General features: G+C 48.5%; 3 protein-coding genes, 1 long non-coding RNA gene and 1 other non-coding gene across 17 annotated transcripts; 1 reads left to right on the forward strand and 4 right to left on the reverse strand.

The window, feature by feature from the left end:
• Positions 1-9,142: 9,142 nt before the first annotated feature.
• NOL4L (nucleolar protein 4 like) lies at positions 9,143-134,206 on the forward strand. Of its 10 annotated transcripts, XM_054697120.1 has the most exons (12): positions 9,143-9,643; positions 59,291-59,446; positions 65,137-65,248; positions 75,552-75,661; positions 106,929-107,070; positions 121,702-121,979; positions 124,018-124,203; positions 124,287-124,478; positions 124,754-124,876; positions 125,334-125,535; positions 126,415-126,521; positions 129,644-129,680. In XM_054697120.1, exons 1-11 carry the CDS (start codon positions 9,323-9,325, stop codon positions 126,486-126,488), a joined length of 1,896 nt encoding a protein of 631 aa, XP_054553095.1. In that variant the 5' UTR covers positions 9,143-9,322; the 3' UTR covers positions 126,489-126,521; positions 129,644-129,680. The 10 variants fall into 10 exon arrangements, with proteins under 10 accessions (XP_054553095.1, XP_037352944.1, XP_037352953.1 ...); XM_037497047.1 differs by lacking the exon at positions 126,415-126,521 and having other exon boundaries at positions 129,644-134,206; XM_037497056.1 differs by lacking the exons at positions 9,143-9,643; positions 126,415-126,521 and adding an exon at positions 53,093-53,197 and having other exon boundaries at positions 129,644-134,206.
• Positions 41,764-41,868, reverse strand: LOC119237819 (U6 spliceosomal RNA). Its single transcript, XR_005123450.1, has one exon. It is a non-coding gene; the product is annotated as a U6 spliceosomal RNA (small nuclear RNA).
• Positions 43,962-51,471, reverse strand: LOC129146082 (uncharacterized). Its single transcript, XR_008552498.1, has 3 exons — positions 51,213-51,471; positions 44,419-44,474; positions 43,962-44,019 (listed from the first exon to the last, which is right to left on the reverse strand). It is a non-coding gene; the product is annotated as an uncharacterized LOC129146082 (long non-coding RNA).
• ASXL1 (ASXL transcriptional regulator 1) lies at positions 131,735-210,714 on the reverse strand. Of its 4 annotated transcripts, XM_037497022.2 has the most exons (13): positions 210,607-210,714; positions 204,796-204,878; positions 203,593-203,595; positions 201,332-201,440; positions 149,326-149,446; positions 149,152-149,249; positions 148,436-148,529; positions 147,807-147,959; positions 146,407-146,570; positions 146,216-146,312; positions 143,742-143,847; positions 142,822-143,455; positions 131,735-142,307 (listed from the first exon to the last, which is right to left on the reverse strand). In XM_037497022.2, the coding sequence occupies exons 1-13, from the start codon at positions 210,661-210,663 to the stop codon at positions 139,392-139,394; spliced, it is 4,635 nt and encodes a 1,544-aa protein (XP_037352919.1). In that variant the 5' UTR covers positions 210,664-210,714; the 3' UTR covers positions 131,735-139,391. The 4 variants fall into 4 exon arrangements, with proteins under 4 accessions (XP_037352919.1, XP_037352926.2, XP_054553072.1 ...); XM_037497029.2 differs by lacking the exons at positions 204,796-204,878; positions 210,607-210,714 and having other exon boundaries at positions 203,593-204,735; XM_054697097.1 differs by lacking the exons at positions 147,807-147,959; positions 204,796-204,878; positions 210,607-210,714 and having other exon boundaries at positions 203,593-204,735.
• Positions 210,715-224,366: 13,652 nt separating this feature from the next.
• Positions 224,367-250,261, reverse strand: KIF3B (kinesin family member 3B). Its single transcript, XM_054697109.1, is given in 10 exon segments — positions 224,367-232,347; positions 234,202-234,380; positions 236,104-236,209; positions 236,893-237,006; positions 242,134-242,252; positions 242,369-242,491; positions 242,705-242,806; positions 245,669-246,732; positions 246,735-247,135; positions 250,171-250,261. Coding segments are annotated over 9 exon segments (2,241 nt in total). The 5' UTR covers positions 247,072-247,135; positions 250,171-250,261; the 3' UTR covers positions 224,367-232,250.
• Between the last annotated feature and the right edge of the window lie 36,740 nt (positions 250,262-287,001).

The following is a 287,001-nucleotide window of genomic DNA, read 5'->3' on the forward strand; positions in this document are numbered from 1 at the left end:
ATCCCACCCCCTACTACTAGGACTTACCTTACCATCTTATTTGAACTCCCCCATGGGGAATGGACATTATAATTCCCGTCTTGTGGGTGAGCTCTCCAAGGGAAAGCGAGGCACTGACCTGAAGTCCCACAGTAATTATTGGTCAGGGCTGTTTTGCCTCTTAGTGTCCTTCCCGAGGTCACAGAGCCCAGGTTTGCGCTCTCTGGCAGGGAAGAGCTCCTTCTTGCTGTCTACCTGAAATCTCTCCTGCTTTATTAGGTCAGCACCCTTTGTTAGGTGCCTGAAAATAGGGAGAAGTACAGTGACCCTCCTCATGGTACTTGACTATAATCTGGAGAGGATGGAGCTGGGGACAGGAAACTCAGGACCCTCCTTCACTTTCAAAATCCCGCCCCCTCCCCCATGAATCTGAATCCAGAGTGTGGGTTTGCTTGGTGGGATGGGGAAGGTAACCAGGCCATTTGCCACTGGAGACTTTCCTCTAAGGGAAAATTCTGAGAAACCTCTGGAAAGAATTCCCCAGGAAAGAAGTCCTTCTGGACCACCCCAAGGACACATGCTCTCTCCAGGATGCAGCTGCCCACGGGCTGAGCTCCCAGTCAGAGACCAGCAGAACTCAAGGCCTCAGACCCACCCCCGTGGCCAGAGGTGGCCTTGCATTTCCTCTACACACATGACTGTTCGACTTGCTTGTCAGAAACCACTCAACAAAATCCAATTTATAGAGCCAATATGAAATGGGGGAAAGTCTTCTAAACAAAAATGCCTCTTTTCAAATCAAAGAAGAGAAAGGAAGGACAGCTGGGCACCCAGACACCCAGATGAGCAGGCCTGGTGCTAAGACCCAGATTCAAACTGCATGAGGTAAGCCTGGCCTGCACCTAGTGTTTAGTTGGCACCTTTTTTCAGAGAGACCCACAACTCCCCAAAGATGTCAAGGCTCAGTGTGCCCAGTATTTCCTGAGAAAGCTGAGATTCTAGAGATGCTAGTGGCAATTTATTGTGGGCCTACTTTGCGCAGGTATTGTGCCAAGCACTCTGACATGGACAACTTCATTTGAACCCTCACAGAAGTCCCATGAGGTAGGTTATTGTCAACATCTAACAGACGAGGACATTGAAACTCAGAGAGGTTAAGTCACTTGGCCAAGGTCACACAGCTGGTGAGAGGGGCACAAGACTCAGATGCAGGCAGTCTGGCTCCAGAGTCCTCACTCTTAGCATTTTGCTACAGAGGTGACTTGTAGTTAGAGGGGGCCTGAGGAGTAGAAGGTAGAGACATAGTGGCGTAGAGGGAAGAGCACTGAGAGGGTGCGGGAGGCTAGACCCCAGGCCTAGTTCTGCCGTCAAGTGCCTGAATGTGCCCTTGTTCCTCTCTGGGTCTCAATTTCCCCTTGCCTGAAATGGAGCAGTTGGGTAAGTTGATTTAAGCTGGTACATAGTTCATCCTGTCCCTTAGTACACTAAAGGCTCTGAGAAGTCCCAAAGCAAAGAAAACCCAGTGAGTGGTTAACCTGAAGAGCTGACCAGCAAAATTTATTACCTAATGGTTCACAAGGTCTCAAGGCAAGTACAACCTTGAGTTGAGTCCCTTGTCAGTCAATTAGTTGACAACGATTAACAGGCCCTTTGGGAGATAAGAAGTGAACAAGACATGACCCTGTCTTTGAGGAGCACTGCATCTGGGGGGAAGGTAGCCAGGTGGAAGATAATAACAACTGGGAGGTCATTGCTCTGAAGGAGACCAACAAGGGAGGTCGAGGTGCCAGGGGGAAGTGTCATCTCACCCTTCTGGGGGTCAAGAGAAGTATGGCAGACAGGGTGACAACCAAATGGGGTTTTGAGGGATGAGTAGGAGTGTGCCAGGAAGAGATTTGGAGGGGAAGGAGAGTCTCAGTGGGGATAGCAGCATCTACAAGTCATAGTCATGTCAGGGTTTATTGTTTGGAGGAGTGGAGAGTTCATTGTGCCTGGTAGACAGGAACAGGACCATGAAAGACTTTAAAATCTAATCAGAGGAGTTTGGACTTTATTCTGGGGAATAACAGATCATAACTGAGAGATGAGACCCTTTGGGTTGGGGTAGAGGGAAAAACTGACAGGCCAGGAGTCTGGTACACTGAGGAGGGTCTGGGCCAGACCAGAGGAGGTCCCAGTAGCTTGGAACAGATGGTATAGCTGATGAGGATCTTTGGATTGCAAGTGATCCAGCACAAAGGGACCTTGGTGAAAATACGAAGGGTTTTCAGGTACAACTGAATCCAGCAGCTCAAATGGTGCAGTCAGAAGTCTGTCCACCATCACAGTGGTCTAGGGGAAGGCCAGGGCTCAAGTCAGCCTCTTCCAGCTTCGTCCTCTGAATATGGAGAAGGGGCATTTTCTCAAAGGAACTTCAGGTCGGTGGGGAATATTGCTAGACACTGTGGACGGTGCTGCCTTTAATGGTGGGTGGGCCCTTGCCCAGCTCAGATCTCTGAGGCAGTGGCACAGAAGTGAGGGCTGGTGTGGTGGGCACGTCAAGGGAGAAATGGGCCTGGGAGTAAGACCTGGGTGGTGGTAGGATCTGGGTGGCTGAGTGGGCACTTGGGGAGCAGAGGCTTTCATACAGAGATGTGGAGTAAGAGGGAGAGGACTTGCCTTCCAGCCAGTGAGCATGCCTGGCCTGGAGGGCCAGGGAAAGAGAGTGGAAGGAGGTCAGGCTGGAACCAAGAGCAAGAGGTCCCTCAATGCCAGGCCCCCTCTGGCCTAACTGGCCAGCCTCTTGGAATATACAGGTCAGGGGGAAAGGGTGACTTTATTGCTCAATGATCCCATGGCTTCCCACGGCCCACCCCTGAGGCCCAAAGGTCTAGCCAGCATTCAAGGTCCCGGTGTACCCACTGCCCTCTTATTGGGCCCCTCTGCTGTCCCAAGGGGGCACGCCCACCACACTTTACACACAACACTCCCCTCTTCTTTGCTCTGCCTTTTCTCTTCCCCCTGAAATACTCCCCTCTTTAGTATTTCCACCCCTCTTGCTGAAGGCCAATTAAAGATCTTTACCTCCAGGAAGCCTCCAGGGGAATGGGCCTCCACTTACTTTCCAACTCCTAGAGCTCTTGATTTAGGGTTGTTGTTTTTTATTATATGCCCCTGAGCCCAGCCAGCTGATGGGGGCAAGGTGACTTGAGCCTGGGATCTGGGGTAGGTCAGATCTGGGTTCCAACTCTCTCTCTCTGCCACTCACTAGCTGTGTGACCTTGAACACATCAGTTGGCCTCTCCCTGATGACATTATCTGACCTATAAAATATGAAAAAGTCCTCACTGATGCCTAGGTGTGGTTATACATATGAACAAGGTTCCCAGCACATATTAGGACCTCGTGTGACTCCCTCTGTTTTTGCTGATACTCAAATTATGAGTTATGTGCGTCTCACCCTCTATGAACTCAGGCCATCTGGTTTTACCCACTAGTATCTGGCACATAGTAGGGCATTTATAAGAATTGTCATATCAGTGTTGCTGGGCCAGGCAGGCCCATTCTCCCCACCCCATCACTCCTGGCGAAGGAAGGGGTAGGTCCCGATGGCCCCACACCTGCTCCCTGAGGCTGACCTGGAGAGCTGCTAGGTGCCAGCATCCAGCATCAATAAATTACTGGAGAGTTCAGATGACGGGACAGATCCAGTGTCAGCTTCCTCTGTGTCCTGCAGGAAGCCAGGCCCAGGGGATCCCCACTGATAGGCCTCCCCTACCTAGGGCTCCTCCAAAATAACAAACAGAGCTGCTAATAGGGCACCTACTGTGTGCCAGGCCCCATTTGGGCACTTTGCACCATATCTGATTGACATCACACAATGACTCTGCAAATCAGTACTAGCTCCATTGCACAGATGAGGAAACTGAGGCTCAATGAAGGGAAGTGACTTGTAACAGACAAAATTAACTTCAGAAAGAAAAGCCTCCTTCCTTTCCAATTTGGCATAAATCTTCCTGGGTCTTATTGTAAGTTTTTACTTAACACACACACACAGAGTTTCTTCATTCATTCATTTAACAAGTATGTACTGAACACCTACTATGTGCCAGATTGTCCCAGACATTGGAGATACTGCAGTCAGCAAGATAGCCCCTCCCTCTCCTTTTGGAAGGTCCATTCTAGTGTGTGAGATGCACAGACACAGGGAAACAAATAAATACACATCCTGTCTGCGGATGGCGGTGCTGAGTGGAATAAAGCAGGGCAAGGGGATACCTTCACCTCTCGAAAGTGTGGACAAGAAGCGCTCCTCTAGGAAAGTGGCATTTGACTGAAATTCCTTATTTCTTTGTTTTAGTTTCTGGAAAAAGATGCTGTAGTCAAGGGGTCCTCACATTCAGCACGGTGGGCAGAAGCTGTCCTCATCAGCTGTGGCTCTGCAGGCACCAGGGCAGTTACAGCCTGAGATAGTCTCCTCCCTCCCCTTCTCGTTGTCAAGTGCCTCTGTCCAGTGAGCCTTAGGGCAGGGCTAGGGCTTCAGAGACTCTCAACCCAGGCTCCTCCGGGAGTTTTCATGGTGCCTTTTGTTTTCTAATTCTCAATCCATTTGTCATGATCTTTAAAAGTCAGCCAGTCCCTAAGCTTCATGAGGGCCAGGCCCAGGCCCATTTGCCTATTGCCGCATTCCCAGCACCCAGCATGGCATCCGACACAGGGGATGAACGGCAGAGTACATGGCAGACAGACACAGGAGGAGGAGGAGGTAATGTTTATTGAGTGCCTGTTCTCAGCTCTGTGGTTAGGTATAATCATTATCCCCATTTTACTGGCACTAGAAACTGAGGCTTAGAGGGATGAAGGAACTTGGGTAAGATCACTTGACAGCAGGACCTGCTGGGAGGAGCACCCTAAATGCTGTAGTCATTGACTAGGGGTAGGCAGAGCAGTGTGGTGAAAATGCTGTAGACTTCAGTTCGAGACGTGCATTTGGAGAACAAGCCCAGCATTCATTCATTCGCTCATGCATTGATTCAGTTATTCAATGATTATTAAACCTCACCTCAGCTGCGCACTGGCAGGTACGGGCAGCCAGGTACTCACCATACAGTGGTCAGAGTTGGGATGGGGAGACCCCGGGGACCAGTGAGCAACCATGGAAGCCCCAGAACCAAACCTAGGGGTGGGGAGTCAGGAAACTTTCTGGGTGAGGCAAATCTGGAGCAGCTGGTCAGGTAGGGGACTATGGCCAGGTGTACTGCAAGGGGACATGGTGGCTGGCAATGGCCATCAGAGTCATTGATGGAAATGGCATCCGCACCTGACAGTGGAAACGACCCTTCCCCAAGGCTCCTGAGTCTCTCTGCTCCTCTCAAACTTTGGTGGCCAGCCTCTGGGGACACCTGAGTCACTCTGCCCCACCCTGGCCTGCCACTCTGCCCTGCCTCAGACTGGGTCTGCTCACCTCACCTTTGAATTACACTCATTCCCATCAATTGGGCCCAGGGTCAGAGAAAAGCGGAGAAACTGGGCCAAACCAGGCAAAGGCCGTTGCCCCACTCTGCCTGGTGGTGTGGGCCTCTTTGCTTCCCCTCAGTTTTCCCATCTGTGAAAAGCAGAGTTTGGACTGCACGCTAACCCCTGTGGCCAGCATTGGGTCAATAATGAGTGGATGTGCGTCCTGGAGGCCTGGGTTCCCTGTGCTTCAATTTGAGCCTCTCCAGGACATCTGGACTAAGGATAAAAAACAGCCCGGCTACCCACTGACCTATGATAAATGGGCGGCCCGACTTTGTCCTCTGGCAGGTGTCTGGAATGGGAAGAAAGGAGGAACAGTTGCCCCTGGAACTCTGTCTATTCTTTCCCCACTCCTTAAAGCTGGGCATTGTGAAAAATTGCCTTCCACCCAGCACGCTAAAGGACCCCCCATTATAGGATATCACTGACACGAACAGGTCAGAAGCCCAGGGATCAGTTTCCACCAAAATGGGGCCATGGCTGTCACCGCACTCTTCCCAGCACCCTCTCGGGGCAAGAGGCTGAGATGTGCCTGGTGTCCCATGAACAAGGCCACTGACCTCTGACCACCACACCCTTGACCACAGACCCTTGGGCCATGGCAGCAGCCTTCCATGCCTCACTTCCTTTGTAGTCCTCAGTCTCTTCCTTGTTTAATATTCACCAGTGGCTTCCCATCACATCTGGAATGCAACCCAAACGGTCTCCTGTCTTGCAGTGTGAGCCTCTTTTCCCACAGTCTCCTGTCTTCTAGCTCCTCCTCAGCTTACTTCACTCTAGCCACACTGGCCGCCTTTCAGCTCTGGACAATGCCATGCTCTTTCCCAACTCAGAACCTTTGCATATGCTGTTCCCTCTGCCTGGAATATTCTTCCCTCAGAACATACCATGGCTGGTTCCTTATCATTTAAGTCACTGCTCCAAAGCTACCCCCCAGAGGGGTCTTCCCTGATCCTTTTAAGAAAAGCAGTCCCTTCATCCATTATTTGCTAGCCATCACAGCTCCCTGTTTCTGTCACAGCCCCTCCCCCAAGCAGTAATTGTTGATAGTTGTTTTGTTCCACGGCCATCTTCCCCACCTATGAGTGACCTCCAAGAGGGCAGAGACCCTGGGGATCCCCTGGCTCTATACCCAGCACCTGGTACATAATGGCTGCTCAGGAAATGTCCGTTGAATGAGTGAAACATAGAAAACACCAACAAATGCTCATCTTCCATCTTGAGTACTTTGCAACCTCTAAGGAAGAGACAAATGGCATTTATTGGGCAGCTGTTATACAGCTGGCACTCTCACATAGATTATTCTGGTAAACCTTTTTGTCTGTAACATCCTATCCAAAAACAGATGATGAAGTTAGGGTTCAGTGACCCACCGGAGATCACCCAGTAAAGGGGTGGACTGATGGGTTCATTCAGATGGGAAGCAGTCAACGGGACTTGTGGATATGAAGAAAGCCATAGAAATAGTAGTCAGGGCTCAATTCCAAGTCTGTTTTGTCCTACCGGAAGCTTATGTTCTTTTGGCTATACTTCCGCTACGCTGGTTGCCAGCCCAAGATTGACAACCAGGTTTTTAGGTTGTGAAAGGCAAACAGGCTTATATTGCATGGAGAGGTGGTCAGGGCTACTGGTTACTGAAGCGGGTCATGGCACTGGACAAAGAGACCCAGACGCAAGCAGGGCCCTACCACCTGGGCACCAGGGCACCCTTGCTGAAAGTGATCATTAGCATTGCTGGGCTGGTGCACCTTTGTTCTTGGGAAGGGAGTCAGCTGTAGGGGTAAGTATTGGAAAAGCCACGCTTCCAAATCTTGCAGATGCCCCTGCAAAATGGGCATGCCAATATGGAACCAAAAAGAGCTCTTGAAAAGATAAAGAGGGAAAATGACTATGGAGTTGTTAGTGTATATAAAGTAACATGGAAATGTAAATTATCTAAAAATAAATCTCCCATGTGAAATGCAAAGAGAGGTTGGGACTTAGAAGACCTCTGGGTTCTTTCAGCATTTATTGGCACCTACTGTGTGCCAGGTGCTGCGCTAGGGCCTGGGATAGAGGGATGAGTCAGACGTGGATTCTGAGTATCTGGAGCTCCTTGTCTACCCAGGGGCATGAACAGGCATATATTGTGTGGGGATCCCTTTCATTGGGATGGCGGGGGGGGGGGGGACTTGGTGTATGAAGTAGTAGCAGGAGCCAGACAGACCTGAACTGAAACTCATCTCTCCTCCCTGCATGACCTTGAGCAGGTCAGGCCACAGTTCTCAGAGCCCCAGGCCTTGACTTGGTCTCTAAAGAGTCGGTCCCCTCTGTTAGAGGTGCCAGGCAAACTGTAGGTCTCAGGGTGGGGGACCTTGGGATGGGGCAGCCAGTAATTTCTAGGCAGAAAATTGTCCTGTATTATTAGCCTAAATCTGGGCCTTAGGTGTGGGAGGTGACTTGCCTACAGAGTGGCCTGGGGATGTGGGGGTGGACCCCAGGGAACAGGAGGGAGAGAAACACAATTCCTAGGGCCTGGTAGAAATGAGGGCAGAAATCCTGAGGTTATTGGCCTGTGGCTTTATTTATGTTAGTAATTTCATTAACGGGGAGGGGGCCAGTTTCTACCCAAGGTCAGCCCTGCTCTGGGAGGCGGGGGGATAGCAGGGAGTTTACTCGGCAAGAAAATCTAGGGCAAGGTGCACCCACGAAGACAGGGTGTCTCAGGATGCATTTGTGGGTGTGCTGGGCACGGCCTGAAGCCCTGGTGGGGTTGTTGGCCCGAGTGCAGCCATGGCCAAGGTAGATGGCTTCCCTGGGGCCTGAGGCTGTCCCAGAGCAGCGAGGCTGGTAGAGGCAAGGCTGGCCAAACTTCAGAGGGATTCTGGGTGCGGCAGGGAAGTTTGGGGCCCCCTAAGGGCGGCGGTTTGGGGTTCCCCAGGGGAACCTAGCCCTGCTGGCCCTGGGCTCCAGCGGGAGAGGTCAGGCCGGCTGGGCTGCGCAAGGGAGGGAAGGGCGTCCGCCTGGTACCGCCCGGTGAGGGGCGCAAATCAGGCGTCGCTGCCGGGGGAGACAGGTTCGCTCGCGGCCGGGCGGGGTCTGCGCCCTCCCCCGGGGGAGGCTGCCCGGTCCGGGCCGAGCGCGGCCTGCGTGGCTCGGGACCAGGCCCGGCCGGAGGGAACTAGGTCCCAGGGCCGGGCGCCGCGCGCCCGCGCCTCCTGCCCTCCCGGCGGCGGCGGGCGCGGCGGCCCCAGCTCCCCCGGGGGCCGGGCCGGGGCGGGGGCTGGGCCCCGCGGGCGGGCGCGGGAGGGAGGGGGTGGCGAGGGCTGCGCCGCTCTAACAGGTGGGATCCCGCGGCGTGGTGGAGGCGGGCGCGGGAGGAGGAGGAGGAGGAGGAAGAGCCGCGGCAGCGGGAGCCGGAGCCGGAGCAGGATGAGCCGCGCGAGCTGACAGCCGCGCCGCCGCCCGCGCCCAGGCTCGGTCTCGCCCTCCGCGCCCGGGGCCGCTCCCCGCCTCCCGCCTCCCCCGGCCGCCCGCGGGGCGGCCCGCCCCCTCTGCACCTCCGGGCCCGGCGCTGCCTCCATCGCTCCTGCATCCCGGCCGGGGGGAGGAGGAGGCGGAGCAGGAGGCGAGCCGGAGCCGCCGCCGCCAACGCCGCCGCCGCCGCCCGAGCAGGACAGAGCGCGCCGCAGCCCCGCGCGTCCGGCCGCCGCCCGCGCCCAGCGAGCAGCCGCGCCCGCGCCACCCGCGGGACAGCCCCGGCCGCGGCGCGCCCGGCCCGGCCCGGCCCGGCCCGGCCCAGCCCAGCCCCGGCACCGGGCGGCCCGGCGGCCGGCCCGCCCCCGAGGGCGCCGGGCGCGGCGGGAGGATGCCGAAGCCGACGCTGCTGCTGCGCGGGGGCTGGGAGCGCGAGCGCAGCCCCGGGGACTCGGAGCTGGGCCGCCAGTTCCGGGACTGGTGCCTGCGCACCTACGGCGACTCGGCCAAGACCAAGACGGTGACGCGCAGCAAATACCAGCGGATCGCCGAGGTCCTGCAGGGCGGCGGCGGGACCGGCGCGGGCAGCGGCCCCGCGGCCGGCGAGAAAGGCAAGTTCCAGTTCTGGGTGCGCTCCAAGGGCTTCCGCCTGGGCAGCGGCCGGGAACCCAAGATGGGCCAAGTGGTGTATGTGCCGGTCAAGACGGGCTCGGTGAGTGCGCGCGCGGCGGCCGCTGGCCGGTCCCGCGCGGGGTCGGGTCGGGGCGGGCGGGGGCGGGGGCGGGGTGGGGTGTGGGTGTGTGTCCGAACGTGTGTCCCCGGGGCTGTCCGTCGGCCCGGCCCGCCCGGGGCGCACGCGTCCCTGCTCGCCCGCCCTCCCTGGCGCCCGCCGGGGCAGCGCTCCGGGCTCGGGGCGTCCCTGCCCCCCTCTGCGCCGCTGCCCGGCCGTGGCCGCGTCGGGCGGGCTGTCCCGGGCTTCTCACCCCAGCATGTTCCGTCCCCGCGTCCCCTCCCCCCGCCAGCAGGCGGCTGCTCCGGAGCCCGAGCCTCCCCCCGCCCGCCCCGGGGCTGCCTGTCCCGGGCGCCTCGCTCTCCCGCCCCCGGGCCGGCTGGGCGGTGTGTGTGTGTGTGTGTGTCTGTGTCTGCATGTGTGTGTGTGTCTGTGTGTGTGTCTAGGGTGGTGCCGCGGGAGGGGGTGGGCAGGGCGGCCGCGGGACGGGGAGTCCACTCGGCTGCCCAGCGCCGGGGAGGGGGCCCGCCCGGGCACTGTCTGCGCGACCCCACCCGGGGCCGGCTCGGGGAGGGGCGGTCCGAGCCGCAGCCTGGCGCAGGAGCAGCCTCCCGCGGGTGGGTGGGGCGCCCCCTCCGCCCCCCGGGCCCCCGGCTCCCCCCTCCCCGGGACGGGGGCGGCCTGACCTATCCATCCCCTCCCCTCCCCCGTCCCCGGGGCCGGCCCGGTCCGGGCGGGGTGGCGCGGGGGAGGGGGCGGGGAACCGCAGCCGCCGGGCGGGAGGAGGCGGGCGGGCGGCCGGGCGGGGGCGTCCCCTCCGGCCCGGGGCGCCCTGGCGAGGGCGTGCGGCGCGGGCCCCGCGGCTCCCCCGCCGGGACCTCATTGTTCTGCGGCGGGTGGGGGCTGGGGGGGGCGGCCGCTCCCGGGGCGCCGCTGCGCTTTGAACTTTCCGTGGCGGAGCCCCTCCATTAGTGCGTTCAGCCCCCGGCCCGGCCCGGCCGGCCGGCCTCCCTCCCCGCCCCCCTCGCTCCCTCCCCGGCCTCGCCCGGCCCGAGCGAGCGGGGCCGCCCCGCGCCGGCCTCCCTCCCTCCCCCGCTCCCCCGCTCCCCCTCCGCGCTCCTCCCCCGGCCGGCCGCCCGCCCCGCGCGCAGCCCCGTCCCCGGCCGGAGCGGGCTCTTCACACACAATTGATTCGGTCGTTACGAAAAGTGCACTTGTCCCCTCCCCCCCCCGCCGGCGGCCGCCCGGGCCCGGCCCGCGGGGCGCGGGGGCCGCGAGGGAGGGAGGCGGGAGCCGGGGAGCGGATCCGGAGGCGCCTCCCCCGCGCCCAGGGGACGGGGCTGCAGGCCGCGGGGAGCGGGGAGCCGCGAGCTCGGAGGGCGGGCGGCCCATCTGCGAGGAGCGCTGATCACCGCGCCGCGGCCGCGGCGGCCGCCAGCAGCCCATCTGCGCCGCGGCCGCCTCCGGCCGGACCCGAGCGAGGGGTCTGGCCGAGGGGCGCGCCTGGGCCGGATCCCCGAGGGGGAGGCCGGGCGGGCAGCGTCCCAGCCCGCGCGAATCAGGGAACCCCCCACCTTCTCCCCCCACCCCCACCCCCCGCCTAGATTATTGCTCTACCCCAGACCCGCGGGAGTCAGGGTCATTGTCCCCTTCCTCCATGAGTTAGGGACCCTCCTCCAGCCCAAATCAGCTCCCGTTTTCCTACACAGGGACTGTGGGTCATTGGCTCTCCCCGCCTAGGTCTGCCCTCCCCAGCCTGTCAATTCCGTACCCCCTTGGGTTTGTCCCCATCTTGGGTTAGTGTCCACAGCCGAAGTGTGGTTTTTCCAGGTCAGTGACCCACCAGGTGGTGGGCTGGGTGTGTGTCCCCTACCCTGGGTCATTGCCCTCAGCCATCCAGGCTTCCTCAGTCTTTTAGTGCCCCCCCCCCATCTTGGTTATCCCTCCCCAGGGAGCTGGAAGCCCTGGCCCAAGCTCCTCCTTAGGTCTCAGGCAGAATCCCCCACTCCACCCACGTCTGGAGCTGGGCGGCAGGTGACCCTCAACCCTGGCTCACTGGTTGGTTCTCTGTGTGGGCCAACCTCCCCTCTAGGGAGTGGGCAACATGGGCAGTCCCCTTAGCCACACCGGTGTCCAGGTGGAGCAAGTCCACGCACATGCCCCCATCTAGGCTACATGCTGAAGTTGGGTACGAGGCCTGGACTCTCCAGCCCAGCTAATCTCTCCAACCCTTCCTGAGGCCCATGTCAGTCCCCTTTGCATGCCCCTGGCAGCCCGGGCCTCACCAGCCTCCACCCTGGCTCCCAGACCAATAATAAGCCTTCCCCAAGGGACCACCTGCCTGGGAGGCAGAGAAAGAGGACCCAGGCCTCCCTGCCCAGGCTGCCAGGAGGAAGACAAACACAACAGACGTGCCCTCCAGTGACAACCCGCCCCTCCAGCTCCCCACGCCAGCCTGCCTGGCCTGCCAGTCCCCTGAGAGCCCGTTAGTTACCTGCCACTCGCCCAGCCAACCAGAGCCAGCTTCAGGAGAGGGCCCTGGTCCTGCCGCCCCCATCTGCAAGCACCTTCCAGGGGCTCAGTTATTATTTTTTATATTTCCATTTTCCTTTTCACTGATCTAAGAGGAACAAATCCTGCTGGGAATTCTGGGGCAGCCATGCCCTCTTCCTGGGAGGGGCTGAATGGGACCTTTCTTTGAAAGGTGCAGAAAGAAGATGTCCCCTACCTTCGCTGGCCTACACACATGCACACGCACTCACACACACGCACGCACACACTATTAAAGTTATCATTGCCTCTGGTGGCAGTTGGGAGAGGTCCTGTAGTTTTGTTCTGGGTGGGTTTTTGTGAAGGTCATTTGGCCATAAACCTTTGTCTCCGGCATTTGTTTAGCACCCACTGGCCCGTGGTGTGCTCTGGGTATTAGGGTGGGTCGGGCTCTGTGCCTGCTCCTGGGCACCCAGCTGGTGGGGTTGGTGGGCATAACTGAGGGTGTGATAAAGGAGCCCCGCAGAAGCTCTAGGGGAGGGCACGAAGGCAGAGCGAATTCAGAGAAGGGCTGTGTGGGTTCAGCCATCCAGCAGCTTAAAAGAGCCCCTCAGGCGGGCTTGGGTCTCCAGTGGGGCCACGGCGTGTCCTCCCTCTTCCATGTTGCTCCCTGGCCGCCCCCTCCCGGGGCCCCCTATCCTCCTCCCACAGCCATATGCGGTGCTGTGGTCGGCCCTGCCCTAGTCCCGGCCGGCCGCGGGTCGATGATCTGACACCACTTGTCCTGTCCCATCTGGCCCTGAGCTTTTTCTGGGTGTGTGTGACAAAGGCTTAATCTGTCCGGACGGGCCCAGGGCAGAGAGGAGGGCGAGGGGAATTACACTCTGGCGGGGCCTCCTGCAGCTGGGGCCCCGGTGGGGGGCGGGGCAGGGCGGGGGTCGAGCAGAAGCCTGGGCGTGGGGGGAGAGGCAAGTTGGTCGTCAGTCTGCAGGTTGTCACAGGAAATAGAAGTGGAGGCGGAGGGCTGAGGGGAGGAGGGCGGAGTCCTTCACCAGCGGGCACGGGGAACTCATGGGGATAAGATCTTTTTATGACAAGAGCCAGCCGGGGCCTCCTGGCTGGGCAAAGCCTGGTTAGGATTTATTATTTCTTGTGTTTGGCCTGCTCTGGCCAAGCAGGGGAAGCAAACCCCTTGGCGGTGAGACCCTCCTATTCCGTTCAAGCGTAGGCCACAAAGTGAACCAACCCCTTTCCTTTTCCTCTGGCCTTTCAGACCGGGGCTGTCCCTGGGGCCTGCAAGGGCCACAGGTTATGTCTAGGGCGGGGCCTGAGGCCATCTGTCAACTCCCAGAAACGGAGAGCCCCAAAGCTCTGTGGAGATAGGTGTTCTCAGCCCCATTCTGCCAGGTTCCAGATGGCAAAACTGAGGCTTCTGGAGAGGAAGTATCCTTCGGTTGGGGCCAGGACTGGAATGCAGATCTCTGTGCCCCTCAGCGGCTTCTCTGCGGGCCCATCGAGGAATCGCCCCATTAGAGCCCCGGGTCCCAAGGGGAAATGCCCGATTGCCAAACTCTGCTCTCACACCAGGCTTTTGAGAGCAGACCCCAGGTGTTCCGCTGGCCAAATTGACTAATAGTGGTCTTTTCCCAGTTTGCAGACAACGTTCATTTAGTGGAGAGCCTCTCACCCTCTTCAGGCTTTTTCCCCAGAGCTTTTGTGTAAACCTTTGGCACCTGCGGCCACTGGTCTGGGTGAGAAATAGCCTCTGACTTAGCACGGTGCAGTATATGCCGTGACCTTCAGTAGAAACCTGCGTGTTTTCTCCAAATGATCTCCACTGCCACCATTTCTGAAGTCGCCTACTATGTGCCGTCACTAAGCTGAGGCTTGTCCAGGTCTCCCGGCAGCTTGGAGGTAGTGCTGCCAGTATCACCATCCTTCAGGGGAATAAACTGAGGTTTGGGAGTTAGGAACATCCCTGAGGTCAAACTTCCCTGAGGCCACCCACGCCAATGATGGGGGTCCTGACCCCAGTCCCTTGTACCCATCTCATTCTGACCCTGTCTGAAGTGTCGTGCAGCCTGGCAGCCCGCTTCAGCTTGAAAGCTTAGGTCCTTGGTGACCTGTGTTTAGTCCGGTACACCTTCATGTAAATTCCTTAGAAGAATCCTCCACTCAAGGTGTCTGTAATCACAGGCTGGTGCTTGAGGCTGGATTGACTCCTTTGGGGTGTTGGGTGGGGGTAGGGGTGGGGAGGTGGCTTTCTTGGGAGTCACTAGAATGGGAATGGGGTGAGCAGGGAGGAAGCCTCTGGTGTCCTGGGTCCTGGGGGAATGTGGGGGGAGAAGGTCGACAGTGACATCTGGCATGGGCCCGACTTGGATTTCTGAGTGTGGGAAGTAGGCTACTTTTTTCATCAAGCTTCGGTGATTCAGGTGAATGTGGTCCTAGGGACTCTGGGGGGCTGCCTTTTGCTTATGCTGGAGGATCAGGCTCTGCCTTCCTAGCACCTCCCCTCCATACCTTGGGTCGGTCTCCTGCCCTGGGAGGGGAGCAGTGGGGTGGGACAGCCTCCTCCTTCCTTGGTTAGATTGGCATGAGCATCCTCTCCCTCATGACCCCTGCAGGCTGCCTTTCCGTCCCGTTCCTGAGTGTCTGGGAGGTGAGGAGTCCTTCTGGGACCCTAAAAAGGCTGCTAGGAGGTTTGGGAGGTAGGGAGCTTGGGGCTGGGGCTGCCATAGACAAAGGTCAAGGGCCTGATCTGATCTCAGGTAAACCTGGGCTTTTACAAGCTGAGCTCTTACCTTGGAGGTTGTGCTACTGACTGAGCACTGTGCACGTGGGGTGGAGCATGTGTGTGTAGATGGAAGCTGGGTGTGTGTGTCTGTGTAGAAGTGTGCATGTGCCTGTCTGTGTGTGGGTCAGGGATGCTTGTTTACCCAGGGCAGTGTGTATGTGTGTATGTGTGTGTGTACTGGTGGAGGGGAGACTGCCTGCTTGTGAATGTGTGTGATTGTGAGCGTCTGTGTTGGCAGATGTGCAGGCACCTGGGGTGTGGGCATTGGCAGGCCATGAGTGTGACTGTGTGTGCATGCACACGTGCGGGATCCTGGCTGGCTGGCAGTACAGTGCTGACAGGGGTGTCCTTCATCACAGCCCAGTCAGCCCAAGCTGTTGCCCTGGCCCTGCCGCCTCTGGGGTCTCTGCAGCCACTGAAGCCAAATGTGAGGGAGGGAGTAGACGTAAGAGGTGGTGCCATGTGCCTGTCCCTGTGAAACCTCTTTGCTTCAAGCCTTCTTCCTCCCCTGCTCCCTACCCTATAAGGACAACAGGGCGAAGCTTATGACCTTTGCCATGGGAGCATTTCCTGAGCCCACAACCTAGTACCAAGGGGAGTGGGGATGACTCTGAAATTGAAATGGGGGCCAGGACCCCCCCTAAGATATCAATTACTTCTTTGCATTCTCTCCCCGGGCAACTAGCCTGCTTGACCTCTCCAAGACTCAGTTTCCTTCTCTGGAAAATGGGCTCCAAAATCCCACTTTCAGGAGGTTTGACAAATTGGAAAAGCTCTTCTATCATTTGAGAAGGTCGCTCTGTAACTCTGTCAAAGCCAGGCTTGACTCTTGGGCTCCAAAGCAGGAGAGGGAACAGAAGGAAGCCGGGGCCCACCAGGATGGGCAGCTTATGAGAACAAGTCCCTGAGTCCATGCTCTGCCCTTGGCCCACCCTGGCATAGCAGGGAGGTGAAGGACTTCAGATTTCCCACAGGGCCCAGGGGTGAAATCCCAGGTCTGCCCTTTCCCAGTTTGGCCTTAGTTTTCTCATCTGTAAAATGGAGCTGATAATCCTCTCTCATCATAGAGTGGATGGGAAATGCAAATTAAAGCATGTGGCGCCTAAAGCAGGAGGCAAGTGTTAGGAAATGTTAGCTGCTGTGTGACCTCATTGATCCTGCTTCCTCATCTGGAAAATAGGGATGATGAGATGGAAGACGTCATGGATATTAAATGGGACCGTGAAGGTAAAGCCCCAGCCCAGTCCCTGGCACATAGTAGGGGGCAGCAACTATTAGTTCCCTAGAGATTGTGTCTGAGTCATTGCCTTGTCTCCAGTGCCATCGGGGACCTGGAAAGGCGGAGCACTGGGAAATCACAGGCACGCCATAGGTGCGCTCCCAGCTGGGCCCTGAAGCTTAGGGTCTCTCTCTGCTCTGGCTGGCCTCTGCCCTGCTCTGAACCTCAGTTTCCCTGGTTAATACACAGGGTGTGTCCTGGGCGCCCTCCTACCTCTGAATCCTTTTCTGGTGCTGGGGAGGGATTGCTGGGGGGGGGGGTAAGGGGGGTGGGGGTGGTGCCAGGTCCTAGAGGTCAAGGAAGAGGGGAGGTAGAAGCTTTACCAAGTCCTGTCGGTGCTTGCTGGGTAGAAGGGTCAACCTCCCCGGGCCTTTCACCTGCCCCCTTACCCACTCACATCCCCACCCCCTGTAGTCCCTGGCCCATGGAGTCTTGACAGAGAATCCAGTGAGGCTGGCTCACTCCAGCAGGGGTCTGAGCACATTTCCTGTGTTTTTAAGCTGCTGCCACATGCCAGACACTTTATTTCATTTAATCTCCCCTGGATTCTGTGAGGTGAACAAGAGCTTGGCATCTGAGAGGCCAGGTTCCCTCCCCAAGTCTACTGGGAGCAGGCGCAGGTCTTGTCTGGTGTGGCTCATCTGACCCTCTGAGGCAGGGTCCACCTCGACCCACGTGCCCACTCACCTGAGGGCGCTCCACAATAGCTTCCCAGAGCTTGAGGCCACCCTCCCACCTGCCCAGATCCTGCCTGGTAGGAGACAGGTGCCACCCCTCCCAGCATTCACCTTGCCTCTGCCCACTCAACTGCAGCGACAGGACTGACAGGTCCTCTCCCCACGAGGTCACGGACCCCTCGGCATCCAGTCCTCCCCGGATGTGGGTGTCCTCACCTGCACATGGGAAGCTAAGGCCGAGCGTGGCAGTAGCCCGCTCGGGGTCCCCAGGGCACTGGAGCTGCGGGTGAGGGGGGTCTGGTTCCAAAGCCTGGCAGCTCTTTCATTTTCTCCTTCACTGTCCTCGCCCTTGCACAGCCTTCTCCGTCTCCTTGCTCAGGCTCACCTGGGAGTCATTTGTGACTCCTTCTCTTACCACCCCTCTCCCCACCCAAACCATTTGCAAATCCTGTTAGTTCTACCTTTAAAATACATTGCAAATTCTACCTCTTCTCAGCACCCCACTGCCTCGAGCCTAGCCCAAGCCTGAAGGTGCATCAGCCTCCCTACTGGGCTCCCTGTGTCCACTCTGCCCGCTTCCGCTCCCTGAAGGCCCTCTCCACACAGCCAGAGGAACTGTGAAAAGCAAATGAGATTCTCCCCCTCCTCTGCTCAGAACTCCTTCCTCTCCTCCAAGACTCTTCACTCAGAGCAAGAGCCAGAGTCTTTCTCGAAGCTGACAAGGCCCTGCATGATCTGGCCCTGATTGCCTGCTGACCTCACCTCCCTCCGCTCTCCCCTGGCTCATTTGGTCTCAGCCACAGTGGCCTCCTGGCTACTCTACAAGCCATGGTCATAATCCTGCCCCAGATCCCTTGCAGTGGCTGTTCCCCAGCCCGAATGCTCTTCCTCTAGAGTGCTACGTGGCTGCCCGCCTCTCCTCTTTTGTTTCTGACATTTGTTCAAACGTCAGCTGCTCAGAAAGACCCTGCCTGATCACCACCAAGCAGGAGTACCTTAGGTTGAGGGGACCCTCTCCCCTATTTCTTTTTTTGCCTTATTTATTTTATTTATTTTTTTAAAGACTTATTTATTTATTTATACAAGCACTGGGTACAGTCAGAAGCGCGGGAGGGTGAGAGAATTCACCAGAGCCAGAGCGGGGAGCAGAGCAGGCAGAAGGACCGAAGTACACTGCTGAGGGGAGCAGCGGGCAGCAGGAGAGGTCTGTGCGCCATGTGGGACCCTCCTCTGGTGGCCGGGGAGCAGCCGGGGATCGAACTGGCACTGCAGAGGCTGCGGGCAGCTTCGCAACCCAGCGCTCAACCGCTGCGCCACCGGGGAGGCCCTGCTTTATTTTGTTTTTGAGGTTCCACTGCCAATTTGTTATTTTTTTCAAATGAAGGAATGTTGGTTTACAGCCTTTGTGTTTGGCGGTGTAGGATCCCTCCTTCAGGTATTGTTACCCGAGTGCACCCCTTAACAAAGCACCATAGTTCACCCCCGTAGTCCATCATACTCCCCCTCTGCACTCCCCTCTTAATTTTTCTGTAGCCCGTATCACCCCCAGCATTATATATATTTACTTGTTTGTGTTCAGTGTCTCTCTCCCCACAAAACTATGAACTTTACCAGGACAGACCAGTCTGTTTTGTTCAGTGTTGTCTCCCCAGGGCCTAGAATAGCCTCTGCTCCCAAGAGGCTCTGGAGGACAGCAGGTGCCTCAGAGCAGGAATCTGAGAACCATCCATCTACTTCAGTACTCAGAGGGTCGCATGAACCCCAAGGCCAGGCCCATTCTCCTCCCTGCCTCAGGGAGATGACGTTGGAGCTGGGCCTGGAGGGCCACAATGAAATTTTCAGCAAGAGTAAAATTCTGGGAAGGGGTGTCAGCAGGACCTGGTGAGGAATGGGGCTGTGGATGATGGTGAGACCAGGGTGGCTTTCCTGGAAAAGCTAATCTGTAGACCATTTCAAATGGGGTGGGGATGGGTAAATTGTCAACTCAGCTTGAGAAGCACTTTGAGTCCTAGAGGGGATGAACTAGTGAAATTGGTTGGGACCAGAAGAGAAGGTTCTGGAAGACCACTCAGAGAGGAACTCGTGTCACCATCAAGAAGAGCAAGGAATTCGCATGAGGGTTTTTAAGTAGAGGAGGTCAAATTAGATACGGGTTTTTTTTTTTTTTTTTTTTTTTTTAATTTTCTAGAGGCATGTCTTATTTATTTATTTATTATTTGTTTGTTTGTTTGGTTTATACATGCACTGGGTACAGTCAGAAGCGCGGGAGGGTGAGAGAATTCACCAGAGCCAGAGCAGGGAGCAGAGCAGGCAGAAGGACCGAAGTACACTACTGAGGGGAGCAGCGGGCGGCAGGAGAGGTCTGCGCGCCATGTGGGACCCTCCTCTGGTGGCCGGGGAGCAGCCGGGGATCGAACCGGCGCCGTAGAGGCCGCGGGTAGCTTCGCAACCCAGCGCTCAACCGCTGCGCCACCGGGGAGGCCCTAGATACGGGTTTTAGAAAGATCTCGGAATGCTCTGGCAAGAGGGAAATGTGTTCTAGAGAAGGAGAAACAGGAGCCTGAAAAATAGTGAGGTGAGGAGAGAGAAGGCCTGGCTTGGGATGAAAAGAAAGGGCTGGTTCCCTCGAACAGGCGTTCAAATAACTGGGCCTGGGTGACATGGGAAGTGGAGCTTGGGGGAGGGCTCAGGGTCACAATTGACACAGTATTCTTGGGTGGAAAAAGGGGAGTTGGAGAAGGCAAGGATGGAGGCAGAGGCACAGATCTGGGATAAACGCATAGGGCAGGGTCCAGTGGGCAAAATCAGCATCCTCAGAGCTAGTGGCGGGCAGCAGAGGGAAGTCATGGAAGAGACCTGGTGACTGAGGTCTCCGGCCAGGCCAGCTCAGGGTCATCAAGTTCCAGAGGCCCCTTCCCAGCTTGGAACCTTCCCCACCCCCACTGGGACCCTATGCAGGCTCCTGGGAGGCCTGTGCTTGGATGACTCATCGTTTTCTCGACATCCCTGGGCTGAGGAAGTGCTCAGGGAGACACGGGCCCTTCCCTTGGCAGGCCAGGCCCTGGCTGGATGCTGACCTCAAGAAAGTCACATGCAGCCCTCAGACCTTGTCCGAGAGCATCCCAAGGGTGTGTCTCCAAGAGCCCCTGGCATCCACATGGTGCTTGCCTGGTCTTCAACCATCCCAGGAGGCTGTGATGACCCCATTCCACAGGTTAGCAAATCAAGGCATAGCCTTTCTGGCAACTAAGCTAAGTAACCACCTGGTGCTTCAGTTTCTTCATCTGGAAAATGGGCCTGATGATTGTCCCTCTGCTGCAGGGTTGTTGAGAAAGCCGAGGGGAAAATCCACGTGAAAGGCTTAAGCAATTGTTGTTTTCATGGGCATATGGAGGGGGGTCTGCTTGGATAGCCGAGCTCTACTGGGTAGAAGGGCCGTAGGGAAGCCCACAGGGTGACGTAGCCAATGACACACCTGCATTTAGAGCCCACCTGTGCCTCCAGCTTCTGGTTCAGGGCAAATGACTAAGCTCTCATCCCGACCCTATCTGCAGAAGTGGGTCATAACCCACACCCCGTAGGGTGGTTGGGAAGATGACAGCAAACCCCACCCGCCAGATAGGCACAAAGTAGGACTTCTTTGGGATCCTCTGATGAGCCCCCTCCCCATTAAGTAGATCTCCAACTAGGTAATTGTTAACTTCCCAAGGGTGGTTAGGAGGTGCTTTGTGCAGTGACAGGGAAGCCTGGGCACAGGCGGAGAGAAAGGAAGCAGTTCAGGCTGGGAAGCTCTGTGGAGGGTGGGGCCTGGGGAGCTCTGGAAACGGAGGGGCACAGGGTTTCATACTGAATATGAGACCCCTGCAGGTCAGCAGAGCAGTGGGAGTGTAGAGGCAGAAGCTGGATTCAGCCGGCCATTTCCTGCTGTGTAATTTTGGGCCCGTCTTCTCTCTGATCCTCAGTTTCCTCATCTGTAAGATGGGGTGATGATAACTGTGACCTTCTATACTCTGTGCCATCTCTCTATAATACACACATATGCACATACCCCTCTATATTCTATAGTATATTCTATGTTCTATAGCACAGAAGCATCTATCCCAGGCTGTGGACATGACCAAGCCCTCTATAAAAGGGAGCAATCATTAGGATTAGGATAGGGATTGAATCAATTGTCCTAGACTCTGTGATGAGGCCATGGAAAGTGGTTGCTGGGCTCTGGAACTCACACTGACCCTGGGTTTGAATTGAGCTTTGTGACTCACCAGCAGATGACCTTGAGACAGGTCACTACCTGCCTCTGAGCCTCAGTTTCCTCTTCTGTCAAATGGGCCCAGTGTATTACCTGTCTCACAGGGTTGCTGTGAGGTGGGGAAGGGAGACTTCTTGCATGTGCCTGTGGTGTGTGCAGGTGGCAGTTAGACCCAGGGATGTAGGGTCTGGGGTGGGGCGGGGGATGCTGGCACAGAGAGTTGCAGAAGGGACAGTGGACAAAGATAGGAGCGATGGAGCAGGAGTGTCATGTGGGTAAACCAGAGAGGAGGTCTTCCACGGGGAGGGGTGGTCAGCCAGGTGCACCCTGAGGATGAACAGGCCCCCACCTCCCAGATTGGGAGAAAGCCCTGATGGAAGCCAGAGGGCGGAAGGAAGGCACGAAGCCAGAGCAGGTGGGAAGTAGAGGCCAAGAAGTCCTGCTGGTTCAGTGGAAGTCAGCTGTCGGGGAAGGAGGGTGAGGTGGGCAGTGGGCTTCAGAGTCTAGGCTGCCTAAGGGGCTAAGAGTAGGCATGCTTCCCGGGGCAGAGAGCCCTGGATTCAAATCCTTCCTCACCAGCCAGCTGTGCAACCTTGGACTCATCTCAACCTCTCTGCACCTCCGTTTCCACAACAATATAATGGGCATAGAAATATCAATGCCCTTTTAGGGTAGTTGTGGAAATAACTTGAGATGTATGAAGTGCTCGGTCAGTGTCTACTCCGGAGTAAAAACAGTGACAGTCACGACACAGCTAGCATTTGTAAAGTGCTTACAGAGTGCCTGGCACTCTGCTAAATCCTTTCTATTTCTACATAGAACCCATGTGCTTGTGCAAACATGGCTACCCTTATGATCCTTATCTTGCTGATAAGGATGTTGAGGCTCAGCAAGGTTCAGTAACATGCCTGAGGCCACACAGCTGGTACGAGGCAGAGCAGGGACTTGAGCATGTGCAGTGGGGTGGGGTGGTATACGTGGCTCCCTAAATCACCCATCCTCTCGACAGCAAGGCTCAGATCCTGGTGTTCCTGTGGTCTGACCTGGGCTTGGACTGTGGCTCTTCCGAGGAAGGGGTGGCAGACATGGGGCCGTCTGGCATAGTGTGCCCACCCCAGCACCGCCGCTTAGTCACACACAGTATGAGTGGGTGGGACTGACCTCGGGGGTCACCTCTCAACTCTGTGGCTTGGGAGGGCCACATCGCCGTGTGGAGTCCGCAGTCAGCAGCCGGTCCACCACCCCACTGCTTCAGCTGAGGCCCCCACGTGGACAAGGCACAGCCCACACCCAGGCTCCTGCCAGCTGCCGGTGGCCTGAGAGGAGACAGTGTTCACAGCCTGGTTGGGGCAAGGAGAGGGTGTCATGGAGGATGGGGAGGAACCAGGGAGGGCTCTTATGAGGAGGTGAGCCCTGAACTGGGGACAGGAAGGGAGCGTGCTCCAGGGAAGGGATAAGGGCTGTGTGGGCAAAGGAGCGCATGAGAAGTTTGGTTGAAAGGTAATCTATACCCATGACTCACAAGGACAACAACTACAAAACAGCGGCCCAAGGGGGTGAGAAATGCCCTGTCTACTCCATCCCCCTCCTACTAGCTTCCCTGCCCAGAGGGGTCCAGTCCTGTATGTGACCTCCCTGATGTACTTGGCTGTGGAGCTGGGCTGCCTGGTTTGAATCCTGAATTTGTCATACTGTGTGACTTGGGCAAATTACTCAAGCTCTCTGTGCCTCAGTTTCTACCTCTAAAAAGTGGGGGATAATAATAGGACCTGCTTCAAGAAGCTGTTGTGAGAATCAGGGCTCTCACAGCCTAGCAGGGCGCAGGCCCACAGTTGAGTGCGCCTGCCCACCGCCTGCCCCTCCGCTGTCCCTATTGCTGTGACCACTTGTGCTTGGGGCTTAAAAGCCCAGCTGCCCCTGCAGGTTCTGAAACTCAGGTTACATGGTTTCTGCCCCTTTAGGCGGGAGGCAGAGGTGGGAGGTCAGCCTGGAGGTCAGCCTGGTGGCCCTGGTTCTCGAGACAGGCCTCTGGTGTGGAGGGGACTTCTGTAATGGGATGGGCCCCAAGAACTAGTCACTGCCTCACCCAGGGCTCATCACTGGGTTGCTGGGTCCATTGGTCCTGTGCTGGGGACACAGGGTGGTTGTGGTGACAGGAAGGGCGAGGGGACTGTAGAGAGAACCCTTGGCCAGGCCCCAGAAGCTGGGATTTCAAGGTCCTCCTCTGCCACTTCTCAGCCTATGTCTTGAAAAAGTCCCCAGCCTGGGCCTCCCTGGTGGTGCAAGGGGTTGAGACACAACCTATGGGGCAATCCACAGCACTGCAGCATGAGTTCGATCCCCAGCCGGGAAGCAACCCACATGGTGCAGCAGACCTCTCCTGACTCGCCCACTGTTCCCCTCAGCAGTGTAGTTCAGTCAATCTGCCTGTTCTGTTTCCTACTCTGTCTCTGGTGAATCCTCTCACCCCCAGCACCTCTGGCCTGTGCCCCGGCTCTTGTATGCATGGATAAATAAATCTTTAAAAAAAAAAAAAATGGGTTGAGCGCTGGGTTGCGAAGCTGCCCGCAGCCTCTGCAGCGCTGGTTCGATCCCCGGCTGCTCCCCGGCCACCGGAGGAGGGTCCCACATGGCGCACAGACCTCTCCTGCCGCCCGCTGCTCCCCTCAGCAGTGTACTTCGGTCCTTCTGCCTGTTCTGCTCCCCGCTCTGGCTCTGGTGAATTCTCTCACCCTCCCGCGCTTCTGACTGTACCCAGTGCTTGTATAAATAAATAAATAAATCTTAAAAAAAAAAAAAAAAGTCCCCAGCTCCCGGCCTTGGTTTCCTACTCAGGATGGTGGTAACCCCGCCATGGTGAGAAGCCAAGGCAGCGGTGGCAGGGGATCGGGGCTGTTCATTGGTTATCCCAGCTGCAAGGCCCTGTCCTCGGGATTTACACTTGAACTGATGGTGTCATTGATAAGGTCCCAGTTTAGGAGGTATTAAAATATAGCTGAGAGGGCCTCCCCGGTGACGGTGACGCAGTGGTTGAACACTGGGTTGCGAAGCAGCCCGCAGCTTCTGCAGCACCGGTTCGATCCCTGGCTGCTCCCCGGCCACCGGAGGAGGGTCCCACATGGTGCGCAGACCTCTCCTGCCGCCCGCTGCTCCCCTCAGCAGTGTACTTTGGTCCTTCTGCCTGCTCTGCTCCCTGCTCCGGCTCTGGTGAATTCTCTCGCCCTCCCGCGCTTCTGACTGTACCCAGTGCTTGTATAAATAAATAAATAAATAAATCTTTAAAAAAAAAAAAAAAATATAGCTGAGAAAACCCAGCACTAGGTTCAAGGGTTCAAATACTGGCTGTGCAGCTTAGTAGCTGAGTGACCTTAGGGAAATAAATCAACCCCTCTGGGGATCCGTTTGCTCCTCTGTAAAGTGGGCACAGTGACAGAGCCTGCTGTGCTGAGCCTGACTCATCCAGTAAGGCTCTGTGATTGACAGCAGTTGCAATTATTTTAAGGAACTGAGATTAACATGAGATACCACCCCAAACAACACAGGGCTGCAGGCAATCCATTCATTCATTAATTTGTTTGGCAAAGTTTGATTGGCACCAATTCTTGTTCCTTTGTTCCAGAAAGATTTACTGAGCATTTACTAAGTGCTGGGGTGATAAATAGAACATGCTGATCTCTGTGCTTCCAGAGCTGGGAGTCCTGGTCACCCACACTAGCCGGTGGTGGTGGGGAGGGAAGGCGGATGCAGCAACAACTTGGTGGGCCATCTAGCCACTGGCTCAGGCAGCGAGTGGCCCCTGTCGTGGTTTTGATGGTTTTGCCCGCTTGCTGAGCCCAAGGGGGCCGCTTCTGCCTGGAATCCCCAGTGCTAGGCCTGCTGCTACCATGTCCAGCTCTGCTGAGTCTCATTTTCCCAGAGACGTAGAACTCGGAGGTGTGGGTCCTTATCCATCACCTCCCTTGCAACCCACTTCTTGTTCCCTCCCCCTAGCCATAGCACTTATTGTTTCCTCCTCCTACTTCCTCCCCTTTTCACACAGCAGGCAAAGTGCTGTGTTAAAAATGTAAACCTTACCAGGTTCCTTCTCTGCTTAATACCTATGGGTCCTCCCCACCCTTCCAGCAAAAGCCACAAAAGCCCATGAGGCCCAGAATATCTGGCCCCTCTCTTCACCTTCAAGACTCCTGCTCACTGCCCTTCAGCCACACTGATCCTCCAGCTCTCACTGGGTGCTGCTGAAATGTCACCTCCTCCTTGAGGCCCTTCCTGACTGACTTCACAATGCCCTTTGTTCCCTATCAAGCTGCTTATTCTAACTCCGAAACCCTTACCAATATCTGACCAATGCTGTATTTGTGTGCGTGTTCCTTTCGGTCTCTGAGGAGAAGGATATTGGCTCTCATTTAATGTTGTGTTCCCTGTAGCTCATGCATAGTAGGCACTTGGTAAGTATTTGTTAGATGAATGCCTCAAGTCTTTTCATTTATCTCTTTGTGCCTCAGTTTCCTCCTCTGCAAACAGAAAACCAGGGCCACGTGGGGCCGACATGAGAGCACGTGGGATGGCCAGGGCCCCACCCAGGGCTGTCTGACCTGCTCGCTAGCAGACCCTCCAAGCCTGGGGCTGAGCGAGACCAAGGAGGTGGGCAGGGTCAGCAGGACCAGGTCAGGGAGAGACCTAAGTCCCACATGGACATATCTGGACTGGCTTCTGGCTGTGTTGGGAAGCCCAAGGGGGTGTGGGGATCTAGACCGTGGGAAGTAGGGGAAGATTCTGGGGCCAGGGAGATGTGGCTGGGTGATCTCCTAATGGGGCCCCAAAAAGCCAGATCTTGAACAATGGCAACTATTGATCGGGTGGGGGACATTTAGGGAGCTGAGTCTGATCTAGTATGTGCAAAGCAGAAATTGGAATCTGAGGACCAGGAGGGTCTGGTTCCAGGGGGCAGTGGCTCTCAAGAAAGCAGAAGCTACAGAAATGAAGTAGAAGGGACCAGGTTGGGGATGGGATGGGGTGGGGCTGAAGGAATTGATCTAACAGTCTACTCCTCCTATCAGCTGCTTTGTTCTCCTCAAAAACCTTTTCCTGGTTCGTTCATTTATTCATTAATTCACTCACTCATTTATTCATTCAACAACTTGGCAAGAGTCCCCTAGGGTGCAGGGGTGACCCCCACAGGTCTGACTCCTATCCTGGCAGAGCTTGTGGGGGACGGATGCTATGAGACACAGTGATGGTGCTGAGGGTGATGGTGGTCATGATGGTGAGGATGGTAGTGACAGTGGTGAGAGCTGTGATGATGATAATGATGAAGATGATGGTGAGGATGGTGGTGTGTCAGCTTGCATTTGTGGAGCGCTCACTAGTTGCTCGCCTGCTCTAAGTGTTTCCTGTGTGTTTGCACACTGTGCTCCTGCAGCAACCCTGTGAGGCACTGAGATCTTACGCAATTTGCCCGAGGCCCCCTGTGAGCAAAGGGCGGCACCCGGATGTGAGCCCAGGCGGGCTGGCTGACCAGCAGCTGCTCCCAGTCCTGGGCACCTGCCACTTCCAGCAGGCAGCTCCCTCCTGCAGCCACAGGCAGCTCCCTCCCTGACCTCCTGGACCCAGCACCAGCATGGGGCCCAGTGCTGGGGAAAGCGCAGGAGTCTGACTCGCCTGAGCAGGGCTTGAGGTCTGGCTTTGCCCTACCTAGCAAGCATGGGCAGATGATGCCCTCGTCCCTCTGCCCTCAGCGCCTGGTCTGTGAACGGAGAGAACTGTCCTCCAGGGAGACCACAGCAAAGGCAAGGAACCTTCTCCCTCCCTGAGGCTGTTGATGTTTCCAGGGGAAGACCCCATTCCCCAAATTAGGAGGCAAGAAAGAAAAGAAGGTTCTCTTCCAAGTCCTGCCTCTGGGACCTGGGGTGCGGAGGGAGGGAGCAAGGTCTCCTGGGCAGACACACTCCCTTGCTGCTTCCCATATATATATATGAGGGGGAGGGTGTTGTCCCACCCACTACTGTCTGCCATGCCTCAGGGTCCTCAGGTCTAGCAAGCCCAGGCTGAGGAGGGACCGCCACATTTAGAAAGCCCAGACTGAAGAGGGCCAGAAGATGGGGACTGAGAGCAGAAGACCTGGACACAAATGCTGCCTCTGTAAACCCTGTGTGGCTTGGGACCCATCGGTTTCCCTCTCTGGGCCTTTGTTTTATTTGGTTGTTCAAATATTTACTGAGCAGCTGCTCTGTGCCAGGCATGGTGCCAGGCTCTGGAGACATAAATGGAAATCTCTGCCCTCGAAGAGCTGACTTTCATTCTAGCGGGTGTGGATGCTATATAATAAATAATGAAAGCAACTATTTTGTCAAATGCAGGTGAATGCTGTGGAGAAAAATCAAGCAGAGTAAGGGGAAATGGAAATGCTAGGGTGGGAGGGATTGAAGTTGTAACCAGGGTGTCAGAGAGGGCCTCACGGAGAACAGGTGATATTTGGAGCAGAGTTCTGAAGAAGGTAGCAGAGCAAGTTTTGCACTTATCTGGTGAAACAGCACTCCACATAGAGGGGCTGGTAGGTGCAAATGTCCTGAGGCAGGGGTGTATCTGGTGGGCTTGAGGAACAGTGAGGTCAGTGTCTGTACCCCTAGTATTTGGGAATCAGAGGATTGCATTTTACTCCTCAGGACGTTAGGCCCCCAAACAAGATCATTTCTGAGCTCTCATAGCCAGTCCAGTGAGAGCCAGTTATACCAGCCTCGTGGAGGGCCTGGGACAGGGAACTCACTGCCCATTTCTTCGACCTGTTGGGTAGATTTTGAGACCTACGGAGGCTTAAAAAAAAAGAGTACACCATTCTCTTGACTTCTTACTTCAATGGCTGACTCTCAAGGGGTTGTGGGTTCAAATCCTAGTCCATCACTTTTGAGCTGGGTGGCCTTTGGCAAATCGGAACGTGAGCATCCTCAGCTACAGAATGCAGCTGCCTGCCTCTCCATCAGAGTTGTGATGGGACTTGCAGGAAACATGCCAGGAAGTGTGTGAATAAGTGTCTCGTCTTGTGCCCGCCTGTAGGAGGTGCTCAGAAAATGTTTAAAACCAGAACCTAGCTTCTGTATTACTTTGAACTGTTTTCACAGCTGCTGGGAATCTGTCATATCACTGACTCTAGTAAAACCTCTGTGAGGAAGAGGGACCAGGAAATAATATCCCCAGCTCACAGAGGGGTAAACTGAGGCCTGGAAAGAATGAACGGCTTGCCCAGGTCACCGTGAGTTAGAGCCGATAGAGCTTTAAGGCCTGGGTCTCTTGGCTCAGAGAACCCAGGTTGGGATGGGGGTGGGGGTCCAATGAGTGGAGATTGTCCAGGGTCCTCCCTCGTGGGCGTGCATGCACACGCGCACCACCCCCACACCATGCAATAATAGACGTTCAGATTTGTGGTCCCTGAGCAGGTTTTGTAAGGCACGGCTTGGTGGGCTGGGAGGTCTGTTGTAAGGATGTTGAAAGGTCCAGAGCGTGGAGAAACTCAAGCCACAGGCAGGCAGAGTCTGAGGCAGGTCCCCGAGAAGAGGAAGAGGTCTGGGCTCATGTGATTGTCCACTTGGCCTGTTTCTCCATCTGGTGTCTGGCCTTGCTGGCCAGGGAGGGCTGGGTCTCCCGCCTGGTCTCCCAGCACCCATACCATGAGTCTCAGGACTGCCCTGCGGCAGGCAGCGATGCAAATGAGGAAGCTGAACCTCAAAGGTGGGGTGGTGCCAGGATTTGGAACCAGGTCTGCCTGACCCCAGCCCAGCACTGGCCACCCCTCCTGGACAGTTACTCATGGCTCAGAGAGGTGGTGCCCAGTGGGCATTGTGCAGGAGGACCCCTTCCTTCCTCCACCCACAGTCCTAGCCACAGTCTGGCCTCCTCACCCTCGACATAAGTCCCTGCCTGCGAGTCTCTCCTCGCTGTTATAGTCTCACCCCTCATCCTAGGGCCCCAGGACCTAGACCCCTCTTCCCTGCCCCCACATCAGCCTGTTGTGGGTACTGGGCTGACCCCTGAGAGGTCAGGGAGCCCAATTATATTCACACCTTCAGGCCCCAGATAGTCTTTCCCCAGTGCCCACACAACTCAGGAGGCCCATTTTTTCGATGAAGAAACGCAGGCACAAAGAGGAAAGGTGTATCCCCAAGTACACAGGCCATGAGAGCAGAGGTGGGGCTCCATATCCCATGCCTTCATCAAAACGTGACCCCCTGTTCTCAGTTTTCTCCTGCTGCAAAATGGGAGAGTAGAAATAGGCATAATGGGAATAGCACAAAGCCGAGAGACACGAGCACTGAATTCCAATCCTGGCTCCATGATGGACAGTCACCTCATGTCCCTGTGCCTGAGTTTTCTCCTCTGTAAATGAGTGCGGGCCACAGTGAGGCACAGCAAGCAATAGTCCAGGGTGCCCAGACCCCCTAGAGCCCTTAGAGGGCCCGTTAGTTTTGAAATTGCTGCAGCCCCTGCTCTCCCTTCCCTGCAGTGCTAGGAAGGCCACAGGGGCCATGATCACATTCTTCTTTACTCTTCCTGAGGCTTGATCTGGTGACCCAAACTGGACAGGGCCTGTGTGTGGATGTGTCCTGTGAACAGACAGGCTTGTTGGACAAGTGGATGACAAGCAGCAGCAGGTGGTTCTATAAGGTGGATGTGAGACCATCACAGGCTTCACCGGGCAGCCAAGGGCGCCTTTGTCCCTTTGTCTCCTCTTGTGCAAATTAGCAATTACCTTTCCTGCGCCTGCAAGCTCGGCCTTTCCTGGGAGAATTGCTCCAAAGCAGCCACTGAGCAAGCAGAAGCCTCCTGGTTAATTAGTGGGTGGCCACCAGGGACAGACTCAGGGCCTGGTGACCAGAATTGGGGCTACAGCTGCCCGTGGCTGGTGCCAGCTCTGCTGGAAGATCAGGTAATGCCCTGAGTTCCAGAACATCATGGGCTTTAGATCGTGGGGTTCAGATCCTGGCTCTACTTTTTTAGCTGTGTGACCTTGGGTAAGTTGCTTTGCCTCTCTGGGCAACAGTTCCCTGTCTTTACCATTAGAGTTGTGTGGTTTGGAGCCTGCACACTGTCACCATTACTGTCACCACTGCCACTGCCTTGGGCCTGTTGGTGATTCATGTGGGAGAACACAAGGAATGCAGAACACAATCCTTGGGGATCAGGTAGTGCCACCTTAGCATTACAGGGAACAGAAGCCCAGCTAGCCTCCGACCCTTAGACAGGAGAGAGGCTTCATCTCTCTGAGCCTGAACTTCTTTTGCTCCTTCCAGTAATGGAATAATTGAGATGCTGTGTGGTCATGGGCCTAGAACAGGGCTAGCCCACAGCAAGTGCTCAATAAAGGTGGAGCACTTTCGCCATTTTCCTTTCCTCTCCTCCCTTCTTATCCCTCTTCCCTTCTTCCCCCTCTCCCTCCCCTCTTCCACATCTCTTCCCCCTCCTGTTCCTCTCCCCCCCCTTCCTCCCTCCCCATGCCTCAGGAAAACAGGAGCTGGGCAGTCTCAACTCCTGAGGACAACAGGGCCGCCTGCCCCTGGCTGCGTAGTCAGGGCAAGTCAGAGGAGGGAGGGTCTGAACCAGACTCCCAGGGTGGGTCAGGATGGGTTGGGAGCCGCTGAGCAGTGTGTGTGAGTGTGCGTGTGGGAAGGTTCTGTGTGAGCAGAGGGAAGGAGTGGAGCACATGGCTAGGCTGCTAGGAGGCTGGTGGCCCGGGACAAAGGCTGCACCGGGCAGCTGTGGCCAGTTGAGGTGGGGCAGCCATTCCGGAGATAGGGTTCTGACTGGGCCTCAGGTGCCAGGCCAGGTGCGTTCTCCCTCTGGCTATGACTCCAGGGAGGAGCACCGCGCAGTGGGTGGGGGGTGACTGTGAACTGAGCATTGTGGAGTACAGGAGAAGGTGTCCCTGGCTGGGTCTGAGGAGTGCCAGACTAGGAAGGATTCTGGAAGAGTAAACCTCAGTGCCGAGACTCACCAAGGAGTTAAGTTGAGGGTGGGGTCCCAGGCAAGAGAGAGCCTTGAAGAGGCCCAAAGCATGGTTCAAAGCAGGGCTCCGGAGGGCGTGGGGAGCAGGCCCGTCACAGAGGCCTCTGGTGCCTGGCACATGAGCCTGGTTTTTTTTTCTCACCTGGGGAGGCAAGAAAGGTTTGGGGCAGGTGACTTTGAGATCAGATTTGCAAGTCCCATTCGTCGGAGGTAACGGTTGTGCAAACCAAAAGTCTGGGAGGGCCTGAAGTCAGTCTAGGGTCTTATCCTTCTGGGTGTCTGACCTGTCCCTCCTGCCCCTCACCTTCTGTGTGCTCAGTAAGTGGGCTGTGGGCCCTCTGCCCCTCTGAGTGCTGAGGGGCTGAAGCCAGCTTTATGCACACCTGGGCCCTGGCACCCTGTGGCAGCTCAGTGAAAAGGCACCTGTGATGGCTCACGGAGCACACACTCTACGCTAGGTATCTCGTGTGGTCGTGCCATTTTATTCTCTCAACCGCCCTTTTAGCCAGATCCTTCCTCCCTGTTCACTGAAGAGGAAACTGAGGCACCAGAAATGACTTGCTCAAAGGGCAGGACTGGGATTTGAGCCCAGTCTGGTCTGACCCCAGAGTCCTCGGTATTAGCCCCTCCACACCCTTGTCCCCAAGTGGGGCCCTGGCTGGGGCGTGGCTGGGGCGTGGCCAGTTCCCCAGCCAGTTCCTCAGGGCCCAGTTAATCCCTTCTCAAGACCCCCCCCAGCACAAGGGCCAATTAGTGCCTGCTGTGTGGGGGGTACCACACCTGTCCCCCCCGCCCTGCACCCCTCCAGAGGCCTCCCCAGATCTCTTGGGCACCACCCTGGGCTCTAGAAGCTGAAGCTTACAGTATTGCGCCATTAAGAAAAAAGACTAAGGCTCATTTTTTGTCAGAGAAGCTGGGAGAAATAGAGCCAGCGAGAGACGCATCCCAGCATCAAGATTTTTCCAAGCCCGAGCCGGCCGCCTGTGGAGCACTGTCTCCCAGCTGTGGGCCGCCTGTCTCCCGGCTGCCTCCCTCTCCCCCACCCAGGGCCGTGGGCCCCTGCGAGTCCCCTGTGACAGGGGCCGCTGGTGGTGTTGGCTGCAGCTTCTCACCTGCGTGCCGGGTCTGGCTCCAGTGAGAAAGGAGGAGGAGGGAAAAAAGGTCCTTGAGATGGTGACAAAGGTCTGAGTGTGGGCCGCCAGAGCAGCCCGTTTCCAGGCAACTGCTCTACCCTGGGCTCCCTGCGGCGGCGGGCACATCCGTCATGCCGCCGCTCAGCTCGGCGAGGGAGCGCGGGCCGCCCCGGCAGCCGGGCACACAGCCCGCGGCCCGAGCTCCAGTCGTGCTGGGGACGCAAGGCCCCGCCGGTAGGGGCTGCACACCCGAAAGCACAGCTTTGTCATGGCGACTGCTGGCCAAGCACCTACTGGGTGTCCAGCCATGAGCCTGGGGCACACAGGGCAGAGCTCCCATTCATTAGTTCACCCTCCCGGCCATGCATCCCTGCCCCCCCGGGCTAGAACAGGCTTAGCGTGCAGACTACCGATGGCTGGGTTGAAACCCCGCTCCCCTGCATACTAGCTAGCTGTCTGGTTACATTACTCTACCCTGCCGGGCCTCCATTTATGTATCTGTAAAATGGACATGATAATAGTTTTTACCTCCTAGGGTTTTTGTGGGGATTAAATGACTTTATGCTCTAGGCACAGTGCCTGGCAACTAGCAAATGCTCAGTAAATATTAGTCGTCATTTCTATTTTTATTTGTAAAGAGACCGTCAGGGCAGTGGGACGCTTATGGTCTATTGCAATCAGGGAAAGCTGGGTGGGCTTGTTTTTGCCCCCCTTTCAATTCTGCAACATGAGGCAAGTTGCTTTGCCCCCTGAACCTCTATCCTCTTGGCTAAACGGAAGAGACAGTTTAGAGCCACCTTGGTACCTGGGCTCTTCAGCATAAGACCAAAGCCCTGTCTCTCTTTGGGCTGATGCGTGATGCCTTGTGCCCAGGGCTCTACCCTGATGTGCTCAGTACCCAGGATGGTGATTATTCAGATGGCCTCAGTTGGGGTGCCAGTGTAGGGGAAGGGAGAGGCTTCAGACCTGCTAGCCTGTGCTGGAAACCCTCCATCCACCTGATTTTCTAGCTGCAGGGCCCCACCTGATTTTCTAGCTGCTGGGCCCTACAAGGCTGTCTCTCCACCCATGATTCTGATGGCTCCAGACTGCATCTGGGGGCTGTCCACCCTCATCCTTCCTCTACCTTCTTTTTGAAAACAACCTCTGCTGGTGCCCCTAGCCTGGGCACTGGGGAGAGAGCAAGAGGAGGAGGAGGAAGTGGAGGAGGCAGCAGCAAGAGTGCTAGGGGTCCGGGCACGCTGCCTGCCTTTGTCTGGGCTGCCCAGTGGCCCAAGCTTAGTTCCCCGGGGTAGACCACGTTGCTGGACTGCTGGCAGCTCAGGGAAGGCTGTGTGGGTAGCCGGGCCTGGGCAGGCCTGGGCTGGCAGCTGTCCCCCACCTCCCCCGTGGGACAGCCTGGCCCACTAGGCCAGGAGGGAAACCCAAGTCAGGGAGGAGAGTGGGATCATGCTGGGCTCTCCATGACAGCTAGATTAGAGTGACCGTGTCTTTCTGGGGCTCAATATTGATATGTCTCAGCACCTACTATGAGCTGACAACAGTGGTACCCACTAGCCCATCAGACCAGTCACCTAGTCCAGTCTGGGAACCTGACAGCCTGGGTTCAGATCGCACCTCTGCTATTTGTCAGTCGTGTGACCCCAACAAACTCTTACACTTCCAGTGTCCCACTGGCTACTCTGCAAAAAGAATTTAACAGTCCTACCTCAATGACTTGGAGCAACAAAGGAACAGAAAGCTCCCAGCAAGTGTCACTGGTATTGTAGTTGACTCGGTCCTTTTTTTTTTTTTTTTTTTTTTCCAGATTTATTTGTCTATGCATATAAGAGCTGGGGCACAGGCCAAAGGCGTGGGCGTCGGGGGGTGGCGGTGTGGCGGTAAGAGGATTCACCTGAGACAGAGCGGGGAACAGAACAGGCAGAACAACCGAAGTACACTGCTGAGGGGAGCAGCGGGCGAGCCAGGAGAAGTCTGCTGCGCCATGTGGGCTGCTCCCTGGCAGGCTGGGGATCGAACTTGTGCTACAGAGGCTGTGGATTGCTTCATAGGTTGCATATTAACCCCCTACGCCACCAGGGAGGCCCCCTGTCTCTGCCCTTTGAAGAAGGGACTGAACATTTCTGAGCTCCTACTGTGTGTTAAATCCCCTAGAGAGATGATCCATTTCAAGAAACCTTTACTAAGCACCAGCTGTGTACTAGCATCTGGGCTGGGCAGTGGGGATATCCAGATGAAAGCCCTGGAAGAAGTGGTGTTGGGAAAGAGAGGAAGGGAAAGGAGGAAAGGTGATATGTGTGGTCCTACTGTGTGCCAGGTCTTTGCTGAGCACTGGGAATCCAGAGGGCCACAAAGTGACCCCTGTCCTTGTGGTAAAGAAAGACACAGAAACCTAGAAATTGGTGATAATGACCCAGGATAATCAGTGCTGTGATGGAGGCACCCAGGAGGCTTCCCACCTAGCTTTGGGGGTCAGAAGAAGGCTTCCTGGAGGAAGTGATCGGAATCTTTGCATCGTGGTCCAACTTGTCAAATCCCCTCTGTAACAGCTCTGTCATGTTGTGGTCTGGGCTCCGTTTAAACATGTCAGGGGTGGGGACTCACTACCCAAGGAGGAATATACTTTTTCTACTTGCAGTCAGCTGACCTTCCCTGGGACCCATTCACAGCTCTCCCACTGCTCCCTCTCCAGTCCAGGCTGCAGTGGCTTCTGCATCTGTCTCCTGCTCCCTCTCTCACCCTTCCAGTCCGCTCTCCACCCAGCAGCCAGAGCAATCTTCTGAAACATAAATCAGACAACATCAGTTCCTAGCCTAAAACCCTTCAGTGGCTCCCCAGGGGCTCTTAGGACAAAGACCAGACTCCATACCACAGCCTGCAAGGCCCAGCCAGGCCCTCCGGAGCCGAACCTCTAGCCTCACTGAGCTGGGAAGGGGCCATGTCCAGGCCAGATCCCCCACCTGCCTACGCAGACTCTTAAGGGTGCAGGGGCAAATTTAATGCAGACAGAGTCCACCCATTGTGGCAGTCGGGATGAGCGGTGCAGGGTGATAGGCAAATGACGGGCCCAGCCTGACAGTATCATCTCAGCACTGCAGCTCCCTGCCATGGTTTCCCCATCAGTAAATCTGGGTGAGGCCCTCATTTTCTCGTGCAGAGTCCTGGGCCATTTGGGTTTTCACAAGCTCACCTCTGACCTCCCGTGACTCCTGTGATGGAATGTTTCATGCCCCCCAGATCTGATCCAAAGGAGAGACAAGTAAACTGGGGTTAGAGTATGATGTGGATTTCAATAGCACTCTTGATCCTGGGCTATGCTGAGGCCCAGAGGCGAAGTGAGCCACACTCACCTAATCTAGTAGCCACGCCCATCGCTCCTGCTGTCACTTACCTGCAGTAGTGACAAGTGTCAAACTCGGGAACTGGAGGTGTTAATCCTTCCACTCAGAATCCTAGATTCTGTTATTATTTTTAATTTTAATTTTGTTTAGATGCACAGTGCTTTCACCCAATAGGAAATTTGAAAACTATAAAAAATTAGCTTTAAAAAAAAATCTTCTGACCCCTTTTCTTTTCCTCAGCCACCTAGTTCCCCTCTTAGAAGGCAGCACAGTGACAATTTCTTGTCTGGCTTTCCAGAGATATTTGATGCACCCAAGCAAATACTAATGCAATCTTTTTAGAGCTAGAAAGAACTGGGTGGTGTTGGGGTGTGCCCCCTGTCTACTGCTAAGGGCTAACTGGAGGTTGCAGAGCATGGTAGGAACTAGACCTCTCCCCCCATCCACTCCCTGCCCAGTCAGGAGGATTTGGGGAGCTAGCTGAGTTACTCCTGACATCCTGAAGAGGCCAAAGATCCTGCTTTCAGAGAGTGCCTCTGAAGAAGTAGTGAGACCACAGAGATGTTGAGAACATTCTAACTGGCTACCCCAGCATCCTCAGCACTGTCAGCAAAGCAAGTGATTGGGGAGTTGGGGCCCTGACTCAGCAGATAGGTGCCTAGGACAGCACCCCAGCAAGGGTGCCCATTCATTGGGGGGATGAAGGTGAGCTCCACTTTATGAAATGGACTGAGCAAGTGGACATAGGCTCTGTGTTAGTGGCATCACCCTTAACATCAGCATTATTTAGTGAGTGTTAAACTTAACATCGTTTCATTTAATCTTCACCATCTCCCCACCAGGTAGGCCCCATGAGCCCCATGTTTCATTGAGGAAACATCCTAAAGAGATGAAATCCCTTGACCAAGCTCACATGGCTGGATTTGAACTCAGATCTGCCTGATTCCTAAGATTCCTCATCTGCCATGATGTTCCAGAGAACTTGGTCTATATTATATAAACCAGCTCCTGCAGAGCTCTGGGCCCTTCCACGCCCTCTTCTGAGGAAGGGGCAGGATGGCCATGTGGTCAGCGCTCTGGACATCCAGCTCTGGCTCCACTATTTACAGCTCAGTGGCCTTGGGCAGGTCATGCTCTCCCTGTGCTATGCCTGAGGTCAGCTCCTTCCATTCCCTCCTCAGCAGGAGGAGCTGAGACTCCTAGATGCACCAGCCTCTGATTGACTGTGTGACTTTGGGCCACCATGTCCCTTTCTGGGCCTCTGTTGTCTCCAGGCTCCCCAAAGGTATCTTATTGGGGCGGTAGGGGGAAGCTTTTGGAAGCAGCAGCAGCAGGGAGTTGGCAGGAAGTAGACAGAGTCAGAACTGGGAAGCAGGAAGAACAGGGTTCCAGGAGGCACATGGACAGGTAGCAGATGTGATGTACCTTTCCTATTGCTGACACCATGAATGAATTTTACATTTTTCAGCGAATTTGATTTAAAGTTGCTAGACAAAACTGAGCCTGACATAGAGGAAGCCTTCCTACACCCAAAGAAATATTTGCGTCAGAAGAAGAATGAAGTTTAAAAGTTCCTGAAGCTTTAGATTTGCTGTTTTATGGGGAACAGGCACAAAGGGAGGCAAGAGTGTTCTGCAAGGCCAGAGAGCTTCGCCTGTCCTTTACTCCTGCACATGTTCGTGGAGCAACTGCTGGGCTGGGTGGAGACCAGGGCAGACCCAGCTGTGCCCTCAGGGTTCTCACTGCCTGCAGGGGAGATAGCAGCTAGCCAGCTAGGAGATAGCAGCTAGCCTCACACAAATAAACAGTGTCATGTGTGCAGAGAGGCACCATGAAATAAACGGTGCTGGGGAGTTTCTCTGAGACAGTTCATTCATGGGCTTGGACTGCCATGGCAAAGCACTGCAGTCGTGGGGCTTAAACAACAGAAGTTAATTTTCACACAACTCTGGAGACTAGGTCTGATATGAAAGTGTTGGCGGGTGGATTTCTTCGGAGGCCTCTCGCTAGTTTGCAGGTGGCTGTCTTCTCCCTGTGTCTTCATGTGGTCCTCCCTCTTTGTGTCTCTGTGTCCTGATCTGTTCTTAAAAGAACACCAGTCATATTAGATTAGGACCCACTCTAATAAACTTTTTAAAGACCCTCTTTACTTCTTTAAAGACCCTCACTCCAAATTCACATTCTGAGGTGCAGGGGTTAGAACTTTAACATAGGAATTTACCACAGGGAACACTAGAGGATTGGGAGCACATAATTCAGCTCGTAACACCCAAGCTGAGTCCTGAAGGTGATTGGAAGCTAATAGTATGGCAGAAGGGTGTTTCAGGCAGAGGGTACGCATGGGCACAGGACAAGACAGAGCATATGGTGCAGATGTGGTTCTGAGAGAAGCCAGCATGGTTAAAGTGCAGGGAGGGCATGGAGAGGGGTTCAATTTGAGACTGAGTAGATCAAATCCAGTGTGGTGGCTGCTTCATCACCCTGTAACTGCATCCTTTTCCAGTCATCGGTTTCCTTATTGGTGAAGGAGTAACCAAACCAGCCTTGAAGGAGTAACCAAAGCATTCCAGTCCCCTGGAATGAGGACACCTGGGTCTAAAATGTCTTGCCCGGTGCAGTTCCTAGAACAAGTTTTCCCTTTTCTTTTTTCTTTCTTGGTCTTCCTTTGTCCCCTCCTTGGCCCCTACCCTGATTTATATGACCCAGCTTGGGATTTTAGGATCTAGAACTGTTGGCTAGTATCATGACTTGGAGAGGCTGTTTGGGCCTCCTAGGGGCCAAGGAGAAAAGGACAATTGCTTGGAGAGCATGCCTGGCTGCTGAGCTCTATAGGGCCAGGCATGGATTCTTAATAAAATGTCTGAGCCTCCTGTGCTATTTGGAAAGAAAAACCCCACCCTTTCCCAACACAACATTGCTTTTCATTGCAAAATAAATAGATCTCCAGTGACACGGGTTTCCTCTTGGGGGATGTTTGCCGGGTCTCTCTACCATGAGCCACTTTCTTATTGCTTGTGTAGCCTGCGGTAAGTGCTGCACCTTTGAGCCTCATTTGCCCCTTTGTGCTTTCATCAAGAAATGTTTTAATTTTAAATGAGTGGTTTATTGTAGAACAATTTTATATTCACAAAAAAAGTTGCAAAGATAGTGCAGAGAGTTCCTGAATACCTCTCACCCATTTTCCCCTATTGTTAATATTTGACAATATTATGGGTTGTTTGTCACAGCTAAAGAACCAGCAGAGGCGCAACACTTAACTAAACACATTTATTTTGGATTTACTACTTTTCTTCTGATGTCCTTTTTCTGTTCGAGGATCTCAATCATAATACCACATTACTTTTAATTATCTTATCTCCTTTACCTCCTCTGGTCTGTGACAGTTTTTCAGGACCCAGTTTTATTTCAACAAATATTTTTGAGCACCCACAATGTGCCTTGTTCTTGGTGCTGGGGAAAGAAGCAGAATTCTGCCTTTCATGGAGCCTACATCTGGGGGAGACAGATCACAAACAAGCAAGAACAAATAAACAAACAAATATTGAATACATCAGGTTTTACATAGAAAAATAAAGGAGGGGAAGGTGCTAGAACAGGTGGCTGCTGTTCACGATCTGATCCGGTGGTCTGGGAAGGCCTCCTTATGGGGAAAGGTTGGGGAAGGTACCTCACGTGGCTATCTGGTGAGAGAGTGTTCCAGGCAGAGAGCAGAGCTAGTGCAAAGAACCTGAGGCAGGAAGTAGCAAGTGAGGAACTGCCTGGCCAGTGGTGAGAAGCAGGAGCAGATCTAATGTGTCGTATAGATCAGGGGAGAAGCTGGGAGGAGGCTGGTGCTATGATCCGGGTGTAAAGGGGATAGTGGCCTGGGCCAGAGTGGTGCCTGTGGAGAGTGAAAAGTCAGCAGATTCTAGGACTGCCTGCTTTGAAAGGAGCCACAGGATTTGCTAGTGGAAACAGGGAGGGTTCTGAACCCTCTGGCAGAGCTTGTATAAGGAATACAAGAGGATGGATGTTACCAATGCTTAAAAACTGCGAAGTTGGGTTTCTCTCTTGATCTCTTGTGTTTCTGAGCTGCCTAGCCAAACCCATCCTCTGGCTGAGGGCCAGTGAGTAATAAACCACTGGTGGTTGTTTGTTCTGTTTTGTTTTTTAAGTGTAACATTTTGAAAAGGTGATAGAATCTCATTATTTGAAAAAAACAATTCATCAGGTTACCAATATACAGTGGGGGAAAAAAAATAGTCTCCATACAAATCCTGCCTGTCAGCCACTCAGTTCCCCTTTCCAGGGACAACCACTGCTTTTTCTGGGATGTCCTTCCAGAGATATTTTACACCTACAGATACACACATATATTTCTGGGGCTATTTTTTTATACAAAATAAGTTGTACACTATCCTGTCGGTTGCTTTTTCTTACAATGACATTATTGCGATCAAATTCACACACCTTACAATTCACCCATTTAAAATACAACTCTAAAATAAAATAAAAACCCAATGGTTTTTATTATATCCAGAGCTGTGCAGACATCACCACAATCAATTTTAGAACATTTTCATCACCCCCCACAAGATACTCCATAGCCATCACTTGTCACTCTCCATGTCTCCCTGTCTTCTTCCCAGCCACCGATCTGCTTTTCTCTATATAGATTGGCCTTTGGGGCCTTGTCTATGAATGGAATCATACATTATGTGGTCTTATGTGTCTGACTCCTTTCACTTAGTTTACACTTTTCAAAGTTTGTGCATGTTGTGGCATGTATTTCCTTCCTTTTTAGTGCTGAATACTATTCCATCACATGCATGGCCCACATTTGATTGACCTGCTCAAGAGCTCACGGACATTGTGTTGTTTCCAAATGTTGGCTGTTCTGAGTGATGCTACTGTGAGTACCAGGCACAAGCCTCTGTGTGGTTGTGTTTTCGGTTCTCCTTCACCTAGGAGTTGCTAGAAATCGCCATATCATATAATAATTCCTTTTTTTTCCACTCTGAACTATTTTATTTATTGACATAATATTGTATTATAACATTATGTAAGTTTCAGGTGTGCTGGATTATAAATGGACAGCTCTATATCATAAAGTTCACCGCTAAAAGTCCAATTTTATCTTCATCATACCCTTCCCTTCTGGTAACCACTAATTGGTCTTATACTCTAAAAGATTATTTTTGTTTCATTTAGTTCATCTGTTTGTTTGGTGTCTCTATATACTACACATGAGTGAAATCATACAGTGTTTGTCTTTCTCTGTCTGACTCACTTCACTAAGCGTAATCCCCTCTAGTTCTATCCATGTTGTTGCAAATGGCAGGATTTCTTTTTTTTTTTTTTTTTAATAGTGGAACAGTATTCTGTCGTGTATATGTATATATCACATCTTCTTATCCAGTCATGTTGATGGGCACTTAGGCTGTTCCCAGCTCTTGGCTATTGTGAAAAGTGCTGCAGTAAACACAGGGATGTGTGTGTCTCTTTTTTTTTTTTTTTTTTGGCATGTTTATTTATTTATTTATTTGTTTGTTTGTTTGTTTTCGTTTTATACATGCACTGGGTACAGTCAGAAGTGCGGGAGGGCGAGAGAATTCACCAGAGCCAGAGCGGGGAGCAGAGCAGGCAGAAGGACCGAAGTACACTGCTGAGGTGGAGCAGTGGGCGGCAGGAGAGGTCTGTGCGCCATGTGGGACCCTCCTCCGGTGGCCGGAGAGCAGCCGGGGATCGAACCGGTGCCGCAGAGGCTGCGGGCAGCTTTGCAACCCAGCGCTCAACCGCTGCGCCACCGGGGAGGCCCGATTTGTGTGTCTCTTTAAATTAGAGTTTTGTACTTTTTGGGTAAGTACCCAGCCATGGGATAACTGAATCATGGAATTTCTATTTTTAAGGTCATATACTGAGGAACTGCCAGATTATTTTCCAAAGTGGCTGTGCCATTTTACAACCCCAGTAGCAGTGCATGAGGGTTCCGATTTTCCCACATCCTCACCAACGCTTGTTATTACCCGTCTTTTGACTAGAGCCATCCTAGTGGATATGAAGTGATATCTCATGGGGTTTTTTTATTGCTTTTTTTTTAATTTATTTAACGGTTTACAACACCGTATATGATTTAGAGCTATAGGTTCACATCTTTTCAGAAAGATATGGGATGTTTCACAAATCTGTGTTGTTCTTGTGCATGGGCCATGCCCATCTTTTCTGCATCATTCCAATTTTAGTATATGTGCTGCCAAAGCAAGCACTCTTTTGGGCCTTTGATTTGCATTTCCCTGGTGGCTAAGTTGTTGATCATCTTCCATGCACTCATTGAATGTCTGTATATCTTTTTGAGGCTCTATTTAGATCCTTTGCCTGTTTTTAATTATTTGTCGCTTTATTATTGAGTTATAAGAGCTCTTTGTATATTCTACAATAAGTCCTAATCTAAACTTAAATTAGTACAATAGGTACTATTGTGCTTCTGACTCACGCAGATGGTAAAGGCTGTTCAGTCACTAGGGAATCTTAAATTAGTACCTGTTGTGTGCCTGGCATGTGTGACGTGCTGGGGGTGTCAGATGGGTAAGACGTGGCCTCTGCCCTCAGACCTTATTGCCTCCTAAGGCAGCTCAGACCCACGCAGACTTCAAGAGTTATGGTCTGACTCAGGCATTTGGGCTGACAGCTTTAGGTCAGGCAAATGTGGATTCAGCCCTGATTTCATCCCATATTACTTTGGGCAACTCACTTCCCTTCTTGGTTCATCTGGTTTCCATCTTGGTTCCCTTCAGTTTTTTTTTATCAGTAAAACAGCACTTTTTGTTGTTTTGTTTTTTAAAGATTTTTATTTATGCATATAAGAACTGGGACACAGGCCAGAAGTGTTGGGGTAGGGGGGCAGAGAGAGGATTCACCAGAGACAGAGTGGGAAGCAGAACAGGGGGATTGACTGAAATACACTGCTGAGGGAGACAGGAGAGGTCTGCTGTGTCATCCGGGTCAACTCCCTGGCCGGGGATCGAACTCATGCCTCAGTGGCTTATGATAGCTTCATAGTGCTATAGCCCCTGAGCCACCTTAATAGTACCTTCCAGGAAATATCAATAAAAGGCAGACAATATGGCTGCAGACAGGGAAATCTTGGAGGTGGGAAGAGGGGTATTTGAATGAAAGGAGGCGGGAAAATGCCTCAGGAGCCAGGATGGCATTCTGAGCAGAGGGAACAGTGTACATCCAGGCACAAAGGCAGGGTGTCCCTAGGGCCAATGGGGAAGGAAAGCAGCTGGGGCAGTTGGAATGCTGGGTTTGTGCTGGGACCTGAGGGAGGAGATGTAACTAGAGCTACTTCCAGGGATCTCGAGTCCAGAGGTGGGTATTTGAGTATTATTTGAATGGCAATAGGGAGCCATGGAAGAATTATTGAGTTGGCAGTCCTGTCTAACACATCCCCAAACTGAATTTCGTTTAGAAGGGCAGCCTGAAATATTGTTTAAGAATGAGAATTCTGAGGCCAGGTTGCCTGTGTTGGTCTCTGGCTCAACCACTCCGGCTGTGTGACCTTGGTCATGTAATTAACCTCTCTGGGCCTCAGTTTCCTCAACTATAAAAGGAACTTGATCCTACTTCTTGAAATTACAGTGATGAGTAAATAAAATTAATATTTGTAAAGCACTTGGATCAGTATCTGGAATGTAATAAATGCTCAATAAGTGTTAGAGAGCAACATTAGGCATTAGATACTCTGTTTCTCAGATGGGAAAATCGAGGCCCTCTAAAAGTGAGTGAAGGCCAGGAGGGTTTAATCATTCATCTGTTCATTCAACAACTATTTCCTGAACACATACTCTGTGCTGGACTCTGGCAGCTACTGGAGATCCAGTCTGGTGAACAAGACAACTTTCACCCTGTTCTGCCACCAGGGTGTTGACAGTCAGGATAGTCATTGCCTCAGACACCCACACACTCTTCTTTTGTCTGCCTGTGTCCTGCCCAGGCCAGAAGGGAATTAGGATTTTAACATGAAGTGTCATGAACTAGACTTTGCCCAGCTGCAAAATACGGACGAAGGAGTAATGGGAGTCAAAATGACCTACGTAGTTTATTTTTCATTTTATTTTATTTTTTTAAAGATTTATTTATTTATGCATACAAGAGCTGGGGTACAGGCCAGAGATGCAGGGAGTAAGAGGATTCACCAGAGACAGAGTGGGGAACAGAACAGGCAGACTGACTGAAATACACTGCTGAAGGGAGCAGCGGGCGAGTCAGGAGAGGTCTGCTGCGCCATGTGGGTTTCTCCCTGGCCGGCCGGGGATCGAACTCGTGCTGCAGAGGCTGTGGATTGCTTCATAGCGCGGTTCTTAACCTTTGTGCCACAATGGGGGGCCCCGACCTATGTAGTTTATACCACCATCCTGCAGAGGAAGGAATTGACACCCTGACAGGGAGGGTGGGAGCTGGTCTCCAGGGCGCTCAACTGTCAACATATGCCTCCCTCCTGACTCCTAACCCACGCTGCAGCCCCTAGGGCTGGAGGTCAGGAACAGGGGTGTGGTAGAACGCAGTTGGGTTCTGGATATGGTTTAAAGGTGGTGCCAACAGGATTTGCAGATGGACAGGAATGAGGGCTGGCGGGGTGAGAGAAAGGGAGGAATCCAAGGTGGCTCTGTGGTGTTTGGCCTGAACAAGTGGAGATAGAGAAGGCTCCCAGCAGAGGACTTCTGGCGGAGGAGCTGTGGTGTTCCCAACACCCACTGGGGGAATGGAAGTCTGCCTTTCCCTGGAGCTCCAGAGGGTCCCTGGACAGCACTCACTTTCAGGTATGTCCAGTTGGCTGGCTGCAGGTAGAGGCCCAGGCTGAAGGTGAACCCTGGAGGCCACAAAACAGACAAGGCTCCAGGACTGGGACATCAGGAGATTTCATCCAAAGTTTCTTCCCTGAAATTTCTTCCACGAAAGTTTCCAACTTTTAGAGATTGGCAATAAATTCAGAATCTCAATACATCTCTGCATCCTCCCCACCTCCAGTACTTCCAGAAGCCTTGTTCAGCATGTGGCCTGGTTAGGACCTCTGGTGTTTGATTCTGGAGTCAGTCTGCCTGGGTCTGAGCCTGCTCTCCTTGCCCAGCTGTGTGCCCTTAGGCAAGTGACTATCTCTGGGAATCTTGGTTTCCACACCTGAAAAATGGGTGTGCACAGCCTGCCCGTTCCTAGGCTCACAGTGGGGGCGCTATGGTTCACAGTTAGGATGAAACACTATCCAGGATAGATTTTATTAGCAACCAAAGCAGATGATGCCAGAGGGTTAGAGCACCAGGCTTTGAGTTTACCTGGGGGGTAAGGGGGCGCCCATCTCTGCCTTGACAGGTGTGACCTCCACAGCTAATTGTTAGACCATTCTGAAGAAATTTGTTATTCTGGAAGTTGGGAGATGGCCAGGATGCCCACTGAGGCCTCTGAGTCCCCACTAACCACTCTCTTTCCCTGCTTTCTTCCCTCCAGCCTCATCCACCCACCCCCTCCACCCAGAATGGTCTCTGGAAAGCAGAGCTCTCAGCATGGTCTTCCCTGCCTGGAGAAAAATTGTGATGTTGGCTCCCTGCTGCCTTCAGAAAAAAAGCCCTAAAGCCTTAGCTTGGCATGGAGAGGTGGGAGGCAGCCCTCACCTCTCTCCTCTCATCTCCTCCCACCAACCTTGTTGATGTACCTTGTTGATGTATGGGCACCGTGAGTGCCCGTGTTCCTCTGCTACCCGCCCCCAACCTGTCCACCCAAGTTACCAAGCCCCTGCTATTTAAAAAAAATTATTTATTTATGCATACAAGAGCTGGGGTATAGGCCAGAGGTGCAGGCGGTGAGAGGATTCACCAGAGACAGAGTGGGGTATAGAACAGGCAGATTGACTGAAATACACTGCTGAGGGGAGCAGCGGGCGAGACAGGAGAAGTCTGCTGCACCTTGTGGGTAACTCCCTGGCTGGGGATCAAACTCGTGCTGCAGTAGCTGCGATTGCTTCATAGTGCCGCGTCTTAACCCCTTGCACCACCAGGGAGCAACCCCCCTGCTATTTTTTGGATCCAACCACTTCCCTTCCCCAGTGACCCAACTGCTTCTCACAGGTCTCCCTGTGTTCCCTCTACCTCATCCTCTCCACAGCTCATTTTCTGCAAGCAAATCACATCCAATGTGATTTGGATGGTGTCACCCTCCTGCTTAAAACCCCACTATGGCTGTCTGTCTCCCCGAGAGGCAAGGCACAACCCAGTCCTGTCCCTCCAGTCACATTTTGCAGTTTCCCTGCTATTCGCTCACCCCTGCCTGTGGCACTGCCGCCCTCCGCTGCTGGGCCTTTGCACAGGCCGGTTCCCTTCCTCTGTGCTTTAAACATCACTCCCCAGGAGGGACTCCCTGACACCCTGCTCATATCCTCCCCATGGTCAGGAATCACTTGTTCCAGGCTGGAGGGTCTGCCTATGACTCTGCAGCCACAGTGCCGCTGGGATCCACCTTTGTTGACAAAAATGCCACTCACCCTTCGAGGTCCCGTCCAGATGTCACCTCCTTCCTGAGGCCCTCCTTCCTTAACACAGTCCCACACCCACAGTCCCATAGCCACGAGGGTGGGTGTGGGGACCCTCGTGGCTCATTCCCTTCTGGGGCATCCCCTGATGGCAGAGACAGCTACATCGTGGCTTCCTGTGAGCTTTCTTTTCTTCCCTTTCTGTCTCGCACTCAGCATTATAATTATCACTGGATGGTGACCTCCTCACGGCCTGGGAGCCTCACTGTAAGGAGAGCTAATGCCGATGAGTGAGCACTGACCCTGTCCTAAGCACTTGCCCGCATCCTCTCCTGAAGCCCTCATAACCCCATGGGGTCGGCTCTTCTGAAAGCCCCACTCTAGAGAGAACTAGTGAGGGTTTAGAGAGGCTAAGTCTCGCTCCCAGCATCACCCAGCAAGTCTGACACCAGAGCTGGAGCTTTGAAAGAACCATAGTAATAACTTCCATATAGCACCTTCCATACCCCAGGCACTGTACCGAGCCCTGCTCAGGGTTTCGTGTTCATAATAACTTTTATTTCAGCTCCACCTAATGGCTAGTGAAACGGGAGGCCCAGAGAGGTTAAGTAACTTGCTAAAGCTCAGGAAGCTGGTGCGCGTGGAATAGCACTTGACCTGTGCTGTCTGGCCCTCGCTCCTGCCCTCAGCACTCATGCTGTGCTAGTCGTTGTACCCTCCTCCCTTGCTGCCTGGGAGGGTGCTTGGCATTGCCAGCACCGGGAATAGCAGACAGTCCTCAGGAGCACTAGGCAGTGAGTGCGCAAGGAATGAAGGAGCAGGTAAGCCGTAGACATGGGCCCCTGCCCCAGCCATGGCAATGCCGTTTCTGGAAGCCCAGAGATACTGAGCCCCTCTCCTGGATTCTCTGCCCCCCACCACCCGGTTGTCCAGACAGTCCTGGAGAAGGACCAGATCCATAAACATGAGGCTCCACTTGGGCCCAGGAGGGGCTCTGGGCACTGTACAAGTCCTCAATATTATTGCTTTATTGTCATTTAAATGGAGCCTGCCTCAAACAGGCCACCCAGTTCTAGCCACCAGCGCTGGACAAAACCCCCATTGAAAAGCCAATTACAATCACTCCATCTAAATTGTCATGGATTTGTATAGAAAATTACATCTCCATTTAGTCCTGAAGCTACGTCCTGGGCATGGACAGAGGGGAGGCTGGCCCATTTACTCCGCCGGTTCAGCGCGGGTGCCGCAGGCAGAGAGAAAGCCCACACTGCTGTCTTGGCCAGCCTGGGGAACAAAGGCCAGTTTGTGGGGGCCCGGAGAGAAGTGGGGCCTCTCAGGGCGGCTCAGATTCCAGGCCTGGGCCGATGGACCCTGCACCGCCAGCTGGTCTCCCCTGCTGGCGGCTGTGGCCAGACGAGCTCCTGACAGCCGGCTTCAGGCGGCCCGTCAGCCCCGCCACCATCCAAGGCGGCTGGAGCTTGGCTCTTGTCCACGCTGCCAGGAAATGAAGGGGGTTAGCCCAGGGAACACTGGCCTGGGATCCCGAGATCTTCATTTCATTCGCTCATTTGTTCATTCATTCATTTGTTCATTCATTCATTCATTCACATGTTATCAAGTGCCTGCTGGTGTGCGAGAAGTGCAGTGGCATAAAGGGGGCTCCGCTTCAGGGTTTCCCCCGGTTTGGTTCCAGTCCCTATCTGTGGCTCTGAAGAGCAGCCTACTTCGTCTTACTCATTTGGTTGACAAAGTTGTTGAGCACCTGCTGTGCGCCAGAAACCAGTACAAACTGTCCTGACCCTTGATCCTGAAAGTTCAGTGGGGGAGTGGGGGGTGTCCACTCTTTCACAGATGAGAAGTGCCCTGAGGGTCAGAACTAGCGGCTGGCATGGGCTTTTGGAGGAGCTGTGTAAGTAGGCAACTCCAAAAGTAGCTGGTGATGCCAAGAGCAAGCAGGAAGGGCATTCCAGGCAGAGGCAACAGTGCGTGGGGTGAGTGGGCGTGAGGCAGACTGGAGCTGCAGAGTGGGAGCGTGACAGGAGACAGGTCAGTGGGGGCCCCAAAGGGTTCTGTGGGCCTCTTTTCTGAGCCTCAGTTTTCTGATCTGTGAAAATGGGAAGTAGGACCTCAGCAGCTGGGGGCTTAGGCCAGGAGATGTCAGCATGAAGCAGGGCAGAGGGTGCTCCTGGCTGGCCAATGTAACCTAACAGTGCTCTCTGGGCCAGGCACGACAGGGCTTTGTAGACATTGGCTCACTAGTTCTCCTGATAGCCCTACAGGCTCTTACCCCCATTCCACAGATAAGGAAACTGAGGGATTAGCACAGTCAGCTAATTATTTTTCACTAGTCCAGTAATTCTTCCTATGGGTTAGCTCTAAGGCCTGGCACAGAGCAGACCCTCAAAGAGCATTTGTTGGCTCAGTGAATACACCTGGAATGGGGGGTGTTGGGTGAGTGTGGGGAGCTCTGTGGAAGATTCCTATCTGTGTGCATGGGTGTGAGCAGTTCTGAGACTGGGTTACTGTCAGTGTGGGATTCGGAGTGTGACTGGGTGTGACACTGTCCAGTGATGGGGTATGGTTGTATATGTTTCTGAGTGTGTGTGGCGGTCTCTGTGTCACACACTTGTCTCCTGGAGTCGTTGTCCAAATGCCCGGTGGCTGTGGGGACTCTGTCAGACTTACTGTGTGTGTGGCTGTGCCAGACTGTGTTTCACTGCCTACACACGCCTGTCTTGGGCCTGTCTGGGCCCAAAGGGACACTTGGCACTCTTCCTGGATGGCTGGCAGGCCCAGAGGCTGCCACAGGCAGGACTGGCAGGTTCAGAGGTGAGGAGGGCAGAGTCCTCATCCTCCCCCACCCAGCGTCACCACACAGACAGGCAAATGGAAAAAATGTTCACACCCGGGCCAGGCGGGTGGCTGCCCCACCAGGGACTGCTCTGTACACAGAAAACAAGTTCTTCTGGTATCTGCCTGAGTTTGGCAGGAAGTGGCTTTTGGGTGGCAGGAAATTGGATTCAACTCATATCAGCCCCTGCCGAGGGGCTGGAGAGCAGTTATCTGGGGTTAAACAGAGAAGCAGGGCCCCAACACCCTATCCCCGATAGAGCTGAGGGTACAGCCTGCCCCTCCTGGTCATCTGGGATGTTGGATGGGGAAGAGAGAGGTCTTGTAAAGAAGTGCTGACCCATCACGTGCCTAGTGGCCCCAAATCCTGGACATTGCTCATCATCTACCTACCATTATCCCCGTTTAGCAAGATGTGTAGATTGAGTCTCTGGAGAGGCAGTGACAGGCCCAAGGTCACCAAGACGAATGGAGAGAGGAGAGAGACTGCAAGAAAGTTACAACTATCTAGAGATAAGAAAGAAAATAAGAAAAACCAAGAGAGCAGAGGGGAGATGGGAGCCGGACAGAGAAAGCAGTTGAATAAGTGTGCAAAGCAAGGCAACTGTGCCAGTGGGAAGACTTCTGGGGTGCCCCGTGCCTGCCAGGCCCTCACATGGACCTCATAGCTGACCTTGAGATTCTGAACCCCTTTTCCAGATGAGGGGAGCCTCATGAGTTGAGCCTCAGTGGCTGAGGCAGACCTAGAATCCAGGGCTAACTTCAGGCCCTGCCCCTATAGCCAACCTCTAGGGAAGGGAAAGGGCTGTCTTAGAAGGGATGCCTAGTTTGCCTGGGTATGCTGTTGAGGAACTCACCCAGTTGGCTAGTGGAGAGCCAGGGTTCAAACCCGGGCAGGGTGGCTACAGAACTCACATGTTTAACCAGGAGACAGGGTGTGCCAAGCATTATGCCAGGGCAGGCAAAGAAGACTATGGTCCTGCCCTCAGGCTGGGACCCCGAGGGTCCAGTCACTGACCTGAAGTCCCACAGCTCCACCTGGCAAGAAACCGAGTCTCCTAACTTCCAACTTTAGACACCCTGTGCCCCCACCCAGTCCACTAGAGACCCTGGGGAATGGGCCGCTGGTCCTTCTGTTCTCATCCCGAAAGCAGCACCCAAGCTGTTCCCTGGCTGAGATGCTGATTTTAAGCTCAGTTTGCATGTCGCTCGCACATTACTCAGTGCATGTCAGAAGGTACGAACATCTCCCTTTCCCAGAGAGGGCTGCTGGGCCCCCTGCCCTCCTCCAGACAGCAAAAATGCCAGCCGGCTAGACAGGGAGCTGCGCCCTGGCCTCTGACAGCACCCGCCTGCTGCCACCTCCCCCATTCTCTCCTGGAGCCAAATTTAGGCAACTCTGCTACTGGGAGATGGGGAGAGCGGAGGCAGGAAACCATGAGGTTGGAGGCAGCTTGGCCTTGGCCTGTGTGGGATGGGGTGGCCCCAGGGGTGCCCCTGTCCCTAAAGCCCTCAGCCCAGCCTCCCCCACCCCTCCTCCCACAGGAATGCAGGCTGGGTTGGAGAACGCTGGGTTCTCTGCTACAGGCCTGGGTGCTGGCTACTCTGGCCATGAGGGAGGAGGGAGAGATGGAGGGAGGGAGGAGGTCATGGCCAGGGCAATGGGGAAGGGATCAGATAGCCTCCTCCTGCCCCAGACACCAGCCGCCGCCACTGTGGACAGGAGCCTTGTGCTGCTTCTCAGCACTTCCTGCCTCTCCTTGGCTTGTCCCCTTCTCCCCACCCCCCACAAGCCTCATTGTGGGCTGGGGGGCAGGAAGCACAGCAGAGTCCTCAGGTACTGAATCCCTCCCAATGGCCTTCTCTTCCTCGGGCTAACCTCTTGCCTTAGTGGTCTTGATTTCCCTACCTGGGAAATGGAGAGGCTGGCCTAGAATGATTTCCGACTGGCTGCCCACGCTGAGAGCAAGGGCTTCTGGGAGGCATGGCAGAAATTAGGGATGTGGCAGTGGCTTTAGGACTGGATTTAGATTTCGCAGGTATGACTAGGAAGGGCAGCTCCTCACTGAACAGAGAAAGAAACCAGCACTACAGGGTGGGGTAGGTGGGATTAATAGTCCCCAGGAGCTAGAAGCAGGAATCCTGGGGTCGGACTACCTGTGTTTGACTCCCAGCTCTGCCACTCTATTTGTGACTGTCGCCAAGTCGCTTCAGCTTTCTGTGCCTCGGTTCCCTCACCTGTAAAATGGGAGCAATGAGCCTTCCAGGCCTGCTGAGAGAGTGAAATGAGGCAGTGACTGCTGCACCACGATGCCAGCCGCCAGTGTGGTTGTTTTGTCTCCTTGAGCTGTTGGGAGGCCCCCGGAGCTATAACGGATGCGGACGCGATGGGGAGGCGCTCTGGCGTGGTGGTTAAATGGACATCAGGATGGGGGTTCAAGGCTGCCTGACCCTGGGCAAACGGCCACACCCCGCGGCGCCCTGGGCGGGAACAGCAGAGGCGGCTACCGCGGAGGGTCTGTGAGGATTACGCAGATCAGGCTCTGGCACAGCGCCTGGCACATAGCGGGCGCTCCCCGAAGGAGAGCCGGCCAGATCGAATGGTACCGCCCCGCACAAAGGACAGGTGGGCAGCGTCCCGGGGAGGGGAGGGCGCGAGCAGGGCAGGTGCGCCGGGAGCGAGGAGGTGGGGCGGAGGGGGGACGCGAGGGCAGGCGGGCGGGCGCGCGCGCAGCAGGTGCGTGTGGAGTGGGCGGGGCCCCGCGCGGGCGGGGTCTCCAGGTGAGCGGGCGCGCGCCTGGAGGCGGGTGTCGGGGAGGGCGCGCCGCCTTGGCCCACCGTCGGAAAGCGTCCCTGTGTCTTTAACGCCCTCCTCCCCGAATCCCCCCCCCGCCCCTTTGTGCGCCCCCCCTAGCCGGGCTGCAGCCGCGGAGCCATCCCCCCTGCACTGACAGCTGGTATCTAATTACTGTGTGAGAATGGAAAGTCAGGCTGTCCCAGCTCCGGGGAGAGGGGATTAACGTCTCCTGCAGAATACACTTCCTCTGGTGGGTTGCCATGGTTACTCTCATTACCTGCCTGCCCGCGAGGAGCCCGCGCGAACCGCTCCAGCAGGCCCTCCGAACCCAGGCCCGGCGCGCGCGCGCGCCTCCCCGCCCCTCCCCGCCGAGGCGCACGCGCGTGCGCCTTGGGGGAAACGCGAGCCGCCTCACCCCCGCCCCGCGCCCCGCCTTCACCCCCCTCCCCACGCCCGAGCAGCTGTCAGCGGCGCGCGCGGCCCGGCCAGCCCCAGAGCGCGCTGTCAACAGTCATTAGCGCGCGGGCCGCTCCCCTCCCCCTCGGCCCCTCCTCTTCCCTCCCGGCCCGGGGTGGGGCCCGCACCTGGGGCCCCCGCTCGTTAGCGCGCTCGGGCCGCCAGCCTCCGCCCCGAGGGACCCGCCCGCGGGGCCTGCTTGGCTCAGGGCCGCCCCCTTCCGCCTAGAATCCCCTCTCCGCGACCCCGTTCCCGTCCTCGGCCGCGGCGCCCGAGGGAGACGGGTCCCCCGAGTCCTGGAGCGGTCCCCTTAAGAGTAGTAGTGACAGCGGTCATTTGTGGGTGTCTCGTCCAGGGCGGATGCTATTTGTGCATCGGTCGGATCCCCCACAGCTCTCCTATGAGGGGGTGAAAGTCACTGTGCGTGTTGTGTCACCTCAGCGCAGCTGGAAACTGAGACCCAGGCTGGCCAGCCCCTGGCCCTGATGCCTGCGACTTCAGCCCTAGACCACCTGTGCCCTCCTGGCACCCCCAGGCCAGAATCTCCAAGTCAGCCAGGGGCCCTGTCCAGCCTGAGAGTGTCTAGGGCGCCACCACTTAACCGAGGTTATTGCCCCTCTCTTTCCTAGAGAGGAATACTTGAATCCACCGCACCCCTTCCTGTTCCCACCCCTTCCCCCTCACCCTCTCCAGACATCCCAGAGTTAAAACCAAAAAGGAAAAAGTGATATTCAGAGCTTGAAGGATATGGCATCCCTTCTATGTTGTTTGGGGGTTGATCCCAGGCACCTTTCTCTGTGGCCGGGGGTGTGCATTTCAGTCCCCGGCGTGATTTGAAAGAAGATGGAGGTTCAGCGAAGCAGAAAGGAGGTCTTGGAATATGTGAGGCCTGTTCCAGATGGCAGGTGCGACGCGGTGGCGGCTCCGCACTAACAGTTGGAGATTGTGCACAGGGGTGGAGAAGAGGCAGGTGCTGCATTGACTCCTCAGCTCCTTGTTTGTGTGTTTATTTATTTATGGGGGGAGGTGTGGTCTCATCCCTCTGCCCCATTTCGGCCTGCAGAGCTCAAGCCAACTCTGGGTCCTAAAATTCTGGTGTGAATCTTTATCTTGGAGGGCTTTTCAGTCTCCAGTCCGCAGGAGGTAGTACTCATCACTGAGAGAAATTCTGTCTTTGCCCAATGTAAGCAATAACTGTCCCCCTCAATCATCTGATTGCCCTTTACAAGTGATGACCAACTTGGGGATTCTGAGGAATTTCTCAGGTTGTGGGTGGTGGTCTTCATTCTGGTTTTCTGTTCTTTTCCTTCTGTCGGTTCAGTGTGGTTTGAAAATTTCCTCTCTACCTCTTTCCCTCCTCCTGAAGGCCCCCTCCCTTCAGTCTTCTTTTAGCCCTGCCAGGAGTTAGAATTAGACTTTGTAGGACCTCTGCCCTGCCCACCCCCAACTGCCACCCTTACTTCCAGAACCCCAGTCCTGCCTGAATTTATTAAAATGCGGTTTGGGGAACAGCAGAGACAGTCATGGTTCTAGAAAGAACACGTTGCTAATGTGTGCGGTAGCTTTTGCTTGTAATCTCAGCCACTTAGCTGGCTGGCCCGGAGGGGATGGCGTGGCCTCCTCACATTTGCCTGTGCAATCAACCCCCTGAAGTCTTGGGCTCCCACACAAGTGGTAACCAAGGGTGTTTCCCCAGGGGTGTGTTCAGCTGGCTGACTTTCCCCTCTGACAGCAATTTCATTGATTTTTATACCTTATCAAGAGCTGGTTCTAAGATGCACCAAAAAGGCACCTCCTAAGGACTTTCTCTGTGGTTTCTCCCTTTACCTAGGAACCCAGTTGAGAAATGTCCCTGCTATTTAGCCACATCCTCTCAACCGTGGCCTCGTTGTTGCTGGGAGGCACACACCACTAATATAGTGACAGTGGTACACTAAATGGCATCCTGGTGGCCTGAAACAGTGCGCCCACCTTGCTAAGTATATAACTTATTACAGGCAAGTGACTTAGAGGTTCCAACGGAGATGACAGAATTGCAATCCATTAGCAATTGGATCTCACCTGTCACCAAGGGTAGGGGTCCATTTAATTGACTTAGTGGGGAGACAGGCAAGATTCAGTCAGATTCAGAGGCTCACCTGCAGGGTGAGCCACCCTGGTGGGGCCCTGGTTAATGGCCTGGTAAGACGTGCTGATCTCCCTAATAGGTCTGCAACCCGGGATGTAGCAGACGTGCTGAGTATTCAGATCACTGGAGAAACTGAGGAAGCCAGAAAAGACCTGTCAGGGCATGACCTGCTTGAGTATCAATTCATGTTGCCAGAGAGGCTTTAAAAATCTGATCAGGACTGGAGTGGGGTACATGGCCCTTTCTTTTTTTTTTTTTTTTTAATAACTTTTTTTTTTTTTCAGTGTGGGGCTGATCCCAGGATCCACTCATTTTTTATTTTTTTAATTTAATTTAATTTTTTTTTAAGATTTTTTCATTTATTTATACAAGCACTGGGCATAGTCAGAAGCACAGGAGGGTGAGAGAATTCACCAGAGCCAGAGCGGGGAGCAGAGCAGGCAGAAGGACCAAAGTACACTGCTGAGGGGAGAAGTGGGCGGCAGGAGAGGTCTGCGCACCATGTGGGACCCTCCTCTGGTGGCCGGGGAGCAGCCGGGGATCGAACCGGCGCCGCAGAGGCTGCGGCCTTTCTGTCCATAATCCACAGCAAGTATCTGGGCAGGTGTTTAGAATATATACTAATGTTTCCCAGTAGGATCCTTTTGTTCCCACTATTAGGAAAATTGGCCTTTACTGGAGAAGAAAATATTCATATATTAGGCCTAGAAGCACAGAGCATATACATTTAATGAGCCAATCCCAGTTTTCCTACAAGTTATCTTCCTGTCTCCATCATGGAAATATTCTAATCAAAAATCGCTTAAAATCAGTCCTGTATCAGACTCATCTTGGGAGGGGGCTGTTAAAACCCCAGAAGTGTTAGATTTGGTCTGTCTGTGGTGAGGCCTGAGAGTCTGCACTTCTAGAAAGTTCCCCAGGTGATGTTGATGCAGGTGAGGACTACACTTTGCGGACCACTCTTCCAAATATTCTGAAATATCAGCAGTATTTAAGTAGGCATTAGATGATGGGCTGGCTTTAAGGAAGATGATGCTGTCTAAGAAAGCTACTCCATGAATTTTTAAAAACTATTTCCAGCTCTGGTTTAGTTGGCTTGGGTCTGGCTAGCTATTTTGGAGTTGGATGGTTCAAAAGGATGGTGTGTGTTTCCATAGCAATATTATCCCCCCTGCGCCAGGGCCCCAGAGGTCGGTCCTGCGCAATTGGCAATGGGCGTGTTTTTCATGACTTTTCCCTTGGGGTGCTGCCCGGGGCCATTCCATCACTCCTGGTTGGCCTTCCCAGGAAGTCGGGATAGTCAGGAGGCTCCAGGCCCCCCCTTTTATCTAGCCTGTAAATGACACAGAGTTTCCTTTGTCAATCCAGGGCCCAGTTTTCTTAGGGCAGTGGATCAGATTAAGCTAATTTGGGTACAAAGCAGAAGTGGTTGGCAGAGGCGTCCCAAGGCTATGGGGAAGGTGCTTTCCTTTCTCTTAATTAGCAGTTCTTGCCTGGTGGTGCTGTGTCTGGATTCTCAGCTAGGGAAGGCACCTCTCCTGCAGCATTTAGCATGAAGGTTATTGCCTCTGTGGATTCAGGGCATGGCAGAGATGTCTGTAGCACATGACGGCTGTGGGATCCCTTTGTTCTCTTCCCAGGGTTCTCCTGGAAGGCCATATAGATATCCTGGTGTTCTTCCCTGAGGGTGTAGCACACATGGTGTCCAGGTGGCCACAGCTCACCGGAGGACAGTTCAAATGGTGTGGATTCTGGCCATTGCAGGCCGTCTCCCTTCCTGTGTCCTCTCTGCAGTCGAGGTAGACTGATTACGGGGTCCGGGTTTGAAACCAGGCAAGAGAGCAATCAATTTTGAAAGAGGGAACTACTGAAAATGTTCCCCTGAAGAGTTTCTCTGGGATAGTTTTGTGGCCACTTTCAGGTGCAAAGCTCTTGGTTCCTCATGGCTGCCTAAGAGTGAATGTGGGAGGGCCAGGCGCTGGGCAGTGTTTTGCTGTTTGATCTGGGTTAGCTACTCCTGGCTGCGGGAGGCTCATTCCAAGTTTGTGTGGCGTGTTACTTAGGAATTACAGTACGTAAGACTATGCAGCGCTACTGATGGTGGGCTGACCTGGGGTGGGTGGCTGGGGGAGGTTGGCGGTCAGGAGGGTGGCTGTGCTTTCACCTGCATGGAACAGAGGGGCAGGAGGTGAGGGCAGATTCCTAAATCTCAAAGAGAATGTTTACAAGCCTGTATGTGGCAGCTGTCTGACATCTACCCTTACCTTATCCTAGGAACATCCAACTGGGACTTTTTTAGGCCCATTTTAACAGGTAAGAGGTCAAGAAATTACCTGCCTGAGATCACTGAGCTGATTAGGGAGCACTTGCCTTCTCCCCATCTAAAACCTTATCTTTTCATCAAATTTCTGTCTTTATTCCCTCCTTTATTGACCTTTTCCAGAAATATCCGTGTTCTGACCTGAAATAATGTTTTGAGCAGGTAAGCCCATCATTACACCATGGGCTCAGATCACCAAAATGTGGCAGCACTACCCATGCCATCATGCTTCTTAAAAAAAAAGTAAACAATAAAAAATTAAAATCTAGTAGACATACAGAAAAGTACACAGATTGTAATTATTCAGATTAATGCTTTTTTATAAACTGAATGCACCTGCGTAACCACCGCCCAAATCAAGAAATAGAAACCCAGTTATATTTTCATTCTTAAGATTCTTTTGTTTGTTTTTGCCAACATGAGGCTCTCCTTAGAAGCATAATATAATTGACCTGTCAGAACATTTGTTCCATCTGGTTCTATGGTGGCAGTATTTCAAGGTCCCCCAAATGCTGGCGAGTTATAAGTCAACTAATGAATGAGTTAGTCACTGATGAGCCCTTGCGGATGGCTCAGGATTTCAAGAGGGGGACTTAAGATACCCCCCAAGAAAGAGGTAACAGTGTCTCCTGGGTTTAGAAACAGAGGAGAGATGGGGTTTTACAGCTCATTTCATAAGTGAAGCTCAGGGAGATTGAAGATTTTGCCCACAATCTCACAGCAAGGACCAGTAAGCACTCCTCACCCACACCCTATGCAGGCGCACACCTTACCCCCACACCCCAGATGTGTGCTATCTGAAAGTCCCCTTTGAATTGGATCCTGACCAGGAAGGAAGCCATTGGCAAGAGGGCCTGTACAGGGCTGGCGAGGTCACCGCTCAGAGTCATCACTCAGGCACTGCCTGCTGGCTCTAGGGTTTGGTACCCTACATCTCAGATGTCCAACTGCCCTTCCTCTCCCATCTGCTCTCTGCTCTCAAGTTGGCCCCTGGCAGAGAGACAGCCCTTGCTCACTGTTCCTGGCATGTTGGGGAAGCTGCTGGATAAAACCAAACCCTGGATGTTTTGTGAACGCTTGTCCCATTCGGCAGGGCCTTTATGCACCTCGGACTTCGAAGACTAAGGGCCCAAGACAGCTCTGCTACTTCCCAGCCTCTGTCCCACAGGCAGGCCCTGACCCTAGCTACCTCCCGGCGTGGTTGTGATGTTCACTGATATCCTAGCTGGGAAAAGCTTGGAGAATGGCAAAGCACTTCTTAATAACAGTATTTTCCCCACAGTTCCTATGGGCTGGGCTTGGGGCTAAGTGCTGCATGCACATCTCACTTTTTCCTCTCTGTGACTCCTGGGAAAGGTGCTTCTCTTTTCCCCATTTTCTAGATCAAGGATCCAACACTGAGAGAAGCAAAATAACTGCACAGAGCCACTTACACAGCGCCCTGTCCAAACCAGATGAGCAGTTCTAAACTGCCCTGCCTGGCTGCCGGTCAGTAATCAGTCAGTGGTTATTCATGGAGCCTACTATGTGTCAGGCACTGTTCTAGATGCTGAGGAAACAGCCATGAGCCAACAGATGAAGCCCATACCCTCACAGAGCTGATGTTCTTGCGTGGGATCCTTTGGGGAAGACAAATGTCTTAGAGATTTGTCTTCGGGACACTTTTAGAGAAAAACCTGCCTTTTCCCCAACTCCTGCCCTTCCTGCCCCCCACCCCTTTGCTTTGAGTGTCCCTTTAGGGAGATGATGGCTGAGAGCTTGTGTCCCTGAGTCTCTGTGCTTGGTGCAAAAGGAGTGGTCATACCCTGCAGACTCCCCACTCCCTCCCAGCCCCGTTGGGGGGGAGGGTGCAGGCTGGCTGGGCCAAGCAGCTCTTTGCTTTGAAGGACCCCACCTCCATCCTGGCACACCTTGCCAGGGCCAGCTGACAGCACTCATGCCAGCCTGATAAGAGGCTGGGGGGGGGGGTGGCGCTCACGCGGCCCTGCCACCTCCACGTGTCTGTTATTCTCTCCAGCTCCACACACAAAGAGCCCGGGTGCTGTTGCTGGCGCTCAGCTGCTGGAGTGGGGAGGGCGGGCAGTGGTGAAAAGCTTTGCTGAAAGGCCAGGGCGGAGGCAGGAGTCACCCAGGTGATCCTAGCATTCCCCTGGGACCCCAGCCCAGGACCACAGTGAAAGGTTACTGCTAATTGGCGAGCTCCTGATGGGGCCGCATCTATTTAGCACTCCCCCCTCCCCAGAGACTCCCAGGATGGTCTTGGCACAGCGTGTGATTCAAGAGCTCCCCGCCTGAGTCTGGCACAATCTGTCTGAAATTGTGAACATGGAGCCTCCTGGTTTTTTAATTTGTATTTTGGTTGTTGTCTTTCCCTGCCCATTGTTTGTGGTTTAGTAGCGGCAGCCACCCTGACTCTGGCACCCCCCGCCCGGGGGGCCCCTCAGCAGGCGCCTTCCACCTCTAACCCCTCAGACCTACCGCTGGCAGAGGAGGCCTTGCAGGGGTCAGGGAGCAGCGCCGCCATCCCTGCCCCCAACCCGTCCCAGCGGCCTCGGGGCGCAGCTCTCACCCTCCATCCTCCCTGATACTAACACAGCTTGTCCACCCTGTCGCAGGGGGCAGATGGCCTGTCGGAGCCGGAGGGCATCTCTCTGAAGCGGGTCGCTGTGGTGGAAGATTTCTTTGACATCATCTACTCGATGCATGTGGAGAGCTCAGCGGAGCCAGGCAAAGCCCCCAAGCACGCTGGGCAGAAGAAAACCTACCGAGCGGTGAGATTTCTGTCTCTTTGCCTCTGCTGGCAGCCCCAGGCCTTGGCAAGAGGCCACGGGCTCTGCACATGTTGGGTGGAGGGCGGGGCAGGGAGCTGAGGCGTGATGAAACGGCCTTTGGGGACCTAGGGGGGCACAGGGCAAGGGCATGGCAGCCAGAGATGGCTCACGGGGCGAGGGGGCGGGTCCTGTGGTCTGAGCACAAAGGAGAAGCAGGTTGAAGGGAATGAGAGGGAGGGAAGGAGAGGGATGAGGGCAGGAGCAAACCCTCCTCCTCCTGGTTTCTGCTTCACTTATTCCTCCCTCCCCACCCAGCCCTTGCAGCCTGCTCCCGGGGCTGTGGCGGTTGGGGGGTGGGGGTGGCTAGATAATAATAATTAAAAGAGCAAACGCTTCAGTGGCATTTACCGTGTGCCAGGGCTGTCCTGAATGCTTCCTATGTGTGAGTTCATTTGAGCCTCTACAACCCCATGAAGTCAGTATTGGGAGTCCCCAGGGGAACTCTGAGGACCTGGTCTCCACCCTCAAGATCACAGTTTGATTTGGGTAGAGAAGCTGAGAACAAAACCAAGACAGGAGAAGCAGAAATATCTCCGAGACCAGCTTTGAGGAAACAAGAACCCAGCTACCTGGGCGTTCGACAAAGGCACCTCTCGATACTAGAGTTCAGTGCTAAACCAGGGGGGGCTTCCTGGAGAAGGTGGCATGTAAGCTGGCAGTCTAAGCTTTAGGTAGGCAGAAGGCCTAGGCTAGGGGTAGGAAATGTCACACAGGGGAGGAGGAGGGGAGTGTGACCTGATGACGCTATATCACCATGGCTCATACACAGCTCTGAAACATTTGCCCCAGTGCCCACCACCAAGCCAGTGGAGCCCAACACTTGACGTTCATTCAGGCCTCACAGTAGTGTGGACTCTGGCTTCGGGGAGCCATGCCCTCTGTGACCAGGCCTTTCCACCCAGGGCAGATGTGACCACCCCCCAACCCAAAGTTCTTTGTATAAATAGCCTTGAACTGCAGTCGAGGTGACCTCTGTAAGTCTCTGATTTCCCCCATATGGCCTGATTTTTAAAAAAAAAAATCCGACAGTCTGGCTTGTCCTTGTCCTCACAATGATCCTTGCTCTCAACAAACCTTAAGGTTATGCCAAAGACCTCAGAGTGACCAGAGGGGTCGGCCAGGCTGAGGGGAATGGCATGATGATACCATCTGCCCCCCAGCCCTCTGCTTTACAGTACTTATGCTTTGGGGAACAATTTGAGTTCTGAGGGCATTTCCTCCCGAGGATCATGGATAAAGGGCAGGCCCAGGCTAGGCAGTGGGGTTTCGGTGGTGATGAGACCCAGCACCTTTTCTCAGCACTGACTTTGCCAGTGCCGGGTGGCTAGCATCTGCCAGGCCCTGTGCTCAGCACTCCTCCTGAACTGATTCTGAGCCTTCACTCATGGGAAGAATCTATATAGGAAGTACCCCCACTTTACAGATGAGTAGAATGAGGCTCAGAGACGTGGAACCTGCCTCAAGGTCGACTTTCTGAGGCTCACAGCCATGCAGCCGGCCCCAGGGCCTGAGCCACAAGCACTGCACACCCTGCCTCTCACACACCTCCTGCACCTGGCTAGTGAGCCCGATGACTTGCTGTGTCCCGATAGGTAGGCTTGGCCAGGCGATTCCTCTGGCCCCTCAGGGCCCAGTACCAAGACTCACCACAGGCTCTCCCTGGGTATTCATGAAGGCCGGGGCTTGTGGCCTCATCCTGTGGAGAGGGCAGGGCTGAACTGGTCCCTGGGCCAAGCGGACATCCAGCCCTTTGCTCTGCACTTCCTGGCTTCTCGTCCATATGCCCGCCGCGTGCCCCACTTCCCTCTGCCCAGCCTGGAGCTGGCACATGACTGGCAGTGAGCCAGCTGGGCTGCACACAGAGCTGGAATTTCAGCAGCAGGGCCAAGGCTGAGCGGAGCAGGCCTCCTGCAGTGGGTGTGAGGCCAAGGGGGCTGCACCTCCCTCCTCTCCCTTCTCCTCCTCTTCTCCATCTGTCACCCTTCTCATGCCACCCTTTTTTGGGGGGTAGGAGGTGGTGCCTGGCTGCTTTTGTCCCCCTCTTTTCATCTCCCATTTTCCTCAACCCAGCTCTACCTCTTCAGCCTCACTCTGCAGACATGACACCCCCACCCCATCCATGCCTGTGGAAGGGAGCCCCTGAAGAAACTGATGCTGGTGGCTGCAGAGAGGCACAGCTTAGCCCCACGGGGTTTGCATTTGGCCCTTGGCTGAGGAGGGTTTGGACCTGACTGAATGTTTTGCCAAAAATGAATCCTGGGACTGCTTCACTGTCTCTAGGGCATCTGGGACATTTTGGATTCTTCCAGGCCGGGGGTGCCTGTAGGAAGACGGGAACTGGAAGGGAGATGGGCTGACTTGTACAGGGCATTACAGGAGGCACGTTCTTCAGTGGGAAGAAGATCTTTCTAGCACCTACCACTGTCCAGCAGTGGACCAGAGAGGGCAGGCAATGAGCTCTCCACAGCTGGTCCGGGAGCCGGGGTAGATGGCCCTTTACAATGGGGAGCATAGGGGGTTCCTGCATTACTTGCCCCCCCGAGGCAGTGTGATCTAAGGTCAGAGAATCCTGGGGGGTCTTGCCAATGCTGTGGAGGGTTGAAAGCAGGGGAGGGCTCTGAGCAGTTCTACCAAACTCCAGGAGCCCCCATGAAGGACTAGTATTTTTTCAAGGGGCTTTTCTGGTTTGTGCACCCATCTCGGGGGGGTGGGGGGAGCCCTTTGCTCTTCCTTCCTCTCTCCCAGGGTGCCATAGCTAGATCGGATTCCGGAGTCCAGATCTGGCTGCCCAGACCACTTTGGAGCTGGGGCCAGATGTGGTCAGCAGCTGCTCCAGGCCCACCACGTGCTAATCCACCCACAGGGCAGAAGGAGGATCTTGTAAAGTGGTGCAAATCCCCCCAATTGGCCTCATCTGTCTTTGTCGGCCTCTGAGTTGGGGAGGGAAAATGGGGCCTTGCAAGTCAGCGACTCTGCAAATAGCTCCTGCTCTCTCCGCCAGTGAAATCTCTCTCAGTTTTTACCTCACTAAGAAAAAACATAAAAGGCACATTTATGTAAAAGGCAATGTCCAGGCAGGAAACCCCCCAAGCAAGCCTGCAGGCGGCTGAGGGAAGCTGGGTGGGGACAGGGGTCCTGGAGTTCCCCTCCTAAGCACAGCAGCTCCATCTTGATTCATCTTATGTTTTGGAGCTTCAGGATGAGTCTATTTCCAGAACAGTGTCTGTAGCTCTGAAACTATCTGCCAGCCACCATCCCTGGCTGGAGCCTCCTCAGGGATCCTCCTAGTTCCAGGTCATCCGGTGCCGAGGCCGCAGGCATCGCTGTGACACACCGGAAGGACGGGTGAACCAAAAGATGCCTCTGAAGGTTGAAGGTCCCAGTAGGGGGGCATCCTCCTCTGTGGGGGCGCCTGTGGCAGCACAGAGCTGGGCTGGCTCTGCCATTCTGGACTCCGGGGAGCTCTCAGCAAGGCTGCAGACATGCCCTCCACGCCGGGTAGGGCTTCCCTGGACCACGGACCCCCAAGGACTTCCCGCCATCTGCCTTCCGTCCACCTCCGTGGAGCCCAGGGCCAGAGGAGTACACTTGGCGCTCTCCCTCCCTGTAGTGCCCCTGCCAGCCTTTGTGTGCTCTGGGGCCCTGCGAGGCCAGGAGAACTGTGGTCCCCATTGCGGCCCCCAGGCGGAGCCTGGTCTGGGAACTGTTCCTCTGCCTCAGGGAGCAGGTGGCAAGAAGGGCCGCTCCCCATCCCGTGGCCAGCCCTCCGCAAAGTGATCAGCCTAGGAAAGCACTCCCTGAGCCCTGCAAGATACACTTCTCTGCCCAGCAGCAGGCAGGCTCCATGGAGTTGTGCAGGGATGTCCCTGTGGTGTGAACCGTTCCTCCTTGGGAGACTGCGACCCTCCTCCCCCAAGTCCCTCCACTCTGCTCTTCTATGGCCTTAATTGGGACACAGCACCTCAGGGTGCCTATGTGGTCATGTGCCGGCCCAAGTCCACTACAGGCCTCCACTTTGCCCGGTCAATACCCTTCCCTCTAGCCGTCACCCTTTAGCAAACATGGGAGGGACGCGCAGCCCCTGAGGCTTCCCGGCAGCTCAGGGCTGGGAATGAAGATGTCCAAGTTCGTGGCAGGAAAGGCCCCATCCCGAGGCACCAGTACTGAGGGGGACAGGCCACACGGCTGAATGGTACCCTCCCATCTACCAGTTCCAATCAGAGACCGGGGTTTGCCCTTGTCCTTGACCTCCAGAGGGAGGCAATCAGATAGGGAATTTGGAAGGGAGATAACTCATCAAGGAGCCTGCCTGCTCCGCAGAGCATCAAATCAGCTGAGAAATAACAATTGTGTCACCAAAATTAACTCTGCGTTTGCAGCCAGCCGCCAGGCGGGAGTGGCCCCCGGAACTCCGCAAGCCGACTGAGCTGGGAGCGCAGCTAGGTCTGATCTTCTGAGGGCCTGGCTGCAGCCTGGGGGCCCCAGTTCCCTCCAACCCCACCCACCAACCTGCCCTTTCCCGCCTCCTGGCCTCCATGGAGCAAGGTGCATCCCCGGGAGCAGATCGGTGCTGTCCCGGAGAGCAGCCCCCGCCCCCTGTCCGCTGACCAGCGCCCTCCGCCAACTTTCCCCAGCTGGGCTGCGGCGAGGACGGCGGAACGCCGGGGTGATGCTGCCCCTTAGTGGAGAGGAGAGGGAGGGCCCGGCTTCTGAGGCGAAAACCAGCAACTGGGCAGCTACTGGCCTCAACCAGGGAACCTGGACCCAGGAGGTCCTCCAATCCCCTAAGGCAGCTAAACCAGAGCCAGTGGATTTCCCAAAGCCCAGAGCAAGAGGAGAGGGTTGGGATTCTGGTCTCGTGCGCCCCTCTTCCCCAATCCCCCACCCAGCCTTTTTCTTGTGTTCGCTCCCATCTATTTCACCTTCCCTGATAGCTAGGGGGGCCTCTGGAGGCAGCTGTGGGGCCCTGTGGCCTGGCGCAGGAGCTTTGCTCTGGCACTGCCTCTGAAGAGCTGTGTGATCTTGGGTGAATCAGTTCACATCTCTGGGCCTCATGACCTCACCTGGAACACAGGCGTCCCTAAGAGCCTGTCCAACTTGAAAAATCTGATCCTTGGCATCAGCCTCTCTTTGCAGTTATCCCTAAAAAGGTTCTTCATCTGTGAGTTATTGCAGGAAATATCTTGGAGAACCTGGGGTTCTGTTTACAGGCCCCAGAGTCAGTAGATTTATATGTGGGTCTCAGTTTATCCATCTCTAAGAGGGAAAATTGTTTTATCTTACTCTGGAGCAAGGTTTATAAGCTCATTTTTCAGCAGCTGCAATAAAATGTTCCAAGAGGAATATTACTTACTAGAACATAGGTTAAAGACTAGACACTGTTGAAATGTTTTCTGCTTTGTCAATTTTTAAGCTCCTGTATTCAAATTTTAGAAATAAACAGTTTTGCACCAAAGTACTGACTCATTTCCATGGCTCAGAATGGAGGACACCTGCCCTCCCCTCCTGGAATCCCCACCCTTCCTGTCAAGGGCCAGGAACCTGCTGCCAAAGCACAGCATTTGGTGACCCATGAGCCAGCAGCCTCCCCCCCAGAGCCACATGCCGAGCGAGCCTCCTCTCTCCCCCAGATTGCAGAGACCTACGCCTTCCTTCCTCGAGAGGCTGTGACCCGGTTCCTGATGAGCTGCACGGAATGTCAGAAGAGGATGCACTTTAATTCCAATGGCCTGGAGCCCAAAGGTAGGGGGACAGCGGGCTTGCTGGGGACCTGGGGAGGCTGTGCAGGGAGGGGCTCCCCCACTAGAAGGCTCTCCCCTTACCAGCACAGACAAATATGTGCATGTCCAATAGTTGCCACAATCCCCAGCGGCCAATGTGGGTGCAGGGGTTACCCAGAGAACCTTGTTTGGGTTCATTGTTTTGCTTTTTACCTTTTTTTTTTTTAAATGACACGTTTCAGTTAGAGACCAACAGTACCTTCCTATTGCCCTTTAAGGCCCAGGCCAGACTCTTTTCTCCCTCTGAGGTTCCAAACAGAAATGGCCACGGTGCCCCATTTTCGAAGCTCTGTGATTCTTGCTCCCTGAGTCTCACCCTTGACTCCACCCCGGTGGGTCTGGTCTCGCTGACCCGGCTGTGAGATCTCATGAGACCAGGAGCACAGCCTCCCCTCTGCCCTGCAGCCACAACACCTGCCGGTGGTAGTAGTAGGTTCTCCCGACGGGTTTGTTTCCTTTCTGCACATCCAGGGAATCTTAAAAGATTGGCTGGAATTTAAAATGCCCAGAGCCCTTGTGACCAGCCAAAGTTGATCACTTGGGCCAATATCCAGACCCTCAGCTCTGGTCTGCCCACTGAGATGCAGCAAGGACCCTTACTCTCCCTCACCCCCACCGCCCCGCCAACATACACATATTCTTTCAACCTGCACATCCCCAGAGGCCTCCACTAAATCTGGGGCCCATCTGTTGGCAGGTGGCTTTCGCACAGCAAGACAGGCCAATACATTCGGCTGGTATGATTATGACGCCGCCCTGAGCAATGGTACCCAGGTGGGCGGTTTATCAGGCCTCTCGCCTGCTCCTGGGTGTCAGGTCTGCAAAGGTTGCTGAAGTCAGTGGGTGTTTTACCTGCAAATGGGAACAGACCTGGAGTGAAGTGGGAGCCGTTGACTCAGTGGCGGTTAAGTGGCATTTTCCACATGTGGGGAAGGCGAAATCAAGGAAACCAAGGAGATGAAAACAAAGGAATTGTGGCATAGGCGTCGGATGGGGTTTTCCTCTCATTTGGAGTGTCTGTGGCTCACGTGGGCTCTGTGTGTCCAGAAGTGGGGAGCCCTTCCTGCCCATTACACCACGGCTGCGGCAAGGGGCTCACGGGAAAGCTACAGTAGAAGGAGGGAAGGGACTGAATCCAGCTACTCCCTCCTGTGCGCTGGGTTCCTGGCCTAGGGCAGCGGCTCCAGCCTGGGCTGGGGGGATGGGTGTCCTGGCTCTGCGGCTCAACGACCTTGTGTGCTGACATGATTTTGTGTCTCCGGTTCCTCATCTGTGAGTTAGGGTTACTAATAGTACCCTTCTTAGGGCGCTGATGGGATTTGAGGGTCAATCCCTGTACCCAGAACCAGGCTCCCGTGTAGGAGAGTGCTGTGGCCATTGCAGTTATTGACATAGTGCTCCATGCGTGGTCAGACATTGGCTGAGTAGCTGCAACTCCTGGGTCAAGATGGCACAAGGTACACGCAGGTGGGCCAGGAGGGCCTTCCCTGCTGGGTCTGGGCCCCCGGGGCTCGTGCCCTCCCTTGCCCACCCAGCTCCTGTCCCCTCCAGTTCTGGCCTGATTGTTTCCATAGCAACTGGTAGAGGCAGGCACAGAGCTACTAGCCTGGGGGAACAGAGGTGAAGCGAGAGGGGCTGAGATTGTGGGCTGCTCTGGGTTTATCTCCAGGCTCCATCTTCTGCTTCCTTGCTCTGCGGTGGAGTCAAGGACACTCCTCGACTCCCCTGCTCCTTAGTGAGCCCAGGGCCACTGCGATCCTTCTCCTCTGTGGGCTTCCACGTGGCCATGGCCAGGAGGGCACCAGGCCACAGCCTGATTTTTCTCAGTGCTGCCCCCACCATGCCCTGGCCCCAGGGAGGAAGAGGGAGGAGGAGAAAGGGAGGAAGGGAGAGAGGGAGCGAGCATAAGCGGGGAGCCGCCTGGAATATAAACCAGCTCCGGGGGTTCTGGCCCCTCTCCCCTGGGGCATACTCCCCCCTGGAATGTCACTTCTCTGTCCCCAGCTTCCCCAAGCAAGGCGAGGAGGAGACCCAGAGCGGGTAGGAGACAGAGCTTGGGGTACAGCCGGCCTGGGTGTGCCTCTGTTACTTGCTGTGTGTCCCTTGGTAGATGAGGGGACCTCTCTGAGCACCACCTGCTCGTAACAGCGCCCAAGAGCATGTGGAGCAGCCTATTCGTCCTGATTATAGTTGGGGAAATGAGGCATGAAGCAGTGTCAGGGCAAAATCACCTGGCCAGAGCCTCCCAGAAGGCAAGACTTGTTTCTCATCAGCAAAATGGGAGTGACTGAAAGGAGCGCTAGTGTAGGTGCCTGGTGCAGTGTGTGCCGGGAGAGCTTCGGCCTGGCCCTCACATGTCACACTAGACACAAGACTGCCAGGGAAACCCCCAGTCAGCAGTGTGTCCCCACCCCAATCAGGCAAGCACCCTGGGTCCACAACCTGGACACTGGGCAAACGGGAAGGGTTTGGTTTCTGGAACTGCCAGTAGAAAGCCTCACAGTTGAAAAGACTCTCCTGTCTGCTTAATGGCCAGCGGCATCACTGCCTGCCCATCCTCGCCAGCTGGCAGGGTCTCCCTTCTCCTGCCTGGACTGAGCGCCTGGAGATCCTATCTCGGCGGCCATGTTGGCCTCCCTGGATGCGGTCAGCCACGTGCTCTCTCAGGGCCACCCCTGCCAGCCCTCCCTCCTCCCTCTCCCACCGACCTACAGGGAAAGCCGAGCCTGTGCTGGGCCCCAGAGGCAGGGCCCTGTTCCTGTCCCCAGGAGGTGGGGCAGGAGGGGCACAGGGAACAGGATGGAGACTTCTCGGGAGGCTGCTGGGAGAATGCCTCGCTTCCTGGCCTCGTGTTAGAAAGAAAGAAAGGAAGCAAAGCAGCCTCCCCTGCCTGGTGGTTTGTCCCCGGCAGAGTGTGGGGCCGACAGTCCTGTGCCCTCCCCCAGCACCAGCAGCACAAACAAAGGAGGTTGCCGAGGATCAGGAAGTCTGAGGATAGGAAATTCCAGGGCCTTCTGGCTCCACAGTCTTCTTCCACCAAACCCTGAGCACGTCTGGGTGGGGAGAGGACAGAGAATAAGAACCGGGTTGTGCCGGGTTTTTTGTTTTGTTTGACACAACAAAGTACTGAGTTAGCAGTGGCCAATGCATGTCAGCTGCGGAAGGGTCCCTTCACCAGTGACAGAGCCATCCGCTCTGTGGCAGCCACTCTGCAATCAGATGCAGACTCCTCCACATGGTTTCCAGAACCCCCCCACCCATGCCTGGCCCCTCCAGACACCTCCTTCCTGTCCCTCCCCCACGTGATCACATTCCCGCCCCTGTAGAGCCTTTCCTGGGCAGGCCCGACCTCTCTTGACGCTCTCGGCTCGCTCACCGTGTCGCTGTGGGGAGGTTGCACAGCCTCATCTGTAAAATGGGAGCATTAATACCAGTGGCCACCTCTTGGTGGTCTTGGGAGCACCAAGCGGGAACATCTGGCCAGAGCTCAGTAGCTCCCAGCTGAGTGATTCAACACCAGCCCCATTCAGAGCCTCTCCCCACAAAGCCGGCCACAGCCACTCCCCAGCCCTCTGAGCTACTGCTCCTCAGCGCTCTGATGGACTCAGCGTCTCTCCCACCCCGCTGAGCACAAAGCCTGCCTCTACGCAGGCCCCCCTCCTTCCCCGCCCCGATGCACACCCACCAGTGCTGTGAGCATGGATTCACTTCCCTGGGAAAGAAAGGCTTTTTTTCATCACCCTTTGAGTCAGCCCCAGGCTGAGATCTCTATTTCCAAATCTGAACCCCATGACAGGCCAACTGATCTCGTGGCTCCTCCAGTTCAGGATTTCAGCATGCACACGTCCTTGAACTCCTCCCCTGCTTGGGACAGCTCCTGCCCCTGGCACCCAGGAGCTACCAGTGTCTCCGGGCTGCGGGGTTCTTCCATTCTGTAGGTGAAAACCCACAAGAATTGCCACCGAGCGCTCCACCCCGAGGAGCCAGGGCCACTACCTGAGTTGAAACGCGCATTGGTGGATGAGTGCCACTGGGGCCCAGCTGAGGAGGTTTCCCCCTCCCCGTGCTAACCCCTGCTCTGCCTAGGTAAACTCCAGGCCACTGGTTATTTTCAAGGCCTGTAAAGCTAGGTCTGGTACTTGGGCTGGTTTCAGTTTTCCTTGGCAGACAAGTGTTGAAACAGTCTTTGGGTGGTTCCTCTGCCTCACCCGCAACCTGCTGCATTATTTCTGCTCTGTGACCCTTGCCAGCTCCCAACTCACAGTGGAATCAGGTTATTTGTAGTGGCTGATCGTGACCATTGTATGCGCTGACCACAGCAGGGGGCAAGGAAAGTGACTTCTTCCTTGTTCATGTGTCCACTGTGCTGGCATTTGTCATGTTGGTGAGCACCTGACCCTACGGAGCCCCCACTGGCCCCCACTGCTCACCTCTTTCCTACTAAGCGGATCCTCTCAGTGCAAGCCACTTAGTCATCTCCAGAACTTGGGGCTCCCCACCACCAGAACCTGCCTGAATCCTCACTGTGGTGCCTCTGAGCTCTGACCACCCCCACCCCCCCAACCCCCAACCTCCTCCACCACCCCCCCCCTCGTTGCCCCGCAGCAGCTGGCTCCCTGACTCATTCCTTCACCTGTAGTGTCCCCCCCTACCTTGGTTCTTCCTCCCCGCGAAACTCTCACTTCTGGAACTGCAGACTCAAGCATTTCATTGCACACCAATCGCACGTGCGCATGTGCATGTGCGTGTGCGTGTGCGTGTGTGTGTGTGTGTGTGTGAGAGAGAGAGACAGGCGGGGGCGGGTGGAGAGGGCGGGAGGGTGAGGTGGCCCAGCTTCCCCAGACAGGGCACCTGCCTCTCTTCAGCTCTCCCGACTCAGCTCTGGGCACCAGAAGCAGTCTCTCGTCTGTGAAAATGCTGGGGAGGGAACAAGCCAAGGAAGACCCTCCTCCGGCCTTCCGAGAACGCATCCTAGCCATTGTTTCTGTTTGTACCTTTCTAAACCAAGCTGTGACCGGCTTTATTAGCACATTCTCATAAGCAGTCACGCACCCGCAGGACTCGGGTGACCCCCAGTGAAAGAACACAGCCCCCAGCCTCGTGGACCACTGCACGCGTGGGACGCCAGTGAAGTCTTCGTTGTCAGCTGTGGCTTCATGCCCCATGTTGCCCAACAACTTTTCACCAGACAAGCCCCTGCCTTTTCGGAAATGAAACAGAAGCAGCAGAATTGTCAGTCTGGAGACACAGCCTCTGAAACAGGAACCGCGCCTCTCGGGGGTGATACGGTCTCCAAGTCGTCACTCGAATGTCTGTCTCACGTGTTGCATCCAGCCCTGTGGATTTCGTGGTGTCAGGTCCCCACATACCCCTGGGTTTAAAGCGTCAAGTCTGGGTTGAGATGGGGCAGGAAGGAGAAGAGGGCGTGAGGACACAAAAGCACATTATCTCCCCCCTCCCCCGCCCCCAGTACCAGCCCTCTGAGCCCAAGGGACTGATATGCATTGGTGTCACGGAACCAAGAGGAATTTTTTTTTTAAGACTCATTTATTTATTATGTAGAAGAACTGCGGGGACGCCAGAGGTGTGGGGAATGAGAGGGTTCACCAGAGAGGGCTCCCCACGGAGTGGAGAGCAGAACTGGCAGGCATATGTACTGAAATACACTGCTGAGGGGAGCAGCAGGTGAGACAGGAGAGGTCTGCTGTGCCATATGGGTTAGCTCCCTGGGCAGGGATCAAACTCAGGCTCAGTGATAGCACTGAGACTTAACCCCTACGCCAGGGAGGCCCCAAGAGGAACTTCCTTTAAAAAAAAAGGAGGGGGGGTTGGCCCATTTCAAGCCAATCGCTGAGACTTTTTATTATTGACATTTACTTCTTCCTTGAAAAGCACAAATCTGCTACGAAGAACACAAAATTTCTGCATGTGACAACCTAGCTGTAAAAAGCAAAGCAGCTTTTGGCTTTTGGCTTGGAGGAGACCAAGGTGCAGCCTCCTTTGGTTTGGGGAGTCCAGGTTCACCCAGCACTGGCTGCCTCCACCAAGCTCCCTGAGCTCCACCCAGCGAGACCAGAGCCCTGTGCCTGAGGTGCACTGGGAGAAGCCAGTGCCACATTTGCCTTGGCCCCCAAGATTGGGCTCCTGGGTCTGTCCCCCAAAAATATTGGTGATGACATCGCCAAGGCAAGCAGTGACAAAGGGTCAGAGCACAACAGTGAAATTGGCCATGCAGGACAGGGCCAGGTAGAGACAGTGCCCTCAGCTTCTGCTCCTCATCAGCGCCCTCAGGGAACTGCTGTGAGACAGGAAGCAGCAGTGGAAATCTCACCATTTCTGTGTGTTTTTGGGTCTATTTTTTCCCCACTGGGTTATTTATTACAATTTTGGAGGTACTTTTTTTTTTTTTTTTTTTTTTTTTTATAGAGGCATGCTTTATTTATTTGTTTGCTGGTTTGTTTGTTTGTTTTGTTTATACATGCACTGGGTACAGTCAGAAGCGCGGGAGGGTGAGAGAATTCACCAGAGCCAGAGCGGGGAGCAGACCAGGCAGAAGGACCGAAATACACTGCTGAGGGGAGCAGCGGGCGGCAGGAGAGGTCTGCGCGCCATGTGGGACCCTCCTCTGGTGGCCGGGGAGCAGCCGGGGATCGAACCGGCGCCGCAGAGGCCGCGGGCAGCTTCGCAACCCAGCGCTCAACCGCTGCGCCACCGGGGAGGCCCCCTGGAGGTACTTTTTTAAAAAAAAAATTAAGCATACAAGAGCTGGGGTACAGGCCAGAGGTGGGGGTTGGGGGTGAGAGGATTCACCAGAGCAGAGTGAGGAGCAGAACAGGCAGATCTACTGGAATACACTGCTGAGGGGAGCAGTGGGCAAGTTAAGAGAGGTCTGCCCGTGCCATGTGGGTAGCTCCCTCGCAGGGGATCAACTCATGCAGCAGTGGCTGCAAATAGCTTGATAGCGCTGAGACTTTAACCCCTGCACCACCAGGGGGGCCCTTTGGGGTTAAACATTTTTACTCCCCTATATAAGCACGTGTTCCACTCATCCTCCATCAAACCACCCAGGCCAGTGCCCTCTCTCCATCCCTTCTCAGAAATATCACTGTAGATGAGCTTGTCACGTAGCCCAGCAGATGTGCCGCTGATGATCTCCCTTCCCTCCCACCCTCCCCACCCATCCTCGCTTTCTCTCGCCCCTCCCCCATGCATGCATTCATTCATTTTTACATTTTAAAAGGACGAGTTTATTAGGAAAAGGAGAAGGGATAAAAGACAGACACCTGCATAGTCACAGGTAGCAGGGAGGAGAGCTGCCAGCACCATCTCTAGCTTGAAGATCCCGACACTATTGAAGAGTTCCTGGGACCTTTCAGCCCCTGCATCGACAACAGTGGGGTGGGGTACCCTGCCAGTTAAGAGCTGCAAAGGAACATGTTTCAATAAAGGACCACTTAAGAATGGAAAAAATAAGAAGCAAAGCAAAGTTCCATAGTTTTTTTTTTTAAAGATTTATTTATTTATTTATTCAAGCACTGGGTACAGTCAGAAGCGCGGGAGGGTGAGAGAATTCACCAGAGCCAGAGTGGGGAGCAGAACAGGCAGAAGGACCGAAGTACACTGCTGAGGGGAGCAGCGGGCGGCAGGAGAGGTCTGTGCGCCATGTGGGACCCTCCTCCGATGGCCGGGGAGCAGCCGGGGACCGAACCTGCGCTGCAGAGGCTGTGGGCAGCTTCGCAACCCAGCGCTCAACCACTGCGCCACCGGGGAGGCCCGAAAGTTCCATAGTTTTATAAAACTTTATAATAAATGTCACTCACACTGTCTAGTCACCACCAGTTTACCACCTCAAAATGGCACACTGGCCCCCTGGGATGGGTCTGCAGGGACCCTGTTTTCTGCAGGGCTGTTCTTACCCTTGCCAAGCAGGAATCCCTTGTCCCCACTGGGTAACTTCACCCTTTGTTTGCAGAGGCCTGTTTTACCTTTCTTGTGGCCAAATAGTGACAACATAAAACTTGCCGTTTTAATAAATTTTTATTATATAATCCAGTGGCGTGAATTAGTCTCATCATTGAGCAGCCCTCACCTTTGTCTAGTTCCAAAACCTTTTCATCACCTCCTCAACGGTGTGCCCATGAAGCAATGGCTTCCCATTACTCCCTCAACCCCAGTCCCCCACACCCTCGATCTTATTTTTTGTCTCTGTGATGTGAATATTCTAGATACTCCATCTAAGTGGAACCGCCCGGCATCTGTCCTTTTGTCTCAGTGTTCTTGGACTCAGTGTGTGTTTCCGAGGCCACTCCGGGCCAGATTCTGGCTCTGGAGCAATAGGTTTAACAAGTCGCCCTCGGAGAACCCTCTGCGTTCTCCCCCCTTGGCCCTGGCATGTGCTGCCCCTTCAGCCTGTGTTTGGGGCACGAGTGATGGTGGAGGGCAGACTGGACTTGGTCCAAAGATCACTCCCTCTTCTGCACGACTCAAATTCCAGCCCATGAACCGGAGTGGGCATCAGGGAGAACCTTGTAGGTAAAAGTCCTAGAGTCCTTAGAAGCAGGCAGGAGGGGGCTAGAGAATACAGCACCGAGACTATTCCCCAGGCAGAGGATGAGACAGAGTCAAAGGAGGGCAGCCTGAGTGACTGAATGACTAGCTGGGTCCCAGCTTCAGTGTGACTGCTCCAGGGTGTTGAGCTTGGCCATAGTCGGAGACATCTGAAGGGTAAGCTGAACTGGAAAAGGGGTGATGGACTCCCAGCTTCTTTCATTTATTCCTTCATTCTCTCCCAACATGGCACCTACAATGCAGAACACAGTGACTGGGCGGTGTCTACTGTAGCAGCCTGTGCAGAAGGTAGTTGGCCAGGGATTTCAGGAATTATTGAATATTCCTATCCTTCTCCCCATGAATTCTGTTTCTTGGATCTGTTCTAGAGAGGATGTGATCAGAAATAAAGATCAATATTAATGCACAAAGATGTTCCCTGCAGTGTTGTTTATAACAGTCCCCAATAGGAAACAACTTAAGCAACCAATTGAAGAATGACTTCCGTGAACTATGAGAAAATGGTACATGACTTTGGGAATTATATTTGCAGAGCAAATTTTTGATGTTGGGAGAAAAGCCTATGAGAAAATGTTAAGCAAAAAACATTTTTTTTTTCCAGAGCAGACTATAATTCTCTGTATGCATTATGCTATCAAGGAAGGAAGGAAGAGAAATCACAGGGAAAAAAATAAACAGAAGCATATGCCAAGCTGCTTGGTGCAATTATGGCTTTAAATTTTTTTTCTTTACATCTTTCCACACTGCAAATGCTCTACAAAAAGAACACGCGTTACTTTGATCTTCAGAACAACAAAGCAATAAATGGGATGAACAGTGCTGCTCGCGGTGTGATTAAGGAGGAGCCAGAATGGGGGAGGGCAGGTACTGCAAGCCTGGCTCAGACCAGTGAGCCATATGGTACCTGAGGGGGTTGTGGGGGAATGAGGGAGGGGGGTGTTCACCAGGAAGAGAGCTGGCTTTGCCGGGGTTGTGGGCACTCAAGCATCATCACTGAGGGAAGGTGTGCAGCACACTAGGACATGGTGGGGACTGTGGGAAAATGGGGCACTCGCACCTTGTCTGAAAGAAGTGGCTGGCACTCAAACGCACTGGTTATATGCCATGTGGCCTGTGTGGCCAGACCCTGCTTTTTCAAACGAAGCCCCAAATCCCTGATTTTTTTTTAGATTTCTTTTTGTTTATTTATGCATACAAGAACTGGGGTGTAGGCCAGAGGTTTGGGGGTGAGGGGATTCACTAGAGACAGAGTGGGGGGCAAAGCAGGCAGATTTACTGAAATACACTGCTGAGGGGAGCAGCAGACAAGACAGGAGAGGTCTGCTGTGCCATTTGGGTCAGCTCCCTGGCCGGGGATTGAACTCAGGTCAACCAGCGATAGCACTGAGACTTAACCCCTACACCACCAGGGAGGCCCCCAAATCCCTGATTTTTAAAATGTAAAATCTCTCAAAACACTGGCACTAATTTAAAAATATTTTTAATACAATCCAGGCCACACCTGTGGTCCAGAGATGGTGGGTGAGCTACCAGTTTTGTGACATCTGGCCACAGACCGGTGACCACAAACTGGTGGCTGGGCCAGCATCTGCGGCTGGGTCCCTCCTCAGGCTCCATGCTGAGTTCTCCACACGGTGTGTGGGGCTCCACTGGTGGCCCACAGCACTGAAGGGGTTTCCTTTTGTTCTTTCTGCCAGAAAACGAGCCTCCCTCGCCTCTGGTCTCCGGGATTATCGATTACAACATGCCTCTTACCTCCACGTACCTGAAGCAGATGAAGTTGCGTGTGATGAATTCCCAGGAGCAGGTAAGGCACCTGTCTCCCCTCATCCCACCTGGAGGCATCCAAACCTGCCTGGATGTGGTGGATTCTGTCCACGATGTTGGGCCATGGCCTGTGTAAACACACTAGAAATCAAAGAGGCCCTTACCTGGTTATGTAGGCCGTGCGGTCCAAGCTGAGTGGGGAGGGAAAGCATGTCCTCCTAGTTAGAGGGTCCGCTGGACAGAACAACCCCTGAGGTCTTCATGAAACCCAGGAAGCTCAGGCTTTGCCAAACCTCACCCAAGGGCAGGGTATGGGGGTGAAGGGGGCAAACCTTGACTCTTGTGCTCTGCTCTGCTCTTTTTCTGCTACTTCACTTGCCTCCTCTCCCCAGGGAGAAGGAAGAGAGAGGGAAGGGGGTCCTGGCTGCTGCCTGTAGCCTCTGTTACCCTTGGGGCACAGGAAAGGCAGAAAGATGGGCCTTGGAGGGTGGCCTGGGTGAGATAAAGCCCTGGGGTCCCTGGCTGTCCAAGACTCCCCAGCTCTGGGTTGCCAAGGACTGCAGGAGCCATGGAAACAGGCCTTGAAAAGAAAACCACTCTCGCCTGCCTCCCCACACTCTGCAAAGCAAGAAGCCTGATCTTCCAAAGAAGGCCTAGGTGAGCGCTGCCTTCTCTATGCCACCCCGGCCAGAGCAGCCATCCCCACACCCGGCTTCACATGCGTTCGTTCGTCTGATGTGACATCCGAACCCACCGTGTCTTTGTGCTTTTCTCCCCCATTCAAAGTCTCACTTCCAGCCCTGGGTGGTCGCAGCTGGTTTTCTTGGCAGCCTGAGCATGCAGACCCCAGCCAGGTGCCCAGTTTGAGGACTTGAGCTGGTTACTTGAACATCCCCAGTTCTGCGCTCCACAGAGGAACTGGGGGCGGCCGTCCTATCCCCATACCAGCTCAGCTCATAACAGGGCGGGGGGTGGGGGGGCGCTCAACCCATTGCGTCGCAGCGTCTCCCGTGTCACCTAAGAGTGTCTGTTCTGTGATGGTCACATCCCTAAGAGCCCTCTCGTAATCAGAAAGCACGTCAGGGGAAATGGTGCTGCCCTGGGGCTTCCCGCTCAGAATGGCAAAGTTGTCGTGTGCAGGAGTGTCGGTGATAAGGGAGTTGCTTGCTGGCGTGGGACACACTGTCGGGCTCCGTGTGCTATTATCTCTGGCTCCCTCTGAAGAGGAACTTGTGGCCTGCCTTCCCCACAGAAGCGGCTCCATCCCATGCAGCATGGCTGCGACCACAGAATGCTGCGGAGGACAACGTAGTGTTGGGGGCCAGCGTGCAGGCAATATGGAAAATCAGCCCAGCCCTAATGTAGCCGAGAACCCAGATTAATGATATTTTATTAATGCTGAAAAGCTCTTCATCCCAAAGCTCTGAGTGAGAAAAAAATTCCCAATCATTCATTTTTTTCCAGCACTAGCTATCCAAGGAATCAATAGTCAGGCGAGCAGAGCATTTTCCTTCGCTTTGCTTTCAGCAGACAATGAACAGGTGGTGGGCTTTGCTTGTGAAAGGGCCAGAATCAGGTTACTTGCTGTCCGGTGCATCAGATTAACATACTGGGAAACGGGTCCTTCTCTGCAGAGGGTATTAGGTGATACGAAAATCCCTTAACAATATTCACACAAAGAGAAAAGATTTTTCTTGCGGTCTCGTTCAATGTGGCAACTACTTACGGGATCCTTGAGCTGCAAGACACTGGGAGGTCAGACCCCCCCCCACCCCTCCCTGGACCTCCCTCCTTAGACATGGACCCCAAGAGCTGCCAGGGACCACACTTTGCTGACAGTAGGAAAGTGTAGCCTGATGGGACTGTCCCTCCCTCCCCCTTACTCTGTCCAGTTCTCATAAGGATATAAAATTGAAAAATTTTTTTATAAAGATTTATTTATTTTTATACAAGAACCGGGGTATAGGCCAGAGGTTTGGGAGGGTGAGAGGATTCACCAGAGACAGAGCGGGGAGCAGAACAGGCAGATGACAGAAATACACTGCTGAGGGGAGCCGCGGGCTCAACAGGATAGGTCTGAGACGCCATGTGGGATTCTCGCCGGCTGGCCGGGATCGAACCCACACTGCAGAGGCTGTGGAGAGCTTCACAGTGCAGCGCTCAACCCGCTGCACCAAAGGGGAGGCCCTAAAATTGAAATATTTAGTTGCACTGATGATGAATCTGTCTTGTAGTGTCAGGGTAAGAAGACTTCCTGAAATGGGGCTGTCTGGGAGAGTTCTCCTTAGCCTTCTCAGATAAGATGAGCTCCCAGAAGGGGGGGAGCAGCCACACTCGGCGGGGGGCGGGGGGGGGGTGGGCGGAGGCAGCCGTGAAAGCTGCAGCCCAGCTGCCCGGACTTCATGTCCACTTGCAAGGCTGTGTGCAAGATGCGCCCACAGTGCCGGGCCCCTGCTTCTCGACGCCCCTGCTCCTGTTCCATTTCTCATTTGGTTTTCCCTCATACTTCTTGTTTGAATTACGTGAGTGGCACATGGCCTCAGTAGAAAAGTCAGTAGTTAAAAAGCAAAAAGCCTTTGTGATAAAAACCACCATCATCCCATCATCCAGATCGCTGCGGACATTTCCATGTCCCCCTTCTAACCGTGGAGTGGAAAGGGACATGCTGTATACCTTTCACGGGCTGCTTTGTCTTTTTTTTTTTTCATTTTTTTTTTTTAAAGATTTATTTATTTATGCATACAAGAGCTGGGTATAGGCCAGAGATGCGGGAAGGTGAGAGGATTCGTCAGAGACAGAATGGGGCAGAGAACAGGCAGATCTACTGAAATACACTGCTGAGGGGAGCAGTGACGAGACAGGAGAGGTCTGCTGAACCATGTGGGTAGCTCCCTGACCGGCTGGGGATTGATCTCCTGCTGCAGAGGTTGCCGGATTGCTTCCTAGTACAGTGCTTAACCCCTTGTGCCACCAGGGAGGTCGTGCTTTGTCTTTCTAATGCAGATTTCCCATATTATTCCAGAGCCTCTTTGTCCTCTTTGCCTTGGTGTTCCACCTAGCAAATAAGCTGGTTCTCTAGTTTTCCTGCCATCTCCTTCCATCCGTCTATTGGAGCACCTGAGCCAGGTACCAAGGAGAATTGGTGAACCGAGCAAAGGCTGTGCCCCCCCTGCTCTCACAGAAGTGAGAGAGAGGCAGGGAAACCTAAATCAACACTCTGGGGTCTTTCGGAAGCGCTTACACAAGGGAGGAGGAGGGACAGGAGAGCAAGCAGGTGGGCCTTTAGTGGCCCCGTTCTGTGCTCAGCACTTTACCCACTACACCCCCGGCTCTTAGCTCTGCAGTCCCGTATTATCCTTGTTTTACTGATTCTGTGGCTGAGACTCACCAGCGGTCAGCACTTACCAAGATCAGGCATTAACCTGCAATGAGACTCAGATCTTTCCACCCCTGAACCTGCGCCTGCACCACGGCCCCAGCCCTGCTTCCCTCCTGTACTGGGGGCAGCTGTGCTCCTTTGAACCCTAAGGGTGAGCCACCCCTCAGTCTAGCACCCAGCTCAGGAGGAGGGAGAGTGTCTTCTGCTCGGTGCCTGCAGAGCACGTCGAGGGCTTTGTCTGGCTGGGGAGCTGGGAGCCGCCTTAAATATACGATGCTTAAGGAAACGCTGGAAGAATCATTTGGCAGCCGTTTGGCGTCCTGCCTTGTGAACGCTTGCTTATCTGCAGGGGTACGTGTAAAATTTGATGTCCACAAGGACATTATCCTGACCTCTCCTGAGAGCGTGGTGTTTGAACCAACACCCCCTTTTGTAGAAATCACGCCCAGATCCGGAAGGAGAGAGACAGCACCCACTTGTCCTTTCATTTCATAGAACCGGGGCTGAGACACTGGGAGGTTCTGAGACTTTCCCAAGGCTACCCAGGCTCAGCTCTTTTTCGTTCCCACCCACACCCGCCAACTCCTCGCTCTGCCCAGAGCAGGAAGGCTGTCAGCACCTTCCTTCCCCCGCGCCCCCCCCCCCAGTTCCTGGAGCAGCGCTAATGTCCCACTAATGGTTTTAATGGTCCTCCCAGCCGCGTGTGAAGTGGTGCGCTGCTCCATTGTTTAAGCCCGTGTGATGGAGGCTCTTACTTGTCTCCATTAACCTCTGCCTCCCTCTCCTCTGCCGCGCTCCTGCCCATGGTTTTCCATGGGTGGGGTGGGAGGGGACTGGCCGCCCCCTCCCCCCACACATGTGCAGCCTGCAGGGAGGGTAGCCAATGCCCAGGGCCCCTGGGGTCTCCACGGTGTTGGCCCTCTGGCCCGCCAAGACTCCAGCCCCCCCCACCGCAGCCACAGACCCTGGAGTCAGGCTCGCTGCACCAGTTCCATCACCTAGGAACTGGTGCGGGCAGATTGCTTCACCTCTCTGTGCTGATTCCCCTACCTCGCAGAGCCAGAGTTATTCCCAGAGTGAAGTGACACAAAGCCAGCCCAGCGCTTAGCACCGCGCCCGGCCTGGCACTGGAGAGGCACGGAGGAAATCTCTGACCTCGGCGGCTGTTGCCGGGGATGTTATTACACAACCTTTGCTTAATGGAGATTTAACAGAATGACCTTGTACAAGAGACCAGAGCCATAAAGATGCATAGGAGAGTGTCCTTGCTCTCAAGGAGCATTTCTTAGTAGAGCAGACAATGCAGAAGCCACGAAACTATAACCCAGGGCAGAAAACAGAATGGAGAGAGGACCAGACACCTGACAAGTCGTTCAGAGCTTGCAGTCTTTTAAAAGGGGCGAGCAGAGCGGTCCTGGGTGAGAAGCTGAGAGGTCACAGCAGGGTAGGGGTGGGGCGGGAAGAGCGGCTGGGCTAGGGGAGGCCTGAGCCAGGTTGCAGGGGCGAGAAGAGAGCAAGGGGAAGAAAGAGAAGTAGGGGATTCTGAAAATGGGCCTTTGTTGGAAATGAAGCCATGACAGTCCTTTCTGCATTGGCATCGGCACTGGCACTGGGGAGCTGGGCAAGGGCTGGGGCAGGAGAGGAGCTCAGTGGGGGTTGGGGGGGAGGCGGGGACTTCCCAGGCCCCCACTCCTGAGAGAAGGTCCGTCTCAGAACCTCTCCTCATCAAGTTTTGGGGTTTTTTTATAACTGCCCTAAATTATATTTCTGATAAAATGTGTCATTTTAACCATTTTTAAGCATACAGTTTAGCCAAGTTAAATATATTCGTGATGTTGTACAACACTCTGCTGTTTACAAAATTTTTTCCGTACCCCAAACAGAAACTATCACTAAGCAATGATTCCCCATTCCCCGTCACCCCCAATCCCAGGTAACCAGCATTTCACCTTCTGACTCTGTGAATTGGACCACCGAGGTACCTCATTTAAGGAGGATCTTACACTGGCCTTCTGGGTCTGACTTCACTTAGCACAACTTGTCCAAGGTCTGTTCATGTTGTAACCTGGGTCAGGACTTGACCCCTTGTTTTTTTTCATCCCTCCATCCTCTCCCCGCTCCCTCTTAACCTCAGAGCCCTCAGGTTGTTTATTGGCCTTCCCTGGTTTTGAAAGTGTTTTTCATTATCAAATTATCTGCTTTGTAAATGTCTAGTGATTGCTTTTATTGTTTGGACTTACTTTGCCACACATGACATGATTCACCCAAATTCCCTCCATCTTGTTAAAAATGGCTGTATGTCATCCTATCTTATGGCTATAAAATACCCCAAGGTGTGTGTATACCACATCGTCTTGATCCGATTGCCCGGTGATGGGCATCCAGGCTGCTTCCATGTCCCAGCCATTATAAGTAATGCTGCTGTGAACATGGCAGAACATGGGGGCTCTGTGTCAAAGACCTCACGTCTCTTGGATGGACAACCAAAAGTGGTATTGCTGGATTGTGCCGCATTTCCATTTTTAGCTTTTTTTAAAAATATTTTATTTATTTATTTTTTAAGATTTATTTATTTGTGCATACAAGACCTGGGATGCAGGCCAGAGCTGCAGGGGGCTGGTGAGAGGACTCACTAGAGACAGAGTGGGGAGCAGAACAGGTGGATTGACTGAAATATATGGCTGAGGGGAGCAGTGGGCACAACAGGAGAGGTCTGCTGCGCCATGTGGGCAGCTCCCTGGCTGGGCATGCTGCAGAGGCTGCGGATAGCTTCATAGTGCTGAGACTTAACCCTTTGCGCCACCAGGGCGGCCCCTCCATTTTTAGCTTTTGAAGGTCAATCCAAATTCTTTTTCAAAGTGGTTTTACCACCCTACACCCCCACCATCGGTGTCACAGGGCTTCTCCACACCCTCAACGCATTTGTTGGAGGCCTTTTTCCAGGCATAAGATGGTATCTTGCTGGATTTAACTTGCATCTCTCTTATTAGAAGTGATGATGAATGTTTTTCCACATCTCTGTTGACCTTCTGGATATCTTCTTTGGCAAATTGTTTGTTTATATCTACCACTCATTTATTAACTGGGTTTTTTTAATTGTTAAACTGTATGAGTTTTTCATGTATCTTGGACAAAAATAATCCCTTACCAGTTATATGTTGTGTAAATATTTTCTCCCATTCAATAGGATGTCTTTTTAATTGTCTTGTGTTTTCTTTTGCTCTATAGAAGCTTTTTAACCTCAGGTAATCCCACTTGTTTATTTTATTATTTTAATTCCTTTTTCATAGGGAACTTCATTCCTTTTTATGGCTGAATAATATTCCACCACATGGAATAGATCACATTTTGTTTATCCATTTATCTGCTGGTAGATAGTTGGGTTGTTTCTGCTTTTTGGCTCACCATATTCACTTTTTTTATCCTCTGGACCAGGTTATGGGGCAGGGAGAGCTTAAGCATGTTCTCTTCCTTTACTGAGTCCTTACCCATCTTTGAGGCTTTCATTTCTCATGAACACTCTCAACCTCCCATCTGCTCAGGAGGGCCCCAAGAAGAAGGGCAGGCTCTTACCTGTGGGGGAACAAGGAGTGCTGGCTTCGACTCCCAGATATCAGAATTTGACAGCAGTGGGTGGTGTCCTCCTTCCCTGGAGTTTACTGCCTTGACCACCCGATTCTAGTCCGTCTCATCCCCTTCCCCTCCGAACTCCCTCACAGAGGTATTCTGGGACCACTTTCTCAGATCCCACCCTTCTTCCATCCTTCCTGACTCCCAACCTTCCTGGCTGAGATGTTGGCTTCCTTTTCTTACTCCATCTCTCTCAGACACCTCCCTCCTCTCAGACACCTTGCACCAGCCTCAGCACCACCCTCCCCTCTCCCCCTTACTTATTATGTAGCTTATCCAAGGGGGTCTGGCTTTGCCTCCACAGAGCCCAAGAAAGGCCTGAAATGCCACTGGACACATTTTCAAGATCTGAGAAGCTTTTCCCGTCTTAGTAAATCCCTGGAACTGTGGAAGGTTTGTGCTGCAGCAGGAAAAACACAAAGCAACTGAAATACTGACCTTGACCAAGGCTGTTTGGATTTCTCCAGGCAAAGAATGATCCTTGGCGCATTTCTGCTGTGAGAGGGTGTGCAGTCAGGGTAGCTGCTTTCAGGTTCTGCCTGTGCCCACCTCAGTCTCCCCCAAAACCTCAGGAGGGCTCACACTCAGAAAAGCTATCTTTTTTTTTGTTATTTTGTGCTTATTTTTATTATTAGAACATATTTGAAAGTCAGCACTCTGTTCTGACCTCCCCACTTCAATTTCTACTCTCCAGAGACAGCCTCTTTTCTTTCCTGTCTTTGACTGTCTTTTCTAGTGCTTTACCTCCTGTTTCTAAATAACATGCAAATACTTCTAGTTCTTTTGTTGTTTACATTTAGTTCTTGATTTTTCAATCTAGACTCCTTTGATTGTTTAACTTCTTGCAGAAGGAGGTATTTTACACTGTTATCCCTTCTCATAAACATACTTATTTCTCTTCCCTCCATCCTTCAGTATGTCTGAATCTCTCTATTTAGATAAATCACTATCATTATTTATATCATTATGACTCTATTCCTATTATTCATAGCTAAGTCAATTAGCATGCCATGATTACATTTCCTCTCTTTTGATTCCCTGGAGTTAGCCATTGCCTCCTTTTTCCAACCGTCTAAGTTTTTATCTTGCTTATAGTGTTTTGTCATTTTTGTTTTTATGTATTCAAATGTGTCAGTTTTTTCCTTTAATGGCTTCTGCATTTGAGTCTTTAAAAGGCTAATTCCACTCCACCTCCATGTTTTCTTTTAGCACTTTCATGTTTTATTTTTTTAGGCTATATATAGAAAAGTTTTAGATTTACAGAAAAATGAACACAGTACAGTATCCCCACATTGCCCCCCGCAGTTTATAGTATTATCAACATCTTTCGTTAGTATGATACGCTTATTACATTTAATGAACCACTACGGATACATCTTTATTAACTAACATTCATAGTTTATTGAGATTTCCTTAGTTTTTAACCTAATATCCTTTTCCGGCTTCTCCACTGTCTTATCCAGAACACAGCATTACATTGAGCTGTACTGTCTCTTTTTTTTTTTTTTTTATTTTAAAAACTTTTTTTTTTTAATTTTTTTTTTTAAGATTTATTTTATTTTTATTTATACAAGCACTGGGTACAGTCAGAAGCACGGGAGGGTGAGAGAATTCACCAGAGCCAGAGCGGGGAGCAGAGCAGGCAGAAGGACCAAGGTACACTACTGAGGGGAGCAGCGGGCGGCAGGAGAGGTCTGCGCGCCATGTGGGACCCTCCTCCTGTGGCCGAGGAGCAGCCGGGGATCGAACCAGCGCTGCAGAGGCTGCGGGCAGCTTCCCAACCCAGCGATCAACCGCTGCGCCACCGGGGAGGCCCTGTACTGTCTCTTTAGGCTCCTCTTTGCTCTGACAGTTTCTCAGACTTCCCCTGTTTGTTTGTTTGTTTGTTTTTTTAAAGATTTATTTTTAATTTTTCATGTGTACAAGAGCTGGGGTGTAGGCCAGAGGTAAGGGAATGAGAGGATTCACCAGAGACAGAGTGGGGAGCAGAATAGGCGGATCTACTGAAATCCACTGCTGAGGGGAGCAGCGGGTGAGACAGGAGAGATCTGCTACACCATGTGGGTAGCTCCCTGGCAGGGGATGGAGCTCAGGCTGCAGTGGTGATAGCGCTGAGACTTAATCCCCAGGCCGCCAGGGAGGCCCAGACTTTCCCTGTTTTTTGATGACCTTGACAGTTTTGAGGAGTACCAGTTACATACTTTGTAGGATTTTGGAATTTGTTTGGTATTTTTCTCAATATAAAACTGGGTTATGGGTTCTTAGGAGGAAGACCACAGATACAGCATGCTGTTTTTATCGCATCCAATCAAGGGTGCATACTGTCAGCGTGATTCATGGCTGTTGGTGTTGGCCTTGGTCACACCTGACTAAGATCATGTTTGTCAGGTTTCTTTACTGTACAGCAACTCTTTTTCCACCTCTCTACACTGGACGTTGGAAGGAAGTCACTGAGTGCAGCCCACACCTAAGAGTGGGGAATGTGCTTTCTCTCCTTGAGGGAAAAGTAGCTGCATACATTATTTGGAATTCTGTTGCATGGGAGATTTGTCTTTCCTTCCTCATTTATACATTTATTTAATTCAATCATTTATTTATATTGCTATTTATTTTATACATTGGGTTACAATGTAGTACCACTCTATTTCATGCTCAAATGGTTCCAGCGTTGGACACCAGGAACAAGAGCTCTTGGCTCCTGCACTCTTGACATTTCCCTACCCCCCCTCCACTGCCGCCCATAGTGAATATTTGGGGTATTTTTAGGGGGATATTTTTGTAGGATGTCACTGTGGTTTTATTTTGGTGTTTCTTGACTTTTTTTTTTTTTTTTGTGGAACCCTCACCGGCGGCTGGGGAACGAACCGGCGCTGCAGAGGCTGCGGGCAGCCTCGCAGCCCAGCGCTCAACCACTGCGCCACCAGGGGAGGCTCTGTCTCTTGACTTTCTGACACTAAAAGATGCTCCAGTTTTATCTTATATTTTCCCTGCCCAATCTAGCATCAGCCATTCTCCAAGGAACTGATTCCTTTGCTTGAAGAAGCATTATTCGAAACTAAAATCTGGGTGCGAGGTGTGCTTGTTGCTACTGGGGGTCCTTTTAGGCCCGCTCAGCTGACAGCAAAAAATATATAAGTCTTCATTTCTCGTATTTCACCTTTGAGCCCTTGAAGCTTGTCTGGTAGATTGGGAATATAAAAAAGTTTTATCTTTTTGTGTCCACATCATTTATTAAAGAGTCTATTTGTTTTCTCCCATTGATATGAGATGCCACTTTTTTAATTTACAAAATTTCCATCTGAAACAGAACCTACTTCTGTACAGTCCATCGGTCTTGCTAGCTGTTCGTGCACCAACATCATACTGTTTAAAGTATTAAGACTAATGTTTTATTACCTGGTGGGAGGGATTCCCCTCCCCCCTTGTCCTTTTTAAAAGTTTTCCTGACTTGGAAAAAAGGCATTTGGAAAAATACTATTTAATACCTAAAAATGCTTGCATCCTCTTCGTGGTGTGGGGAAAATATCTCAAAGGCCCTGTTGATGTGACCACATCAACATTAAGCTAAGACACACCACAGGCCTTTCTGCTCACCTGACAAACAGGGATGACTGTGAGGAATAGCAGGACCCCAGCACTGACCCAGGGAGCTGTGGATGTGGGCAGGCTGGCCTTGCCATCCTCCTAAGGATGTTGTCCAGCAAAGTAAAGCATCTATCTCTGTACTTGAGGGGGGAAGTTTTCTTGGAAACCTCTTTTTTTGAGAGGACAAAGAGGGGAGAAGAAAGTCCATTATCAAGCCTTTTTGTTATGGGGTATTATTTTAGTGATCAATATATATTATTGAACATCCTCAGCCGCTTTCTAGAAACTTGCTTCAGTTTCCAAACACTCAAAGAAAATAAAGGTTTCCGTTGTTTTTCCAGGGCTGCCTGGGCTCAGAGAGATCTATGCCTCTTTCTTCCTCCTGCTTCCCTGAAGCTGTGTAGGGGAAAAAAAAAGAAAAGCCAAAACAACTGACATCCTGTCTCCAAAGTCAGTTGCCTGATGGAGTCAGTAAATACCCAGAACCTAAGCGGCTATTGTCCGCATTAGCTCCTAAAGGCCCAGTCCCCTTCCCGGCTGCGGCACCCACCCCCATTCGTGGAGGTAGCCGAGGTGGCCTTTCAACCTCATTATGCTGGGTGGGGGGGCGGGGAGAGGGATGCAAGCAGTGCCCATAATTTACTGGTGCAGGCAGGAGAGCTGCCTGGTGCCAGGAGCAGAATCCTGCATTCAGGGCTGGCCTGGAGATGCTTTATCTGTGTCAAGGGAGAAGCCAGCGCGAGGTCAGGAGCGCTACCTGGGTCTCCGTAAATGAGGGGGGGCAGCAGCAGCTCTGGCTCTCTCGTCTCAGAGCTCTGGCTACAGACCAGCCCCACAAGGCTGCGGAGCAGCTACCCCCCGCTGGTGTGTGAGGACCAGAGGTCCAACAGGAAAGGAGGCATCTCTCCCGGGCTGGGCCAGGAAGGAGCAGCTCAAAACATCCAGATGGTCACTGAACTGATCGCCGACCTTGTGACCCCCTCCCTCCCCACAACTCTGCACCCAGCCTGCTGAGGCTCAGGAGGCCTTGTTGTCCTGTGGCTAAGTCCTGTTGGCTTTTTGGTTTTGTTTTGTTTGTTTTTTTTTTTTTAACGACTAAACCCACAGCTCCATTTCTCAGAAACGCCCAACTCTTTCATCTGGAACAAGTGGGACATTTCAGGCAGGGCACTTTCCAGCCCTCACTGGTTTTTTGTCACATTTTTTTGTGGGTGGGACCCTGGGCGGCTTTGTCCAGCCTTCCGCTTCAGGCACTGAAATGCAGACAGCTCAGCACCTGGTGGCTGGGCATTTATCAGTAGTGGCTTTACACAGATTTCTGACCCGCCTGACTCTGGCTAGCCCAGTTCTTCTCCTGTGGGGCCCAAACAGGTCCGGGCACCCCAGCAAAGAGCTGCTCCAAGAGACCTGACCCCACTCAGTGGGTGGGTGGGCCAGGGCTTTGTAACCAGACCTGGAGGATGCAGGAGGGTTGCAGACGCTTCAGCAGCTGATGTCTGGAGATCAATTAGAGATAATGGCTTCGGGTGGACTCAAGAAGCATGGCCAAGATTTTTCCTGCTTATGATTGTGTTTACCTCATTAACGGGCCTCCTTTTTTTCCTCTCAGGGTGGGAGGGCACAGTGTTGCGTGTGAATCCATGCGGCTGCTTTGTTTTGCTCAGGGTGACTGGGCGTGGACCCCCAGGGGGCCAATGCCCCCACCCTCTCCCTCCCCTTCAGCTAGGGAAGCCAGGGGCTCCTGGCTCCTGCGCAGTCTTCCAGCTCTTGCCCTCCCTGTGACCCTGCATTTGTTTAGTTTTTTAAAAGTTTCTTTCTCCATTCATTCAAAATTCATTTTCATTTCCTACTACGTCCTGGACACTGTTCCGAGCACTAGGGTACAGCAGAGAAAGGCAAATTAAGGCGCCTACCCTTGGAGAACTCAGAGGCCGGCGAGGTGATAAGACAAGTCAGTAAGAAAAAAAATTCACAAAAGTGCAATGTTGGGGACAGAACCAGAACATGGTCAGTTGACAGCAGCCAGCACTTCTGGGTGCGAAGGCCTCGGTGAAGAGGGGCCTCCAAACCAAGCCTGAAGGATAGGTGGGCCGCCCTGTGGATGAGGGGGGAGGCTGTCCAGATAGAGGAGACTAAAGGTCTGGGCGTGGGGGCAGCAGCGGGTTGGGGCAGAGGGCCAGGCGCAGCGTGGGGTGAGCCACAGGTCTGCCGGGACAGGTGGGGTCAGCCGGGTGGGGTCAGCCCGCAGGTCTGCCATTGACAGGGTCGCCTCTCTTCAAAGTGACTCCCTGGGAGATGGGTCCCAAGCTTGGCCCACCTGCCCCTCCCACCCCCAGGCCCCCTCTTTCTACAGAACCCCAATAACAGGGCCTGGATAGCCCTGCGCTTTGGGACGGTCAGGGCCTCAGCCCAGCATGACCACAGCAGCCTGGCCTCAGGCTGGGCACCCCCTCCCTCCTGCAGTATCCTCCTTGGTGGAAATGAGTAACAGAGCCCTCGCCTTGCCAGCCCCTTGCTTGTTTGAAGGCTTGGATGTTTGGAATGGCTCCAGGTGCCTCTTGAAAAAATAGGACTGAATCAGAAGATACTCTTTAACCTGAGCACTGTGTGGCTCAGGTGGTACCCAGGGACACCTACAAGGCCGCCTCTGCGTCTTGCCCTCCTGTGGCGTCATAGGCAAGGGAAGTAGGTACCTGTCTGCTCCTGAGCACCACAGCCCTCAGGCCCAGGCATGGCCCTCCTGCTGGGCCTCTGCAAGGAGTCAACACTCTAGAGAAAGGGCCGCCTTGGGGTGGGCTCCTTGTTGTCTGGTCCACTCACACACGGGAGCCCTGTGACTCAGTCAGGGCTGGCTGAGACCACAAGTGCAAAACCCCAATCGACTGAAGAGCAAAACATGAAGTTCTTTGACTCCTGAAACAAGAAGTGTGGAGGAACCGCTGTTGTGCTCATGTCTGCAGTGTTGGGCTGGCGCCTGAGACGTTCTTGACCTTTATCTCTTGCTTGCAGGCTGTCTGCTATGGCTCCAACCATCTTGCCCACATCCAAGGCAAGATGGAGATAGGAAGGGGTAGGTGAACTCAGTCTCACAAAGCAGAAGCTGGCCAGGAGACCTTTGTTGGCATCTCACCGGACAGGGTCTTTTGGCCGTTCCCAGCTGCAATGGAGGCTGGGAAGAAAAGAATCTCCTTTTCCCGCCCTGTTGGGTTGCAGGTGAATTGTAGTATCTGCCAGCCTGGGCACCATCAGCTGAGCTAGAAGAGTGCATTTGAGTGTTAAGATGCCAAAGGTTTGGGCAGGAGAAAAGAAGAGCAAGGAAGCTGTAAAGAAGGGAAAGGGAGGCAGAGGAGGGAGGGAGGTCCAATTGTCGGGGGCCTTGTGGGTGCCAGACTACCTGGGGAAACTGAGGCTCAGCTTTGGAGATCTTAATTAACTGGTTTGAAGACACAGAGCTCGAGAGAAGGGAGAGCCCTGCTCCCTCCAACGTTGGTGCCGTTACTTCCCAAGGGAAGGGGAGGGAGAAGAGAAAGCCCTGGTGAGGGTGGTGAGGGTGGGGCAGGCCCAGTGCCCTGTGGCAGCGGCACATTCGGCTTTGTGACCGGCAGGCCTGGGTCTGCTTTATCTCCCCACTGCAGTTGGTGCCATGGGGTCGTATCCCAACACAGAGCGGAGACCAAGAAACATTGGTGGACTGTGGCTGTAGTTTTCATTCTTGGCTTTTTTTAACATTACCATCTTTATTAACACAGCTAAACTCTGGGTCTGAGGCGGTCCTGGCACATCCTGCATCGTTGCATGGAAGCTCACTGCCACCTTCAGAAACAAGGTTCTTTGCTGTTGCCCCATTTTAGAGTTGAGAAAACCCAGGCTTAGGGAGATGAAGTCACTGGCCCGAGGTCACCCTAGGGAAAGGCCTGAATACAAACAAAAGTCTCCCCCCTCCACCCTGATGATGATCACCAAACATAACTCCAGGCCCCAGAAAGGGCTCGCCCCGCTGCCCCCAAATCCTTGGCTGTTACTCCCCCGCCACACTCACGTGCAGGCCCTGTCACGTGCAGAGATATAGGGGAGGAAAGGGGAGTACTACCTGCCCCTTTCTCTTGGGGTTTCCTGAGAGGAGAGTAAGTTAGCATCTGACAGCTGAGGGGCCTCTGCTCTCCTCCATCATCACTGAAGCAGCTAGAGTTTCAGCCCAGCCCAGCCTCCCCCAGGGGCTGCATAGAGAAGCCTTGGGGTCCAGCCAGCAGCCAAATGCCTCCAAGCAGCCCAAGCCCATTCCCAGTTCCTGCCTTCCCCTCCAAATCTCTGACCCCACGATGCCAGACTCATTCGCTCTGGTGGAGGCCAGCGGGGCACCACGCCACACCGTCCCCGCCTTTGCAGGGCCCACAGTGCACTCTGGGCGCCCACACGCCCTGCCTCAAGCCCCGCAGCCGCCGGCCTATGAGTGCCTGTTCCCTCGCTATTGGGTGACTGGATGAGTCATTTAATCTTCCTCCCCTACTCTTCACGTGCAGAACAGCGATAGCAACCCCGTGCTTTGGCTGATTAAATAAGGTAACACATACCACCACCCAGCACAGGTGCCTGGTATAGAGTGGGTCACGGTAGTTGCTTCCATCAAGCTCCAGGTCGTTCAGCCATGATAACTAACCTCGACTTCCTCACATTTAAAAAAAAAGATTTATATATTTATGCATACAAGAACTGGGGTCTAGGCCAGAGGTGCAGGGAGTGAGAGGATTCACCAGAGACAGAGCAGGGAACAGAACAGATGGATTGACTGAAATACACTGCTGAGGGGAGCTGCAGGCGAGTCGGGAGAGGTCTACTGCACCATGAGGGTAGCTCCCTGGCCGGGGATCAAGCTGCAGTGGTTGCTGATAGCTTGACAGCACTGAGACTTTAACCCCTGCGCCACCAGGGAGGCCTGACTTTTTCAATTTTTCAAACATTTCCTGAAATGTAGCATGCACCTGGAAGAGAGCACTTATCATTAAGTAGACAGCACAGTACATTTTTATAAACTGAATCCACCTCCTGTGAACAGTTCCCAGATCAAGAAACAAAGCATCATCAGCACCCAAAGACCCTTTGTGTCCCTTCCAGCCACCACCTCCCAGCAAGGGCGACTTCTCATGGCACCAATTGGTTTTGCCTGTTTGGAACTTTATGTAAATAGAATCACACAGCATCAACCAGTTTGTGAGTGCCACTGAGCGTGCCTGCAGGAGGGGCAGTTTGTTCCTCTCTGGTCCTGCCTGCGCCACCGTGCAGAGGGAGCACAGTTCTCTGTCGTCCACTGAGGGCACTGGGTGGGTTCCAAGCTAGGCAGTGTGAACAGGGCTGCTTTGCCCATTTGAGCATGTACCTCAAGGTCCACCTGTACTCTTTTCTGTTGTGGGTACACCAAGGAGTGGAGGTGCTGGGCTGTGGCTGGCCTTGGCTTTTTGGCTGAGCTCCTCCAAAGGTGCTGGGAAAGAAGGCACGCGCTCCGTAGGTGTTACAGTGTGGCCAGTGCTGAGCATGGGGGCTTTAACTCTGCTCTGGATTAAGCAGTGGGTGGGACAGGTGCCAGGTGACACGGTGAGGGGGACTTTGCTACCTAAGTGCCTGTGCCAGCCCTCGAGCACTCACGTCCAGTTGGGGAAGCGAGGCATAACCACTGGTGTGTTGAACGATGGAAAACTAAGAGATCTATCACTGGAGCCAGCTAGGTGGTCTGTGGGACTAGTGCCGTGAGTCAGAGGGGCCTAGATTTGGTGGGGATGAAGGCTGTTTTTTGCTGCTGGCCCAAAGCACCTTTCATCTAGTGACTGTCCAGGTACCCAAGTGTCACCCCCTTGGTGGAGCCCTCTGGGATCTGCTATGTCCTCTTCATACCCTGGGCAGTTCTTTTCTGCCAGGTCCCACAGATGTCAAGTACAAACCGAGTATATATTCCGTGACCAGAGCCACACAGTCATTTGTCTAACCACCACCTTCCTGCTGACCCGCAGGCCCAGAGTAGGCAGCACTGCATCTGTGTCGTTGGCTGCTCTGTCACTTGTACTTAGCACGGTGCCTGGCATACGGTACGGAAGCTGTTCTGTTCTTAGTTGTGTGTCTGAGACCCACAGAGGGGGGAACACACAGGTGACTGGGGGACATAGGTGGTAAGTCTGGTTGAAGTAGAGCTCATAGTTTGGAACAGAAGGGTGTAAGGCCAGCAAGGCTGTGGAAGGACTCAAACACCAGGCCAGAGAGCTATAACTTGATTCTGCCAACAACTGGGGGCCACTGAAGGTTTTGTAGTAGGAGAGTGGCATGAGCAGAGGTTGACTGATGACATTTCAAAGCAACACATTCCTGAAAAGTAGATTCATGAAATTGTAACTTTTACCTTTTGTTGTGGTTATTAGGAAAGTATATTTCAACAAGTCAGGCTCTTTTAGTTATATAGATAGTGGGAAATTGGTCTAAATAAAGAAGGGATGAGTAAATGACATTTGACTACTTTGCCTAGATTTCAGCAAAGGTGTCCAGCTGCTCTGAGGTGGCAGCCAGCTGTGCAAAACTCAGCGAAGGCAGGAATAAATGGGTAAGCTGAGCTGCCAACCAGCCCGCAGATGGAATATTTTGAATTCAGGCATGTGTGGAGCCTTTGGTGCTTCTATAAACTTCTTTTCCTAAAGGGATGTCCTCCCCACTTGCCACCTGTCACATTCCTCCTGCCTTCCTTGGTTCAGAATAGATGTCACCAAGACTTCCAAGAATGCGCCCTCTACTCCCAGCTCCTCAGGCAGAAACCTCCCTCCTTTCTCGGTAACTGTGCCTTAGAGCTCTAAAGCCCCTCTTGGCTTCGGCAAGAGTTTAATTGTCTTTCTTGTGCTGGCGGGGAGGTGGGCAGGATGAGTTCCTAGGGAGGAGAAGTGAGTGCTGGCCCTACCTGGCATGAAGATAGATTCTAGGCCTACAGTACTGGGACAGGAATCGCCATGTCAGAGTACAATGGACACGTTGAAAAATAATGGGAGATTAGTGTATCAGAAAGATGGCATTCCCAGTCAGTGGATAAAGGTGTGTTATTTATTTATTTTCTCTCTCTCTCTTTTTTAAGATTTATTTATTTATGCATACAAGAACTGGGGTACAGGCCAGAGGTGTGGGGGGTGAGAGGATTCACCAGAGACAGAGTGGGGAACAGAACAGGCAGACTGACTGAAACACACTGCTGAGGGGAGCAGCGGGCGAGACAGGAGAGGTCTGCTGCTCCATGTGGGTTCCTCCCTGACCAGGGATTGAACTCGTGCTGCAGTGGCTGCAGACAGCTTCATAAGTTGTGTCTCAACCCCGCCGTGCCACCAGGGAGGCCCAGGTGTGTTTTTTAAAAGATAGTATTGGAATCATCTTCCAGGAGGCTGCGGGCCCCAAATACCCGAACCTAACATCTGCCACGGCCCAGGCCCTGGCCCACTGTGCTGTTCTGTCCTAAAGTCAGAGCGTAAGGAGTGTCAGGTGGTAGAATATCTGAATGGGAGCTCACACAAAAGAAAAAAAAAATAGTATCAGGACAACTTGAATAGCCACTTGAAAAAAATAAGCTAGCTGGAATAAAGATTTAGTAAAGATGTAATGAAGCTTAAAATGTTCTCAAGGGAAATATGGGTGAATTCCTTTCATAATCATAGGGTGGGGAAAAAAACTTTTGGTTTGACCATAAGCCTAAAGCCCAAATGAAAAATATTTAATTAGGTGATATAAAAATGTCAAATTTCCATATGGCAAGAAAAAAAAATCCCATCGTAAGCAAAAGACAACAGAGGAAAATATATTTGTGAAATATATGATTAATAAGATTAGTTTCCTTCATTTTCAAAGAGTCCTTCAAAAAAAAAAAAGACCACCAACCGAAATAGAGAAATGGGCAAAAGTATGAACAGGCTGTTCTAAAAAAAAATACAAGGGCCGAGCAGGCACATAAATGCACGCTCATATTCCCAAAAGGGGAGGAACAAAGGACAGTAAGCGAGACCCTTCTTCACCGCTCAGGTGGGCGAAGATTAGCATTCTGAGCCCCGAGTGCTGACAAGCACTGACAGTGAGACAAGAACTGCTGGTTGCTGGTGCAGAGTGAACGGTACTGTGTTTATGGAGAAGGATAAGGCCGTCGCTGTGGAGATTTACAGTCAGGTGATGATGATGATGATGATGATGATGATGATGACGACGATGATGATGAGGCCACCAGCCAGCAAGGACGCCCTCTGGGGGAAATGGTGTATCTGTCTTTTATGATCTAACCTCAGAAGCCGTACATTTTCCTTCCACAATATCCACTGGTTCGACAGCCCTGTTGTCACAGGGGACTTGGGTGTGGTCCCAGCAGGTATTGACTATCCAGGTGTGGAGTATGGCGGCCACCCATATCTAGTTTCAAAGGGGAAACTCGGTTTTGAAACCCACTCCATTTGGCTGGGCCTCCCCTGCCGCTCTTGCTCCCTTGTAATCTCATCTCCTCTGATCTAAAAACTTAATTCAGATTGTACCCTAGCCTCACTCCTAGAATCAAGCCACACACCTGGCAGTGGTGTGCCAGGCCCTGCAGACCTTCATCGCTTCCTGCCCTCCCCACAACCGGCTGCACTCAAGCTGCCTTGGCTACCTTTCGGTTCCTCAAATGCCAAGTTCCTTCCCCCACCCCCAGGCCTTTTGCACGAGTGTGTCCTCTGCCTGGAAGATTGTGCCCCCCCCCAGGTCTTCGCCCAGTTGTCAATTTCTGCCATTCTCAGGTCAGGACACATGTTGGCTTATTCCTCGGAGGGGCCGTCCCTGACTACTCAGCCCAGAGCCCATTCTTATCTCCACCCTCAACCCCTGTCTCCACTTCCCTTTTATTCCTCCCATCTTCTGCCTCTCCTTCACCCTGCCTTGATCTCACTTGTCCCCAGATCCAGCCAAGATTCAACATTGCATTTAGTTATTTCAAGTTAATGACAATGAATCTTTTTAAGAATCCAGGGCAGTTGTGTTGTAGAGAGTCTCTCTGTATTTCTTATCTGGTTGTCTCTTCATGATCAAATTCAGGTTAAGATTTTGTGGGAGAACATGGCATAGCAGAGACACAACGTAAATGGCGATGTGTGCTCTTATTGCACGCCATCAGGAGGTGAGCACAAAGGGGCGCCATTTTGAAGATTGCTCAATTTGATCACTTGGTTCAGGGGTATCTCTCCGGTGTCTCCATTGTGCAGGTCCAAGTTCCACTTAGTAAATAATTTGTAGGGATAAATGGTTTTTTTAATGCCTTGAGATACTAGAACAGCATCCATTTTTTAAAGATTTATTTATGCATACAAGAACTGGGGAACAGGCCAGAGGTGTGGAAGGTAAGAGGATTCACCAGAGACAGAGTGGGGAGCAGAACAGGCAGATCTACTGAAATCCACTGCTGAGGGGAATAGAGGGCGAGACTGGAGAGGTCTGCTGTGCCATGTGGGTTGCTCCCTGGCCAGGGTCGAATTCGTGCTGCAGTGGCTGCAGATAGCTTCATAGTGCTGCATCTTAACCCCTTGTGTCACCAGGAAAGCCCTGGCATCCATTTTGGTCACTCTAAGAGCCTGTTATTCCTAATAACAAACTCTTGGTTCCTAAGGTCGGGCTCCCACTTGGGGAGAGCATTCTCATCTCCTGTAGGCATCTGCCTGGAGGCTTGGCTGTTGAAGGAGCTCCACAGAGCAAATGCCTTGCCAACTCTCTATTTACAAAAGCCCCCACTGTTCTCAGAACCTGGCAGTGACAAGAAGACAGTTACTGCCCCTGTAAGCCATGGGGAATGACCTTCTCTGCCGTGGTCTACCAGACTGGGGCTGGAAGAAGAGACACTATTGGGAGAATTCGTGATCTAGAAACTAGGTCATGCCATTCCTTGTTGGGATCTGCACTATGCCACTTTAAGGATGGAGTTGTCCTGTGGCACAAGGACACTGAAAGCAGCCTACACAAGGTTACTCAAGGAGTGGCAGCTCTTGCAGGAATAAGGATCCAGGAGATTTCTGCAGGCTTCAGCACACATGAACACGTGCCTGAGCCGTAGTGCTGCTAAACAGCCAGGTTTCTCTAGAGCTCCCGACAGCTTTCTGTGGGCTGCGTGGGACTGGGGCCATTTTATCTCAGGGATAGTACAAGAGTTCACATTTCATGCCCAGAGAAAAGTACCGCTCTGCCCTCCTGGGCGGCACTAGCTCTTTTTTATTAGAGAAGAGGTGGGTTATCTGGGTTCGATTCCACCTTTGCACTTGAGTTGGATTGGGCCGTGTATTTCAAGCCCAGATGTGCACACTGCTGTGAAATAGTGAATCTGGCCAAAAGTCAGAGGTCTCTAGAAGTGCAATGGGAAGGGAAGGGACATATGGGACTGGGAAACATCTCCTCTTCTGAGGGAAGAAGGACACTTCCCACATTTGGGAAACCCCCACCTTTCCCTGGGTGGACTGGAGATTCCAGGCCAGTCATTCTAAAAATCATCATTGGGCACGAGCGTGTGATCGCTCAGGTCATGAAGTCGCCGCACTGCCCAGCACCACAGGGCGTGAGAGGTGAAGGTCTAATGCCTCAGCTTGGGCAGCATCCTTGCCTTCAGGGATAAGACGTGCGGAGAGTAGCCTGCTTAGACCCTCTTTGAAAAAGAAGGCCTGAGTTTTCTCGTGTCGGCCAAACCTTGAGGACGTGCGGGGGGCCGTCCCTGCCGCTGGTCGGGGCGCTGTCTGGCATCTCCTCCTTTTTCTGCCGTGGACGGCGAGCCCGGAGCCCGCGGCCGTGTCCTGCCGGCGCTCACCTGTAGAGGGAGCCCCGCTTACCTCGGATTGTTCACAATGCGGAGCTTTCAGTGGAAGAAAGAAAAAGGCTTTTTACAGGAAAAAAAGTTGGAGGGCTCAAGGCAGGCTGCTTCAAAATTGCAAACAATCGCGGCGGCCGTCTCGTGCTCCCGGCTGCGCTGGGGCGCCGTGAATGAGTCGGAGCGTAAAGTCGGCAGCCGCTGCCTTTCCTTTTCGGATGCGCCCCGAGGAACCAGGAGGTGGGATCGTTATTGTTTTTTGCTTGTTTGTTTGTTTTTCCCCATTTCCTCAGAGAACCCCACGCGGTCACCCCCCACCCCCGTTAAGGCAAAGCCTTTGCCCCCGGAGGCCGCCGAGTGCCCGCGGAGGGCGTGAATTCGAGGAGGGGCGCCGGCCCCCGATCCATCTTCTCGGCCCGGGTCTGACTGCGCCGTGCGGGGACGCGCGTGTTATGCTCCAGGCGGAGTGTGAGGTTGCTCCGAGGTGCGGGGTCCCCCACACCCCCGGCGGGCGAGGTCCCCCGCAGCCGAGGGCTGCCGCCCTGACCCGCGCGGGGTCCCCTCGGCGGCGCGGGGCGCCCGCGAGCGGGGCGCGCCCGGGGCGGGATGGAGCCGCGTCCTGGTATTATCCGGTCACTTTCCGACCGCGGCGTCCGCGCCGCCGGGAGCTCGCGGCGAGCGGCCCGGGCGGCACAATGACCGGGGAGGGGGCGGGGCGGGGCCGCGGGCGGCGGCGCTCGGGGTCGCGGCGCGCGGGGCCGGGCAGGTGAGCGCGGGCGGGCGCCCGCCGGGGAGGGCGCGGGGCCGGGGGGCGCAAACTAAGTGGTGGGGAAGAGACAAAGGAAGAGTGGAGAGCGAGACGGTGCGAGGGGCGGGAGGGGGAGGGGAGCGGAGCGGGCAGCGGGCGGGCAGCGCGCCGAGCAGCCTGAGCTTGAACTTGATCTAGAATCCGGGGCCCAGAGGTGGGAGTGGGGGGCCCGGCGGAGAGCTGCCCACGTGCCCGGCTCTCCCGGACCGGGTCTCGCTCCGACGGCCCGGGGGCCCGGCCCTCGGGCGCTGCAGCCCTGCCCGGCCGGACCCGCGTCCCTGGGGAGCCCGGAGACGCGCGGGGTCCAGAGCTGCCCCCGGGCCCCGGCGCCGAGAGTTCCGAAAGGTGCCCGAGTCACTTTCTTTGGGCCAAGTCTCCCCTCTCGGTCCGAGGGCACCGGCAGACCCGGCCTCCCCGCCACGCCGGCCCCGGAGACTGCGGCCTCGGGGAGGGGAAGGGCGCGGGCCCCCGCGCTCCTCCGGGGCGCAGTCCGCGGCGGGGATCGAGCTCGCGGCGCTTCCCCCTTAAGAGCGCGCTCCCCCAGCGCACGGCGGCGCGTCCGGCGCCCTCCTCCCTCCCCCTACCTGGCCCGGCACCCCTCCTTCCCCCCGCCCCCCGCCCCCCTGCTTCTCCTCTCCCCGGTGCCCCCTCCTCCCGCCCGCCCCCCTCCGGCCGCTCCTCCTCCCGCTGCGTGCGCCTCCCCGCGCGCCCCTCCCCCCGGCCCCCCCGCGCCCGGTCCCGCCCCTCCCCCGCCTCCCGTGCCCGGTGCCCCCTCCCCCGCCGCCCTCCGGGCCGCGGCGCCGCCGCCGCTCGCTGGGCCCTCCCCCCGCCCCCCGCCCCCCGCCCCCCGCCCGGGCCGGCCGTGACGCGCCGCGCGGTCCAGCCCCTCTCCCCGGCGGCCGCGGCGGCAGCAGCAGCAGCTGGAGCCCGGGGCTGTCAGCGCCGCCCGCCCCGCGCACTCGCCCCGGACCGCGGGCCCCCGCCTCGCCCCCCGCCCAGGTACGGAGTCCGCGCGATCCCGGCGATCGGGCCGTTTCCGGGCCCCCGGCCGCCGCCCCCCGCCTCCCGCCGGCCGTTGAGCTGCGGTTAGGGGGCGGGGGGCCGGCGGGGCTCCGGGGAGGGGGCGCGGGGGAGCTTCCTGCGCCCGGGCTGAGCGGGGGGCGCCGGGGAGCGACTGCGCCCGGGGGGAGCGGGCTGGGGGGGGCGGGCGAGCGGGGTCGAGAGCGGGGGGGCCCGGGCGGCGGAGGCTGCGCTCTCGGGGCGGCGGGGTGCCCGAGAGGTGTGCCCGGCTCCGGCGGCCGGGGGCCCCCAGGCGCACCCCACTCGGGGGCCCGTGCGCGCCGCGGGTCCTGGGGGGCGGTGATTGTGCGCGCCGCGCCGCGGCATTGTGCGGCGGCCGCTCGGGGTGCGGGGGGCCCGGCCCGGGGTCCCCGGAGGAAGGCGTGCGCGGCGGCCGGGCGGGGGCCGGGCTCGCGGTGCGGCCGGCGCGGCCTCGGGAGAGGGAAGTGGCCCGGGCTTGGGGATGTGAGGACGGGAAGCGTGGAGCGGCGAGGGGGGGCTCCCCGCCCCGGCGCGGGGAGTTGAGGCGCGGTTTGCAGAGTTGCGCCCACTTCGGCAGGCCCTGCCCCTCCCGCGGCAGACGCGCTCAGGTGCGCGGCCGGCGCTGGAGCCCGGGGCGGGGGTGGGGCGGGGGGCGCCCCCAGGACGGGGGCGCGCGGGGTGGGCTGGAGGCGGCCTGCCGGAGTGAGGGTGCGCGCGAGGGTTGAGTTGGGGTCACACCTCCGCCAGTCGCTCTCTGCTCTCCAGCTAGTCCTCCAGGAACGGACACTTGGGGGGGGGCGCGGAACGGGGGCGTGCGAGCCGGATTTTGATTCCAGCCGCTGGCGTCCAGGGGTGACCCTCCCTGCCCGCGCCCACCTGGAGCTGCTGCTCCCAGAGTCCGGCCGCCCCTGCCCGGCCGGGCCTCGCTTCCTGGGAGAAGTTCTCATTAAGCCTCGCTAATTAGCATTATTCCTGGGGAAAGGTTAAGGTTAAACCGTCCTTTTCCGTAACGCGAGGCCCACCCCCTTCCTCCCGGCTCCCTCGCGCTCCCTCCTCCCCAAGAGCACAAAAGCACAAAAAGAAAAGTGTGAAGAGGCGCAGATCAATGGAGAAGCCACAAACCCATTAATTCAAATGGAACCTTTCCCCCCCTCTAAAACATTGATTTTTTTTTCTTTCTGTCTGCTCTGAGGGGGAGATTAATAACCTCCTGATTTCACCTGAAATGGTGTTTGGACTCTGTGATTTCCTCCTTTTTCTGAGAAGGATTGTGGCTTGAAATAGATTCTCCCTTGAGATAAAGCCCTACTTATCCCAGAATCAGCTGGAAACCCCAGTCTGCGCCGGGCCTACCAGGTGGGGGTGTGGGAAGAGGTGAGGGGCTCTGGCAGCTGTCTGGGGAGAACCGTCTCTGTGAGGGGACCAGGGGCTCCCACTTGCCTGTGGGTTGGTCTGAGGGGAAAGGCCCACTCACAGTCCGGGCCTCGGTGGTAGCGTGACCCCCCGGTAGTAAATTACCCCTTCTCTGGAAAACCATTAGGGCCTAAATGTGTCCTTGAATAATATCAAGCTCCTGTCTAATCCCAGCTCAAGCCGGGCTTGATGTAGAGAGGAGGGTTTGGAGACAGCACCTCCTCCCACACCCGCTGCCAGGGCTGGGTGACAGGATGCCATTCAGCACCTTCCTGCCTTCACGAGGGAGCAGAGCACCCCAGGGCCCGCCTTCCGCCGCCGGGGAGAAGGCTGACTTTGGGGAACTTCTGTGGCCTTGGCTACCCCGCGGCCATGTGGAGCTGGCCAGTCCTCTGAGTTGCTCAAGAACTTTTTTGTCTTATGTCTGGGTCCTTTTCTTGGAAGGAAACTCCTGCGGGGGGGGGGGATTAGCTCAGAGTGGTTCCTCTCGGGCCCTTCTTTTGACTGGAAGAACCCTGTCTGCTGAAGCTCATTGCTCCCCTTTTAAAGCCTCCCTCTTAAAGAGACCCCTGTTAGCAGCCGGGGCTGGGGTATCCGTGGGGCCCAGGCGTTGAGGAGTGCTGGGAAAACAGCCAGTTGCCTTTGCTCAAGAAACAAAAGCCTGTTTTACGCTCCATACACTAGTAGGAAGGTGTTGAAAATGCTCACTCCCAGCAGCCAGGCATCCATGACAGCAGGGACAACGGAGCATCCCCATTTCCTTGTGACTGATGTCTCTGACAGTCCCCTGTGTGTGCACGTGTGTGTGTGTGTGTGTGTGTGTGTGTGTGTGTGTGTGTGAGAGAGAGAGAGAGAGAGAGAAACTACCTAAAATGTGGTAGGTGACTGGCCCTCGGCCCTCCCCGCTTCACATTTCCCAGCAGAGCTGGTGCTTGTCCGACTGGTAAGGAGGAATGTTAGCAGGGAGAGCGGGAGCGTCCCTTGGAGGCTGGCCTCCTTCCCTGGTGACCAGGTGGGCTTGGGTTGTAGTGCGAAGGTGGTAGCCTTGGGACCGCTCAGATCACCTGAAAATTTCATTTGTGCGGGCTCTTCACAGAGATTTGAACCCTTGTTGCTTCAGTTCCTGGGGGGGTTTCCGTCTTCCGTTAATAAGCCATCTGATGAACTGAAGTGGTTAAGTTGGGGTCAAATGCGGTTCAGTACCTTCTTGGCATGCTCAGAAGGCTGTGTGTGTAACGCGCTGACATGGAGACCAGGGGAAGGATTGCCTCTTGCTGAAGAATTTCCAGGGCCTGGGGCGGGGTGGGGGGGGGGCCTGCAGGTGGTGCCCACTTTCTGCATCTTGGTGCCCCCCCTACTTAGGGTAGAGCTGTGCTGGGGCAACTGCCTGAGTCTGGCAAGAGCCCGGGGGCTGGACCAAGAGAGGGGCCCATTTCTTGCCTGGCCCAGAAACACCCCTGGCACATCCCTGCCCCCCACCCCTCCCCTGAAACGCACACCCAAGGCTCCTGGTCAGGGCTTATGGCTTACAATTGCACTAAATTCTCAGCAAATCCTCCTCCTCTTCTTTCTCAAAGCAAGTGCTAGAGATAGAGTTTCAGCTCGGAGGACGGGCCTGGAAAATGTTATGAGAGGCACACCCCAGGATCCCTATCCTGGAGGATGCAAATGGCTCAACTTTAGAGGCACCAGGAACCCAGTTCCCGAGAAATTGACCCCAGTTGTAAAATAATCAGGTTACTGATAGCACCTGCCCGTAGTTACATGCCATGGATACAGGCGCACGCGTTTCCACCATTTCCCCTCTGCTCTCCCATTTTCTCCTCCTCCTGGGCTGGGCCGGTGGTTGGTGCTAGTTTGCCTGCAGAGGAGGACGGGCCTCAGAACCTGGGTGGGGAGAAACTGAACCTGCCCGTGAATTTTGGACTGCAGATAAGAGCAGACAGGGTTTGGCTGACTCCTCTCCTCCTGCCCAGAGTCAGGGCTCCCAGATTGGGGTGTGTCCCAGGGACTGGCTGGGTGCTTCCTCCCCTGCCCCCAACTCGGGAGTTCCCTTTTCAGAAGGGTCAGAGGGCTGCTGGCCCTATCGCCCTGTGACCCCGCAATGGCTCAGACCCTTTGCTGCCCACGGTTGATGGACTTTTATGGACAGGTGGGCAAGGCTGCAGGCTTCAGAGGGCAGAGGTAAGAAAAGCCAGGGGTCAGCTGGTCGGCCAGTCACACGGGATCTGGGGCGAGGGGGGCCCGGATACAATGGATTGCACATGCTCTTTTATTTTCTAATAAAAGTTTTATTGAAGTTTGTTTACCGAAAGAGAGAAGTTAGCAGACCTAATTCCCTCACGATTCCAGGAGGAAAAAGCAAATAGTGCCCAACTCGTGACCTGTGGGCCAGCAGGGGCCACATCCTAGGTCAAGACTCAGGACTGGGGCCCTGCTCCTTGCCGACCTGTGCTGGCCACCGCCCTCCCTCCCTCCCTCGGTCCCTGAGGACCTGGGTGCGCTGCCCCCTCTGCACAGGTGTGGATGGGCTGTGATGGGCTGTGCGCTGGGCTGGGCGTGCTGGTAATTGCGGGTGTAATGAGCCTGCTCCCGGGGCCTGGGCTGGCCTGTGGGTGGGTGAAGTTACAGCCCGCCCCCGTGCAGCCGGGGGGCTCTGCTGTGGCAGGGGCGCTGCTGTGGGCCCTTGGGAAGATCCGCCCCAAAAGTGAGGGTGTGGAAGCTGCGCATGTTTGATGGAAACTTACTCATTTTTTTAAAAGTTCGGTTTAATAGACTTGATTTCTCACTTAAAAAAAAAATTGCTGTAGCAATATTGTCAAAACCTAGACTAGATAGAATCACCCCTCACGAAACTGGGGTTCGCGTGGCAGAACCTTTCTTACTGGGCAGCAGATAGCTGCAGAGGAGGTTCCGCGGCCCCCTCCTCCGGCGTTTCTGCAGGTGGGTCACAATTTGTAGCCCCCCCCACCTCTCTCTCTCTCTCTCTCCCTCCCCACCGAGATTCCTGCAGGAAAGGAACCTGCCGTGGTTATCTCTGTCCCTGGCGCCATAGCGGGCTCGGAGCCGGTGCCCCATATAGATGGAGTGGGCCCCATATAGATTTGTGCGTAAGCACAAATGCAACTTTGTCGCCCCTGAGTTCCCTGTGGCTCTCATCTGGAGACACTTTGTTGTCAGGGAATCTGGCTCTTGTGATTGAAGGGAGGAAGTGTGGTGGGGCGGCCCTTGGTGTGGTGGCGCTGTGATGTGGGCTCGGGGCACAGGCGCCTGGGTTCAGATCTTGGCTCTGCTGCTGGCTGTGGTGCCCATGGGCAGCTGGGGCAGGTGCCAGATCTAGGCATGGGTGCCCGCTTCTTCATGGGCTGTTGCAAGGAAGTCTATAAAACCCTCGTGCCACAGCAGCCTGCATGTGGGCACTGGCTGCTGGCCATCCTCAGGTGGTGGAGATCTCAGTGCACAGTACAGCCCACCCCTTCCCAGTTGGACCTCTCAGGCGAGGGAGGGGTGGAGGGGGTTATCTGGTGGACAGTGAAGCAGCCCGAGCCTGAGAAGCCCTCCGCTGTGTGGGGGGTGGCTGGCAGCTGCTAGGCAGTGTGCTGCCTCAGACCCACCGGTCAGAGTCGAGGTTTCTTGCAGCCTTCACTCAAGAGCTCTGCGCCGTGGGGCCAAGTCCCTCGTTGTCAAACTGGTGCCATGTCCTCATCAAACACCAGCACCATGCCAGGCAATTCAGCAGACTGGACGGGGCTTGCTGGCCTTGGGGCGGGGAGCGGGGTGTCCAGGGAACATACAGACCAGTCCTCACTTCTGGAAGGATTGAAGGTTTTCTGGGGAAAGACAGGGCAGAGACCCACAGTGTGTTGACTCGAGGAGTATGTGAGTGTGTGTCTAACCGCTGGGTGCCGATGCCGGTAGACAGCGTGTGTAAGAAAGCAGCGGTGGAGACTGAGGCCAGTTGATGGAGAGGGAGGTGTGTGTTTGGAATTTGGATCACGTTGCGCTACAGAATCTGGGCTTCCAGGTGAGAGGCACAGCTCAGGGAGAAGCTTGCAGGCAGGAAGGGGAAGGGGCGTTTGGCCTTCCCGATGGCACACATCTGGCTCTGCCACTTGTTAGCACGTGGCCTTGCGCCAGCGCCTTGACCCTCAGAAGGACGCTGATGTCTGTACCCACCTGGCGACCTGTGGTGAGGGTGAGACGAGACCATGGAAAGTGAACACTTGGAGCCTGATAAACTTGGGCTGCTGCTGTCGTGTTTTAAGCTTGCCCAGTGAGCCTGGAGGGTAGTAGCCCGCAGCGCCGTGCCCAAAGGTTCTGACGTTTACCTGCTCGGTGAGACCCCTGCGTGCTCGGCGGGACAATCCTCTCAGAGCCGGAGACAGTCTTGCATGGGCTTATGGACACCTTGGGAAGGGGACACCCCCAGGTGACTCCACGACCCCCCAGCTCACCCTCCCCAGCCACAGCGGCCTCCTGGCTGCTCCTGGAACCTACCAGCATGTGCTGGTGCCCGGATCGCTCCCCATGTCCACCCCCGGCATGAGGACCCTCCTCGATGCCTGTAGCCGCCTGTTCAGAAGTCCCCTGACCAGTGAGACCCTCCTTGGCTACCCTGGCAAACACTACCCTGCGGGCCCCCTGCCCTCGCATGCTGCTTTGCTGTGCTTTGCCGCCGTCATCATCACCAACACGGTGTGGCTTTCTGCGCCCTGTCCATCTCCCCCCACTGGACAGTGAGCACCAGGAAGGCCAGGACTTTGTCTTGTCTGCTGCTGAATTTCTCCGCACCTGGGCAGGTGCTTGACTCATACTTGGTGTTCAGTAAATCCCTGTGGGGTGAATGGATGGAGCGTCTGGAATATGTGGTGCTTCCGGGTATTCCTCGCCTACTTGGTCTTTGAAGTCATGAAGGTGTCAGCATCCCCAAGGGTGAGCGGGGACCTGCCTACTGCAGCCCTGGCTTCAGGTCATCCCAGGGCAGCCAAGAAAGGGCAAGCCCAAGCACCGACACCCCTGTTCCTGGCTCCCACCGCCAGCAGCTCTGGGGTTCTGTCTGGTTAGTGTAGGGGAGGGTTTTGTTGTCCCTTTGTCCTCTTCCTGCAGACAAGTGCCTTTGCCACTGTGTGTTCCCTCCAGGTGTGAGAACACAGGCCAAGGGAAGTGTGAGAGTGTTTTCATCCCAGCAAGACTGTGGGTGGATGTGCTTGTGTGTGAGGAGCAGGGCGGCCTGTACGAGGGAGGCAGAGGGAGTGTCTGCGTGCCTGTGCGCAGGGGAGCCAGCGCGGGGCCCACGTGGTCTTGTCCTCCTCCTCCTCCTCCTCCTCCCTCCTCCTCCTCCTCCTCCTCCTCGGAGTCTCTGGGTGAGCTGCCTGGACCCCCTCCCCCGGCCCCCCACCGCCAAGCTGGGCAGCGCTGGCTGGCAGCATGGCCCAGCTCTGGTCCTCCAGGCTCAGCTGCAGAGGGTGCACACTCCTGCCGCACAGAAGCTGTAAATTCCAGGAAACTCCCTGCCAGCCCGGCACGGTGGGGGAGGGACAGGAGGCTAAGCACGCCAGTTCCCTGGCGCTTGGAGAGCAGATGTGTCTGCCTCAGGGACAGCAGCCGAAGAAAGTTCAAACTACAGTGTGTTTGCTCACTCTGTGAGGGGGCCCTGGAGGGGAGGCTTTTGGGGGGCGGTGCTCTGCTAGAGGTCCTTACACAGGGCGTCCACAGTAGCCATTGTATCTTGCTGGAGGGGAGAGAGGAGGGGGCAGAGCCAGAGCTGTGGGGTGTGGGAGCTGCTGGGTCATCTTTCTCTGCTTTTACGGCCAGCTCCCAAGCACAGTTGCCTGCTGCTCCTGAAAGAGGCCGGGCCAGAAGGAGGTGGGGGCCCTTCCCGCTGGATGGAAGGGGCCCCGCCCCAGGGGTTCCCGGATGACTGCGAGGAGAGAGGGGGCAGGCGTGGTCCTCCCCAGCAGGCCCTCCGGCTGTTTGGAAGGCCCTGGCGGCCCCCCAGTCCCTTGAGCCGAACCCCCTTTGCGGTCTGATCCAAACCCTCGCCTGCCCCACCCCCTTCCTTCTCCACACTTCTGGGGCTGGCCTTTTCAGCTCTGGATGCCGCCCAAGAGCATATCTTTGAAGCACAGCAAAGGTTAGGAAGGAGGAAGACAGAAATGTCCTCTGGGCCGGGGGAGTGGGAGAAAGGAATTCCATGCATGCTCCGTGGAGTCGGGGCTGGAGTCGGGGCAGCAGGCGGCAGGCTGGTGGGCCCATCGGCTCGGCTCCTGCCCTGCTGCCCACCTCCGGCCGCCTCGCCGAGTGCGGTGCCAGCCCGCTTCCCTGGCTGTGGGCAGGAAGAGCGGTGACCCTTGTTTACAGCGCTTGTCTCAACCTTGGCTCACAAGGGTAGGAGCCAGGCCCCGCTCTCCACCCCTACAGGATGCGAGACCTCGTAATTGTCTTCAATTACAGACAGCGCCGGCCCCGTCCCGGCTTCCGACAGGAACCAGAGCCCCAGCCACTTCCACGGGGTGGGGGTGGGGGGAGAGGCAGGCATCCCAGCTCCCACCACAGGGCCTGGAGCTTTTGGGGGTTCATCCAAAAGGCTGCCTTGGGGCTGACGAGCACCCACCTTCTTTGTCCCTGATCAGGATGAAACTTCTGTGAGCAGTGAAGATTTTGATATGAACGACTCCACATGGATGTCAGCTGACCCACACCTGGCCTCCAGCCTGAGTCCCAGCCAGGACGAGAGGATGCGGAGCCCGCAGAACCTCCACAGCCAAGAGGATGGTGAGTACCCGCTGGCCACCAGGGAGGGGCTGCGCCTGACCTAGGCGGGCACCCCGGGATCTGGAGCCTCTCGGGGGGGGGGGCCCAGGCTCATAGCTGCCCCCAACATTCTTGGCGTATCTGCGTGCCCCACTGCTCCAGCCCCCGGTTCCAGGAAGAGCGCCGTGTTGCTCCCAGAGGTCAGGGATAGAGGAGGCCAAGGGCTGGCAAGCGCGCCTCTCGCCCCGATGCTCACGGCGTGGTGGGGCAGGTCCTCGGAGTTAGCGCTGCAGGCCGAGGAGGTTCCCAGTGTGCCTGCTGCCCAAGCCCGAAAGCCAGAGCTGGGCTTCTGTGACTTGACTCGTGAGTGTAGGACAGGGTCCTGCCGGTGCCCGTGAGCGGGCCGGGTACTTGTCATATGTGTGCCCTTGGGTGAGATGGGCCCCTGCTGGGCGCTTCCCCAGCACCTGCCCCGCCGCTGCCTCTGGCCTCCCTGGGGGTGGGAACGCTGGCGCTCTGGCACTCCGGTGCCTGCCTCATTCGGGTGCAGCTGTGGGCGTGGGGTGGCACCTTAGTCAGAGTGGCCCTGGCTTGGCTCTGATTTCCTGGGAGGAGGAGATGGGGGGTGGGGGATGAGCCAGAGTCAGGCCTCAGAGAACTGGGGTGTAGAGGCTGCAATTAGGAGGGGTCGAAGGTCGGGGCCTGGAATGTAGGAGGGAGGTTCAGGGTTAAAAAGGGGTGTAATGTTAACTCTGTGAAACGGGTTAGCCTTAAAGAGTAAATAAGGGGTAGGAGCCTTGCAGTTTGGGTCAAAGTTCATCTCCATGGCAGAACCCTTGAGCCTGCCTCCCTGCTGCCCTCGAAGACCTGAATCCGGCTTTGTCTGGGAGGAGACACAGCCTGGAGGCAGCTGGGGTGGCTGGGCTGGAGGCTGGGGAGCCAGGGGGTGGTTCTTCGAGGAGTGGGGTGTGAGGCTGCTGGGGAAGAAAAGGCTTTTGTGTCTTGACGCCTCATGAGGTCAGCACAGCCCCCTCGTGCTGCCAGCCTTCCAGACCAGTACCTCCTTCCTGCGTTCCCACGGGGTGGGCCCCGAGGTGGGGCAGCCACACGCTCTGGGGGCTCTGGGGCTGGGGAGTGTCCAGCAGCTGACCTCCTGCCTCATCTGACCTGACTGAGGGCCACACCCAAAGGCCATACTAAGAGCCACACCAGCACAGCTCAGCCAAGCTCAGGGCCACCAAGTATACCTTCCCAAGAAGGATCTAGAACACTTTTTAAAACCTAGAATAGTGGGAATGAATGGGCCCCATACTCCTTCAACTCATCCTCAAAAATGTCGTGTGTCCCTCACCACCACCCCTTGGGGGTCTGACCTCTATGGGAGACACTTCCTGTGGAGATTTGGTGATTTGGGGGCCTCAGGATCAGGTGCCAGGGGGGAAGTATTGCTGTGGGGGTCACAGGCTTCCTCAGCATCGGTTAACCCCTGCCCGGAGGTTGGCTGATCATAAAGAGGAGGCCGAGAGAAGCAGAGGCTGGTGGGGTCAGCAGGTCCCGCAGCAGCCTGGTGTGCCCCACCTGGGTGTCGTCACGCCTGCTCCCCTGTGCTGCAGCCCATTCAGTCCTTCCTCGCCGTGAATGCTGAGGCTGGCCTGCTGACAGCACAAGGATGGGTGTTTATTAGGGCAGGCAGCCAGAGCTGGGAGGATGGTGTTGACTATGATACCATCAATTTAATTATTTAATCAGAGGCTGTGTCTGGAGGCCGTGGGCTGATGTGCCGGTCTGAGCCGACCAAGGCCCAGTGCTGGGGTCGCAGGCCTCGAAAGGTCCCAGCCATCTGGCTTGGTCTCTCCTTGGTTGACTGCCCTGTCTCTCCAGAGCAGTGGGTTCTGTAGGGTTCTGGGTGGACACAGAGACGGCCTGGAGGCCCCGTCCAGCCCACCTGTCCCCACGTGGCACGTGGCCAGCTCCCCTCTCTGCAGGTGCATGCAGTGCAGACTCGAGTAAGGGCCGTCCCCATCAGTGAGTCAGTGGGAGGCTGTCAGTCTTCAAGGTGTTCTCATGTTTCTATTGAAGGACCAGGGTGGGCACAGGCCCTGGCTGCTGCCGCCCTCCACACCACCACAGTCTCCACCCAGCTCATGTGCCTTCACCCAGAAACTTCCCTAACCCCACTCACCCCCAGGGTGGTTGGTGTATGGCGTCTGGCCCTCAGTCCTCCATGAAGGTATCTAGTTAGAAAGATGATGTCTGAGGTCCGCGCGGTGAGCGCCACGTGCTGTAGACCATGTTGGTCTTGCTCTCTGCCCCACTGTGTGCCTGGCACACTATACTTGTGACTACTTGTGACCTGAATGAATAGAGGAACAAACGTGTGTTGAGACCTACTGCCAGCACACCATCCAGAGGGAATCAGGCCCAAGAGTTGGGTTCTTTGTTCCTGAGGACACCCCCAAACTGGTAACGTAGGGGATCCCAACGGCTATGCCAGTAATGCAGGCTGGAAGCCTTTGAAGAAGCCAAGCAGTTTGCACAGATTCACACCTGTGGTGGATTTATAGGGACATCTTCCTCCTCCTGCCTTTCTAAGTTTTAACACAGAAGCAGAAGGTTGGGCCCCTGCAGGGCCGGTCCTGTGGCTGAGGCCGGGAATGATTTATCGGCACGCAGGCTCTCGCTCCTGGAGCTTGTGGCTGTTGCGCTTTTGCCCCCAAGCTTGCCGAGGCTGCCTCACTGGGGCCTGTGGCTGCCTGGGGTGAGCGCATAGCTCTTGTCCTCTCTCACAGGGGAGGCTACTGAGGATCATGGAGAGAACTGGGGTGATCTGGCTAGTCAGGAGGGGTCGCCAAGGCTGCACTCCTCCTCTTTCCTCTGGCAACTGTAGAGGCCATGTGCGAGGTTCCCCAGAAGGTGGGTGGCGGGGGAGGGGGATCTGGAACCAGAAGGAGGCGCCCCTCACACACATGCGGGGCCCAGATTGAGCCAGGCTGCTCACACCTCCCACCCACTGACCTACTGCTGAGCTGACTGAGGCCGTGGGCTTCCTTTTGAGTCCAGACCTGAGTGCACGGAGAATCACTGTGGCCCAGGGCTGCCCTGTGGGGGTAGAGAGAGGATGCCAACTGTTGAGACTCTGTCTGGAGACACTGTGGTCTGGCGTCAGCTGGGGGCCCGGCAGCGCCACGTCAGTCTGTAATTTCGCCCCATCACTGGGATTATCTGCTTGATGCCCATCTCTTCCTCCAGATACATACGTGCCCGGATAGGCAGGACCCTCGCGCCGGACAACGCTGGTATAGAGCAGGCAGGGCAGCGTCTGAGTGAGCGAGCAAGGGAAGAAGTGAATGAGGGTGCCCACAGGCAGGTGGGCCAGCGGCCGCTGGCGCAGCAGGTCCACGGCCAGACCAGCGGGAGGGGCTGGCCAGGGTCCACTCCTTCCTCTTCCCCTTGATGTGCTTCACCAGGCCACTTGCTCTGCCCCTTCCTGAACGGAAAATGTGAGGCCTGGCCTCCAGAAGGGATGCCTGGGGGCGGGGGAGCGGACATTACTCACCTCCTGGGCAGACAGGAAGCCAGCACCAGGAGAGCCGAGGGTCCAGCTTCCGTCTTCCTGCTGGAGGGGTTGTCAGGGGTTGTTGGGCAGGAGCTTTGTCGCATCCTGGGGCTCCTTGAGCCTCCAACCTCTGGGACCCACTGACCCCAGAGCTTCCCTCCCTCCCTCCAGGGACACGGTGTGAGCACTTCCCGCTGAGGACGGGAAGTTCGGGTGCCTCCCCTCTGGGACTCGCCGCCATGTCACGAGGCTGGACGCAGGCCACTGCGGGGCCTGGCTTAGGCCTTTGGTTCTGTCGGGAGAGTATCGAGCCCTTGGCATGAGGCTCACTGGTCCCGCTGTAGTCCCTGCTTTCGAGTCTGCAGGGTGGAGAGGACGTGGTGGCCCGCCGGCTGTCAGCTCCCTGAGGGCAGGAGGTATGTCTGTGGAGGTGTATTGTGCTTTTCCCCTTATTTCAGTAGAGGAACACAAAGATGAAAGTCAAAAATACTGGTCTGTGGGGCGTATTTTCCTGAGGCTTTTCCATGTATGTGATCAAAATCTCATTTTCCTTAAAAGAAATAAAAGTGTTTGGAGCCACCTGTTTTCCCATGTAATGTCAGTTGCCCTCATCACATATTGTGGTTTTTTTTTTTTTTTTAAAGATTTGTTTTTTTATTTATGCATACAAGAGCTGGGGTGTAGACCAGAGGGGCAGGGGGGTGAAACAACAGGCAGACTGACTGAAACACACTGCTGAGGGGAGCAGTGGGCGAGTCAGGAGAGGTCTGCTGCGCCGTGTGGGTAGCTCCCTGCCTGGGGCTCGAACTCAGGCTGCAGTGGCTGCACATTGCTTCACAGTGCTGAGACGTCACGCCTTGCGCCACCAGGGAGGCCCAATTGTGGGGTTTTTAAAGGCAGTGTGGTGAGTCCAGTGACCCGAGGCCCCATTCCTGAGCCTGATGGTGGTGGGTTCGCTGCGTGAGCTCAGACCTGTGGCTGGGCCTCTCCTTCAGAGGAGGAAACGGCACCTCCCGAGAGGGAAGTGAGCATGCCCAGACCTCAGGCAGCTCCAAGAGTCCCTCTGATTCCAGAGTCCGTGTTGGGCCCTTCCTAGGGAGGGACACCCAAGTACCTCTTTTTTACAAACAGTGCCACAGGGCGCACCCTCAGGACAAGGCCCTGTACAGCACCCTCTGGGCTGCCTCTCCAGCCCCACCATGCCCTAGAGCAGGTGTGCTGTTGAGTAACTCGTGGCAGAGACAGGGACCAGCAGAGGCCTTTTGGAGGCTGGGGTGGTGCTGATGGCAAGTGGAGGGGGCCCGAGGCATGACCAGGAAGGTTGGGCAGGATGTCAGGAGGGGCCTGGGAAGGCAGGTGCTGAATGCCAGGGTTAAGATCACTTGTCTCCACCAATTCTCATGAACTGAAGCCCCAACCAGCAGAGGTCTTGGGCCAGGAGGCCATGGCCAGAATGCTGTCTTAAGGGTCTGGCATCAAGAGTTCCGGGAGGTGGAGAAGGTGGGGCTACCCCTCTGGAACTGGGGTCTTGAGTGGACCTGGTTCCCTGAAGGCTGGTCCCTGACACTCGCTTCAGAACCGCTGTGTGGGTGCTGGTCTGCCCTGTCCCCACACTGTGCCCCGGGTGACTGTGACCATTGTCCTGGTGTGTCCTCAGGAGCGCTCTGCAAGAACACCAGGCTTTCTGCCTGCCAGTTCTTTGCTACCCTTGGGCAGAGCCCTTAACTCTCCAGGAATGCAAACTGGGCAGGTGTGGAACTTGCTTGCCCGCGGCTCAGCATTCACCGTGAGGCTGCCTCTCCGTCCCCCACTGGCCTGGCCTCTCTCCCCTGATGCCCTTGCCTTGGTCTCTGTCGGGGGGGGCGGGGGTGGTAGTGCATAGGTCAGCCAGGCTGCCCCAACCCGGGCTCATGTCCTGTCTTGGCTCCCTCCTTGTTCTGTGGCCTCAAGACAGTAATGCAGGCCCCCCCCCCCCCCCCGCAGCCGAGGATTAGAGGATGTGCGCGCAGGGCTCAGCCACGCCTGGTACTGGGAGGATGTGAATTCAGTGAATGCTGTCACAGGACCCTTCCCCCCTGTGTGGCCAGGCAGGGGGTAGGGGGGCTGTGCTTAAGGGCTAGATGCTGGGGGGCATGGCCGTTGGCACCCTTAGGCTAAGGGGCTCTGGGGGGGCCAGGACCCTCTTTCACTGGACCCGCTTGTTCCAATCCGACCCTATCTCCTCATCTATCCAAGCGTCTCTTGTCCCCTCTGCCCAGGAGCCCTGAGGTCAGCGTTCTCAGCACAGCCTTCTTTACGGCACTCACAGCAGTGCCCCCTGCCCTGGCCCCCGCGCTCAGCCCCCGGAGAGTCTTGCTTCTTCCGGAAGGAGCTGGGCCAGGAGGGCTTGGGTGCTCACCCCTCGCCCAGCAGCTCCTGCTTCCTGTCCCACTCCCACGCTCGGTGCAGGGCTTGTTAAGGGAGCCTCAGTCTCCCCGGGCCTTGCTCCTCGATCTGAAAAACGCAGGCCATGTTGGCAGGCAGCTCAGTGGGTGGCGGGGCATGAGTGCCGCCCTCCAGGGAGAAGAGCCTGGGTAGCAGTTTGCCTCCTGGGTGCCTGCTGGGCACTGAGGAATACCCGGGCAAGGGGACCAGCAGGAGGCCGTCCTGCTAGTGGGGAAGGGGTGAGTGGGAGTTGGGCCAGGCCACGTGGGCTCAGACAGTCACCTGCATTACCCCTAGGCCCTGGCCACTTCTGGTGTTCTCTGTGGGTGGTGTCCACCCTCCCAAGGGCGGCTCTCTCCCCCTCAGGAGCCACCTGGCTCCAGGCCTGCTGTGGCTGACTCCCGGCGGCCCCAACTCTCGTGGCTGGGCATCTGTCCTGTTGCTGTCACATACGGGGAGGACCCTGGCGCTTTCACTGTGGCATCCCTGGAGTGATTCTGAGTGGACTTTTAAACACCTTCTCTCCTCCTCGCCCTTGCCAAGCCCATTCCTGCCCATCCCACTGCCCCAGCTTCATGCAGTGAGGTGGGAAACGGTCTGGGCCTTGTTGTCTGACCGTGGGTCACACATCCCCCTCCTAGAGCCAGGGCTGTTTGCTCCTGTCAAGGCTGCATGCGCCCACACCGGGTGGAGAGGCAGTGGTCGCCTGCCTCCCCTTCCCCCAGGAGCAGAGAACTGGGGCCCAGACCCTCCCCGGGATTGGCCGTGGGCCACCCTGGCAGTCCCAGGTCACAGGAAAGTGTCCATCATCAGCTGGGCCACAGGCGGCACAGACAATGCCGGGCTGTCCTGGCCTTCCGCAGCCGAGGGGGACGAGGGTCTGGGAGACAGCGCCGAGAGATCCCTTTATCCCGGGAGGGGCTGGGGCTGGGCCTGCACAGCCCGAGCCTTGTGCAGGCTGCAGGGTCCTAGGCTCCCAGATGCCTGGTGAAGGCATTAGGGCGGGACAAGCTCCGGGGCTTCAGAGGTGATGGTCACCTGTAAGAAAAGGAGAGGGAGGAACAATTTCCCCCATTCGTCACCTGGACTGTTTGCCCAGGCCAGCCCGGCCACTGGGAAAGTCAGAGGCCTGCGCCTCCCCGTTCCTGGGGCAGAACACACGTGGGCCGGCTTGCCCGGGCCCGCTGCGAAGGCAGGCTCTGCTGCACTGGCGAGCAGGCCGCTGGGGTGCGGGAGAGGCATCACCACCCGCGCCTGTCCAAGGGCAGCTTTCCCAAGAACCAGGAAGTGACCGGGGCCACGTTGGCGTCATCACTCTGACCTAAGGACTGGGATGCACTGAACCCAGACCGACTTCCGGGCTCGGGGGCCAGGGCCCTTGCCCCGTGAATCACTCCCACGTGGTCTCCAGAAGGGCCTCTCTTTGCTCTCCGAGCACATGATTTGTTTTGGGGTGGGTGGGAGGGCAGTGGGCTCAGTACACTGAACTAGCATTGATTTCTGAACGGCCTAGGGGTGGGGCCGGGCTGAATGTCTGGCCTGGGAGGACACAGGCCGCAACCCTCCACGTGGGGAGTGGGGTGAGCAGAGGGCCGGAGGAGGCGCAGTGTTGGCAGGGGAAGGGGTTCTCCCATTGTCCAGATGGGCAAACTGAACCCTAGAAACGAAAGCCCTCAGGGTTGGATGTTTTGGGGAGACAGGCAATGCTGGGGCCCTTCTGGGCTGTGCCACTCAAGCGGGGAGACAGCTGATGACTTCCCTTTGGGAGCCTCTGGCTCCTCCCTCATGCCTGCAGGGTGGGTCTTGGTGCAGTTCAGGGATGACCAGTGTGCCCTCCCCGGCCCCGTGCGTGGTGTCCGCCCCCCTGAAGGTGGCCGCCCTCCCCTGCGACCCGCCAACGGCCCCGCAGCCAACTCGGGCCACCCGCCCCAGCCCTACTCGGGGTCAGGAGCCGAGGGTCCCTGCCCTGAGAAATGACTTCAGTTTTAGGGGGAAATCATGACAACGAAGTAGCCAGATGGCTGTGAAGCGCTCATGCAGGCCGAGGCCACTGTTTGTGTCCAACAGAGTCTCAGAGACTTCCTGTGAAAAAGTGTGAAATATCTCGGTTTTAATACAGTATTGATCACTTGCCGAAATAATATTTTGGATGTTCTAGGTCAAATAAAACAGATTATTAAAATTAATTCCACCTGCTGCTTTTTGATTTTTTAAATGTGGCTACTAGAAGAGTGAAGCCTCCCAACAGGGCTCCTGGCCTGTTTCTGTTGGATGGGGCCGCGCTAGGCCTCAGGCCCAGGGGTTGGCACCTGCTTAAGGAATGAGTCACTGAAGGCCAGGCAGGAAGGCGGGTGCTGTGGAAATAGAGGTGCAGGTGTCCCTGGGCTGGTGGCATTAGGAGGTGCGAGGGGGGCCCCCAGTGGGGAGGTGTCAGACCAAGCCTGGGAACTGCAGGGAGCCAGGTGCTCAGAGGGGGCAGCCAGGGCCTAAAGGCTGGGTCAGGTGGGGCTAGCACCCCGTGTGGCCCGTCACCCAGGACGGTGGATCCCCGTGGGACTGCCTCACCCTACTCAGTGTCCCCCGTTTGACCCCTGGCCCTCCCCCTTCCTTCCGGGTAGCCCTTTGGGAGCCTGGTGCTCCCCGGAACTATGCATCCTGTAAACACAGCCCAGGCCCCTGGACTTTGTCAGAGCAGGCGGGGTCCAGCCCTGGTGAGCGCACACCCAAATTCCGAGCAGAGTCAGCGGCTGAAGCTGCTGTGGGGTGGGGAGGCCGCTGGCTGGCTCTCCAGAGACCTCCCTCCAGCCCGCGCTCGCCCCTCTCCTCCTCCCTGCTCGTCTCTTTTGTGCGTGAATTATTGATGCCCCCCCCCCCCCCCGGAGGCTGCTGTGACAGAAGCCCACGGCGGGCGGGAGGCCTGGCTCCAGCAGCCACACCTCTGGCCACCGAAGGCTGCCCGTGCCCACCTGGCGTAGCCGGACGCCCAGCCGAGGTGCTGGCATGGTGGACCTTCCCGCCTCTCCCCGCCCGCCTTGGGAGCGGCGCGGGTCGCCCACTGGGAGAGGGCGCTGCTGGCCCCGGCCCCAGAGCCCGGTGTGGCGATTGGCGGCTCACACAGAGCCGGGCTTGTCCGGGCTGCGGGGCACTGGCGCCCACATAAGGGCATTGTTTGCTGAGGTAAAAGGGGTTTTTGTCTCCTTCTGGAGACGGGACAGAGGGAGGAACAATTTCCCCCATTCATCGCTAATTCCCCCATTTGAATAGCAGCACATTGCCCCGCGTCAAAATCGATGGGTACAGCAGCCCTTTCCTGCCCGCAGGCGTTTGGGCACAGGTGGTGGGCTCCGGTCCTGCCCGCGAGGGAGCTGCCCTTCCCCAGAGCCGGGGCGGCCTGGCTCTGGGGACACGGTCCGAGGGGCGCACCCCTGGCGCTGGCCCCACGCGGGCCCTTCCCTCTGCCGCCTGCATGGTCACAGCTTGGGGGCAGTCTTGTCCTGCCTCATGCTCCCCGGCTCTGCGGGGTGGGCCTAGGGTGGGGTGTCGGTTCTCAAGGGGCCTCCCGGCAGAGAGCACAGATAAGGACCTGGTAGGGACAGAGGCGCCCTGTCAGCTCCAGATCCGGGGCCTCGTCAACCAGAACTCACGCCTGCCCCAAGTGCCCCTCCACTGGCCGCCCGCGCCCCCCAGGCCCCGTGCCTCATCCGTGGGCCGGGCCCTTGGTGCCCATGGGGCCAGCTGGGTTCTTTCACAGAGCCATAAAGTGTCGGAGCCCAGAGGGCGTCAGTGGCAACTCCCTGGGCTGCAGATAAGAGGAACCAAGGAGGCGGGCTGTGCCCAAGGTCAAGAGGCAGGGAGGCCCCGCGCCCACGCCCACTCGCCTGGCCTGCTCTTGTTGGGGTCTGGCTGCGCGTCTTTGTCTCTCTGACATCACTTTTGTTTGGAGGGCACCGGGAGGCAGAAGGATCGGGAATGGGCCGGAACCTTCTCTGTTCCTTCTTTCCCCGGCGACGGGCTCTCCGGGCCACGTCCCGTGCTGGGGGACGGCCGGGCTCTGTGGGTCCAGCCATGTCCGGACTGAGCCGGAGGGACACACCTGGGCATTGTGGGCCACGGCGAGGAGAGGACCCGGCTTGGGGTCCACTCCCTCGGCCCTTGCAGGGAAGCACCCTGGATGACCCCGAGACCATAAGCAGACATGCGCGATGCACGCGGTCTCTGACGGACTTCAGCAGCACGGAGGTGATTGTCTCCCACAGTCGGGAGGTCCAGGGCTTGTCTTTGGAGAAATAGGTGAAGGGGTCAGCATGCCAGAGTGGGCCAGGGCCCGAGCAGGGGAGGTCTTGCTGAGAAGATGACCTTTAAGCAAAGTCCTGGGGAGCTCACTGGGGAGGAACAGCAAGCACCAAGGCCCAGAGCACAGCTAGAGTGGGGTGAGCGGCTGGGGGCCACCGGTGCCCCACATACAGTTCAGCAACCTGCCCCTGCTTGGGTCTGGAGGTTTCAGCCCCTGCCCCGGGGCCTTCTCAGCTTTGTCCTTTGAGGCTTCTTCCTTGGGCTCCTTCTTCCAGGAAGCCTCCTCGTCCTGCTCTGCTCCTGCCGTGCCCAGCAGTGGTCTGGAGCTGAGGTGAGACTGGGCTCTGCCATCGGGGGGGCTTCCTGGAAGAGCGGGACAGAGGGGGTGTGGATTGAGGTTCAGAAAGTTTAGGACAGGCTCTTTGGCGCCCACTCTCCTGTCAGACCTTTATGGTTGGTTTCTTGAGCACTGGCGTGTGAACCCCCGAGACAGTGCCCACCCCTGTCTTTTCACCCGTGTCCCCAGTACCCCAGAGGAGGCCTGACACCCATTAGGTGTTACAGGAAGGAGAGAGCAGAAAGGGCCTCTCCCAGGTGCTTCGTCCTCTCCTTTATCCCCTCACTACACCCACCTCAAATTTGTCACCAGGCTGGCCTCTGAGGGGTCCCCAGAAGCCCATGCTGTAGCAGGGAAGCTGGGTGCACAGGAGGTTGGCAGAGCTTTGAAGTGAGAAAGCGTGGGGCCTGAGGGGCCAGGCTTTATAGACCAGGTGTGGTCTGCGCCCCATCCCTCACCCCCGACGGCCCCGCCTGAACGGAACCACGGCTCAAGAAGGCGAAGTAGCCTCTTGAAGGCGGGGGGGGGGGGGGGGGGGCGGGGGGGCTGGTGCCGCACCCACCACGAAGCCCTTCTGCATTCTGCCTAACACCATGGCTCCCTGGTGGGCACAATGTGGCCCCGTCAGCAGGCAGCCCTGCGCAGGGTCCGGGGCAGGCGGCAGCAGCATGAGGGCGGCCTAAGCATCGTGACCCTGACCCTCTTGTCTCGTCTCGGGTGGGCTTGGCCCCGGGAGCACACAGAGCCTGTGCGCTGGGGTCCACTGGCCTGCTCAAGGCTTTGGGGTATTCTTTTGTTTTGTTTCAGAGGGTTTTAAATTTTTTCTTGGTTTTTCCCCCCTTCAGTCTCGGGATTTTGTGTGTGTGGAGGGAGTCAGGGATGTACAGCGGTTGGCCATTTCTGTCGTGCCGTTCAGCAGTTTCATTCACAGTGTGGTGCGTCCAGCAGCGTTGTTTCCAAAATGGGGTTCATCACTCTAAGCAGAAACTCCTTGTCCATTAAGCAGAAACTCACCATCCGCGCGCCCTCCTGCCAGCCCCCGGCACTCCTCGTGTATTTTCTGTCTCCGAAGCGGCCTGTTCTAGGTACTGCGTGTAACTAGACTCATTCGGTGTTGTCCCGTCGTGCTCGTTTCGCTCAGCAGAACGTCTTCAAAGTTCGTCCCTGTTGTGGCCAATGTGAGAATTTCATTCATTTTTCGCAGTTGAACAATAGTCCACAGCATGGATAGACCACATTGTTTTATTTCCTCTGGCTCCCAAGGTTTTTTCAAAATGTAAACAATGTTAAGTCAGTCAAGGATGTTTTAAAATCTGGATATTTACCTAATAGCACAGATTTCCAGTTCCTTATGAGAACTTGGACTACATGGCCACACCATGTCCACTCCCGATGGGTCCAGTCTGCCCAGCCCTTCTCTTACCAGGCCAGGGCGGCATCTAAGTAGCAGGAGGTCTGCTACCATTGGGGCTGGTGCCTGTGTCTCCCTGGCAGAGCATTCCTGGGGCATGGGTGTTGGCAGGCAGCTGACAGTGGGAGGGGCCCAGGAGCCCCCACTTGTGCATCCTCAGCAGCACCCAAGCCTCTGACATGCTCGTGCCTGCAGAGGCACTGGGCAGAGGGGCCCATCCCTCGGAGGAAAAACCTGGTTGAGGAAGCAGGTAGTTGGGTGTCACTTCTGGGCCCATATAGGGTGTGGCACACAAGGCCATGGGCTGGATGCCCTTGCTGAACGCAGTGGCGACTGGCTCACCATGTGCCAGGCATGGCGCTCATTGACCCAGAGGAAGAAGATAAGGCCCTTCGAAGTCAGGTGAGTGGTCTGGGGAGGGTGCCAGGGTGTGAAGTCATGCCTGTGAGGTGGCTCAGAATGGGCGCCTGCTGGGGCCATAGTTGCTCAGCCAGTTGCCCTCCAGCTCCTCAGCCGCTGCAAAAAAGGGTCCTGAACACCAGGTGTGGGGGCATCTGTGGCAAAAGACCTTGCCTTTGTGAGGGATGGGGAGCTCTCATGACTGATCCCGGACCAGGTGAAGGAGGTATGACGTACCCCTAGGAGGGACAGGCACCTGACTGGGCTTGGGGCTTCGAGCACCTCCTTCCTAAGGACAGTGGAGGTGGAAGGGGCCAGCCCTGAGGAGGCAGCCCTTGAAGGTGGACTGAGCTGGCAGCAAACATGGCAGCTGGGCATGTGAGGTCCGGCAGCGGCCGGTGTAGCGGGACCTGGGCTGGGAGAGATTGCAGAGGTCGTGGAGCTCTCTGGGGACAGTGGGGACCAGGAAGATTATAGAACCAGGAGCCAATAATTAGGTGGGTTCTGGATAAGGATAGGGGTGTGAATCTGAGGGGGTCCCTGCTGCTGACAAGGCGACTCCTGGAAGCTGGGCAAGGTGGGTGGAGGAAACCAGTGCTTGGCAAGTTGGAGGCCCTTTCCCATGAATCACTTTCCTCATGGTTGGCAGGACTCTGTCCTCGCAGCAGCGCCGCCACCCCCAGGGCTACCGCAGGTTACAGTTACTTCTTTATTTCCCACCCTGGGACAAGGCCGGGCGGGCAGTAGGTGCTCCGGAAATACTGCTGGGTAATTTGTTCATTCCACAAACATCTAGACAGGTCCCTGGAGAGCCTGCCAAGTGGTGACTGAGGAGGAAGCAGGGATGGCCAGTGAGGACCCAGGCGTAGCAGGGGCTCGGACCTGCGGGCGCCGAGGCCCCCCGAATGTAGCTGAGCACGGCGTGGGGGGCTGTGGGCAGACCGCGGAGCTGTGGAAGGAGGTGGAGGAGCAGCCTGATCCTTGGGGACCTGCAGCAGCCGAGGGGGAGGGGTGACACTTCTCGAGGCCTTTCCCATCCCCCTTGGCCCCGGCTGTTGGATGGGCAGGCCGGCCCCGCCCCTGGGCAGGCCGGAGGCCGGCGATTGGTTGGGGAGCTGGAGCTGCTCGGTCGCCATGGGGACGCTGGGTGGTGCGCCTGCTCCCGGCTCTCAGCGCCCATGGGCTAAATCTTCGTAATCTACCTGGGTGGGAGGGTGGAGGCGGGACCAGAGAGACCCTGGCGTGGGGAAGAGGCGGTTTGGGATGCGAGTCAGGAGTCACTGTGGCCGCCCCTCCCCCACCCACTCGGGGCAGTGGCCGAGCTGCTGGGGAACCTGGGCGCACGGGACACCACCGGACGGGGACCTGGGGAACCCAAGTGTGGCTTCTGACGCTGCCTCTCAGCTGATCAAAAAGGAGGCAGAGGCTTGTTCGGGAGAGGGGCTGGAATTTGAAAATGTCCAGCGGCTACTCCGTTTGACTTTCTAAATCCCCCCGGCAGTGCTGGGCTCTGCACAGCAGGGGGCGCCCTCGGCAGGACTTTGTGGGGCTGCCAGCTCTTTCAGATACAGGGATACAGACGGAAACCCTGCAGCCCTGGCCCGAGGCCACGTGCCCTGCAGAGAGGGCAAGCTGGGGGGTGATGTGCCTGCATAGTCATATCTGGACTGGGCCTGCTTGCAGGAGGAAGTGGGTAACTGGAGCCATCCCTCCCTCAGCAGGCAGAGGAAGGAGAAATTCCAGGGCTTGGTATGGGGACAGGTGCTATAGGGAGAAGGCAAGGCAGTGGTGAGGAAGAGGGGGCCACTGGCTGGAACCCCTGAGTGGAACTGTGCAATCCTAGTAACTGGGGAGAAGGGAGGGCCTGGCTCGGCCCCAGATGGCCTCTGGCATGTCCAAGGACCTCTGGCAGCCAGCAGGCTGGCCAGACGAGCTGTGGCCACTCACTTCCAGGCAATCGGCCTCCCTTGATGTGGCGTTTGTGGGTGTGGCATGCAGACCTCCCAGCCCTGTGCGCTCCAGGGCCAAGTCGCTCCTTTTGGCCCCGAGGCTTTCTGGCAGAGGGACCCTGCCCCCACCTCGGTCTTGGCACCTCTAATGGAGGCAGCAGTGCTCACCTCCTGCCGGGGACACTCGAGAGGACTGCAGAGGGCAGGTAGTCCTGTGGCTGCCGTGTGGGGGGAGGGCCCACGGTGCTGGGGTGGGACCTCACAGCCAGGCCTCTTGTTCCAGATGACTCCTCCTCCGAGAGTGGCAGTGGCAATGGCTCCTCTACCCTGAACCCGTCCACATCCAGCAGCACGCAGGGCGACCCGGCCTTCCCCGAGATGAACGGCAACGGCGCTGTGGCCCCCATGGACTTCACAGCCACCACGGAGGACCAGCCCATCAACCTGTGTGACAAGCTCCCACCAGGAACGGCGCTCAGCACACCCTCCTATCCCTCGGATGGCTGCGGCACAGATGGGCTGCGGAGCCGCGTCAAGTACGGAGTGAAGACCACCCCTGAGGTGTGTGGGGCGGTGCGAGGCCAAAATGTAAGCTTAGGTAGCCGGAGTTGTGATACCAAGACAGGACAGTGGCCGTGGCTGCTCTGCTGTCATTTTCCTGGGGAGGCTCTAGGAGGAGAGAACGCTCAGTGTGGGGCCTGAAGTGAGGCCCTCGCTTCTGAGTTTGGATCTCCCCCTTCTGTCAAGTGAGATTATGGCTCCTGCCTGGTGGAGGCAGTAGGGAGGTGTGGCCTGTTCCTCCTCCCCAGAACCCTCGGTGGCATTCTGCGCAGGAGCCCAAGGCCGCTCATTACCCGACTACTCGGTGTGCCTGGCCCCCTTTGCAGGCGGTGTGGGAGAAGGGTGAGGCCTTTGAGGGCCCAGGGATGAGGGTGTGGGAAACTCCTCAGTACACCAGGTTGGTGGGGGTGACAGGTGCCCCTGGCATTGCTCCTGTTTTCTGGGGCCTCCCCTTACATGTCTACAAGCCGCCTCCAGCCCACTGAGGTCTCCTGCTGAGGTGCTGGGCAGCACTGGGCACGTGAGCACTACTAGGCACGAGTTCTCCTGCCGGGGCTGAGAGGCCAGAGGTACCATCTCAGAGTCCTGCACCTCTGGGCTCCAGCCACGCACCCCTGCCTGGGCCTGTTTCCTCTTCCGTAGAGAGGGTGGGTGGGTGCCAGTGCTGGCCTGGGACGGCGCGTCTCATGCGAGAGTTCTGTACAGACGGGTGAGCTCAGTTGTCACTGTGTGTCTGAGCTCAGGCTGTGGGGCCAGTATGTGAGACAGGGGATGGCACCAGGAGCAGGCAGAGCTGTTTCTGTGGTGAGCCAGAAGCTGGAGAGGGTGAATTTGCCGCCACGGTCTCAGGCCACACGTGCGAGCCAAGGAAGTAAGCTGAGAGCATGAATTAGCGGATCTCTTAGTTGCTGTCTCCTCTGATCTGGCAGAGGTTTTGGCTAAGGAGCAGCTTGGGTATGTGACTTGTCCTGGGCCCCGGGGGACTCTTGACTCTCCCTTGCAAGTGTAGCACAGCCCAGTGGGAAGTCAGATGACCTGATAGGGTTGACCCCTATGGGTGTGGTAACAGGAGGCCCAGTGGTGGCAACCACTACGGGCCTGGGCACCAATGCCCATCTTCTGCCATCTCTCAGTCAGAGCTGTGGTCGCCTCCCAGGTGACCACGTGGCCACATCATAAGGAGCTTGGGGGCAGAGATAGCATCCCCAGGACACAGCTAGTCAGGGGCCCAGTGAGTGAAACCAGGCTGCAAATTTTCTAAAAGGCAGTGAGCGGTCTTAGAGAATCTGTCCAGAGCAGGGTAGCGGGACGGAAACTGAGGCATAAGGGCTGAAAAAAGATGGAGAAAGCAGGGAGCTGGGAAGTGCTCCAAGGCGAGAGAGGAGCAGGGCCGAGCTGGTAGGGTGCGAGTGAAGGGCTGGGTCCCTTCTTTGCTGTAGGCCAGGTGATGGCCCGTGGGCCTGGTTCCCTTCCCCCCTTTCTACACCTGCACTCTGCATCGGGGCCACGGTGTCTTTGTGGGAGGTGGCAGACACGAGAAGCCCAGCTCGGGAGCCCGAGGAACACTTTGCCTAATGGCCCCGTCGCCTTGGCTGGCTCCCTGTCCCAGGCCATCTGTTCCTCCTCCCCGACAGACAGCACACGCCTGCTTTCCTGACAGCTCGGTTGTCAACCCAAGGTTGCAGCCCCTGGGGATCCGGGAGGAAAACCTCGAAGCCAGAACAGATGTTGGCAGAACCCAAAGGGGCTGGCTGGCGGTGGGCACTGCCACCGAGTACACCAACACCCCGTACCCGGTGCCAGGCGTGTGCTGTGCAGGCAGTTCCTCCTCAGCCACCCGAGGAGGGTGGGGGCAGCACTGATGTCCCCACTTCACAGATGAAGGAGGCGGGGCGGGGACTTGCTGGAGCTCACAGATGTGGCTCATGGGGCAGCCGCATGTGCTCGTCATCCAGTCCCCAGGCTTCCCATGGCATTTGGAGACCAAGAGGTGGTGGTGGGCAGCCACCTGGCCTGACACTCCACCCCTCGCCCTCAGTCTCCCCCCTATAGCTCAGGAAGCTACGATTCCATCAAAACCGAGGTCAGTGGCTGCCCTGAGGACCTGACAGTGGGCCGGGCCCCCCCAGCAGATGACGATGACGACGACCACGATGACCACGAGGACAATGACAAGATGAACGACTCTGAGGGCATGGACCCCGAGCGCCTCAAGGCCTTCAACGTGAGCGCCGGTGAAGAGCGGGCGGGGACGGGGCCCTCAGCCATGGCCAGCTCCCCCCATCCCATGGCCCGTGTCTCCCACAGATGTTTGTGCGTCTCTTTGTGGACGAGAACCTGGACCGCATGGTGCCCATATCCAAGCAGCCCAAGGAGAAGATCCAGGCCATCATCGAGTCCTGCAGCCGGCAGTTTCCTGAGTTCCAGGAGCGGGCCCGCAAGCGCATTCGCACGTACCTCAAGTCCTGCCGTCGCATGAAGAAGAACGGCATGGAGATGGTGAGCCCCACCCCTGCCCTCTGCCCTGCCACTGACCTTCAGCCACAACCTGCAACTCCTGGGTGACCCCCGGGACCCTTTATGCACAAACCTCCTAGTGACCCTGGAAACAGGCACCGTGACTCTGATTTTCAGAGGGCACGGAGGCCCAAAAAGATTGCCCAGCATGATTGATAGGGCTTTGGAACCAGAACCCCAGCCCTGCATCACCCGCACTCTAAGGCAGGGTCTCTGTTCAAGTGCCAACACTGAATCCATCCCTGTTTTGCCTGCAGACCAGACCCACACCTCCCCACCTGACCTCGGCCATGGCAGAAAACATCCTGGCAGCTGCCTGTGAGAGCGAGACGAGAAAAGCAGCCAAAAGGATGCGCCTGGAGATCTACCAGCCCTCGCAGGTAGCAGGGCTCACCCCCTGGGGAGATGAGAGGTGGTCACCGATCATTCCACAGACATGGGGGTGCCTCGTGTATGGCAGTAGTGAGGACAGTGCTCAACTAGTGCCTGAGCTAAGATGGGCAGCTGTGACTGGGGCGGTGGGGCAAGCCAGAGGAGCCCCCTCAAACAGACCCTGCAGACCTAGGGAGTCTGGATGTCAGCCAGAGGGCCCTTCCCATTGAGCAGGAGGGTCAAATCTAGCCCCACCCCCCAAACACCACCACAGGAAGATGAACAGAGCAGGTGGGGCCTGGGCACGGCAACCAGGGAGCAGGAGCAGAAAAGCCTTCCATTGAGCCAGCCACAGCATAGGCTCCCAGGAACTCTGGGGCTCTAGCCTTCATATACCCTGTCCAGGGACAGGGGTGAGGACTTGCTGCCCCTTCGGTTCTCCAGCTCCTTCCTCCCCCTCTGCAGGACGAGCCCATAGCCCTAGACAAGCAGCACTCCCGGGACTCTGCAGCCATCACCCACTCCACCTACTCACTGCCAGCCTCCTCCTACTCCCAGGACCCTGTGTATGTCAACGGTGGCCTCAATTACAGTTACCGCGGTTACGGGGCCTTGGGCAGCAACCTGCAGCCCCCTGCCTCCCTCCAAACAGGAAATCACAGTAATGGTGAGTAGGGGAGACCCGGGCTTCCAGACCAGCACCCAGCTGGGTCTGCACTACAGACTCAGGGAAGGGGGTCGGGCAGGTGGGGAAGAGGCCGGTGAGACGGAGCGACCCCCTCGTGGCACAGGGACACTCTCATTTCATCATCTTAGCCAGACCTGAGATTGGAAGGTGAGGAAAACTTCAGCTGCTTACAACGAGCCTACCACTCCGACCTTTGGGCTTGCTCTATTGCTTCATTCCCTGCACGGTGGCGCCTCTGTCTGGTTCCACCCGCCCTAAGGGCACCTGAGAGCACTGAGCTCCTGCCATGGCGCTGCTCTCCACATCCCCACTGTAGACCCGTGCTGACCAGGACTATGAGATGGTGATTGGCCCAGGTCACACACAGCTGGTGGCGGTGCCAGTATTTGGCCCAGTTCAGATGCAGCCCAGCTCACCTGACTCACTTGTGAGATGAAGGTTCAGTCAGCCCTTGCCTCCGCAGTGGAGCTCCCTCTAGATCACCCCTGGCAACACTAAACAGGCATCCCCCTACTGTGCCCCATAGGCTGGTGCTTCCCTAACTGATATCCCTGTACCATCGCCCCAGGCAACTCTGATGCAGAGACGACACAGACCAGTATTGGAGAAACTGTTTCCTAAAAGATACATATACCTCCCCGTGGAGCTGGGTGCTGCCTGAGAGATACCAGAGTGGGGCCTCAGGCCCATGCACACCAAGGCAGCGGTGGTGGGGGCTGGGTCTTCTGGGCTGGAGAGCAGCAGGGGGATTTTAGGGCCTCTTGGATCAGACACTTGAATTTTGTTGTGTGCGCAGTGGGAGCCATTGACAGGTTTTAAGCAAAAGAGGGTCATGAATTATGCTATTTGCCCTTGTAGTGAGAAGATTTGAACAGGGGAGGGCAGGAGGCAGCTGCAATGTGCTCTGGGATCGCTCAAAGGCCAGGGGCTGAGAGGAAGAGCTGAGGATAACACCCAGTTGCTATGTGAGTAGGCTAGAAGGCACTGCCCACAGGCCAGGGAACCCTGGTTCTAGGTGCTGGCCGAACGTGTCTGAGAATTCCTCTAGCCTTGTCCTTGGCTGCAGGAGACCCCCTCACTGTGCTGAGCAGTAAGGGAGGAGGCTGGTCCCTACCCAGCCCCCATGGTAGAAAGCCCAGGCACCTTCCACTCATCTTGTTCCCCACTGCCAGGAAATAAGTTCAGGTCCTAGGAAGATTCCCGCCTGGGCTTAACTCTCATCCCTCCCTAATGCCTCTTAACCTAACATAAGAGGCTGCCTGGCCCTAATCCCTGAGGCGGAGGCCAGAGTGGCTGACTGCGGTGAGAGGCGGCAGGCTGCTTTCCTTCCATCCAACAGCCCTGCTAAATGGGGACTCGGTGTGTCTGAAGACAGGTTCCAGGGCAGGGAGGTTAGAACCCCCATTATATGTGGGGAGGTCTGGGACCCAGTGGTGGCAGTAGCAACCAGATCTTCCTTTGAGGGGGCAGCGCTGCCCCCGTGCTTCTCAAGCAGATTCGTGGTCATTGAACTCCTCGCCGAGGCAGCCTGTGAGCTTGGAGCCGAGAGCTTAGGATAAAGGACAATGGTTGTGTGGCTGCAGGGGCCCCCGGCCCCACTGCCTTCCCAGCAGGTGCCCTTTAAATGATTGGTCAGATGGCACTTTGGATGGACAGCCCTATTATTGTTCCGGCTCCTCACTTTGCTCATTACATTGTCATCTGGAGATGCAAATCAAATCAGCTTAGATAGAACTTGGGCTGTGCCGGTATTCCTGGGGTGCTGCTCAACTTATGCCCGTTTCTCTCCCTCCAGCAACCACCCAAGTGTCTGCCTGTAATAGAGCCTATGGGAAGAAGTCCCCAGAGCAGACTGGCTGTAGGAAAAAGGGACATTCTTCTGTCCAGGCTGGAGCTACAGCAGAGGCGAGGACAACTCTTGAGCATAGGCGTGAACAGGATGACTTAGGGGTAGAGGAAGGAAAGAGGAACCCCAGGGCCCTCTAACTATGGCAGGTAGCTCTAGCCTTCCTCTGCTGTCCCCAGGCATGGTCTGCAGGGGACCAGATCTCCTGCTGCCTTCTCTGTCCAGCCCTAGTTGCACCCCTGCAGGAGCCAGCATCGGATCCTGCTCCCAGCCTGTCCCAGTAGCCCATTTGGCCACCTACATGGGCGTCAGTCACCTGCTTGGCTGCTGTTCTCAGCAAGTCACAGTCCCTTCCATCAAGTGGCAGCTCTTCTCGCCTGTGTTTTGTTTTAACATACTTGACTCTTAAGTCCAAGGGCCCTCTTCAGCGAGCCAGTTCCTAGGACCTCCTTGACATCCATGTTCTCTGGCCAGAGAGGAAATAACTCCATGTGACAAAGTGTCCCATCTTAGACTCCAACTTCCTTCCCCATTTGGGGCTGCACCAGCTTCCTTTTAGCAGCAGCCATTTCCATAATTTCTTCCAACATGTTATTTCTGGTCTAGATGTTTCCAATGATAAGAACTTACTCATCTCTATGGCAGCATGAAACCTGCCACTGTAAATGCAACAGTGAGTGAGAAGGGCTTTCAGAAGCTGTGGTGTGGCGGGGAGACAGCTGGTAACCAAGAGCAGCAGCCTCACATACCAGCGTAAGAGCCTCTGCAGACTCGGGGTGAGGGCAGGGAGCGGGGAAACCAAGCAGGCTGAGTCAGAGCAGGCTTCCAAGGGAAGTTCCAGTTCCCACACCCCAGACCCTCACTTCTTAGCTGTTTTCTTTCCAAACACCTCTCAAGAATGCTTTTCAAATTTCTGTAGCTTCCCTGTCTCCTGGGAGCCCATTCAAAAGCCCTGAAGCCTGTCTGAAGCCCTTTCCCAGGGGGCCTCCCCCTCTTCCCCCCCAGGCTGCGAGGGTTTCAATCATGGCTCAGCCTCCCAAGTCTCCTCCTGTTGCAGACAGGGGAGCTGAGGCTTGGGGAAGTTAAAATAATTGCCTGTGGAGTTGCTCCAAAGCCAGCGGCCCACCCCATGGAGTTGCTTGGGAAAGGGGAAGAGGAAATGGGACCTGGTGAACACCCCCCCCCACACACACACACCCCCTAGTATGTTCCAGCAGATACCTGGCTCCTCTTCGCCACCATCCCAAAGCACAGGGGAGGTGATCTAGCCAGATACCACCTCTGGGTCCTGAGGTGACCCTTCCCACACTCCCGTGCCCCAGCGACTTAACCTTCTCCTCATTCAGGCACAAAGAACTTAAAAAAGACAGGGGTATTTGAGGTGTTGCAGCTTATCAGCTTAATACCCACCCCTTCCTCAAGCACGCACTGTAGGGGTATGGTCGGTCCATCCTCTACCTCTTTCCCACGCTAGGCAGGGCTAGTTCTATCCAGCTGGACAGAAGCCCCCTCCTTGTCCAAGCACACATACGGGTGTTTCTGTTTCTGGCCTGTGACTCCACTGTGGACTCCCAGGCTTTCTACTCACGCATTCTTCTTGGGACACGACGCCCCAAGATGCAGCAGTGTCTCGAACACCATCTTCCCTGTTGGGGACAGGGGGAGGGAACAGCACACACCTGCACCAACCCAGACACACTGACAGCTCTCCTCCCAGGGCTAGCCCCATGTTTCCTCCCAGGCCTGCCAGTTCTGCCCACCATGTTGGGGAGTCAGGGAAGTCCCTTTACCTCAAGGCTGCCGCCTCACCTGGAGACCGGAGCCAGGACTGTGCCTTTTTGGGGGGTGTACCATCAACCGGCCAGTTCTTAGAAAGCAGTAGAGGTGTGATCAGCACTGGGGAACAAAAGGTAAGCACCCCACTCTGCCCGACACCAAAACGTACGCCTTTGTCTCATGCCAGCCTATCCTAGATGCGCAGCTGCTGAGCACACCTCACATTTGCCATGTGATCTCAGGCATGCTTCTCCCACCTGTCACACGATGGTAGTCTCCTTCCTCGCAGGACCACTCTGAGGGTTCACAGAGCACCCCATGTCTTATCTGTTGGTATCAGGCCCCATTCCAGGCTCTAGGGATACAACCTTGGAGACAGAACCGGGCCTCAGGCAGGCCCCCGTGAAGAGTGTCACCTCCCAGAAGCCACTCCCTACCGTCCCTCATTCTCCCCCCTCTCCACAGGGCCCACAGACCTCAGCATGAAAGGTGGGGCCTCCACCACCTCCACAACGCCCACGCCCACACCCTCCAGCAACAGCACCAGCAGGACCATGCCCACCGCCCAGCTCAGCCCCACGGAGATCAGCGCTGTGCGGCAGCTCATCGCCGGTTACCGAGAGTCCGCCGCCTTCCTGCTGCGCTCTGCAGACGAACTGGAAAACCTCATTTTACAGCAGAACTGACCCCAGCGGCACCTGGAGTGCACTGCCCTAGGGGAAGGAGGTTGTTCTGCCCTGGACCTGGCTTCCTGCCTCACCAGTTGGTACATTTTGATTTTTGAAAGAGGTGGGATCCAAAAGAGCTGTTTCTAGCCACACTCCAAGCACCTGAGACTTTGGGCACAAGGACACTTTTTTTTTGGAATCTCACCACACGGGTGCTCTGACCTGCTTGGAAGAGGCCAGTGGAGCAGCTTTGGAAGGGCTGGGACTCCCCTGACAAGTGCTGGGGCCGCAGCTCTATTTAGAATCATCTTCGTGGACCCTGATGTTAGAATCCCACCCCCAGATAATTACCTTTCAAGTCTTAGGTGAGCAGAATTGCATATTTATTGAGAAAAACAAAGTGGACCCTTTCTTCCTCTCCCCTTAGTAATTTATTTTTCTGAAAATGGATTCTTTTGTGTTTGTACAGATTGCCAGTCTGTGTCTGTCTGATCAGAAGGATATATATCCCTGTGACCTAACATTCCATATCACTACACTGGCGAGGGCGGGGTGGGGTGGGGCGGGTGCCGGGCTGGCTGTCCCTCTTGATTGCTCAGCACCGCCAAGTAGGAGGACCTCACCCACACCCACTGCAAAGCAAAAACAAACTGCTCCCCCCACTCCACATAAGCCCCAGTCACACGGTCACCTGTATTCTACCTCACACTCCAGCATGGGCTTTTTCCAGGATGTGCCCTGAGCCTGTTCTGAATGGCAGTCTCCCCAACTCCCTCAACACGATGTGTCTGCCTGGGAGGTAAGTCCAGATAGGTGACCAGGAGCTGGAGCCTAGGGAGGGCCCGTCCCTTATAAGCAGCAGCTTGCAGTCCCCTGACCCCAGACCTCTCTCGGCTGCTGGGAGACCGCAACCAATCTGCAGGACCCTGCCCCCAGGGAGCCAGGTCCAAACACTTCTGTGCACAGCCCCAGTGCCCACAGACACCTGCAGGGAAGGACCCGTGTCTTCAGGGTAAGCCCCTGGCTGTTAGGCAGCCACCAAACAGGAAAGAAAGCTTTGAGACCTGGGAAGACTGCAGCTCTCGACCCCTGCCCCCGTGGTTAGAGTAAAGGGACCATCAACAGTAGTGGAGAAGCCACTTGGGTTCTACTAGGATAGCCTTCCTCTGGGAGGACCAGTCCCAGAAGAAACCCATAATCCCTGGAGTGTGAAAACAGGCAAAAAGAAAAAGCCGGCCTGGTTTCCTTCCTCCCTGATAGGCACTTCCTCTTGCTCAGTGCAATACCTTACCAGTGCTGCTAAAACCAGGGATTCGCCCAGACCTCAGAAGGCCCACAGGGCCTCTCCGAGCAACACTCCGTAGCCATGGCAGCAGCTGTCTGCTGCCCGCCCCTGCCCAGAGCTGGCAGAAGCCCTCTGTTGCCTTTCCTCCCTCAGAGCAAAGAGGCCCCAGGGGAGCCAGGGCCAAGTGGACCCTAGGACAGCCACAGAGCCACTTGATCCCAGAGCAGGCACCCCTTCCCAAACCAGCTTTTCTGCAGCCAACTGCCTCCTGGCACTGGCAGACCCTCAGGAGGAGTGGGGAAAGGGCTCTAATGTGGATGCCCCCAACCCTGCCTCAGACCCATGACTGAGCTGTGGGCCCCAGATCCAGAACCTGCAAGGTAGGATGTCCCACCCCATGCTTAAGTTTCAGCCACAGGAGGTTGGGGGTGGTCTTATTTCTCAAGTGGCCTCCAACATCCCACCCAGCCACACCACCTCTGCCTTCCATCCCGGGCCTCTGTCAGGACCAGGACACCCAAGACTTGCCCTTAACACAGCACAAAGTCCAGTGCCCAAGGCCCCTTCCACACCCCCGCCATCAACACGTCCAGCCCCCACCTGCTCAGTACCACCCCCGGATGTTTGAACTTTGTGTAAATATTTATTTTTGTGTGTGAACAATACTACAAAGTAATCAGTAGATCCTTTGCAAAATGTTACCCCAGGCAATTTGTGAAAATCTTAAATGTTAAAAACTGGCAGAGACAATCGCCGCCTTAGAATTCTTGACAACAATTGCTTAATATGTCATCTCTCCTCCCGGAGACAGGACCCAGCCCAGGCACAAACGGTTCTAATTTCTTAACAGACAGGAGTGAGAAAGACTGGGGGAAGGAGCTTTCATCACCAACCCACACGAGGGATTTCTAGATCTAAAGATCAGTATAAGCTACAGTTTGAAGTCATGTTATTCCAAGTTCAAGCTGTCCTGACCGACCACCTTCAGCCTGCCTTAGTACTGCAGCGAGAGTGTAGGTTTAAATTTTAAAGAGAAAGGAAAGGAATGCCAGTGGTAAAAGTCCATGGGGGCTCCCAGTGGCCCATCCAGGACAGATTCTGCCGTGTTGACCCCACCTCTTGGTGGGCTCCTTCCCAGTGAAGCTACACATGAAGCCCTGGTAATGGCAGAATCAGGAGCAAGTTACTATGTGGAAACAGGTTTCAATTAGCTAGTTCAGTCAGGGAACTTGTTCTGTTTTGCTTTTGTTTTAAAAGATGCAGCTTCAACCCTTCCCTCTCCTGACTTGGAGAGCACCAAAGAGCTGGTTCTGCTGAACCCAGCTCATTGCCGTCCCGCCTTCACCCCAGGGACTGCCTTCTCCCAAAGGGAGCTTCCAAAGCCCTGATCCACAGCCATTTAAAATTCACATGGAGGGCCTCAGGGCACACAATTATTTGGGATCCTAAGGTAAAAGACCACAGTAGAATACACCAATTCCAGGGTCTTTGCAGAGGGCTAATCCCACCAGAAGGAACGACTCACAGAAATGGGAATTTGGTTTTAGTGGTGGATCTAATAGACCAGTAATAGTGTAACCCATCTGAAATTCATTTTACTGTCACCACTAGTAGAAAGGGGCAGTTTATACCCAAGAACAGTGTTGAGGGGGAGGGGAACAGGTAGGGGATTAGGAAGGTTTTAGAGGACTTCAACAGGTGGAAACCAGCCACCCCTAGTCCCAAGGGCCACTCATGACTTCAGGGGCGGTTACAGGATTAACTACCAGTCCATTTTCAAAATGCTGCTTTGAACTCAGAGGGTTGATACTTTTAATTTGTAATTTTTTGTAAAACTTTTTACAAGATAGTAAAGTATTTCACCAGAATACCAGTTTCAATCCGTCCATGGTCTGATTTTTATATAATTTAGTGGTGCTTTAGAAACTTTGTTTTTGTTGTTTCTGAGCTAAATAGCTCGATCCTTTTTCGCCTGTATCTACCTAAGACCAATGTGAACCTTTGTATTTTTGCTCCTAATTTTGGACTCAGTGAAAGTGTACTGTTTACATGTACAGATGCCCCAGTCCCTGTGTGTTCTGCAAGACTCTCTCTTGAGGAGGAAGGTGCACCTCACTAAGCTCATCTGCTTAGCAAAGCCACAAAACAAAACCTCTCTTTTTACCTATGATTCCACCTAAAAACAAAACAAAACTTACACCACATAGAATTCAGATTTGCTGAAAAACTTTTATACGCTCAGAAAAATCTCTGTGCAGCAGATGACTGAGAATAGACTATTGGCCGCTGGGTGGGTAACTGCATGGACACACAAGACATGAAATGAAAGCAGGACTTTGCTGCAGAGTTGTGGGATGGGTCTAATTCTCCCAGCAGCCTGGGAATGGAAGGTCAAAGTGATTTATGTTATCTTCCGGGTCAAGCCACCTAGGATTTAGGAACCCAAGAGGTTGTCCATCCCCTGGCATAACAATATTTTAAAAGAGCATCAGTTCCCCATCTGAGATGAGATTTTAAGACTTTTCAGTGCAGATGGTACAAACATTTTTCAGGGTTCCCTTGAGGCAGCTCATTCATGAGGCATCACCTCTGGGGAGGGGCTGGAGGGTCCAGACAGCATATGGCACTTAAGGCAAACAGTGGATGGCACCAACTTTTAAAGGTGACTATTAATCAATGGCTTCACCTCTAAATTATATTTTTACAGATATGCACCTATGCAACTTAACGTGGCTCTTCTAAGCAGGTGAGGACTTCCTCCTCAATGCTCTATAAAAATTATTTGTGTTCTATATAGTGAGTTTTTCCAGTAAATGTGGCTTAATATTTTAATTCTTAGAATGTGTCTTCTCTATGTGATGCAACTAAATTCTGTTTTGTTTGTGGAATGACTAGCACAGGCCAACTCCCTCTCCCCTCACTTAACAAAAGACCAATGAGCTGTTAATCGAGCTGTTATCTCCATGGTATTACTTGCTAAATGCACTGATTTCATAAGTATGTGGAATCCTTTTTCTTTTGAATCTGTATATCATATATAAGACTGAATCTACTTAATAAACACTGAATAACAAACCGAATGTGTGTTTTCTTCCCCCACTGTGTCCTCTCCTCACCTGCCCTGCCAGCTAGTTCTCGTCCTTCCAAATCTAGTTTGGCACTAAAATACCTAAAAAGCAGATGTCACCTTTTCTTGGCCTCTGAGCCATCACCTAGAAGGTCCTTCCCTTCACTCCTAGGCTGTCAGAAAGGAAACACACTGGAGGTGCTCTTCTTCCCACTTACAGGGAATGGGCACATCCCCTTTCCTAGAAGCAGCCAGTCACCGAGCAAGGTCTTAGTTTAAACTTACTCCCGGCAAAGAGCATCCCTTCTACCCCAAAGTTCAGCTTCTACTGACAAATAGTTTCTCAGCTTGGAAAGTGAGGAAACACCATCACTTTTCCGAACCTTCATCCATTCGACCCAAAACCTCGAAGGAAACAAATGCTTTTCCCAAAATGATGTTTGTGCCTGGGCTTTCCACCCCTTCTACTTACATGACTTGTGTATTAACGTCCTGGAAATTTTGCAGGAATATGGCTGGGCAAACCTGATTATCATGAACTTAGAAACAATTCTGTATTAGTTAAAAGCATAAATTTAGCTATTAAAATTGCCTTGTGTGTATACACAGACATACTATACAGCACTTGTTTTTAAAACATTTTTGTAATGGGCATAATTTGTTAAATTAAAATTCAGTCAAATAAATAGAATGGATAGGAGAAGGGCTAATAGTTTGAAGCCATGGCACCGAGTGAGTACCTGCTGGCTTCCTTACCGACAGTAGCAGTACAGCCAGAGCAGGAGCTGGAACCTCAGTGCCTCATCTTTCCTTGCTCTACAGAGACCAAAGACAGCACATCCTCAGTAATCCATGAAAATTCCTGCCCTATTGAAGCTCCCACTGATAAGAAGCACCAACTGACCATTAAAATCCCTCAACCTGAGAACACATTCAGAACCCTGACCCATCTCATGCAGACTACACCAGTCAGCTGGAAAAGCACTTACCTCCAGATGAGGTGCTGCAGCTCTCGGAGCACTGGGATCCAAAGTCACTCAAGGACAGGGCAGTGCTGCTTGATCCTGTCTGGTTTCTTTAAACGGGGCACCAGATAACTGGTGTTAATGGTGTACAGGACAATAGCAAACAGAAATGCCCCCAGGCAACAGTGAATTAAAACTTAACCAATGTCAAATCTGATAACCTCTTTTAATTGTGTAATTGCACTTTTAACAGTAATTTAAAATGTGTTAGGGAAGCATAGTTGTTAAGGAGCACTAAAGATCCCTTGCGTCCTCTCTCTGATCTTTTGTATAAACTAAGATTTTATCAGGATTACCATCAATCAGGGGCTCTTAAATAATGGGCCCCAGTTGCCTAATGAGCTCGTGAACCCTGTGAAATAGCATGCACAACTGTATGTATTCCTGGGGGAAGAGCTTGACCAGCTCTCAAATGAGCCAGTCCTCAGAAAGGTAAGGAACCACCAAATTGACAATTCCTTTTGTTACTCACTATTTTCCTTACATAGCTTTTGTCTCTATCTTTTAATGGTTAGAGATGTTCATTTTTGGGCCTTCAAATTGACGCTCAAGAGACAAAAGGAAGCAGGTATCTGATTTCAAGTATGAACCTCCAACATCACAAGACCCACTCTTCACCACTACAAGTCACCCACACAAGGGCAACACAGGCCGTGTCACCTACTCTCAGAGCGCAGGGCGGGCAAATCTTTGGCTCCCTAAGGCCCCTGATGAGTTTGAGGCACTCTACTATAAACACACATACCCACACACCCCTCTTTTAAGCAGGGTCTGACTTCAAAAAGAGACATAAAATAAACTGACACCACGTCCAGCCAGTAAGATAGCTTTTTCATATTCCAAACCATTTCCTCAATCTTTGTACCACAAGTAAAATAATCCTCTCTTGCCAAGCACTCAGTCTCTAAACTCAGAACGTGTACTGAATGGCTGTAGTAGTTCAAACGGCAGATGGCCAACTAGAGCCCACACTACCTCTTTAGCACAGCACTTGTAGCAGCCCCATGGCTCCCCTCTGGGGTGAGGGTCAAGCAAAACAGGAGCTTGTACAGATTGCTACTGTAAGGTCACATGGCCAGCCACTACTTTGTAATGGAGACGCTATAATTCCCATTGAGGAAGAAGCTGGCAGAGAAGCCAAGGAACTTACCCCAATCACAGACCTTGGGAGGTAACAAAGTCTAACCCGCCCCCACACCATTCTACCTTCCTGCTGAGATTCGATAGGCAATGTCAGGTCCCAACCCTGCAGATGAAGCAGGCACTGTGTGACACAAAGTCACACACACACACCACCAAAGTAGTTGCCCAGTCACCACACAGCCACCTGACTCTAACTTCTCCAACTGCCCTTCTGTCTAACAGAACCACCACCAAACACCAGCTCCAACTGCCCTTATAGAGCTTTTGCCTCTATCTTTTGGTGGTTAGAGATGTTCATTTCGGGCCTCAAATTGACGCACAAGAGACAAGAGGAAGCAAGGGGCACCATCAGCATCTGGTTTCAAGTATGAATCTCCAACACCACAAAGCCCACTCTTCACCACTGAAAGTCACCCACAAGAGGGCAACACAGACTGTGCTTCCACCAAAGGTATTCCACCATACAGTATACCTTCTCCAATTCACAAGAAACAAATTAAAGGATACGTATTTTAGTTTTCGCTTCCATCTTTTTTCCCCTGTGCTTTCAGCTTATTTATAAACTGAGTTTCTGATATGCCCAAATCATTATGAAGTACTCCATTTAAGTCTGAGGACTTTTAACTGGGAACCTCTTACAGCCTGTCATCCACTCAGGCTCACTTGACTAGTCTGACTTCCTCTTATGCCAGCACCTCCTTCACTGCTGCCTGCTATTGCTCAGAGAGATTCTTGCATTTATGGCTTTTCAAGGTCATAACTGGTCACCCGCCCCACAGATGAGCAGCCATTAGGAAATCTCTTCAGCAATCTCAGTCTTGATGAGGCAGTTGGGGTAAGTAGCTATGGAGGGATGTGAGTTCATGGCTTTGACACACAAGGCAAAAACACCCCATCAGTTTCATTAGATTTCTGCTGCTAGTGCACACAGTGAAAGTTGGCCAAGTTTTGCAGATCCAAATACCAGTGAAACTGACGAGTCATCTGTAGAACTAAGTTCACAAGAGTCACATTTGTTCCAGAGCCAAGGTGATGTCAGCTGGGGTTTGCTCCTTCAATGCAGCTTCTACTCTCCAACCTGGCCTTCCTTCCCATCCCATCAGGGTGGCCACAGAAGATGACCGAGACCACAAATGCAGGTTGTACAGGTTTATTTTTCCAATACCACAAGAGACATACAAGAGCAGTGCTTTCCCTGGGCAGCCCCATGGACCAGACCAGTTTCAAACTACCCTAGAGTGGCCCCAAAGGTCACAGCAGAAGAAGAGGATCAGACACACTTAGGCCTCTGTTCCCTATCTTTGGTAAACAGACTCTGGAAGTTGACAACTTGGACTTTGCCAATACTGCAGTTAAATCACCACCACATCATTGCCAACTTTTCACTCATGCTTCAGATGACAAAAATGCCACAGTGGATGAAATGGGGGTGGGGGAGAAACCCTTCAGATGAAATGAGGCTTGCTGAGGCCATACCAAATTTATACTCCATACAGAAGCACTCACACAGGGAGACCTGGGTTAAACAGGGAGGACTCTCAACTCTGCCGCAAGTCAAGGTACAAGAAATAAGGCAGGGCAGGAAGAGGGAAGACAACTATGGAGACATCTACTTGTTTCTTTCCCGACTTGTCAAAACTAAGTCAAAAGGAGTCCTGTGGCACCAGGAAAGTGTGGTCCCAGGTACTGCTGACAGATGGTGACCCTAGAGCCAGTTCTGGAAGGCCTGCTTGGGGCTGCCCAGGGCACTCACCCATAAATCCAGGAGCACTTAACACTGGTGGTGGTTTGTCCCAAATGGCAGCAAGCAGCCAGTGAAGGTTGGAGAAGAGGTGAGGAGCAAGATGCATTTGCTCAGTAGCTTACAGGAGTGACTGTGGCTCGGCAGGCTGTGGCGGGGTATGTGGGCCAACCTGGTAAAACACCAGTCAATCACGCCCCTCTCATATTAGGCAGCACAGCACGCAGTGGCTCTGGCACAGGTAGAGAGAAGTCAATTACACCACTTGAATGCAATGACGCTGAAGACGTAAAATAAGGGAGAGATGGTCATGTTCTCTGTATAATACATCCATTTACAGAATTGGCCAGCACTGTGTACAACATATAAATACATGATAAAACATTAGAGGTGCATAGAGCATACTTACAGAAGCCAAAAAGTTCACTTTATACATCCAAGGATAAAGAGTTAAAAATATAAAAATAAGAAACACACACTGCTTTGAAATGTAAAATGACTGTCACATACACAGGTGCGTGGAGATGCCCATTCCCAGAGTCCAAAGTGACGGGGAGGGTGTCAAGCAGAGGAATTCACCCGCCAAATGCCTGGGCATCTGATTTAGAAGGTCTACAGATGGCATTTCAAGAGTAAAGACAGGCCTATGCCCAACCCTATTGTCCAAGCAGGGCTACTCAAGGTTCCAAAAGCTCCTGTGGGCCAGTGGATAAAGTTCCAGATCTGCTTCAGCAACAGAACCAAAGGTCAACAGGCAAATGACTGACTGTGACCCTTAAGTCAGCAGGTACTTGAGCCCCCTGGTGGGCACTGCTGGGAGTTAACTGGAACCCTTTGCTGGCTTCTTACCAACCATCAACTCCCCAGACTGGGTAGAAGGAAAGATGGTAGAGAGGGGGCAGTGGAAGACTGACATTTCTACTCAGTTCAGGTAGGTGAATTCCCTTGGTGGAGGACACAACCTTCTTGCCTCAGCTTCAAGTCCCTCTAGGGGTCAGGCTGGCTCCCCACGACGCACCAGGCTGTCTGCATTGGGAGCTCAGGCTGGTTAGTCAGCTGTGGGCAGCCCAACAAGTTGCCCTGCAGGAAACCCCTCCAGTTAGACCAGAAGGGTTAGTTAAATGATGGAGGAGCTTTAGCACTACAGATTTTAGGGAGAGGCAAGAATGCTCTTGCCTGGAGAGACAGTCTATTATATCAATGATATTCTGTATGCAGATTTAAGATCAATCATTATCAAAATACACACACTAAATATACAGCTTTTCCCATGGCCATAATTTATTATCTCACCACAAGGCACAATACACAGAGTTTTGAGGGCCCAATACAGTCATCATGACAGAATGCACCACAGCCCTGGCACATGATCATGGCTTTCAGGCTGCACGCACACTGGAGTGAGATGCTTTCCAGCCTGCTGCTGTCGGTGAGCATCTGCAAAGACAGTGATGCACTATGGCTCGCACCAAAGTGTGCTTTGTGGCTCAGCTGCACCACACTCCCAGCAAGGCCTTTGGGAAAGGTGAGGGAGCTGGAAGGATAATTAAAGCTGGTGGAACTTAACTGGAATTTGGAAAGCTTCCCATAAAATGCCTGTTTGATGTTGAGTTGGGAAGGGATGGAGGAAGGCTCAAGAGGCTGACTGAGTCCTTTCCCAGGTTCTCGGGGTAATTTCCAGAAGGGCAGGTCAAGGACAAAGGGCATTCCCTGCAAGTGATCCACCAGCTCCCGAGTACTAGGCCCCGCAGCGTTTCTGTTCTCTGCATTCGCCTTGAGAGGGCCCCCCACAAAAGTCTTCTGACTCTTGATGCTGTTAACAGAGGCAGGCGGTGGCTTTGGAGCCCAATCCTCCCTGGGAGTCTGTACCCCACCAGATACAGGGTTTTTGCTTGGCTCCAACTTCCTACTAGGAAAGCCAGGAGGAGTATCAGCAGGTTGTGGCGCTGGTGCCACAGGCCTGGGACACTGAAGGGCTGCAGTCACATTCCTAGAGCCAAAGAGTTTCTTCCCTTGGCCTCCAGCACTGTTCTGATCACTCAGGGCCCGGACTGTCTGATCAGGACCCATGGAGATCACATTTGGAGATGAGAAACAAGGGGCTCTCGAGGTAGTGAGATTTCCTGGACTCTTGCCTGGGACAGTAATGGGATTACTGCACTGGGATAGGTCATGGCCTTCCTTTTGATCTTCAGAACTGAAGAGAGAGAACTGCTCTTTGGAATCCCCTTGGAGTTTCCCAGAGGCAGCCATTGGATTTGTCACTGGATAGAGGGAGTCTAAACTTGGGGCTGTCTTGAAATTCTTTTGGGGCGCACCAGAAGTTGGGGTGGCCTCTAGTCTGGCAAGATTACTGCTTGCTTCATGGCTCTCGATTAGAAGTGGTTCCTTCGAAGATGTTAGAGTACTAGGGTTGCTTTTGCCAAACTTGCACCGGTTTTCTCCAGGATCTTGTAAAGATCCCATTCCATGGGATCCACCCTGGCTCGGCTCTTCCATGAGTGGGAGGTGTGCAGATTCAGGTTTGCTGTTGAGGGCTGGAGGAAGAATCTTCTCTAGAGGCAGGCTGCCCTGTAGCAACTGCATCACTAGTGGGTTAGTCACCTCCACTGAGGACCCGGATCTGCCCAGTGGCATGGGGCTTGGCTGGTACTCAGTACTGGCCAGAAGCAGGGAGTCTGGGATCCGTTGAGGGGTTGCACATACTCGAGACACCCAGCTCTGAGGAGCAGCTATTTCATCTGTCCTTGAAATCAGACTTGGGTCACTGTTCACCTTGGACAGTGAGGCAGATAGGTTACAGTCATGTTTCTCCTCCTTGTCTGCCACCAAAGATTCCTTTGTCACTGTGGCTTCACTAGGATCGGCCTCACTGCTGTCTTCAGAGAGGTGGCCTTCAAAGTCAGAAGCTGTGTCTGTGGACTCACTGTGAGGACTCAATGCTTCACAGTCTCCATTGATTTTCAGCCTCTCAACTTCCACCTGTTTGCAGTTGTTGCCAGAACTGTCAGCATATCCTCCAGCCAGCACTGTCCAGAGTGAAGGAAAGCTACTGGGGGGCTCTAGACCCTCTTCAGCTATCAACCCCCCAGGCAATGCAGAAGTGAGGGGAGGAGCTTCTTTCGGCTCTTTGCTGACCTGGGGCTCAACAGATGGGACATTTTCTTCAGAGTTCAGTTCAGGCTGTCCCACTGTCTTGTCATTCGATGGGCCAGGCATCCAAGCAGCAGCACCAGCAAAGACAAGAGCCTTAGTTTTCAAGTTTTCTTGTCTAGTAGCACTTTCCCTTATGGGTGGGCATGAGTCACCAAGACCTAATTCGTCATCAAATTGTCTGTCCTGCAGGCAACCAGCAAATGACGATTCAGGAGTGAAAATGGGGGTCACATTCACAGGCTCCTTCATGGTGGGACAGTCACCATCTATAGTCTGGCCAGTTCCCTCTTCTAATACAACATCCCCCACCAGAGACTGAATAGCTCTGTTCTCTGTGGGTACAGTGGGTCCTTGTTCTTTATCATTTTCCCAGGAAGTGGTACCAGACCCACATTCAGTTCTAACATCTTGATGCAATGGAGGCTGCTCAATTAATCTCTCAGGTGCTGGGGTTGTGGAGGACAGGGAATCTGGGATCCTTTGAGGGCATAGCTGATCCCCAGTTGGAGCAACGGGGAGTTGGGAGGCATCATCCAGTCTGCTTGTGAGGACGTCTGAAACCCTTCGTACAGGACTGCTCTCTCCCTTTTTGAGAGACATGAGGTCCTCTCTCTTGGCTCTGGACACATCAGTTATGGCCTGGGCTTGCTCCCCATTTAGAGGACAAGGCGGCAGTAGTTGTGTTCGCTGTAGATCTGACGCACATTCTCCAGGGGTGCTCGGGGATCCCCTGGGCTTAGGGTGGTCACAGGCCTCACCACCATTACTACTGCCGCCGCCTCTGCCACCTCCCTCATCGGTGGCCCCGCCGCCACCTCCACCCGGGCCACCCCCCCCTCCGATGGCAGTGGTGGCCGCCTCTCGATGGCAGTGGTGGCCTCTCGTCCCTCTGACCTGCAGAGCACGGGCTTTAATGTCTGCGAGGGTCCTGGCACCAGTCCAGCCCCGGCAGGAGGACTCCGTGATGGGGATGATGCGGGGGCATATCTGGTAAGTGGACTGACCTTTAACCACCCAGGGTGGTTTGATACGTGAAAGTTGAATCTGCAAGATAAGAATTGGAAAACCATTTTAATGAACTATGTGCTCTGGCCTAGGATTTATAAAGCTAAATTGGAATTCTAACAGCTTAGGGGTCATGGCTTAGAGAAGCAATAATTTTCCTTACAATTGAAATAATCCTGAGAAAACAGCTACATACAACACCGCACCAATTCTGAGCAGAGTATGCTCAAGGGCTGTTACATGCCACACTTCTAAATTTAATTTCTGGCGGGACCATGTGAGTCACTCACTACACTAATAAAAGACTGAGAAACCCCAAAGGATTCCCAATCCTAGCGATAATTTCAACAGAGTAAAAAGTGAAGAAGAACAGAAACTTATTTCCTTGATCATCAAAGTCTGGCTCAAGAATGACTCTCTTCGACAGGGCACTACATACACACATTAACAACAAGAGGCCCAGGGTTTTCTGTCCCTGCAAAGATTCCATATATCTCCTGACCCCCAGAGGAATCATGGTCCCAGGGCAGTCAAAATTCAAACAGCTTCCTACCCTGATGGGCGGGACTTTGGGCTCCTCTTTGGTGGGCTGTGGCTTTTCGGTGTAAACACTTTCAATTGTGTTACGAAAGGACTGACGATCTTCAAGCCGGGGCTTCTTTTCGGGAAAGGATGCAGAGGTCGCCTGCTCAAAGGATTTTCTCTTCTGATCCTTGGGCTCTTGATCCACAGTCTCCTGAGGCAAGCTGGGAATTCTATCTGGAGAAGAAGAGGCATGCACCAGATCCTCTGTTTCGGTCTGGATCTGGGAAGCCAGAGCTTCACCTGGGGATTCAAGACCCTCTGGGTTAGGTGCTGCAGAAGATGTTCCTGGCAGGTGGGGGCTGCCACCCTCTGGTGCATCAGTCTCAGCCTCCCCCTCCTTGTAGAGGGGAGTATCTGGGACCACAGACTGTGTGTCTTTTGCAATCCCTGTTTGTTCTGGTTCCTGCTTCTTGTACAGATTCCTCCTGGCTCTGGTTCGGAGATCTGGCCGAGAGCGTTTCTTGAAATGCCCATCTCGCTGGCGGGTGGCTGGACCACGCTGTGAACGTGCCGATTCTCCTGGGACACACAAATTACTCTTGATTTCAGTCTCCTCGCGGCCCACATTCTGCTGCAACGACTCTTCCTTGGTCAACCCCAATCTGCAAACCAAACTTACAGCATCAGTTACAGGCCAGAGAGAGCAAATTTACTTTATTTCCCTAAACGTATCCATAACAGTTATCTCAAAACAAAATAAATCTGCACGGTATATGACACTAATCAAAGAAAACATGTCAGCTTCCCTATGAATGGCACTCAGCGGAATAACCTAAGTCACTGCAATCTCCACATTCTCATACAATGTAAGCTGCATGACTTGGAGAACATCTACCACTATCTCCACCCACCGAAAGTCCAACTAGGACTCAGCACTAAGTGTCTTACTTCTGTCCATAGTAGTCTTCAAAGAACTTTTCTTTCCATTGTTCCACCTTCTTTTCCTTCTCCATTTCCTGTCGTATCCTGACTTGCATCTCATGAGTGAATTCACCTAAAGAGAAATAAAACTTTTGAAGTGCATGCATTCAGAACATTAATGTCGATCTTACAGAAAGCCAAATCTTGCAGTTATACCACATCAGGAGTTTTCAAAATACATGTGACTTCAGAGATTTTTTTTAAAAAAGATTTTATTTATTTATGCATACAAGAGCTGGGGTATAGGCCAGAGGTGCAGGGGGCGAAAGGATTCACCAGTGACAGAGTGAGCAGCACAGCAGGCAGATCTATTGAAATACACTGCTGGGGTTGAGCGCAGCGCTGTGAAGCTGTCCACAGCGTCTGCAGTGCCGGTTTGATGCATACCACAGCAGACCTCTCCTGTCTCGCCCGCTGCTCCCCTCAGCAGTGTACTTCGTCAGTCTTCCTGTTCTGTTCCCTGCTCTGTCTCTGGTGAATTCTCTCACTCTCCTGCGCATCTGTCCTGTACTCCGGTTCTAAGAAAGAGAGAGAGAGAGAGAGAGAGAGAGAGAGAGAGAGAGAGAGAGAGAGAGAGAGAGAGAGAGAGAGAGAGAGGAGAGAGGAGAAGGAAGGAGGAAGGAAGGAAGGAAGGAAGAAGAGAGGGACAGAAAGACAGAAAGAAAGAAAAAGAAAAGAAAGAAAAGAAAGAAAGAGGGGGAGAGAGAGAGAAAGAAAGGGGGAGAGAGAGAGAGAGAGAGGGAGGGAGGGAGGGAAGAAGGAAGGAAGGGAAAGGAAAGGGAAAAGAAAGGGAAAGGAAAGGAAAGGAAAAAAAGAAAGGAAAGACAGAAAAACAGAAAGAGAGAGAGAGAGACAGAGAGAGAGAGAGAGACAGACAGACATACACTGCTGGGGGAGCAGAGGGCGAGACAGGAGAGGTCTACTGCAACAAATGGACCAGTTCCCTGGCCAGGGATTGAACTTGTGCTGTAATGGCTGCGCATTGCTTCATAGTGCTGAGAATTAACCCATTTTACCACCTCAGGGAGGCCTTGGACATTTTTTTTTAACCCTCACCATCTTTTCACACTGGTCTGTCTCCTCCAGAGGCTATCTCACATGACAGACCAACACATCTATTATAAGGGAAATTGACTCTTCACTAGGGTAATTAAGCAACACATCAATCCAAAAAGCAAAACAAGGGCCTCCCTGGTGGCGCAAGGGGTTAAGCACCGCACTATGAAGCAATCCGCAGCCTCTGCAGCACCAGTTCGATCCCCAGCCAGCCAGGGAGCAACCCACACGGTGCAGCAGACCTCTCCTGTCTCGCCCGCTGCTCTCCTCAGCAGTGTATTTCAGTCAGTCTGCCTGTTCTGTTCCCCACTCTGTCTCTGGTGAATCCTCTCACCCCCCACATCTCTGGCCTGTACCCCAGCTCTTGTATGCATAAATAAATAAATCTTTAAAAAAAAAAAAAGCAAAACAATAAACAAAAGACCTATTCTTACTTTCTGTGCATAGAAAGTAACACAGCAGGCCTGGCTGCTTACCCTTAAGAAGGTCTGCTTAGCAGACTTACCTTTGGCTGACATCTGAGAACTTGATTTCAGGAGGGTTCCCACCTTCCCCTAAATTGATATGAATGGCTCACTGTGCCTAAGCTTTTTATGCAAATAAGACTGTTTATGGCAAGTACCTGCTTTCCTTTGGGGAATCTGGAATTTGGATGTGTGCCAGCTAGAGGTCCTGCATGATCAGTTCCCAAAGAAAACCCTGGGCACTAAGTTTTTAACAAGCTTCTGTGGTAGACAACACTTCACATGTGTTGTCACAACTCACTGCTGCAAGAATAAGTATATCTTGTGTGACACCACAAGGAGAGGATTTTGGAAGCTCACTCCTGAACTTCATTTCAGGTGTCTTTTCCCTTTACTGATTTTGCTATATAGTTTTTCATTCCAAGAATGTATAGCTCTGGGTATCACTACATACTGAGTCCACAAATCCTAGTCAATTACCAAACCTGAAGGGGGTGCCTTTGGGACCTCTCAACCCTTCCATGTAGCTTTCCTGCAAAACTAAGCTAACAATCATTCCAAGTGGCAATGTCCGACAAAACAGCACCTGGTAGTTTGCTGTGTAGTTCAATGCCACAGTGCACTTTCTTCCACCCATCTGGACAATGCCATGGTTACCAGAAAGATTATAATTTTAACGATGAAGAAGTGATGCAACACAGGAACATACAAATGAAATGAAAGCCCAAATACTCCCTAGCTTCATTAGCACTATGGAGCACAGTAATACCCATCACATTTATTAATTTTGTGAGGAAAGTCTGACTTATATTAAATACCCATTGGGGGAAAAAAGATGGAAAATGTATGGAATTTAAATGCCAGCAACACCACACATGGTAGTTACCTCTCTAGCCATCTGAGATGAGAAAGTCTACTCACCATCAGCCAGACGTTCCCGCCAGCTCTGAGCCGCATGGGTGAAAAACTCGTTGTTCAGTGCACTACTGCTAAGACGAAACAAGCCATCTGTCCCCACCTAGAAGGAGCAGGTAGAAAATCCAATAAGCAAATATAAGAAAGGAAAAGAAGCCTATCCATAAAGAAGCAAAGAGGAAGCCACCCAACTGCACCTGTCTGTCCACTTCTGGCAGGAGGAAGAGGAGCTGCTGCTGAAAGTGGGATGGCAGGGCGTGGAAAGTCCGAGAATTTATCAGGGCCCGGAGATTGGTGTTTACAAGAATGGACCCAGGCGTCTCAAAATCTATCTCTTCCCCTCTGTTGCGCTTCATTTGACCTGTGATTTTTGAAGCAGTAAGAAGCAAAATAAAGGTTTTTCAGCTTTTTAAATCATGATAGCAAATGCCAACTGAGGGAGAAATTTTGGTGGCAGCACCCAAGCTACCCAGAACTTATCTGCACACAATCTGCTCTATCGTTCAGTTCACTCTAATATACAATTATTCTTTTTAGAGTACTCTCATTGCCATCAAACCTAAGAGAAAATTTGGCCTTACATCCTTCCAGATAAGACTGTGCCATGCTGTGTCACAGCCTGAGGAGGACACTCTTCCCATAGAAAACCAGGCAAGGAGGCAAACTCTCAGCTTCCCTCCAAAGTTGGAGGACAGGTTACAAAAGCCAACTGGAGAAATGATAGAAGTTGTCTAAAAGCATATCTTGTTAGCGTACTATAGAAAAAGTCTGAAGACTTCTATAAATGGGCTGAAGAGGTATCTCCATGTCCAAAGGGACTTAAGAGTTGTTTCAAGTCTACTGGAGTATCAATACTTCTCAAAAGTCACTACACGTTAGTTTTATGTGGAAAAAAAATTCTATTAGAGACCTGCAAGACCTTAGACTGAGCATTACTGATGGGGTAGAAAAGCATTAAGACAATAAAACTAGTTCCCACTCAGGCAATGGTTTATTCAAATTTTCAGGATCCAAGGCTAGTCGTCTTCATGGCTTCATGTGGCCTATCTACAAGTAACTGCCATGTAGGCTTTGAGATGTAAATCCTGAAATAGCAAGCATCATACTAGCCTTGTAAATAATAGCCCTGTGTGGGAGGTGCAGGCTACTGAATTTGCTTGTATCCCCAAAATTCCCCATTGGCTCCCATTCAACATACTGACTAGTTTTTAAAAAAGGGCATCTGACATAGACTACAGATGTTGAGAACCAGTGTGGCAGGATACTACCAAAGAAAGAAATCCAATTTGGAATTCTTCACTGAGAAACTCAGAAGCCATTTCACTCACTTGAACACTTACTATGACCAAGGCAGCATGGGCTAGGACCTTTTGGGGGACATACAAAGAGTGATGTGGCACCATCTCTGCCCACAAGTCTTTCAGTCTAGCAGAGATCTATACATGACATAATCAAAATACAAGTAAAAACAAAAAATGGAGGGCCACCCAAGAAGTAAAAAGAAAGTGATAAAGGAAGTGGAGAAGACACCATCTTCCTACTAGGCCTGTAGGGGCCCCCCCTTTACAGGCAGAGAAATGAGTGCCAAGCCACTCACCTGTGGCTGGCTTCCGGAAGCCTCTCAGGAGCGGGGCAGGGTCCCGGGCGACCTCGGCCTGGCCACGAATAGCAGCGCTGCCCAGGGCCAGAGAGCCGCTGCTGCTGCTGGACGGGCTGCCGCTCTCGCCATCGGCGTGGCGGCCCGAGAACCCTGAAGGCACAGCATTCCACTGGTCAAAAGTATCCATGCCGCGCCCATGGCTCTCAGATAAGCTTACTTCTCCCAGCTCTCCCTGAGATGCTGCCAGCAATACCGGGGGCTTCCAAAGCCCAATCTCTGGCTGTCAGGATCACCACCTCATGGGCTGGCTTTAAAATATCATGTAAGAATGCCAAACTGCAGTCTTAGTTTGTATAGCATTAAAGCATTGTACAGCACATTTTACACAGCACCTGCATAACCCTCCATACAATCCTCACAACTGCCCTGTGAGGCAAAGGGGAGAGCATAACAGAGCCTAGCACTGGAACCTAGGTCAGGTCTCACCACCACAGCATGCTGCCTGCCAGAGGAGGATGTCCTGACTCTACTGGCACCATACTACCTAGGTCAGAAACCACTGCCACAGGGAGGCAAGGTCCTCAGGACCTGTGGAAGAACCATCACGGTCACGAGTTTACACATACCTGATGCAGATTCCAGGTGGGCCCCGTTTACCTTCAGAGGTGTCAGAACAACTCGAGGCAGCATCACCCCAGTCTTTTTCTTTTGCTTGTTTCCCTATATGTCCCCAAGGAATACATAAAGAGCCCGAGTCACTTCGGAGCCACAACTCCAGCCCTCTTCACCATGCCTCCATCTACTCTCTTGTGAAACAGAGCTCCTATTCAGCCAGCTTGAACCTGCTGAGCAGCACTGACTAATGTTAGTGAGCCAGGTGCTGACCACTGTGCCAAGCATCACCCTCAGCTGAAGAATGTATTGTCATTCCTAATTTTATAGATAATGAATCTGCCCAAGGGTCCAAAGCTAGTGAGTGACAGGGCCATTAATTCCAACTGCTGACTCACAGGCTTGCATTCCCCTCACTCCACACTAAGCTACACTTCTCCATGGATGTTCAATGTGTTCATTGTAAGTACAAACAAACTATCCACCATGGTAGAGAGAAAAAACAATCACTCTGTTTGCTCTCAGATCTACTGCTTATTTTTCCCACAGTCCATTTTTAAATGGTACTGGCAGACACCAAACTGACTTTCTCCACTCTTTAAATACATTCACAGTCAACTGCAAAAGGAGAAGAATCTTAATCCTGGGGCTGGTCTTATTTATTCTCCCTGCCCACCTGTCCTCTTCCCCGCCTCCCCACCACATATTCATCATCAACTCTCCTCCCTACCTGTGTGGAAACTCTGTAGCTGTCCCTGGGATTGGAAAGAGGCCGGCTCTGAGATTCTGTAGAACAAGATGCATTTGAAGATGTTTCATCAAGAGACACTAGAAGAAAGGGATACAGAGGTCAGTTTCCAGCAACTGCTTATGGCTCCTCGCCCGTCTTGTTAAGGGCACTTACCATCATTTTCACCACTCACAGTGCTGGCTTCATTAGACCCACAGCTCTCCACATCAGCTGTGTCCTCTGTCTCCTCTCCTTCTACTGCAGATGGATTGCGAGACCATTGCAGGGCATCCTTCTGTAACAGCAAGGCACAACTCAGGTGAACAAAACCCTACAAATCCTGTAAGTACAGCAGTCATTTCTAAATATGTATTGCTTTTGGAACAGACTACTAAGTTCCTAACCCTTTCTAACTGACCTCTGTCTCAGTAAGTTCTTTTCATACATAAAGTTCTTTTCTTACATAAAGACATATAATTTTGCATTCACTCATTCATTATATAGTTACGGGATAGCTCCTACAAGGTACATCATGATATCTCCTGATTGGGGGAGGAGGGAAGAGGCATGGAAGGTAGAGAAACAGGAGTCTGCCCCCAAAGAGTTCAATTGAGATGGTTAAAAAAATCAGATCCATCATAGTAACACAATGCAGTGATAGAAGGAGGTATGAGCTGTGGCAGCCCAGAAGGGCGGGCATCTAACTCCTGGAATTGGAGGGTAAAAAGCATGGAAATACAGAAAAGTAAGTAAGAATCAGGGAGGTACTTTGGAGGTAAAGCTCCAAGGAGATAGGTTGAGTTGAATTTCAGAAATTAGCTAGTACACAGATGCAAAGGCAGTGGGGGAAAGGGAGTTCTAGCTAGTGAGATGAACAAAGTGGAAGAATATCCTAAAACTCAAGGAAAATGTAATTTCAGTAGGAGTAGGAGGCAAGAAAGATGATAAAGACACTGAGCTTAGGGAGTAAGATTTTTTTTTAAAGATTTATTTATTTATTTATTTATTTATTTACAGGGGCATGTTTTATTTATTTGTTTGTTTGTTTTGTTTATACAAGCACTGGGTACAGTCAGGAGCGCGGGAGGGTGAGAGAATTCACCAGAGCCAGAGCGGGGAGCAGAGCAGGCAGCAGGAGAGCAGCCAGGGATTGAACCGGCGCCGCAGAGGCCACGGGCAGCTTCGCAACCCAGCGCTCAACCGCTGCGCCACCGGGGAGGCCCAAGATTTATTTATTTTTATACAAGAACCGGGGTACAGGCCAGATGCGCAGGAGGGTGAGAGTATTCACCAGAGACAGAGCAGGGAACAGAACAGGCAGACTGATGAAATACACTGCGGAGGGGAGCAGCGGGCGTGACAGGAGAGGTCTGCTGCACCATGTAGGACCCTTGCCAGCTGACCAGCCGGGATCAAACCGACGCTGCAGAGGCTGCGGACAGCTTCACAGTGCGGCGCTCAACCGCCTGCGCCACCAGGGAAGGCCCAAGATTTTTTTTTTTTAATTCTTATTCATGTATACATACAAGAACTGGGGTACAGGCTAGAGAGGATTCACCAGAGATAGAGTGGGGAGCAGAACAGGCAGATCTACTGAAATACACTGCTGAGGGAGCACTGGGTAAAACAGGAGAGGTCTGCTGTGCCATGTGGGTCAGCTCCCTGGCCAAGGATTGAACTCATGCAGCAGTGGCTGGTGATAGCTAGATAATGCTGAGACTTTAACCCCTGTGCCACCAGGGAGGCCCAGGGATTAAGATTTTGATTCTTTCAGAGTTCCTGAAAAATATCAATCAGGGGAATGGTCTGAGTATTAGGCGTTTCATTCTGGCAACCATGGGAAGGAGGTATGAAGGCAGAAGAGTTACTACGATAGAAGTTTCCAGTGAAAACGATGAACTAAAGTAAGATAGCAAAAAACAAGGTTAGAATGCAGACTTCCCTTCAATTTCAACCCCCAGCACATGCTTCCCAGAGTCTCACAAAATTAGACTTCATCTATTTCCCAGGAAAACTTAGGAGCTACTTCATGCCTCAGAACTAGGAAGGAGTATAAATTAATATTGTGAGAGGAAATCAGAAGAGATGAATTGGGGCAGGGATGTCTTCTTTCAATAAAAGTACATGAAGTATACAAAGTATATAAGCATAAAAAGTATATACATGAAGTATACAAAGTACATGAAGTATATAAAATCATGATTCTACCTCTTCCAGATACAGCAGAGATTTATGAGGAAAATACACAAAAATCTAATATCAATTTCCTGGGCCCCTTGACATACTATATTGAGTTTTTTTTTTTTTTTTTTAAGATTTATTTATGCATACAAGAGCTGGGGTACAGGCCAGAGATGCGAGCGGTAAGAGGAGCCACCAGAAACAGACTGGGGAACAGAACAGGCAGACTTGACTGAAACACACTGCTGAGGGGAGCAGTGGGCAAGTCAGGAGAGGTCTGCTGTGCCATGTGAGTAGCTCCCTGCCCGGCCGGGGATCAAACTGCTGCAGAGGCTGCAGATTGCTTCCTAGTGCGGTGGTTAACCCCTTGCGCCACCAGGGAGGCCTTCACTATATTAAGTTTTAATAGATTTATTTTCACTACCTTAAACTCCAAATCATGCTGATTTTAATAAAGAATAATGCTTTTTAGATTCATATCTCTCTTCTCCACTGGCCACAAATGTTTCTCAGAATCAAAGCCTAAAGAATATATTTAGTATTAATCTTGCAATTATGCTTATCAACTAACACGTTCTTGGAAAGATGCAACAAATTTATTTTCTAAATCTCATGAGCAAACTAAGTTACTCATTAATGAAAGAAGAGTTCTATTACATTGGCAAAAATGAACCCAAAAGTGGGGCCTTCCTTGTGGCGCAGGGATTAAAGACAGTGCTGTCAAACTATCACCAGCCACTGCAGCACACGGCACAGCAGACCTCTCCTTATTTGCCCGCTGCTCCCCTCAGCAGTGTATTTCAGTAGATCTGACTGTTCTGCTCCCCATTCTGTCTCTGGTGAATCCTTTCACACACAAACCCCCAGCTCTGGCTTATACCCCACTTCTTGTAAGCATAAATAAATCTTAAAAAAAAAAAAAGACCCCAAAATGACCCATGGCAAGAGCATGGGGAAATTACGCATACATTGTTGGTGAGAATGAAGATGGTATCAAAAGTTCACACTGCCAATGGGGAAGTAAACTACAAGCAAAAATCTAAAACACATACTATAGTTTTTAACCCAATACTTCTAAGATTTTCATAGGACATGAAAAGCATTAATCCTTAAAATCTATGTTAAAATTAAGATCCTCCATTCAACAAAAGACAACATTAATGGAGTAAAAAAGGCAAGTTAGGTAGAGTTGAGGAAGAATGTGCAACTCTTTTAACCAATCGAGAACTTGTATGAAGACTACATGAATCAATAAGAAAAAAAAGCAATCCAGAAGAAAAACAGACGAAAGACATGAATTAGGCACTATACCAAACAGGATATCCAAATGGCCAACAATTATATAAAAAGGTATTTAATTTCAAAGACATAAAACAATGAAAATTAAAACCACAATGAGGTATCAGCACATCCACAGTGGCTCAAGTCAAGGTTTAATAATACTAAATAGTGCTAATGAGGATATGGAATAGGTATACCAAAACTGAACCCTTTGATAATATAGTTTCGCATAATCTGGTATAGTTAAAGATACAAATATCCTATGATTCAGCAAAGCCAGAGGTTTGGATTGCCTAGAGATGTACATGTGTAGGGCCTCCCCGGTGGCACAGCGGGTTGAATGCCGCGCTGTGAAGCTGTCTGCAGCCTCTGCAGCACGGGTTCGATATCCATCCAGCCAGCCAGGGAGATTCCCACATGGCGCAGCAGACCTCTCCTGCCTTGCCGGCTGCGCCCCTCAGCAATGTCTTCCATCCATCTGCCTGTTCTGCTTCCCACTCTGTCTCAGGTGAATTCTCTCACACTCCCATGGCTGTGACTATACCCCAGTTCTTGTACAAATAAATAAATCTTTAAAAAAAAAAAAAGAAGTACATGTGTATACACACACATCGGGAAGCACATCCAGATGTTCATGGCAGCATCATTTGTAATCGGGCTATAAAAACCGAAGTGCCCATCATCAAAATAAATACATGGTAGTGCATTAAATGGATATTATATAATTAATGACCTATAGTTACTCATAATATGATGAATCTTAAAAACAAAATATTAAACAAAAGCCAGATAAAAGACTGCATACTGTAATGATTCCATTTGTATAAGGTGGAAAAACTGGAGAAGCAAACACAAGTGGGAAATAAAGAAAAACAAACAAAAAAAACTTCCATAAAGTCAGAACAGTAGTTACCTTTAAGGGGAAAGAAGGGATGGTGATTGGGAAAGGATACTCAGGGGGCTCCTGGCTGCTGACCATATTCAATGTCTTGATCTGAGTGGCAATTACAAGGGTGTTTATTTTCTAATAACTCATCAAGCTGAACATGTGTTCTATGTATTTTACTGTCTCGTATTTCTACAATAAAAAGTTTAAAAACAAATCATTACAGTATTTCCATCTAGAAATACTACCATAGAGAGACACTTGAAATAAAGCTAAGGAGAAATACTGACACAGCAAATGAATTAACCAGTTAACTATACTGTATGATTCCACCGTAAGATGAAAATTATGCGAATGTGTTTACATGCGCAAATGGCCAGAGAAACATTCCCTAAAGTGTGAGCCACCTAGAGGTGTTGGAGATGAGTACTTCCTTTTTGATTTGGGGTATTTTCTACAGTTAACTTACAATGTTTTGTTTTGTTTATGATCAAGAAAATAACATTTAAAAGGAAAACAGGGTACCAAGCGCCAACAGCTAAGTAAAATGTCCTTCCTCTAGGTTCCATAGTCTAATTGCAAATCTCATTAAACAAACAAAAATACTGCCAGCTTGTTTGCAATTCGAACAAATAAACAGATTTCTAAAGCCATACATTTCCAGTAAAAAGCAAACAACAAAACTCTGCAATTGAAAGAAATGTAACAAGAAAATGAAAACAAGACTTGCAATTCTAATTCTACACTTTTAAAGATAGTTACTTTTTCCATACAAATGCGAGGCTTTGAACTTTTTGTAATTCCCAAATGATAAGAAGTCTGACAAAAATGAAATGGGCTACTGAAAATTGTAAGGACCAGAAAATATGCCCTAGGATGTGAGACTAAATTTTTTCAAGGATATTTTCCATCAACAAGTTTTTTTTTTTAAGATTTACTTATTCATTCATTCATTCATTCATTCATTCATTCATTCATTCATTCATTCAAGCACTGGGTACAGTCAGAAGCACGGGAGGGCGAGAGAATTCACCAGAGCCAGAGCGGGGAGCAGAGCAGGCAGAAGGACCGAAGTACACTGCTGAGGGGAGCAGCGGGCAGCAGGAGAGGTCTGCGGGCCATGTGGGACCCGGTGGCCAGGGATCGAACCAGCACTGCAGAGGCCGCGGGCAGCTTTGCAACCCAGCGCTCAACCGCTGCGCCACCGGGGAGGCCCCCATCAACAAGTTTTTAAGAAAAATTAACAGGCAAGGCCCTTCATGGAGTCTGAAAATAAAATGCTTTGAAAGACTCTTGGGATATTTGAATGTGAACTGCATAGTAGATACTAGGGTGGCATTAATGTTAAATTTCTGGGTGTGATAACTGTCTTGTGCTTATGCAGATGAATGCCCTTGTGTTCTTCCCTTATTTTTCAAAAACTGAGGTATAAATACAGAGTAAAATGCATAGATCTTAAATATATCATTTGGTGAGTTTTGACAAATGCAAGATACTGAACATTTCCAACACCACTAAAAATTTCCTTGTGTCCTTTCCTGTTCTATCAGTCCCCACTCTACACTGCCCCTTCCATCCCACTAAGACTATGGTTGTTCCAATTTCTGTCACTGAAAATCTGTTCTTGGTCTTCATGTAAGTAGAATCAGATGGTATGTGTGTTTTCCGCTTGGCATCTTTAGCTCAATCTACTATTTATGAGATTCATTTGTCCGTGCATCAGTAGTTCGGTATTTGTTACTGAAGAGTAGTATATTCATATAAAACCTTTTATCTAATATTCTCATATTGAAATACATTATGGGTTATTTCCACATTTGTTATGTTACTACGAACATTCTTATACACAACTTTTTATGGACAAGTTTTCATTTCTCTTGAGTAAAAACCTAGAAGTAGAATTGCTGGGATTGGAAAGATGAACTTTTTTAACTTTATTATTAAAAAATCAAAACAAAAATCTCTCTCCTGCCCACCTGTGACTGTGACTATGCAGGTGCCTCTTTTTCCTTTTCCTAACAAACTGTCCTTTTAAAATTAAAAAATAAATAAATAAATAAATAAAAAGCCTGTCAAACATTTGAGATTCACACGCCCAACAGCACTCTATCAAAGTTCCAGTTGCTCTATAACCTCATCAACATTTGGTGTTTTAAGTCATATTATAGCCATTCTAGTCAGAGGGCAATGGAACCTCACTTGTTGGTTGTAATTTCTACTTTCCTGTGACTAAAATAGTGAACACTTTTTTACATGTTTGTTGTCCATTTTTGTGTATTTTTTGAAGTATCTATTCAACTCTTTTGCTTATTTTTAAATTTTTTTTTGAAGATCTTTTGTTTTTATTTATTTATGCATAGAAGAATTGGTGTAGGCCAGAGGTGCAGGGGTTGAGAGTATCACCAGAGACAGAGTGGAAAGCAGAACAGGAGGATCTACTGAAATATACTGCTCAGATGAGCAGTGGGCAGGAGAGACAGGAGAGGCCTGCTGCGCCATATGTGGGGTTAGCTCCGTGGTTGGGGATCAAACTCTGGCCTCAAGCTGCAGTGGTGATATCGTGATAGCACTGAGACTTAGGAGGCCCTTCTGCTCATTTTTTAATGGAGCTATTTGTCTTTGGATTAAGAGGTACCAGTAATTATTGTCGACAGAAGTGTGGGAATGAAAATGGGAGAACTACTGGTTGGAAGTCTGAACAAGACACCTCAAAGTCCCTTGTCTCCAAATAATCAGGCAATATTCTTTCTGCAGCTCCCGATTTCTATTCTGGGGAGGGAGGTGCCACACTAAACAGAGGCAGTAAGTCAAAGACCATGTACAAGATGGTGATACCAACAGCCTTCCCCAACTTGGCTCTCATAAATTCTCCAAACTGTGGTAGTCCTATGACCTTAACTCCAGTCTACTCTCAGCTAGCTGGCCAGAGATGAGAGGATTTTCTCTTCTTGGAAAAAGTGAGAAAACAGCTTCAGACACAGATATAATTGAGAGATTAAAAAAAAAAAAACCAAAAAACCACAACAAAACCCATCTGAGCACCCACTATCACAGTCAACAAGTAGTGTCCACAAGCAGAGAAGCCATCAAGTCTCTCATTGTGAATGACTGCCAGATATTTTAGCACAAAGGTTATTATGAAAGACAGCTACCAAAATAAGCAAAAAGGAATTGAAAGGAAACAATGAAGATTCACAGTGAATGTTCTCAGAGAGTTCCAAGTACAGAGTGCTATTTTTTTTTTAATGAAGGAATACCAGAGAAAATGAGCAATCTGTAAGAAATTAAAAGCGAGGTACCAACTCCCATCTCCCCAATCCCCCCCCCCAAAACAGCAGCAACAGGCCTCCCTGGTGGCGCAAGGGGCTAAGCACCACACTATGAAGCAATCCACAGCCTCTGCAGCACGAGTTTGATTCCCGGCGGGCCAGGGAGCTACTCACATGGCACAGCAGACCTCTCCTGTCTCGCCCACTGCTCCCCTCAGCAGTGTGTTTCAGTCAGTCTGCCTATTCTGTTCCCCACTCTGTCTCTGGAGGGTCCTCTCACCCCCCGCATCTCTGGCCTGTATCCCAGCTCTTGTATGCATAAATAAATCAATCTTAAAAAAAAAAAAAAAAAAAAAAAACCAGCAGCAACACCAACTAGGTTACTTCCCAGAGAAGTGACCCCTGCCTCAAAAAAGAAAATAGACTCTATCAATAAAGACCTATATCCAAGCGAACAGAAGTACCAGGAAGGGAAAATAAAAAAGACAAAAATATACTAAGTTTTCAAAATGAAAAGACCAGCATTTCCAGGTTTATTTTTTTTTTAAGATTTATTTATTTTTATTTATACAATAGCTGTGGTACAAGCCAGATGCACGGGAGGGTGAGAGGATTCACCAGAGACAGAGTGGGGAGCAGAACAGGCAGACAGACCAAAAGCACTGCTGAAGGGAACAGTGGGCAAGACAGGAGAGGTCTGCCGCGCCATGTGGGAATCTCCCTGGCCAGCCAGGAATCAAACCGGCACTGCAGAGGCTGTGGACAGCTTCACAGCGCAGCGCTCAACCTGCTGCACTACCGGGGAGGCCCCCCCAAGTTTCCAGGTTTAATAAAACAAAATGCCCAGCATAATGAATGAAAAAGATCTATTTCACAACACCACACAATAAAATTTCAGAATATAACATAGAAAAAGATTCTAAAATTTTCTAGTTCAAGAGAACACATCATATACAAAGGAATGAGAATGGCACTGTACTTCTCAAGAGCAGTTTTGGAAAATGTGATGGAATTCAGGTTCAAATAAATAAGAGGGGGTCAAATAATAATGAGAGATATCAGGGTCAAATAATAATGAGAGAGAAAAACATGTAGAATCTCAATTTACTGCTTGTATACCTATTTTCAGAAGTAATTGGAGGATATGTATTACATAACTAATACATGAGATTATGTATTAGTGGCATGAGATTTAACAAGAAGATAAAACACAATAGAAAGGTGAAGAGAATTGTCAAGATGAGGCTAAGTGGTAGTCCCACAAAAATATTAGCCATGTCAAACAAGGTAACCAACTTGCCCCAGTGTGCCCGGAGAGTCCCAGTTTCAGCACTTAAAGTCCTGCATCCTAAAAATTCCTCAGTCCTGGGCAAACCAGAGTGACTGGCCACCCTATAATCATACAGGGATCAAGAGAAAGAAGAGCTCTAGGAGTAACCTTCAAAAAGAACAATCAAACTGATGTGTTTGACCATATAAAGGAGTTTTACAGCCCTTTAACAGCATCTGGCTTCGTTTTTTTCTGTTTGTAATCCATTTTGTTTTTTATTCCTCATCTTTTTTGTTTTATTTATTTTTAAGTATGTGAAATATAAGGGGTTATAAAAGTTACATAAGATGTTCCACTCAGGCCTCCCCAGTGGCGCAGTGGTTGAGCGCTGGGTTGTGAAGCTGCCCGCAACCTCTGCAGCGCTGGTTCGATTCCCGGCTGCTCCCCGGCCACTGGAGGAGGGTCCCACATGGCGCGCAGACCTCTCCTGCTGCCCGCTGCTCCCCTCAGCAGTGTACCCCAGTCCTTCTGCCTGCTCTGCTCCCCGCTCTGGCTCTGGTGAATTCTCTCACCCGCGCTTCTGACTGCACCCAGTGCTTGTATAAATAAATAAATAAATCTTTTATTAAAAAAAAAAAAAAAAAAGTTACACTCAGAGAAATGACATTGGCCACCCATCCCCCATCTCTTCCTACTCTCCCTGTAAACTTTCTACTCCTTTCCTTCCAATACCCTCTTAGGAAACCAATCTTGTAAATTTCTGGTCTATTCTTTTTTTCCCAAATACAATACAATATACATTTTATTTCTTCCTCACCCTTAGACAAAAGAAACTTGCCTGACCTAGCTATTATTTTGCACTTCAAGTTTTTCACTTAACTGAACATCCTGGAAATCATGGCACAGCTAATTTAATCTTCATTATCTCTGTTGCATAATATTCCATGACGTACCATAGTTTATGCAACTACTCCTCCATGTACTGGATATTTGGATGGCTTTTAATAATTTGCAAATTAGAAACACGACTGCTTTGAATGACCCTGTGAACCTGTACTTTTGTATAGCTGAAGGTGTATCTTCAGAATAAATTCTTGAGGTGAAAATGTGGGGTCAAAAGGTGTAGATGCAGGGCCTCCACTGGTGGCGCAGCGGTTGAGCGCTGGGCTAGCCTCTGCAGCGCCAGTTCATTTTCCAGCCACCAGCGAGGGTCCCACCAAAAAAAACACACACAAAAAAAGGTGTAGATGCAAGTGTAATTTTGTTAACAGTGCCAGATTCCCCTCAGGAAAAAGCTGTCCAATTTGTGTTCCTAATAGCAATGTATGAGAGTGCCTGTTTTCCCAGAGTTTTGAAAAGACTTTTAATTTTTTTTCTAATATGTATTTCAAATGACTAACATAACCACACTGAAATAGGAGCAGTGGCCCAACTTAACTCTTGAACACAGTATTTTTAACTATGTAAACTTGGGCTATTAAATAAATGAACTGTAAACAAATAATGAGCTTCAGTTAAATTTGTTTTTCAGTGTAACAGACTTGCAACCCTGAAACTATTAGAAATTTTTTCTAGAACTGAGAGACACAAAGTAGATCATGAAACCAGGTTTTCTCACTGTTGGCAAAACTGTGGAAGAGGGTAAAGCTAGAATGAACCTTCTAAGAGATTGGAAATGAAGACAGCAGTATAAACCAACATCTGTAAAGATAGACAAATACAGAGACAGAGGTGTGTACATATACTTTTCTAAACTAAAAGGATCCAGAGCTTCCTGGGAAGATGGCTAACTCCAGAGCAGGGGCTGGAAAAATACATGCTAAATCCAGAGTCTGCAGGGCCAGAAAGTAGGTAAATAAAGTGTTCAGGAATGAAGAGGATATGTTAGGAGAACCCAAAAGCAAGAAAGGGAAGTTCCAATGGTCAACTCTACAATTTTAAGTTAGTTAATAATGACAGTAACAGATAACTAAGTAATAAATTATCTATAAATTCATAAAGAAAATAAATGGGTGAGAAAGGAAGGTTCTTATAAGTAGAATGCCAATTAATAATGAATGGTAGAATTTTAAAAGTCACACTACAACCATCAGAATAATAACTGTACCAGGCAAGAATCACTTCTCAGTGGATGCTAAAATTAGTGGTTAAAAGTTTGACACTACATAGTCTCAAATTATCTCTTCACAAAATACTTATTATTTATAGTGGAGAAACATGGGAGACACTACCTTAACTAAATGACTGAAGTTATCACTATCAGAAATCAGACAAATGGGATCACTTGTCTCCTAATACAAAGCACTGAAAAGGACAACATAATTTCTGAGATATTCCTGTCACATATATATCACTTGAATCGACTAATGAAAAAACATCAGACAAACCCAAACTAGGAACTCTCTAGAAAATAAATGCCCTGCACTCTTAAAGGAAATGGAAGAGATTTAACAAACGTATTACATATGATCCAGGACTAAATGGAACCTCAATGAGAGCTTTCTAAATTTTAAAATAAGCATTAGTCAAACAGGTAAAATTTGAATGAAGTAAGTAGGTTAGACAGCAAGAAGTACTATATCAATGTTAATTCTTTGATTTTGATAATTACATGTGGTTATAAAAGAGAATTTCCTTGTTTTTAGTAAGTATTTAGGGTAAAGGGCATTATAGCTACAATTTACTCTGATATACAATAAAATACATGTAGAAAGAGAATAAAATATCAAAAATTATATAAAAATTAAGATTTTTTAAAAAGTCTATTTATATATGCAAAAGCAAAAAACCTGGCAAACAAAATTTAGAAACTATTTTCACATACAACAGTGTCAACATTTAAAAATTATTTTTTTTACTTTTTAATTTTTTTTAACATTTAAAAATTCTTATGAAGAAAAAAAATTTAGACAAGCAAGACCTCACTGGAAATATAAACTACTACTAAGAAAAATTAAAAACCAAAATAAATGGTGAGATATAACATGTTCGTGGATTGGAAAAAAAAAAATCACTGTTAAGATTTTAATTCTCCCTAAATTGATCAGCAGCTTCAACACAATCCCAGTCAAAATCCCCAATATACACTGTTTTGGCAAAAAATGGTAAGTATATTTTAAAATATCTATGAAAAGACCCTGAAACAACCAAAATAATCTTTTTAAAATTATCTTTAATTTATATTTTAAAAAGATTTATTTATGCATAGAAGAACTGGGGTGTAGGCCAGAGGTGCGGGGGGCGAGGGGGTGGAAGGACTCACCAGAGACAGAGTAGGCAGCTGAATAGGCAGATTTATTGAAAAACACTGCTAAGGGGAGCAGCGGGCGAGACAGAAGAGGTCTGTTGCGCCATATGTGGGTTAGCTCCCTGGTCAGAGTAGAACTCAGGCTGCCACGGTGGGCTATTGCAGTGATAGCACTGAGACTTAATAGCTAGACCACCAGGGAGGCCCAAAACAATCTTGAAAAGAAATCATAAAAGAAAATATTGAAAACATTAACTATATAATTTTTTGATTTGATAAAAGACTTTTTCAAATTGAAAATTTCTAACCAAACGCCTTAATAAAAACAAGAAAACTAAACAAACTGAGGAAAAGTATTTACAAAACACACATCTCACAAAGAATTTATAACAAACCTACAACTGGGCTTCCCTGGTGGCACAAGGGGTTAAGACACAACCTATGAAGCAATCCACAGCCACTGCAGCATGAGTTCGATTCCCAGGCCAGCCAGGGAGCAACCCACATGGTGCAGCAGACCTCTCCTGACTCACCCACTGCTCCCCTCAGCAGTGTATCTCAGTGTATTTCGATCTGCCTGTTCTGTTCCCCACTCTGTCTCTGGTGACTCCTCTCACCATCCACACTTCTGGCCTGTACCCTGGTTCTTATATGCATAAATAAATCTTAAAAAAAAAAAAAAAAAAAAAAACCTACAACTGAAAAACAAGACTTCTTTTTTTTTTTTTTTTTTAAAGTAAAGAGCTATAAGGCCTTTCCTTCCATTAGGTGGTTGTGGGGTGGTGGGTGGAGAGAGCTGGTTGTGTCCATGCAAGAGAGTAGACGCATTAGGTATGGGTATGGGGTCTGCAATACTCAGAATACAAGACATGGGGCAGGATATCAAATCCCAAGTTGGGTGAGGACAGCATTTATATGAAACAACAGTTCAATGGTCAGAGCTTGAGGAGGGAGAGGCTCACCAATGGAGGCCAACATAGGGTGAAAGTGTACTTACGAGGAATAAAGAGGATATCTGCATAAGGGAGGGCCAGCAACCGAGATGGGAAAGATTAGTCACATAACAAGGTGAGAGGATTAAACAATTAAGCAGACCCCTGTTATTAGAAATAACAGGAAAATTATGAGTCAGGTTTCTCACTTTTGGAGAAGGCAGTTACAAACATGGAAAGGGGAGAAAACTAGAATGGAACCTCTGGGTTTGTATTGGAGCTTGTATTATTGGCGTAAACTCAAAGTTTTTAGCATATTTAGATAAGGCTAGACATAAATACTGATGCTTATATAAGTAAATACACCCAAATATTCCTTAACTTGTTTCTACTGAGAGGAACTGAGATGAGCAACACTCCAATAGCTGCAAGCATATCTCTAACCTAGATCCTAGCTTCCAAACTTCCACTATATATCGAAGAAACAGGACTCCAGGAAGAAATGGTTAATAGAGGGTGAAGTCAGGAAAAGTACACAGTGAGCCTAGATCACCCTTTTAGTAATAGTACTCCAAGAATGATGGGAATATGCCAAAGGGACACAGAAGCCAGACTGACAAAATTCCCACCAGCCAAATCAGGCAGAATGAACAACTAAGCAGTAATAATAAGTTATAACCCACTGAATAAAAAAGAAAACCTTGATTTCATGCAGATGTAAATAAATCAAAATTCAGAAAAGAAATGGGAATTCTCAAATCTTTAAAGTCCTTCCTCACAAAACTGCAATTAAAAAGGGTGGGGGATGAGGGGTAGAGTTATACCTGACAAATGTGCTATCTTAGTTAAATGATAGAAGTTGGTATCAGTAAGACAAATTAAAATAATGACACATCCTACAGGATGCACTAAGAACACAGGGCAACTTCTCTGACATACCGGATAAAGATGTATAACCTGAATCTAATTATGACAAAACCTTAAAAGGACAAACTGAACAACATTCTATGAAATAACTTGTCTACAATATTAAAAAGGGTAAAAGGTCACGAAAGTCAATGGAAAATACTGTTCTAAACTAAAGGAAACCAAAGATTTATGACAACTACATATAACATAGAATTTTGAACTATCTCCTTTAGGTAGAAAAGGCATTAGTGGGACAATTAGCAAAATTTCAACAGAATCTGAATATTATATGGTAAAAATGTCTCAATGTAATTTTCTGAACTTGATGGATGTATTACAGACATACAACAGGTGTGCTTACTTATCACACACAAACACTGAAATGTTAAAACTGAATTATTAAGGTATAATGAGGTTCTAAAATGGCTTCAGAAGACAAACTCTTTACACTTAAAAAGTCTCCGAATTTTTTCAGTATTACCAAACAAAAGCTGTAACATACAAAATGCTTTAATAGACAATGCACATAGGAAAATGATACAAATGGCCAATAAGCACATGAAAGAAAAGATATTCATCATCACTTATCAGAGAAATGTAAATTAAAACAATCAGATATGAAGAACATATGGTTCATATCCACAAATGCAAAAAAAATCTTGTTGACAAAACTTAACACACAATTACGATTTAAAAAAAAAACAAAAACAGAACAAGAGGGAACTTTTTTTAACTTGGTAAGGAAGAACTACAAAATGTCTATAGTTAACATCATACTAACTGTGAAAGACTGCTTTTTCTCCAAGAATGGGAAGAAAGGCACATACCACTCCTATTCAACACAGCAGTTAAAGTCCTAGTAGGTGAAACCAGTCAAGAAAAGGAAATAAAAGATGTAAATTAGAAGGAAAATAAAAAATTGGCCCTATTCATATGACATGATGGTCTACACAGAAAATCCCAAGGAAATTTAAAGAAAAACTCCTAGATCCAGTAAGTTTACCAAGTTTATGGGATACGGGTCATCACACAAAATTAATACTGTTTAAAAACAACACAACAACAAAAAAACCCAAACTGTTTACTTGCTAACAATGAAAAATTAAGAAACCAAAATTAAAAGCATGATACAATATACAATTTACAATTTGCTCCCCCCAAATTAAATACTAAGATACAGATTTAACATGACATGTACAGAATCCACATGCTAAAAACTACAAAGTGCTGATGAAAATATCAAAGACAAACTAAATAAATGAAGACATAACATATCCATAGATAGAAGACTCAACATAGTTAAGATGTCGATTCTCCCAAACTGATCTAATGTATTTACTATTAAAATTGCAACAAAAAAAATTTCTAGAGGTAATTAGGGCAATAGTATACAGAAAGGCAAAGAAACTAGAATAGCTGTAACAATTGTGAAAAAGAATAAACACAGGAACCACACCAACTGGTTTTACTACCAATCTTATGACTATACAACAGTAATCAAGACAATGTGGTACTGACAGGTGGACAGACACACAGGTAAATGGAATACATTCCGAAAGCAGACTCTTTTACAAAAATATGGTCAACTGATTTTTTTTTAAAAGATTTATTTATTTATTTATACAAGCAATACAGTCAAAAGTGCAGGAGGGTGAGAGAATTCACCAGAGTCAGAGGGGAGAGCAGAGCAGGCAGACAGACGAATTACACTGCTGAGGGGAGCAGCGGGCACAGCAGAGGTCTGTTGCACTATGTGGGACCCTCGCCAGCGGCCGGGGATCAAACTAGCGCTGCAGAGGCTGTGGGCAGCTTCGCAACCCAGCGCTCAACTGCTGCGCCACTGGGGAGGCCCAGGTCAACTGATTTTTGACAGAGGTGTAAAAAAACAACTTAATAGTCTTAATGCAGCAAATGGCCATCCACAGACAAAAAAACAAAAAAATCTTGACATAACCTTACATCTAATTAAAAAATTAACTCAAAGGGAATCACAGACCAAATGTAAATCACATATTCAACAGTCTGTATTTAGAACATACTATATTCAATAATAAAACAATCCAATTAGAAAATGGCCAAGAAACTTGAACATAAACTGCCAAAAAAAAAAAAAAAAAAAAAAATTCAGGGCCTCCCTGGTGGTGCAAGGGATTAAGCACCGTACTATGAAGCGGCCTCTACAGCACAAGTTTGGTCCCCAGCTGGCCAGGGAGCAACCCACATGGCAGCAGCAGACCTCTCCTGTCTCGCCCACTGCTCCTCTCAGTAGTGCATTTCAGTCAGTCTGCCTTGTTCTGTTCCCCACTCTGTCTCTGGTGAATCCTCTCACCCCCCACATCTCTGGCCTGTTCTCCAGCTCTTGTATGCATAAATAAATCTTTAAAAAAAAATTCAGATGCGGGCCTCCCCTGGTGGCACAGCGGTTGAGCACTGGGCTGTGAAGCTGCCCGCAGCCTCTGCAGTGCCGGTTCGATCCCCAGCCGCCAGGTGAGGGTCCCACATGGCGCTGCAGACCTCTCCTGTCGCACCTGCTGCTCCCCTCAGCAGTGTATTTCATCAGTCTGCCTGCTCCCCACTCTGTTTCTGGTGAATCCTCTCACCCTCCCGCACATCTGGTCTGTACCCCAGTTTTTGTATAAAAAAAAAATTCAGATGCAAGTACATGGTAGGATATTCAGTATCATTAGCCATTAAGGAAATGCAAATAAAAGGCCTTCCGAGACTCCACTATACCTTTATTAGAATGAATAAAAGGACAAATACCAAGTGCTAGTGAGAAAGCTAACAGCTCACACAATCGCCAGTGGCAATGGAAAAGTACCATCACTCTGGAAAACAGCGTGGCAGTCTCAACACACATACCATAAGACCCAGTAGTTCCACTCATAAGTAACCTATAGAAATAAATGTATTTTCACACTAAAACATGTATGCAAACTTTCACAGTAGCTTTATCTGGACTAGCCCTAAATTCATAATTAGGTCGACGTTCTTCAAAAAAATAATAATGTCAACGTTCTTCAATGAAAGAATGGATAAACTATGGTATGTCCACAAAATGGACTACCACTCAACAAAAAAGGGACACCATTGATACATGCAACTTGGCTAAATCTGAAAGGTACTGTGCTAAATGGGGGGGAAAAAAAAGCAAAGTTCAAACGGTAACATATTATATGATTCTATTTATATGACAGACTGGCAAGGATAAGAATATAAAGTAATCTTATCTCCAAGGTATTACTCTCCTAGTATAAAGTAATACTCTCCATGGAATTACTTTTCCTACTGTTGTAACAAATTAATCACAAACTTAGTGACTTAAAACAATACACATTTATTATTTCAAGTTTCCAGAGGTAAGGAGTCTGGGTGAGGTTTGGCTGGGACCTCTGGTCAGGGCCTCATTAAGTTCAAAGCAGATATGAACTAAGTGGCTTTCTTTTTTGGAGCTAAGCGTCCTTTTCCAAGCTCACAGTTATTGGCAGAAAACAACTTCTTGTGGTTGGATGACTAAGATTACTTTCTTGCTGGCTGTCAGCTAGATTCTACACTTGGCCTACCAGCGATCCTCACAATCTGACACTGTCTATAGCCCTCTTAGAACATGGCAGCTAGCTTTGTCACAGCCAGCAGAACTGATTCTCCCATCTCTGACATCGGAGTCCTCTTTTAAAAGTCTTGCCTGATTGGGTGATGCCAACTGAAGGTCATCCCCCTCTCTGTGTTAGGATCCACCTTAATTACAACTGGAAAATCTCTTCAACTTTGCTATATCCTATTGGTGAAAAGCAAGTAACAATTCTCACTGCTATGCTTAAAAGAGAGATGATAGAAAGGCATAGTTTATTTGGGATCATCACCAGCATCCAACTAACCACAGATATATCAGAGAGCTCAGCCAAAATATTTGCAGATGATCTGAACCTGGCAGACCAGGGGAAAAAAAAAAAAAGCCACCCAACCCAAAGAACTGTGAGTTAAATATACAACTACTGTTTAAGTTACCATTTTGGGGGGATGGTATGATATACTGATACAAAACACAGAAAATACTTAGCCATACAGCTATATAATAGGGTGGGGGAGGGGGGTACTCAAGGATTAGACTGAAAACATCAGTTTGGACATAATACTGATAATGCAAGTACAAAGGACACTAAGAAAACAACAGAACCAGAAGGGGGAATACAGGTTGGTAATCAGGTAAAAAAAAAAAAAAAAAGCCATCAATTATATGGTGAAGGATATAATCAGATTTTTAGTGCTGAACTTAATGTAGTATACACAAATTTTGATTTATAAAGACGCATACCTGAAATTTGTTATGATGCAATGTGATGACAATAAAAATTTTCTTCAAAACAAAAAACACAAAGCAGAGCTGACATTTTACAAGTATATAAACTCTTCATCAGATATGTTTATAAGGTCAAGTCAATGATGAGCAAATCATGCCTGAAAAGGAGCTGACCTAAAGCATTTAAAATTATATAAAACTAACAACTAATCTGACAAAAGTACAAAGAACATGCAAATGGAACAAGGACAGTTTGTTCAATAAATGGTGCTGGGATAACTGGATTGCTACATGCAAAAAAAAAATAAAGCTAGACTACTACCTCACACCATGCACACCAACTCAAAATGGATAAAATACCTGCATATAAGACTTAAAACTGTAAAATACATAGAAGAAAATATAGGCAAAACACTACATGACATACATCTCAGTAACATCTTTAAAGCAAGGAAAGTGAAGGAAAAGATGAACAGTTGGGACTACATCAAATTAAAAAGCTTCTGTACAGCAAAACAGACATTAACCAAAACAAAGAGACACCCGATTGATTGGGAAAATATTTTTGCACACAATACTACTGATAAGGGACTGATCACAAAGATCTACAAAGAGCTTAAGAGACTCAACAAAAACAGGGCCTCCCCTCATGGCACAGTGGTTGAGTGCTGGGCTGCGAAGCTGCCCACAGCCTCCGCAGCGCTGGAGCTGGTTCGATCCCCGGCCGCCAGTGAGGGTTCCACATGGCGCGCAGACCTCTCCTGCCGCGCCGGTTGCTCCCCTCAGCAGTGTATTTCGTCAGTCTGCCTGTTCTGTTCCCCGCACTGGAGAATTGTCTCACTGTCCCGCGCTTCTGACTGTACCCAGTGCTTGTATGTATGTATGTATAAATAAATAAATAGATAAATAAATAAGAGACTCAACAAAAACAAAGTAAACAATCCAGTCAAAAAATGGGCACAAGAGCTAAAAAGACACTTCTCCAAAGAGGAAATGCAAAGAGCCAACAGGTACATGAAAAAAAAGTTCAACATCACTTGTAATCAAGGAAATGCAAATCAAAACCACGAGATACAGGCCTCCCCGGAGGCGCAGCGGTTGAGTGCTGGATTGCAAAGCTGCCTGCAGCCTCTGCAGCGCCGGTTCGATCCCCGGCTGCTCCCCGGCCACTGGAGGAGGGTCCCGCATGGCGCGCAGACCTCTCCTGCCGCCCACTGCTCCCCTCAGCAGTGTACTTCGGTCCTTCTGCCTGCTCTGCTCCCCGCTCTGGCTCTGGTGAATTCTCTCACCCTCCAGCGCTTCTGACTGTACCCAAGTGCTTGTATAAATAAATAAATAAATCTTAAAAAAAAAACAAAAAAAAAAAACCAACAAAAAACCCCATGAGATACTGCCTTACACCAGCAAGAAATGTTGGCAAGAATGTGGAGAAAAAGGAACTCTCTTACACTACTGGTGGGAATGCAAACTGTTCCAACCACTATGGAAAGCTGTGTAGAGATTCCTCAAACTACTAGAAATGGAACTTTCATATGACCCAGCAATTCCACTCCTAGGTATATACCCAAAAGACACAAAAACATTAATTCAAAAAAGATACCTGCACCCTATGTTTACTGCAGCACTATTTAATACAATAGGTAAGATATGGAAACAACCCAAATGCCCAAAAATAGATGATGGATCAAGAAGATGTGGTACATACACAACAGAATACTATTCAGCAATCAAAAAAGATAAACTCATGCCATTTGCAGCAACATGGATGGAGCTGGTAGGGATTATGCCCAGTGAAATAAGCCAGAGAGAGAAAGAAAAATATCAGATGGTTTCACTTATAGGAGGAATGTAGGGGAACCAAATAGGGAATAAGGAAAAAAAATTATATTAAATTAATAGGCAACTATTAATCAAAGACACTCTGCAGGGGAGGGGAAGAGAAAGGAATCAAAACAGGGGAGGGAAGAACACAAGGGATTAGGGTGATGGTGCACGGGTGAATTGGTGGTAGGAATTTAACGGGGACTGCACCTGAGAAGAGAAAGCATACATTGTACAAAAAGGAAGAATGATGTAATATATATATATATAATACATAATAAAACATTAGATAAAACTAGTTAAAATATAACATCCTCACTCATTAAACAATGTCATTTTAATGTTAACTACTTTTAAACTATAGTGTAATTGTAAAATACTTTAAAATTTCTCTTTTAGGGTATTTTTACAGTGGACATTACAAAATATATGCTGTCTTACATGTACTAGGTATGTGTGCATAACGTATCATTAAACATATATATAAAACACATATACATATATACAATACTGAGGATGTGAATTCAAAATTTTTCTATTACCAATAAAAGAATAACAACGTTAATTCCACTGCGATAGGCCCTGAAAAGCAATGCAGTAACTTTATCAGAGTAGCGCTTTAGAATCATTCTGACATCAATCTGAACACTGCATTAGAGATGGAAAGAATATGGAAATTAGTGCACTAGTCAAGAGACTAATGCAATTGTTAGGCCAGAAGTAATTACTGCCTGAGTAAGAATGTTCAGAACTATAAGAAGAAACAGTATTATAAGCATTAAATAAAGAATGAAAAAAAGAACACATACAGGGTATTTTTGTAAAAGAAAACATTATATCTGTATAGCTTTATAAAATTAAAGGAACTATAAACCTAATGTAACACAATTTGAAAGTATTTCCAAGTAACTTTTCTGTATTCCAGAACAAAGGTCAAAAATACTGACATGGATACAAAAATATCCAGAACCCAAAGTAAAATCTGCAATGTCTGCCATCTGATCAAAAATAAGGAATAAAAAAGGAAAATAAAAAAGGAAAATCTGACCCATATTGATAAGGAAAATAAACAGAAACAGATCCCAAATGATACATCTGATAGCAGAAGAGGATGTTAAATTTGAAACTATTATTTCAAGAGTTGAACACTGACTAGTGATCAAAAAACCCACCAAAACAGAACTTCTGGAAATGAAATATACAAGATCTGGACCAACAGAAGATTAATATTGCAGAAAAAATATTAATGGGGCTATATACCAGTAAAGGCTAGGCAAAACATAAAGTAAAAAGACTGCAAAAATGAACATGTCAACATCAAGTAGCCATATACATGTCTACAGTCCCCAAAGGGAGAGGGAAAGTCTAGAAGAAAAATATTTGAAGAAACAATGGTTGAATTTTTAACTTTTTTTAAAAAAGATTTATTTATGCATACAAGAACTGGGGTACAGGCCAGAGGTGCAGGAGGAGAGAGGATTCACCAGAGACAGACTGGGGAACAGAACAGGCAGAATGACTGAAATACAATGCTGAGGGGAGCAGTGGGCGAGTCAGGAGAGGTCTGCTGCACAATGTGGGTATCTCCCTGGCCAGGGATGGAACTTGTGCTGCAGTGGCTGTGGATAGCTTCACAGGTTGCGTCTTAACCCCTTGCACCATCAGGAAGGCCCTACTGTACCATTCTTATAGGGGAAGTGGTATATTATTACTTATAAGTACCTTTACAATAAACACTAATGTAACCACTAAATAACAAAAAGGTAAAACTAAGACAAAAAAGGAAATAAAAATTATTAAATATTCCAAAAGAAGACAGAGAAAGGAAAAAGTAACAAAGAATGATGGAACAAATAGAAAACTAACAAGATGGTAGATTTAAACTCTGTAACACCAGTAATAACATTATACATAAGTGGTCTACACACCCCAATGAAAAAATAGAGATTATCAAACTGGATAAAAGCAATATCCAACAATATGATGTGTGCACAAAAAAACCTTGAAATATAAAGACAGGTTAAAAGTTAAAGGATGGGAAAATAAATACTATACAAGCACTAACTGAATGAAAAGTGGAGGGCTATATTATTATGAGAAAAAGCTTTTGAATGAAGGAGTATTACCAGAGATAAAAGGGATCATTTCAAAATAACAAAGCAAGTCAATTCATCAAAAGGACGTCAACCCAAAATGTTTATGGATCTTTTAAGATACACAAAGCAAAAACTCAAAGCAAATCCACAATGAAAGATTTTAATATATCCTCTCTATAACTGATCAGAAAATCAGTACATCTATAGATGTGAATACTATCAACTAACAAACTAACCAACATTAATGAACACACCACCTGACAGTAACAGAACACACATTCAAATACACATGGGACATGTATTAAGACAGACTTTTTATTCTGAGCCATAAAATAATCCAATAAATTTAAAAGACTCCAAATCATACAAGGTATGTTCTCTTACCACCCACAATGGAATCATATTAGGAATAAAAGACCGCTGGACATTCTCCAAGTATAGGGAAACTAAGTATCATTTCTAAAGAACCAATGAGTTAAGTCAAAAGAAAAATTAGGTATTTTGAAATTAATGAAAATAACACGACATATCAAAATTTGTGTATATATTAAATACCTATCTTATTAAAGAGCAAAGTTCTCAAATAACCTCAGCTTCCATCATGAGAAACTGGGAAGTAAATTAAACACAAATCAAGAATAAGGAAGAAAATAATAAAAAGAACAGAGATCAATGAAATAGAAACAGAAAAACAATTAAGTCAATAAAACCAAAAGTTGGTTTCTGAGATGACTGCTAAAACTGATGAACCACTAGCCAGACTAATAAAACAGAAGACACAAATTACTAATATCAGGAAGAGAACAGTGATACCATTATAGATTCTATTAATATTTAAAGGCCAATAAAGGATTATGACCAATTTTGACAATTTAGAAGAAATGGACATAAATGAATAAGACTCATCCACAAAGAAATAAATATTTATATCTCTGTATCTGTATAAGAAATTAAATCCATTGGAAAACAACAACAACAACAACAAAAGCCTCTTGGCTCAGATGGCTTCATTTATTCCATACTTCCCAAATGCCTGTTCTAAACGTTCAGGTCCCTCCGAAATTCACAAGCTGGAATCACTGTACCCAATGTGATGGTGGAGCCTTAGGAGGGAGGGCTAGATTAAGGGGGAGGATAGTGCCATCATGAATGGTATTAGCAGTTTTATAAAAAAGTTCCCACAGAGCTCCCTACCCCCTTCTACCATGTGAATACTGAAAAGGGTCCTCACCTGACCATGCTGGCACACTGATCTTAAGACTTCCAGCTTTCAAAACAGTGAGAAATAAATTATTGCTTATGTACTACCTACTCTATGGTATTCTGTTACAGACTTTGGAACAGACTAAAATACTAATCCATTCTATAAAGGAGAAAATTACTTTTACATGAAAATCAAACAAACACATAAGAAAATTACATTCCAATATACCTCATGAACACAGATGCAAAAACTTTTATTAGCAAATTAATTTTTTAATTAATTAGTTTCATTTAATTTAATTAGTTTAATTTTAGCAAATTAAACCTGACATTTTACAAAAAAAACACTAGATCATGACCAAGGGACTTTTGTTCCAGAAATAGGAGGTTCAGTTTAACATTCAGACAAAAAAGGGAGAAACCATTATTTCATCCTGGTAGATGCAGAAAGAGAATTTGAAGAAACCCCAAATCCAATGCTAACAAATGTTACATGAATAACATGAATTCATTTAACGTTATAATTTGAATTTGGGTAAATGGATTAAGAGCTTTTTGGGTTTTGTTTGTTTTGCTATTTATCTTGGCAACTTTTTTGTGAGTTCGAATTTCCAAATAGAGTTTTCTTAAAATGGTAACGCATGAAAAGCTTCCAGTTCCTGAAACAAATAAAAAGTTCAATACACCCAAACTATAACAACCACCTAACGCAACTCTTCATATTACAGGTGATGAAACAGACTGAGAATAAAAATACATCATCCAAAATCATCCTCCTGCTAGTCAATGATGAAAACCCAAGTGTCTAAGCATCAGCTCTCCTCCATCTCCAACACACACAATTTCATAATTACTTACTAACCCATTTAAAATGGAACCACACAAACACGACATTTTGTGGAATTTCACCAAAATTTAGGATGAGAAAGGAGTGTAAGAAGGTGGGATTTTAGTCTAAGTAGATTAAATAGACCAACATATCAGAAAGGAATACTGAGACATGAGATTTTGATCTAAATATATTATCACCCTAGTACCATTATAGAGAGAAAAAACAGAATGCTTTATGAAAGCAATAATGTGCTTTAGCAAGGGATTGCAGAGAGAAGAAAAGGGAGAAGCCAACCAAACTTGCGTTTTGACTTTGCATTACTGCAAAGACAGTGACGGCATAGACAAAACAGAAGAGGAAGGATGACTTGTAGTAAGATAAAACTGGATGAAGAAAGAGATGGACTATAATACCAGCTGAATCTTTTGAGTGGAAAATGGATCTGCAGATCTGGAGTTCTGGAATTAGAGACAGATGGGGGCATCTGCCCATTCAGTTAAGATAGTTGAAGATTAGATCACAACAACAGAAGGTGAGGAATCTTTTCTCTATCCCAAATATAACTAAACTCAGAGAATAGCAGTGGGCTTACTCCAGTGATTCTTTCCCACAAGAAATGTTGATAAGAACTGTGCTACAGCATAAGGCAATCAAAGGCACTGACCAATCAAGCTACAAAGGACCGTGTTAGGAATGTCAGGTGCCACTGCAGCGTGACATATTGCTTTATGGCTTTATGGGCAAAGTGAACCAATTTCGGCCACATCACAGCTGCATCACTGGTAGCAGCAGGTAAGTTCTAAAAGAACTCAAAAATTTTATGTTTTAGTGAGTTACACCTGTTTTACAGGGTGTCATCACAAGTAATGTATGGTAGATTCTCCCACTGAATATGACAGGCAGGTCTAGCACAGAAGCACTCATCTTCCAATTTGAAAACATAGAAATGCAGTGCAAAATATAATACATACACACAGGCAAGCCCAAAAGCAAGGAGTGATTTATTTGATGCTAGAAACAGCAAAGCTACTCAAAAATCAAGTAATTCACAAGTGCTTCTAAAGCCAGATATAGATCCTAGGGTTTGGGGTAACTGTTTTAATGTCTACAAAACATTAGGAGTTAAGAAACTTAAAATGAGTTGAATGCATAAAATATTAAAAAGACCCCCAAAAAATACAAAACAGAAAGAGATGACTTCAACATCTAGGTAGCAAAGAACAATAAAGAGACCTAAAAATATTTAGGTTTAAGATGTATAAAATCAGAAATAAAAACCGTAAGACAAAAGCAGGATAGAATGAGAAAGTAAGTAAATTTCAAAAAGAATCATAGAATATCTAGAAATAAAAATGTGATAAAATGGCTGAATGTTTCAGTCAAAACTAAACAATCAGTGAGCTTATTACTGATCTAAAATAATCTCACAGAATATAGCACAGAGAGGCAGAAAATATGAAAGTGAATTATGAAAACAAAATGAAAAGTTTTAACATGGTAAAATACAAATGTCAGAAAGGGAGATCAGAAAGGTGATATTCAAATATACACTGGCCAAAATTGAAGTCCAAGTCTTCATATTGTACATGTATTCAATACACGTACACCATAGTAAAAAACTATAGAATAATAAAACAAAATAGGAAAAGCAACCAAGAAAAGGAGGATTATAAAGAAACAATGATTAGATTCCTGATGTCTCAAATACAGCAATAAATGCCAGGAAATAAGGAAATGATACCTTCCTGTGAAGGAGGTAAGTCAACTACAAATCACACAGCTAAAATGCCACCTGAGAGTAAGGACAAAAAAGAAGTCTTAAGGTATTCAAAAACTTGCTGAAAAAACTTGACAAACGATATGCAGTTACTACAAAAGAAATTAAATACAATGAAAGAGCTGGATGTAAGAAGTAATGACAAACCAATAAATTCATAGTATCTCAACATAAATAATAACTTTAAAAAAAATTTTATTAAGACCCAGCTTGGAGAGATTTAAAATAAGGTCAAAACTGGACAAGAACCAGGAAGAGGTAAAACACTCAAAATTTTAATTGAGGTAACACTGGTTTACAACGCTGTATATGAATCAGTAAGTCTAGAATCTTATCTCTTCAGATTTAAGTTAGCACATCTCACACACCATCAAGACAGCTACAGTTCTCTACTGTAGTCCACTGGGCCCCTCCACACCCAGCTCCACCCTCACATTCCCCCTCCGGCAGCCTCAGAGCTAGTCAGACTTTCAGGGTCTGTAGTTGTTATTTTCACTGACCCTTTGTGTTTTGTTTCTCTACATATAAGAAAGCATGTCTTTCTCCTGATTTATTTCACTTAGTTTTATCCCATTCAGATCCACTCATATTGTCACAAACAGGAAAAGTTTATTTTTTTGAATAATTGAGTAGTATTCCACAGTCTATATAGGCCACATTTTCCTGATCCACTCATCTGATCCTTGGGTACTTAAGCCGTTCCCATATAACCTGGCTATTGTAAATAGTGCTGCAATGACCACAGAGTGCACAGATCCCTTTGAATTAGTGTTTTTGCATTCTTCAGAGATACACCTCAGAGTGAAACTGTTGGATCACATGGTAGATCTATTTCTAATATTTTGAGAAACCTCCATACCATTTTCCAAAAGGGCTAGAACAGTTTACATTCCCACCAACAGAGTAGGAGGGGTTTTTTTTCTTCTCATCCTCACCAACATTTCTTGTTTCTGGTCTTTTTGATATAGGTCAGTCTCACAGGCGTGAGATGGCAAGTCATTGTGGCTTAGCATCTCCCTGGTAAGTGATGAGGAACAATTTTTAAATACAAGTATAATTCGTGAAGAAAAGATTCACTTTAAACTAGGTTTTCAGGTTGAAACAACATTAAGAAACTACAGCCTGAGTTCAATCCCCCTGCCAGGGAGCTAACCCAGTTGGCACAGCAGACCTCTCCTATCTCGCCTGCTACTCCCCTCAGCAGTGTTATCTCAGTAGATCTGCCTGTTTTTGGTGAGTCCTCTAAACCCCCTAACACCTCTGGCCTACACCCCAGTTTTTGAGTGCATGAATATATAAAAATTAAAAAAAAAATCTCCATGTACATTTATGGAGTGATCACCTGGACATACCATTAAATAAAAATGTAGGGCCTCCCCTGGTGGCGCAGCAGTTGAGCGCTGGGCTGCTAAGCTGCCTGCAGCCTCTGCAGCACCGATTCAATCCCCAGCCGCCAGTGAGGGTCCCACATGGCGCAGCAGTGTATTTCGTCAGTCTGTCTGTTCTGTTCCCCGCTCTGGCGCTGGTGAATTCTCTCACCCTCCCGCTCTTCTGACTGTACCCAGTGCTTGTATAAATAAATAAATAAATCTTAAAAAAGGTAAATAAAATGTAAAGTAGGATAAAGTGTTTGTGTGTGATGCCATACTAACAAAAGTTACAAATGCTGTTTCTATTTCTCAAAATGAAGGAAAATAAAAAACAAAATTTTTAACCATAAGGCAAAGATGGAACAGGTAAATGGATCACAGGAGACAGGCTCCATCAAAAAAAAAAAAAAAAAAAAAAACAACAAATGTGCAATATTTTCTATCACTGCAATGATTAAAATTTATCAAAGCAATCCCTAAAAACAAAAGGTAGAGCACACTAAGGAATCACAATATGTATTAAGTCGATGGCACACAAATGACTATTTCAAGTGACTTTAAATTACAATAATGTACAAATCCCAAGAGAGCCATACCTAAAGCCAACAAAGTCCCTTTAAAGTAGTAACATTGTTGGTGTGGTATTGTTATTCTGAGACTACTGGAGAAAGCGAATGAGTAATTATATGGCATCATTATGAACCAGAATTTCCACATGAGAAAGTACCCATGTAAAATTTTAAAAGATCAAGCAAAAAAACTCTAGTCTTGGATTTGAATTATGAAGTCTGAGTTTTAACTTCAGGCAGAAAACAGGGGCAATTATAGGATTTAGTTGAAGTATCTTAATATCTATCTGTACACATGCATACAAACACATATATATGCATACGCACACACACACACAAAACACACTGACTTTCACTTTAGGCCATAAGAGACTAGCAGTTGCTAAATTTACCCTCCACTATAAACTAAAAAACTGAGCAGTATATGTAAAACAACTTTTCAACATTAGAAAACAGGAAACATAAGACTGTAATCCTGAAGAGAAGAAAATAAACTAAGTCTTACAATTGCCCCTGTTTTCTGCCTGAAGTTAAAACTCAGACTACAGGGAAGGGGGGAACCCCAGCAGAGCCCAGAAGTTTTCCTGAGTTGAAATGGAGATCAAAGTCCTGGGAGGCTGAGATAGGTGCAAACTGCACAGCAGAATTCCAGAACGGAAGAAGCTACGCCAAAAAAAGACCTTCAGAAATACAAATGAGGTGTCTGCATTTCTGTATAGGGTGAAATTCCACAAGGGTGGACAATGAATGGGCCATTAATTCCCAGAGCAGGTGAGGAGACAATGTTACAACCAGAATGGAGAGACACTGTTAAATATCTGAAGGCTTAGGTAGAGACCCCAGAGGACAAATACCTTAGTAGAAGCGTAAAATTCGCCTTAGAGACTGCTCCAAAGTACTCAGAGTTTAAAAACAAGCCTCAAATGAAATAAAGGAATCTACTTGTAACACAATACACTACAAAAATAAAACACTCTTAAAAGGAAGATAAATGAAGAAACAATGTAAAATTCACATTATTCACCATATAAACTACTAGATATGCTAAGAAGCAGGAAAATTTAACTCATAAATGGGTGAACAATCAATAGCAATAGACCCAAAAATGAACAAAGTCCTAAGAAATAGCTACTATGAATACATACAACAGGACCAAGGATTAAAGAATAGAATAACAGGAGAAAAACAAAAGAGAAAATATATAGTATCCATGATGAAAAATTTACTGGATGAGATTAACAACAAATTAGACGCTACAGAGTCAATGTCAGTAAACTTGAAGTAGCAATAGAAAGTATCCACAACGGGCCTTCCCTGGTTGCCCAGCGGTTGAGCGCTGGGCTGCGAGGCTGCCCGCAGCCTCTGCAGCACCAGTTTGTTCCCCGGCCACCGGAGAGGGTCCCACCAAAAAAAAAAAAAAAAAAAAAAGAAAGTATCCACAATGGAGCAAAGGGGGAAAAAAACACTGAAAAAAATTAACATCGCCTCAGTGATGTATATGAGACAATACAAAGCAGTCTAATATACATGTCATCCCAAAATAGGACAAGAGGGGAAAAAGAAATACTGAAGTGGCTGAAAATGTTTCCAAAAAAATTTTTTTAAAGATTTATTTATTTATACAAGAACTAGGGTACAGGCCAGAGACCCAGGAGGGTGAGAGAATTCACCAGAGACAGAGCCGGGAGCAGAACAGGCAGACGGGCCGAAGACACTGCTGAGGGGAAATTTGACCAGAAAACTAGAAGTTCACCAAGGTGCATCATAACCAAATTGTCAAAACCTATGATAAAGAGGAGGACAATTCATTAAAACGAGTCACAGGAAAAAAGAGGAATACAATTACTACAGATCTCATCAGAAATTATGCAAACCTGAAGACAAAGGATTGGCTTCTTTAAAATTTGGAAAGAAAAAAAATTTCAACCTGAAATTCAGTATCTAGGAAAAATATATTTCAAGAAAAGGATAAAAGCTTCATTTAAAAAAAAAAAAGGCTCTCAGAATTTGTCACAGCAAGGGTATTCCTTCAGTAGATAGGGAAATGGTTACAAATGGCAACCTAGACATCCACAAAAGAATGAACACCAGAACTGGTAAACATGTTGGTAAAAATAAGACTTTTCCCCTATTTTTGAATTTCTTTAAAAGAACTGAAGCAAAGTTAGTAATGTTTTATGAAGATTTAACCCATACAGAAGTAAAATGTATGAAAAGCATAGCACAAAGACAGGGGAGGGAGGTATAAATGGAAAAATAGTGTCATAAGGATCTTACATTTTACATGAAATGGTGTAATACTATTTAAAGGTAGTTTGTGACAAGTTAAAGATGCATTTTGCAAAAGATACAGCAACCTCTGAAAAAATTACAGTCAGTAAGTTAATAGTGGTGATAAAGGGAATTAAACAAAATCTGATCAAAAAGTGGCAGAAAAAGAAAACAAGAAAGTAGAAAATAAAAAAATCAAATGGCAGGTGTAATCCAATCACATCAATAATTAAATGTACACTGACCAAGCACCAGAAATAAAAAGCAGAAATTAACAGATTGAAAGAAAAAAAAAAAAAATCAAGCGCCAGTTAGAAATATAGAAAACTTTAAAATATGAAAACAAAGGTGGGTTAACAGGAAAAATAGATAACGCAAAAACTAATTGTAAAACACAGGATGGCTATATTAATATGAAGTAGATTGCAGGAAATAAATGATAAAGCCAGGAAGAAAAAGGAGGAATTTTATTTAAAGAACAAAAGACTTGAATCTAAGATGGTACAGCTACTTTGTAAAACAGCTTGGTCATTTCTTTAAAAAGTAAAACAGGGGCCTCCCTGGTGGCGCAGCGGTTGAGCGCTGGGTTGCGAAGCTGCCCACAGCCTCTGCAGCGCCATTCGATCCCCCGCCACCGGGCGAGGGTCCCACATGGCGTGCAGACCTCTCCTGCCGCCCACAGCTCCCCTCAGCAGTGTACTGTCAGTCTGCCTGCTCTGCTCTCCACTCTGGCTCTAGTGAATTTGCTCACCCTCCTGTGCTTCTGACTGTATCCCAGTGCTTGTATAAATGAATCTTAAAATAAAATAATAAAAAGTAAAACAGGGCCTCCCTGGTGGCGCAAGGGATTAAGATGCAACCTATGAAGATATCCGCAGCCACTGCAGCACGAGTTCAACCCCTCCCTCCAAGCCAGGGAACAACCCACATGGTGCAGCAGACCTGCAGCAGTGTACTTCAGTCAATCTGCCTGTTCTGTTCCCCACTCTGTCTCTGGTAAATCCTCTCACCCCCAACACCTCTGGCCTGTACCCCAACTCTTATATGCATAAATCAATCAATCTTTAAAAAAATAAAAAGCAAAACATACAACAACACAACTCAACAATTCCGCTCCTGGGTATCTACCTAAGAGGGAAAAAAAAGTACACCTACACAAAAATCATCACTTGCATGTAAATATTCACATTATTATTCTTAATAGTCAAAAGGAAGAAATGTTTATCATTTGAGAAGTGGATAAGCAAAATGTAGTAAATCCACACAATGTGATATTATTTGGCAACAAAAAGGAACTATATACATCACAAGATGAATAAATCTCAAAGACCTCATATTAAGTGAAGGAAGCCATACTCAAAAGACTATTAACGGCCTCCCAGGTGGCGCAGCGGTTGAGCGCTGGGTTGCGAAGCTGCCCGCAGCCTCTGCAGCGCTGGTTCGATCCCCGGCTGCTCCCCCGCCACCAGAGGAGGGTCCCACATAGGGCGCAGACCTCTCCTGCCACCCACTGCTACCCTCAGCAGTGTACTTTGGTCCTTCTGCCTGCTCTGTTCCCCACTCTGGCTCTGGTGAATTCTCTCACCCTCCCCTACCTCTGTCCTGTACCCCAGCTCTTGTATAAATAAATAAATAAATCTTAAAAAAAAAAAAAAACTATTAATGTATGATTTCATTTATGTGACATTCTGAAAAAGGCAGGACTGCAAGAATAGAAAATAAATCAGTGGTTGTCAGGAGCTGAGGTAAAGAGAGGAACTGACTGTAAAAGGTTGGAGGAAGCTTATGGAGTGATGGAATTTTTTTGTATCTTAATTATGGCAGTGATTACACATATATGTAATGTTTGGGATGATAACCTAATAAAGGTAAACTTTACTGTATGCAAATATAAAAGTGAACTTTGAAGAGGAAGAGGAGCACATTAGCATCAACATTTACTGTAACTGCATCGTCACATATGGCAAACAAACAGCATTGTTAAAATGCCAAATCAAATGTCAAATCATATCTAAACTTAAAAAAAAAAAAAAAACCCTTGTACTAGTACAACAAAACAGGTGAATTTTACTGTACACAAATTATGTGATAATTTAAAAACAGGGAAAAAACACAAAATATTATTTTATACCCATAATACTAAGACTGTGGGCCACCAATAATTCTCATATTCTCTGGAAAACAGCTGCACTACCTAGTCATGATCTATGCAAAACCTGGTTAGTCCCATTTCCAACACTATACACATCACACCCTGGAAGTTACTGTAACACATGCACCAGCAGACACATAGAGTGTTCGAGACAGCACTGTTACACCAAGAACTAGAAACAACCCAAATATTAGCCAAGTGAAGAATGAACTAAAAATCATGGTATAATCCTACCATGCAACAGCATACAAGAAAATATGAAGCATTTCAATTAAATGCACCAACACAGACCTAGCTCAGAAACAATGATCAACAAGAACAGCAAACTGGAGAAAAATACACATAGTATGACTCCATTCACATAAAGATTTTTTTTTTTAAAGATTTATTTATTTATACAAGCACTGGGGTACAGGCCAGAGGCACAGGAGGGTGAGAAAATTCACCAGAGACAGAGCAGGGAGCAGAACAGGCAGAATGACCGAAATACACTGCTGAGGGGAGCAGTGGGTGGGACAGGAGAGGTCTGCTGCACTATATGGGAATCTCCCTAGCCAGCCGGGAATCCAATCGGCGCAGCAGAGGTTGCGGAGAGCTTCACAGAGCGGCGATCAACCCACTGCGCCACAGTGGAGGCTCCACATAAAGATATTTTTTAAAGACCCGTTCAGCAATAATATGTGAGTAAAATCTGGAACTGGAAGGGAATGATTAATATGAAAAATCTAAATCTAAGTGCTTATCTTCAGGGAGAGAAAGGGATATGCTAAGAAGCAGGAATACTTAACTCATAAGAATTAAATTTATACTCAGAGTGTAAAGGACATTCTGTTCTTTTTTTTTTTTAAGATTTTTTTTTTTTTTAATTTATACAAGAACTGGGGTACAGGCCAGAGGCATGGGAGGGTGAGAGGATTCACCAGAGACAGAGTGGGGAGTAGAACAGGCAGATGGACTGAATACACTGCTGAGGGTAGCAGCGGGCGAGGCAGGAGAGGTCCACCGCACCATGTGGGCTACTCCCTGGCAGGTCAGTAATCAAACCCGCACTGCAGAGGCTGCGGACAGCTTCACAGCGCTGTGCTCAACCCGCTGCGCCACCGGGGAGGCCCTAGAACATTGTTCATGAGCTCTCTGGTAGTATGCGGGTGCACAGTTTATTTTTTAACTATTCTTTAACACAAACTTACATATACTCTTTTGTACAAATTATCTCAATAAAAAGGAAAAGCAATGTATCCTTAAAATAAAACACACAACATCCTGCAGACTTCACAGGCGTGTTCTACTAATAATCTTTATCTTAATTTAAGGACTGATGACAAAGATATACAAAGAACTCACACTACTCAACAAAAACAAAATAAACAATCCAGTCAAGAAATGAGCAGAACTTAAAAGACATTTCTCCAAAGAGGAAATGCAAGTGGCCAAGAGGCATATGAAAAAATGTTCAAGATTCCTAATAATCAGGGAAATGCAAATTAAACCAGATTGAGATACCACTTTATACTAGTAAGAATAACACATTATCAAAAAAAAAAAAAAAACAAGCAACAACAGGGCCTCCCCTGGTGGTGCAGTGGTTGAGCGCTGAGCTGCAAGCTGCCCACAGCCTCTGCAGCACGGGTTTGATCCCCGGTAAGGGTCCCACATGGTGAGACAGACCTCTCCTGCCGCGCCTGCTGCTCCCCTCAGCAGTGTATTTCGTCAGTCTGTCTGTTCTGTTCCCCACTCTGGCTCTGGTGAATTCTCTCACCCTCCCGCACTTCTGACTGTACCCAGTGCTTGTATAAATAAATAAATAAATTTTTTAAAAAAAACAAAACAAGCAACAACAAATGTTGGTGAGAATGTGGTGAAAAAGGAACTCTCCTACATTGCTGGTGGGAGCACAAACTGGTCCAACCACTATGGAAAGCTATTTGGAGGTTCCTCAGCCTACTAAAATGGAGCTACCATATGACCCAGCAATTTCACTCCTAGGGATCTACCCACAGGACACAAAAAACATTGATTCAAAAGACCACTGTACCCCTAAGTTTACTGCAGCACTATTTACAATAGGTAAAACCTGGAACAACCCAAATGCCCCAAAATAGATGACTGGATCAAGAAGATGTGGCATATATACACAATGGAATATTATCCAGCAATCAAAGAAGAAAAAATCATGCCATTCGCAGCAATGTGGATGGAGCTAGAAGGAATTATGCTCAGTGAAATAAGCCAGAAGGAAAAAGAAAAATATCGGATGGTTTCACTTATAGCAGGAATATAGGGGAACCAAATAAGACATCAGTGTAAAAAAGTAACAGTACAAAGCACAACAAAGCAAAAACAGACAATTATAAACCAGAGACATCCTGCAGGGAAGGAGGCGGGAGAGGGATCAGAGGGAGGAAGGGAGAAGCACAGGGGACTAAGGTGATGGTACATGCGTGCACGGGTGAAGGAAATTCTACGGGGATTACACCTGAGCAGTATTTGGGCAATATTTGCAGGGGAAGCAAATATTGTTTAAAAATGAACAATGATGTAAAGAAATTAATGAAAAATAATAATCATCTTTATCTTAAAGACAAGAGGGGAAACAGCAGTTTGTTTTGCTATCAAAACAGGACAAAGTTTGAAATCGAAATACAAAAGACATGTGATATTAATTCAGATGTAAAAATCCTAAATTATTCATAATCTAAGTCCAGCAACATGTATTTAAAAAGAAAACATGTCAAAATAACATTTATCCTAGGAAAACAGGAATACCTGAGCGCTGAAAATCTAGAAATAAAATTCACTGTATTACCAAAGTTAAAAGAAACTGATTCATTTGCTCACACAAATATTTATTCACTACTTCCTTGAGACATTGTGATTTATAGGAAATATAGATAGATGTATCTCTATCTTACATATTTGGTCTTCATCCACAGCTCTTGGCTCATAGCTCCCAATGCCTTGGAATTTCACTTGTAGAGAATGTTAAGGGTATCTCTTCTTACGTTAAAGTGATGACTTTCAAGAAGCACCAAAAGATGGGGGCTGGTTGCCAGGGGAACCAACAAGAATAAAGAATTGGAACCACCAGGGAGAGGGAAAGGGCTAAAGGTTAAGTTCAATATCCTAAGGTCAAAGAGTTAATATATATAAATCAAACCTATGTAATAAAACCTCCATAAACACTCAAAGGAAGGGATTTCAGAGGGCTTGGGGTTCACATGGTGAACATGTGAGATTTGGGGAGAGAGTGGCACACCTGAAGACAGGACTTGGAAGCTCTGTGCTGTCCCCCCATATATGCCCTGTGGAGGTCTTCCATCTAACTGCTATTTCATATCCTTTAATATCTTTTATAATAAATTGGTCATCTAGTGAGTAAACTAGTTCCTGAGTTGCGTGTGCCATTTTAGCAAATTAGTGGAACCTGAGGAGAGGGTTGTGCAAACTTTTAATTTATAATCATTTGGTCAGAGCAGAGATAATCTGAGCTTGTGAAGGGTAACTGGAGTCTGAAGAGGAGGTTATGGGAATCTCTGATCTATAGCTGTCTGGTCAAAGTGTTAGCAGGCAGAATGAAGTGTAACCCAGGAGCCCCACACCGGCCTCATGCCAGCCGCCACATCAAAACAAAACATACTCTTGGGGCCTCCCTGGTGGCGCAAGGGGTTAAGTCACAGCACTAAGAAGCTATCCACAGCCTCTGCAGCACTACATGAGTTCAAATCCATCCCTGGCCAGCCAGGGAGCTACCCACATGGCGCAGCAGACCTCTCCTGTCTCGCCCGCTGCTCCCCTTGCAGTGTATTTCAGTAGATTCACCTGTTCTGCTCCCTACTGTCTCTGGTAAATCCTCTTACCTATCCCCCACCCCCGCACCTCTGGCCTACACCCCAGATCTGGTATGCAAATAAATAAAATCCTTGAAAACAAAGCAAAACAAAAAAGGGGCCTCCCTCACAGGCCTCTGCTCCGGGCCCCCTTCAGCCCCCTTGCCCTCCTGTATTTTTTCCTTCCAGCTCCTTTATAGCTTCTCCTGCTATTCAGCTCCATCCTTCAATGGGCAGGGAGGGAACACGCCTGGAACCTCCCCTTCCTGCAGGGATCACATGGTTACAAAAGCCTGGGCAACACTCCATGGAACCTGACACTACCTCTGGGCAGTGCACATCAGAATTGAGCTGAATTCTTGGATACCCTGAAAGTGTCTGAGAACTGCTTGTTGGTATGGCAAAGTCTCCACACATCCCTGGGTCCAGGAACCCAGTTTCTATAATGCACTTTCTCCAGAGAGGCCAGGAAAAAGAACAGCTAACTAAAATTAAAAACTCTTCCTCTAGTGGAGGCTGTATGGTCTACCCAAAGGAGACAATTACAAGAAACAAAATACATATGTAATATATATCAAACAGTGATGAATACCAAGAAGGAAAATATAAGGCAAAAGAAGCAATTATTGGGAGTGGCACGGGGGGTAGTGATGGCAGGGTGTGTAGGTATTTCGATGGAAAGCATTCAGGATAGCTGAAAAAGCAAGGGCAAAAACTGAGAGGAATCATGCCAGCATGTTTAAGGCTTACCAAGGAGACCAGGAGAGAAATTACGTAAGAGGAAAAGGGATGGGAATGAGGGAAAGAGGCAAAACAGTAAGGGAGGGCCTCCCCGGTGGCGCAGCGGGTTGAGCGCCGCACTGTGAAGCTGTCCGCAGCCTCTGCAGTGTGGGTTTGATCCTGACCAAGCGGCGAGAATCCCACATGGTGCCGCAGATCTCTCCTGTTGCAGCCACTGCTCTCCTCAGCAGTGTATTTCTGTCATCTGCCTGTTCTGCTCCCTGCTCTGTGTCTCTGGTGAATCCTTTCACCCTCCCGTGCCTCTGGCCTGTACCCCAGCTCTTGTATAAAAATAAATAAATCTTAAAAAAAAAAAAAACTGAGTAAGAACATTGCAAGTCACTCTAAGGATTTTGGCCTTTACCCTGAGTGAATGGGGGGGTAGAAGGGGTGGGGATGTTTGAACACTGGAGAGTTTTGAACAGAGGAATTGACATATCGGATGTTTTTAAAAACTCTTCCTGTTCCAGTGCTGAGGAGGGTGGGTGGCAAGAGTGGAAGCAAGGAGACCAATCAGGAAGCTACAATCATCTAGGAGAAAAATATAATGGTGGCTTAAAGCAGGAAAGTTGTGAAGGAAGAGGTAAAATGTAATATATTCTGAAAGTAAAATCACAAATATTTTTTGATGCGTATGTGGGCCATGAAAAGAAAGTGGTCAAAAATAACTCCAAGATATCTGACCTAAGCAACTTAAAAGATGGAGTTCCCACTGACTGAAATACATTAAGACATGAGTGAAAGGTCTGAGGAGGTAAAATCATGCGATTAGTCTTGGACAAGTTTGAATTTTGAGATGCCATTAGTATCCAAATAGCAATTTTTGAGTAGGCAATTGAATATATACAAGTCTGACATTCAGGGGGCAATATCCAGGGTGGGACTGTAATTTGGAAATTGTCAGTGTCAGAAAAACAGAAGCAAAGAAGACAAGTTAGAAAAGTGAAGAATATTAAATCTAAGAATCTTGGAGGGAGCTACTAAAAAGAAACAAGCAGAGACACCTCCTAGACTAAAAAGAACAAAGTAGATTCACCCCCAAACTAAGAAGAATGAAGCAGATTCACCCCCTAGACTAAAAAGAATTAAGCAGATTCATCCCCTAAACTACAAATAGGCTGATAACTTAAACTAGGTACCATGATAGACAAGGATGAGACATGAGGTTGAGAACACAAGGGTTGTTGAAAGTCTGCATTAGGAGCTAGGCAGCCCTATTCCAAAAGCATGCATCTAAACAACCACCACCCATAGCTGCAGGAGACAACTGAAATCAGAAACCACAATGCACTGAATCTCCCATTAGTACTTAAGAGTCAACTCTCAAAGAGTCAAGTCCTCAACCAAGGATCATCAGAGATTTGAGTAAGACTATAATGTGAAAGAAAAAGAGACTGACTTGCAGAAAAGCATTGGCTGTTTAATATATAAATATTTTAAGTTTTATATTATGAAGTGTTTCTAACAAAGATAAACAAACAGAATTAGAACAAACACCTGAGCACCTAAGACCCACAAAAAAAACTTTTCCCCCCCAGACCTCAGAGACATGTGTTGATAGACTATCAAGCACACAGGCTGAAAAAAGAGCCACACTTAAGCAGTTTGAATTGTGGTGCACAGGACGAATGGACAGTTGGTATCAAAGTGTCCGACCAGCCCTTTCTCTGCCTTGTTTATTTGAGCTTCAGAAGAATGCAAGTTGTCTAGTGGTAAGGCTAAGAAGGACTTTGGAAAAGTCAAGAAAAAGGTGGTTTCCCTCTCCCACAGGACCAGCAGCAGTTCCCATGGTGCACATTCACTGACACCTAAAGTCCAGGACCACCAGGCATATGGGCACCACTGTGTATAAAGCAACCATCCTGGAGTAGTTCATGAGAGGTACTTTAGTTAGAAGGAAATGCATCAAAGGATTTAATGTAAAGCATATTACTCCTTGTCACTTACAACTGGCTATTCATGGAGATGAAGACCTGAACTCTCATTAAGACTAAAATTGCCGGTGGTAGTGTCATCCATAAATGTGACTGAGAAGAAAGGAAAACAAAATTTCCAATTTTCAAAAGGATGCCTGTATTCCTTATTACCTCAGGACTCTAAATACTCTAACATCTATCCAATGTTGTTGATTCCATGGACTACATCTCTGTGAAATACACAATTTTGCCTTTCTGTAATTCTATTTAAGCAAGCTGGAAGTTTAATGTTCCAACCAACCAAATTTTGGCATTCCAGTCTTACCCACATTTAAGTGTTACTGTGGCTTCAAAGACAGTACTGATTATAGGTAGTGGGTTTTGATGATGTTAACTTTAAAAAAAAAAAAATTGTGATGCAGAAGTTATAGTAACAAACACTTGCTTTAAAAAAAAAAATTATTTATTTATACAAGAACCGGGGAACAGGCCAGATGTGCGGGAGGGTGAGAGGATTCACCAGAGACAGAGTGGGGAACAGAACAGGCAGACTGACGAAATACAATGCTGAGGGGAGCAGCAGGCAAGACAGGAGAGGTCTGCTGTGCCATGTGGGATTCTCACCGGCCAGCCAGGATCGAACTCACGCTGCAGAGGCTGCAGACAGCTTCACAGCGCAGCGGTCAACTGCCTGCGCCACCAGGGAGGCCCAAACACTTGCTTTTGTACAGATATTACTTCCACCCTGGTGAATAAGCTCAATAAAGGTAATTAAAAACAAACAAACAAGACCCACACTAAAGTGATTAATCATGGAAAGGAAAAAATCCTCAAAGTTTTCAGGGGAAGCAGTGGGGAGAAAGAGGGGAGCAAATATAAGAGATGAATCAATAGGGCACTAAAGTTCAAGAGCAAAGCTGGATATAACTTTTTTTCTTTTGAGAAAATAAAGTTTATACTTTGAAGATTTTCAAATATTCCATTCCATAGGAAATAGATCCTGGTAAACATTCCATACTATGTAATTCTATTTTGATACTAAAAATTACTATCCCAAATTCAACTGTTACACATAGAGAATTGCTACCAATCGAGTTATAACAATCTCCTGTGTGTGTTCCTACAAACAAAATTGAGCACCTACTACCAAAGATTCTAAGGGTATAGGCAAGAACATAATGATAGTCATGGATCATGAATCACTCAAAGACAGCGATGCTGAAAAATGCATCATTAATTAGGCAATTCCGTCACTGTGCAAAAGTGAGATAAGTATAATTACACAAACCTTGATGGTATAGCCTAGTACACACATAGGTTGTATGGACAGCCTATTGGAACCACTCTCATATTATGTGTTCCATCACTGACTAGAAGGTCATTAAGTGACATGATTGTACAGATTTTCTCTGCCTCTGATGTCAGGAGACTCATCAAACAATCACCCAATAACTATAAAATCATAACCTTGTAAGTAATAAGAAGTAACTTCAGGGCACAATAGGAAAATACAATTTAGAGAAAGAAGGGTTCCTCTGAGGAAATGACAGTTGATAACCACTGCCAAGCAAAAGGGAAAAAGATTTCTAATTAGGAGACCCTAAAATTAGAAAAGTGCTGAAAGTAATTCAAAAAGTACTGAAAGGCAGTAGAGTTGAGCAAGATACAACTTTTTGGTAAATGTCATGGGAAACCATTGACAGGTATAGCAAACAAATGTATCGTGATGAAATTATGTTTTAAAAAAAGGCACCCTGGCTGCTACTTGGCTTACAGAAAAGTAAACTGGATTCTACAGAGAGAAAAGTGAAAGCAAGTAGAGCAGTAGGATACTATTTCAGTAGCCAGCCTACGAGGGTAACTTAGACTAAAGTGGTGACAACGAAAATGGAGATCAAAACACAAGTACAAGTTTTAAAAGGAATACTGTCAGGAGTTATTTTTCCAAAGAAAACACATCTCTCAAAAGATGGAAACATAAGAACTAGCTGACACTTAAAAGTACACATTCCATGGGCCTCCCCCGGTGGTGCAACAGTTGAGCGCTGGGCTGAGAAGCTGCCCACAGCCTCTGCAGCGCCAGTTCGATCCCGGCCACTGGTGAGGGTCCCACATAGCGAGACAGACCTCTCCTGCCATGCCCGCTGCTCCCCTTAGCAGCATATTTCATCAGTCTGTCTGTTCTGCTCCTTGCTCTGGTGAATTCTCTCACCCTCCCGCACTTCTGATTGTACCCAGTGCTTATATAAATAAATAAATCTTAAAAAAAAAAAAGTACACATTCCAGAGCCTACCCAATAAAACTGAAAAAAACTAAAACAATAATTCTTCCAAAACAAAAGACAAGACAGCTTTTTGCTTCTTATTCCTCTCCTGCCTCATGATCCACAAAGAATCTGAAGATATTCAGATCCTGAGTATCTTTCTCAAACATATAAGCACCAAAAGGACACTAAAGTTCAAGAGCAAAGCTGGATATTACTTTTTTCCTTTTGAGAAAATAAAACTTATACTTTGGAGATTTTAAGAAATTCCATTCCATAGAAAATAGATCCTGATAAACATTCTCTACTATGTAATTCTATTTTGATACTAAAAATATCCCAAACAAATTGAACTGTTAAAAACTTTAGTTTTTAACTAAAGTTAAAAACTTTAAACCTCCTAACCTGTCCTCTGTGTGCTAAGTACAAATCTCTTTTAACTAAAAGTGAGACTACCATTTACTTAAACTCAGGCTGCTTCCCCATTAGTACAGAAGTAGCAAACACACTTATGTTTCAAAAAAGACTGTGAGGAGGGCCTCCCCTGGTGGCACAGCGGTTGAACACTGGGTTGCGAAGCTGCCCACAGCTTCTGCAGCACCAGTTCGATCCCCGGCCACTGGGCAAGGGTCCCACATGGCACACAGACCTCTCTTGACGCCCGCTGCTCCCCTCAGCAGTGTACTTCATCATCTGCCTGTTCTGCTCCCCACTCTGGCTCTGGTGAATTCTCTCACCCTCCTGCGCTTCTGACTGTGTCCAGTGCTTGTATAAATAAATAAATAAAATCTTAAAAAAAAAGAATAGAAAATTTAAAAAATAAAAAAATAAAAAAAAGACTGTGAGGAGTATGATGCCTGTCTGAAATACAGTTAATGCTCAATTAAAAAATCAGTTTCCAGGGTCTCCCCAGTGGCGCAGTGGTTGAGCGCTGGGTCGCGAAGCTGCCCACAGCCTCTGCAACGCCGGTTAGATCCCCGGCTGCCGGGCGAGGGTCCCACATGGCGCGCAGACCTCTCCTGCCGCCCGCTGCTCCCCTCAGCAGTGTACTTTGTCACTCTGCCTGTTCTGCTCTCCGCTCTGGCTCTGATGAATTCTCTCACCCTCCCATGTCTCTGACTGTACCCAGTGCTTGTATAAATAAATAAATCTTTAAAAAAAAAAAAAGAAAAACCTAGTTACATATTTTCAAAAAAGAATAATCAGTTTCCAGGGGCCTCCCTGGTGGCCCAGGCGGTTGAGCACAGCGCTGTGGAGCTATCCGCGGCCTCTGCAGTGCTGGTTTGATTCCTGCCAGCCTCAGAGCAACCCACACGGCAAACAGACCTCTCCGGTCTTGCCCGCCACTCCCCTCAAGTGTATTTTGTCAGTCTGCCTGTTCTGTTCCCCACTCTGTCTCTGGTGAATCCTCTCACCCTTCCACGCAACTGGCCTGTGCCCCGGTTCTTGTATAAATAAAATAAATCTTTTTAAAAAAAAATCAGTTTCCATCTTTTCTTCAGATTTAATTTAGCAAAACAAGTTCCTCAAAACTCTTATCTGAGTAAATAAGAGCTCAACTGCAGTTTTCTTATTAGCTGAAGTCCAAGGAAGCTACACAAACGCCTCATTTTCCTAGAAAACTTGGATTCTTTAAAAAAAAAAAAAAAAGTCCATAACTTCTTTTTAAAAATATTTTAATCACTTTAGCAACTCTGTTATCAGCCTGTCCAACCTCCTGAGCTACCACAAAATCATTCCTGTGGTAGTGCTTTCCAAACCTCTGTTACCTGATCTCTACCATTTAGAGGGCTTTGACTTTCCAGAGGTAGAAGGACAAAAGACTGCTCATCTTAGGCATAAAACCAGATTCTGACCAGGCTCTGAAAACAATGAAGTTCTGTTTTTGCCCTGAGTTGAACTGGCTGGGAATCCTGACAATGGAATACCCCCCTCCCTTTTCAAAGGCAGATCTAGACATCCCTTGAGAATTCTACAAATAAGAAACCTTTTACCAACCAAGGGGTCAAAGCCTCCATCAAAGGCAAACTGCTGCTATAATTAACCACAGCAAATGGTAGTGCCCTAGTAACTGTGCCCTTCGGTACACAACTCCCACAGTACGGTGGTACAGTTTGCAATAAAAATAGTCAGCTTCCAGTAAATAAATGCATGCAAAAAAAGAAAAATAACTAAGACTAACCTTTCACACAAGAGTTAAGATGCTAGAATGTCAGCATATAAAGGCACTTCGCTGAAGTTTTTATTCTAAGAAGCTGTCAACAGAGCTCCAGGTTTTCAACAGAACCCACAAAAGATAGACAAGCTGGGCCCCCATTCCTGTTCCAACCAGAGCAGTTTCAGCTACGTATTTGTAATTTTCAGCCCCACCTCATGAGAGAAAGGGTTTTACAACTTAAAGATTTAACTTTTCAGGCCTCCTCTGGTGGCGCAGCAGTTGATCGCTGGCCTTCAAAGCTGCCCGCAGCCTCTTCAGCAGCACTGGTTCGCTCCCCGGCCGGCTGGCGAGGGTCCCACATGGCGCGACAGACCTCTCCTGCCGCACCCGCTGCTCCATTCAGCAGTGTACTTCGTCAGTCTGCCTGTTCTGTTCCCTGCACTGGCTCTGGTGAATTCTCTCACCCTCCCGCACTTCTGACTGTACCCAGTGCTTGTATAAATAAATACTTTCAAAAAAAAAAGTTTAACTTTTCAACTCCTCAGTGGTAGAAACAGAAATCTAAGTGGAGATATGCAGTAATTCACGAGGTGCTTTGCTGATATCCAAAGCTTGACTCCTATTCCAATGCCCTTATAACCACTACAAATCACTCACTTGGCACAAAAAAGAATGCCTACTAACAGAAATGTAAATACAATTAGTGCAGAGTGCAGAAATTCAAACCAACGCCATAACTAAAGAATTCATACCTAAGGGTATTAAAAATTTTGCTTAGCAATTATGTGAACTGTCGTTAGGGTAAAACTGACATATTGAGAAACACTGAAGAACTCATAAGAAACTTCGAAAAGATTAAGTAGCCAAAGGTAATAAAAATCTGAAGAAAAACTCTCATTCTGTATTGGCATAATGAAAAGGAATCAAACTCAAAAGGTATAACCTTTTTCCTGGATTCTAACCCCAACATGGCCACATGCATCTGTCATACAGATAAATGGCCACAGAGAAATCATGAAATCATGTCATTAGGAGCACAGTTTTCTATCTGCAAAAGGAAAATGGACTGGATGTTTTGAGATTCCCTACCTAATATTATAGAATTGAAAGCATCAAAGAGATCAAATTTGATAGACTGTAAAAGACACTATCTAAAAATATCACTACTAAATGAAAGTAGAAGTTATTATTATTTTTTAAAGATTTATTTATTTATACAAGCACTGGGTACAGTCAGAAGCACGGGGAGGGTGAGAGAATTCACCAGAGCCAGAGCAGGGAGCAGAACAGGCAGAAGGACCAAAGTACACTGCTGAGGGGAACAGCGGGCGGCAGGAGAGGTCTGCGCACCATGCGGGATCCTCCTCCGGTGGCCAGGGAGCAGCCGGGGATCGAACCAGCGCTGCAGAGGCTGTGGGCAGCTTCGCAACCCAGCGCTCAACCGCTGCACCACCGGGGAGGCCCAGAAAGTAGAAATTACTTTTTCTAACAAGCAAGGTGATCAAAGTTCAAAACTCTGAAAGGAATATAATATTCCAAAACTACCTAAAATGTTTAAACTGTCTCTACTGGCTCAATTTCTGTCTTCAGCAATTAAGAGGAACCAATTATGGCCAGAGCCTGGGAAAAATTTACTTCTAGAATCAGCAGATTCTTTCACAGATTCATGTAGAACTGCTCAAAAAAAGCACAAGGAAAAAAAGGGCTCTCAGAAGTCAACTTGCTGAGAAGAAAAAATAACCCAAAATATGTCTGTTTTATAATAAAAATAAAGGTGAACTATAAGGAGAATCAGCTGGCTAATTAAGATTTTGATGATGCTACCTCCTTTCCTTCCTCCAGCAGTATTCCTAAGTACCTATGATGTGTCAGATACAAGAAATAGAGTGAAAACTTAGATTCTAGTTGGTGGGTAGAGGCTAACCCTAACCAAGTAATCAGACAAAAAAGATATTTTTTGACACTGACAGGTCTACAAAGCAAACAAATCCTCTCATAATGTTGTGGAATTACAGTGACAGAGAAAGCTTCACTGAGAAGACCCAAATGATAAGAAGCTACCAGAGTTCTCCAGGCAAAGACACTAGGCAAGTGCAAGGGTCCTGAGATGGACGTGTTTGGAGTGTCTGGGAAACAGAACGATTGCCAGGGTGGCTGAAGTACAATGACCAAGGAGAAAGTGACAGTAGAACAAGAGTCAGCAGGATAGTGGTATGATGCTTGCTATGCATCGATCAAAAACTAAAATGGATTCTGATCCTGCCTTTCAAATGCTAGACTGATTGTATTGTATCTAAGCTTAGGCTTATTCCATTTGTTCTTCTCAGTATTTAATGGTAATAAAAATAGTTTAGAAATTGCTTAAGTGGGGAGTTGTGCATGATTATTTTAATCGTAGTTATATAAATAACATTGTGAGAATGCAATCATTATCTCCCTCTCTTCCTCCATTTGCTTTTACTTGCAAACTGTGGATTTTAATGATGCATAGTGTTAGCATACTCATCTATTTCTTTTACCAAGATGTTTTTATACTTTTAAAAAATATTCCAGGGCCTCCCTGGTGGCCTAGGGGTTGTCTCTGCGCTACCTCCATGGCCCTCTGCAGGGGTCTGATTTCAATCCCAGGCCAGGGAGCTACCCATGTGGTGCCGCAGACCTCTCCTGGCTTGCCTGCTGCTCCCCTCAGCAGTGTATGTATTTCAGTAAATCTGCCAGTTATGCTCCCCACTCTGTCTCTGGTGAATCCTCTCACCCCTTGTACCTCTGGCCTATAGCCCAGTTTTTCTACAGAAAATTAAATAAAATCTTTAATAAAAAATAATAATAAAAACCAAATGAAAAAGTGTCACAAAAAAAATTCTAAACATTGAAAAGATTCATCTGAGCTTGTAAATGGAATTAAAAGACCTTGAGGGTTGGTCAGGCTCTCTATGGCCACATGAAACATAATGAAGTACCAATAGCCATAACATAAATATCTCAATTTGAATACACATCTTAAATCATTCCACAAAACTGAACAATGTTCAGATGACTGTTGTTATACCTGACAGTTACTGCTGAAATTCACCAACCCATGTTAAACTCACCAACAATCACCAAGTTACAAAAGCTTAGTAGCTCAGCATGAAAGTCCTAAAAATACACAAAGGCATTCACAGTGGTTTTATAAGGACAGAAAATCCCAAGTGTGAAAAATGATAATAAATCCTACCTCTACCAGAACATTGACAGATGAATTCAGGAAAAGCTTAAGGAAAGCAATTCAAATCATGAATTTAAAGTATGGATAGATTTTATCTATCCCATCCATCCCTGAGGCCTAGTTCTGAGGACTAATGCAGGCATCTATATATAAACTTTCAAACACAGTATCACATTACCCAGAACAACTTATGTCAGATAAGGAACTCTATAGCATGCTCCCCAAAATTCCAGTTAATCAGTAAACCTTTGGTAACCATAGATAATATAACACAAATGTACCTAGAACTGAAAAAGCTCCTGTTTTCAAATAAGTAGTAAAACCCCATAAATATAATTCTGACCTTGATGGTTAACTAAAGAGATTTCCAAATAGAAGGAAGAATACCGACCTACTCCACACATGCTTTTCCTTAACACATGAGAGAAAAGTTAAGGAAAGAAAATGCCACAGGATTTCAGAGGTGTCACTACCAACTTCAAAAAGAAAAATGAGGGCCTCCCTGGTGGCTCAGCGGTTGAGCGCTGGGTTGTGAAGCTGCCCGCAGCCTCTGCGACGCCGGTTCGATCCCCGGCTGCTCCCCGGCCACCGGAGGAGGGTCCCACATGGCGCGCAGACCTCTCCTGCCGCCCGCTGCTCCCCTCAGCAGTGTACTTCGGTCCTTCTGCCTGCTCTGCTCCCCGCTCTGGCTCTGGTGAATTCTCTCACCCTCCCGCGCTTCTGACTGTACCCAGTGCTTGTATAAACAAAACAAACAAATAAATAAATAAAACATGCCTCTATCAAAAAAAAAAATAACGTTTAAAAAAAAAAAAAAGAAAAATGAGAAACGTGAGTTAAATAGTTTGTCTTCCTGTTTCTTATCATAAAGATCCTGACTACTCTACCCATAGGTAAACCACTATACAAAATACCCCATCCTTCACTGCTGAGTGGCTAGGCTACTACCTGAAACAACAGACAAGTTCTAGCAGTACAAATGTAAAGGAGTCCATAAATAACAAAGATTTCAACATGTTCTACAGTCCTTTAAAATTGTACTTAGTTCTACAAAAAGCCCAACTAACCTGGTCTTTCAAAAATATCAACTCCCTGGTGGTATAAGGGGTTAAGCATCAGCACTGTGAAGCTGTCTGCAACTACTACAGGAAACTACTGCAGCACAAGTTCAATCCCCAGCCAGGGAGGTGACCCACATGGCACAGCAGACCTCCTGCCTCACCCACTGCACCCCTCAGCAGTGTATTTCAGTCACTCTGCCTGTTCTGCTCGCCAGTCTGTCTCTGGTGAATTCTCTCACCTCCCGCACCTCTGGCCTACACCCTAGTTCTTGTATGCATAAATATAGCTTTAAAAAAATGTATCAGGGCTTTCCCTGGTGGCGCAGTGGTTGAGCGCTGGACTGCGAAGCTGCCCGCAGCCTCTGCTGCACCAGTAAGGGTCCCACATGGCACAGCAGACCTCTCCTGCCATGCCCACTGCTTCCCTCAGCAGTATATTTCATCAGTCTGCCTGTTCTGTTCCCCACTCTGGTGAATTCGCTCACCCTCCAGCGCTTCTGACTGTACCCAGTGCTTGTATAAATAAATAAATCTTTAAAAAAAAAAAAAATATATATATATATATATCAATGCCATGAAAGACAAAACAAGGCAAGGGAAATAGTCTACATTAAGGGCGATTAAACAGACAATGACAACCAAGTGTAAAGAGATTCTTGATTAGATCCTGGATTTAAAAAATAAGCTATAAAGACTATTTTTGGAACCTGGGAAAATCTGAATATGTTTGAACATGTATGTATTATATACTACTAAACAGACATTAAGCTGCTTGAATATGATGATGTTATCATCCTACGCAGGAAAATATTCCTTGTGCTCCTAAAACATACATTCTAAGATATTTAGGGGTGATGTACCATGTTTGTACTAGTTATGTATGTACAGAAGGGATAAAATAAATGGGGTAAACTTGTAACAGTAAGAAAGCGAGACCTATGAGTGGAGAAGTCACTGTAAAACTCAACTTTTCTGTACATTTAAAATTTTTTCAAAATTAAAAAAATGTACTTAACACCACCTTAGACACAAGTGTTCACTGAGCAGATCTGGATTCTCAGGTGATTAGGATGGTTATCAGTTAGGGTTATTTTTTTTTTTTGTATCCTTTCTTACCCATTCCTGAGTAACAATAAATGTCTGTACAACTTTTGGAAGGTAGTATGGTGGTGATGAGGCATTTAACAAGAGACTATTAAAATTACCACATTCATAACCTGGACTCTGGAGTACTGTGTTAATCTAAAAAAATTTCAGGCATGTTTATATGTATCATCATGGGAAATATATTTACTAAATAAAGCTAATATCAAAATCATAAGTATAATTTTTTCAAATATTAGTAATATAAATTCTTACTTAAGTTACAGGTGGCAGAATTTATACATTACTTTCTCTTTGTCTGTTGCCCTTTGCTTTCTATGGATTTGCATATATTGCTTCTGTAACAGGTCAAAATGTTGAAAGAAATACACACAAATAAATAACCAAGCTAGGGCCTCGCCAGTGGCGCAGCAGTTGAGCACTGGGTTGCGAAATTGCCCACAGCCTCTGTAGCACCGGTTTGATACCCGGCTGCTCCCCGGCCACCGGAGGAGGGTCCCACATGGCGCGCAGACCTCTCCTGCCACCCGCTGCTCCCCTCAGCAGTGTACTTCCGTCCTTCTGCCTGCTTTGCTCCCCACTCTGGCTCTGGTGAATTCTCTCACCCTCCCGCGCTTCTGTCTGTACTCAGTGCTTGTAAAAATAAATAAATAAATAAATCTTAAAAAAAAAAAAAAAAACCAAGCTAAAATTCTACCAAAGCTATAGGAGTAAGCACTCTTCATTTTGGCTGAGATATGAGCTAGATGCCAGAGGCAGATGTAGCAACAGTTTCATCAAGATTATGAGCAGTATTTATCAGCAAATGTCAAAACAAAGGAGGATAATAATAAAGGACCAGATTGTAGTCATCATACACTAAGTCACTTATTAAGCATGCATTTATTGAAGTCTGTTTTGTACAGTATCCCAGTTAATACTGAAATGAGTAACACCTAGTCTGTCTGCGCCCCCAAGTCTAACTGGGGAAATCAGACAAGCAAAACATTAACCCAAAGGAACACAAAGAGTATTAGAGAGGTGATGCTTGCTGATATACAACTCCAATAACCAACAGAAAGCCAAAGGGAGAGGAGATGACAAGCTGAGCACCATCTTCAGTCGATGATCTCAGACCTGTGTTGCAGAGTAAAAGAACATCTCCATGCTTACAGCAGATTCATACAATGGTGCTTACTCAAATAGATTAAAATTAAAATGAAGAAATTTAATTCCATTCAAATACTAGAGCATAGACTATGCCAAGAATTCTGCTCAGGGCCAAGTTACAAAGACAAAACTCAGTTCCTACCCTCAAGGTGCTCAGAGATAAAGGTAATCCTCCGCCCTCTTAAAATAGAAATACACCATTAACAAGCATGTTCATGATATGTACAATACATATATTATAGTAATAATTACATATAATTATGTTATCACTGCCTATATACAATGGAAAATGGCATTAGCTAGTAACAAAGGATGAAAAACCCAGGACTACTGTAACAGTTACCATTTCCTAAGGACTGTGTAGTATGAGGGACTCAGGTTCCAGTGTAAAAAGAGGTTACATTCAACCCAGGTGACAAAGCAAGGTTTTATACTCAGGACTCTCCTGAACTTTATTCCTGACACATTGTGCTCCCTCTTAACAAAGAAAGTCCAAAATAATAAAAAACAAAACAAAAGAGAACAGCACAGACACCTAATCAGAAGATGTGTATGTAAAGATCAATTTTTTTTTAAAAAAGATTTTATTTATTTATTTATTTATACAAGCATTGGGTACAGTCAGAAGAGCGGGAAGGTGAAAGAATTCACCAGAGCCAGAGCTGGGAGCAGAACAGGCAGAATGATGAAAGTATACTTCTGAGGGGAGCAGCAGGAGCGGCAGGAGAGGTCTGAGCGCCATGTGGGACCCTCACCAGCGGCCGGGGATCGAACCGGCACTGCAGAGGCTGCAGGCAGCTTCGCAGCCCAGCGCTCAACCGCTGCGCCACCAGGGAGGCCCAAGATCAATTTTTTAAAGATTTATTTATTTATGCATACAAGAACTGGGGAGTAGGTCAGAGATGTGGGAGAGCAAGAGGATTCACTAGAGACAGAATGGGGAGCAAAACAGGCAGATCAACTGAAATACACTGCTGAGGGGAACAGCAGACTAGACAGGAGAGGTCTGCTGCGCTGTATGTAGGTTAGCTTGATAGTGCTGAGACTTTAACCCCTGCGCCACCAGGGAGGCTCAAAGACCAATTTTTATGTCTGCAACTCATATATCCTTGGTATTGGCTTAAGTGTTTTTGATTAAACAACAAAAAAAATTCTATTAAGAAAACAAAACTAAAAGGGAAAAAAGTCTGCCTAGAGACTACCACAATTTATAACTACGTTATAGACGAATATAAGGACCAGTATCAAACTTTCAGGTTCCTCAGAAAAAAACATTTCCTCTTATGCCTATATCATGGGTCAGCAAACAATGGCCCCAAGCCCAATCTAGCCCACTTCTGTTTTTGTAAATTAAGTTTTACTGGAACCCAGTCATGCCCACTCATATATGTATTATCTATGGCTGCTTTCCTGGGACAATGGCATAGTTAAGTAGTTATGCAGAAATAGAATGGTCTATAAAACCTGAATTATCTGTTATTTATTACAGAAAATGTCTGCTGACTTGTGGTTTAAAGGATATCACAAACGGTAGAAAAATAATTAGCTTTCTTTCAGTCCTTTATGAACCTTATTACGAAATTTACGTTGTCTTCCTTTACAATCAATGTTACTTAGTAAATGCTAGTTACTGTATTTCACAAGTATATTCGTATTTCAGTTATTTTCCATTGAGCAGATCTTACTTTAGCTGTCCAGTAATTCATCCTTCACAAAATTATTACAAAATCCTAATTAAGGGACCTATGCAATTACCTCCACACATACTTATCTTTCTATCGTATACAATCTGCAAAGATAAGTCTAGCAAGGGCCTCCCCGGTGGCGCAGCGGTTGAACGCTGGATTGCAAAGCTGCCCGCTGCCTCTGCAGCGCCGGTTCGATCCCCGGCTGCTCCCCGGCCACCGGAGGAGGGTCCCACATGGCGCGCAGACCTCTCCTGCCGCCCGCTGCTCCCCTCAGCAGTGTACTTCGGTCCTTCTGCCTGCTCTGCTCCCCGCTCTGGCTCTGGTGAATTCTCTCACCCTCCCGTGCTTCTGACTGTACCCAGTGCTTGTATAAATAAATAAAATAAATCTTTAAAAAAAAAAAAATAAATAAAATATAAAAAAAAAAAAAAAGATAAGTCTAGCAAAAGCTGAGTATAAAGACAATAGCTAATATTACAAAACAATTTCTAATACTCTGATCACACTAGGAAAGTGCCATTTAGGATCAACAGCATCAGCATCACCTGACTTGCTTATAAGAAATGCAAAAGTCATGGACCTCATTCCAGATACAGCAGGTGATTTTTACATACCCTGAAAGTTTAAGAACTACCACAATAACAGAGTATATTACTCACCTTCAGAGTGAAAAGACTGATTCGGCCAGGCAATTTATAAAACAGGCTCTCTCCTCCTCTTGAATTGGAATGTAGCATGGCATTGAGACACGCAAGAGGGGATGTTCCGCTGTGAAAACAGACAAAGATGGATAAGGGTCATAAAAATGCATATGTCTACTTACTCAAAGATCTAATACCCGCTAACTCATTCTTAAATCAAGAAGTAGAATGGGAAACACAAAGAAAAAGACAATACCAATTTCACGAAAGTAGCAAAAGAATAACCAAACAAAACTGACAGCCAGCGAACTCTGGATAAGATCTGCTCCACACCCGACACCTCCTTAGTGGTCTTTTGATAATGTGAACCAGGGGCCTCTCTGGTGGCCTAGGGGTTAAGTCTCAGTGCTTCTACCACAATGGCTTGAGTTCGATGCCCAGGTCAAGGAGCGTGGCGCACAGACCTGCATGGCACAGCAGACCTCTCCTGTCTTGCCTGCTGCTCCCTTCAGCAGTGTATTTCAGTACATCTACTTGTTCTGCTCCCCACTCTGTTTCTGGTGAATCCTCTGGTCAATACCCTAGTTCTTCTATGCAAAATAAATAAAATCTTTAAAAAGACAGAAAATGTGAACCAAATTCTCAAGAAACTTATAAACCCAAAATATTGAAAAAGAAATTTATAAAACCAACACTGATTTTTCAAGTTAACTCAAGCTTTGAAAAAACACATCCGATATTTTAATAAAAATTTAAATTTTAAATATTAATTAAAAATAAATCTGGGGAGGGCCTCCCTGGTGGCACAAGGGGTTAAGCACCACACTATGAAGCAATCCGCAGCCTCTGCAGCATGAGTTCGATCCCTGGCCAGCCAGAGAGCAACCCACATGGCGAAGCTGACCTCTCCTGGCTCACCCACTGCTCCCCTCAGCAGTGTATTTCGTTCAGTCTGCCTATTATGTTCCCCACTCTGTCTCTGGTGAATCCTCTCATCCCCCGCATCTCTGGCCTGTACCCTACCTCTTGTTTGCATAAATAAATCTTTTTAAAAAATTAAAAAAAAAAAATCTGGGGAAGGGCCTCCCTGGTGGTACAAGGGGTTAAGGTGCAGCACTATGAAGCTATTCACAGCTACTGCAGCACGAGTTCAATCCCCAGCCAGGGAGGTGACACACATGGTGCAGCAGACCTCTCCTGCCTTGCCTGCTGCTCCCCTCAGCAATGTATTTCAGTAAACCTGCCTGTTCTGCTCCCCACTGTCTCTGGTGAATCCTCTCACCCACTGCATCTCTGGCCTGTACCCCAGCTCTGGTATGCATAAAAAACCCCAAATGTTTAAAATAAATAAATTGGAGGATTTCCTATCTTCTAGATTTCGACCTGCATATCAGGTTTAGAAACTGCCACATAACAATGTCAATACAAAGACCACAAAATCAATGGTGTTGTCCCAAGAAAACAAGCACTCCTTTTTCTCCCCAGTTAAATATTTTCTAATAAGCACACAAAAGGAATAGTACTTCATTTGCTTTTTCTCTGTCAGAAAGGAGAAAAGATGGGTTTTATTCTACATCGACCCAAGGGCAATCATTCAAATTTGAATATAAAAAGAAAAGTCATATGGGTTTAGTACCCGATAATGCGCAAAGCATTAAAGCAACAAAAAAGTATATATATAGCACATTAAATTATTTCATGTTTCTGCTACAACTCAGTGGTTAGAGGCTTTCTACTAAATCTTAAGCTAGAGAAGCCGAAAAAAATAGACAAATGCCCATTAAAAATAATGAGTTTGGCACTAGCATTAGTACTAGCACTCACCTGTACACTGTCTCTTCCTGCTCCCCCCCCCCATGTTCAAAAAATATATCTGAAGTAAAAATTCTTAACTTTTTAGAACTAGAGGTCCTAATTTATGTAGCATGTTAAAAATAAATTCTGAGTCTAAAAAAGTCTTTAAAAAAAAATCTATTACTTATTCTGCTTTGGAACACATTCAATGCTAAAAAAAATTTCACCAAGAACCAATGTCTAAAAGAAACCTTATGCAGAATCTGGAGTATCATGTGGGTGTGCTAACTCTGCTACAAGGAGGAACAGCATGCTGGCAGAGTCCTTCCGTGAAGTGTGACTCCTACACTCTATACCTCTGTCTACAAATTACACAGCTGCTCACTCATCACAAGCCACCATGACTGCTTCATAATTCCTGTAAGAGCTAGAAGCGGAAACAGTTAAGGCTTTCAATTCCATCTGTCCCAAAAGGACTAATTTACCTTCTATAGACATAGTGGTCCAACAGCAGTGCAGACAGCAGCAGCATGATGGGAAGTAGCCCAGAAAAACAAAAATAAAGCACAATTTTAACACTGCACAGTACAAAGGTACCATTTAAATCAATGTGATCTAACAATCCAGATCGCCCCTCCCCACAAAATGTCAACAGAATATCTGAACTGAGATCTAAAAAATGAGGCTCTTTAGACCCAAAAAGGTCAATTTCAAGTAGCAAAAGCTTACCAGGCAAAAACATGCTGTTGGTTCTAAGTGCTAAGAAACTGTTTTGTGTTCTTTTCATTCATCATTTACAATAAAAATAAAGAAAAGGTTTGGGATGAGGATGAGAACAGAAATGGATTAAGAAGGGACAGTCGGGCCTCCCTGGTGGCACAGTGGTTGAGCGCTGGGTTGCGAAGCTGCCCGCAGCCCCTGCAGCGCCGGTTCAATCCCCGGCTGCTCCCCTGCCACTGCAGGAGGGTCCCACATGGTGCGCAGACCTCTCCTGCCACCCGCTGCTCCCCTCAGCAGTGTACTTCGGTCCTTCTGCCTGCTCTGCTCCCCGCTCAGGCTCTGGTGAATTCTCTCACCCTCCCGCGCTTCTGACTGTACCCAAGTGCTTGTATAAATAAATAAATAAATAAATCTTTAAAAAAGAGAAAAGACAGTCACTAGTTTTCATGCCTACAATTTCTTATATATTTACAACTTGTTGCTTCTAGGCAAACTACATCATAGGATGAGAAAACCAAGGTCACCCCAAAATTAGTATATTCATATTATGAATGACTTGAATCAGTGGGCAGGTTAAAAGCCAGTGGGCTTTATAAGTGATGAGACTACCCTTCTTTGATGCTAAATCAAAGTACAAAGATATGGTAGTTTTAGACACACTGAGCGTATCAGATTCTCTATAACTAAAACTTGCAAAACAGAATACAAAATGACTCCTCACACAAAAAAAACAAGCCCATGTCTAGAATTAAGGAAGAACCAGGAACCAGGACAGGAAAAGCTGTTGTGTTTCTAATGAAAAGAAATGGATGTCACCCATTCCTACCCTCTGTTCAGATACACAACCTGGGAGATAATTCCATACCACCACCAAATATATACATATGTGAATTTACTGACATCACTACAGAACCAGAGAAAGACATACATCCTTTGAAACTCTATTAAGCAGCAAGAGCAATACAAACCTCATTTCTTTTAGTCCTTCTGCCTCTATGACCTGCAGAATCTGTTTTGGTGTCATTGGAGCATCCGAGTAGTTTTCTAATACCTGAAGAAATATAAACATTCTGATTTCAGTGTCCACTTTCCATTTATATCCATCAATCTATGGTATGGCCTACAGTTCTGCTGCGGTACCACTGCTGACAATTTCATTTTTTCATAGTTAAGATTACATCAGAAAACAAATTACAGGTATACCCATTTGCTGGGGAAATACTGCAATTAGTTATTCTAAAGACAATCTAAAAACAAAGCTATTCTAAAGACAAATCTTAGCATATATGGCATCCGGTTACTGTTTGAGAGTGTTAACATAGCTAAAACACAGAATACACAGTACTACACTGTGTATTTTAAGGCAGAAATGTATTCAAAATTTTCTTTCCCAAGGAAGTTTGATTAGAACCCATATTTTAAAATTATTTTGCCAGAGCATTGTGAAATTCTAGTATCAACTGCCACAGTACATTTTGCCACTTGGTAACAGGATACTATGATTCTATGAGAAAGACAAAAACAGTAAGAAATGGAGCATCCCATTTATGTTAGCATCATCTATAATTAATAGCAGTAGTTTCTTAGTTACCAACTGCAATTCTTCCACTTTAATAAGTTGAGTTGTTTTAGAAGGGTTATCCTTCTAAGAGAAGACAAAGACAGGCTGTCAATATCTCTACCTTTGCAGCCACTGAAGTTACTCCAAATCAGTTAACATCTAATAGTCATATAACTGCCATAACCAAAATACTGCTCACTCACAAATAAAATGTAAAGCAAAAAGTCTGATAGGACCACCGCTGAGGTTTCTCTCTAAAGAACATGAGCCTGGGCCTCCCCGGTGGTGCAGCAGTTGAGCGCTGGGTTGCAAGGCTGCCTGCAGCGCCTGCAAGCCTCTGCAGCGCCGGTTCGATCCCAGGCTGCTCCCAGGCCACTGGAGGAGGGTCCCACATGGCGCGCAGACCTCTCCTGCCGCCTGCTGCTCCCCTCAGCAGTGTACTTCGGTCCTTCTGCCTGTTCAGCTCCCAGCTCTGCTCCAAGCTCTAGCTCTGGTGAATTCTCTCACCCTCCCGCGTTTCTGACTATACCCTGTGCTTGTATAAATAAATAAATCTTTAAAATAAATAAACAAACAAATAAATAAATAAATAAATAAAATAAAGAACATGCGCCTAAGCACCAAAGGGAGTCAAGTTTTGGTAAAGTGAGTGCTGAAATAAAAGCCCTATTTACCATGTATCATTCTTAGCCTCTCTTCAATTTTTATATTCTCCTTGGGTAGCATTACCATCTCTCAGTTTCAACTACTATCTAAATTCTGATAACTCCCAAATCTTTATCTCTAGTCTAGACTTCTCCCTGAGTATCAGGCTCAATCTTCAGTTCTGTACTGAACATGTCTCCCCACCCCACCCCTTGACTGTCTAATTTATTTCCATTCTAATTCATTAAATCAGCAACTCGAATTAATCTCCCCTCCAGACCCACTCTTCCATCCCTTACCTTGCTGGGTAGCCAATCTACTCATCTAATTCAGAAACCAAGGCGTTATCCTTCAATCTCACTCAGCTCCCAGTTCCCACAGCCAGTTTCTTACTTGACCCAACACTTTAAAAGCCTCTTCACTAATATCCCTGCATTCAGTCCCGCTTTCCTCAAATCCATTCTTATTCTGCTGTCATTCTTCATTCCACACATAAATGAAAAACCCAGTTTGTGCCAGGGACAATTCCAGGAATTCATCAGTAAACAAGACCAAATCCCTACTTTTACAAAACTGAGAGGCTATAGTCAAGAAGACAAAGCTGCACTCATCCTTTTCCCATTTTGAAATCCTTCGACAGGATTTTAAACTTTATTAAACAATACAGCAAAATCTAAAGCTTCCAGTAGCCAACGGACCATTAGAAAGTAGAGGCTTTTTAGAACCAGACAGATGTAGTTCCAATTTTGGCCTTCTAAACTACCCAACTTAAGCACAGGTTGCCTCACTAGTAAAGTAAGGATATTGCTATCTTCCTTTCAAATTTGTTTCAGATTAGCAATCATGTAAGTGGTGCCTACAGTGCCTGGCACAAAGTAAGTGCTCACTGGCCTGGCATACAAGCCCCTCAAAACAGGGCCTGTCTCTCTACCTGATTGCCAAACTGATACTTCACAAACCTTCTCTTCAGTAACTATACATAGCTATATACTATGTATACTAGTTATATACTATGTAACTACAGTTATTGGAATTCCCAATGCTCACACTCCCACCCCTACCCTTAAGCAATCGCCCAGCCCCCACCGCACCCCTCTCCTGCTATTTCTTGTCACAGCTCACCCTTCAAGATTAAGTTCACAAAGTACATTCCTTCAGGAAACCTCTCTGATTTCTGCCAGGCAGAGTTAAATGTCTTCTTTTTAATTTCCTCATAGTTCCACAACATTTATAATCTATCTTCAATGCAGGAGATTGGAGAGTTAAAGGAGGAACTACTCATAACTATGTCTGGACAATAAGCAGGAACCAGGGTGTCTGCTTACCATTTATACATCTCTGACCCCAATTACGCCTGTAAGTAAAATTCTGTTCATGTGTTTGGACCCTTCCCATCCCCAGAGACAAACCTTATCCATATTTGTATTCAAAATCCTAAGTGCTAAGATAAGATAGACAGTGTTGACTTTAACAAACCCACAATAAAGCCTGGTACAAGCAACTAATATTCAATGCCACAAATATCATCTCTTTGGTATATATTCATTGTGAGATGAGTTGGCGAATTTTTGTAGAATTTTTATTTCATGAAGCATGACTGATAAATTAGTTACCAATTATTTAAACAGCAGGCAGGAGAGCTTGAGAAACTAAGGCAGAGGAAACAAAATCTCTAAAGGGAAGTCACATCAAAAGATACAAAATATTCACTAGCAATAAAACTAAAAAAAAAAAACAAACAGTCCAGCTTTTAGTATAAGAACAATTCAGCAGTGTTCTATTCCTAGTCTCTTTCTAGAGCACACTTTGAAAAGAAAAAAAAAAGTATCTCTTCTACTTCAAAGGGGAAAAAAATGTTTGATGTAAGAATGGTCAGCCATGAATCAAAGTGAAAGATAAAGCATGCGATGAAGAGTTTCTCAAAGCCAGGAAGAATCCCTTTAAGGGCATTCAATTTAAAGGGAAATCCCCTAGGCTATTTCTCCCCAAATTGTTCCTAACAAGCAGGAAGATTTATACTCATCCATCCCCTACAGTCCACCTCTGACATCTAGGAAATACCATACAACAAATATTTGAAAGAATACCCTACCTTTTCAACAACATAATTAACTTCTGCAAAAATCATTCTCCTGGGACATATTCCACCACTGAAATTCTCCAGAAGTCTCTGCTTTCCTATCAAAACAGTTTTTTAAAGGACTCCCTGTATCACTCCAGACACCAATCTAAGCAAGGGCAGAAGTAATATGAAACTGACCCCAAGCAAGTGGCAAGCACTCCAAATTCACCTGTCCAGAGCGTCAGTTCTAACCTACTACTGTTCTACCGTTAGAGCTCCACTCTAATCAACTTCTCTCTGTCCGGTGTAAATAATAATCATTTCCACACACAAATGTTACAGCACTTTTTTCAAAAGGGAAAAGACCTCTAAAAAGGTTCCCCTTTCAGTTCCCCAACCAGTCCCATCCAAAAGGACAGAAAATCCTAAAAGAAAAAATATAAAAGATACACAAAATTATACATCATGTTCCCATGAATTGTCTTCCACGTGGTTAAATGAACCACAAAGTAATTTCTATTCATATTACAACTTTTTAAAAGAAGAGCCAAAGAAGAAAAAGAATTTACTCTGCTAATCTGGCATGAAGTTGAGTCAATGATAGAACAACCTGGACAGTGGAATCTGCATCATAGTAAATATAAGAACCTAAAGAGTTTTGGCAGAAAAGTGAACACCGAATTCCTCCAGTCTCTAGACTATTAAGAGCCAATAGAGATTCGAGACAGATTTTGTCAGGACATTAAAAAAACATATGATTAAAAGTACTTCCTACCTACCTCTAGCAAGTAAAAATCTGGCAAGCAAATTTCTTTTCGGTGCCCAGAGTCATAAACACCTGGGTAACAGAAACTCAGAAGAGAATTTCAATGATACCTAAGACTCAACCTTGAGAAGAAAGAGAGCTGGTACTTTAGGCTATTCCCTGCTCTCCTTCAGAACTAAATTTGTTTCCAGGTAAAGTAACATTGAAAAAATCCTAAAGTTTTCAAGAGAGTCTCTAACGCTGGCCAACACATCTATAATTTTGACTGAAAACAATATTTAGGAGCTTCAAAAATGTTCCAATTTAACAAACCAAAACTAATTAACTGAAACACAAAACTTCAGCGCACAAATACCCAAGGAAGAAAACCAGTGAAAATTCTCCTATAGCTACACCAGTTTCTTATAAACCAACTGAATTTTACAGGTTGTGAGACAAGATATACAACAGATCTGTAGCAATCTCCCACATACATCCATATATTTTTGCACAACACATTTCATTAGAAACCTCACTCCCCAATAAAACAAAAGATAAGAAGATTGAGTTTCATTCTCACCATTAAGAGTGAATTCTAGCAATTACATATAAAATACAGGGTGTCAGGAGACAAGTATGCTCTCTGCACCACAACCCTGCTGTGACAGTTGAGAAAGTGACATCTCTGGAAGAAGTACAACCTGTTACTATTGTCACCCACAAAATTTTACATGAACATGCCTCAAAGTATCTCAGCTTTGTGGGTAGGTGCATGCCCAAAAGGAAGACATTCCACTTACAAATCCTGACACTCTGAAAACAGAAAATTCACAATCCTCCTCACACAGCAGCGTCAAGTACTCAGTATTTTCTCCATTGCTAAGTCCTCAATGAGCAGTGTCTTCAGAGACTCTTGGTCTCTGTCCAACATTTCATGTACACATGCGACTAGAACACCAAGAAATAAAGATTACAGACGCACACTCTTTGCAAAATGTAGTCAGCGTTCTTCAGAGTGCCTAGCTCAAGTCTAACTCGCGAAAACACTCGTCAATGTTTCTCAAAGTGAGGTCCGTGGGCCACCTGCATTAGAAGCAACCTGGAAAGCAGGTTAAAATGATTCTCTGGCCTGAAGAATCCCAGGCTCGTGAGATCATAAGTAGGGTCCTAGCACGAGGCTTCCTGGAGAACCTCCCCAGGTGTCCCCACAGTAGAATCAAGTTCGAGAACCGCAGCTCTGGGTTCAAGCAGGAAACTAACACTTGCTTCCCTCCTCACACCTGGTTTAAACTGGGGGCGCTCGAAAGGCCACTCGCGTCCTTGAAAGCGGGGGCGCTGTCCCACCCTGGAGCCAAACTCCCTGCCCCACTGCCCACCAGGAAGCGAGGGAGGAGCTTCCGACCCTTCCCGGAAACCCAACTCCCCCGAGAGCAAAAAACGCAGCCTCCCCAGACCCCCAGACGCTGCCAAATAGTGGGGGAGGGGAGGCTGGAGCCCCGCGCCCGGAGAGGGAGGAGCCGGCCAGTCCGCGCGCCCCTCCGCAGGAATTCGGGGGCGGGGGGCGCGTGCAGAAAAAGGCGCCACTTGCTCTCCGGAGGGGGACCTCTCCCCACCCCACGCCCTCGGGGGTTCGTCCGGCTCCGGGAGCGGGCGGCCCCGCCTCCCCTGCGGTGGGCCGGGCTTTCGCCCCTCCCCCTCCCGGCGTGGGGGGTGCGCGGCGAGCCCACCCCCACGCCCCCGCGGAGTCCCCCGAGCGGCCGCCTCACCAGGCGCGCGGCCTCGGCCCACGTGCGCTCCTTCTTCCTCTTCTGTTTGTCCTTCATCTTCCTCCTCCCCGGCGGCGGCGGCGGCGGCGGCTCCACGCGGGACCTCCGGGCGGGGCGGGCTGGGGCGGCGGCGGCGGCGCGGGGCTGTGGCGGCGGCGGCGGCGGGGGGCGCGTGGCGGCGGCGCGCGAGGACTCGGGTGCGGCCGGGAGGAGAGGGCGGGCGCGCGGGGACCGGCTGGCGCGAGACCCTGTGCGAGGGCGACGGTGGGGGAGGGGTGGCGGCGGCTCCACGCGCCCGCGCTGCGTCAGTCGCCCACGGCGGCGGCGGCGGCCCCGCGATCGCTAAGGAATGCGGCGGCTCCGCATAACCAAGGGGTCAGAGGTCACGGCTCCGGCCTCCGCTTTCCCGCTCTGCTGAGGGACCGAGACTGGACTGGCGGCGGGGCGTGAAGGCGAGACGCGGCTTTCCCCTCGGCGCCCGGGTGTGTGCGTGTCTGCCGTGGGTGTGTGTGAGTGTGTGTGAAGAGTGAGGAGGGGGACTGTGGGTTTTTTTTTTTTGAACAAAAACAAACCGAAAAGGCGGCTGGGAGTCGTAGTCCCGGCTGCCTCGCTAGCCTTCCTCGCTCCGGAAGAATATGGCTGCGCGAACCGCTTGGACCACACTTCCCGGCGTGCCCCGCGGGCCCTTTCCGCCCTCCCCTCTCAGCCTCCGCCTCGCGCCCAACTGGGTAAGGAAGGAAAACGAACTGTGGTTCGGGGAAGGGACTGGGCGGAGTCTCGCGAGGTGCGGGAACTGCTGGGGGCCTGAGGCATTCTGGGAAGCGATGCTGGGAAGGGGCGGTGGCTGGCCACCCCCAACCACTTTTTAACTCTTTCGGTGCTTTTCCTCCCTCCGGGCCACGGGGCGGGTAAGGTTGGGGGCTGAGAGTTGGTCCTCGGCTCCCAGGCTCCCAGTGCCCACTTTATGCATCTCCCGGTCTCAGCAGCTCTCACCTCCACTCTTCATGAGTAACAGAAGCAGGACTTTCCCTTTGGGTCCTCCCTTAAATGACTCACTGCCGTGTAATAATGAGACAAAAAGACACTCATACCAGTAAGACAGTTATTCCACTGATTGGTGAACCTAGACAGCTCCCCACTTCCTCCTGTGCTTTCATACCGCCATGTATTTGCAGAAGTTGCACCCCCAGTGTAGAACTGCTTTACCCCTTAGTGAACTTCTTGATGACGGGTAGCTTGAAGAACTTGGACTTTGGGGTCATAACAGAATGCACCTGAGGCCCTTTTTCAGAGGCAGTAACCTGCAAAGGATACAGGCTTTGGAGTCAGAGACTAGGCTGGCGTCCTGGCTAAAGCATTACTGGTTCTTGGTCTAAAACTAGGGATTCAACCTCTCTGAGCCTCAACTTCTAATCTACATTAGTTTATACCTCACAGCATTGCTAGGATTAAAATTAGCAAAAAAAAAAAAAAAAAAAAACCTGGCAGGTTGGAAGAGGGCGTGAAGGGAGGACCTTCACAGTGAGGCCCATATAATTCAGTTGCTGACAGAACAGGTGCTTAGTAATTGGTACCAGCTGAGAGACAATGGGCGCTGTACTTAGTCCTGCAGCAACCTTGGTAGCAGAGCATTAAAGGAAATGAGGCTCAACGTGCCCTACACACGGGTGTTTGGTGCCTATTTGTTGAATCAATATCCAGAAACATTCCTCGAATCAGAACTAAACTAGGTTAGTGGCCAACACTTAAAAATTAGGGAGACAGGGTAAATGACCACATTTAAGGCTTCCCTAGGTGAGGAAACACAACCGCCACCCCCTGGTCTTAGCACATGGGCAATCCAGAACTGAGAGAAAACCAGATTATATTGCCCAACAGCTAACACCATAGAGTTCAGTGTTCTTGTTTCTAATGCTCATCACATAGAAGACTTTGACATCCATAAGTAAAATCCTGCAAAGTGAATAGACTGTAAAAGGTGAAATATACACCTTCATTCCAAGTGTGGAAAAGAACACAAACATCCCCTCCCCCCAAAAAAAAAAGTTTGCCCTGATTTTTAGAAAGATTTCTTTTGTTTAAATCTACAGCTGATTCAGTAACCTTTGATAAGTCATTTCAAATGTTCCCTAGAGTAGCTTCAACCCCCTCTGAGCTTCTGAACTAGAGAAGATTCATTCTAAAATTTCCATGTTTAGTACAGGCACTATAGTAGACAAAATGATATCTCCCCCACCACCTTCACCAAAACTATCCACATCCTAGTCCCTGGAACCTGTAAATATGTTATATTCCATGTCAAAAGAGACTTTGCAGATGGAATTAGGACCTTAAAATAAGGAAATTATCCTGGATTTCCTTGGTGGACCCTTCAAAACAGAAGAGGAGGGCAAAAGAGCTGCTTGGGAGTGATGAGACAGGAGGAGAATCAGACGCAAACCTTGAGAGTAGTTCGATCCACTTTAGTAACGTTGAAGGGAACCATAGTCAGCGATAGTAGGCAGCTTCCGGAGGCAGAACAAGCCCTGCCAGCAAGTATCTGGACTTTAGTCCTACAACCTCTTGGAACTGGATTCTGGCAACCTGGGTAAGCTTGGAAGCATGTTCTCCCCTCTTCAAGAATATGTAGAAAGCAAAGTAGTCCTGCCAATACTTTGATTTTCTCCTTAAAAACTGAGACACCCAACTGAGCCACACTGTCCAGACGCCTGGCCCACAGAAAATGAGAGCTATAATGGATATTTTAAGCCTCTAAATCTGTGATAACCTCTTTTGGTAGCAAAAGAAGTTAACACAGGCACTGTGGAAATGCCTTTCTTTATTTTCAGTCATTTCTGTCTGGCTTTCACAGTTGGGTCACGCCCTGGGGGAATCCGGATGTGACTATTTCAGGGTCTTTGCCTTTGCAGAATCAAACAAACTAATGACAACATCAAATGTGAAAAGGGATTAAAATTAGTGAAAGGGGTATGTTCAGGATTATAAAATTGGGTTTAGCCATTAACTCCTATCTGTGATTTTTTTTTTTTTTTTTTTTTTTTTTTGGAAGTTAGTGACACTCAAGAGTTTCTTGTCAGAAGCACCAAAAAACAAACCTGCACATTTTTTGGTATGTATTTTTCTGTTTCATCACAGTGCTTTTCCTACAAAATAGCTTTGAAGTGAACACAGGTGCCACAGAGCACTGTAAGAGAAAGAGGACTGATACTCAACCCTGCCTTGTCTGGGGATGAGTCACTTTTCAAACTATGGTTAGGAGCAAAGCACACGTTCAGGAATCTAAATTACAAGCACACCACCAGCAGACAGCAAGTCATACCCAAAAGGACACATACACCCCCTGAACCTCACCATGAAATTATGTATTGCATTAGCGTTGGACTTCAGCAGATCTGGGTTTGAATCTTGCAGTCTTTCTCCAGCTGTGTGGCTTTAGTCAAATTATGCAAACTTTCATTGACTCAGTGTCATCATTCAGACAACAGGGTACATAGCAAACTCAAAGAGGGGAAATTGGTATTAAATGGCATCTTTGTAAAGCAACTTGCACACAGCAGACACTATGTCAGCTCTCTGCCTCTGAGAAGATTTAATGGCTGAAGTGTAAAAAGTGCCTCATTTTAAATTTCAGTAACCCGTCCCTGGATCAGTTTGCCAATCTAATGAATGTTATCTCTCAATAACTCAGATCTCATTTTCAACTGAAGTTGAGGTTCAGAAAGGTCATATTACCTCCCCCAGGTCCCAGATGACTGAATGAGATCACACTTGCTAAACTTCCAGCATAGCAGTTAATCAAACAAGTACCTCTCTTGCCCCCACCCCTATTTCATTTCTTTGTAGATTTCTGGTTTCATGTCTGTGCCCATCACACCTCTGGCACACATCTGGCACAGTCTTGGCACATGGCAGGTGTCTGTTGAATGAATGGTCTTACTCAATACTTACTTAATTGGAAAAAAATCTCGAGGATTAATTTACCATGAATGAGCCCTAAAGAGTACTTGGAACTTGCCCAGGCAGAATTGGGAAAGACTGAGGCAGGATTTCACCCATATCTTTGCAAATTGTAAAGATGCTTAGGAATAGAAACGTTGTGACCTCACAATTGTTGCAAAGATCTGCCCACATGATGGACAGCCCTAAGTCCGTTTATCTACCTTCATCATCATTTAAATCTATTCCTGTTTTTCAGTCTCTCATGGGACTGGAAAAGATGTTTAAATTCCATTTTATTCCACCAAAATATTAATAAAAGAAATAACTTCCATTATAATGATGCACACTTGAAACATATGTAATGTTATAAAAGCAAGGTTGCTACAATAAAAGACAAAAAATGCTTACTTCTGGATTGTAAGACTATGGCTGTTTTTTTTCTACAGAGTATTACATCTTTTTAATTGGAATTTTTTTTTCATTTCAACCCAGAAAAGAGAATTTAGATTAATGTGGCAGATGTTGTATTTTCCACTTCTTTACACTTGTATTTCCCAACTCTTCTGGAATAAGTGCTACTCATCATATATATATATAAATTGTAATGCTCAATAGTGTGAGAACATCTTAATAATAAATTCCTCTTTTCATACTACTTAAAAAGATTTGTGGAACCTCCTAAAGTGGCTTCAAAAGATGACCCCAGGGCCTCCCTGGTGGTGGAGGGGTTAAAGACAGCGCTATCAAGCTATCGCCAGCACGAGTTCTATCGCCTGCAGCCAAGAGCAACCCACATGGTGCAGCAGATCTCTCCTGTCTTGCCCACTGCTCCCCTCAGCAGTGTATTTCAGTAGATTTGCCTATTTTGCTCCCCACTCTGTCTCTGGTGAATCCTCTCACCCCCAGACCTCTGATTTGCACCCCAGTTCTTGTATGCATAAATAAGTAAATCTTTAAAAAAAAAAAAAAAAAAGATGAGCTCAACTAGTTTTTAGCAAATTTTAGAAAGTAACAGCCCCTTGCCTGATCCTTTAACATTTTCATGTACAGGTTTCAGGACCTCACTGAGGTGCCCATTCCAATTTTTTTTTTAATTTATTTATTTATACAAGAACCGGGGTACAGGCCAGATGTGCAGTAGGGTAAGAGGATTCACCAGAGACAGAGCGGGGAACAGAACAGGTAGACTGACGAAATACACTGCTGAGGAGAGCAGCGGGCAAGACAGAGGTCTGCTGCACCATGTGGGTTTCTCCGCAGCCGGCCGGGATTGAACCCGCGCTGCAGAGGCTCTGAACAGCTTCACAGTGCGGCGTTCAACCATCTGCTCCACCAGGGAGGGCCTCCATCCCAATTTTTAATCTCTCAATGCTGGAGAGACATACTCATATCCACCATAAATCATTCTGGTCTCAATTTAAGGAAATAAGCTATTTCCTGTATTTTTTCTCTGCAAAGAAGGAAAAGACATTTTAAAGTGCACTTTAACACCAAAATTCTAAGAGTGGTGCTGCTAATGTAATAAAATTGTTTGTGGGGATATGTCTACATTTTCAGTATTTTATAATGAAAACATTTATGTCCTGCCCCAAGTGGCCTTTTTCTTCCTCCTCTTTATTGCTTGATAATATCTGAATGTGAAGTTGAAGGCTTACATGGCTTCTCACAGGCCTTAAATTTTGAATATCACAACCACCATATGAGATGAGTAAAGAAACTGACAAGGCCAGTAAAGCAAAGGAACTTCCCCAAGATAACACAATTGTTGCTGGAGTCAAGATTTAAATCCAGAACTCCTCATTCCAAATTATCACAGAATGACAACTGTGATAGCAGCCTCCAAAATGCCCCCCACCCCAGTATTCCCAACCCTGATACATCTTTTTAGCCCCCTCCCATTCAAATAGGGCTGAACTGTGGAATTAATAGTCATTTTGGAATTGACACATTATGGTTTCTGGGACTATGTCACAAAAGACATTGCAGCTTTTGCCTTTGTTCTCTTGAATCGCACCAAGGACACCTGAGTATCCTAAGGACACCCAAGCAGTTCTATGGAGTAGTCCACATGGCAGGAGCCCCAGACAAGCTTCCAAATGACTTTAGCTCCAGCCAATATCTTGATTGCAACCTTGTGAAATCTTTCCTCCTGAATTCCAGATCCACAGAAGTGATGTGAAATGTATCTTGCTTTAAGTCACTAGGTTTTGAAGTAATTTGTTACTCAACAATAGGTAATAGTAGTGGCTCTTACATTTTGTGACCTCTGTTAAAAGCAAGGACCCTCTTTCCAGAAAAACTTTCCTTATACCTATTTATACAAAATTCTTTATGTTTCAGGCTCTCTGAAGCCAATTTATAGGAAGAATGGTAACAATACTAGTACCGTCTCTTTTTCTCTGATGCTCAGAGAAATAAAAGCCTTTGTCCTACCTCTTGGAGCTAAAATATACCAGAGCCAGGATTCAAACCGAAATAACCCAACTTTATTCACAATTCACACTCTGACACCTTACTGTCCTGCCTCCTTGGAACCCTAGGTTCAGAATCGCCACTCTCAGCTAAGTAACACCTTTTCATCTTCTATTGCACCCTACCTCTTTAATTATAGGACCTGTGTTTCTCCCCATTTGATTTGTTAATTCCTAAGTGACCCATTGTGTTAGGTCCCACTAGAAGACAAAGACAAGGTCATCAATTCTGAGGGTCCCTCACCTAATGGAATCATAGGCATGGAGACAAATAACTATACATTATTAAGATCTATCACTGATTTTGGACTAGTAAGTCTACTTCACAGAAGTGGAGATACTTTAGCTGGGCCTAAAAGGCCCAACAGGAAGAAGAATAACTCAAGGGGTTCTAGGTTGGAATGATGGAAAGCTCCCATGGGTATAAGTGCAAGTGTGTTCATTTGGAAAGGGATCTGCAGGCCAGTGGGGCATGAGCACTAGACAAGTTCAGAAAGGTGAGATGGGACCTAGTGGGAGTAGAAGGTGGGGAGGGTGTGACAGAAGGTAGATCCCAGGCCAAGGAGTTTTGATGGACTCCTGTAACAACTAGGAATTGACAGAGTTCTAATTTGAGATCACATACTGTCTCTTATCCACCCCTGTGGCCCCAGACTCAACAGCACAGCTCTGACATCAATGTCTGAGAGTTGGCTTCATTCAGGCAGGATTGGGTGCTAATGCTGGTCTGCAGTGAAGGGGGATGCAAGACAGTGAAGAGTCAATCCCAGACAACTCCTTGAATATTTCTTGAACAACACTTTCCCTGCTGCCCTAGCCCCATGAAAGTCTCTGCACTCCCACAGCACTGAATTCTCCCTTCAAAATAGAAGGAAAAGTATAACTCATTCTTTATGTTGATGATGACTTCTTCAGTGTCTGCTCCCAAATTAGACTGTCATCCAGATGAGGGCAGAGATTAGACTGTCATCCAGTAGCAGGTCATTACGGTCCTGCCTTCTGTCCTAGTAAAGAGACCCCTCCATCCCAGACAACAGTAATGTTGCATCAAGCACCTTCTTTCATTGGCATTGATACACTCCTACTGGGATGCAAGACCTGTGTTGAGCCCTGCAGACTAACAGCCCAATTACACTCAGTTTCTGCATTACACAGATGGATTTAAAGTAATGTCAAGTCAACGTGGTAATACCCTCATGACAGAACTGGTGAGTGAGTATACTCTTGGAGCTGAAGGGGCTTACACTAGGTAGGGAAAAAATATTTCCCAACTCATCAGTTTTAGCTACCTTGGGTGTGATATATAAACATTAAAAGATGAATAACTAGATGCAGAAGAGATTGGAGGTTACCAGAGGGGGGAGGTAGTGGGTAAAATGGATGAAGGTAGTCAAAAGGTACAAACTTACAGTTACAAAGATAAGTCAGTCCTGGGATTGACTATTCAGTATGGTCATTATAGCTAATAACCCTATATTGTATATTTGAAAGTTGCTAAGAGAGATTTTTGAAGTTCTCATCACAAGAAAAAAATTTCATACTTTTTTGTGTTGTGATATATGTTGACTAGACTCACTGTCATGATCATTTTAATGGTGTGCACAAATCCTAAATCCTCATGTGGTTGACCTACAAGTAATAATGTCAATTGTATCTCAATTTTTAAAAAATGAATAACTTTCTGATGTGCTACTAATAATCCCATTTGAAAATAATGGGGGACAAAAGATCCCATTCATAAGAACAATTTTTAAAAAACTTATACTCTCTGGGCTTCCTCCCTGGTGGTACAAGGGGTTAAGTCTCAGCATTATGAAGCTATCCGCCACCACTGCAGCACGAATTCAATCCCCAGCCAGGGAGATGACCCACATGGCACAGCAGACCTCTCCTGTCTCGCCCACTGCTCCCCTCAGCAGTGTATTTCACTGTCTCTGGTGAATTCTCTCAACCTACCCCAGCACCTCTGGCATACACCCCAGCTCTTGTATGCACAAATAAAAACATCTTTTAAAAAAAAAACTTACACTCTCTGGAAATAAAGTTAATATAAAATGTGAATATCTTATATGAAGCAAACTATAAACTATAAAGGAGCATAAAGTCTTAGGCCAAAGATCACTATTTGCCTTAAAATGGAAGACACTGTAAAATGTGAAAATTAATTATCCCAAAATTAGATCCCAGTGAGATTTTTTTTTTTATTTTAAAGAGCATTTTTATTAGGGAAAGGGACAGAAGAATAAAGTACACTTGCATAGACACAAGTGGGCAGGAAGAGCTGCCCCAAAGGAACGGCTTTTCTAAGAGAGGCCTGCATGGTTGCAGGCAGGCAGCCTTGAGGAGAGCTGCCTCCACTGAGAGAGGTCAGTGAACGGAAGTCCCGGCCTGGTAAAGGTCATGGGCAGGAAGGAAGGCTGCTGCCCTGCAGAGGGAGAGAGTTGGTGAAAAGAAGCACCTGCATAGTCACAGGTGGGCAGACAGAGTGCTGCCGATCCCAGTGAGATTTTATTGTCTAAATGATCCTAAAATTCAGCTGAAAAAAAAAACAACATTGTTTTCATAACAAAAAGACCTAACATTTACCCACCACTCACCATGTACCAGACTCTGCCCCCAAAGACTTGCTATGCATCATTTCATCTCATCTTGACAAAAACACCAAAAGGTAAATACCGTTATTATCAACATTATACATACAGGGAAGCAGAGACACAGAGAGAAAAAAATATCTTGACTAAGGTTACACAACTAGTAAGTAGCTGACCTAGGGTTAAAACTCAGGCTGGCTGAATGAACCCACATTCTGTGAATTTAATCACTCTGTCCTACTGCCAAGAAAAGTTTGAAGATTAATGAGCTGGGACTTGTTTTCTACCAGATATTAAAATGCATGAGGTAGTTATATCAACTAAAATAGTGCAATTTTGACAAACCTACCAGAATACAGAAATAGAGTCATCTTAGTGTCAATAAAGGTAGCCTTTCAAATTGGTGGAAAAAGATGAAGTTGGCACTCTGCCTTCCTCCTTAAACCTAAATTCCACTTAGGTCAAAGATTTATATCTGATAAAAGAAACGATAAAAGTATTGGAAGATAAGAGAAGTGAATAGTTTCATAACTGTAAACTGAAAGTTGTTCTAAATATATTACAAAAGAAGAAATTCACCAAGTAAAAGCAATAGACCTAACTACATAAAATCAAAACTTCTAATGTGGCAACAAAACACTACACACAAGTCAAGACAAGCAATGAAGTTGGGGAAAATATTTGTCACATATATGACAAAGAGTTAAGATTTTTAATAAACAAAGAGTTCTTGAAAGTCAATACGAAACACCTCAATAGGAAAATAGGCAAATAACAGTGACCTAAACAGACAACTGACGAAAGGAAAAACAAAAATGGAAATAAATACTTGAAAAAGCGCTCCAAACAACAGTTCTCAATTAGTAATCCCAAACTGCAGATAAAAACAAAATTGAGATGGTATTTTTCAACATATCACACTAACAAAGGTTAAGAAGATTGGCAGAACCCTGTGTTAACAAGGATATATGGGAAGGAAATGGGTACAATTTATGCACTATTGATGGGCATGCAAATTCATTGTCACTTTGGGAGACAGTTTAGCAAAATGTAACAAAATTATAATGGGAAAGCCCTTTGAACTGGTAATTCACTTACAGAGATTTATCCCAGCCAGGAAATTAAACAAATGAACCATAATCTATGAATAAGGTTGCTTATAGAATAGTAAAAAACCTGGAAATGCCTTCAAAGGCTATCAAAAGTGTTAAATAAATTGTGGTAGTCCAAACAGTAAATCACTAGACAGCCTTTAAAAAAATAATATAAACATTAACTGACATGTGTCTAGGCCTCCCTGGTGGCATAAAGGGGCTAAGCACAGTACTATGAAGCTACCCGTAGCCTCTGTAGCACAAGTTTGATCCTCGGCTGGCCAGGGAGCTACCCACATGGCACAGCAGATCTCTCCTGTCTCACCCACTGGTCCCCTCAGCAGTGTATTTCAGTCAGTCTGCCTGTTCTGTTCCCCACTCTATCTCTGGAGAATCCTCTCACCCTGCCTCCCACCTCTGGCCTATACCCCAGTTCTTATATGCATAAATAAATCTTTAAAAAAATGTTAAAAAAAAAAACTGGACATGTGTCTAAAACATGAGTGAAAACCAGATAGGTGTTTATTCTGAACCCTAGTTTATTATGGAGGTCAAATGAAAAAAGTTTGCATAAAGCGATACTGGAGAATGGTGATTAACTATGGGTAATGGAATTTCCAGTAATTTGTCATTACTTCTTTAAATATTTCTGTATCGCTTAAATTTTTTACCATCAAAGTAATGTTTACAATCAGAATATTCAATAAGTCTCAGCATTTTGACTCAAAAGTAGCAGTTAGTTGAACACTTTTTATACAGCCTAGGAACTATATTTTCACATTTATTCCTTACCTCAACCCCACAAGGAAGGTATTGTGCATTCATTTTACAAGAACAGAGACAACCCTATTCTCAGAAAGATTCAGCAACTTGCACTGACTATATCAGGGTTTGAACACAGGTCTGGCCGACATAAGAGCTCTTTCCATATTGCCACACTGTTACTAATAATTAATATTGCTATTAGTATTTAATAATATACACCTCTTACTGTGTGCCAGGCACTGGGTAGATATTTTCTTTAATCCTTTCAGCAATTCTGAAAGCAGTAGGGCTGGCATTAACCCTCCCAACAAAGTGTAATTGCTTGCTGGAGTAATAAGTGCTAACCAGGTTTATCGAGCTCCAAAACTTCACAGTTCTATTTTGCCACATTCCTGCTGATCTAGTAGCATACTGTCTTCACCTTGATATATTATTATTTGCCCTAAGGTCTCTGCTCCCTACATCTCCATCTTGTAGCTTTTTGGTTTGATTGCAGTGCTTAAATGTAGAGTATGCATTTTTTAATGTAACGGAGATGTTTACTTTTACCATCTAGTATTTAAACAAGTATATTGTGAAGTCTTAGTTTATCTGCTAATTTCTGCCAGCTCAGAAGCCTTGTGGCCTCTCTTTGGCAGTATAAAACCAAAACTCAGCTGCTGGGGTCCCTCAGTCTGGCTGACCACCAGGTTCCCAGCATGCCCTAGGCTCCCTCCATTTATATCCCTCTTGGGTTTTTCAGCCTAAACCCCAGCACTCAACAGAATGCCTGGCCCTAGTGGTGTTCAGTAAATGCTAGCCGAAGGGCGGAAAGAAGAAAGCTCTACACCATGAAAGACAAAGATTTCAACCAGGCGGTATGAAAAGGGGCCTTGGAAGCTGAGTGGAATTTAATTGAGCAGAGATGAGGTAAGGCTTTCATGAAAGCAACAGGCTTGCAGTCAGTCACCTAGAGACCTCCCTCTGTGCTGTGCTGTCCAGCTTTACAAAGTGCTTTCACATAATAATTACATAATAATTGGAACAGCCACCATTTACAGAGCACTTGCCACACGCCAGGCACCGGGTACTTTACATATTTGCTTTCTTATAGATGTCTTTTCAAGTGTGTTATGATTATCAGGATCCCCAGGATTTTACTTTCTGTTGTCTGCACACAAAGGGTAAGGTGTTTATCCTGTTGTGTTCAAAACAGTCCCTGACAAATAAGTCTCTGAACTTTCCTTGAGTCCCATGAAATAAGAATCACTTTACAGATGAGCAACTTGAGGCTTACAGAGGGGCACCATTTCCAAAGGTACAGCCCCCACAAGAGAACAAAACTAAAGATCTACCTCCCTCCTCCACCCCTTCCTCTACCAGTCCTGCCCTTGAAGCTGGGAGCCGAGATCTGCCTGCTGGACTCCTCAGGTGACTGACAATGATAACAATACTGAAATAATGAACATTCACTGATAAATTTTGACTCACCGCATTATAAGAAGTATTACTGTGCTCCCTTTCCCACTGCAGGTTCAGAAACTTTGCCATAGTCACATAGCCAGTAAATGGTGAGTTCAGAATTCACAGTCCAGCCCACGCTCTCACCACAGCTGACGCTAGCTCTGTACCGTGGCGAACCAAGAGCCAGAGCAACGCGGCAACCTGGCCTTTCCAGAGCACCTACTAAGGCCAAGGACAGGCTGTTTGGCCACCAGGCATGCACTTGCTTTACTTTCATGTTCTCTTTTAAACCTCAGAATCAGCCTGTGAAGGTACAGGTGAGGAAACAAGTTCTGTGACGCTGAAAGAATCAGTCTCAGAAGAGACAGAAAGCAGATTAGAAGCTGCCCTGGTCCACTGGGTTGGGAAGAAATGGGGCTAAAAGTTAACGGTGGGGATGGCAGCACAACTCTGTGAATATACTAAAAAAAAAATGTTCTATACTTTAAGTGGTGGATTGTATCGTGGGTGAATTATATCTCAATAAAGTTTTTTGTTTTAAAAGGCAGAGGGCATATAGAAGGGAGTGGCAGTGGTGAATTTCCTAAGGCTTCCGATCAAAAACTTGGGCATCACTGAGGCCTGTCCTTTCTTTCTCATCTCTTCACATCCAGTAAACAGCCATCAATATGTTACCACTTTTCTTCTCTCCCACTGCCTGGTCCAAGTCACCATCTCTCATCCCAACTACCACACCCCTTGCTAAGCAGTCTCCTGGCCTCCCCTCACCTAACCTCCCCCTTGCTTCCTATGCCTGTTCTCCACAGAGCAACCAGAGATCCTTTTAAGACATTCCTGTCATATTTCCCTCTTTTGCCTAAAAGCTTCCAATGTCTTTAAAATTCATTTACAATTCAGGATGGGCCCTGGTCACCTTTCCAACCTCACTGGCCACTAGCAACACTTGCCTCCCTGTCCCCAAACATATTCCCACCACCAGGCTTCTGCAATGCGGTTCTTTTCTCTTTTTCCCTAGACACCTCTTCCTCCAGGCACCAGCTACTCCCACACTTGCTCCTGAATTTCACTTGGGTTCTGCTCAGATGTGGCTTTCTCTATGGAAGTGTAGAAGCTGTCCCTGCCTCCCACTCTAACCAGCGACCACCTCCCTCATCTTGTCACTCTCTTACTCCTGACCTGACTCATTTTTTTGCAGAGCACTTCTCACCACCTGACACACTTCATCCTTGTTAACCATCTGTTTCTACCACTAGAACATGACATTCTGGGGACATGGACCCCTAGGATTCCAATAAATGAATGAATCGTATATCAAAGCCCTCACTCCCTCACTGCCCCTGGGATAATCTAGCAAATACAGTGGTCACTGCATTTAATATGCCCCTAACTGCAATGTGGCTCCTCTGTACCCCATTAGTACCTTGTGTATGTCACTGATGACTTTGAATTGTACTTACTTGTGAACAGAGATAATTCTCTGTCAGAGTGGGAACTCTGAAAGGCAGGATCCTGAGTTGTAGCCTAGACACCTAGCACAGGGTCTTGAACAGCACATGGAGATCTTCTGTTAACTGGACAAGGAAGATAAATTTCAAAAACAATGGAGAAGTGTAATTTTCTGTTCCCAAACACAGCACAGGGGCTCTTCCAGCCCAACTCCCTGAAACATGTCTTGGCCTCATTCCTAGGGAACCAAGACCTTGAAGTCAAGTTCAAGTGCTCCTTGGAATGCCTTGGGTAGTGAGCTGTGCCAGGGAAAGCTCCTTGCAAAATGGGATTTGCCAACTGAGCACAGAAAACCTGTGGGAACAGCAGGCAAACAAAGCAGCATTTAGTAAAATTGTTAAATTGCTTTCAGTTATCTCGAAAATAGTAGCTTAGGAGGGCTCTAGGAGAAAATGCCCCAGTGTACAAGGGGCTGTGCTTTGCTAACTAGAGGATGTGCCATGGAATTGAGACCCTTCCAAGCCCTTTCTCTCTTCCCACCCAAGACTCCCAGGTGCACTCATCATGTGCTCATTCACAGTTCATGTCCCCCTTTGGCAGGCTTTCCCTCCTTCCCAGGTGGGCAAAACCCACCCATTATTCCAGAACACAATTCAAATGTTGCCTCCCTTTTGAAGCCTTTCTCCAGCTTTACTGCACATTATTCCTTCCACTGGCAGAAAACACAGTGTTCTAAGCTGCAGGTGTCAGCACCTATCTAACCAGCCAATGTCCTAAGTGTCAAACTTAGAAGAGACAATAGGACATGCCTTCTGGGAACTTACTGCCTATCCGGGAGACCACAGCAGAGAAAATAACTGCAAGTGGGGAAGAGAGCTAAGAAGGATAAGGAGAGATGCTACATACAACCAGGTGGATATGGGAGGAAACATAATGGATGGTTGGGAAAGGCTTTTTTAGAAGGTGTGACATTAAACCGGCACCTGATGGATGAGTAGGAGTTAGCCAAACAAAGAGAAGTTTCCAGAAAGAGGGCACTGTTCATATAAAGAGACCAAGGCATAAAAGGACTTGGCATATCCCAGGCACCAAAAGGAGGCCCATGTGGCTTCAGTTTCAGAGGAGAGGGCTGGACAGCAATGTGAGGAGAGGAGGCAGGCCCCTCGCAGGGCCTACTCGCTCTGAACTTGGCTGGTTCTCCCTCCTCTCAGAAGGGTAGGAACACATTTCACTCCTTCCCAGTGCAAAGCAAGGCACTGGCTGCATAATCGGCATTCAGTCAGTTTCTGTGGGCCTCACTGTCCCATGATGTGGGTAAGCAATCTCTCGCTCTGCCCATTCCCCACCCCAAAAGCAAATCCCCAGTCAGCTCACCTAACTGAAGCACCCAGAGACGGTTAACCACAAGTCTGTGATAGTGGAAACGGGAACAGCTGTGAGAGTTACAGTTACATACTTGACAAACGCCACTACAACCCAGTTGGCAGATGTGACCACCACATGGTCCCTGGAGACAAGATTCTCCAGGGTAAACTTCCATCAGATGGCAACTCCAGTACAAGGGAGCCTGCCAAAATCACATGCCCCAAGACTCCCCTATCAGTGTGAAGTTCAAACTACAGTTTCCAAGGACAACTGTTTTTATTCACAACACTTCTGACAATGAAATGTAAGGGCTTTTTCCTCTGCCACATGACCAATTCTCCAGACACCAGCTGCTTGAACTACCAATTCAATTCTGACACTAACTACTGGGTGGAGTTAGCACAAACCAAAGGCTCAGTCAGTCCCCACAAGACCTGCTTTACTTTACATCCCAGTCACAAGTCCCAGATTGCTACTTATACTGACCCAGCAGCCATAAGTGGGAGGTTCCCAGGATCCTCTTCTCAGGTTTGATAATTATTAGAATGGCTCACAGAACTCAGTGAAGTGCTTCAGTTTCTATTATCAGCTCATTACAAAGGATGCAATTCAGGAACAGCCAAATGGAAGAAGTGCGCAGTGCAAGATATGAGGTAGGGAGCCTCACACCACCAGCCCCCTGTTGGTTTAATCATTTGGTGGTTGATGATGGCTCAATCTCCATGAAGGTGGGGGAGGGGAAGGAGTTGAAAGTTTCTACTCCGTAATCACACAATTGGTTCCTCTGGTAACCAGCTCCCATCTGGAAGCTATCAAGGGGCCCACACAGTCGCTTTATCAGCATAAACTCCGGTATAGTTGAAAGGGGCTTGTTAGAAATACTGAAAGATAATCCTATAACCCCCATCACTTAGGAAATTCCAAGGGTTGTAAAAGTTCTGCAGGGACAAAGACCACCTGTCCATTTCTTACTGTACCATACACGGTTTGAGTAATTTCTTGATTTTTTTTTTTTTTAAATCCAGAAGATGAGAAGACAACTTAGTGAGTCAGCAGGAATTTCCCAGCTGCTTTACCCTGTTTTTCCCGATAGCCCACCTAGAATTCTGTCATTTTCAAGAACACACTCCTAAGTCTTCAAATCACACTTTGAATGCTTGCTTTCTGGTTAATGGATTCTGAACTACTCCAAATCAACAATTACTTGGGCTGAGAGAGTTCTGGTTTGTGACTCTCGAAAGGAAAGGCAGATATAGGAAGATATAGCTTGAGGGTCTTGTATGAAGAAAAACAATTGTCTGCCTAAGTCACATAGGCCATTGTCTTCTCTGTGCTCTTTAAATTTGTTAGGTTTTCTTTTTTAAAGAAAAAGATTTATTTATTGGGCCCCCCCGGTGGCACAGCGGTTGAGCGCTGGGTTGTGCAGCTTCCCGCGGCCTCTGCAGCACCGGTTCGATCCCCGGCTGCTCCCAGACCACCGGAGGGTCCCGCATGACGCACAGACCTCTCCTGCTGCCCGCTGCTCCCCTCAGCAGTGTACTTCGGTCCTTCTACCTGCTCTGCTCTCCCCTCTGGCTCTGGTGAATTCTCTCACCCTCCCGCGCTTCTGACTGTACCCAGTGCTTGAATAAATAAATAAATCTTTAAAAAAAAAAAGATTGATTTATTTATGCATACAGGAACTGGGGTGTAGGCCAGCCATGGGGGTATGAGAGGATTCACCAGAGAGAGGGAGTGCGGAGCAGAACAAGCAGACTTACTGAAATACACTGCTGAGGGGAGCAGTGGGGGAGACAGGAGAGGTCTGCGGAGCCATGTGGGTAGCTCATGTCACAGGACCGAACTCATGTCGCAGTGGCTGGTGATAGCTTGATAGCGCTGAAACTTTAACCCTGTGCTACCAGGGAGGCCCTGTTTTGTTTTGTTTTTCAAGTATTATACTGTGATCTTGTCTATAATTGTTCATCATGTTTCCCTTAAGTACGGGTTACAAAGGATTGCAGGAACCGTCTAGTGCAATCCTACCTCTTGGTTATAAGGCTTCACAAATGCTACTCCTCTAACCCTGCACAGATTTGCTCCCTGTCCTCTTGTCTACTCTTTGCCCTCTAGAGGGTACTGTATATGCCCTTTCTTTGAAAGTCCTTCCCTTATTTACCCACCCAACCTAAGGTCCCCATTATTCTTTTATCATTGCATAGCATTTGTCTAATTTCAAGTGCAAGCTCCTTGTGGGCAGGGGCCATGTCAGTGTTGCTCATGTGTACGTATCCAGTTCGCAGAACAGCATGGCACATTGTAGGCACTCAACACGTATTTGTGAAATGGTTAGCAATTTTTCTATAGAGCCCTAGGATTTTATGAACACAATCATTCAACACTAGTTTCAACTGTCCTGGATCTTCTCAACACAGGGCCCCATCATAGCAATAAACACATTTTTTTGATGTCTGCACTAGTCCACATACTGATGTTCTTGTTTCTTTAAATGTATAACTAATCCTTATAATGGCCCTGCAAAGTGGGGATTATCATTCCATTTTACAGATAAGAACCCCCAGGTTCAAGTAAATTAAATTCCTCAGCCACATGCTAGTAAGAGACCAAGCAACCAGAATTCACACAACCAGAATTCAAATCCAGCGCAGAGTAGAGGGTCTGCGCCCTTTTACTTGGTCACAACATCTCAACTGGGGTGTTCAACCCCCAGGAGTATATGCCAGGAGGCCAATACAGAAGGGACCACAGACTGATGAGTGGCCCATTTTTGGTATTTTTTCCCCCAATGGTAAATAACATAAAATACTTTTGTGTTAAAAAAGAAGACATGTTTTAAAGTAAACTGTGTAACAACATTAATGCAATTAAAAAACAAAACACAATAGTTATGTTTCATGCCTGATGTCTGGGCTAATCTCAGGAAGCTCCATGGAAAAAGGAGAAGCACTTACTTGTTACTCTATCTTCTTCTTCCACCCCTTTGCCTTGTTGCTATATTTTTTTAAATGTCAGCATTCAGACTCAGTCTGCACTTTCCACTCCCATCCTCCTTTCACTAGAAAAATTTAAATGTTTAAAGAAAGTGGCAGAATGAGCCATAGACAGGTCACTTTCAAAAGCATCAGTCATGTATGAAGACACCTTTTTGTAGGTACAATAAATCTGATTGATTTTTATTACACATCTTAGTTTAGAATCACTTTTACATTCCTAGACAAAGAGATGATACAAATAAATATCAATTGTAAAACTCAGAACCCCAAGTATTGGCATATTCTTTGTCTAAAGGTAGCCATAGAGAAGGTCAAGATCAACAGTAACACCAAGGAGCCATAAAGCCCACTGCCTCCTGCCTGTCCCAGAATCACTCCTTTCATAAATAACCTCAAAAGCATTTCATTCAAGAAACAAGGGCAGGGGGAGGTGGCAGATGTCCGAACAGTACAAGACAAAACCTTGCGCGACAGACAACGGCCAGGCCCACTGTTCTTATCCAGTTCCCTCTGAGCATTGTGATTATGGCTCTTAGAGTGTATTAATAGCCCCATTTTCATCCACTGACGGTGTTCAGAAGGGCCCAGGTGTAATTCCCAGTGAGCCTCGACCTCAAGTGGTAAATGGAAGGCAGAACTGATATCCGCATTAACAGGGAATCGACACTTCTCAGAAACTTGGCAACAATTCTACATTCAGTGAGGGAGGACTTACAAGAGTCAGACAGGAAATGCAGAGAGTGGCCCATGCCTGAGCTGCAGAACTCTCTGATGCCCTTGGTCATGGAGGTGTGGGTGGTGCAATTCAAGCAGCATGCAGGCATTCGACAGAAAACAATCCAACATTAGGTCAGTCTTAAAAAAAAAGTGCTTCATGCCTATGATTTGTGGCCTTGGGTTCTGAATCCAGGGGTCTGGGAGACATGTGGGTTTAAAATATGAAGCCAGGTACATTCCTACTGATCAGAGCAAAAAGGGCCCTGATGAGGGTTGCACCCACAGTCTCAAACTCCTTCTCCCAGACAATCTTCTTAGATCCTATTAGACTTGCTTCCAGACTTTACTAGCTGCTGCCAGCATGAAGGCCCTCAAATAGCCTGGAACATTCTAGCACTACAAACATGAAAACCTGGTTCCTCAGTGGGCTTGGTAAGTTCTCTATGTATTTGGCTCAATTCAGAGCCCAAAGCAGCAGCTTGCTGGTAGCAGCAAGACGTACTATGCCTGATCTACGCAAATATTTATCGGATCCATTTTGAGAGAAGAAAAGCACCAGAGACTGCTTGGGAAGGGACAGCTTCACCTGCACACAGGTGGTTTCCACTTTGCTTCACAGACCAGATGAACACAGCGGAGTATAAGGCAAGCTTGTTTTCCTAACCCTGCCTGTCCACTTGGCTGCCTTCTTTTGCTCTCAGATAACGGTTCTAAGGTCGCTCAACCACCCTTGGTCAGAAAAGCCACCTCAAAATGTCAGTATTAAGTCTAGTGTTATCTGCAGATAACAGATTTGCTACTTGAATATTTTCTAAAGAATTCAGACTAGCTTTGAGGAAATGTGGTGCAACAGACAGGTGTAACTGGCAGACAGCCATCTTAGGCTATCCACCTTATTATCTGGTTCCTATTCAAACAGGCAAATTCTCAGTAAATAAAAAAGAAGCAGGTTTGATACCAAGAAAGATGAGGGAAGGCTCCATTATGCTCTGGGAATTGCTTAAAAGGACACTGGGTTCAGAAAGAATGGTTACTACAAAGGAGAGAAGCTGCCAGATGACAGATCTCCAAGAATAGTATGCTAAGACATTGCACTTGGTACCTCCTCTTTCCCATGGGTTCTGATCCAGAAATGTGCCCTGGGAACTGAGCAGCTGAGTTAAAATATAACTCAAGGCCCACCTGAGTCGCCACCTTCCTGAGGCACCGTGCCAGCAAGGTGCACCAGTGGGGCAGACCTGGGGACTCACATTGTCCCCTCAGGCTTGGCTCATGGATTCAGACACCCACATGGGAGTGCTTCCAACCTGGGTTAGTCATTCAATGGGCTTTTAATACAGACAAAGGCAACAACTGCACATTAGTGTACTTCTAAAACTGGGCAAGTTCTTGGTCTCTCTCTCTCTTACACACACACAGGACACACTCAAAGCACACAGGCACCACTGTGCTTACACACCCACACACATTTATGTGCTCCTCTTGGGGGGGAAATGAATAACATTCACCTAATGACCAACATAAAATGAAGCTTTGACTTTCAATAACACAAAGAACTAAAACTTACAACCAAACTAGTATATGTAAATGGGAATTCCTAACTCTCTCCTCTGAGCCTATTCAACTGCACAGCCACTATTCTGCCCACCATCTTAGACTCTGCCCAGGGGAAGCCACGGTTCTAGCATTCAGTGAGTCTTCTGCTGAAGGCAGGCAGGATTCCTTTGCTTCCATCTGTTGTCCTTCCTTCCCACTGCACTGAGCCTCATGACTCTGTCTCTGCACCTGCCTAGACCCTTATGTTCTCAATGCAAATAGGGAGTAAAATGGGAAATTCAAAAGTGCCTCTGTAGATCTTATTCCCTCAGCTCTTGTCCCACTGGAGAAGGCAGAGCCTGCCTCCCTTCTCCCACAAAACAAACTCAGTGCAGAGCATGCTCTTGAGGCAGAGGATGGGCCAGGCAGGGACGCTAAGAGTACACATGGAAAAAGCTGGTGACAAATGAAGAGTAAGTGACATGGTGTGTAGACGTGGTATTGGCTTACAGATTTAGGTCTTTGACAAGATGGTCATGGTTTTGAGGTTTTAAAGAAGCTATTTCCCTAAACTCTCCAAGGAAGAAAAGGGGATGTTATTTCTATTGCTTCTGACATTGTGTCTTTCAGGAGCAGAAACTGATAGCTTCCTTAGAGAAGATTTCCTCATTCAGCAGATCCCGAAGGCAGATCTGCTTCTTACTGAGGTGCAAGGATGCAAGATAGAAGATCGTGCCCACCAGGAGCTTGGATCCAAATGAGACTTCTCATTTCTACCTACAAGAGCACGCACCTATTCAAGTTCTAGAGCTTTCACTTTTCAACCTCACTGTCATTTTACCCTAAGGCTCCAAAGACTTGGTCCTCCTAAGGTGACTCCAGATTCTGCCCAACTGTTTAACAAGAAGGGAGGCCAGTGTCAAAAACAGGCTAGAAAAGGAGAAGGAAAGGGAGGGAGGGCAAAGGAAGAGAGTGGAGAAAAAGGCAGGGGAGAAGGGAAGCAAGGTCACTGGTCATTCTCTTGCTTTCCACTTCGAATATCGCACGTTACCTTACCCATGCATTTCTGAGATGCTATTTAAAAGACGTTTCCCAGAGGAGCTGTGTGCCAGATTAGGACCAGCACATTTCAACCAGATTAAGTTGGTTAATTTGCAAAGAGGCCATCTTGTCTCCCCAGGGGAATGGTTCTGAGTTGGGCTCAAGCCCTCTCTGCAGGTTTTTGTTCGTCTCTTCTCTCAGAAGGCAAATGCTGTTTACACCCTGGGAGAGGAGGAACTGGCTTTACTTTGGAACCAGCCCTCGAGACTGTGGATAAAGCTGAGATGTAGAGGTTCCTGAGGAAGAGGAGGAGGATCCTGACTTCCTTCCACTTTTAGGTCTGCGAAAGCAAAGCAAAAGTTTACATTACATATCTCATTCCTGGCTCTGACAGGTCAGACTACTTTACCATCAAATTTCAAGGTGGTCTTTCCTCAATGGCCTGGAAGCCAGTACACTTTTAACTATAAAACCACTAGACTGGGCCTCCCCGGTGGCGCAGAGGTTGAGCACTGGGTTGCGAAGCTGCCGGCGGCCTCTGCGGCGCCGGTTCGATCCCCGGCTGCTCCCCGGCCACCGGAGGAGGGTCCCACATGGCGTGCAGACCTCTCCTGCCGCCCGCTGCTCCCCTCAGCAATGTACTTCGGTCCTTCTGCCTGCTCTGCTCCCCGCTCTGGCTCTGGTGAATTCTCTCACCCTTCCATGCTTCTGACTGTACCCAGTGCATGTATAAACAAAACAAAACAAACAAACAAATAAAAAAAATAAATAAACATGCCTCTATATAAAAAAAAAAAAAACCACTAGACTGGCACAGCCTGCCGCTCCACACATGGCCAACGTGAGTTGCCAACCAAGGAGTGAGACCTCCGGGAAGGGTCTCTGATTTTCAGCATTTGTTCTTCCATTAAAATAAATTCTTTTTTTTTTTTTTTTAAGATTTATTTATTTATTTATTTATTTATTTATTTATTCAAGCACTGGGTACAGTCAGAAGCGCGGGAGGGTGAGAGAATTCACCAGAGCCAGAGCGGGGAGCAGAGCAGGCAGAAGGACCGAAGTACACTGCTGAGGGGAGCAGTGGGCGGCAGGAGAGGTCTGCGCGCCATGTGGGACCCTCCTCCGGTGGCCAGGGAGCAGCCGGGGATCAAACCGGCGCTGCAGAGGCTGCGGGCAGCTTCGCAACCCAGTGCTCAACCGCTGCACCACTGGGGAGGCCCTAAAATAAATTCTTGACTGTCTCCTCCTAATTGGTTAAAAAAATGAAGTTTACAGGTAGAATTTCCTCCATTTTTTGGTTTTTACCTAGCTATTTTCCTTAAACTTCTAATTCAGAATTTCATAAGATAGGATTTCTAATTGAGCACCAAATCAAGTACTTGGTTATTTAAACGGAGGTGGAGGCTATTCAGCCCGGAGGCCCAGTGCCTCAACTGTAGAAACAGACCTTCGTTTGAACATGGGCTCTGCCACTTGCCTTCTGGGTTTCCTTGAATCTAGCTAATTTTTCAAATTTTCTAAGTCTCAGTTTCTCCTCTATAAAATGGGATTGATGGCGATATTTACTGCATAAGTTCTTGCAACAAAGTATTGAGAATTTTTTAACAAAAACTTAGAATTGCCTATAACCTGGTGATGACCATGTTCCCTATGTCACTAGAACACACGCTCTGTATGGTAGGAACTGGCCACAGGATACACCCAGCACACCTGGCAGAGTGCCCAAACGGTAGGTATTTGTGGAATAAATTAACAAAGGAGAAATAAGACAATATTTCTGGCAAGTTCCATGGTAAACAAGTACTCTCGCTGTCTCTTTTTTTTTTTTTTTTTTTATAGAGGCATGTTTTCTTTCTTTCTTTCTTTCTTTGTTTATCCATGCACTGGGTACAGTCAGAAGCGCGGGAGGGTGAGAGAATTCACCAGAGCCAGAGCAGGGAGCAGAGCAGGCAGAAGGACCGAAGTACACTGCTGAGGGGAGCAGCGGGCGGCAGGAGAGGTCTGCGCGCCATGTGGGACCCTCCTCCGGTGGCCGGGGAGCAGCTGGGGATCGAACCGGCGCCGCAGAGGCCGCGGGCAGCTTCGCAACCCAGCGCTCAACCACTGCGCCACCAGGGAGGCCCTCGCTGTCTCTATCTTGGTTGGACTGTGTTCAAACACCTTCTGTTCAAATCGATTACCAAAAGTCACTCACCTGGCCTTCGATTTCTTATTTGCAGTGCTTTCAAAGGATGAAGCATCCACCTGTATCTCATCTTCATCCTGCAGCGCTGCATCCAATGCAGCCTGGACTTTGGGGGCAATGGCGGGGCCTTCATAGTCTCTGGTAGTCCGGCTGGGCATATCCAGCTCTAATAGCACGATGTTTTCTGCCTAAAGAAGCACAGTCATAAATGGTTAGGTTGGCTTCCAATCAGACACAGAGTACAAGCAACCTAGACTCCCTCTACAAACACAACAGCAAATTGCATGCTACTCAGGGCCTACCAAAAGCCTGCCTAGAAGAAGTGATGTCATTTTATAACTTTTTTCCTGGCAGAATGACAGATGATTTTTATTTTTATTCTCTATGTTTTTCTCTATTTTCCTCCCCAACAATGAACATGTATTAGGCCCTAATGGGAATAATCAGGGGAAAATGGTATGCCCTATTCATTGTAGACAGTTTGAAAATACAAAAAGGTACAAAGAAAATAATCATCACTAATAACCTCACCACCTAGAGCAGCTTTGATGAATGCTGCGGCTGCTGCAGGGAGGAGGCAGGCTGAACATGTGTGCAGAGGGCATTCATAGCAGTGTGTGTATACCTTTAACACATTTTTTAAAAATCACATGGGGCCACCTCATAATTGGTCCAGATGCTTCCTTCACTTGATCGCCTATGTAGCCTTTTCTGGTTCCTACACACCCAGACAAATGCATAAAGGGAAGAGCACCCATGGTTTGCTCCTTCCCCTGGAACTCCCACTCGGTGGAGTTCAGCCCCATGACTCCAGAGGAGGCAGGAGGGGCTGCCACAGTGTTGAGATACTGCATAAAATCTCGAATGAAGCAGCTAATATTATCCGACACAGATTCAAATTCTACCTTTGAATCAGGTTAGCCCCCTTAGAATACACATAGTTGACCAGCAGCTTAAAAATCATGATTTTTGTCTCAAGACATGAAAGTACTACAAGGTACATGCTCTTGAAAATGTTAGGAAAGTGCTTCTGTGGATTCTGCTGCTACATCTGTCATCTACAATATATAAAATCCCAACTATTACATCTTGTTTTTTTTGTTTTAAGTAACTCAGTATCACGAGAAACAGCACATGAGGAGCTAAGCTAATCCTAGTCTGTTTTGCCCTGGCTGGCAAGGAAGAGTTAGGACCACTTTTAAAATTTTAAGTAAAATTCTTTTATTATGAAATACAGGTTGCCCATTGATCACTATAAGATACAGATGAGCAAAATGAAGAAAATTTAAATTGTGTGCACATTCATCAACCGAGATAAATAGTTCATATTTTGATGTATTTTACACCTAATTTTCTGATTCATATGTATAAATCCAGTACCAATTGTTTTACAACTAAAAATATTTGTGAATCCCACTTCATCCTTTTAGTGAGCTTTAAACCATGAAACTGGCGGCAGAGTAGGGGGGAGAGATCAGCCCCCTGAGAAGAGCAGAGAAAGCAGTAAGTGCTCAGCCCAGTGCCTGGCACACTGCATGTGTCTATTTATAATAGAAACTCACAAAGTATTTTTACTATAAAATATGTGTGGGTCATGAAACATGTCACTTTAAATAATACATGGCTGACACACACATTATGTTAAGTGGAAGTTCCATCAAGTTCTTCATGTATCTCCACCTCCTGTCACTGGACATCTACTTTCTTTCCAGTCTTCCTACTGAGCTATTTTAAAGTTTACTGTTAATGCCAACTGGCCATCATGGCCAGTGTGTTTGCATTCTTTTTCCCCTAGTCCTGACTTTCTAAATCTCATTCTACTTTACCTTTTTGTTTATTATCTGCTAAAAGATTTTTCAATCTTTACATAAATCTAAACTCTGAAGAGAGAGAAGAGAACAATCATCTCACCCTATATCGGGCCTCTGGACGAATCATCATAGACATTCTTGCATGTTGGCTCAATGGTCTCTTATATCCCACAGCTGAGACTGGCCGCTTCATCATCTGTTGATTCCTGAAAATGGACTGCAGTGGTTAAAGCCCTGGCTGGAGTGTGTGCCGCAGTCCCAGCACTGGTCCTGTGGATTTAGCACTCAGAACACCCTGAACCTGCCTTAGGTAGAACTTGAAACAAGTAACCCCCTGGACTGAGGGCTGACATGTAAATGGTGCAGCTGCTGCTTATATTTTCTGCTTGAGTTGCTTTCTGATTCAAATGTGAGCATCATGCATCTTTTAAGCTAGAAGGATCTGAGTCATCATCCATTTCTTAGATGGTAGGCATCAAACTTAGCTGTCAAAATCCCCACCCATGCATCCTTGGTAGACAGCGCCCACTTTCCCCGTAGGGCCCTGGCTTAGACTGAGAATCCTTCTTAACACTGTGTCAGAATGACACACAAGGTACATCTGTGTATTGGCCTTCATTTGGCCTAGCATACTACATTTGACAAATGGAGAAGGTGAAATGCAGAAACTTGGAAAAGATTGTCAGGTCATTGTGCTAAACCTCCCAATCCTAATACCAAACTTGTACAGCTCATGGACCTATGGCAGCCGCAATCAGAGATTCTACTGCTTCTAAGTTTAAGTGAATCAAACTATGTTCTTACCTTACCCCTCTGACTAAAGTCAGCTTACCTACATTCTTGCCCTCCTCCCCACTTTAAAATCTACTTAAAATCATTAGTGACTTACTCTAGTCTGGTTAGAGGATGTAATTTCCAATGATCTTCCTCTTCATCGAAGAAGGATCTATTCATAATTTTACTTTTTTCTTCCAGAGGGATAAAGTTTTCTATAATAAGATGCCTGTAAGAGCACATATACATGGGTGAATATAGATGGAGAAAGAAAACAAATGGAGTACTGGCTGTTAGATCCTGCATGTAGTGAGTGATCAGGTAAGTCCCTTAGCAAACATTTACTGAGCGGGTGCTATGGGCCTACCATCAGACAAAGAGCTAGGATACACTTGGTCCTGGCCTGAGACAGAGCTAATGGGATGGCCTTCTTAGGTATGACAGATGCTGATAGTGGTCTGCTGTAGGAATATGGAGAGGCCACTTGTGCCTGGGGAGGAACAGCTTGAGCAGGTGAAAGCACTGAAGAGGCAGGTGATGTCTGGGCAATACTGGAATGAACATGTGAACATGTGAAGTGCCTTTCACAAGGCCACCGGTGTTGCTAAACCCAGCCTATTAACTTACAAAAGGCTGAACACAGGAATTAAACTGCCTTTCTCCAATCCCATGGATTGGTTGCCCTAGCTGAAAAATGTCACTTTTTGGTGGAAAATATCACTTTTTAATCACTAGAACTAAGAGCAGGACCAAATGGATTTTAGTCTTTTAAAGCAGTAATAATGAAGATCATTCCCAAGAGCCTCTGCCCAAAAACCACCCAGGGAATCTGGCAAGCAATGAAACTGGAACCCCAAGGTTGTGTCTCTCCTGCCATATCTCTGTCTTCACCCTTTCAAAATCTTATGACAGAACAATACCATAGGGGTGTTAACTTGGGAGAGACACACAACAAACACCACAGAGGTGTAGGGTACTGACTGAGAAACAGGTTGACTCATTGTTTATTCAAAAGATACAAATAAGAGAGATAATACTGAAAATGGCTCCCTTAGGGGAAAACTACTTTTGCAAGATGACATTTTCTTTTTAATTTGACATTTAAGAAATTCTTTTTCATAACATATATTTGGGTGTTTTTTTTCATGATTATAAAGATTCTATATATGTGTTAAGGAATGTGAAAAATATAACTACACACAATTCTACTATCCAGCAATAGCTATTATTAATATTTTGGCATATTTGTTCTAATCTTTTTTCTAGGTGTAAAAACCTAAAAAGAGAACTAACACATTTAATTTTAAGGACTCATTTCCAGCTTTAAAACTTGGTCATTAAAAAGAATCCTTTTGAGGGTTAAAGACACAGTGCTATCAAGCTATTGCCAGCCTCTGCAACATGAGTTTGGTCCCCAGCCAGGGAGTTAACCCACTTGGCATAGCAGATCTCTTTTGTCTCACCCGCTGCTCCCCTTAGCAGTGATTTCAGTAGCTCTGCCTGTTCAACTCCCTACTTTGTCTTTGGTGAATCCTCTCAGCCCTCTCATCTCTGCCCTGTACCCCAGTTGTTGTATGCATAAATAAATAAATCTTTAAAAAATAAAAAAGAAAAGTTCTTCAATGATAAATTCCAGCCAATGATATGGAAGGACAAATACTTAAAAAAAAAAAAAACAACTCATTTTTGCAAACCCTAATGAAATAAAGACGTCAGACAAAGATCACTGTTGGTGGAAGTCATTAGCTGGGTGACATCCGTGTCACACGTGTAGACTCTTGGAAAATATCTTTCCCACGCCTCATGAGAGACCACGGGTTCTGAAAGCATGTTCTCCAAATTGGCAGGAGTACCAACCAGAACTTTTCAGAAATGCAAATCCTCAGGCTCCATCCAAATGAATGGAATAAGTCTCTCTGGGTGTGGGACTCAGCAATTCTTATTTATTTATTTATGATTTATTTATTTATTTACTTATTTATTTATACAAGCCCTGGGTACAGTCAGAAGCGCAGGAGGATGAGAGAATTCACCAGAGTCAGAGCAGAGAGCAGAGCAGGCAGACTGACGAAATACACTGCTGAGGGGAGCAGCGGGCGGCAGGAGAGGTCTGCGCGCCATGTGGGACCCTCCTCCAGTGGCCGGGGATCGAACTGGCACTGCAGAGGCTGCGGGCAGCTTCTCAACCCAGCGCTCAACCACTGCACTACACCAGGGAGGCCCAGCAATTCATATTTAACCAGCTATTCAGATGATCTGGCACCTACTAAAGTTTAAGCACTACTGCCCTAGACCAATTAAATCAGATTTCCTAGGGTAGGGACAAAGCATCACTTTTTTAAAACACTCCTCAGATGAAAATTTAAAAAACAACTAAAAAAAGCCAGGGGTGAGAGGGGTATGACTCCGATGACTTCAGTGTGCAGCCAAGGCTGACAACCAGTGCCCCAGAGCTAGCTTTCAGTTAAAGGAAAACAAGGGAGTCAGTGACACAAATTAAGTGACAGTATGAAGAACTGAACCAACAAACCCGGAATGGGGGTATCTCTAACAGGCTATCTGACCCAGCTTTTTTCAATAAGTTAACTACGAAAAGTTTTTAAAAGGAAAAGAGATTGCTGTAGATTAAAATAGCATTAAGAGACATAATAACCAGGGCCTTCCCGGTGGCGCAGCGGTTGAGCGCTGGGTTGCGAAGCTGCCCGCAGCCTCAGTGGCACCGGTTCAATCCCCGGCTGCTCCCCGGCCACCGGAGGAGGGTCCCACATGGTGCGCAGACCTCTCCTGCCACCCGCTGCTCCCCTCAGCAGTGTACTTCAGTCCTTCTGCCTGCTCTGCTCCCCGCTCTGGCTCTGGTGAATTCTCTCACCCTCCCGTGCTTCTGACTGTACCCAGTGCATGTATAAACAAAACAAACAAACAAATAAATAAAATAAACATGCCTCTATAAAAAAAAAAAAAAAAAAGATTTTAAGAGACATAATAACCAAATGTAATGTGTCATCTGACATAGATCTTAATATGAACAAACCAAGAAACTTTGAATATAGAGAGGGTATAATACTAAGAAACTTAATGTTAATTTTGTTAGATTTTTTTTTGAAAGATACGTATACAAAAATCAACTGCATTTCTACACATTAGCAATAAATATTCGGAAAATAAAGAAAATAATTCCACCTACAATAGCATCAAAAAATAAAATAGTTGTAAATTTAACAAAAATACGAAGACTTGCCTAATGAAAACTAGAAAACATTCTTGACATAAGATTTGAGAGCTAAATAAACGGAAACACATCTCATGTACACGGACTAGAATAATCAATACCATTAAAATGTGATAATACAGATTCAAACAGTCCTTATCAAAATCCCAGTGGGGGGCCTCCCTAGTGGTGCAGGGGTTTGTACACAACCTGTGGAGCAGTCCACAGCCACTGCAGCACGAGTTCAATTTCTGGCCGGCCAGGAAGAAACCCACATAGCGGGACAGACCTCTCCTGTCTTGCCCGCTGCTCCCCTCAGCAGTGTACTTTGGTCTGTCTGCCTGTTCTGTTTCCCACTCTCTCTCTGGTGAATCCTCTCACCCCCGCATCTCTGGTCTGTACCCCAATTCTTGTATAAAAATAAATAAATCTTAAAAAAAAAAAAAGGAAGGGCCTCCCCGGTGGCGCAGGGGTTGAGCGCTGGGTTGTGAAACAGCCCGCAGCCTCTGCAGCACCAGTTCGATCCCCGGCTGCTCCCCGGCCACCAGAGGAGGGTCCCACATGGCGCGCAGACCTCTCCTGCTGCCTGCTGGTCCCCTCAGCAGTGTACTTCGGTCCTTCTGCCTGCTCTGCTCCCCACTCTGGCTCTGGTGAATTCTCTCACCCTCCCGCGCTTCTGACTGTACCCATGGCTTGCATAAATAAATAAATAAAAATAAATCTTAAAAAAAAAAAAAAAAAAAAGGAAAAACAATGGCATCTTAAAAGAAAAAAAAAAAAAATCCCGTGGATATTTTTGCAGAAATTGACAAGCTTATCTTTAAATTTCTGTAGCAATGGAAGGGACCTGAATAGCCCAAAACAACAAAATTGGAAAACTCACAACTTACTCATTGTAAAACTTACTACACAGTTGCAGTAACCAATATAGTGTGGTACTGGCATAAAACAGATATATATATATGTAAAAGTATATCTGTTTTTTGACATATGTTTCAACAGTACTGAGAGTTGGGACCCTCACATATATGGTCAACTGATATTTGACAATAGTGCAAAGATGAAAGAAGAACCTTTTCAACAAACAGTGCTCGGACAACTGGACACTCACACGCAAAAGCATACATTTGGAACCGTACCTCAAACCATACATCAAAATTAACTCAAAATGGATCACGGACTAAATGCAATACCTAAAACTAAGACTCTTAGATGACCTAAGAAAGGTAAAAATATATGTCCACAATAAAACTTGAACACAAATGTTCATAGCAGCATTATTCATAATAGCTAAAAAGTAAAAACAACCCAAATGTCCATCAATGATGAATGGATAAATAAAATGTGGTATAGCCACACAATATTATCTGACCATAAAAAAAAAAAAGTACTGACATTCTTCAACATGAATGATCCTTGAAAACATCATGTTGAATGACAGGTAGTCACAAAACACCATTATTACTGCATGACTGAATTTACATGAAATGTCTAGCACATGCCAATTTATAGAGACATAAAGTCAATTAATCAGAAGCTACTTAGAGCTGGTAGAGGGGATAATGAGGAGTGATAGCAAGTCAGTTTCTTTGAGGGGGGACAAAAAAGTTCTAGAATTAGATTATGGTGATAATTAAAAAACTCTAAAAATACTTGTTTTTAAAAATGATCTGAATACTTTAAATAGGCAAACTGTATAGTATGTGAATTACATCCCAACAAAGGTTTTTTAAAAATATCATTGTGGTCATGTATGTAAGTATATATGTAGAAATGAGATTTGCTTTTAAATGTTTTTATGAACGATAGATGATAAAATGATAGATGACAAAATGTTAATCATTGAATCTAGGTGATGGGTTTTTGCATGTTCACAATACCATTCAGAAAACTGAAGTTAAAAGATTCCTCCTTATCAGTAGATAGAGGTGAAGTCAGAGTCTTTAAAAGCTTCAAAAAGGGAACAGATTATGTGGTGAAGCCATTCAATTAAGAAACAGAACCCAGATAAGGAAAATGATCTCAGGAACAAACACAAGCAGACAAGGAAGCAGGAGTAGTAGGTAGGGACTCTGTCCTCAGCGGTGTTTCTTACTTAACAATGACCCATCAAGTGGCCGGAGGGGCCATGGAAAACCAAGCACTTACTTGAGTTTCAGTTCCCTGGTGAGTTCATTCTGAGTCTGCTCTAGCTCTTGCCGCTCCTTGATGTGCTCTTCTTGGAGGTCATGGATCTCTGCCTTCACTGCCTGAAGCTTGGAGAAGAGCTGGAAACCATGGGAGAGGCAAGTGAGAAGGGTTCCCTCCAGACACAGGAGTTCTCTCTGCCCCCCTACCCACCCCAAGTCTCAAGACACTTTTGCCTTGTCCCAATCCCTTATACCTTTTTGAGTTTTTTGGTCTTGATGTCCACTTCTTGCTGCAACGAGCTGTAGGTCTCTTTAAGTTCCAAGGTCTCCTCATCTCGACTTTCCATTTGTTGCTGGATTTCTCTTTCTCGACGTTTCTGAAAACATGGCAGAAATCATCAGCTTGCCTAGAGATTGCATCTATACAATAATACAAGCCCCGAGCCCCAGATCAGGGTCTCCCACTAGGAAGGGGCTGACACATCTTGTTTCCCTTCACTTTGAAGAGTTTCATACGAGACAATTTGCTCTGTAGCATTAACACACCTTATTCCACCCCATCCCCACCCCCACCCCAAATGAGAAGTTACCTGCTCTGCAATTTCCTGCCGTTTCTGCTCCAGGATTTTCTGCTGTTCATTTGTATGATCTACTATATTTTTTCCTCCAACAAGCAGCTTACTCTCCATGGCCTGAGTGAGAAAAAAGTCAAATCCATCTCATGAATGGTCTCCCTCAGAACCAGCTCCTCACAGGGAAGCCCATGAAAGATAAAGAGTTCAGGACTGAGCCAAAAGGGGCGATCTCTGGAAAAAGTATGCTGTGCTCAGCTGTGCCTTTCCCATCACTGGGTGGGGCTGGGTGCCTCCACTGAGGGCTTTACCTTGGAAATGCTGATGACCAGCTTCTTCAGACATAGATGAATTTCAGATTTCTTTAAAAAGAGGTTGTTTTTTGTTTGTTTGTACAAAGTATTGACCCCACTTTGAACATATTAAGTACCTCCTATGTGAGAGGTACTGGGGGTGCAGCTGTGAACATGAATCACAAAGCTGAGACCCTGCAGAGGTAGGCAGGGTAGGCAGACCCTTACCAGATAGAGTCAGATGTCATCAATAGGGAAAAACAGAGTAATAATGGGAGAGGCTCACTGGAGGGAGAGAACTCAGACTTTTGGAGGGAGTCAGGGAAAGCTACTGTCTCAAGGGACTGCTACACCGAGTGCAGAAGTAAAAATAGGAATTAGCTAAAAAAAAAAAAAAAAAAAAAAACTTGTGTGTGAGACGGTAGAATAGGCAGTGGTGAAAAATAAAGCTGGCAAAACAGTCAGGGGTGAGTGAGTTCAAAAACCTCAAAGTCCTGTTGAAAGACTACACTTGAGCCCGAGAATAGTAGGAAGCTCTAATAAGTTCTCTGAGCAATAGGGTGCACAATCAGATCTGTTTGGGAAATATTACTCCTTTACAGCAGGAAAAATGACTATAAATGGGCAGACAGGGAGTCAGAGCAGACAGGAGGCATTTCTCAGGTCAGCAGGGCAGTAGCAGAGGTGGACAGGCCTAGAGACCCTGACCAGGCAAGATCCAGAGTCTGGGTGGTCATGGGCATCTCTGCGGAAATATCCAGTAGGTGGAAGCTACTGGGCTTGGATGTCAGAACACAGCTCTGGGCTGGCTAGGCACACTAGAAGCCTTCAGCATTTAGATGTGACTGAAGCCAAGGGAATGATTCAGGCCTGAAGAGCAGGGAATCCAAAAACTCTATAACCTGCTGTTATACTGAGGGCCTGTTGCCATCTTTCAGTGAGACCTTTGAGCCTGCTTCCTCTTCTTTCAAAACACAGGGGCTGGACAAGATTACTAGCCATACACACACCCCTTCCAACTCTAAAATCTTATATTTGATGATTTTACAGCATCCAAGGAATGAGAAAGACAGAAGTCATGTCATTCTCCCATACACAAAATGCCTAAGAGTATCTCTGGGTCTTGCCACACCAGCCTAAGAGCTGCCTAAATACCCCAAGTTGTTTAGAGAGCCTGGGTGTTCCTGGGCCTGAATAAAACATGTAATGCTAAAGAACAAGTCAAACACGGGCATAGTCAGTTGCACTTCTAGGGCAGGAGTGAGGGGTATAGAGGCAACTGGGCATAATGGAATCCCACAGAAAGCCCTTTCCTGGAACAGTTACCTCCTCAATGTGTTGTACTATATAACTGTATTTTCATATCACATCTTGAACGTCCTCAAAGGGACTTTCAAGTTTTAAGATCCATGGTCTCTGAAGTAAAATAATACCAGCTCTTCATATAGTGGGGGAAAGAAGATCATTTGTTATTTTTAAATTAATAAACATGGATACATTTTAGGGCAGAAATCAAAGTCTGCATAAATTCAACAAGATAGAAGCTAACACTTCAAAGGAATTCTGGCTCAGTTAGGCAGCGCCATCCTCTAGCTGGCTTTCCAGAGCTCGCTAGCTAGCTCTGTGGCAGCACAAGCCCAGGCATTGATGGAATGGACACTGACAAGAGTGCCTCAACACAAGGAGTGCCTCCATGCTCTAGAATACTCCTCAGCTACTGGCACATGGGGGTTGGAGGTTGGGGGAAGGAGACACTACAGGTACTACAAGCAGGGGCGGGGGGTCTGGAGAACTGCTCTGTATCTTGTATAATCAGGGCACTGTGTGTTAAAACCACAATGAAATAGCATTTTGTTTATCTACCGGCTAGACAAAAATTAAAGTCTGATCATCACAAGTGTTGGCAAGGATGCGAAGTGACCAAAACTCACACCCTACTAGTGGAAGCTTCAATTCCCAAAGCTACTTTGGACAATAATTTGTCATTATCTAATAAATAATAGAGTTGAGGCTAGACATACACTAGGACCTAAGGGTATCAGATAAGACATGTTTTCCCGGAGCCAAGTACAAGAATAATCATAGCGAAAAACAGGAACAATCCACACCTACCAGGAAAATGGAATACCATGGAATTCTCAGGACAGTAACAATGAATGAATCACAGCTATAGACGACCATAAGGGTAAATCTCATTAACATAATGTTGAACAAATAAAAGCAAATCAAGGCAGTGGGATTGCATTTATATAGAAGTAAAAAAATTGTATGAAACTAAAACTATCATTGATTTAGATATAGATGCCTACATGGTAAAACTGTAAAGAAAAGCCAGGAAACAATAAAGCCAAGATAACCACTAGCTCTGGGAACGGGCACAAAGCTTGTGAGGATGGATGCGGCTCTAGTCCTCACACTGCACGACTACATGGCTGTGGCTGTTAGTTTTACTGTTCTTCGTTGTACCCATGCAATAATTATTCTTCCTATGAAGTCAAAACTGACTATTTTAATTTGAAAAAAAAAATAATGATTCTTCTTCTTTGCAACCCAACACATGTGTATTGAGCACCAACTATCATGGTGTGGCTCAAAATACAAAACTGAAAGGAACAGCCCATCTTTCATATTATTTTTTGATGAAACAAAAAGTTTTGACAGAAAAAAGGGCCCGGGGCAGGGGATGTACCTTGATCTTGGCGCCCAGCATCTCGGCAGCATCCTTCTCCCGCCGCAGGTCCTCCATCTTTTTCTCTTTCTCCTTCAGCAGCCTCATCTTCTCCTCTGCAACCAAGCTGTGATCTTCCACAATGGCCCGCTTCTCAATCTCCAGTTTTTCTTGCTGTTCCCGCCAGTAATCATCCTTATCATCCCCTTCCTCCTCACCCTCTTCTCCCTCCTCCTCCTCCTCTTCCCCAGCCCCACCACTGCCACCACCTTCCCTCCGCTTCTCTCGCTTCTTCCTTCTGCCAATGGATCTTTTTTCCAGCTGGGCCTTGAGCCGAGCAATCTCTTCTTGGAATTCTCGCAGGAGGGCATCCTTAGGGTCCTCATTAACCCTTGGCTTGTTCTTAATGTTTTTGGCACGGTTGGCATATCTCAGAGTGGTCAGAGTCTCTTCTACATTGTAAGAGGCAGGCCCCACGTTGGCTACCATCACAGTTTTAGCATTGCCACCAAGAGAATCTTGGAGGAGCCTAGTAAGCTTTGAGTCCCGATATGGAATGTGAGTGCTTTTGCCATCTACCAGGGCAGAGATAACATTACCCAAGGCCGAAAGGGACAGGTTGATCTTGGTCGCCTCCTTCAACCTTTCCCCTTGTGCACCAGTCTTGGCTTGCCGTTCGCTGCCAGCAAGATCTACAAGGTTCAATTTCCCTACACGGATATGATTTTCACCATCAAGGCCTACCTCACTACACTCGATGGTGATAACAAAAATTGCATGAGAACGGGAACTATGCTCATTCATGTTGGTAGCACCCACAGAACGGTTCTGGTTCCCCACATTCATCACGTGTTCTATTTCCTTCACGCTCTTAGTGACAAAAGAAGACAGGTCTTTCACATACACCCCAGTGTCAGGCCTCTCTTTGAGCTCAAGCCTTTTGGTCTGATCCTTTGACAGCAGATCTCGGATCTCCTCCTGGTAGATCTCTAAGTAAGAAGCCCTGACCAAGTACTGTTGATTCTGGGATCGAGAGATATGGGTAAAAATGTGGTCAAATGAGTTAGGGATGACCCCTCTTTTTCAGGGTCACCCCGGACTCCTTCCATTGTGTAAGTTTTCCCCGTCCCAGTTTGTCCATAGGCAAAAATCGTCCCATTGAAACCCTGCAGGACAGAGTCCACAAGTGGTCGGAATGTCTCGTCATAGAGTTCAAACTGCTTGGCATTCCAGTCATAGACGGCGTCAAAGGTGAAGGTCTTGGGCATTTCATGGGCCACTCCTTTGGGGTTCTTCACAGACACCTGCCCCAACTTCACGTCCACGTCCACTACCTTGTCATATGAAGCAGCCTTTTCCTTGCTATTCATAGGCCGACAGCGAACCACCACCCTGACAGACTCTGAGCTTTTTAACTTTGACATGATGAACTCTGACCAGGTCAATCTTGAAGGCTATGAATCCAAAATGCCTCACGATGCTAAGATCCTAGAAAGAAAATCAGAAGTAAGTAAGGACAGTAGAGTTGTCACTGGGGGCTGTTCAACAGCAGCTGACATACCCAAGAAACCTCCATCTTGCTAACCTTCTGATGGCTACATTTATTTTGCTAAAGGAATGATTCACAACACATTGATAAATACATTAATAACTTTAGCACGCTATATACTTCCTCACAGGACTTTAGCTAGCATCTATAGAAAAAATAAAAACTCCAGTTTACTAGTAGTGTTTAACTAGTTTGCCCTCTATTCAACCAACATTTTTATCTTACCTATACAATAAGGCAGCTGGAAATCTTTTATTTTTTATTTTATTTTTTTAAAGAGAACTTTTTTTTTTAATTTATTTTTATACAGGAGCCAGGGTACAGGCCAGAGGCACGAGAGGTTGAGAGGACCCACCAGAGACAGAGCGGGGAGCAGAATAGGCAGACAAACAAAATACACTGCTGAGGGGAGCAGCAGGCGTGACAGGAGAGGTCTGCCACGCCATGTGGGAATCTCCCTGGCCGGCCGGGAATCAAACCCACGCTGCAGAGGCTGTGGACAGCTTCATAGCACTGCACTTAACCCGCTGTGCCACCGGGGATGCCCTGGAAATCTTCTAAAAGTCTGAGTGATACTATACAGTCAAATATCACATAGTGACAGGGCTACATTCTAAAAATGCATCACGAAGTAATCTTTGGGGTATTTTTATTTTAATTTTTAATTGAAGTAATACTTTATATAACATTATCAATAGGCGATTTTGCTGCTATATATCTATCACAGGCTGTAGTTACACACACCTAGGTGGTCTGGCCTCCTACACACATAGGCTATATGGGACACCCTATAAGGACCACCATTGTATAAGTGGACAGTCATTGACTGAAACGTTATTAAGAGACCCAAGAGACCTGTTCAACTACCACTATCTCTACAAAGAGCAATTTGGAACTAGCTATCAAAATTTTTTTTTAAAGATTTATTTATTTATTTATTTATACAATCACTGGGTACAGTCAGAAGCACGGAGGGTGAGAGAATTCACCAGAGCCAGAGCAGGGAGCAGAGCAGGCAGAAGGACCGAAGTACACTGCTGAGGGGAGCAGCGGGCAGCAGGAGAGGTCTGCGCGCCATGTGGGACCCTTCTCCAGTGGCCGGGGAGCAGCCGGGGATCGAACTGGCGCTGCAAGAGGTCGCGGGCAGCTTCGCAACCCAGCGCTCAACCGCTGCGCAACCAGGGAGGCCCACTATCAAAATTTTTAATGAATACACCTTTTGACCATGCAGTTATTTTTTCTTTTTTTAAAGATTAATTAATTAATTTATTTATACAAGAACCGGGGTACAGCCCAGATGCGCAGGAGGGTGAGAGGATTCACCAGAGACAGAGGGGGGAACAGAACAGGCACTGACAAAGTACACTGCTGAGGGGAACAGCGGGCGAAGCAGGAGAGGTCTGCTGAGCCATGTGGGACCCTCACCAACCAGCCGGGATCGAACTGGCGTTGCAGAGGCTGCGGACAGCTTCATAGTGTGGCGCTCAACTGCCTGCACCACTGGGAGGCCCCAGTTAATTTTTTCTAAAGATTTATTTGTGCATACAAGAACTGGGGTGTAGGCCGGAGACGTGGGAGGTAAGAGGATTCACCAGAGACAGAGTGAGGAACAGAACAGGCAGATCTACTGAAATACACTGCTGAGGGGAGCAGTGGGTGAGACAGAAGAGGTCTGCTGAACCATGTGGGTTAGCTCCCCGGCAGGGGATTGAACTCATGCTGCAGTAGCTGGCAGTATAGCTTGACAGCGCTGAGACTTTAACCCCTGGGCCACCAGGGAGGCCTTCCAATTAATTTCTAAGAATTTATCCTAGATATAAGGACATTAGTTGTAGCATTATTTGTGGTACCAACGAGGGCTAAAAAAAATAATTTTATAGCAATATATATAGTGGAATCCTATGCAAGGCTCTAAAAGGAATGGGCTAACCTAGATGCAATCCTATAATAAAAGTTGTTAGGTGTAAAAAGTAGGTAAGGAACAGTGTGTGCAGTGTAGTGTACAGGATGCACCAGGGAGATGCGTGCATGTTTATGTATGATACGCACAGTGTTAGAAATACATATGTGAAGGTGGTAATGGTGACAGCCTCAGCAGGGGCTAAGATTTAGAGGTCTGGGGAGATTAAAAAAACAAAACATTTTTCACTGTATATTCATTTGTGCTTTTTGATTTCCCTATTTGGTACTGATAATACTTTTCACTTCTAAAATAAATGAAAATTGATAAATGAAGTATAATGCATGACATAGAAAGCACCTATTTAAATCAATAAATTTAACAGAATTTGAGCGCAAATAAGAAAACAGTGCTGAAATTTTTAAGTTAAAACAAAAAGGAGAACTTATTTGGTACTGAAATACTGAGGTAGCAGAAGAAATGATTATTTACAGTTCCTTTGGGACAGAGGAAGGAGCAAGAAAATCAGAGTAAAAAGGTACATATGAAGACCCTCAGACTCCTGAAAATTCAGTCCAGAGGTTAAAAAACAAAAGGTAATTCACATGGTTCTTGATTTAAAAGGCCCTTCCGTGGGGCCTCCCCGGTGGCGCAGCGGTTGAGCGCTGGGTTGTGAAGCTGCCCGCGGTCTCTGCAGTGCCGGTTCAATCCTGGCTGCTCCCCGGCCACCGGAGGAGGGTCCCACATGGCACACAGACCTCTCCTGCCACCCGCTGCTCCCCTCAGCAGTGTACTTCGGTCCTTCTGCCTGCTCTGCTCCCCACTCTGGCTTGGTGAATTCTCTCACCCTCCCGCGCTTCTGACTGTACCCAGTGCTTGTATGAATAAATAAATAAATCTTTAATAAATAAATAAATAAATAAATAAATAAAAGGCCCTTCCGGATAGAGGTCCCTTCCCTGGCCTGTTCTCCAGGTATCTAGGTCCCTGCCCACAAGGCAAGTGTTACTAGATTTTTAAACTTTCTGAGGGAGTTTATTTATAACAAGTAAATATCTATTAATGCGTTCTTACCTCTCCCCTTTTACACAAGCATTGTATGTTATACACACTGCACAGTGCTGCATCTGACTTTTCTCACTAAATAACACATCTTGACATTTGTTCCCTCAGTAACAGTAGAATCCTATACTTTCTATGACAGCAGCAAAACAGTCCACTGCATGGAAGCATCATCAATTACTCAACTACTCTAGCACTTCAGCTGTTTCTGATATTTTGCCATGAAAAACATAAGACATCCTTTCATGTGGAAATGATACTGTAATGATAAATTCCTAAAATTGGTTCCAAGAATTGCTGGACCACAGGATATATTTGTAATTTCAACAGATACTTAGAACAATGATAACAGTATTCTTTTTAGCTGAGAGGACAGACCTATTCCCTGACAACAAAAGGACAGGAGGATTCGCAGCACCTAGGTTAGTAGACACACTGTGTCAGTCCTACCTGGAAATACAAAAGTTACTTTTCATACTGCTAGCTGTTACATGAAGTAAAATAAAATGGTCTAGAATGAAGGAACAGAACACTTCTTATATTCTCTGAACCTGTTTTCTGTAAAACAGTGGTAATTTTCCTTCCTCATGGATAACTGTGAGACTGACAGGCACTTCCAAAGGTAGAAGTAATGTGTGAGCTAAACTGGTTTAAAATTAATTAATCAAACCTTGTCAAAGGATCATTCCAGAGATTACATGTGAACCCTAATTGTATGCATTCAACATCAGTAGACCAACAGTTTCTCGTGCTCAGTTTGCAGTCATCATAAAGAAAAATCAGATTAAATTGAGGTCCAAATACCTAACCATTGTCCAGCTAGAAATAAATCTCACACACAAAAAAGTAAACCTCAAGCCATTTAATGAAAACTATGTAAAAGGCAGCCCATCGGCTCATTCATCATCTTCGAGATGCTATCAGAATTTTGCCAGATGAGAAGAAAGAACCAATTATTAGAAAGGCCAGTCTGTCTGCTGGGCCTCCTTTTCATTTGTAGGGCAATGGCCCCCAAGCTACAGCTGTGGTTGATCCCTTCCTGGCTCTCCCTCCATTTCAAAAGAGGCCTGCAAAAGCTGGTCTAGGTGCCAATTTCAAACCCCTCTACCCCATATATCCTTTGCAGAGGCCTCTGCACAGTGCATGGAAGATTTAGACAAGATCCCAGGCCTGAAGAGACATGTAAGGGGAGGTGGTGGTGGGAGGGGACTAATTATTCTGCATTACATACACCTAAGGAAGCCAAGCTGTCCAATTCTTTTACCTATCACAACAGTGTGGTGCCAAGGCTGCATGCAGCAGGCTGACCTTGATGTTCAGCTACTTCTGTCACAATCCCACAGATTTTTGAGCCCTCCAAAAGGATAAAAACAAAGGAATGATAATGACCTACACTATTCCCAAAGTATGAGTCCCATTAATTAAATCTCCTAGACTCTGAACATAGAACACCATCTCTTTTCTGAGCTCAATGAGCTCAACCGAACTAACTAGTCATGTATTGTTGATATATTATTTCAGGAAGATGGGCTAATTTAATTTCCTGCCACCAGGGCTTACAATCTAGCCCTGGGTTCTCCTCAAAGGAGAGTGTTTTCTTGGAAGGATGTCTTGATACTTTCTTTATTGCCTTCCTTATTCTTCTTCTAGCTGGTCTAATTACAGTGGTGATTCTTTAGAAGAACTCACAGCATTGTCAGTAAAGACAGAGCTACAGGTCAGGCAGTTGGCTCATCACCTTTATCCTGAATACCTTTTCGGTCAGACCTTGTCATTCCAATGTTTAACAACCACAGTTTAAAGTGGCTATTACACATGAAAATTGAGTTTTTCCCCCATCCTCATCTGTTTTATTGCTGTGGAAATCACTAGCACATTTTGCATGGCAATCACACTCTTCCAGAATGTTCTCTAACTGTTACAAGTGTGGATTCATGCACTCTCACCTTAGCTAGTTGTCATGGAGTCTTACTAACTAGAACTAGATGTTGATTGGATTTTCAATAATTCTTGGTTTCCTATAGAGATTCTAAGACAGAGGTCACAAACTGGTCAGATTTTACCTGAAGCATTTTATTTGGTCCACCTGTTATTTAAAAAAACAAACAACACTCAGCAATTCCATATCTGTGTATGTATATGTCCTGGTGAATAACCTTTGCACATACATATCAGGAAACAAGTACAAGAATGCATCCTGCAGCACTGTTAAAATAGAAAAACTGGACAAAATCTGCTTATATGGAAATTGAAAAATAAAATAAGGTATATTTATATTATAGATAATAGTCTTATTTATTTATTTTTTTAAGATTTATTTTATTTATACAAGAGCTGGGGTACAGGCCAGATGCGCAGGAGGGTGAGACGATTCACCAGAGACAGAGTGGGGAGCAAAACAGGCAGACTGACGAAACACACTGCTGAGGGGAGCAGCGGGCCAGACAGGAGAGGTCTGCTGCGCCACATGGGATTCTCGCCAGCCAGCCAGGATTGACCCCGCACTGCAGAGACTGCAAACAGCTTCACATTCCGGGGCTCAACTGCCTGCGCCACCAGGGAGGCCCGATAATAGTCTTATTTAGCAGTAAAAGAAATAATTTAGAAGAGTCCACCAACCGCTGCCCACAGATCAAATCTGGTCCACAGCTTGTTTTGTAAATAAAGTTTTATTGGACTACAGTCACATTGTTTGTTTACAATTATATCTGGCTTCATTAGTATCCACACACCTCTGCTGTAACTACACAAGTCTGCTATTTTGTATTTTTATAGCAGAGTAGAGTAGTTGCAACAAAATGGTCTCAACAATAAAACCTAAAATATCTACTACCTGATCTTTTACTGAAAAAATTTAACACCCTGAATTAGAGTTTTAGAGAGCTAAACATAGATATGGCTATGGATATATATTTACATGAATAAATAAGCTGCATGGAAAAGTAAGTAGCAGAAGGATAATTATGATTAAAAACTTACAAGACAACATGATGCTCAAGCATTTGCATTTAAGCATATATGTATAAAAAATTAGGTAGAAGAATATACAACTTATGATAGTGACTGCACAAACTAGGCAGGGGGAAATACGGGCAATGTCTAAAAAATGGGAAGATTATTTCAATTTCATCTTTAATATTGTCACTTTTTTTAATTGGGTAGGAGAAGGAACAAGGTTTCATGCAAATAAGAGAAAATATTCTTGACTTTCAACTCTGGCTATTCCCAACACTATTCTCTAAATGTTTAAAATTTCTGAAGGAACGGCCCTCCCCCCAACCAATTTTGCTTTATTAAAAAGAAAAAAACAACAGACTTTCTGCTTCTCTGTAAGTATGGGAATACTGACAGCCCTTGGCCTGTGCCCCAAGTGGCAGCAATGGGAACTGAGCAACAGCTGCCTCTCTGGCTAACCTGGGTTTGTCAATCCTTCCCAAGTCCCACTCCCTACTGTCTCTCACCCAGCATGCTTTGCTCATTTATGACTCCTGCCTGGCTTCTGTAAAACATCTCATGTTATAAATGATCTGATTAAGAAAGGATTTACCAAAGCTCGGTAATGGCAAGGAAAATGCTTATCATAAATGAAAAAGTTTACAAAATCGACTACATGTAATCACATGTAGTATAATGTAATGTAATCAGATGCACATGAAAAGAGCAACAGTCCTCTTTGAGTGATGGGACTACAGGTGATATCCCCCGCTCTTTCAACATTTCTGTATTTTCCAAATATTTTAACAAGCAAGTGGTATTGTCAAATGGGGGAAAATAAAGATCTGGCAACAGGAACAGCCTTGCAAGGAAGAGCAATCTGTGGGCACACAGAATGCATACTAATGCATCTTTAATCAATGCGTTCCAATGCAATGCCTCTTAGATCTGACTAGGCAACCACCTGCCAACTGCCTGGTCTGGAGTTCAAGGACGCAGAGTGTCTGAAAGGCAGCCTGAGCTATAGCTCACATGAGCCATCAGAAAGGCCCTGCAACACTCCCAGCAAGATAAAAGCAACTCCCTCTTAACCAGCCCAAACCAACTCCCTATGCAGGTTTCTCTCAGGGGAAGCAGCTGTTTTTACTCAGTATCCAACTCATCACCATCAACACTACTGTTTCACAACCATTTTTAATTGTTTGAAGGACTCCTTGTTTGCAATCCCTGACTATACCAAGAGAACAAGTTCAATTCTGGGTCTCTGGTTCCCGTGATAGCCAATGGGAGTTACGCACTTTTCAAAACAAGTTATTCATTTCCAGTTGAAAAATAACACCACTGCCCTGCAGAACTTTTCAAAGGACATGGAATTTGTGCTGAGGGAATAGTTCTATATTTACTTATGTGTGCATAAAATATATCTGGAGGGATACAAGAGCCAGATGACAACATTGGTTGCCTGTAGGTGAAAGAGCTGGGTGGTTAGGGACCAAGAGAGGAGGGAGACTTGTCATTGTGGACCCTCGAGTTGTGAATCATGTGATTAGGCTACTTAGCCAGAAAAATAAAACTGGGGAAAAGGAGATGGAAAAATTTGTGAAATTACACAAACTAAAATTCAGGGTTAAAACTCAGTGATTTTCCTCTTTGCATCTGCCTGTTTTTTACTTATCACTTTGAATGTAAAATAATAAAAACGTTTTAGTTGATGAACAAGGGGCCCTAGGAGTAAAACTAGTCTCAACTTTATGGGGAAGCTTTACGAGAGAGCTTCTTTGAGGTCTACAGCAATGAAATCTTTAGCTTTCTCATGTCAAAGAGGAAATGTCATATATCCCCAAGCCCTCAAAGGTATTCAGAACAAAGATGTCAAATAGGGCCTCCCCGGTGGCGCAGCAGTTGAGCGCTGGGTTGCGAACCTGCCCGAGGCTCCGCGGCGCTGGTTCGATCCCCGGCTGCTCCCCAGCCACCGGAGGAGGGTCCCACATGGCGCGCAGACCTCTCCTGCCGCCCGCTGCTCCCCTCAGCAGTGTAGTTCGATCCCTCTGCCTGCTCTGCTCCCTGCTCTGGCTCTGGTGAATTCTCTCACCCCCCGCGCTTCTGACTCTACCCAGTGCTTGTATAAAAACAAAAAAAACAAAAACAAATAAATAAATACATGCCTCTATAAAAAAAAAAAAAGATGTCAAAATAACAGTCTAATCAAACATATCCTGTTGCTGCTATAGACACTGTTTATAAACATAAGGTCATCTTTTTTGGTAAGGCAGTTGTGTGAACTGTCTAAAAACTTTCAAACCATCCTTTACAGTACAGCATCTCCATTGGCACAACTTATTTGAGGGCAGTTGAATAATCAATACCAAAACTCTAATGTAGGGTCCTCCCTGGTGGCGAAAGGGGTAAGACTCAACCTACGAAGCTATCCACAGCCACTGCATCATGAGTTTGATCCCCACCAGGGAGCAACCCACATGGCGCAGCAGACCTCTCCTGACTTGCCCACTGCTCCCCTCAGCAGTGTATTTCAGTTGATCTGCCTGTTCTGTTCCCCACTCTGTCTCTGGTGAATCTTTTCACCCGCCACACCTCTGGCCCGGACCCCAGTTCTTGTATGCATAATCTTTAAAAAAAACTCTAATGTAATTCCCCCTTGATATAGCAACTACCATCTCTTGGTATATTTATGGACATCACTGAATAACTGAATATATGTGTAAGATGTATACACATTTATGTTCATCACAGCACCATCTCTACCAGTTAAATACTCATAGGTTAGATTATAGCACATCTATACAATGGGAAACCATGAAGCCTTAGAGAATACAATAATGGTGGGTGTGCTTGGTGACATGCATGTGAAGAGGTGTTGACCTACACCTGTGAATCATACAGAGAGGTAAACCAATGTTACCTCAAAAAATATTTTTTTAATGCAATGAATCTCTAGGGAGATATATAAACATATAGAAAGATATCCATGACATTTTGTTGAATTGAAAAATAAGCAGATTACCAAACAGAAGAGTTATTATGATTCAATTTATGTTTACACATGTACATGCACATGTGCAGAGAAAGATGTGAAGGAGACAGTGTGAAGTCATGGTTAAAAACATGAGCTTCTGCTCTGCCACTTTTAATGACTATAAAATCTTGAGAAAGTTACATAAACACAGTTTCTTCTATAAAATGAGGTCAATGACAACATCTACTTTAAAGTACTGTTTAAGGATTGAATGTTAAGTGCTTAGCCTTGTGCAAAATGCATAATAAACATTTAGGAAATGCAAGCAATATTGATCTCTGTGGGTGAGTTTGCAAGTGATTTTTGTCTGCTTTTTTTAGACTTTTTGATAGGTGATATATTTTGTTTCTTATCAGAGAGCTATTTTCCTTTGAGAAAAAAGTTTAGCACCTTGATTTCAGCTTAAATGTCTCAGGAAGACAAGCTACTTATCAGGAAAGGAACTTAGAGAGGTGACAGACGAGAAACATGAACAAATAAATTCAAATTGCCATCATCTATTCCTTGTCATTTGATGACCCAAACAGGCAAGCACAGAAAGCAGTTATTTAGTAGGAAAATGGGGGGGGGGGCGTGGAATAGGTGGAAGAAATTATTTTCTGTATCCTATTTGTGATACAATCATAAAACATTCATAAAAATGTATTCAAGTCTTGGTGACGCTTCTCATTCAAAATCAACATGGGTCTGGGTTTGTATTCAATGGTCCTTCACAGAGCTCAATGTGCAGTCCTAATCCTCAAAATCTCCTTATGAGGAATAGCTATTAGTCCTATTTCAAAATAACAGGAGGCTCAGAGAAATTAAATTGCCCAAGGTCACCTAGCAGTAAGTGGAACAGTCAGGATCCCAAAGCAGATTTGCCTTATTAAAAACCCACACATATTTAAAAACACATGTGTGTGTGTGTGTGTGTATATATATATATATAAATGTAGGAGCCTCCCCTGGTGGCACAGGAGGTTAAGCGCTGCGCTGTGAAGCTGTACTCAGCCTCTGCAGTGCCAGTTCGATCCTGGCCGGCCAGGGAGCTACCCACATGGTGTTGCAGACCTCTCCTGTCACGCCAGCTGCTCCCCTCAGCAGTGTATTTCGTCAGTCTGCCTGTTCTGTTCCCCACTCTGTCTCTGGTGAACCCTCTCACCCTCCCGTGCCTCTGGCCTGTACTCTGGTTCTTGTATAAAATAAATAAATCTTAAAAAAAAAATGTAGCTGTACAGCTAAAACTAGGGCAGCAATATAAACCAACATTACCTCAATAAAAACAACATACAATCATAGGTGTTTAAACATGTGTATTGATATACATAGATTAAAAACACTTTATGCTGTACAGGTGAGAATCCAGTGAGCAAGTAAATCTTCCCCTCCCTAAGGAGACACAGGGTACACATGCAAGCATTAGTATCTGCGTCGTACCCACCACCTATTTGGGTTTTTTTTTTAAAGCTTTTTTTTTATTTAAAGATTTATTTATTTATGCATACAAGAGCTGGGGCACAGGCTAGAGGTACAAGGGGTGAGAGGATTCACCAGAGACAGAGCGGGGAACAGAACAGGCAGGTTGACTGAAATACACTGCTGAGGGGAGCAGCGGGTGAGGAGAGGTCTGCTGTGCCATGTGGGATTCTCCCTGGCCGGCTGGGGATGGAACTCGTGCTGCAGAGGCTGTGGATTACTTCATAATGCAGTGCTTAGCCCCTTGCACCACCAGGGAGAACCTATTTGGTATTTTTTTATACTCATGTGGAAGTATACTATGCACCAGTTGCCATCTTTTTTTTTAAATGACATTATTTTATATCCTTGTTTATTTTTTCACTATACAGGCTTTCTCCCCTCAGGTGTGGTCAGCAGTTTACCTACCACCTCTAGTCGCCATCTTTAAAGATCTTGGAACAACCCTTCTCCCCTTTTAAAATAGCTATTTAGAAGCCATGTAGATAAAGTGTTTGTCTTATAATTACTTGATAATTGATCAGCCCCCTACTGCAGGACCTTCGGGCCCTTTCTGGTGCTCTGCGACTGCAAACAAAGCTGCAGTAACATGCACCTTGGCTACAGACAGGAGTGATTAGCAGGATCCACTCCCAGAGCCCTGCTCTTCATGTTCTTCTTTAACAGACGGTGCCATCTTTCCTCTTCCCCAGGCTGTACCATTTATCCTGCCACCCACAGTGTACCCCACTGCCCACAAGACCCGGCTCTATATCTGCACCAATGTATGAAACTAGAAGATTCTTCCTGCCAGTGACGTCTTGTTCTACGTACTAATCCAGGAAGGAAATACTTCTCTGCTAAAAATTTATACCCTAATGTAAGAGACCTATCAACCACATTAACCTCATTTTATAGAAAACTGCGTCTTATGTAACCTTCTCAATGCAACAGGTATCCCTTTTTTAGTGTTCTTTTCTGGATCTTGATTTAAACAAAACCACAGTTTAAAAATACATAAGCCAGTGGAAGAAATCTGCAAACTGAATATTAGATAATGTTAAGGAGTTACTGTTCCTTTGCCTGACCATTCCTCATCCTGGGACTGTGCATGAGTTCCCTTACCCTCCACCCCAGCCTGTTGTGAGGATCACATGAGGACAAGTAATACAATGCCTGGCCCCCAGGAGGTGCTTCTACTTTGACCCAATTTATAGAGAAAAAAACCTGAGACTTAGACAGGGAAGTAACAAGGCACACTTGAGATAATAAGCGGCAAAGCAAGCAGAAACCAGGTCTACCTGGCTCCAAAGTTCACCGCCCTTTCTCACACCCACATCTCCTCATCCTCAGGCTTTCTACCTTCTCAGCATTTGCCCCCTCTATGCACCACCTGTACTATTGTTTACTTGAAATTTTACTTTAAATCTATGTTCTTTAAACACAAATTTATTTTGAAAAGAAACTTTATATCATTACCATGAACCCAAAGTCGGTAGCACTTGTAACCAGAAAGTAACTGTGAAAAATAATATAAGGACATGAAACACTGTCGCTAAATTGTAGCTAGATATTACAGTTTACCTGAGGCCTCATCTCTTGAGGTTAGGAAACCAGATTAGCAACTATTAAGCAGAACCAAACAAGTATTTTTTTCTAGCCAGAAAAAAATACGGTGATTCTCACCGTATCAGTCAGCATAATTTAGGTTGTGCTTGAGTGCCCCTAAAATTGCCTGTCTTTCCAGGTTTAGCTCTGCAGAATCTAACCCCACCCAAATACCCTGAATCTGAATCCCATTTATTACCATGTACATTAATGCTGGAGAAGCTCCGCTTACACAAGCTCCCTCTATAGTACACAGTTCCCAAAGCTATAGAGCAGAATTTCCTATAAACCACAGGACTTTTTTCAGTAATATGGTGAGTTAAATATTTTTAAAGATTCCTTTCTAAAAGTCCATCAGGGGCCTCCCCGGTGGCGCAGCGATTGAGCGCTGGGTGCGAAGCTGCCCGCGGCCTCTGCGGCGCCAGTTCGATCCCCGGCTGCTCCCCGGCCACTGGAGGAGGGTCCCACATGGCGCGCAGACCTCTCCTGCCGCCCGCTGCTCCCCTCAGCAGTGTCCTTCGGTCCTTCTGCCTGCTCTGCTCCCGCTCTGGCTCTGGTGAATTCTCTCGCCCTCCCGTGCTTCTGACTGTACCCAGTGCATGTATAAACAAACAATAAATAAATAAAATAAAATAAAACATGCATCTATAAAAAAAAAAATAAAATAAAATAAAAAAAAAAAAGTCCATCAGAACTGTCATGGTTCACTATCCAATTCTATAATGAGATGCTTGCTCTCCCAGCTCACACAGTACACAAAACTGAAAATGTACATAAAACATTTCTGGCTAGTGGCACCAATAAATAGCCTGCTCAAAAAATGAAGGGTTTAAATGCTAACAGCCTATGTTCTGGGTGTTAGCCATAGGGAATTCTGTAGCAGAAAGAAAAATGGGCTAAGGAGAAGAGGCAAAGAAAGCTGAGAAAAACTATTAAAAGATACACTGTGGTGGGCCTCCCAGTGGCCTAGGGGTTAAGTCTCAGTGCTATCACCTCTATGGCATGAGTTTGATCTGGCCAGGGAACTAACCCACATGCACAGCAGACCTCTTCTGTCTCGCCTGCTGCTCCCCTTAGGGGTGTATTTCAGTGGATCCACCTATTCTGCTCCCCATTCTGTCTCCGGTGAATCCTCTCACCCCCCACGCCTCTGGCCTGCACTCCAGTTCTTATATGCATAAATATATAAAATCTTTTTTAAATGCTCATAATTGAAGAAATAAGAAACTTCATACATTTCTTAGCTAGAATCTGACTCGTTACTGCAAATCTTGCAAAACCAGTAACTATTTCCACCATGAACTTTCTGTGGTTATCTTAAGTAACTTGAGTTGAGGTTTATCTACTTGGGTGGAATCTTTTACGATTACCAGCTAGATTTTTTTTGCTTAGTTTACTGAAATGTGTTATAAAGTAATGATACTGCAATCCATTGAGCTGTTAGAGATTGTGTTATAAGCTTTTAGTTTCTGTTTAGTTTATGTCACACTCAAAAGCCCCAAAGCAAGTTCCTCCTGAAGCTGTGGCTGAAGGTGACATGAAGGACCCCAGAGTAACAGTATGTTGAAGTTTCAACCCCCCAACAATCAATTTCAATTTCTATTCATTTGGACCCAATTCCATTATAAAACTATGATCAAATATGACAAAATGCCAGTGCTGCAAAATATCTTGCCAAAAACTTCAAAAATAAAACCACACCCATCACAATGATCACTGATGTGCTCTAATGCAAACTATGACTTAAATAAATCAGTATGCTAAAGATAGACCTGTCTGTGTGCAGAGCTCAATATCTGCAATCAGTGTGACAAAATGAGGAGACACAATGTGTCACCATGATTAACTGAGCCTTAACGTGAGCATCCCAAGCTGCAGTGCAGAAGTGTAATGCTGATAAAATGAGCTGACGGTAATATCTCCCACTGCCAAGAAATATGCTCTAAAAGCCCCACCCAGGAAGGCCGAGGAGAAAGCCCACATGAAGTCACCAAGGAAGAAGAAAATACCACCGAACTCATAGCTCAGTCTTTCACACAGAACTGGAAGGCCCTTGGGAAACTGTCCTAGGTCCTTATTTTGCACAAAGACTAAGGGCCAGAGAGGCATAGTGGCAGAATTGCTATTAGAATTCATGCCTCCATGATCCCACTGCCTTTTCATACCAAAATTTTCTTTGGCGACTTAGGCTTTATTGAGCTTTCTAAAACTCTGGGAAGATATAGAGATTCAAAAAGGAAAATAATGAGCATAGAGGGAAAACTGAGGCATGCAAAATTCAATCGTTTGCAATTAGTCAGCGGATAATATGGGACTATATAGCACCTCACCCCCCACCACCTAGTATAGTTTCATCCGTATCAAAAGCCATGTAGGGCTGAATGACTCAGAATACAAGCTCCCAGTTCGTATCTGCTTCAGCAGTTTCAACCCTGAGTTGGACCCCTAGGAAGTCTGTTACCTATCAGTCAAGTAACTGACACAGTTACGAAAAAATAGCTCACACATTTTTTTAGACATCTTTCTCATCAGCATTTAAAATTAGTTACCCAGGTAAGAAGAGAAGGTCTTTGATATCAGGGATGTCAATGGATGAACTGCTGCACAAGTGAATGGTAGAAATGAAGTGGTAGAGGGGCAATCGCCTTGGAGACAGCAGATCTGGAGAAGTTATTTGACTTTTAGGGCCTCTTGCTTTTCTGGCAAGTGGGATTACAGTACCCACATTACATGAATGCTATGAGGACCAAATGAGACAACATATGTAAAGTGTTTTAGAACAACGCTTGGCTCAACATATGTTGGTTATTACTATTACTATCATTATCAATTGGCAACTCCCAGTTTTGCTACTTATTACAAATGAATACAGCTCAAGCTTTTTAATGTGTACAGGAAAGACCTGAGGATCTTGGCAAACTGAGGACTGGTACAAGCCTATATTAGATCTAAGCTTACATTCTGCATTTCAACAAGCTTTCAGGGAACACGTTGCTTCTGTCATGCAGAACACATTTTGGGCAACAAGATCTACCCAACCCAGCACCTAGCAGGTACTTCATGTTATTGACAAAATGAATGACTTCTCAGCATCTCAACGTTTCATCTCTGAACTAGGGATAAAACATATTCTATGTGTTCTCTACTAACTGAGCATTAGGAAATGAAGTGCACAGGAAAGAGCATTCCAAACTGCAAACAGAGCTACACAAGCGTAGCTACAGCTACACAAGTAGCTGTAGGATTATTAGTCTTCCTATCATAGTGTTCAATTTACAACAGTGTAAAGCCTAAATTTACAAGTTAAATTATTTGCATGTATGAAAAGAAGGCTTGAATTCCCTGTTCTTAGAAGAGATACTCTGCATTCAAAGATACTCTAGGAATCCTGGCAGAACTCAAAAGTTTTTCAAGGGATCCCAAATCAAAAGTGCTGAAACTTTAGAAATGTCATTTGATGGCCAAGGAGAGAACCACTTTGGCAGGGAGAGCACGGCAGTTTGAGGCACTGAACATAACCTTCACTAGTGATTCCATTCTTGCTCCCAGAGTTGGCCAGCTCCTTTGCTTCTTCATCAGCCAAGATCTCAAGTTGGACAGCAACGCCAACAGCATGAGACAGATGGGCACTGCCCTGGCAAAGCTCAGGCCTCCGCTCCATGAGCTGGCAAAGAGCCAGACTGTGAGGAAAGCAGGGCTTCTGGATGTCCAAGGTGAAGGCTTCAATTAGATGTACTTGGCTGTCTTCCTGCAGCAAAATCTGGGATTTCCTCTCCGAGAGGATGTAAAGTATAATGTTTATATCTTGTGTCTCTTCTCCAAGGGATTCAAAGAGAACCACAGTTAATTCTTCCTCACAGGGCACCTCACCAAAAAGTTCTGGCATCATTTAAAGGCAGATGGCACCACCAACGTCAACGTAATTGCTCAGGCCAAAAAAACACAGGAGTCATTCTTGATTCCTTTGGTTCTGCACCCTTGCTACCGTCCTGTTAGTTCTACCTCCGAAAGACATTCTCAGGGCCTCCCTGGTGGCACAAGGGGTTAAGACGCAACCTATGAAGCTATCCACAGCCACTGCAGCTCGAGTTTGATCCCTGACCAGGGAGCTGACCCACAGGGCACAGCAGACCTCTCCTGACTCGCCTGCTGCTCCCCTCAGCAGTGTATTTCAGTCAGTCTGCCTGTTCTGTCCCCACTCTGTCTCTGGTGAATCCTCTCATGCCCCGGCCTCGGCCTGTACCTCAGTTCTTGTATGCATAAATAAATAAATCTTTAAAAAAAAACACATTCTCAATCCAATCTCTCTAACATCCCTAACACCAACTCCCTAGAAAGTCACCATTTCTCACCTAGCCTCCTACTCACACTCCTCACTGCCATTCTTATACTCCCTAAAAATCATCCGCCACATAGAGGCCAAAGCAATTTTTTAAAAAACAAAAAATAGATCCTATCACTTCCCTCCTTAAAGTCTTCAATGGCTTCCCACTGAGTTGAGAACAAAATCCCTTACTCTAGCCAACAAGGCCTTATATGAACTGAGGTCTCAGTCTCTCAATGCCCACACATCAGTCCACCTCTCTAGTCTCCCCTCCTCCCCTCCCTGACTCACCTGCTCCAGCCACTCTGAGCCTTCTTTTGGCTGCCAGAAATGACCAACTCAGAACCTGTACCCTTGCTGTTATTTCTATTCATTTCAAATGGTTGGTCCCTTCCTGGCAATAAATCTCAGGAAAAATATCATCACCTCAGAGAGGCCTTCTCCAACTACCAGGTTAAAGTAGCAGTTTCCCTTGTCTCTTCAAGAAGTTACTCTCTGCAATATTACGTTGTATTGCTTTCATGTACTTACTCCTACCAAATTACTTGGTTCGTTTATTGGTTTCTTTTTTCTGTTGCTGCCACTAGGATGTAAACTGCATGAGAGCAGGATATCATCTACATCTCTACCATCACAATCCCAGCTTAGAACAACAGGGCCTGTCACTTACCAGGTACTCAGAAAATGTTGAGTGACTGAAACTGAGGTGGCAGAGTAGCAAGTGCACCAAACTGGGGGTGAATACCTGATTCCTATGTAAAATGGGCCCCTTACTACTAGCTTGTCTTCTCTTACCTCAGGTCCCTTGACTGTAAAATGGGGATCTTGAGTTGCCCTCTACCTTCCTTAGAGCTGCCTGTACCTTCATTATTATCCTGATAATACCAAATGAATGAAGGCATGTTTAAACATTTTTGTAAACCAAAGCAACATAAGTAGAGCAATGCACTATTATCCAGCAAAAGGCTCTTGCTCAGGATCCTATAAGGGTTTAAAGAGCAAATCTGGGCCTCCCCAGTGGCACAGCAGGTAGAGCACAGCGCTATGCAGCTGTCCGCAGCCTCTGTAGCACAAGTTCAATTCCCGGTCGGCCAGGGAGACACCCACATGGCACAGCAGACCTCTCCTATCTCGCCTGCTGCTCCCCTCAGCAGTGTACTTCGTTCTATCTGCCTGTTCTTTTCCCTGCTCTGTCTCTGGTGAAATCTCTCACCCTCCCATGCCTGAACTGTACCTCAGCTATTGTATAAATAAAATAAATCTAAAAAAAAAATAGAGAGCAAATCTAAGCTTTTAGCCTCACCACCCAACAGAGCATAGGGACACACACAAAAAAGAGATTTGAACCAGTGTCTTTATAGTAGGACAAACATGAGATATGAATTCATTTAAAGAAGTCAAATCATTTCAAATGCCAGTAATATACAAATGAAGCTCTGAGTTCTTTGAAGGCTACAGAGATAGGAATGATCTCCACATCCTCCACAGTGCTTGGCATAAGGAGATTTAGGAAACATTTACTGAATTGAGAGTGGGGCTACCAGTTTTCATCTTTCTTTGCAGTCCATTCTGGTAGGGGATTGCAAGTTATTGGGGGAAACCCTGTAATAATACTGACATAATAATGACATAAATAATATTGTAATACCATGACAGCTACTTCTTCAAGCATCAATGACCTTGTCAGGTTGACAGGTCTGGTATTATCAGACACACTTTATTCATTCATCAACTGCAAGTACAATATAAAGATAAGCCCAAATACAAAAGCTAACATTTTATCAACATGTATGGCATTTTAGATGTATTAGGCTCTACTAAATGCTCACAACAGTTATACATGGTGACTACTATTATTATCCCCATTTATAGACGAGGAAACTGCAGCATAAAGAGGTGAAGGAAGCTGCTCAGTGGTATGCAGCTAGGAATTGGCAAAGCCCAGATTCGAACCCAGGCAGCCTGACTAAACCACTAGCTTGCAACTGGAACTGCACGATGGCACTGAAAGGTCCTTCAGATAGCACCTCATCTACTCCTCTCACTTACAAAGAAGGGAACTAAGAGACAGAGAAACCCCTTCTAAATTTCCCAGCTAGTTGTTGAGGTCTTCACTTTGGATGCTATCTATTTAAATGAAGCTTTATGTAAGATCTAGTTTTCTTGACACTGAAGCCTTCCAGAGGGTTTTGGAAGAAAAGCCTCTAGCCATAGCAGTTACAAGTAATAAAAGAACACCCTTGGGGCTTTGTAACAGCTACTGTAGAGAAATCAGAGACATCAGGGTATGGGGGAGAAAATAAAAGATTAACCTGGAAAGGTGTCCAGCTCCACTTAATAGGTTTAAGATTCTTAAGCAAGTCATTCACTTTTCTGAGCTTCAGTATCCTCATGTGCGAAATAACATACACACATAAGGATACCTACGCCTACCTATGGCACAGTGATGGATGATTAAGAGAGATAATGTACCTGAAAAGTGCTTCTTAATTACATACTTGTAAATAGCTATTATGCTTTTAAGCACCTCTCCACAGACATAAAAATATCCCTTTTCTTCTGGAAGAGTCAACGCCCAAATATTAAAAGAAAATAAACCCCAAAACCTCAGTCATCTACAAAGACTTGACCCCAAGGTTCCCTCACCAGGGTTTTCGCAGAAGTCTACACTACCTGCTCTGAGCAGAATGGAGAAGTAAAACCAGGAGTGCAGGCATGTCAACAGTGGGAGCAATACCTGGAGCTCCACACACCAAAATCCTACCTGTCTCAAAGTCATCTCCTGGGAGACTACCCCAAACATCCCACACTTTTGAGCACTTACCATGTGGCAAACTCTTTGATAGACCGTGTGTCATAGGGTATGTCAAAGTGCTTATTAATCCATTTTTACAGATAAAGAAGACTGAGAATCACTAACCAAGGCCACAGTTACTAGTGCAGATGCAGTCTCAAATTCAGACTCTTTGACTTCAAATTGTCTCTCGACCCCAAACTAAGGTGCCCCCAAGAATTCTCCTCCCGGTTTAGGGCACTTTCAACATACACCCCTCATCGTCCGCTCTGAGCAGTTACTGTTAGGATAAACAGGTCAATTGAAGCCACGGGAGGGGGGGAAAGACTTGCCCAAGGTCACGCAGTGAGCCAGGGTGGGCGGTGAGGTGGGGACCCTAGGTTAGTTTCCCCGCCTCCCTCCTGAACTGGATCCCCAACCTGGGGTCCAGAGCCCACAGATGGACCCCGACCCCTCGCGGCCAGATCAGGATCTGGGCCGCACCACTGCCCGAGGGGGGGGGGCGGGGTACAGGAGGAGGGGAGGCCGCCCGACAGCCCGGAGGATGCCCGGGAGACAGGGCAAAGGATGCTCCTGCTCCTGCTCCCGGAGCAGCAAAGGAGGCGGCTGAGCGGGCGCGGGCCTCCGGGAGGATCCCAGGCGGCGGGAGGGGCCCGCCTGCCTCGCGGGCGCCGGGGCCCCTCCCCGACTCACCTGCGGCGGGAGCCAAAAGCCGGCGGCTGCAGCGGCGGCGGTGGGGGCGGCGGCAAATCCCGGGCTCTGCCATTCCCCGCTGCCCCGGATGGGGAGAGACTGCGGTCGCTCACTTCCTTAGCAACCCGGCTCGGCGGCCCACTTCCTTAGCAACCATTGTCAATTTCAATAACTTTATTGGAACCAGGCTGCGGACAGGGACACGCCTGCGGGCGGGGCGGGGCGGGGCGGGGCGGGGCGGGGCGGGGCGGGGCGGGGCGGCGGGGCCGGAGAGCGGCAGTTAGTCCGACGCGCCGCCTTCCTTTCTCCTACCTGCCGGTCTCGGGCGAGCGAAGCTTGACCTGACTCCCCACGCTAGTGTCTCCTGCCTCAGTTTCCCCGTCGGTAAAATGGAGCGCACAGTCACCATCTCCCCGCGCCATTTCAGTTGCCCTTTGACGTTTCCTAAGCGCTTTTACTTCCATTACCTGACTCGTATCTCTACCTGGACTAAGACAGCTCCCATTTGGGATCCACCTGGTGGCTCTAGACAAAAACTTAGGAATCATTCTTGTCTCTTCTCTCTCTTTCCCCTCCCACCCCACCCAGTCACCGTAAGCCTATAAGTGAATACAAATATTGTTCTTTAGTGAGTCAAATAATATATTGCTGCACCTCCCCCTGCAGTGACCTTTAGGGCTATATTACCTTGTGTGTTCACATTTAAGTCATCTAGTACAAACAGATAACAGTATTATAATGCCTTACTGCTAATGAAAGATGTGACAATCCTAAATCGATGTAATGTAAAATGTGTTTACAAAGAAAAACATGTATTAAAAATAGATATTTTAATGGTCCTAAAAGTAAAGTGATAAGTGAAAGCAAATGTTGAAGGTCTAAAACAATTAAAAAGTAACAAGGCTAAGGAAAGTGTTAAAAATCTCAAACAAATTTTACAAAAAACAAATTTTGTATACTCATGATTTATATTATTTAGTATTTTGGGAACAAAACAAATAGCAATATTTTTGGTTAATAATAACTGAGTTTAATCTAATGGGTTGTTTCAAAACATGTACTTATACACTAACATTGGGTATAATCTTGGCCCTTGTCTAGGTTAATGATTTTGGGTACATAATGTCTTTTAGTGTCTCAAAAACTAAGATTTTTGAGATGACAATTAAAGGTTATGATTTGATTGTCAATATATACTCAGGGCTAGAATTTTTATAAAAATTAAATATGGTTGTTTCTGCTGTTTTCTAAGTAATTATTACACAGCTTCCCAAAAATCTAAATTAAAGTAAAATTTGGTAGCCTGTCATTTAACCAATAAAGGAAATTTTGTGGAACCTCACCAGAGCTTTAGAGATACTCCACAAACTTTCTCCTTTTCCTCCTGGGAAGGACATTAGATAAATTATCCTATCTGGTTTACCTGGTAAAGTTACACTACAAGGAAACCACTGTCACTTGAAAAAATGGTAAAACTCTAATATGTACAAAAATGTTAACATTGGTTTTCTAAAACAAAATCTTTCAATACCTGATATATGTAAATTGTCAATGATTATTGTTGCCTTGCAATATTATATACTTCAATGATTTAATGTCTGCAGCACTTGTTTCTACACAATATAAGATGAAAAGGCCTCAATTGATTCAAAATGATAAACTTTTGAGAGTAAAAATCTTTCTACAAAGGACTGTATAGACTGTTGGATATAAACCTGATTTTTACTGTTTTGTTTGGCATAACATTGAAAATGTTTTTACATTTTGCCTTAATTCAACAAAGTTTTTCTTGTTTTGACTGACCACACTCTACAGCAATGTTATATATTATATATGTACATTTTTCTTTTTCTAGCAGAGCTAACCTTTTGTGTGGCTTTGAGTACAATTCTTCCAGGGAGTTGACATAGAGCTAAACTAAAATGTGGAGAAACTGCTGCTTTGTTCGTAGGGTTCCAGACACCTCTGAAAATGATGAGAAAGTCTGCCTCCATTGACAGGACTGAATAACCCGGTTCCCTGAACAGAAAGCTCTGTCATAAAGCCTGAACTCTTTCGTCTTTTCGCTGCCTTTGATGTACACTTCAAACAACCTGGACAGGACACCACTAAGATCCCAGTGCGTGCTACGTTGGATACCCCTTCGCTATACTTCTGGGGAATGCCTCAGTTACACGCATTCAATAGCATGGGACTTCTTACTCCATTCATTGTTCCAGTTGCATTGTTACTAATTGTATTATCCCCTCTCTTGTTCGTCTATATCCTGTGGTGGTCTTGCTCAAAAGACCCTCCTATGTTATGTTACCTGTTGATTTACATGATATGCCTTGGTATGATAATATTGCCATGCAAGTTTTAGATGAGGTACATGCTCTTCTTCGTCCTAAACGTTTTACCCTTATTTTAGGCATTGCTGCCCTGATTTCCCTGGTTACTTCATTGGCTGCTTCCTCCATTGCTTTAATTCAGGAAGCTAAGACAGCTTCTTTTGTAAATGACCTTACCAAAAACGTGTCCATGGCGCTCGCAATACAGCGGGACATTGATTAGAAGTTAGAAAGAAAGGTAAATGCTCTGGAAGAAATTGTTATTGCTATTGGCAATGAGGTTCAACTTCTCAAACAACAACTGTCTACTCGTTGCCATGTTCAGTTTCGTTTCATTTGTGTTACGCCTTTACATTATAACTCTTCCTTACATTGGAATCTTACCAAACATCACCTATTGGGCATCTGGCAAGACAATGACCTTTCTCATGACCTTTCGTCTCTCCAAGCTGAAATTTCTGCTATCAGTAAGTCTCATCTGCACACTTCACTCTCTTCCTTTGCTCATTCTCTAGCTTCCACTCTCCAATCTTTGACTCCTACTCACTGGTATCACCTCATCCTCTCCTTTATTGTTCTTTCCCTACTTGTCCTGCTCCTTTTGTTATAGGACAGGAGAGGGGCAGCCCAAACCCCGCAAACCTGCCTATTCTAAATGGGTTCTGCCATCCGCCGCATCAACACAAAACATAGGACACTTTAATGGGAAGGATCTTTAATAAAAACTAGGAAACAATACAGGTGAGGCAAAGAATCTAGTTTCTAAATGAAGCACCCAAAGTTACCCGTCCCCTCGTGGGTAAAAGTCCATCCAAATGGGATTGGCCCAGAACAAGGCCCCAAAGCCTGCCACAAGTCTAAAGCATCTTCCAGTGGGGACCCACAGAAAACGGTCACAAACAACTGGACAAGCCCGGAAGGAAAAGAGCAAAATCAACATCAAGATAAAAGCTGCCATTGTCACCTCCACACAGGTCTCACCCACATCTGTGTCACCCAGTCCACGACCAAAAGACAAGCGCAGTTTCTTTACGTGTTTCTAGGCTCCATGCGTCTCCTCCAGGTCTCCTGGCTCCATCCTGCTTCCTTCCTCAGTCTCTTCTGCAGCTTCTTCTCTTGCTGCTCAGCTCCACCCTCCCTTGGGTGGGGCAGGGAACCTCCCCCTTTCCTGGGGACCACCCTGTTGCACTTTGTTTACTCCTTCCCCTCTGTGTCCGCTTACTTCACAGGTCCATTCATCGTCTTCAACGAGATATGTACGCCTTCCAGCTCCGTTCTAAAAACGAAGGGGGACCTGCTGCACCTCCCCCTGCAGTGACCTTTAGGGCTAACCGGCCCTAGGTCCGGCTGGGCAACCAGCGCGCAGGGAAGAACAGCAAAACCCTACCTGCTGCACCTCCCCCCGCAGTGATCTTTAGGAATGGCTTTCGCTACGGTCCCTAGATCCGGCTGGGCAACCAGCGCGCAGGGAGAGAACAGCCTGAAGCAGAGGAAGTGCAGCGGAAGTTCCCTGAAAAGGCAGAAGCTTATCAATAGATAACGACCACCAAGAACCACTACGAGAATGCTAAAAAATCTTATCCCGTCTTTCTAGAACTACAAACTTTAATCCCTTATCTGTCTTTCTAAACTTCCTCCTTTCTTCTATAATGGTCATTGTTTGTTATGTAGATCACCTCCCTGATGGTGATAGACTGAGCCCATGAGCAAGCTAATTTCTTTGATATTCATCCCTGTGCTTTTGGAAAACATATATATACTGGTCACAAACTCCAAGAAAATTACACTCAGATTTTCACTCTTGAAGTGTGTCTGTTTGTCATTTTCTTTCGCCGACGCCCTGACCACCCTGCACGCTTCTCTCAACCCTGAGGTGGCCTCATCGTCTACTGTCTACTGCTGTGCTGGTCCGCGGCAATATATGTTTATGTTTCACTGGGTCATATTCCATTTCTTCCACACATCTTAGTATTTTCTTAAGTTAATAATTGCTTCCAGGGCCTCTCCGGTGGCGCAGCGGGTTGAGCGCAGCGCTGTGAAGTTGTCCACAGCTTCTGCAGCGCCGGTTCTATTCCAGGCTGTCCAGGGAGATACCCACATGGCGCGGCAGACCTCTTTTGTCTCGCCCGCTGCTCCCCTCAGCAGTGTATTTCAGTAGATCTGCCTGTTCTGCTCCCCACTCTGTCTCTGATGAATCCTCTCACCCTCTCGGGCCTCAGGCCAGACACAGAGCAGGGAGCAGAACAGGCAGATGGACCGAAAACACTGCTGAGGGGAGCAGCGGGCAAGACAGGAGAGGTCTGCCGCACCATGTGGGAATCTCCCTGGTCTGCCGGGAATCGAACCTGGGCTGCAGAGGCTGTGGATAGCTTCACAGCACTGAGCTCAACCTGCTACACCACCAGGGAGGCCCTAAATAAATTAATCCTTTTTAAAAAATAATTGCTTCCATTTTCCCCCATTTTATTATTTTTCTCTGTAGCTATTTTTGGTTTATGTTCGTCAAATCAGGTAAATACTTAGTAGTGAATTTTCCAGGTTCTTAAACACAATGAATAGTGCCTGAGTTTTGTTTTTTCTCCTGAAGACCTCGGGTCTAGTCTGGACTGGTGCTTTCCAGGCTTAACACACAACTGTCACACATGGACTTACCTAAGTCTGCCTGGTTGCACACTCTGTTCTTTGGACCTGGTGTCTTCCAGTTTATGGATTTACTTCCCCATCTCTATACAGCCCATCTTTCAGTAGACTCCCAATAAAGGATGCATGGAAGCAAATATATTTAGTCCTTGTATGTTTGTAAGTCTTTGTACTGTTCTCACCCTTAATAGTTTAGCAGAATGTAGAAATCAAGGTTGAAATTTCTTTTCTCTCGGAAATTTCAAGCATTGCACCACTGTCTTATAATAACTATTTCAAGATTATCTCATGCTTTTCCGAATCCTGTTGTTTGTAATGACTTTTCTTCTTCTTCCTCTTTTTTTTAATCTTTAGACACCCTCAGACTGTTCTTTGTCCACTGTTAGGGTATTTGATGATGATTCCCCTCAGTGAGCATTTTTCTCATTGTTATGTTGGCTGAGTCCTTTCAATTAAGAGATTTATATCCCTTTCTTCTGGTCATTTGTTCCTTTTTGTTTATCTCCCTCTGTTGTCTCTTTCTGGAACTTTTTTTTTTGGTCAGAAGTTATACCTTATGGACTGAACTCCCAATTCGCTCATTTTCCCCCTTATTTTTCCTTTTCTTGGCTTTTTTGTTCTACTCTCTGGGAGACTGTCCCAGTTTTCATATCCACCTCCTCTATGGAAGGATTCTGGGCTCAGCTTTCAGTCATCAGTAGTCTCCTCTGTTGACTTTAGGTCATAACCTCCTCCCTGTCTTAAGTCAGTTACTGTGTCTGTCTGCCAGGAGCCTGCTGAAATCTCTGGGCCACTAATGTTTCCCTTCTGTCTTATTAACATGGTGGGCTTACACATTTTTTATTCCTTATTGTAATACAAATGAGGCCTGAAGGGAAAAAAATAAACACATGTCAACACTCCACTGTGCCTAACTGGATGTCTTTATTGCCTTATAATTTAAAAAAAGAAGGTAGATAAAAGGTAGGAACAGATATTTCAGAGAAAAATATAGGAAACATGATTTTTAAGCATATGAAAAGGTGTCTCTTCTTATTCACGATCAAGAAAGAAAATAAACTTTGATCAAGGCACTGTTGATGAATGTGTGGTCTTAATTCTGTCCACAGCAAGCTCTGCAAAGCTGCGTGGAAAAATGGGACCAGTGGTAGCAGTAAAACTAGAGTGCAGGGTGACTAACTCATCTTTGTTTACACAGGGCTTTCCCCTTTTCATCATCAAAAGGCCCATGTCCCAAGAAGCTCCTAAATTTGAGCAAACTGGGATGAGAACTCACCCTCATATGGGGAGAACAATTTTTCTAAATATATTATCAGTATGTTTTTATTTCCTTTACACACTCTGACCCCTTTTCCATCTGACCTAAAGGGTGTAGCATTTATTGCTCAATTGTTTCCGCAGAAAAAGGGTGAAAGGGTTTTGAGTCCCCATGTCCTGGAGAGGCGATTTAGGGAATGGAAGATTTTGTGACAAGTCAGAGCAGAATTTCCAACCTCCCAACTCCAGAGATTTGTTAAGTTTGAGGGAAAGGAGAAAAGGTGAGAAAGCACCAAGGGGGGAGAGGCCAGTGAGGCTGGGACAAGGGGTCATGATATGGCAAGATCACATGATTCACAGCTGAGACCCCACCCCTCCAGCTGCCCCCAGAGAAAACTTCAACCTGGAAATGATCTGGTCTAATTCCAGTGAGCATCACTTTGTCTCTTCATCAGAAGCAATAGATACTAGCTCTGCCTGATGGTAGCAGTCACGGAATTTATTTACAGTGTAATGGGAAGTTTAAAAAAATTACCAGGAAGTTTCTAGAAGTGGCCAGGAATGAGGTCAAGTCAGGGCATGTGGGGCCTGTCTAGTGAGGTCAGTGGACAACTTTCACCACAGACATCAGCCATGGCCCTGTCTCCACGTGACTCTCACCCACCCTCCCCACTATGGCTCCCACAGTCCCAGCTTCTTTGTAACTCAAGCTCTAATTGGTCAAACACCGATTACATGTTCATCTACGGTCTGTGGAAGTCATTAAGGCAAAGTATCTGACCCTTTTGGTTTCTATAGTGGGAGGTAGACACCATCTTCATTTACAAAATGAGAACTCTCCAAACACAGAAAAGGGGATCTATAACTAGACAAGAAAAAAATTCCCATCAAAAACAGATATCCTCTTTACCAAGAAGTTGCATAAATCTTCCCCATCATTGTCACTCAGTGACCACACCTCTCCCCAGCAACAAGCAAGTCACCCAGTGACCAACTATCAGGACAAAGCTCACTGTGTCATGAGGTTTTGCTCAGTCTCTCTGACTTATCCTGTGATGACATCCCATTGTAACTAACGGTGGGAGGTATCCCTAGCTCCCTGGGACAGAGGAGGGTACTCGATACCTAGAGGTGTGGGGACATAAAGAAAGAGATCTGCAGACACCTATCATGGGTGGGACTTAAATAAATCTAGGAGAAAGGTAAACCACAACCCAGAAACTCATGATGGTTTTATTATGATCTTATCCAGGGAAAATAACTTGCAATGGACTCCTCACAGGGTTGATAAGTGCCAGATGGCCTGGTTCCCCATGCAAGGATAAAATCACCAAATTTCCATTTTTCTCTGGCGTTCTAAAGCAGGGCTATCCAATAAATCTTTCCACAGTGATGGAAATGTTCTATATCTGCAATATAGTATGTCCAATATAGTAGTCACTGGCAACATGTGGCTTTTGAGCACTTGAAATATGACTAGTGCTACAGAGGAATTGAATCATATTTATTCAATGTGAATGAATCTAAGTTTAAACGGTCAAAATAGCTTGTGGTTACCACATTGGACAACACATATCTGGACTATGAAAACTGACAAGCATGGACTGGGGGGGTCCAGATGGTCTCAGTTTTGAACCCAAGCTATACGCCTCACCAGAGAGTTGAGGCATGTTAGATCTCTGCGACCCAGTTTCCTCATCTATAAAATGGAGCTGTTAAAACTACAGCCTAGGTTTGTTGTGAGAATTAACCGAGATACTGTGTGGAACAGTACTGAGCACCTAGTAGGTACTTTATAAATGGTGGATCCATTTTCTTCCTTTCTAGGGTGAGGGTTATGGTGTCTTCCAGGCAAACAATAACTGCAAGTGTAAGGAGTCCTACTGGTTAAGAGGGTTGATCTTCTTGGAAATGTAATATTAATTGGGGGAGAGGGATCAAAGGGGGTTGGGTGAAAAGATTGCAAAGAGAATGATTTATTAGAATGCAAGAAGGTCTCTTTCAGGAAGAAACAAGATGCTGGGCTTGGGCTTTGGCCAACCACCGGAGATGCTCTTGATGGCTCTCACCTGGCTGAGTGCCCCTTCTGTGTGCCTACGACCCTGGCACCTGAAGTAATTCCAATCAAGCTGCCGCCTCTAAATTCACATCTTTGCTGTTTTCTCAAGAAAACCAGACAGGAGGTGGCTGCTAATTGCTTCCTCCTCAGGCACTTCACCGGCTGTATGACCTTGGACATGCCATTTACTTTTCTGGACCACATTTCCCTACTTGTCTCCTGCAGGGTTGCTATGAGAATTAACCCAGACAACGGGTGGGAAGTGTCTTTCCAAACTGTAAAGCACTAAAAATGGAGAAAAATATAGGGAGGAAAATGATGACTATAATCTCAGGGCCAGGGGACCATGGAATACTGGTAACAAAGACTAGATCCTAGTCCCAGGTCTGGGTTTTGTCTTATCTGTATCCTCTCTGCTTAGCACAGTAGCTGGCACATAGCAGGACACAACACATGCATTTAAAAACATTTATTATCATCACTCACTTTTCAAATTAGAGGACTTTTTTAAAAGCACAAGCCTCAGTATTGGCAAGGACAGATTGAGGAGCACTCATCCCACTGCTGACAGGATAAAGTTGCCACAAATGGTAAGAAAAATTAAAAAGATGACAGAGAACCATTTGCAACAGCCCATCCCACTTCTAAGAATCAATTCTGAGAAAATAATGAGAGATGCTTCTCAAGACTCAGATACAAGCATGCTATTACAACAGGGAAATATTATGTCCAACATGAGGATAATGGATAGATAAATAAGATACCAGTAAGAGGGAATATTATGTTGCCACCAGGAGTGACGTTTTTAAAAAGCATTTGGTAATATGGGGGAATCCTCTGGAAAGTATAACAAGGGGAAAGGATAATATCTGTATCCACTAGGAAAAATTTTAATGCTCGGACCTCCCTGGTGGTGCAAGGGGTCAAGCCCAGCACTGTGAGGCTATCCACAGCCTCTGCAGCACGAGTTCAATCCCCGGTGGGCCCAGGGAGCTACCCACATGGCACAGCAGACCTCTCCTGCCTTGCCTGCTGCTCCCCTCAGCAGTGTATTTCAGTAGATCTGCCTGTTCTGCTCCCCACTCTGTCTCTGGTGAATCCTCTCACCCCCCGCACCACTGGCCTGTACCCCAGTTCTTGTATGCATAAATAAATCCTTAAAAACAATTTTTAATGCCCCATTGTGACCATCTAGAAGCCGTCTCTTATAAACTGGTATGCCATTGCGGAAAGCAGTCTGGACTTACCTTGAAAATTAAAAATGGACATTTCTTCTAACTGCTGTGACTGTCACAGGAGCCTACCAACCAGACAGGGAGAAGGCACTGACTGTTTTCCACTTCAACTTGACAGGCTGTGTCTATAATGAAAGCAAAGCAATCATGTGGCCATAGAATTCTTGCAGAAGGAGTGGGAATACCTGGGCGAGGCTCAGTGGGAACTGCACTGGTGCAGAGAACTACAGGATCCTGGTCTTGGGTTTAATTGTCTCTAAGCCACACTTGGTCATCTTTTAGAAACAAAGGAAAGAACACTAGGAAGTGAAGAGAAAGGAGATGGTAGTCATATCTTCAGAGGGACATCAGATTCAAACCCACCACTCCCTTTCACCGCCAGCAGTGGGCCGCGGGCACAACACCAGCACTGGCCAATACAACTTTTGGAGTAACAGAAATGTCTGATTTTGTGCAGTTCAGTTCTTACCCATTAGGCATGTATGGCTTTCGAACATTTGAAACGTGGCTAGTGCAGCTGAGGAACTACATTTTACATTTCATTTGATTTTCAAATTTCATTTGAATTTTAAAAGCCACCTGTGGGTAATGGCAACTGAACTGATAGTGCAGCCAAGCGATCTAGAAGGGGGTAAGATTAGCATGAGGGGTCCAGAGCAGTCATGATTCATCTCCCGGGACAGGCTGAGGCTTCTCCGAGATGAAGGCAACTCCATCACCACCTAAAAATAAAGCTGAAGTTCTGTGAACAGGAAGAACGATGTGTTGACAACCATCAGCGTCTGCTACAGGTATGCTGCGTGATCACACTTTAGTTGAAAAGGAAGACTCTGTGTGTGTGTGTGTATGTGTGTGTGTGTGTAGGCAAAGAAGAAGCTGGAGGGACTTACATGAATTATTTACAATGGTCATTGCTGTGGGTATTGAGATTTTGGTTGATTTTTATTCTTAACATCTTTTATATTTCTAAATGTTGCTTTCCCTCTCATCCACAAATTGGATGTGAGTCCTGCTGGATGACCTCACCGAATTCCTATAGGAGAGCGGATAATGAAATGTGGTAGAGAAATGCTTCATTACTTACTGGCCATCTGAGAGAGGCCCAGTGATGGTTCTAAAGGGCAACTAAACTTACCCTGTGGTGCCGGGGAGGGTGGGCTAAGGGACAGCGACTTGGTTTGGAGCCAGGTCTCACTCAGGTCTGCCGTGAAACCTTGTGGGGTCTTGGGCAAGACACTCAGTTTCTCACACCCAAGGAGGAGCGGGCCCAAGGAGCCAGTGTGATGCCAAAGTTCATGAACTTGAGCCAGTGAGGCCTGGATTTGAGATTCCACTCAGTCACGTATCCGCTGTGTGTGATCCTTTGGCTCGTCCCAAGGAGTATCAGAAGGAAAGAAATTCATGAAAATATTATTATTAGAAAACTCATGTATGTTTTAAAAAGACTGAAAAAAATAAAAGAAGAAATTCATCTTGACCAGTAGGAAAGTGGGATCAGGAGTTGAGAGAGAACTTGTGGGGTGTGGGGTGAGACAACCTGCAAGTTCAAAATGGAGTCCAAGGGGAAGAGTCCAAGTCCAGAGAGTGGGAAGTGCCGGAGGGGACCTGATGGAGCACTTGCAGAGTCAAGCACATCAGTCCTTTCAGCCTGTGTGAAGGCACCACCATCACCCCCACCTTACACTCAGGCAAACAGCCCAAGGTTACCAGTAACCACATGATCCCAGAGCCCACACCCTTGCCTCTGCCTACAGCCAGGTGGCCCCAACCCCTTTACCTCTCTCAAGTCCTCTGCAAATGTGGGTGTGTCTATAGAGCAGCAAGATGAAAAAAATGTTCTATTCTTTTCCCCAGAGGCGCCCAGACTGGTGGGGGAAGCTAAACCATGTAACACTGATCTGAGATGGGGCTTGTGGAAGCATGTTCAGCGTGTTCTGTGACTGGCAAACTGATCTTTCTTGGTTGTCCCTGTCCCCTACTGTGAAGGCTCTCGTGCTTGCACTATTGCCCTTTTCTCTCTGACCAGGAGCCACCAACTAGTTTGCCTCTCAGTGCATTTGTTCCAGGGGGTGTCCCACAGGAAATGTTCTTGCCCTTGGGCCCCTCTCTCCAGGGAGACATGAGCTGTCTCTGTCCATATCCATCACCACCCCCAGTCCAAAGTGGGGTCCCACAGATTTGCTCTCCCACTGAATTTTGTCTCCGCCTCCAACCAAAGAAAAATGTGGTGTGTTCTGGCACCTGAGGGCAAAATGTGAACTGCACTTCTATTAATTAAAAGCAAAGTCTTGGATTTAGAATTAAGTAAAAAGTGGCTAAGAGAATCAAAACCATAGTTGGGAAAATCTCATTGAGAAGATGACCGAACAGCAAGTGCAAAGTCTCTGAGGTGCAGCGGGCCAGGAGGAATGGGCAAAAAACTTGTGTCCTCAAACCTTGGAATGTATCACACTTATCAAAAACTACCTTCCTGGGTAGAGCTGGGATCAGTGGATGGCTCCAGGGAGTCCCTCGGAATAATTTATTTATTTATTGCATTTACTTAGCACAGAATATTTATTTATAAGTATTTGTTTATTGTTTATTAATTTATCATTGATTATTTATAGGACTGCACTTATTGGATGCTTCCTGTGTGCTAGGCACTGTGGTAAATACTTTACAGCCTATCTTCCTTATCATATAGCTACCTCTTTAAGAGGCAGGAACGATTATCATCCCATTTTATAGATGGGAACTGAGCCGCTAAACAATTGCTCAGAGCGTAAGTGGTAGAGCCAGTCAGAGCCTCTTCTAGCCTAACTTTGGAGCTCCTGACTTCAGCTTCTTCTGGGTTCACAAACTGGTGGACCGTGGGTTGCAACCACTGGCAGTTGTGTTTATTCCACTAACTCAACATATTATAAAACAAAGAATTAACACTGAAAAACTAGATTTCTCATACAGAGTGGGATATCTAGTTCTCCTGAAATATCCAGACATGACTATACCGGGTAGGGTCTGGGTTCCCATGTCGCAATAATTAATTGATTGGAAGGAACAGCAGTTGCCCCCAAGTGGATTCCAATTTGCCACATGCTCCCTTCCCCCCCATGCCTCCCACCTGCCTCATTTGTTTTCATTTCCAGCCTGGTCCATGGAAGCACTTGAAATTGTGATCCTGGCTCTACGTTCTAATACTCAGAATTTCCTTGTAGTGTCGTAATCTCCCCATCACTGGAGATATGCAAATTGAGGCTAGCTGACAACTAAATAGAGGTGTTGCAAAGGGATTTCAAGAGCCAGCTGGGAAATTGGATCAGATAATATATATAATCTCCAGCCCTGCAATGCTAAATATTGACTTAAAACTTTACAGCTTATATTATGAAGAACTAACTTCCCTACTGGTCTCATCTTACTGTTTCAACCTTTCCTTTCCCTTCACCTTAGTTTCTTGATCTATTTACATTTTTTTAATCATATAATTATGCTGTATGAATTCTTGTAAGTTTCCTCAAATCCTTTTGGAGAAAGCTTGGGGAGCAAATAAATCCATGTGTAAATATTTACATAAAGGGCTTGGTTACCGGTACTGAAAAAAAAAACAAACAAAAAAAGAATTATAGGTTGTAACCACCAAGTTATCTCTGTTCCCCTGAGATGTTCAGGCTCAGGGAAGTAAAGGCCCGAAGAGCTGGGTACAGCCAATGTGGAAACAGGCCGCTCACCCATCTTAGGAAAGGGCAACCTCAAAGTTTTATTTCTCATCCTTTAAGATAGATTTAAAAAATAATTTGTCAGTACAGTTGTTTAAAAAAATGGCTTTAGATTTTTTAACACTCCTCTCATTGAAAAGGGGGGACTGCTGTTCTCTCTCTTTCCTGGAATCTGAGTAGGTTTGTGGCTGTTAAACCGAGAGCATGGCAGAAATGATGCTATCACCTCTAATCATGAAAGGACATGTAGTTCTGCCTGGTTCTCTTGAAATATCCTCCATCCAGATGTCTCCTCCTGGGACACAGCCTTTCATTGTTTTAAATATTTATTTATTTGGGGCCTCCCCCAGTGGCACAGCTGGGCTGCAAAGCTGCCTGCAGCCTCTGCAGCACCAGTTCGATCCCTGGCCACCAGCGAGGGTCCCACATGGCGTGCAGACCTCCCCTGCTGCGCCCGCTGCTCCCCTCAGCAGTGTGTTTCATCAGTCTGCCTGTTCTGTTCCCTGCTCTGGCTCTGGTGAATTCTCTCACCCTCCCGTGCTTCTGACTGTACCCAGTGCTTGTATAAATAAATAAATCTTGGGCCTCCCCGGTGGCGCAGCGGTTGAGCGCTGGGTTGCGAAGCTGCCCGCAGCCTCGGCAGCGCCGGTTCGATCCCCGGCTGCTCCCCGGCCACCGGAGGAGGGTCCCACATGGCGCGCAGACCCCTCCTGCCGCCCGCTGCTCCCCTCAGCAGTGTCCTTCGGTCCTTCTGCCTGCTCTGCTCCCCGCTCTGGCTCTGGTGAATTCTCTCACCCTCCCGCGCTTCTGACTGTACCCAGTGCTTGTGTAAATAAATAAATAAATCTTTAAAAATAAATAAATAAATAAATAAATAAATCTTTAAAAAAAAAAAAGATTTATTTGTGCATACAAGAACTGGGGTACAGGGGCCTCCCTGGTGGCACAAGGAATTAAGACGCAACCTATGAAACTATGCACAGCCACTGCAGCACCAGTTCGATCTCTGACCAGGGAGCTACCCACATGGCACAGCAGACCTCTCCTGACTCATCTGCTGCTCCCCTTAGCAGTATATTTTAGTCCATCTGCCTGTTCTGTTCCCCAATCTGTCTCTTGTGAATCCTCTCACCCCCACACCTCTGGCCTGTACCCCAGTTCTTTTTTTTATGATTTACTTATGCATACAAGAACTGGGGTATAGGCCAGAGGTACGGGGGGTAAGAGGATTCACCAGAGACAGAGTGGGGAGCAGAACAGGCAGACTGACTGAAATACACTGCTGAGGTGAGCAGCGGGCGAGACAGGAGAGGTCTACTGTGCCATGTGGGTAGCTCCCTGGCCAGGGAATGAACTGTGCTGCAGTAGTTGCAGATAGCTTCATAGTGCTGACGCTTAACCCCTTGTGTGCCACCAGGAAGGCCCCCAACACAGCCTTTTGGGACACAGTTTTCATGGTGTCACCCCCAGCTGTTTTTGTCTCCCAACTTAGGCCCCAGACATCAAGGAGCAGAAACTAACCAACTCTGCTGTCCCCTGTCCAAATTTTCAACCCACAGACTCTCTGAGCAGAATAAAAGGGCTATAGTTTAAGGTCACTAAATTTGGGGTAATTTGCTGTCCAATTACAGAAAATGAGAAGAGTACCCCAGTGATTTGTACCATAAAATAAATTGAGCAAAGTCACCGGCTGTCTGAAAAGGCCGAATCCAACTGGTAGGCCATTTGGTCAGTGAGAGGAAGGCTTTGCCTATGCGGTTTTTTAAATTGCTACGTATGGTCTGTTGGCAACTTTGAGCTTGTATTTTTAAATTCTTTTGAGAACCACAGCTGATTACAAGCTGCTTAGTTATAAAAACTATGCATCATCTCATTACTTTTTTTTTTTTAAAGATTTATTTATTTATGCATTCAAGATCTGGGGTACAGGCCAGAGATGTGGGGGTGAGAGGATTCACCAGAGACAGAGTGGGCAACAGAACAGGCAGATTGACTGAAACACACTGCTGAGGGGAGCAGCGGGCGAGACAGGAGAGGTCTGTTGTGCCATGTGGGCTTCTCCCTGGCGGGGGATGGAACTCATGCTGCAGAGGCTGCGGATTGCTTCATAGTGCGGTGTTTAATCCCTCGCGCCACCAGGGAGGCCCCATCTTATTACTTTTGATGGGGAAAAAATGACTTGGCACCAAGACCAAGAGAAGTGTTGGCCTATGGTGATTTTATTTTATTTTATTTTATTTTTTTTTTTATAGAGGCATGTTTTATTTTTATTTGTTTGTTTGTTTTGTTTTTGTTTATACATGCACTGGGTACAGTCAGAAGCGCAGGAGGGTGAGAGAATTCACCAGAGCCAGAGCAGGGAGCAGAGCAGGCAGAAGGACTGAAGGACACTGCTGAGGGGAGCAGCGGGCGGCAGGAGAGGTCTGCGCGCCATGTGGGACCCTCCTCCGGTGGCTGGGGAGCAGCCGGGGATCGAACCGGCGCCGCAGAGGCCGCGGGCAGCTTCGCAACCCAGCGCTCAACCGCTGCGCCACTGGGGAGGCCCTATGGTGATTTTAAAAAACTCTTCTGAGAAGCATGATCAATAGATATTTTTAAGTTGTAAAAAAAAAAAAAGAAAAGAAAAACAATGTAAAAATGGTTAGTTCGGGCCTCCCCGGTGGCGCAGCGGTTGAGCGCTGGGTTGCGAAGCTGCCCGCAGCCTCTGTGGCGCCGGTTCGATCCCCAGCTGCTCCCCGGCCACCAGAGGAGGGTCCCACATGGCGCGCAGACCTCTCCTGCCGCCCGCTGCTCCCCTCAGCAGTGTACTTCGGTCCTTCTGCCTGCTCTGCTCCCCGCTCTGGCTCTGGTGAATTCTCTCACCCTCCCGCGCTTCTGACTGTGCCCAGTGCATGTATAAACAAAACAAACAAACAAATAAATAAATAAAGCATGCCTCTATAAAAAAAAAAAAAAAAAATTTAAAAATGGTTAGTTCCCTTTCACAAGGTTTAGTTCCCCTTCCCTCTCCAAAGGTAACAGTGTTAACAGGTTTAAGTGTATCCTTCCAGACATTTACATATGTATGCATAATAGAAATATATGGATTTTGTGTTTCTTTTTTATTTAAGTGAGATTATACAAAAAGGCAACTTGCTTTTTCTATTAATAATATATCAGTGATTTCCTCAAATTTATAAAAGTAACTTACTGCGGTGGTAGCCAGCTTCCAAGACAGCCCAGGTCCTTGCATACAGCAATCACACTGAACTAGCCATGCCTGTGGACCAACAGAATATGGCAGAAATGTTGCTATGCCACTTCAGAGATCAGGGCTCTCTCTCTCTCTCTCTTCTTTCTCTCTCTCTGTCTTCTCTCTCTCTCTCTCTCTTCTCCCCCACCCCCCAACCCCTGCGCGCGCACTTGCGTGTGCTCTCTTTGGTCTTTTGTTCTGGGGAAGACAGTGACCATATCAACAGCAGGCCTGTGGAGAGGCCCAGGTGAGGAATAACTAAACCCTTCAGTCAACAGTCAGTGAGGAAACAAAGTCTCCCTCATCAGCCACGAGTGTGCCATCTGGGAAGTCGACTCTCTGGCCCCAGCAAGTCTTCAGATGCAGCCCTGGCTGACATCTCAACTACAACCTCATGAAGGACCCTGAGCGGGACCCCCAGCAAAGCTGAGTCTACATTCTTGACTCCCAGAAATGGCACAAGATAATGTCTGCTGTTTTTAGTTGCTGAACTTCAGGGTAATTTATTCACAGCAATACATACCTGTGGCTTGAACATTTTAGAAATATTAAAAAAGAATATAGGGGGCCTCCCTGGTGGTGCAAGCGTTAAAGTCTCAGCACTATCAGCCATCACCAGCCACTGTGGCAAGAGTTTGATCCCTGGCCAGGGAGGTGACCCACATGGTGAGGCAGACCTCTCCTGTCTCACCAGCTGCTCCCCTCGGCAGTGTATTTCAGTCAATCTGCCTGTTCTGTTCCCCACTCTGTCTATGGTGGATCCTTTCACTCCCACACCTCTGGCTTACACCCCAGTTCTTGTATGCATAAATAAAAATAAATCTTTAAAAAATAAATATAAAAAAAGAATATAGCAGAACTCTTTGTTACTCCTACCTCTAAATACCCACCCCCCATTCTCTCTTACTTCCTCCACCTAACATACAGAAAGCCCTTGGGAAAAGTTAGGGTTATTGTCTGTTACAAAAGCAGATGTTCCTTTGTCCCCCCTCCAACCACTGGGCCCAGGAAAGGCTGCAGCAGTGTGGCATTCCCGGTCAGCAGCTACAAAACTGTGCCCTTCTCCTCCACAGGAACTGGGCCATCGCCCTTTGCAGCCTAGATGCTGCCTTGCCCTGCCAAGACCTCAAACACCCACGAGCATCCCCACATCCTGTCTCAGGTCTGGGGGTGGGGGATGTCCCTTCTCACACACTAGCGGAAAACATTACCTGACCATATTCAACCCATAGAAGTCAGACATCAGTCATATAGTCCCACCCTATTTGCCAATTTTCTCTTGAATGGTACACCCCCTTCATTACCCCAGCTGTGTATCTTCACCCTAAATTCCCAATCAGCTCTTGTATACCTCCAAGACATCACTCATGCTGACCCCTCTGCCCTGAATGTCTTACCCCCCACCCCATCCACCCTTCTGATGACTACCTCCTATATGTGAGGCTCAGCCAGGGGTCATCTCTGTGATGCTTTCCCTAACATCCTCACAGGCCAATTTGCTTCCCCCCTGCCCTCCCCCATTGTCCTCTGTCCACTCAACAGCAGGCAGGACTGATGCCAACCTGAGGTGGTACTGCCAGCTCTGGTAAGATGGGAGTAAGCAGTGTCCTCCCTGCCTCTGCTGCTGAATGCAGCTCTAAACCCTGGACAGAAGGCATGGAGCCGCTAGTTGAGGGTTCTAGAAAGTAACACTAGTAGGCAGATTGGGGAAGAAAGCCAGAAATTGAAGTACCACCCAGCTGGCAGTGCGTACACATTTCTGTTTTCCCCTGGTCCCTGGGCTCCCTGGCTCATCTGAATGCAGCTCCCAAGCCAGAAGTGGGGATCAGCATGGACACAGGGAGAGTCAGGGGTTAGGAAAGAGGTCTCCTAATACTTGGAGAGAGGAAAGATTCCCCCTTTTTGTTCTTCTCTCCCTTCGCTGTGTCCTACCCCCCAGGCTATCCCATGGCAGTGGAGGTGGTGGGGGGTAGCTACAGGAGCCTGAAACTACAAAGGGAATCTTCCCTTCTAACTGAAGAAGTGCTGAGATGCTTTGGCCTCAGACATGGATGCAGTGTGGGAAATGTGCATCAGCGTCAGGTAAATAAAGCCCCAGTGAGCCAGAAAGTCCCAAGGAAAGAACAGAGAGGGAGGTGCTTGGGAAGCCAACCCTACAGCTTTATTTATGGACTTCTGGGATCACCCCCGATCTGCATGAGAGGATCTCCTTAATAGCATGATAGACTTGAGAACTAAATTGGGCGCTGGGCCCCTGCATGAGTTTAGGACTGGCCGGTGAGTGACATGCATGTGGCATCAGAGAGGACTTCAAAACAAGACTGGCACTGGAACCACAACCCACACAAGGTAGGCAGAGCTGGCAGCCTGAACCCACTTTGCAATTGCCTATTAAAACAAACATAGTATTCTCCATGGGATTTAAATGAAACCCAGTGGGCCTCCCTGGTGGTTCAAGGGGTTAAGTCTCAGCACTATGAAGCTATCCACAGCCTCTACAGCAAGAGTTTGATCTCTGGCCAGGGAGGTGACCCACAGGGCGCAGCAGACTTCTCCTGTCTTGCCCGCTGCTCCCTTCAGCAGTGTATTTCAATCTGCCTGCTCTGCTCCCCAGTATGCTTGGTGAATCATCACCCCTACTCCCACACCTCTGGCCTGTACCCCAGTTCTTGTATGCATGAATAAATCTTTAAATAAATGAAACCCACAGAGTATAGCATAAAATTTATAACCTAAAATTCAAAATAGTAAAAATATCCAGGAAAATTACCCACAATAAAAGGAAGCAGGAAAATCTCACTGATTTGGAAAAAGATTGCCATACCAAGATGTTGGAATGATCTAAAAAAATAGTTTAAAATAGCTGTTAGAAATATACTCCATGGAGAGAATAGGGAGTTTGTGTTTAATGGGTGTAGAGTTTTAATTTGGGAAGAAAAAAAAATTTAGGAGATGGATGAGGGGTGATGGTTGTACAACAGTGTGAATGTACTTCATGCAACTGAGCTATATACTCAAAATTTGTTAAAATGGTAAGTTTTATGTCACATATGCCTTTCCACAATCAAAAGATCATTTATGTATTTTACTACAATTAAAGCAAGGATCTAACTTTTTCAGCTTGTTCATAATGTGTGGATAGATCCTACCTTCTTGATCCCTTATCAGGGGCATTTAGTTTGTTCCATGTTCTAGACATTGTAAAGATTGCTGTAGAGAATTAACATTACACAGTGTATCATGTTTTGAGTTCATGATTTCATGTTCTTCAGATAAATGCCCAAAAGTAGGATTGCTGGGTCATATGGTATTTCCATTTTTAATTTTTTTAAAGATTTATTTATTTATGCATACAAGAGCTGGGGTACAGGTCAGAGATGCAGGAGGTGACAGGATTCACCAGAGACAGAGCGGGGAACAGAACAGGCAAACTGACTGACGTACACTGCTGAGGGGAGCAGCGGGCAAGTCAGGGGAGGTCTGCTGCACCATGTGGGTAGCCTCCTGGCCGGCCAGGGATCGAACTGGTGCTGCAGAGGCTGCGGATTGCTTCATAGTGCGGTGCTTA

This window comes from Talpa occidentalis, unplaced genomic scaffold (assembly GCF_014898055.3).
Source record: "Talpa occidentalis isolate TD23 unplaced genomic scaffold, MPIMG_talOcc4v2.1 talOcc4.10, whole genome shotgun sequence".
In the NCBI taxonomy this organism is placed as follows: Eukaryota; Metazoa; Chordata; class Mammalia; order Eulipotyphla; family Talpidae; genus Talpa; species Talpa occidentalis.

Excerpts from the sequence above, each read along its gene's own strand:
- NOL4L (XM_037497047.1), top strand. The coding sequence starts at position 9,323 with ATGCCGAAGCCGACGCTGCTGCTGCGCGGGGGCTGGGAGCGCGAGCGC. Across the intron at positions 75,662-106,928 it reads TGATGAATTCCCAGGAGCAG|GATGAAACTTCTGTGAGCAG; the intron begins GTAAGGCACCTG and ends GTCCCTGATCAG. Across the intron at positions 124,204-124,286 it reads AGCGCCTCAAGGCCTTCAAC|ATGTTTGTGCGTCTCTTTGT; the intron begins GTGAGCGCCGGT and ends TGTCTCCCACAG.
- ASXL1 (XM_037497029.2), bottom strand. The coding sequence starts at position 203,894 with ATGAAAAGAACACAAAACAGTTTCTTAGCACTTAGAACCAACAGCATG. Across the intron at positions 149,447-201,331 it reads TCAGTCTTTTCACTCTGAAG|AAGGATGCCCTGCAATGGTC; the intron begins GTGAGTAATATA and ends TTGCTGTTACAG. Across the intron at positions 148,530-149,151 it reads GCTACAGAGTTTCCACACAG|GGAAACAAGCAAAAGAAAAA; the intron begins GTAGGGAGGAGA and ends GGGGACATATAG.